This window comes from Macaca mulatta, chromosome 8 (assembly GCF_049350105.2).
Source record: "Macaca mulatta isolate MMU2019108-1 chromosome 8, T2T-MMU8v2.0, whole genome shotgun sequence".
NCBI lineage: Eukaryota > Metazoa > Chordata > Mammalia > Primates > Cercopithecidae > Macaca > Macaca mulatta.
This window is the reverse complement of record NC_133413.1, coordinates 10,436,575-10,721,637: the sequence shown is the minus strand read 5'-3', so window position 1 is coordinate 10,721,637 and position 285,063 is coordinate 10,436,575. Positions and strand designations below refer to the sequence as shown.

The 285,063-nt window shown below is 47.8% G+C and overlaps 5 protein-coding genes and 2 long non-coding RNA genes across 10 annotated transcripts; 4 read left to right on the top strand and 3 right to left on the bottom strand.

Annotated features, from left to right (window-relative positions):
* The first annotated feature begins 1,857 nt into the window (after window positions 1-1,857).
* LOC144330699 (uncharacterized) lies at window positions 1,858-5,082 on the top strand. Its single transcript, XR_013397078.1, has 2 exons — window positions 1,858-1,972; window positions 3,583-5,082. It is a non-coding gene; the product is annotated as an uncharacterized LOC144330699 (long non-coding RNA).
* A 27,705-nt stretch (window positions 5,083-32,787) lies between these two features.
* On the bottom strand, window positions 32,788-86,070 carry RP1L1 (RP1 like 1). 2 transcript variants are annotated; one of them, XM_077942987.1, is made up of 7 exons: window positions 85,891-86,070; window positions 51,453-52,080; window positions 43,750-43,891; window positions 37,522-40,880; window positions 34,756-36,885; window positions 34,471-34,560; window positions 32,788-34,347 (listed from the first exon to the last, which is right to left on the bottom strand). In XM_077942987.1, exons 2-7 carry the CDS (start codon window positions 52,059-52,061, stop codon window positions 33,331-33,333), a joined length of 7,347 nt encoding a protein of 2,448 aa, XP_077799113.1. In that variant the 5' UTR covers window positions 52,062-52,080; window positions 85,891-86,070; the 3' UTR covers window positions 32,788-33,330. The 2 variants fall into 2 exon arrangements, with proteins under 2 accessions (XP_077799113.1, XP_077799112.1); XM_077942986.1 differs by having other exon boundaries at window positions 32,788-40,880.
* A 17,902-nt stretch (window positions 86,071-103,972) lies between these two features.
* On the top strand, window positions 103,973-134,372 carry C8H8orf74 (chromosome 8 C8orf74 homolog). The gene is made up of 4 exons (XM_015144763.3): window positions 103,973-104,058; window positions 107,950-108,142; window positions 131,435-131,841; window positions 134,013-134,372. The coding sequence occupies exons 1-4, from the start codon at window positions 104,011-104,013 to the stop codon at window positions 134,247-134,249; spliced, it is 885 nt and encodes a 294-aa protein (XP_015000249.1). The 5' UTR covers window positions 103,973-104,010; the 3' UTR covers window positions 134,250-134,372.
* Window positions 134,373-157,495: 23,123 nt separating this feature from the next.
* On the bottom strand, window positions 157,496-164,298 carry SOX7 (SRY-box transcription factor 7). Its single transcript, XM_001088867.5, has 2 exons — window positions 163,983-164,298; window positions 157,496-160,425 (listed from the first exon to the last, which is right to left on the bottom strand). Exons 1-2 carry the CDS (start codon window positions 164,218-164,220, stop codon window positions 159,497-159,499), a joined length of 1,167 nt encoding a protein of 388 aa, XP_001088867.1. The 5' UTR covers window positions 164,221-164,298; the 3' UTR covers window positions 157,496-159,496.
* Window positions 163,061-203,576, top strand: LOC144330689 (uncharacterized). Its single transcript, XR_013397055.1, has 3 exons — window positions 163,061-163,415; window positions 200,070-200,130; window positions 202,159-203,576. It is a non-coding gene; the product is annotated as an uncharacterized LOC144330689 (long non-coding RNA).
* On the bottom strand, window positions 196,621-272,683 carry PINX1 (PIN2 (TERF1) interacting telomerase inhibitor 1). 2 transcript variants are annotated; one of them, XM_001089816.5, is made up of 7 exons: window positions 272,522-272,683; window positions 267,478-267,587; window positions 265,926-266,018; window positions 264,709-264,787; window positions 259,180-259,272; window positions 253,257-253,333; window positions 196,621-197,378 (listed from the first exon to the last, which is right to left on the bottom strand). In XM_001089816.5, the coding sequence occupies exons 1-7, from the start codon at window positions 272,538-272,540 to the stop codon at window positions 196,863-196,865; spliced, it is 987 nt and encodes a 328-aa protein (XP_001089816.2). In that variant the 5' UTR covers window positions 272,541-272,683; the 3' UTR covers window positions 196,621-196,862. The 2 variants fall into 2 exon arrangements, with proteins under 2 accessions (XP_001089816.2, XP_015000248.1); XM_015144762.3 differs by lacking the exon at window positions 253,257-253,333.
* LOC144330688 (uncharacterized) lies at window positions 197,378-200,015 on the top strand. Of its 2 annotated transcripts, none has more exons than XM_077942983.1 (2): window positions 197,378-199,405; window positions 199,445-200,015. In XM_077942983.1, the coding sequence occupies exons 1-2, from the start codon at window positions 199,066-199,068 to the stop codon at window positions 199,879-199,881; spliced, it is 777 nt and encodes a 258-aa protein (XP_077799109.1). In that variant the 5' UTR covers window positions 197,378-199,065; the 3' UTR covers window positions 199,882-200,015. The 2 variants fall into 2 exon arrangements, with proteins under 2 accessions (XP_077799109.1, XP_077799110.1); XM_077942984.1 differs by having other exon boundaries at window positions 199,484-200,014.
* Window positions 272,684-285,063: the final 12,380 nt, after the last annotated feature.

The window sequence follows — 285,063 nt, the reverse complement described above, 5'->3', positions numbered from 1 at the left end:
CTGGCACGGAGCCTGGAACGGAGGCTGCAGTGTCTGGGAGGCGTGCCTCTACCTGGGGTCTGTCTGCTGTTCCAGCTGTTGCAGTATTGCTGGGGCTGGTGGTACAACCTCCAACCGTGAACCCTAAATATAACCACCTCCATGCCCAGCCTCTCTGGGTTCCACCTTCAGAAGAGGTTGGTGAGTCAAGAAATCAGTATTTACAGAAACTACTGGAAGCAGAGCAGTCCTCTCACTGAAATTGTTCCCAGGCCAGGTGCAGTAACTCATGCCTGTAGGCCAAGGTGGGTGGGTCACTTGAGGCCAGGAGTTCAAGACCAGCCTGGCCAACATGATAAAACCCCGTCTCTACAAAAAATACAAAAATTAGCCGGGCGTGGTGGCACATGCCTTTAATTCCAGCTACTCAGGAGGCTGAGGCAGGACAATTGCTTGAACCTGGGAGGCGGAGGTTGCAATGAGCCGAGATCACACCACTGCACTCCAGCCTGGGTGACAGAGTGAGACTGTCTCAAAAAAAGAAGAAGTTGTTGGGAATATAAGTTCCAACTCTGGGCAGTTCAAGTATCTGATCGGTATCCTCACTGGTCCCCTGAGGGCTTTGGTAATCACTAATTAGAGTTATGCATAACGACATCCAAGATAATGCACATCGTCAGCTTCCCCTGGCCATGATCAAGAGGAGAAGACACAGACCAACAGTTCGAGCTGAAGCAGAGCTATGGTCTTTTCATAGCAGACATTTTATTTTTGTTCTAGCAGCTAACTGATGTAAGAAGAGTATAGATTATGGTACAGATAAGAACACGGGGGCTCATCGAAGTCAGAAGTCTCATAACTAATGAGTGGAAGAGACAATCTTTTGTCTTTTCAGCTAAGAAGTCAGGTCTGCAGAGCGCTGCCTAGCGCAGTGGCACCGCCCGGAAGATGCCAGGCCAGCTGAATATTGGCCACACCGGGAGAGTCTGTTGGGCTCTGAAGCACCATTGGAACTGGACGACTTCAGTATCTCTTACAACAAGTATGGGAAATTGGCTGTGCCTCTGGGAAGCCAAGTGACCCAGGGCCGCTGCTAGACTCTGCAGGATGCCAGGCCATCTCTCCTCCATACTTCAGTCTGCAGACGTGTCAGGCTCAGGGCTGCCGGGCGTAAGGCAGATGAGAAGTGTGGTAGAAAAAAAAAGCCATTAAGCTAGATACCAAAAATCTGTGTCGAATCACGGGACAGCCACAGGACAGCCACTTTCTACCCGCGTGATCTTAACTGAGCGGCCCTTGGTCTCATCCGTAAAGTGGAGGAATTCAATTACATTCTCTGTTGTGTTTCCATCCAGTTTTATTATGAGTGATTCTAAAATGGTCCCAGGGCCCTTTGCGGGCCACTTGCACCTTCCAGAAGTCCACCCAGTGGATGCCACTACAATACCATCTTCTTACCCGGAGGAAGAGAGAACTGAGAGCGGGAGGCAGGTGCCATCCCTGAGAGAAGGTTCTCCTCATCTGCTCCAGCTGCCCAAACCCCAGCCATCCTCCAGGTCAAGACCCTGCTCTGAAACAGCAGATCCCAGAGCCACAACCCAGCCTTCCGTGACCCGGCACCCCGCTGGACCCAGTGCACCTCTACCCCCAGGACAGCACCTCCCCTCCCATTCCACTGCCAAGCCACACCCCTCGCACTTTTGCAATTTCCAAGTTGAGGTCTAAGTCTTACTTTCCAGAATGCTCCAAAGGTGCAAACCAGGACAGCCCCACCCCCCCATCCCTCCCAGGCTCCCCGTGGCCTAGAATTCACCGACCTTTGGGTATGGCTGTGTTGGCTGTGGATGACTTTCTAATCCTCATATTTTGGGGAAGGGTGTGGAATGGGAGGTGGGGAGAACTGGCTGCCTGGCGTTGCCTTGTGTTGATGCAGATGTTGTGGTTTTGCACCTGGTTTCTGGACTTTGCTTGCGGTTGCTGCCAGGGCTGTGAGGTAAGTGAGCCAGCCACAAAACAACTGTCCCCAGAGCTGAAAATCTATCCCAGCAGCAAAGGAATCCCTTTGGAAGGAGGACTGGAATATGACCACCAGCAAGGCTACTGCTTTCATGCCTTCCGGGCAGGGAAAGGGGGAGGCAGGTGGAAGAAACATAGGATGGAGATTTTTATGCCCAGGACAAATCACCCATGACTCAGGCACAGGCGAGAAAGCTCAGTCCTGACTCCGGCTTGGTGGGAGTGGGGGTGAGGCTCAGATTCAGCAGGGACAGGCTGATGCCATCCCCTCCCTCCCTCTCTCTCTCCCATCCCCCTACCAAATCTGTTCCTCTTCTCCATGTCGGTTATCAGGTTATCACTATCTGCAAGCATCTTGTTTGTTACTTGCTCACCATTTCCCTTTCTGCTTCTTGCCGGGAAGAAAGTAATATCGTTTGAATGTATGTCCCTGCCCAAATCTCAGGCTGAAGTGTAGTCTCCAATGCTGAAGGCGGGGCCTGGTGGGAGGTGTTTGGATCATGAGGTAGATCCCCCATGATTGGCTTAGGCCATCCCCTTGGTGATAAGTCAGCTCTGGCTCTGAGTTCACATGAGATCTGGTCATTTAAAAGTGTATGGCACCCCTACCCCTCTTTCTCTTTCTCTTGCTCCCGTCCTTACCATGTGACATACCCGCTCCCCTTTTGCCTTCCACCATGACTGGAAGCTTCCTGAAGCTGCCCCAGAAGCAGATGCCGCTGTGCTTCCTGTACAGCCTGCAGAACCTTGAGCCAATTAAACCTCTTATAAATTATCCAGCCTCCCCAACTTCTTTAGAGCAATGCAAGAACGCCCTAATACACCAAATTAGAGTTAAAGGAAAAGGAGGCTAAGAGAGGTTATTTGCCCATGACACACAGCTAGTAAGAGAAACAAGACCTCTTCCCAGGTCTTGGGACCCCCTAGTTAATTGTTTCCTGCATCATATGTGATGTGCCTCATTGCCCCTTGAAAGCAACGACGAGCTCCTCACCTCCTATCCTCCACGCAGTGAAGCAATGGGAGTGCCCGCAGGCCATTGCAGGCTTCCATGGTGAGCCTTCCCTCCATCCTGTCAATGGCAGCAGAGTGGACCCAGGGAACAAAGTCCCCAGGTCTGGACTTTCACCCCAGCTCCACCACAGGCAAGGGCCAGTGGCTGAAGATTTTTGAACCCCAATTTTGCCAACCGTACTATAGAAATAACACCTCACATGGTTATGAGAACAGGCAGAAGGGTGGGGAAAATGCCGAGCTCCGGCGGGCTTTCTAAGCACCGCGTCTTCCTCTGAATGTGGAAATAATGAGACCTCACGTGAGAGGTAGGGACGAGGATTAGATGAGGCGATGCGCTTAGAGTCAGTAGAGGACTCCAAGCTGGTTAGCTCTTGGCAAGTGGCAGCTGATGTTATCAGTTAATACCGAGGTCTTTCCTGGGGGGACTGCCTGTACCTGCAAAGTGTTCTAGGGGGTGGAGAAGCAGATTCTGAGCTTCCCATCCCTATGTGAGGGGCAAGGGGAGCTCACACAGCTGCAGTGCCTCATGCTGGGTAGTGCACTAAAGACACGTCCTCTGTCCTTCCCAAGGAGGCAGGGCTTCGCGGAGAGATGCCTGATTTTGGAGTCCATCAGAGGGAGGAAACAGCCAAAAAATGAAGACCCAACAGATGAAGGAAGGAAGGCCTTCCCCACTAGCTGCAGAACCTCGGGGAGGTTATTGAAACCTGCCATTCCAATTTCCTCCTTTGCAAAATGGGATCACAAGGGAAGACTTCCTAAAGGAGCAAGCATGTGGGTGGGGCCTGGGAGCGTGGATGAGATCTGGAGGAGTCCAGAGGAGGTGGAGAGGCTGTGGGAGGAGGGTTGCAGGGGAGGAGGGTCAAGAGCAGCTTTGCCCACCTGGGGCATGAGATGAGGGAGCCGAGTCGGGCAGGGCCTCCTCTGAAGCCGAGAGGGGCTGCTGAAGGTGTGGAGCCCAGGAGGCGCCTGCGCTGGGCCTTTGGTCTGTGTCAGAAGTGACCCTGTGGTATCATGGGGGAGCCGTCTGGGAGGCCAGAGACCAGCACCAGCAAGGGCAGAGAGCATGAGGAGCCTGGGATCCAAGCGTGTCTTTCTCTTAACCCCACAGGTCTGGGGGGCTTAGATGTGAACTTGGCAGCCTGGGAGTTTTTCTCATGATTCCCACGATGCCGTTCATGCCAAGAAAAGCAGGGAGAGGGAGACAAAGCCACTGACAAGTCCTGCTCCTGAGAGAGTGCGAAGAATGGGTAGGAGGAGTGAGCCAGCGGCATCTCTTAGGATGGAAATATGGGATCTGGTCCTTCTGAGAGGTGGGGACCAGAGGCCAGCAGGGCAGGAGAAGACTGGGCCAGGAGTGCGACTGGAGCTTCACTGGGTCAAGAGGAGGAAGGGCCTAAGACTGTGGGACTCAGGGATGGGGTATCGGGAGACAATGCGTGCAGAAAGGAGTACCAGACCCACAGCCTAACAATCCAGAGTCCAGCCTCTGCTGCGGCTGCTGCTCCTCCACGCAGTCAGGGGCACCATCCAGCCGTCGTGAGCTCCGCATTGCATGGGGTCACTTTTGGGCAGTCAGGAGAAGCCTGGGAGATGGTGTGAACTGGCCCAGTTGCCACCCGAGGGAAGTTCTAGGTGCACGTGAGCCAGGTTTGGGAACCATAGGAAGACACAAGACCACAGCAGACATCAGAGTCAGAGGTCCACAATCAGGGAGACCTAGGAGGGACACAGGTGTGAGGGGCTGGTGCAGCCCAGCCAGGGGTCCTGTTAGGGAAGAAAAAATAGGACCCCAGGAACAAAGCTAAACAGCGCATGTTCTGACTCCTATGTGGAAGCTAAGAAAATGATCGTATCCAAGTAAAAAGTAGAAGAGGGTATTACTAGAGGCTGGGAAGGGAGAGATAAGCGGAGACTTGTTAAAGGACAAAAACTTGGCCAGGCGTGGTGGTCACGCCTGTAATCCCAGCACTTTGGGAGGCTGAGGTGGGAGGATCAGTTGAGCCCAGGAGTTCAAGATCAGCCTGGGCAACATAGTGAGACCCTGTCTCTACAAAAAAACCAGAAAAATTAGCCAAGTATGGTAGTGTGCACCTGTAGTCCCAGCTACATGGGAGGCTGAAGCAGGAGGATCACTTGAGCCTAGGAGTTCGAGGTGGCAGTGAGCCATGATCATGCCACTGCACTCCAGCCAGGGTGACAGCGAGACCCGGTTTCAAAACAAAGAAAAAAATACAACCCACAAAATCACAACTAGGTAGGAGGAATAAGTTCTAGTGTTCTAGACCACTATAGGGTGGCTATAGGTAATGATAATGTATTATATAGCTTTGAACAGCTAGAAGGAGGATATTGACTGTTTCCAACACAAAGAAATGGAAAATGTCTGAGACGATGGACATGCTAATTGCCCTGATCTGATCACTATATGTTACATGTATCAAAGCATCACTGCATACCCCACAAATAGGTACAATTAAAAAATGTTTTAATTAAAATTAAAATTTTAAAAAGTAAAGTATAAATTAAAAGAAACACAGGCCCCATGCCCCAAGTCCTGGTTTAGTTAGTCTGGGATAGACCCTGGGCATCATGATTTTTTTTCCTAGAAAACTCTCTGGAGTTTTTGTTGGGATTACAGGGAATTTATAAACTTATATTTGTATTTATTTATAAATTTATAAACTTACAAAGTTAAAGTTTATAACTTTATAAACTTATTTGAGGAGTACTGCCATCTCAAAGTTTCAAGGGCAGCACCATAAATATGTTATACCTTCCATTTATATAGATTTTCATTTATATAGATTTATATAGATTTTCATTTATATAGATTTATATAGATTTTATATAGAGATATTTATAGATTTCCATTTATATAGATTTTTTTTTTTTTTGAGATGGATTCTCGCTCAGTGGCCCAGGCTGGAGTGCAGTGGTGTGATCCCCACTCACTGTAACCCCCGCCTCCCAGGTCCTGATTCAAGCAATTCTCCTCCCTCAGCCTCCCGAGTAGCTGGGATTACAGGCATGTGCCACCACATCCAGCTAATTTTTGCATCTTTAGTAAAGATGCGGTTTCACCATGTTGACCAGGCTGGTCTTGAACTCCTGGACTCAAGTGATCTGCCCGCCTCAGCTCTCAAAGTGCTAGGATTACAGGCATGAGCCACCATGCCCGGTCTCCATTTATATAGGTTTTTTTTTATAGCTTTATTGAAGTATACTTGATGCACAATACAAACTACACTTTTTCTTTTTTCTTTTTTTTTTTTGAGACAGAATTTCATTCTGTCACCCAGGCTGGGGCACAGTGGCATGATCTTGGCTCACTGTAGCTTCGACCTCCCAGGCTCAGGTGATTCTCCCACCTCAGCCTCCTGAGTATCTGGGATTACAGGCACACGCCACCAAGGCCAGCTAATTTTTTGTATTTTTAGTAGAGATGGTATTTCACCATGTTGAACAGGCTGGTCTCAAACTCCTGACCTCAGGTGATCAGCCTCCCAAAGTGCTGGGATTATAGGCATGAGCCATGGCATCCAGCCAGAACTACACATATTTAATGTAAAAAAAAAAAAGGCCATGACTCCCAGTCCCAGGGCAGAAGCTAGTTGCTCTGTCTTCCCAGCTACAGAGCTGATTGTGGTCAAAAAGAAGCAATTCTAGGCTGGGGGCACTGGCTCACACTTGCAATCCCAGCACTTTGGGAGGCTGAGGTGGGTAGATCACCTGAGGTCAGGAGTTTGAGACCAGCCTGGCCAACATGGTGAAACCCCATCGCTACTAAGAATACAAAAAATTAGCTGGGCTTGGTGGTGTGTGTCTGTAATCCCAGCTACTTGGGAGGCTGAGGCAAGAGAATCGCTTGAACCCAGGAGGCAGAGGTTGCAATAAGCAGAGATTGTGTCACTGCACTCCAGCCTGGGTGACAGAGTGAGACTCTGTCCCACCCAACGACTGCCCCCCCCCAAAAAAAAAGCAGTCCAGAAAATACTCTGTTTCTGGAGGGAGCTGTATGGACAGGTTTCCTTTCACTCTGGCCTCTTTGCCTAGTCCACATCTTTATTATTACATGTACATAATTGAAAGCTAATTTCTTCACCATGGAGAGATGAGGTTCACAGTAAGCCAAGCTTCATTCACCTCATTTGAGAATCAGGGTGGAATTTTTTTTTTTTTTTTTTTACGTTCAAGAACTTGAGATTCTTGAAATGAACCAGCAGCAGTTGAACAATGGCATTCGCCTAAGTTTGAAAGTTATCAACTATAAACAAAGTAAATGCGCATCCCTCCTACCACTGAATTCCACAGGTGATGGTTAAGCAGGGGTTTTGCAGAGGTGAGGTTTGGGGAGATTTAGCAGAATGAGCACGGGGCTCAATGTCACAGGGCCTGCCTGAAACCCTGACTATGGAACTCACCAGGTGTGTGGTTTCAGGTAAGTTACTAGCCCTGCGGGTGCTAGTGCTTCTTGTTTGTAAATGGAATAATGGATACTGTGAACATAGGGAAACTGTCAAGGGTGTGTGAACCCGAAAATGCTTTAGACACCTTAACGGGTATGTAGGGCCCCGGAACTGCTTTATGTGCCGTAGAAATAGGAAGGGTTGTAATTTGGGGGTCTTAGGATTGATTTTCTTGGCCTGAGTTCCCTCTTGCTCAAAGTTGTAAACCAAAAAGTGCTTGGACAGATATCGATCAAGCTAAAGGCTTCTTTTGCCAAGGTTGAGGATGCGCCCAGGAAGAAGAAACACAAGTTACCGTAGGATCTGTGGCCTATGCTTTTTTGCAAAGACCGTCTTGAGGGCTTCAACATTTAAAGGGGAAAGGATGGGCAGGAGAGGAAGGGGGAAGAAAAGGGGAGGGTAGGAAATGAGTAAGTGGTTCCCTTCCCCCAAGGCTCTGGGTACCACTCACTGAATCAGTTTTTTTTTTTTTTTTTTTTTTTTTTGAGACAGGGTCTCCCTCTGTCACCCAGGTTGGAGACAGGAACAAAGCTAACAGCACATGTTCTTACTCCTTTGTGGAGGCTAAAAATAAAAAATGATCTCATACAAGCAAAAAGTAGAACAGAGTATACTAGAGGCTGGGAAGGGCAAGGGGAAGGGAGAGATAAGGGGAGATTTGTTAAGGGATACAAAATTGGCCCAGCATGGTGATTCATGCCTGTAATCCCAGCACTTTGGGAGGCTAATATGGATCAGTTGAGCCCAGGAGTTCAAGACCAGCCTGGGCAACATAGTGAGACCCCGTCTCTACAAAAAAATAGAAAAGTTAGCCAGGTGTGATCTCAGCTCACTGCAACATCTGCCTCCTGGATTCAAGTTATTCTCATGCCTCAGCCTCCCAAAGTGCTAGGACTACAGGCATGCACCACCACGCCTGGCTAATTTTTGTATTTTTTTTGTAGAGAGGGGGTTTTCACATGTTGGCCAGGCTGGTCTTGAACTCCTGACTTCAAGTGATTCACCCACCTCAGCCTCCCTAAGTGCCAGGATTACAGGCATGAGCCACTGTGCCCAGCCAATCCATATTTTACATGTGAAAGTAAATCTACATTTCACATGAGATAAAGTAAGAATGTGCCATTAGAGCTTTGTGTTTGGGAACAAAAGGAAGACTGCTTTTGCGTGACTCAGTTCCTAGCTGAACTTTTCCCTTTAGCATAGTGAGTTTGGTGTCCTGGGATGTGATTTTTTTTTTCTTTTGTGTCATCCTTGTTAGCATTCACCATTGTCTCCCTCCTCTCCTTGGACAGTAGGGAAGACACAGCAGCCAGGGGTGAAGTCCGGTGGCTGGTCACCGGCTTCTCCTGGTCCGGATGGAGCCTCGTTCTCAGGCAGGGATGGAAGAGTGCACCCAGCAAGCCTGCTCTCCTCCTCCCTGCTGAGAGGTTGCCGGGGAGGCCCTGTGCCGTGAGCTCCTAGGAGGCAGGTAGGGCCGGGGATTCAGGGAAGGATGAATGCAAGTACTCCCTGAGCAAGGCGCTGGGTCATGCCTCTCTCTGGGGTTGAGAAGCTGGGAAGCTCTCAGGACATCTGCTGCCATCTCAGGCTCTGCGGGGTGGGAGCTGTGAGGTGTGGAGGGAGGAAGGCCAGCCTCAGAAAGTCCAGGCTCCCACCTCTGACCCATCACACTCATGCTGCAATCACGGCCAAGTCACACCCTCCCTCTGAGCCTTAGCATTTAGCCTGGAGTAATCTCTGAGATGTATACTAGCTCTAAAAAGTGAATCCCTGCCCCTTGAACACTCAAAATGTATTATTAGTCCACTCCCATCTGAACTAAATTTTGGATAGGGATCCATGGGCTTCTAATACTAATCCTTTGTATCTGATTTTTTTGTATTTTGAGCATTTTATTTAACTCTTTTTTGTACTTTCTATCTCTCTGCCGAAATTCACCATCATGCATGTTGCATACCTTTTCTGGTATATCTTTTAATATAGTAATTATAGTTATTTTTAAAGTTGCTGTATGATAGCTGCAACATCTGGACCATCTCTGAGTCTGCTTCTGTTGATTGCATTATATATTGACAATTTTGTTTGTTTCATAATTTGAATGGCATCTGTCATGTGTAGAAGAAAAATAGAGACTGAGTAAAGCTGTATTTATACCTGGAAAAAAAATGTATTAGTCCACTCTTTTGTGCTTAGATTTCAGAGTTTAATGCTACAGGCAAGCACTCAGACTGATTCTCTCCTCCGTCCCCTGAATAATTCCGAGAGTTTCTCAGACCCCAGGCCAACCTCCTCTGTCTCTCCTGCCCCTACAATGTCCTACCCAGGCCCTCTGACTCCTCAGGTCCTGTCTGACACCTGTTGTCTCTTCCCAAACAAAGAGATTGAGGCCCTACATCTCCCTCACAGGCTTGTGTCCACCCCAACAGGGCTTTCCTGATACTATGCCCCAACTTGCAATGCACTCCAACCTTTGGTTTAGCCCAAAGAGTCAAATGCTGGCCACTTGCTTTCAGACAGATGTTGGTAGCTAAAGAAAAGATTCGGGGGTTGTAAGATCTACTCGGACCCTCCAGGCCAGAACACATGGGTGATCAGTGACACCGCTGAGGTAGAGGGATTGTGTCATTCTTGGTGTGAATCTGATGCCAAGGGCAGATTAGCCAGCTGGACATGTGTTGACTAAGGGCTTATCAGGGACCAGGACTCTCTCAGTGTCAGACGGCACAGTTTGGAGGACAGGAGATGGGTCTCGCTGCACTCAGCCTGTCCGAGGCATTTGAAGCAGAGCAACTCCATCTTGAGTAGGGATTGGGTAAAATGAGGCTGAGACCTACCAGGCTGCATTCCCAGGAGGTTAAAGCATTCTTAGTCACAGGATGAGACAGGCGGTTGGCACAAGATACAGGTCACAAATACCCTGCTGATAAGACAGGTTGCAGTGAAGAAGTCAGCCAAAACCCACCAAAACCAAGATGGCCACGAGCGTGACCTGTGGTCTTCCTCACTGCTACACTCCTACCAGCGCCATGACAGTTTACAAATGCCATGGCAACGTCAGGAAGTTACCCTATATGGTCTAAAAAGGGGAGGCATGAATAATCCACCTCTTGTTCAGCATATCGTCAAGAAACAACCATAAAAAGAGACAAGCAGAAGTCCCGGGGTCTGTCTATGGAGCAGACGTTCTTTTATTCCTTTACGTTCTTAATAAACTTGCTTTCACTTCACTGTATGGACTTGCCCTGAATTCTTTCTTGTATGAGATCCAAGAACCTTCTCTTGGGGTCTGGATCCAGACCCCTTTCCAGTAACAAGCTGAGCAACTGGGAAAGGGCCAAGTCCAGAGTTCAGACACTTCCTAAAATAAAGCTTCCCCGGCCGTCCTTTCTTCTCTAGTCAAAGGCGCAGCTATGTGTGCAGCCCTCAGAGGAGAGAAAGAAGAAGAGTTGGACACATCGTTAGGGTGCTCCTTCTGCAGACGGGGAAGCTAAGAACTGCATTCAAGGCCTGGCTTGGCCAAGCTCACCCCACAACTGATGGGACCTAGAGTCTTGTCTCCAATCTCAGTGCTGGCAAAGATGGGACACCTGTCCCGACCCAGTGCCCTACACAGGCCTTCAGAAGGTCACCCAGAGAGCCAGACACAGGGCTCCCAGGGCGCAGGCCTATAAACAGCATCTGGATCTGGGCATGCACACTCCCGCCCGGCGTACAGGGCGGCGTGCACAATCCCGGGCACAATGAATGGTCCTGTTGGCCAGGAGATGGCTTGTATTCATCTGAATTGCTTGGGTCTGAGCCAGCCCCTTGTCCCCAAGCAATGCCATTTTGGCTATTGTGCCGATGATGGCTGATGATTATCTTGGTTGTTTATCCAGTTGCTGTATAGATTGACTTGCTGAATGTCAGGGTTTGACTGTTTCCATAACAGGAAGCTGCTCACTGTCTCACTGTATTAAGGAACTCTAGTCTACACAATAGAATCCCAACAAAACCCTAAACACTCCATTTGCTGGGGGAGCCTCATTGAATCCAGCTCTCATTGTTTCTTTTATAGGCTGAATCCTGTATTTACAGTGAGAGGGGTGTGTGTGGTTGTGTGTGTGTGTGTGTGCACGCGCATGCGCATGTGAGTTTAACAAGATATGAAGTCTGGTTTGTCACCTTCCAAGTTCTCCACTTGAACCTGAGCACAGATCAGGGGGCCACGATTCCCCAGACAGAGACCTACTAGGGTGGGAGGGGGTGGGGACCAGCAGGACCCTGCCCCTGGGGAGTCTCTCTTCAGTCCTCCCAGGGTCACCGTGCAGTCAGAGGAAGTTGGAGTTTTTGTTTTCATACCGAGACACAGTCAAACAGTAGAACAAAACTCCCAAGTCAGCGTTGAACCCAGGCGCCAAGACCCTATGGGGAAACAGAAGATGAAAGGGGAGACATTCGGCGCTGGTTTCTGTCACTGTTATTTATGACCTTCTGGGTGGTTCCATGCCCCTGGGAGTTTCCCAGAAGCTCTCCAGGCACCTGGTTAAATTGCAGGGATTCCTTTTTGATTTTTATCTGGCTCTCTCCTCCCATCCTTAGCTGCCAAGGAGCTTAGAGGAGAAACAAATGGAGCATGACTGGAGGAGTCTGATCTCCATGAAGAGCTGCCTGCTTCAGGACAGAGGCTTGGTGCACCCGGCGGGTGGGTAACTAGAGCTGGCCAGGCGCTCCTGGCGGGTGCAGGCCTCCCAGTCTAGTACCTGGCACAAGGCAGGCACCCAATTGCCTAACAACCTGAATGCCAAAAGATGCTCCTGAGTGTGCAGTCCCTTGGGGTGCAAGTCTAGATAGAAAGTAAGCCTGGGCTGGGTGCGGTGGCTCACGCCTGTAATCCCAGCACTTTGGGAGGCCGAGGCGGGTGGATCACAAGGTCAGGAGTTCAAGATCAGCCTGGCCAACATGGTGAAACCCTGTCTCTACTAAAAATACAAAAAATTAGCCGGGGATGGTGGTGAGCACCTGTAATCCCAGCTACTCGGGAGGCTGAGGCAGAGAACTGCTTGAACCAGGGAAGGCGGAGGTTGCAGTGAGCTGAGATCGCGCCACTGCACTCCAGCCTGGGTGACAGAGCGAAACTCCGTCTCAAAAAAAAAAAAAAAAGAGAAAAAAAGAAAGAAAGAAAGAAAAGAAAAGAAACCCGAATTCTTGGGGTATGACCCCCCCCCCGCTACTTTTAAGACTTGAAAATATCATAAACTCGGGTGAGTTTTGGCATTTTTGCCTGATGTAACCATTTAAGTCAGTGAAACAACTTGTCAACTCATCCGCAATGATTAAGTGGAGGTGTGAGATATGCCTGTCTTCCGCAGCGTGGAGGCCATTCCTGAACACCATTCATTCTCATACGGGGAGGGGGAGAGAGCTACTCTACTCGGATGTTAACACACAGATTGTACGGAGGGTAGTAGTGTCCCAGATTGCAGAGGCTACCTGGCATTAGACGTCCACTACTAGGACCCTTTCTCCCCTTTGCAGTGAGGTGACTGGTCTACCCAGGAGGTGGCTGGTGGAAGGCTGGGGGAGAAAGAAGTGGGACTGTAGGTTCTCAGAGGGAGCTGGAAGATACTCCAGACATCATCTAGTTCAATCCATTTTGCAGGACAGAAGAGTGAGGCTGAGCAAGTCAAGCAAAGTGCTTGAGGTCAAAGGAGGCTGCCCTGCTCTCTTGGCCTATAGACAGGGGCCAAAGAGAGAGGTAGCATTCATCTGAAAAGGCTAGCTAAGAAGTGAGTGACAGCTCTGCCACCCAGGGAACCAAGGAAGCCAGAGAACATGGACACAGGGCCTTTGTCACCAATGACTGAGCCCGGGTTATTTTAAATTACCATGTACATTGTGGCTCCAAGTGTCTTTCAAAGAAAATTCAGGTTTCCCAGGGAGACATTCAAGTTACATAAAGTACAGACGTCCATGCCTTCATCTCTCTTAAATTATGTAAAATTGGAGGTCCTGGAGAGAGAGGTGTGCTTGAATCTTGCTTCTTAGAATAAGCTCCGAATTGAGAAAGCCTCCCATTCTGTTTGCAAAGACCTGACCTGGGGAGATATAGACACCAGCCAATCCATTAGATCTAAACAGGCAGAAAAGTGTTTTGCTTTGCTTTTAAAATTATCCAACCAAATTCGGATAGTCTTGCATCCTGGTGCTGACACAGGTCTAAGAGCCATGTAGTCAAACCTCAACCCGATGTTTCACCCTAAATACGTTGCTGAGATGGAAATCTCTGCTTTCACGGAAGGTGCTCCGTGTCTTAAGGATCAAACTCTCATGTGCACCTTGCTCCACTTGCCTTAGAGGGTTCCCTGCAGACAGAGCTCCCATGGGAAAGCTGTGCAGCCCTCCCAGTTGTCATGCTAGCTGTTTAGCAGTAGAGGGCATTGTTTACTTAAAATCCAAGCATGAACCTAGGCCAAGAGAAAGTTAGCGTTCTGACATCTTAAGAGTGGTCATCTGACCAGCTCCCCAGTCTCTCCCAAACCAAGTCCACCCAACCCGATAGATGAGAAGCCCGTACATTCAAAGACCTCTCCTGCCTTACTCAGGAACTCGGTGTGGGTACAGCAGATCCTCCCTATCGAGAAACCCTTCAACCAACCTGCACCCATTGTGTTCCATTTCCTCCCGTTCTGTTCCACTGACTTTGAACCTCAGGTTCACATTGCAGCAGATCAGATTACTTCCCCAAAATGCCTTCCCTCTATTATTCTTGTTTACCGGGCATTCGCTACCATGTTAATGTCTCTAGGGTGGAGGACGGGGTAGGGTTGGAACAGGACAAATTGGGCCTAATTTAAACATTGGCAGATTCAATGTAACATTGTCTGAGAGTTCAGGATAAAGCTTGATCTTATAAATGGTAAATAAAGAGCATTTGATTATTTATTGGGTTTACAAGTAGGAAGCCTGGTTTCTATAAACACATGCAAAAATCAGAGTCACTCTTACCAGGCTATGCTTCTTGGAAAAATGTCCCTAAAACACTTGAAACACTGATAATTCTTTCAATATTAGCCATTTCTTTGTGGCTAATGTTAACATGATTTGTGTTGAGGTTTGGCCTTAGTGTAAGGTGTAGTGTGGGAGGTCTGTGGGTAAAGCTAGCAGAGGGGAAGACTCAAAGCACCCGAGCAACGTGTTCCCACAGCCATTTGTTCATGAAATTTGCAAAAGTAAATTTCATCACAAATTGGTGAAGACTGTTGTTTGTTGTCCCTCTGATTTCCCTTCCATCGTACTTGCCCTATCATTGGGTGGCACTGGCGTGGCCAAGGACATTTTTGAAATCTGCCTAAGGGGATGTTGAGTCGAAGACTTATTTAGGCGAGTTTAATGGGATCTCATCTGACCATCCATCCATCCATCTATCTATCCATGTATCCCTCATCTATCCATCTATCTATTGATCTAACCATCTATCTAGCTATCTAATCGATCTCAGTCATCTCTGTAGAATGGTAAACTGTCCTGGTGTAGACATGGCCTGCAGACACTCACTGGGAACCCACCAGTGCCACAAGGTGAAGGTACAAGGCTGGTCACGGGGCCTCTGCGGGACCCTGCCTTAGGGCTTCAGTGCATATCCAGTGGAAGAGAAAGAAGATTTGAAATGTGCAGACCCAGAAGGTTGTAAGGATAATTTTTCTGGTTTTGTGATATTTGTGGAGTTTTTTAGCTTTTAAAAATGCACTATTTGGGCAAAACTATAGAGACAGTATAAAGCTCAGTGGTTGCCAGGGGTTGTGGGGAGGCAGGACGAACACGCTGAGCACAGAGGATTTTTAGGGCAGTGAAATGCCTCTGTATTATAATGTAATCAGTGGGTACAGGTGATTATACATTTGCCAAAATTCACAGAATGTTCAACACCAAGGTGAACCCTAATGTAACGTATGGACTCTGGGTGATGATGAAGTGTCAGTGTAGGTTAATTGATTGTAAAAAATGCACCACTCTGGGGTGGGGGCATGGTGATGATGGTGGGGGAGGCTGTGTGTGTGGGTGGGGGCATATATGGAGATTCTCATTACCTTCTGCTCAATTTTACGGTGAACCTAAAACTGCTCTAAAATATAAAACCTATTTTAAAATCTGTTATTTGTTGTGATTAACTTCCTCATGCCTAATCAATATGAACTTCTGAGCCTAATTATGCATTCACTGTCTTGGACTCTGCTTCTCCCAGTGTGGAGGTTGTTGGCCACCACAAACCCTGGGTCTGCCCTGTGTGTGTAGCACATCCTTTCAGTTGCAAGGCTCGTGCTGACAACCGAGCCACTTTCCCATTCAGATTGTAGCTGTCTTTTTGCTTGTTTTTTTGAGATAGAGTCTTAGCTCTGTTACCCAGACTGGAGTGCAGTGGCGCCATCTCAGGTCACTGCAACCTCTGCCTCCGAGGTGCGAGAGATTCTCATGTCTCAGCCTCCCGAGTAGCTGGGATTACAGTCACGCGCCACCACGCCTGGCTGATTTTTGTATTTTTAGTAGAGACGGGGTTTCCCCATGTTGGCCAGTCTGGTCTCGAACTCCTGACCTCTGGTGATCCTCCCGCCTTGGCCTCCCAAACTGCTGGGATTACAGGCGTGAGCCACCGCTCCAGGCCCAGACTGCGGCTGTCTTGACGGTGAAGCAGTGTCTCCCATTCCGGCATTCAGCACAAGGCGGGAACGCGTTCTGCGGCTGGAGTCGCCGGCCCCTCTCCTCGAAGGCCCTGACTTCCCTGCAGGGCTGGTGCCGTCGGGCCTGCCGGGCAGGGTTGGGGAGCTTCGTCCTGAGATCGCTGGTCACTTGGAGGTTTCGGGAGAGGGCGTCCTGCCTTGCCAGGCTGGGTCGCCAGGAGCCAGAAGCTTCCCTCAGTCTGGCCATCCCTGTCTGGTGCTTCCATCCTTTTAAGGGCTGAGAGGCCTTACTTCCCAGCCTGTTGGGTACGTTTTTGTTTCTAGAAGTTTCTGAGTTTCCTCCTTCTGCAACACAACATGAATGGGCTTTATATTTTGATATCTCTGAGTTCCTGCTTGGCTAGAGGGAAGGAAATGTTTTTTTTCAGTAACCAAGATTCACGAGGGTGAATTTTTCTTCACAGAAAAGCTGCCATCCAGGTTGTCCTGGGGGTACGAAGCCCTGTCATATCCGCACTCGCCAGCAGAGGGCGACACACAGCCGCCTGCAGGGACAGAGCCGGAGAAGGCTCCAGGGATATGTCCAGGAGCAGCGGGGCCACCAGGCAGCGTTCCCTACTGCACCCAGTGCCTCCTGACAACGTGGTCCCATCTAAGAAGACAGCAAAAGTGCCTAGGCCCAAACGTCTGAGTCAGGCTGTGCCGGGGGCGTCAGACTCGGAGCATCCCCTGAGCCCCGGAGAACCAGCCTGGCCCTCAGGTCTCCCCTAAAAAGCCCAGGGAAGGATGCAGGGGAGAAACTCCAGGGAGGAACAGACCCCCCGCCCACCTGCTTCTGCCAGAACATCCCAAAGACCTCCCTGCAGCCTTCTAGACCCTACACGGGGCTCTTAGAATAGGGTTGCCCAAGAAAATAGAGAACTCCCAATTAAATTTGAATTCCAGATAAAGAACAATTTGTTAGTATGCCTCCACCAAATATTGCACGGAATATGCATATATTTTTAAAAGTGGTCTTTCTTTATCTGGAAATTCAACTTTAACGAGGTGTCTTGTATTTTTTATTTGCTAAGTCATTACCACTCTCGTCGTGAGGCTCCTAGAATATTCTAGTCCAGCACAGACCAAAAGTGGAGTTCCTTCTCCCTTACCCCAGCCCGTTCTCCCCAAAACTTCTTGGAGGAGCTTCCATATCAGGCCCGCTCCAATCTAAACCCCTCACTTCAGAAAGGGCAAGGAATAGTGGATGCTACAGGCCACTCGAACCGAGCCGCCCTCATCTCTCCCTCTTGTCTGATGGACAGTCCACAAAGACTCGTATTTCCTCGGCCTTCTTTGGTCCTTTCAATAAAGCAACAGGCCTGTGCTTAACAGAGAGGGAAACTGAGGCACAGAGATTCCAACCTGTGCAGGGCATCAACTCAACAGACACACTTGGGGGCACGGCACACACCTCCCAACATCATAGCTGGAAAGTGGGTGCCTGGGCCAGAGTCTCCTTTCCCCCACCCTGAGCACCGAGGTCAGGATCCCACACGGAGAGCCCAGCCATGTGTTCAGTACCCCACTGCCCAGCACACCAGATGGCCGGGACTCAGGGAAAGGCCTGTGAGACTGCCTGTGTGGCTGCCCCCGCCAGCAGGACACCTGGGCCGTCCGTGCAGCCTCGGCGACAGCCCCAGCGGCAGCCTCAGCGGCAGCCTGGCTTTCCTGTACAGCCGCTGCAGGGTGTAGGATGCTGATAACGGGAACAATGCCGCAGAGGAAAAGTGGCAGGAGCAGGACAATGAGCCGGCGGCAGGACTCTCCCAGGCCGGCGGGAGCGAGGAAGGACTTGCGGGTCCCAGGGGCCAGGCTGGAGACTGTGCTGTGGCGGGCGCTTGGGGGACGCCCCAGGCTCCACTCCCCAGGGCGGCAGCCACACATCCCTGTGGGTGGGGCAGGTGCAGACAGGGACTCCTGCCCCTGAGATGGGCCTTTCCTGCCCTCCATGTGCAGGACGGCAGGTTGCCTGTCGGAGTGAGGAGCGAGCGGCTCCCAGGATGGCCACAGTTCTGACCGCAGGTGATCCAGAAACCTCTCACTCTGTCACTCTCCTGTCCCTCCAACATCCAGCAGGAGGCCTTCTCACTTCCAGCCCGTGAGAGCATCTGTGTCCACACAGGACACGCAGGTGGGCCTGCCGGTCACTCAGGTAGGCGGGCCACTGGAGCAGCAGGGAGACAAAATAACTCAAGGCTTGGCCCAACATCGGCCCATATTGTGGAGATGGCCACATGCCTTGCAGGTGCTGCTGAAACGGTCCCCAAGAGCAGCCGTCTCTGCCTTGAGCCGGCTGGTGGCTGAGATGGCAGGAGGGTGGCACGCTCTTTCTATGGCTCATGGCACGCAGTAGGGGTGTGAGTAGGGGTGGACGTGAGTGGCATCTATCGTTCCACCCTCCCAGCCGGAATGGGAATCCTCACCAGGGGTGCCTAGGGAGCGAAGGCTAAGCCCTTTCCTCTGCAGCATTCCCAGGGCTGGGGCTGAGACCACGCCTGTGGGTTCACTCCCCAGCTCCACCTCATACTGAAAAGGCCTTAGAGCATCATACAAGATGCAAACAGTATAATGGGATAAAATACATTACTAAGGAGCAAAGTTGAGGGGAAAAGAAACACGGAAGGAAGGTAAAATGGAGCCAGGAGTGAGGCCAAGTTCACGAAGGTCACACTATGAAGCCAGCACGGCCAGGTCAGCTGCTAACATAGCAGGAAAGAAAACCACAGCCCGTCACGGCTGTCCAGGAGGAGGAAGTCCAGGTGTTCTTTTCTGATATTAAACCAAAGAAACTTCTCATGCAAGGTCCTCCTGCAGAGGACGTGGTGTAAACCCAGGAACACCTGCCCCGGGGTCTCACTGTGACCACAGCCTGTCCCTCCCAGGGATGACTCTGGGAGCTTCTCTCGATGATAGGCAGGGGTAGCACAGGGAGGGCCGGTCAGGAAGAGACAGAGGCCGCTGTCTATCATCCATGTGTCCAGCCCTCTGCTGTGTGGCTTCAGGTTGGGGCAGACTGCCTGCGTCTAGAGAGGTCCCCGCAGTCCTCAGCCTGCCCGTTCCTCAGTGGGCCCTGGCTGGATGTCAGGTAGTCAGAGCTGGAGCCGTTCCTCTGGCCATGCGCGCTCCCGGTCCTTGCAGACCTCCCTGCTGAGCCCTGTGCGCTGGGTGGGGCTGCCTCCCACTTGTGAAAAGCAAGGTGTCTGAGAGGCCATCCAGCCGTCTCCACCCTGGAGGGCGGGAGGCCAAGGTCTGGCCTGATGAGAGTGCACCTTGTCATGTGGTGGGTCACCTGTCTTCACCCGCCAACCCCAGTCCCCAGAACCTCCCCCGGTGGACACCTGCAGTCACCTCAAAGCATCAGTTGTGAAGGGGAACAGTAGGCTCAGCTGGCAGGAGCCAGGGAGGGCAGCTCTTGAGGCCCCCGACTTCACCCCTAGGGGGCCCATAGGCCTCTGCCCAGGTTGGTCAGGTGCATGTTCTATGCCAGGTGCTGCCCCGGGGCCAGTCATGGGTCCCCAGCACGGAGCTGCGCAGCTCAGAGGGATTCTAGCACCTTCTCCGGGTGGGGACCAGGAGACCTTTGCATTTGCTGCCCTGGTCCAATGGGCCACTGCCTCTCCCTCAGGTACCCCGGGGACCACACTGGGCCAGGTCCCAGCAGGCCCCTCCCCAACACAATCAAGGCCGTTGCTCCAGAGCTCCTATTACGGTCTGTTTTGTCAGCACTTGGCATGCAATCAACAGTGGTGACACCAATTACTTGTGTCACAGCTTCTAGGGAAGACGGAGATGTATGACACCCAGCATGGGGGCCATCCATCAGGGCCTGAGAGGGACCGAGGGCCTGTCACAGTGACAGGGAGCTGGTTGATGGTGGGGGTGTGGTGAAGGCAGAGAATCTCAGGATAGCCGGGTGGCAAAGTGCTTTACATCATCAGAATTAGTGTCTGGGCAGGGAGTGAGGCCTGGCTTCCAGGAGCCAGGCATGAGCCAAAATGCTTCCCTCTCCCCCCACACCTGGGCTCCGGCCAAGCTGGACCCTGGCCATCTTCCAAGCCTCTGCACTGTGGACACTTCTGTTCCCTGCCCTGGAGTCTCCCCCACCCCAGCTTTTCCTCTTTCTTCAAGGAGCCTTTCCCCATTTATTGCACCTCCAGCCCAGTGTGAATGTGCTTTCTCGTTCCTGGCTGAGCAGCAGCAGCTTTCAAAACCGTTGAAGCCAATGTCAGCCTGTCACAATAACTAACTGATTAGCTATTCACGATGATGTGTCTGTACCATCTGAATTCCCACAACCACAGAGGTAGGTGGGAGGCCAATGTGGAAACTGAGGCGCAGACACATTGCCAACTTGCCCTGAGTCATGCCCTTCGTGAGCAGAGAGTGGGAGAGGGGCAAACTGCAGGCGCGGAAGAAGGCGTGACAGGGTCCACCCGCTGCACCTTCAGGACCTACAGATGTGCTACTGGGGACCCCGGGCTAGATGGAGGCAGGACAATGGCTGGCTGGATGATCTGGTTCTGGAAGTTCCACCAGCCTCAGGAGGATGTGGGCTTTCAGGGGCGCCTGCCAGGGGAGAGAGAAGCCTGCACCCCCCGTCTCTGCTGACTCTCGTGCTCTGCCAGTCTCCGGATTCTCCCCACAAGAAACCCTTCCCCGGAGGAGCTCTCCAAGTCTCCCATTGATCTTTCTGCATCAGTTTTCTCATCCGTCCAATGGGTCTAGCAAGCCTGGCCTCGGCTCTTCATGGGCCACGTTGAGGGACAGAGGAAACCCAGCTGGGCTTTGTAAAATGTACAGGGCAACTCACCCGTGAGGTGTCATCTGCTGGGTTCCTCTGATCTGTCTGTGGGGCTGGGGAGGGGAGGACAATGGAGCTCTGAGTTGTGGAGAACGTCATGTCTTAGCCATGGTTGAAAAAACCTGAGGCAGGGGCTGGGTGTCAGTGGCTCATACCTGTCATGCCAGAACTTTGGGAGGCCGAGGAGGGCAGATTCCCTGAGCCCAGAGCTTCAAGACCACCCTGAGCAACATGGCGAGACTGCATCTCTACCCCAAAAAAGAAAAAAACAAAAAATTAGCCGGGAGTGGTGGTGCACACCTGTAGTCCCAGATACTCAGGAGGCTAAAGTGGGAGGATCATCTGAGCCTGGAAGGTAGAGGCTGCAGTGAGCTGTGATTGTGCCACTGAACTCCAGTCTAGGTGACAGAGTGAGACCCTGTCTCAAAAAACAAAAAGAAGCAAAAGGCTGAGGCTGGTGGAGCCCAGGCTCTAAATCAGGACTACGCGAGTCCAGCACATGGCTTTGGTTCTATGCCAGGGAGTGTCGTGGAAATTTAGGGGTGACTCAGCCCTGTGTTTCAGAGCGGAAAAGGACTTCAGCAATGTCATAGGTGAGGAAACAGGCCCAGAAGAGTGAAGGAGCTGGTTCAAGGTTCAAGGTCATCCAGCTTATTACAAAAGAGCTGACACCAGAAACCCCCTCCCCAAGTGGCCAGGAGGGTCCCCCTACAACGGTCCCCTAGGAGGTCTTCCTAGAAGCCAATAATTGGTGAGTACGGAATTCTGTCTTCAGCCTCGATTCTTCATCACAGAGACCACTTTCACCGCGGCAGCGTTAGGAACTTCTCAATACACGTCTCCTTCAAGGAATTAACCAAGAAGCGAGGCCCAGGACCTGCAAAGAACTGCACAGAATCGTCTAATAAGTCACCTGCTGTGCCGCTGAGGAGGTTTAGGCCAAAAGGGTGTGACTCGGTCAAAGTCTCACCCCCTGTGCTGGAGAGGAGACCCCGGTGCAGGCCCTGGTTCTGCTCCTGCACTGCCACACCCCCACGCCACCCTGCATCGCAGGGCAAGTCACCCACACATGGCGCTACCTGCCAGGAAGGGACTGGCCCAGCCTGGGTCACTGTTCTAGCTGCTCCCTCCTTGATTTTCCTCACTCCTTCCCCAGCTCTTCATTTGCTGCACACCACAGGTCACCTGCAAATGCTCAATAAATGCATCCAGACGCCCAGATGTGGGGAACCAGGACCCCAGTGCCTGCTGGCTGCCTTGATGCTCCTGTCTTGGGGCTCCTGACTAAGGGCAGGCAAGCCAGGGATGGAAAATGCACAATCAGCACTGCTGTTATTTACGGGGCCCTGTTGCATTAATTAATTAAACTTCTTCTGTTTCTGAGAGGCGGCAGAACTGGGCCTGCTTAGAGCTGGGGTGCAGGAGGTGGTGGAGACTCCATCCTGTTCCCTGCAAGGAAATGTGCAAGCAGAGCCTAGAGTGCCGAGAGAGCGAGTGGGCAGCTCCCCTGTCTCACCCGGCGCTGCCACCACGCCTGAGTGTAAACGGGATGTAAACCCTGAAAGGCTTTGCATCCCTGTTTGGGCTCAGCAGGCTGCGCAGAAGGCCCTTCCAGGCTCTGGAGGAACACACTAGAAAGGGGAGGGAAAAAAGGCACAGGGAGGGAACATCACACACCGGGGCCTGTCCGGGAGTTGGGGGCGAGGAGAGGAAGAGCATTAGCACAAATATCTAATGAGTGTGGGGCTTAAACCCTGGGTTTGCAGGTGCGGCACACCACCACGGCACATGTATACTTATGTAACAAACCTGCACGCTCTGCACAGGTATCCCGGAATTTAAAGCAAAATGTTTTTTAAAAAGAATAAAATCAACTGTAATTCCCTCACCCCACCCCCCACCCCCCTCCTCCCACAAAAAGGACAGCCAAGAAAATGCGCATCGGCTCAGGGAGCGGCGTAATGGGAAGATTTCAGGGTGATGTATGGTGCTGGGGACGTTATTAATGGTTTGCTGATTTTTACCTTTAAAACCTTTGGGCAGATTATTTATTATGTCCTTGGCATGCCTATGATCTATGGAGAGGCACTAATCTCCGAGCAGGGCCGCTCATGTCCCCCGCTCCTCGACAGCGTCTTAATTAGGCCGGAACGCTGCCCTCCCTGCCCCTGCCCTGTGCCCACCCCCGCGCAGGGAGGTGGCAATCTAAGGCTTATGCTCTCAGGCCCATGGACCCTGCAAACCAGAGAACCCAGTTCCTAGGCCTAACTCGGCATTGACTTGCTGTGTGACCTTAGGCAGGGGCACAACCTCTCTGGGCCTCTATGTTGTTCTCTCTCAAGAGAGCGCTGCACTACACAAGCCACAGTGACACGGAGAGACAGCACGGCAGAGCTAAGACGCAGCAGGCGTGTGGCCCTCCTGGTGCCAAAGTCCTGTTCTTCTACAGCATGGAGAATCAGGAAACAGCGACAGGGCTCCAGTGGCTGACTGTCACAGCCTTAGACACCAAGGGTTTCTGGGTACAGCGGCTGCTAATCACAGCATGGGCCTCTCGAATCCTTGGCTCCCAGAGCTGGGAAGGGGTGGCTGAGCCTCCAGAGACATAAGCATCCTGGGTCATTGTGCTGGTTGGGGACAGGGCTGGCATGAGAAGCCAGGTAAAGTAAGGAAGGCCATTCTGACTGGAGAAGTGTGTGGCCTCAGGCAGAAGCATCTGGAAGAGAGAAAGCCAGACCCCTCATGCTGGCCTGAACACCCTCCCTCAGGAACCCGGGCATCCCGATAGTCCTGGGCTCTCTCTGACACACACAGCCACGTCCCCTACAAGAAACAAGCCCAACCGACAGTGACCCTCATCTCTCTCAGACTCTCAGCCACTCCTTTCTGGGTCTGTGTTTGGAGGACCTGGTGGCTGCGTGGCCTTCAACCCAGGGACAGGCCTCGAGCTGGCAGCTGGGCTGGCTGAAGCCCCATCTTCACCAAGGCCACAGGCAGGACCTCGTAGGCCTGCCCCTCATTGACCAAAGCTCCACATTATTTTTCTGATAGACCCTGAGGAGGTCCCACGCTTCCTCCTCCCAACGTCGGCCATTCTAACAACACACTCACACCTTCCAAACGGGTGCCTCTCAGGTCTCCAGCCTGGGGGACATCGGAGTCCTCTCCTCAACTGGGCAGCATTTCTGTCACTCTCAGCTGCCTCTCTTCCCCACACCCACTACCCACAGACCCTCTGTCCCCCCAATGCATGCACATAACACATATGCACATGTGCACACATGCACACAAGTGCATGCCGGGTAACCTGTCTGTGGTTTTTCGTGATTGGGGTCACCCCATCCTAAGGTCCCCTCACCCTCCTGGCCCCAGCTCGTGACCACTGGCCATCCTAGCCCAAGCCCTGCCTCCCGGAGAAGCCTCTTACTGCTACTGCCCCCCACCCAGGATCTCACGTGGCACTTGCTGTCCAGGCCACTTCTCTGCATCTCTCCATTTCCTCAGCCACCCTCTGGGTTCGGTGCTGTCACTGTGAGCCCTGGGTGCATGGAGCAGGACCGCTGTTCTATTCTGTCACTTATCTGTCAGGAGGGCAGCGCCTGTGACCAACGGACCTCCGAGGAGTAAGAGGTGGCGCACACAGCAGGTGTGCACAGAAGCGGGGACATGAAGGGGCAGTGCTTTCAGTGCTTTTAGCTCTGCTGCCACATGGCCTGACCCAGAATAGCTGCTCAGACCAGGATGCAGTGGGCACCATTGAGCTTCATAGTAGCGGTGAAGAGTCCTTGACCCAGAAGGGAATGGACTCAGTTTATCCTACAGTTTTCTCTCCTCACCTTCATCTCTTAAATTCAGAACGTTTTGCAGGTTTAATTCCGATGTGCATTTGGGGAGCTCAGGTGTGCTTGGAAGCTGAGGTGGAAAATGAGAAAAGGCCCATTGCTACTCGATGGCAGAACAAAAGAGCTGTAAAGCACTGTCTGTGCCTCTGGGTCCCCAACACTTTGGGAAGCGGCCTGTCCTGTCAGGACGTGTCTCTCACAAGCCAGGTACAATCTCATGGTGCTGGGACAGATAGAACGTGGGGCCCAGCTTCTTCCAGGGAGATGAGTCATTTTCCAGCTCTCGCCCTTCCCACCTTTCCACTGCTTAACCCCGTGGGTGCCTGTCCCTGGCTTTGCCCTTTCTTGGAATTGCTGTGTTTGGTGGAGCTTTGGGAAGTCACCCAGTCCGTGGCTTTGCCTGGAGACAGGGTGCTGCCGAGCCAGGCTGGAGGGTGGGCGTCTTGCTCCTTCCGGGACACAGTGGGAAGAGTGAGGAATCAGGAGGGGGATGCTCATCCCCTCCTGGCCGTGGGCTCTGGGGCAGGCACCGTGGCCCTGAACGTTAGTCTTTTCAGCTGTAGAGTGGAGCCGTCACTGGGGCATCGGGGACAAGGCTATTTGTCCTTGTGCAGGACATGCCCATGTACTGCACGATGTTTGCTACTCCGGCCCCTGCAGGTAAAACAGCTCCGGCGCCCCGAGTCCCTGGGACGAGCAAAAACACTTGACACTGGCTGCCCATGATTGGAAAACCACAGAATCCCTGTTCCTTAGAAAAGACAGGCTGGTGGAGGGTGTCAGGTCGGGTCCTGGGGTGGGGTTGAGACACAACCCGGGAGAACGTGGGAGGTTCTGTCCTGCAGACCAAGGGCAGGGCTTCAATGTGGCCCAGAGTGTGGCCCAGCAAGGCTCAGCCACAGCAGCGGGGGGCGATGGGGCTTTGAGGAGAGATGATGGGGGTGAAGCCCAGCCCAGGGGGTGCAGGCCACAGGATTCTTGGCCCAAGGGGTTAGGGCAGGCTGCGTGGAAAAGGGAGCCCCTGTTTGGAGGGAGTGGGGTTTTGGTTCAAATCCTGCCTTCGGCATCTACCTGCTGAATGTCCTTGGAGGAGTTTCTTCTGAACCTGTATCTTCATCCAACACAACCTTGCAGGGATGTGGTCGGGATTAAAAGTGACTCTGTACACAAGAGCCTTTGGGGTATACATATTAGGAGTGCAATGAGGGAAAGAAAGTTATACTGGGCAGAGGGAGGAGATTGCATCTTCAAGAACAAGGCAAAGCCCCCATGAAGGAATTCCCAGGCACAGCTGAGTTCCCCAGGCGAGGACCGAAGCCCAGGGGAAAAGGCAGCGGTCCAGCTCCCGGAGTGCAGACCTCAGTCAGGCCCCAGATGATCCCAGGGCTGCTTCTATACCTCTGCCCCAAGGACAGGGCTGTCCTGGGCTCCGGAGGTCCCGAGGGCCTCAGCAGTGGGGCCCCGCACACATCCACACACTCTCTGTTCACACACCTTGACCTGTGCCCCTGACTATTCCCTGTTCACCATCCGAGTCCATGCTTGGCCTCTCTGTTTCCACGCTCCTGTGGCCACCTCCATCTGGAACGTCTCCCACCTTTATCTTCCACATCAAAGCTCGTCCCACAAGCTTGGGCCAAGTGTCACTGTCCCACTGCTTTCTGGACCACCCACTGGGAGGGCTCTGCTGCCTGCAGCGTCCACAGCATCCACCCACATCCTGCTGCCCTCTCACTGGAGCATATCAGCGTTGGTCTTAGGGGAAGCTCCCCTGCCCCCAAATAAAAATGCCCCAAGTTGCTTTTCTTGGACTGACATACCCAACTCTGCTAGATAAAAAGGACAGAGTGGCCAGGCACGGTGGCTCACCCCATAATCCCAGCACTTTGGGAGGCCGAGGCGGGCAGATCACCTAACGTCAGGAGTCTGAGACCAGCCTAGCCAACACGGTGAAACCCTGTCTCTACTAAAAATACAAAAATTAGCCTGGTGTTGTGGTGCATACCTGTAATCTCAGCTACTCTGGAGGCTGAGGTAGGAGAATTGCTTGAACCCAGGAGGCGGAGGCTGCAGTGAGCTGAGATCTTGCCACTGTACTCCAGCCTGGGTGACAGAGCGAGACATCGTCTCAAAAAGAAAGAAAAGAAAAGGAACAGAGTGATGACATTTGCCAACAAGGAGCTTCTGTGGTGACCGGGGTGGCTGATGGCTTAGAAGCCTTGTCTCAGGGCCATCTCAACAGCTCAGTGGGGCGGGGACTATTAATTTCCTCCTTTCCAGATGTAGGCAGTTAAGTGAATGGCAGCTCCTGGTGCAGCAAGGCTGGAACCCGTCGGTGCACCCCAGAGCCTGCCCTCTGCCTCCCCGATGCTGCCTCCAGGACAGGGCCTGGGCAGGATGCGCCTGAGCCACCCTCCTGGGAAAGGGAGTCAGGAGGAAACCTCCTCCTCATCCCTGAGCTTCAGCAAAATATCGTAGTAAAAACACATTTTTTTCCAAGTCATTAACAATAAGGCTTTTGGTAGGTGTCTGTGATGTGCAGGTCAGCAGGCCGGCAGCAGCAGGGGCCGTGGGCAGCCCTGACCTCCAAGGCAGTGGTGTGGGCCTATGGGCACACTCTGAGCCCAGGAAGGTGCTGGGTGCTCCACAGGGCAAAGGCCCTTTAGTCCAGGCCGGTGTGAACCCAGGGGTGCTGTGCCCAGGGCGGGCATGGAGTACTCCATAGAGCAAAGGCCCTGCAGGCCCAGGCATCTCATGTTGGAGCGGGGGCTTCCTGCACACGGGGAGCTGCTAGGCTGGGGTAAGAGGAAGATGGGTGAAGAGGGAAGGGACAGAGGGCTAGGATCGGGGACGGGCGGTAGGAGAGAGAAGGAGGAGGGGAGGAAGGGAGGTAGGGAAATGGAGTAAGCAGAACCCAGGCTGAGCACCTGGCCCTGGCTGGGGTGGTGAGAGGCCCTTGGGCAGTTGCAGGCAGAGGCAGCATGGTGAGGTTTCTCTTTTCCAGAGGCAAGCGGTGGCAAGTGGTGAGGACAGAGTGGGGGCAAGTCTAGATGTGGGGACACCCTGAGGAGGCAGGTGGAGGGGTTGGGAAGGCAGGAACTGCTGGGCCTGGGGCAGCTTTGGTAGATTCAGGGCTGGGAGCTGGGGGTGGAAGTGGATAAGCCTGGGATGGCTGGGGGCCAGGTCTGGCCATGGGGACAAGAGCAGGATGAGGACGAGGACGGAAGGTGCCTTCTGCTCTGCGTGTGTGACTCCCAGGCAATGTGGTGAAAGGCACTCAGAGAGATCCTGGGCCTGAGCCATGGGCTTGGCAGTCCTCTGCCCAAAACCAGGAGCAGGAACAGCAGAGCACGGATGGGCTCACCCGGGGGACTGAAGGCAGAGGTAGGCTGTGGATGGAGACTGGGGAGATGCCGACGTTCCCCCTTTGAGGTGTCAGAGCTGGGCTAGAGAGAACCTGGAGATGGTCACTGAGCTGGGGTCAGTGTCTTAGGAGTGCTGGCCACCACCATCTAGGGAGATGATGACTGAGAACATCCCAGCCTTTGGAAAGTACGATCATAGCCAGCAGTGATTCAGGGCCCAGTGGGTGATGGGGGCGGTGAGTGGAGAGGGGAGGAGAGAAAAAGGTGACGGAGGAGGCCGGCAGGGCCAGGGGGAGTACGCTCCTCAGCCACAGAGCTGCAGGGCCTCGCCCACAATCTGAGTGCCTGAGGCCATGATCACCCCAACTAGGTCTCAAAATGTGGGACCCAGGAGGGCACAGGTGGGCTCTGTCAGCCTCTCAGGGTGAGGGTTGAACCAGTGGGAGGGTGGAGATCCCTGATCCCTGGAGGAGCACCATGAGGCTGCCGCCCACCCCCTGGATCTGGAGGCTCAGTTCAGACCCCAGGCCAATGACCCCAGGAGGCCAGGCCCCGCTGGCTCCAGTGGAAGTCACGGAACAAGCCAGGGCCACTCTGCCCGGGGTACTTGGTTAGTGAGAAGGAGCGAGCCTTGGTGCCTTTGCAGCCCAGGTGTGTGTCTGTGCAGGCTGAGTCCCATCTCCATAGACAGAGGCCTGGGCTGCCAGCTGTGCCTGTGGACATGGGGGCAGGAGGGTCAGAGGAGGGAGATGGCTCCGTATCCACCCTAATTGCCTCTCCGGAGAGGGAGACAGAGCGGGAGGTTGACTCTGGCTGACCCCCACTGTCCCTTGGGGAGACTACATAATGAGAGCAAGGAAGCAGCCACTGTGTGTGTGTGCGTGTGTGTGCGCGTGTGTGTCCGTGTGTGTGTTTGTTGGGCCGGGACTGGTGAGAGGTGCTCAGCCTCTCCAAGGACCACATATGCTGGTGGGAGGGTGGCCCGGCTGCAGAATGCAGGCAGGCGGGGTTTTGTGCCGGCTTTCCTCTGGGTGCTTGGTGAAATGCAGGTTCCTAGGCCTCAGACACACTGGATCAGAATTTCCTAAGTGGAACCGTTCATCTTAAAGCTCCATAGGTGGTTTTCATGTTCATTTCAGTGAAGGAAAAAACCCACGGGCCTGTGAGATCTTTGGAAACCTCAGGAACCTCCCCGCTCCGGGCATGCACTTATGGTGAAGGCTTCCTAAGATTAAGGATGCGTCCCCTTCTCCCCTGGCCAGGCTAGACAGGCCCTTCTGGAGACAGCCTGCCCTCGCGCAGAGACCCCTACGACGCAGGCAGTTTGAATGGAGAGGAACGGGGGGGCATGTGGGTGAGGGGACAACTGGTCTGAATGACAAGGGAGTGGCTTTGCTGCCTGCCTGTGTTTCTCTGCAGGGCCTTTCCTAGTTCTGGGATGGGGGATATTGAGTGAGAGATGGGAAAAGGCCTGGAATCTAGTCTGGGCTCAGCCACTCATACAGCTGTGAGATTTTGGACTGAATCAGCCATCAGCCACCTCCACTGAACATCAAACCCCTCCAAGAGCACTGTGCTGGAGCCCTGCCCCAGACTGATAAAGTTAGCATCTCCAGGTGTGGGGCTGGACACGGGTCTTTGGTTCTCAACCCCTAAATGGTGATCCTTTTCTCTGATCCCCACCAACTGGACAATAGACAGGAGAGAAGGGCTTGGTTCCTTCCCCTTCCCCTTCAAGGAGAAACTCCCCTGGCCAAAAGCTTTTGCATTATGCTGATACTATGGTTGCTTTGTCAGCATTTGAGTGACACATGACATGCGTTTTGATTCGGGGCAGGCTGAGGCTATAGGAATGCCAGCATTTTAAGAGATGCTAGAAGATTGCCGTAGAGAAGGCACAAAAATCCTCTCAGCCATTGGCCCTGAAATTCTTTATCTCCAAATCAGAAGGAAACACAGCGTTGTCCATTAACAGTAAATTTTTTAAATATAAAGCGCAGACATACTGGGCAGGGGTGGTTTAAAGCGGGTCTGTTTGTAAACTTAAAGGAGAATCCCATGGGCAGATAACTTTTCATTTTAATGCAGACAACTTTTCAGTTTAATGATCGGCTTTATAAACCCAGGTTCTCTCTGGCTGCGGATATCTGTACAGAAGTAGAACATTGCTAGAGGCAGAATGTAATCAGCTGAACCAAAAATCCCATTTAATTTACCCCCCTAAATTGTCACTACGTTGCAGTAAAGTCATTCAACAAAGTGTTGGCTACCTTTAGCTAAGGTGTTTATTTACAGAATCTAAATCAAAACAAAGAAAAAATATGATATAATGGAAGATGTGGACTTTGGAGTCTGAAATATCTGAGTTTAAATCCTGGCTTTGTTCCTAACTAGCTGTGTGAGTTTGGGCAAGTCTGTGTCTCTTCTAAGCGTCGGTTTCTCCATCTGTGAAATGGAACACCTACTTGCCTATTTCACAAACGTGTTGAGAAGTTTAAATCTCACAAATGATCATTTATATCAAGAGTCTAGTACGGTACCTGACGCATTGTAGGTATTGAATACTTAGCAGTTATAATTAAAATATGGATCTATCCCCAACATGTGTGTAATAAAGTTTCATATTATGTATTTTGCAACACTACAATGAGGAAAACATCATTTAGCCCATTTTGCAGATGTTGAAACTGAGTTGGGATCGCTGGGACTTGAGCTCAGGTCCTTCAGCTCCAGGTCCCATGCTCTTTTCATTGCATGCTCTTAACTAGAGATGGACAATGCCATTTTAATGAGGTGTCAGGTCAGTAGGTGGCAGGGCTGGCTGTCACTGGCATTCGGAGGTGGGGGGCAGCAGGGAGGGAAACAAAGGGGTTGAAACATCGCTCAGAGAATGAATGGGGACTTCAAATCACAGAAGAGGTGCCCGGTGGATGCTTCATGCCAGCCAGTAGTGACAAGTGCTGCACGCCCCTGCATGTCACCATTTCCAGAACAAGCTCACAGTGCAATCTGTTCCGCTGGGGGCTTCTAGCTAAGATGCCAGTTCTGATTGACATGTGACTTGTGAGTGTAATTCTTCACCAGCCCTTCATCCAATATGAAGAAACACTACCCCCCAAATATATCACAGTTTACATATATATAAAATTATGCTTTTATTGTCAACACCTTAAGGAATCACCTTTGCAGAATATTTTTGAAATATGCTTTTTTTTTTTTTTTTTTTTTTTTTGAGACAGAGTCTCGCTCTGTCACCCAGGCTGGAGTACAGTGGCACAGTCTGGGCTCACTGCAACCTCCGCCTTCTGGGTTCAAGTGATTCTCCTGCCTCAGCCTCCTGAGTAGCTGGGATTACAGGCACGCACCACCACACCCTGCTAAGTTTTGTATTTTTAGTAGAGATGGGGTTTCACCATGTTGGCCAGGCTGGTCTCGAGCTTTTGACTTCAGGTGATCTGCCCGCCTTGGCCTCCCAAAGTGCTGGGATTACAGGCGTGAGCCACCACGCCTGGCACATGTCAAAATGTTTAAATAACATCTCCACTTGTAGATAGAAGACTGCAGACACGTAGAGACAGCAGATACCCAACCTTTGCTTTGTGTGGATACATTCAGATAACTAGTGGGCAGCACCTGCCACTGTAGCACAGACTCCATTTTAATACATTTGGATGCCACCAAATGCTCTGGTATATGCAGGAAAGCCAGTGAGAACCAGTCAAAGACATTCTACCCCGTCCAGGAACTCTCTTACCTGCATGCGGCTCAGTCTAAGCCCTGCTTTTGCAGGGTGTGCAGAGAGGCCATTTTTAAAATCTTACAAATGAGAAATAGAATTTAAAAAAATTATAAAGGACACAGGCAAATCAATTCATTAAAAGAAAAAACAGCTAGGATCTCAGTAGAAAAATGGGTCAAAAGCATGCACACATCATGTACATTCAAATAGTTTTTTAAAACCCTAGAAAAAAATTTTAATTTCATTAGTTATCAAATATATATCTAAGACAGTACCGCATTACAATAAGGTACTATTTTTTTGCCAATAAAATTTCCAAATGATTTTTCAATTTTGATGAGAATACCAAACACTGATCATACTGTCATCATGAGTACAGATCTTTAGAAAAAACAATTTGGCTGCAGGATATCAAAAGCCTTAAAAATGTTGATATCCTCTGGCCCAGTAATTCCATGCCTGGGAGTCTATCCTAAGGAATTAATCAAAACTTCAAGAACAAAAAAAAAAGTGTTAAGAACAAAAGAAGGGAAACCATGTAAAAGGTTAAAAATAGGAAAATGAGAAAGTATTCAATATACTCATTAACGGTACATTATTCAGGGGTTAAAATATAGGTTTATGATGATAAATAGAGATAGAGGAAATTCTTACTTCTTTAAGTTTTTAAAACGTGTGTAAATATATATATATATAAAGAATCATCTCAACTGTAAAATGGTTAGAAAAGGAGGAGAAGGAAATACATCCAATTGCTAACAGAAGTCTCTGAGTGATGGGATTATTTCTTACTACCTGCTTTTTTGCATTTTCCATTTTTTCATTACAAAAAGTATGAATTGAGGAAAAGCAACTTGGACTTTGGGGCTGAGAACAAACTTTATCCAATGACTCTGAAGTTATCTGCTTTGCCCAAGTATTTCTGCAGAGTCACCAAATACATTCAAGACTAGAAAAACAGTACCTCAAAGTCAAATGAGGTGAGTGCCAACAGAGGCCAAGGAGAAAAGTAACAGGAGATCAATAGGGAAAAGACGGAGAGAAACACTTGCTAGCAGAAAACAAACCCACAAACAAAAGCAAAACTGGAGCCTTTCCAATCAGTTCCATCTTTCGGGCTCTGAAGACAAATGAATGGGAACAGGGCTGGCCTCCGATAACCAGGCAGATCTGCAGACCCTGTTTCTTCACACTGCGTGTGGGACGGGCCACAGAGTTCTCTGAAGCTTCTGGACTTAGAATCCCGGGAGAGCATGGCATAGGCTGTGTCCTTGGCACGTCCTTGGTCTTCGTCCATGTGACGTGGACATCTCCAGTGGACTGAGCGTTGCTCAGTTTTGTAGGAAAAATATGAATAAAAACAGAGCTCCCAAGCTCATGAGCATTTTGCAGCTTGATCTTGTCTAGAAATCTAAGTCATCTTGGCCAAAGCCGTCTGCCCTGCCCACTGCCTTGGTGGGGGCAGGATTTCCGAGTGTCTGGTCCTCTTGAGGGTCACAGCCTTCACTGGCCCCCTGCTCTGGAGACCTTGTGTCTGAAGGGGCCTCTTCTTGCTCAGAAGTGGAACTTTCTGGATACATCCTGGTGGCCTTCCTCTCTGCATGAGGGGCCCCCACGGACTTGGCGTCAGGGCTCCTTGTGTCTCCACATACATGGCCGTCTTCTGAGTCTTTCCGCCAGCTGTTGCCCTGAGAGGATGCTCTGGAGGAGGAAGGGCCTGTCTGGGAGGCTGGCTTTTGGTGGGGAGTGTCTCCACCTGGGGAAGGGGGTGGAGTGGGCCTGTCCTCGGGGACTGGGCTGTTGCTTTCAGAAGCCCCCCCAGACTGGCCATCTCCTAGACTGACCTGAGGGCTCCCCTTTTTCTCACCTTGAGTTTCTCCTTCCGACTCTGGCTGGGCCTCCCCTTCAGCCTCCAGGGCCTCTACACCTTCTGACTCTGGTTGGCCCTCCTCTTCTGCCTCTGGGGTCTCTACACCTTCTGACTCTGGTTGGCCCTCCTCTTCTGCCTCTGGGGTCTCTACACCTTCTGACTCTGGTTGCGTCTCCCCTTCAGCCTCCGGAGCCTCGACACCTTCTGACTCTGGCTGGGCCTCCCCTTTGGCCTCCAGGGCCTCTACACCTTCTGACTCTGGCTGGGCCTCCTCATCAGCCTCCAGGGCCTCTACACCTTCTGACTCTGGTTGGCCCTCCTCTTCTGCCTCTGGGGTCTCTACACCTTCCGACTCTGGCTGGACCTCCCCTTCTGCCTCCTGGGCCTCCCCTTCTGCCTCTGGGGCCTCTACACCTTCTGACTCTGGCTGGGCCTCCCCTTCAGCCTCCAGGGCCTCGACACCTTCTGACTCTGGCTGGGCCTCCCCTTCAGCCTCCAGGGCCTCTACAACTTCTGACTCTGGTTGGGTCTCCCCTTCAGCCTCCAGGGCCTCTACACCTTCTGACTCTGGCTGGGCCTCCTCATCAGCCTCCAGGGCCTCTACACCTTCTGACTCTGGTTGGCCCTCCTCTTCTGCCTCTGGGGTCTCTACACCTTCCGACTTTGGCTGGACCTCCTCTTCTGCCTCCTGGGCCTCCCCTTCTGCCTCTGGGGCCTCGACACCTTCTGACTCTGGCTGGGCCTCCCCTTCTGCCTCCTGGGCCTCTACACTTTCTGCCTCTGGGGCCTCTACACCTTCTGACTCTGGCTGGGCCTCCCCTTCAGCCTCCGGGGCCTCGACACCTTCTGACTCTGGCTGGGCCTCCCCTTCTGCCTCCTGGGCCTCTACACTTTCTGACTCTGGCTGGGCCTCCCCTTCAGCCTCCAGGGCCTCTACACTTTCTGACTCTGACTGGGCCTCCCCTTCAGCCTCCTGGGCCTCCTCTCCTGCCTCCTGGGCTTTCTCTTCTGCCTCCTGGGCCTCTACACCTTCTGACTCTGGCTGGGCCTCCCCTTCTGCCTCCTGCATCTCCCCTTCAATCTCTGGGGCCCCTACAACTTCTGACTCTGGCTGGTCCTCCCCTTCAGCCTCCTGGGCCTCCCCTTCAGCCTCCTGGGCCTCCCCTTCAGCCTCCGGGGCCTTTACACCTTCTGACTCTGGCTGGGCCTCCCCTTCTGCCTCCTGCATCTCCCCTTCAACCTCTGGGACCTGTACAACTTCTGACTCTGGCTGGTCCTCCCCTTCTGCCTCCTGGGCCTCCTCTCCTGCCTCTCGGGCCTCTGCATCTTCTGACTCTGGGGGGGCCTCCCCTTCTGCCTCCTGGGCCTCCCCTTCAGTCTCTGGGGCCTCTACACTTTCTGTCTCTGGCTGGGCCTCCTTTTCTGCCTCCAGGGCCTCTACACCTTCTGACTCTGGCTGGGCCTCCCCTTCTGCCTCCTGGGCCTCCCCTTCTGCCTCTGGGGCCTCTATACCTTCTGACTCTGGCTGGGCCTCCCCTTCTGCTTCCTGCATCTCCCCTTCAACCTCCCGGGCCTCCTCTTCTGCCTCCTGGGCCTCTATACCTTTGGACTCTGGCTGGGCCTCCTCTTCAGCCTCCAGGGCCTCTATGCCTTCCGCCCCATCACTCTGTCCTGGATCTTGGTCACCTCCTGCCACAGCTTCACCCTGCAAGTTGTCCTCATGCCCAGAGCCCTGGCCCCCAGTTTCTCCCTTTTCACTTATGCCCTCTCCCTCCTGCTCGGCTTCCCCCAGCTCGCTGCCCACACTGGTTTCGCTGTTGTGGATTTTCTCTTCTCTCTCCTGAGCCATTGTATCTCCCTCTGCCTCCCCGAGTTTGAGATCTTTGTCTCTGTCGAGTCTCTGGCTTCCCTCACCATCCTCACCCTGGTCCACTCCAGGCCCGTGGCTCAGCCCCAGCCCTGGCCCTCCCTCCGCTCCCTGGACAGTCCTGGTGCTCGTGGGGTCTGTGCAGGTCTCGCCAGGGGCCACCTCTGCTGCCTCCCCATCGGTGTGTTCTTCCCTCTTCCTCTGCAGAATCTGCTGCAGGTCAAAGGCCTCTTTGATGGGACCTCTGGTTGCCCCCATTGTGGCCTTGGGGGACGCAGGGCTCACTTTCTTCCTCACGCAGGCCTCGCAGGGACAGAACTCCTCGCCCTCCCCCTCCTCGCCCAGCTGGCTCCCCAGGGCTGTGCTGAGGGCTGGCTCGTCCTCCAGGGTGAAGGAGAAGGGCCCCAGGCCCAGGGTCCGCTCAGAGAAGGCCGAGAGGTTGCGCAGGCCCCGGAGACGGTGTCTGCGCTGCTGGGTCTGCAGGAGCAGCTCCCCAGTGAGGGCCTCCCTGGGAGGCCCCAGCACCATCCGCCCCGCCCGGCCCTGGAGCTTCTGGAGCTCTCTCTCGGTGCTGTCCTGGAGGCGCCGGGCCACATCCTGCTGCAGCTCGGCCGCCATCTGGTCCAGCAGGTCACTGTCCTGGAGGCCCCAGCGCGCTCGGAGCTCAGCCACTGCGCCGGAAAGGTGGGCCAGGAAGGCCTTCTCCATCTTCTTCAGCAACACGGACACCCAGATGGGGTCGCAGTCCAGAGCCGCTCTGCAGGCCACCGAAGAGCTCCTCTCTGCAGCCCCCAGCGGGGGATGGGCCTGCGTGTGCTCCTGGCCCATCATGGCGGCTCCGGGCGGCTTTTCCAAGCCAGGCTCAAGCTGGGAGCCACTTTGACTCTCGCTGACACTTGGGTCCGTCTCGCTGAGATGACTAGCGGGTTCTGTGGGTTCCTCTGTGCCCTCTGGGGGGCACGGCTCTGCAGAGGCTCTTCCCGCTTCCTCCTCCTGGATTGGGTCATCTTCCCAGGAGCCTTCCCCATCCGGAGAGCCGGCGTCTGACAATTCCTGCCGGCCGACGCTTCCTTCTTCTGGAAGCCCTTCCTCTTTGAGACCCTCTTCAAGAGCCTCTTCTTGCAGTCCTCCTTCTGGTCCTTCTTTAACTTCCTCTAACTGCGCCCCCTCTTCTTGTGGTCCTTCTCCTTCTGTTTCTTCTTTAATTTCCTCTAACTGCGCCTCTTCTTCTTGCTGTCCTCCTTCTGTTCCTTTAGTTTCCTCTGACTGCGCCCCCTCTTCTTGATGCCCTTCCTCTTCTGTTCCTTTAGTCCCCTCTAACTGCAACCCCTCTTCTTGCAGCCCTTCTGTTTCTTTAGTTCCCTCTAACTGCGCCCCCTCTTCTTGTGGTCCTTCTCCTTCTGTTTCTTCTTTAATTTCCTCTAACTGCGCCTCTTCTTCTTGCTGTCCTCCTTCTGTTCCTTTAGTTTCCTCTGACTGCGCCCCCTCTTCTTGATGCCCTTCCTCTTCTGTTCCTTTAGTCCCCTCTAACTGCACCCCCTCTTCTTGCAGCCCTTCTGTTTCTTTAGTTCCCTCTAACTGCGCCCCCTCTTCTTGTGGTCCTTCTCCTTCTGTTTCTTCTTTAATTTCCTCTAACTGCGCCTCTTCTTCTTGCTGTCCTTCTCCTTTTGTTCCGTTAGTTTCTTCTAACTGCACACCCTCTTCTTGCAGCCCTTCTCCTGTTTCTTCTTTGATTTCCTCTAACTGCGCCTCTTCTTCTTGCTGTCCTTCTCCTTCTGTTCCCTTAGTTTCCTCTAACTGCACCCCCTCTTCTTGCAGCCCTTCTCCTGTTTCTTCTTTAATTTCCTCTAACTGCACCTCTTCTTCTTGCTGTCCTTCTCCTTCTGTTCCGTTAGTTTCCTCTAACTGCACCCCCTCTTCTTGCAGCCCTTGTTCTGTTTTAGTTTCCTCTAACTGCACCCCCTCTTCTTGCAGCCCTTCTGTTTCTTTAGTTCCCTCTAACTGCAGCCCCTCTTCTTGCAGCCCTCCTCCCTCTGTTTCTTCTTTACTTTCCTCTAATTGCACCTCTTCTTGCATTGTGTTTTCAGCTAACTGCTCCAGGTTCAAGCTCGCCCTCTGCTCCTCACCGTCTCTTTCTGCTTCATCCTCATTGGTGGCACAAGCACAGGCTTGGGAGTTCAAGAAGGCTGGGGAACAACACTGCTGTTGGTTTTCCAGATCCCCTGGGTTCTCAGAAGTTCTGGAATCAGGCCTCTGGTTGGAGGCTTTCAGGGACAGCTCTGTCCCCTCAGGGACCAGGGCGCTGTCCATGGCATAGGGTACGCTGCTCTCCCCTGAGCCTCCGGAGCCACTGCTGATATCCACACCGGAGGAGGACGTGGGTGTGAAGTTCTCCGTCACGGCTTGGGACCCAAGGTCCGGCAGAGCCTGGCTCCATGTGAGCTCCCAAAGGCCTGAGTCTAACTGGTCTTCCCCAAGGTCGCATCCTGGCCACAGGTCCTTTGAGATGTTGAGCAGCTCCTGGTACCGAGGGGAGTCTTTGAACCTCACTTTGCTGGCAGGAGACCCAAGGTCTTCATCAAAGAACTGAAGACTGGCCAGACAAGTAATGAGGGCCCCGGCTGAGCGGCTGAGTCTCCTGGCCATGGGCCTAGACACTTCGGGCATGCTGCTGGGCCGGCCCTGCTTGGAGCCCATCAGCGCCCTCATGATCTGTGTGGAGGCAGACACCCGACCAGGAAGTGCCCGCAGGCTCACCCCGCAGCTGGCTGGGTCCTCTCTGTCCGCTCCGGCCTCTGCGGGGGCCTCGGAAACTCCCTCTGGAGCTGCCCCTCGGGGAACACCCTCTCCTGATTGGGGACCGGCATCACTACTCCCCGGGAGGGCTCCCTCTGGCTCCAGGTCCTGGCCGGGGTCCCCTTCCAGGGGCTGTTGTCTGGCCAGAGCTGGCTCCCCCAGGCCTTCCAGAGAATGGTCATCCCCAGGGTCCACCTCGGGGCCTCTCAGGCCACCCCCTGCTGCACCTGTGGTGTCGTCCGCCATCTCATATGTCATGAGTACGGGCTCTTCTAGAATGTTGTCCAGCCATTCGCGGACCACAGCCTCTGGAGACGAGCGGGGCAGAGAGCTGGGTGACACACCGCTGGCCTCCTCCTGCCCCTGCGGGCCTCCCCAACTCCTCGAGGTCTCCTCCTGGGACAGCCCCCCAGATCCCACATCCTGGCTGGCACTGCTTCTCCTCGATGCCCCTGAACCGGGCCCCAGGGATGGTGTGGGGCCTGCCTGGTGTGTCCCCTCCTTCTGCTGGCTCCCACCTGGCCTCCGGGCAGCACTTCGGTGGCTGCTACCGGTGCTCCCACAGCTGGAAGAGCGCCTCTGGGGGCAGGGCCGCCCCCTGGGCGGGGTGGGACAGTACCTGCCACACAGCCAGCGGGCCTCAGGGGAGGGTCCCCGCTGGGCCTCTTCGGCCGGCTTCGTCCCAGCCTGTGAGTGGCAGCAGCTTTGGTGGGGGCCCGCCGCCCCTTGCTCAGGCCGTCCAACCTGCAGAATCAAGGGCGAGGAGGGTTGGGGGGTGTCCCTGGCCTGTTCCTCCAGGCTGGCAGCCCCAGATTTTGAGCAGGAGTCAGATGTGTGGGGTGGTGTGGGGTCCGGCGAGCATGTCCTGGACCCCGTGTCCCCTGCCCACCCGACAGAGGGAGCATTGCAGGGGGAGACCCCAGAAGCACAATCTGAGTGTCCTGCAGGAGTGACAGTGGCACTGCTGATTCCCAGAAGGTCCTGGGAAGGAAGAGATCCCAAGGAGGGAGGTCTCAGGTTCCCGGAGGCCTGTGTCCTGGTGCTCAATGAGCTTCCAGAAGATCGTGGCACTGAGCCATCCCGGCAGGCCCTTCGCCGATCAGGAGGCCTCGGCACTTGCTTGGTTACAGAGGAGTCCAGAGGGCTGTGGGTGTCCTTGCAGTAGTGACACTGCCTGGGATGGCCTCTCGGGGCCACTCGGCCAAGGCCAGGGCTGCTGGGTGAGGACGTTGCACTGGCCCGGCTTCTGTGCCTTCTCCGCTCCTGCTGGGATGAAGCGGAGGTGGAAGGGGTAGAAGAGGCTCCTTCCGAGTCCCAGGAGCCAGAAAGGCCAGGAACCAGAGGCTCCCTCTTCACAGACGCCCCCCTGGCCTGCTCGGTGCCCCGTCCTTGCATCTCTGCCTGCAGGTCCTCACTCCTTAAAGATGAAAGACTTGGAGCTGGAGAACCAGGGTTGCCTCCCTTGGTGGCCTCCTGCTGAGAGGTCTCAGCCCTTGCCTTGCCTGGGCAGCCCCGGGGCTGCCCGCCCCATTCGCTGGATCCCTCGTGAGACCCGGTGCTGGCCAACGAGTCAGAAGAAGCCCCCTCCTCACTCCGGGCCCTGGGTGTCAGGCGGCTGCCTTGCTCTGGGCTGCCCAGCCCGGCTCCATCTGTGCATAGGCTGGGGTCCTCACCCAGGCTCCCTCCAGCTTCCCGCTCAGCCCCTCTCTGGGCAGAGGGGCTGCCGCTGTCCACCCTGTCTTCCGGGGTCCTGGGGCAGCAGGAGGAGTCTGGCTCTGAGCCCTCGGGGTGGCCGGTGCTGGAGGCTGGGCTGGCACTGTCCAGGCTGCATCTCTGCCTCCCGGCAGCCCCGTGGCCCCACAGGCCACTGCAGCGGACGTGCTGGGCCAGCCCCCACCTCTTCCGAGTCGCCACTCTCTCTCCCTGGGAGGCATGCAGGGGATTCGTCCAGATTTCATACTTGGGCCCTGGCTGCCCGCCTCGGCCAAAGGCTTCCCCACATCCCACCCTGCAGGGCCGGGGTCCCCACACCCCAGGGTCCGAGAAGCCCCAAGGGTAGCCCTCCCACACACAGCAGAGGGGGTCCACCTCCCCGAGAATGGGGTCTTCCCCGCTGGCCACCGTGAGGGCGCTGGCCCTGCCCATCCTCCGGGACCACAGGAGTGTGTCCTCGCCGACCAGGTGGAAGCGGACTTTCATCTCCACGGACAGGCTGCCGTCCTCATTCATGCGGACCTTCTTCTTCATGTCATCGCCGGCCACCAGCGGGCCCGGCTGCGCTGGCGCGTCCTGAGGGTGCCTGTCAGGAGCAGGGCCCACCGGGGGGTTGCTAGGAACAGGCCTCTCTGGCGGCTGCGGCCTGCTGCCTGGCCGGGACCGTGAATGGATCACACTCGGCTTAGTCTTTGGCCCCCAGCTCCCTGGCACGCAGTGAAGAGGAAAAGAAAAGAGGAAAAGATTGTGAGCCATGGGGACAGCATCAGGGTAAAGGAATAAAATAGTCATGAGCCTCCCACGACCTGAACACCACCACTGCCTCCAAAATGCACGGTAACAACTGGGCACGGTGGCTCAGGCCTGTAATCCAAGCACTTTGGGAGGCCGAGGCGGGAGGACTACTTGAGCTTGGGGTTTCAAGACCAGCCTGGGCAACTTAGTGAGACACCATCTCTACAAAAAAAATAATAATAATAATTAAAAAATAATTAGCTGAGCACAGTAGTATGGCCTTACAGTCCCAGCTTCCTGGCTACTTGGAAGGCTGAGGCAGGAGAATCCCCTGAGTCCCAGAGTTCGAGGCTGCAGTGAGCTCTATGCCACTGCACTTCAGCCTGGATGACAGAGCAAGACCATTAAAAAAAGAAAAGAAAAAAAAAAAAGCATGATAAGGGCAGAGCTATTCTAGAATGACAGTCCACAGAGCTACCAGTCTGTGAACTGGCATCGTCTAGCAAGGAGAACTTGAGTCTGAATTCAATCTCAACTCTGCCACTTACTAGCTGCATAGTTTTTGGCAGAGCCTGTTTTCTGAACCATAAAATAAGCATAATAATATTGATTGGTTGAGTTCGTATTGATGCATGGCTATGCATATAAAACTTCCTCTATAGTTGCTAGCACACAGTAGGCTCTCAAGAGATGGCAGACTTGGCAGGCAGAGTGGCAGTGCCGAGAGCTTGCTCTTGGCCCTCCTCATACCCACACCCAGCACAGCAGGTGAAATCAATAAACTGCTGCATATGACCCTGATTGTAAGCTGTTATATGCTCTGTGATTATTAGTGGTGATTTTTCACCCTCATCAAGCTCCTGGGTTGATAAATGACTTCAGGGAAGGACCTGGGCTGGAGATATCAGGTCCTGCTAGTCAAGCCTGCACCCTAGCCATGAAAAAGAGAAGAAGAAAGGGCCACTGGGGATGCAAAGGAGTGGCTCTAAGAAAAAATGAATCAGGTGCGGTGGCTCACGCCTGTAATTCCAGCACTTTGGGAGGCCAAGGCAGGCGGATCACCTCAGGTCAGGAGTTCAAGACCAGCCTAGGCAATGTGGGGAAACCCTGTCTCTACTAAAAACACAAAAAATTAGCTGGACGTGGTGGTGGGTGACTGTAATCCCAGCTACTCGGGAGGCTGAGGCATGAAAATCACTTGAACCCCAAAGGGGGAGGTTGCAGTGAACCTAGTTCACATCACTGCACTCCAGCCTGGGTGACAGAGCAAGACTCCGTCTCAGAAAAAAAAAAAAAAAAAAAAGAAGAAGAAAGAAAAAGGAAAAAAAAAGAAAGAATGAATGAATGAAGCCCCTAAGTGCTTTCAAATTCCATCTCCTGAGCCAACATGTGGCAAGAGGGCAGGGCTAGCAGACAGAGGCTGAGCTGATGACCAGCAAAAGAACAGACCCCAGGTGCACATCTGGGCAGAAGATGACTTTACCCAGTCCTGCCCCTCCACAGGGACCAAATGCGACTGGGGACTCCTCCAGGGAGGAGCCCAGAGTAAACTGTCCTTGTGCCTCCAGTGCCTGGCCTACAGCGATCACCGAGCCTGTCCTTGTTGGTGTTTCTGAACTTTTCACAAAGGATAGTACTTTGTTTACTCACCAAATTTTTCCATTGTCAGACTGCATTTGTTAATTGTGCTTTTAAAAATAAGTGTGTGGTTTTAGAAAATAACATAGTCCAGACTGTGGCTCTTTGGCTGGATATATGGTTGGTTGGATGGATGGATGGATGGATGGATGGATGATCCGTGGTCATGGTTAGTTTTAGTCCTTTTGACCTCCGTGCCGGCCACCACTGTTGTCTGAGATCATCGTGACCCTTAAAGGATGCAGCGCCACACACAGGGCCCATTGCTGCCATGATGTCATGGCCACTGTAGTTGTTTCTTTTTTGAGACAGGGTCTCTGTTGCCCAAGCTGGAGAGCAGTGGCACGATTGTGACTCACTGAAGTCCCAAACTCCTGGGCTCCAATCATCCTGCCGCCTCAGCCTCCTGAGTAGCTGGGACCACAGGCATGTGCCACCACGCCTGGGTAATTTGTTCATTTACTTATTTATGTCTGTGGTAGAGGCAGGGTCTTGCTCTGTTGTCTAGGCTTGTCTTGAACTCCTGGGCTCAAGTGATCCTCCTGTCCTGGCCTCTCAAATTGCTGGGAATATAGGTGTGAGCCTCTGCACCTGTGGTTCTTAATAAAATTTATTTTAGATTCTAGAAACTTCAAGTTCAAGATAACTTAACCCTGTTCCATGTATTTATTTATTTATTTTGAGACATGATCTTGCTGTGTCACCCAGGCTGCAGTGAAATGGTGTGATCACAGCTCATTGCAGCCTCAACCTCCTGGGCTCGAGTGATCCTCCCACCTCAGCCTCCCAAGTAGCTGGAGCTATAGGCATGTGCCATTATGCCTGGCTTATTTTTTTGTATTTTTTTTTAGAGACAGTGTCTCATTATGTTGCCCAGGCTGGTGTCCAACTCCTGAACTCAAGCAATCCTCTCGCTTTGGCCCCCCAAACTGCTGGAATTACAGACATGAGCCACCGTGCCCAACCTCTGTTCCTTTTATATACCAAACACTGTCCTCTCCTATCTTGGTCAAATGTTCAACCCAAGTCAGGTTGACAGTACTGAGAAGGAGGAAGAGGCAAGAGACATCCCAACATTACTGGGATACCCGAGATTTGGGGCCAAAGGGAAGTTTCCTGGATTACCTGGAAGGGTATCCACTCAACCCTACTGAACCACCATCCAGTGCAAATCAGATGGGGGAAACCCAAAAACCAACTCACTGTTTTTGTTTCTTGAAGTCAGCCCAGATAAAGTTTCAGCTTCACTTCTCCTGGCATTTTCCATGGCTGGGGGTCTGAAGGCCTCATGCCCGGCACACACCAGCACAGAAGGGCTGTGCAGCAGAGCCTGCAGCGAGTCCACCTGAGGGAGGAGCGGGTGGGGTCAGGAGGCCTGGGCTGCAGAAACCCCTCTACCCTGAGGCCTGGGGGAGGAAGAATCCAGTCTCACCAGCCCTGTCCTGATTTCTGCACATCTCACTCCAGACTCCTGGTCCAAGGAGGGGTCTTATCCACTCCCCATAACACCTCCATCACTGGCTGGAGGCTGAGGTCCCACCACCATGATCTCCTGCTCTACCTATACCCCTCCTTCCACCACATGTGAGGCCTGTGATCAAAGGGCACTCTGGATGCCCCTGCTGCAAAAGACTTCTGTAGGCTGCATTTCTGCCCACACGTCCACCCTCCAGAATATGTATTCCCTGAAGCAACTGGAGCAGCACGCCCTCCAGCTCCCACAGCGGGGCCCGATTCACTCTCACCCTTTTCCGAAATGGAGGAGCCTCTGTGCTGCCCGACCTGTGTTTTCTGGTACAATCTGAGTCTGTTGCCTCTGTCCCTGCCTCTGCCCAAGTGGAGGCGACAGGGGCTAGGCACCACTCTTCCTACAGGGACCCCTTCCCTTCCAGACTCCCGCAATGGTCTCTGGGCTCCTGACCCTCCCCAGACCCATCAGAATGTCCCCTGCCCACTCCTGGGCTCAGGGCAGGCTCAGGGCAGGATTCCATTCCAGGAAACAGGTTCCTGGACCCAGAGACGCCTGCAGATCTGAGGGTTTGCACTACTGATGGGATTACATTGTAATTAGCAATGCTGGGGAATGTACTCCATCTTTAAAGCACAGAGCACATTCTTTTTCATTCTCTAAAATTATAAGGATATGCTCATTAACAAAAAAATGAAAAAAAGAGGGAATATTACATTCTCTTCCCCAAAAAATGTCATAGAAGTGTGTTGTGCACCAGATCTTTCAGCCTAGGTAATTAGAAGTTTGTTTTAAATGACGAGGTCCATTTCTTCTTTGATTTAGATTCCTAGTCCATCAAAAATTTCAAACATGACCCAAGTCTATCAATTCATGGATGTAGCCATGCTTCTAGGGAATCAAACTCTCCAAGGAAGAAGAAAAAATTGAAGACTAAATGATGCTCCCATTCCTAGGGAGAGGTAGAAGTCTAAAATCTACAGGAAAAGGAGCATTTTCAAGAATGACTATCCAGGAGGGAACCTGAAAGTTGATAATCATGTTGCAGTCCTTCCTGGGGAGAAATGAGGTCATTATATTTACAGAAACTCTCACAGCTCTGCAATAAGTCTAGGTGAAAATATCCGAAGTCTTTTTCTCCAGTTCACTCATGTTATACCAGCTCTCTCCCCATCACCGCACCCACTAAACTACAGCTAACTGAAGGTGGGGACCTCGTCTCATTTGTCTGTTTATGTGGCACATGCTAGTCCACGGTAATGCATACTAACTCAAAAGCATCCTTGCATTACATCGTAATTAGCAACGCTTGGGGATGTATTTCCATCTTTAAAGCACAGAGCTTGTTCTTTTTCATTTTCCAAGCATTAATGTTGGCTCTATCATTGGTCAGTCATGCAACTAGGGGCAAATTGCTTAACCTCTGTGCCTCACTTTTCTTATCTGTCCCAAGGGGATAATAATATCAGCTACCAGATGCAGTGGCTCACGCCTGTAATCTCAACACTTTGGGAGGCCGAGACGGGTAGATCCCTTGAGCCCAGGAGTTTGAGATTAGCCTGGGCATCATGGTGAAACCCCATCTCTACTAAAAAGACCAAAAAAAAAAAAATTAGCCGGGCATGGTGGTGGGTGCCTGTAATCCCAGCTACTCAGGAGGCGGAGGCAGAGAAGTGCTTCAACCCAGGAGGCAGAGGATGCAGTGAGCCGAGATCACACCGCTGCACTCCAGCCTGGGTGACAGAGTGAAACTCCATCTCAAAAACAAACAAAAAAAAACAACAAACAAAAAAACCCAATAAAATTAGCCAGGCTTAGTGGCATGTGCCTGTAGTCCCAGCTGCTTGGAAGGCTGAGATAGGAGGCTCACTTGAGCCCAGGAGGTTGAGGCTGCAATGAGCTGAGATTGTGCCACTGCACTCACACCTGGGCAACAGAACCAGACCCTGAATCAAATATTAGTAATAGTAATTAATAAATTAATAATAGTAATATCAGCTACCTCATGAGTTTGTGTGGTGCACGCTATGCCCCAGACCAGCTGCTTCTATCCCACTGTCTTTCTGGTGTGCGTTCCAGTACTGCACAGGTTTCTTTCTTTGTTTTGGTTTCGGTGGTGTTTTTTTTTTTGTATGCTTGTTTGTTTTTTGAGATGGAGCCTCGCTGCGTCACCCAGGCTGTAGTGCAGTGGCGCAACCTCCACCTCTCGGGTTCAACCTCTACCTCCCGGGTTCAAGCGATTTTCCTGCCTCAGTCTTCCCAGTAGCTGGGACTGCAGGCACACACCACCATGCCCGGCTAATTTTGAATTTTTAGTAGAGACGGGGTTTCCCCATGTTGGCCAGGCTGGTCTGGAACTCCTGACTTCAAGCGATCCACCTGCCTCAGCCTCCCAAAGTGCTGGGATTACAGGTGTGAGCCACCGCACCTAGCCCAGTACTGCAGAGTTTAGAAAGCTGCCAGCCCATTTCCTGAACTCGCTCGCAGCTTAGGATCTAAATGCGAAATAAGTCCCACGAACTGATGCACTTGCACAGGGCATGAACACGGCAGTGAAGCAGGGGCCATCTTCCTTTTGTTCCTGACTCTTGCCACAAGCAAAAGGAAGTCAAAGATGCAGAGAGGTGTGTGCCGCTGAGATATCAAAAGACGCCCTCGTTGTTCTAGTACCCAACATCTTCCCATTTGGGATCCCAGCAATGGTGGAGTAATTCAGAGCTCAGTCATTCCAGAGGTAACCCCCCAAACCCACTTTCCTCATTTCCTAGACATCCCGGACAGGTCGGTCTGTGACATTCTGGGAATCTTTTCCAGGAACCCAGCCTGTGTTCCTCCAGCCTTTCACTGAATCTCTAAGCATCAAACCCTCTGAGTGTAATTCCTTCTTGCTTAAGATGCCGAGAGAGGGCTGGGCACAGTGGCTCACGCCTGTAATCCCAACACTTTGGGCTGCCAAGGTGGGCAGATCACCTGAGGTCAAGAGTTCAAGACCAGCGTGGCCAACATGGTGAAACCTCATCTCTACTAAAAATACAAACAAACAAACAAACAAAAAAAAACATTAGCTGGGCATGTTGGCAGGTGCCTGTAGTCCCAGCTACTCGGGGAGGCTGAGGCAGGAGAATTGCTTGAACCTAGGGGGCAGAGGTTGCAGTAAGCCAAGATCACACCACTGCACTCCAGCCTGGGTGACAAAGGGAGACTCCATCTCAAAAAAAAAAAAAAAAAAAAAAAGATGCTGAGAGAGGATTCTGTTTCCTGTACTGAAGCATGGATGATACAGTGTATCACATCAGAGGTGGCTGCAGGCAATGAACCTTCAAGGATAGGAATCTGGGATTTGTGTTCTCATCTGGTTGATTTGAAGGTGGTGATAAACTGGTGACAATGGGACACTCATAGCGCATGGCACACAGTGACAAAAGGGTTCTTAGGTGGTCCCTCTGATAGTAGAAAGTAGTGCTTCCTGAGAACAGGACTTTGACCCTCCACTGGCTGCCGGGATAGCCTCTTACAATGAGAGTAAGAGCTGCAAGGGCTATGGAGTGGGCTGGCTGCTTCTGACTTTTGAAAAATGGCAAGCTCAAGGTCTAAGCCCTGGTTCGAGGATGACCAGAGGACTTGGGGGCTTCTGCAACTGCTGTCAAAGAGTCTCTTTTCTCTTGTCAAAACTCAAACGCAGAACTGCTTCTGCTGGTGGCTGAAAGACAACTGAACTGGGTGTTAGCTGTTCCATCAAGCCACAAAGCAGGGGTGGTGTGCAGAAGTGGTCCCTGATCACCAGGTGGAGATGACATGGACTAGATCAGGCTCAAGAAGCTTGACTGAGGCCTCAGTTAAGTTGCTCGAGAAGGTGGCTCACACCCCAGCTTATCTCCTCCTGTTGCATCCACCTATGACTTCCTGGGAAATTCCCCCTCCCAGCTAACTGAAGAAGAAAAGATTCAATTCTGGCTTTCAGACGGTTGCACAGAGTATGTTGACATGAGCAAGAGTTGACTGCTGCATGACAGACTCGGTTTGGCCATGAAGGGCAGTGGGGAAGGGAAACCCAGGAGACAGTGTGATTTGGTGACTACTCAGAAGAAGCAATGGCAAGAGGTTCTAGAGCAATTTATGGGCAATGGTTAGCAGTTAAATCTGACAATCAAGGGGCTTGAAAGGAAGGGGACTGGAGGATGGGTGACAGGAAGTCCAGAGAAGGACCTGTGAATGGATTGTTGAGAACTGGCCTAGAGGGTAAGAACATTGGTGTCCCATGTGGTTGTTTACCAAAAAGCGAAAATCCTGAGGATACATTGACCAGCTCTGTAGAGTCAATCATCCTCTTCCTTCAGCCACCCCAGGGCATGCTCAGGCAGTTCCTGAACAAAGTGGCACAGAAGCATCAACTAGCAGCAGACGCTCCACTCCATTCAAGCAAACTTGGCTGCCACCTCTGCTCGGGGCCTGATCTGCTAAAAGCAGAGACCAATGATTCGTATCAGACCTTGAGGGATACAGCCAGACCCCTGGTGGAAAGAACTCCTCTGATTTGGTGGCATTCAGCAATCTGTGCCAACTGTAATCCTGCTTCACAGGTAGATTTTGCACCTGGCCATCATCCTTCTCCACCCTCCATGGACTCACTGAACGCCTTGCTCATCCTTGCCAAAACCCATGAAGATTATTTCCACCCAAAAGACTGATTTTATAGCAAAGATGTGAGAAGATGGACTAACACCCATGAAACTCACTGTGTGGCCATGTACCCCATCATGCAAAGTAGCTCTAACTTATAGAACAATGGAATATTCTACGGAAGATTCAGTTTGGACAGCAGCTGGAAGACATCACTTTATGATGTTGGGGTGTCGTCTTACAGAATGTGATATGTGCTCTGAACTGGCAACTGATACATAGTGCTGTTTCTCTGGCGACTAGCACACCTGTGTCTTAGTCTACTACACCTGTGACCTCACTGCAAACATTTGGCTTTCCATCCCAGCAGTTTCAGTCTCTGCAAGCTATACAGTGAATTCCATGGGTGTTAGTCCACTGTCTCACTTCTTTTGCTACAAAATTAGTTCTTTGGATAGAAGTAAGCTGCATGGGTTATGGCGTGGGTTTGGAGGTCTCAGGACCCAAGGGAGAATGTTCCCCCTTAGAAGACACAACAGTGGGCTGGGCACGGTGGCTCATGCCTGTAGTCTCAGCACTTTGGGAGGCTGAGGCGGGTGGATCACCTGAGGTCAGGAGTTCGAGACCAGCCTGGCCAGCATGGTGAAACTCCATCTCTACTAAAATTACAAAAATTAGCTGGGCATAGTGGTGGATGCCTATAATCCCAAGGAGGCTGAGGCAGGAGAATTGCTTGAATCCAGGAGGCAGAGGTGGCAGTGAGCTGAGATTGCGCCACTGCACTCCAGCCTGGGCGACAAGAGTGAGACTCTGTCTCAAAAAAAAAAAAAAAAAAAAGGAAGACACAACAGTGGCCCCATGGAGCTGAAAGCTGAGATGGTCACCTGGTACGTACAAGGCTTCTCATGACAATGAACCAATAGGTAACGAGGAGGTTCTGTGTTGGATGGGGTGGCTGGTTCTGATTGTCCAAGGGGGAAATAGGGCTACTATTACACAATGGGACAGGGAGGAAGTCATCTATTCCCCACGCAGCCCATTGGCTGTCATGTCCAGGGATAAACATGAACAGAAGACCATGGAAGCCCCATGTAGTGAGGAACCCCAAAGGCTCAGACCCCTGAGGAATATGGTTGGGTCACTCTGCCAAGTACATAACCATAATCAGCTGAGGTGCTGGTGGGAGACAGAGGAACAGGGAGTGGAGAGTGGAAAGAAGCTTTAAACACCAACGATGGCCTTGAAGTAGTCTAATTTTTTTCACAACTCTGCTAGGTATACATATTAAACAATTTCCCTTTTCTTTGCTCTTTATTTCCTATACTACTTAACATAGGGTACTTTGATGGTGCTGAACTACATAAGTAGACCTTGAGACAGATGATATCAAGGTGAGGTTGTCACAGAATAGAAGGGTCCAGTGATAATGTGATTGTGGGGAGAAGGTGAATGTGTTTTTTATTGTCGGAGGGAGAGCTCTATTACTACATGAGGGCATGTTGCTGTAGCTGATGTTTATAATGAAGTTTTTGTAATGATGTTATGATTTTTTTTTGAGATGGAGTGTGGCTCTGTCACCCAGGCTGGAGTGCAATGCATGACCTTGGCTCACTGCAGCCTCTGCCTCCCAGGTTCCAGCGATTCTCCTGCCTCAGCCTCTTGAGTAGCTGGGATTACAGGTGTGCACCACCACACCTGGTTAATTTTTGTATTTTTAGTAGATATGCGGTTTCGCCATGTTGGCCAGGCTGATCTCGAAATCCTGACCGCAGGTGATCCGCCTGCTTCAGCCTCCCAAAGTGCTGGGATTACAGGCGTGAGCCACCATGCCCAGTGATGTGATGTTTAAGAAGTATTGATGGAGTGGTGCATACAGATGTTGAGTAGCAACAGGACTGAATCTTGAGGAGACTGTGAATTAGATCAGTCAACCTCCATCCTCTGCTCTGCCCACCTTTGGTGGAAATTCATGTTCTGCGGAACCTGGAAAGGCAAAAATTACATTCACAAATGTCCTTAAACTCAATAATCATAGCGGCTTCCAGCAGAGGTAGTAGCTTCCTGCACGTGCTGGGAGCCATTCCTGCAGACCCAGCTTCCAATTCACTCTCTGGCTTCCCAGAGATGAAGCCCTCCAATGCCCTGTATTAAATCACTTTCTACTTAAGGTATCTTGAGTAGTTTGTTTCCTGCACTGAACTCCTGCAATAATAGGTTACTGGATAAGACAACAATAAGAGTACACAAGGCTGCTGGGCGCGGTGGCTCACAACTGTAATCCCCAGGACTTTGGGAGGCCGAAGCGGGTGGATCACCTGGGAGGCCGAAGCGGGTGGATCACCTGAGGTTGGGAGTTGAAGACCAGCCTGACCAACATGGAGAAACCCTGTCTCTACTAAAACTACAAAATTAGCTGGGCATAGTGGGACATGCCTGTAATCCCAGCTACTTGGAGGCTGAGGCACTGGAGAATCACTGGAACCCGGAAGGCAGAGGTTGCAGTGAGCCGAGATTGCGACATGGTCCTCCCGCCTGGGCGACAAGAGTTAAACTCCGTCTCAAAAAAAAAGAGTATGCAAGGCACAATGCCTGCCACTTACCACATGCCCACATGCTCTCTAAATGTACCTAAAAACGTGAATTACAGCTGCTTGTTGATTAATTGACTTGACTGAGTGTCTCCATGCTATTCACCTTTAATTAGTAGCAGGGCAATCAAATGCCTCTTTTTAAGGAATAATCTCCCTCTTCCACGTGAGTATTTTGACCTGAGGTCTAAAGAACTTTTTCAAGGAACTGTCAGACCCCGACAGCCTACCTTTTTCCCGCTGGTCGTGTACAGCTGCTTCACAGGAAAGCGCAGGAGATCTGAGGCTTTGCTGAGAAAGGCGGCCAGGTTCCTAGTATTCCTGTGACTGAGAACCACTGTCTGCTGGAGGCGTGGGTCCATGTTCTTAACCAGCAGCATCCTCCGGGGGGTTTTAAGACTCTTCCGGGAGGAGGAGCTTCCTGGGGCTTCACGCCGGCCTTGGATATCCCGCAGCTGCTGAGCAGTGGGACTTCTCCCCTGTGGCCGGCCTGGCCCACTGGGGGTCTTGGGGGGTTTCTTATCAGAGCAGAAGTAGCAGCCACCATCTTCCAGCTGCTCCAGGGCGCTGAGGCTGTGCAGGCCCCGGGGTGTGGTGACGGAGCGCACCCCAAAGGAGAGAGGCACGCGCTGGGAGAGCTCGTCCATGAGGGCGCTGAAGGTCTTAAAGGCGCGCTGGTGAACGGCCAGGCGGACCCCAGCAAACTGCGGATCCCCTCGCTTGAGGAAGGTGATCTTCTTGGCTGGTGTGACCTTGGTGACTGAGGGCGTGCGAGCCACAGAGGGCAGGAGGCACTCACGGTGGCGCGGGGCCTGGGCATCCCTCGGGGTGCTGTTCATGGTGTGGGGGCTCCGGCAGCTGTAACAGGTCAGAGGAAGGGGGGTCAGAGAGCAGCGTGGGGGACTGACATTTCCTGTCTCTCCCCATCTTTATAGAGGTGCTTCCTGCCCACCCCGAATGTGCTCCACACCACTATGGAGAGGCAGGCGAATCTATTTGGATGGAACAGAAGGAAAGACAAAAGCGGGGCATGGGACAGATCTGAGTTCAAATTCCAGCCCCGTGGATCCCTTGAGCTCAGGAGTTTGAGACCAGTTGGGCAACATGGCAAAACCCCATCTCTACAAAAGTACAAAAATTAGCCAGATGGTGTGCTCCTGCGGTCCCAGCTACTTGGGAGGCTGAGGTGGGAGGATGGTTGGAGCCTGGCAGGCTAAGGCTGCAATGAGCCATGATCATGCCACTGCACTCTAGCCTGGGCAATATAGCAAGACCCTGTCTCAAAAAAAAAACAAAAAACAAAAAACAAAAAACTCCATCTCCACCACCTACTCCTGTGTGGCCCAGGTGAAGGATGCAATCTGGATTTTGGTGGGCCCCATCTGTAAAACGCAGCCATAGCTACACTGCATAGTGGTTATGATCATCAGATGAGTCTAGACATGAAAACACCTGGCACTGAGCAAGTATTAATTGTTTTTGAGACAGAGTCTCACTCTGTTGCCCAGGCTGGAGTGCAGTGGTGCACTCTCAGCTCACTGCAACCTCTATCTCCTGGGCTTAAACGATTTTCGTGCCTCAGCCTCCCGAGTAGCTGGGATCACAGGTGTACGCCACCACACCCAGCTATTTTTATATTTTTGTAGAGACGGAGTTTTGCCATAATGACCAGGCTGGTCTCAAACTCCTGACCTCAGGTAATCCACCCACCTTGGCCTCCCAAAGTGCTGGGATTACAGGCGTGAGCCACCACACCCGGCAATACATCTTTATTTCTTTCCTTCCTCTTGTTTCTCTTGCTCACTTCCACCAACCATGAACCTTTTTGAATAGTATTTCAGCGGTTTGCCTCTAAGGAGGTGGGCAAATAAAGAGAGGACCATGAAACACACAGGTACAAAGGCTAGACGGAGACTCGGGAGGCTCAGGCAGCATACCCCTGCTCATGAGGTCTCCCTGTGTGGCCACTGGGGGTTCTCGCCTCCTTGGACTCCCCCTCTCCAGGGGTGAGATGTTGGGTGAGAGGGCTGGAGTGGAAGGCATGGGTTTCAAGCCAGGCAGGGACAGGGGTGCATACAGGGGGACTTGGAGCTCTGTGTCCTTAACCCAAAGGGGGTGCCACTGTTTGAAGCTGTGTGCCTTCTTCATTATATGTTGAGGTTTGCTTTCATATGCTGCCTCTCACATTCTCCTGAAGTCTGTGCAAGGTGCATGATAAACCCTACAGGTGAATATCCCAGCCACTGCTGCCATCATCAGAGAGCGGGGCTCAGAGCTGCTGTCCGAGGCTAAGGCCAGTCTCCCACAGTCCATTCCTGCTCCCACTGTCCCCCGGAGAGGAGCCTCACATAGGGCTGCACAGGCTTTCTATGCTTTTCTGTGCTCTTGCCAGCGCAGGAGGCCACGCCTGCTCTGGGCACCTCACCTCCTGCTTCTTGCTCACATGGGAATTCACCATTCCCCCCAGGCTGCCTGGCTCCAACGGTTTCCTGCAAGGTGGCCCCAGCCCTGCAGCCCCGGCGTGGCTTTCCTCTTTCGAAGAGTTTTACTCAGCCCCCAAAGCCTGGGGAGCCCCCATCTTCAGTGCAGCTTCTCCGACCGTTCCCACCCCTGGGCCTGCGTCCTTTCTGGCCAACTCCACCAGGGCCCAGGAGGCAGAACCTGTCTGTGCTCCCCGGGGCTCCAGCCCCATGTTCTGCACAGAGTCGGGCTGAGAAATGCACACAGATGAGTCAAGCGGATGCTTCCTAGAGCCAGGCCTGTTGGAAGTTGGCCCCGAGCACTTACCAGAGGCAAGGAGTCGTCCCAGCTTACAGGTGGCTCAGCCCAGGACCCCCGTTGGTGTACAGGCCATGGGCAGCCGTGGTCCTCCCTGGCTGTGGCCACTGTGCCCATTTCTGGGGTAGCTGGGGCCCCCATCTTCCCTTCTCACCCTCCTCTCCACGTAGCCCCATCTGTCCCAAGAGATAGAACTCTTCTCTCTTTTTCAAAATCGTGGTGCAGAGAAAGACCTGTTAATCTGACCTCATCTCTGACACAAGCTTTATAATTAGCTGGGCTGCCTCCTCCCACCCAGCATTTAATCCCTCGAAGCTGTTCTTCCCAGCCCTCGGCTCACCTTCCTGCAGAGCTGGAGCACTTCCCCCAGACACTGCTGTGGGACAGCCCTACTTCCAACATCTTTTCATTTGCACCTGCCACTGTGACCATCCATCTGGCTCACGCTGAGGGAGCTAAAGAAATGAAGCCCACCTTGTCCCCAGTGTCACTGTGTCTCTCAGCACCATGTCCCAGCATTATTGTATCATCCAGCTTCATTTCCCCTAGAATCACTATATCCCCAGCAGCACCATGTTGCCAGCACCCTCATGTCCCTAGTGCCATCATGTCCCTCAGCATCATGATGTCTTCAGCATCACTGTGTTCCCAGCATTAAATGTCCCAAGCATCGCCATGTGCCATGTGTCCAGCACCACAATTACGTGCCAGCACCGCCATGTTCTCACCATCACAACGTCATCAGCACTTCCATGGCCCAGCATTACCATGTGCCCAGTATTACCATGTCTTCAGTGTCACCGTGTCCCCCAGCACCTCCATGTCCCCAAAATGACCATGTCCTCTAGCATTACCATGTCCCCAGCACCTCCATGTCCCCAATACCTTCATGAACCCAGCATTACCATGTCCCCAGCACCTCCATGTCCCCAGTACCTCAATGTCCTCAGCGCTTCCATGTCCCCAGAATCATCGTGTCCCCAGCATTGCCGTGTCCCCAGCAAAGCCATGTCCATAGCACCTTCATGTTCCCAGGACCTCCATGTCCCCAGCATTACCATGTCCCTAGAATCACATGTCCTTAGAGTCACCATGTCCCCAGCATCACTGTGTCCCCAGCACAGCATCACATGTCCCCAGCATTGCTATGACTCATTGTCACCCTGTCCCCCAGCATCACCATGCCACCAAAATGACCATGTATATCCCCAGCACCACTATGTCCCCAGCACCTCCATGTCCCCGGCATCACCATGTCCCTAGCACCTCCGTATCCCTGCATCACTGTGTCTTCAGCACTGTCTTGTCCCCCGTATGACCTTATTTTGCAGCCATGGGGAAGGAAGTTGCAAACATGGAAGGTTTTCTTCTTGGGAGAGGCGTCACCTTCCAGGCCTCACTCTCAGAATACCCATCACATTCTCCACACATTGTGTCACTCATGACTCACTCTCTCATGTATCCAACAAAGATTTCTGAGCATCTATTGTATCAGGCTCTGCATGGTATCCTGGGATGCAAACATGAGTAGGACATGGCACTGATCTTCAGAAACTTCACATTCCAGTGTGACAAACAGACATGCTCCTACACACAGTAATAAATGTTCTGATGTGTATATGTGTACATACACACACACTCACACACACACCACAATATACACTGGGTGTGACTGAATGCAGAGTAAAAGGAATGGCCGTGCAGGTCCAGGAAGGCCTCCTAGAGGAGGTGATGCAGAGACTCCTGAGCTGAAGCCTAAAAACAACTTAGGGATTAGCCTCTCTGGCCCTAGGAAGAAGTTAGGACCACAGCAAATAGATATGGCCCTGTCGCCTTCTCTGGCCAGCTGGGTGGTGTTGGAAGGCTGGCGGGGAGAAGGTCAGAGGCTTTTTGCAAGCTGGGATGGAAGGCTGGGAGGAGAAGATCGGAGGCTTCTCAAAAGCTGGGATCGGCTGCCGTAGAGTCAGGGTGGAGCAGGGCCATTCTGGGTGCTGGACACCTGCCATCCCTGCATCGGGGTGTTCAAAACCTGGCCTGGAAAACTGGGCTTTTCAGTTCCATGAGCTGACAGTTCTCTCCTTGGCTGAGTGGGTTTAAGTTGGGGTTTCTGTCTTGTAGATCAGGAAGAGCCCAACTGAGATGTGGGCCCCAGAGAGTGACAAAAGCAAGCACCTCGCCTTCAGTGACTCTGAAGCTGGATTTCTGAGTTAAGAAGAATCCTGGGTGGGGGTGGAAGCCGAGGCTCCTGTCAGATCCCCCAAGTTGTCCAGTGGATGACAGGGGACAATCACTGCATTCCTACGTTTCAGACCGGCCTTCAGAAGCTGGACCAAGGGTGAACCATCAGCTGATAGGCAAAGTCGCATATCACTTTTCCCTTGCTGGTTTCCTCCTTTCAAAATCATGAGGTTTCTCCTCCAAGCAGGAGCAGGGGAAGAACTGACCTCTTAACAAAACTTGCTGGGTGGGTACCAGGCCAGGCCCGGGGAGAGGTCGCCCCTGCACCAAGCAACTCTCCACCATCTCAGGAATCAGGCCTCCTGCAGGGTCACAGAGGCTCCCAAGAGGGAGAAGATTCCTCCTCCAGTGCCGCTCACCTGTTGTGAGAGTCCAGGAACCTGGGCCTTCAGCGTGCGAGGAAATACTGGGAGGAAGGACAAAGGGAAGATCGGGCCAGGCTGGAGGACGGGTGTGGGGTGTGGTCCCCGCTCTCCACTCCATGCCCAACTGGGGGTCAAGTGGGGAACCCCGGGGAGCGGGGTAGGGGGGTGGGGGGGTGGGGGGAGCATCTAGATGAGGTATGAGATGCTCCATAGGCGGAGGGCTTCTGCCCAGCCAAGCCTCATGACTGAGCGATAAAGGCGCCCCCCAACCCACCTCCCACACAGGGCAGGGCCTCATCAGGTGTGGGCAGGTAGAATGCTTTAGAGGAGGCTCTGACATTTCACTTCTGAACCATCCAGGCACCCCAGGCTGCCGACAGGACCACGCAGGAGCAGAGGATCTGGCAGGAAGCAGGGAGCTGTGGTGGGTGATCTCGGCGAGCACAGAGACCGAGGGATCCACCCCTGGGGCTGATTAGGTCCCCAGCAAACCCCAGGGCCCACTTGCACCTATCAGAGCCAGGGGAGGCTGAGTCAGTGCAGGTGGGGGGTGGGCAGGGGGGGCAGCACTGTGGGATGGAAAAGGAGGGGGCGGTGCCGGGGATTTCAGGAGGAAGCAGGGAAGGAAAGCAGAGGCCTTCCAGCTGTGTGTGGGAGGGGGCAGAGGGAGCAAGGAAAAACAGATTACGGGGCAAAAGGAGAAAAAATAGAAGTCACAGGAAATGCTCCAAGAGTTGACAGCCCCTGTGGAGGAATGGGCAGGGCAAACCTGCGGGGAGGAAACCGTTTTCTTGGCAGCCCTGGGAGCAGGAGTGGGCTAGGCTGGGTAAGGGGCTGGCAGCGGGCACAGGCAGCAGGAGCGGTGGATTCAGGAACAGAGTGAATAGTGGGAGGATGGGGGAGGCTGGGCTTTGCAGAAAAGAATGCCAGTGGCAGGAACCCAAGCTAGGCCCCAGAGGGCTGAGCAGGAAGGGGGACAGGGCTGCCACGAGAGCTTGAAGGGCTGATCAATATCACACACAGGTCACTGAAAGAAGCCAAGCGTGATAGGAATATGTCCCCAGAGAAAAACGCTTGGGGCACGCAGCCCCCAGGGAGAACAAGAGCTGCAGGCACGCAGCAGGGAGCTGGGTCCTTTGCAGGCTCTCCACCACCGCACGGGTCCACACGGGCCGCATGGGGTCAGGCAGCCGTTTTCAGCACCACCTTCCAGTGGCTCGCACTTGCCACCCGTCATAAGAGCACTGGTATTTTACAAACCAATAAGAAAAGAAGAATGAAAAAAAGAAACTATGACAAATGAAGACAAAGACAAGACATTCATTGCAAAGATGCATCTTGGCTTCAGATATATTAACACATGGAAAAAAACCCAAATCTGTGCGTATGCGTACTAAAGTTCGGGAAATACAGAATGACAAAAAGCCAAGCACAAGTTGCTCACATATCCACGAGAAAGCCACAGATTTCGATTGATTCTGGGTGCTGAGAGCGTCAGGAGCAGGTCAGGCCTAGCAGGTAGGTGAACATGACTCGTGAAAAAAAGGAGGGACTACAGTGAAACGCTGCTTCACACCATTAGAACGGCTACTGTAAAAAACAGAAAACAGGTGTTGGCATGGATGGGGAGAAGATGGAACATGGCTGGTGGGAAAGTCAAATGATGTGGTTGCTGTAGAAAACAGTATGGCGGGTCCTCAAAAACGGAACCATCGAATTGCAACATGATCCAGAAATCCCATTTGTGGGTATCTCCCCAAAAGAACTGAAAGCAGGGCTCAAAGGGATATGTGTAAACCCACGTTCATTGCAGCTTTATTCACAGTAGTCAAAGGGTAGAAACAACCCAAACAATCATCCGTAGATGAATGGATTAGCAAAATGCGATACCAACAAACAAAGGAGAACTACTCAGGCTTAAAAAGGTCGGAAAATCTGGCCCATGCTGCAACATGGATGAACCTTGAAGACATTACGTGAAGAGAAATGAGCCAGTTGCAAAAGACAAATGCTGTATAATTCCACTTGTATGAGGTCCCTAAAGCAGTCAAATTCATAGAAACAGAAAGTAGAATGGGGGACGCCAGGGCTGGGAGGAGGTGGGAGTGGGGAGTCAGTGTTTCAGAGGCGCAGAGTTTTGCCCTGGGGAGTTCTGGGGATGGGTGGTGGTAGTCTGGGGATGGGTGGTGGTAGTGGTTGCACACCAATGGCACAGGACTGTATGCTTACAAATGGTTAAGATGGCCAATTCTATGTGATGTGTATTTTATCACAATACAAAATATAAAATAACGTAATAAAAAAAAAGTAAAAGGAGGGAGTGGGAGGAATTACCCTTTAGGAAGGTAATTTGGTGGAGGACGTCTTCCCTAAGCCAATTCCTAAACTAGTGAGAGTTTAGGGAAACATCACACCGTTCCACACAACAGAACTCTCTGGCACCCCAGGCTCCGGGCAGTACATTCAGATGGAGAGTAACAGAGCAAGTAGGGAAAAAGGGCTTCACAAGGGTAGTTAGTACTTCTGATGAACAGACACAAAGCAATCCAGCAGCAAATGATGACCACCTACTGTGTGCCAGACTTTAGACACAGAGACTGAGGCACAGCTTGGGGAGGCAGGCTCATGCCTCCTGGAATTTATAATCCAGGAAAGAATACAGACAGCACCAAGGTCCTCACTCTTTAGTGGTTGAGCAACCCAGCTGCTTCTGGAGGGCTCCAGGTTCATGGGCCCAACTTGGCTCTGCCAGTGACAAGCTGATGGCTTTGAGTGACCTACTTGAGTTGTCTGTGCTTCCATTGTCTGAGCCATAAACAGGCTAAACCACAGGATCACTGAGGTTACACTAGGAGTTTGTAGGGAAAGTTAGCACATGAGGCTGTACTGTCTCCCAATCTGAGAGACCTCTTGAGAAATTACCAAAGGCGTTCATTCTTAAAATTGTCTAGGTAGTAGCCTCCCTCCCTTTCAAAATGATGGCGAAAACCATGAACAACAGCAATGCCCCCCCGAAAAACAAGCACATTCCCATAAACACAAAATACTGCACACAATTGCAAGAGCATGGGCTCCTGCAGTTCATCATGGATGCACCCACCACTCCCAGCCCCAGAGATCCAGGAAGCCCAGGCTAAGAACCTGTGATCTAATCCTTGGTGATGAGAAAAAAACAAGGAGAGGAGAAACAACAGCGAGAGTGACAGTGAAGCTTTGGGCTGGCCATGGAGCCCTGATGGTGTGACTTCAAAAGAAGAAAAGAAATCACGTTCCTGAATATAGACACTCTTGTCCAACCTGTAGTCACTGGGAAAATTTTCCCAATGATAGTTCCCGTTCTGTCTGGTAATAAAAGAGGGACACATCCATGACAACTCAGGATAAAAGACTTCGGACTGGAAGAAACCTGATATTGACACCGGAAGTAGAATCCTTGGAAACTGTCAAGAAACAAAACAAAAACAAGTACTAGAGTATCTTCCTGTCCACCCCCCACAAACACACACTTGCTAATAGTCTCTAGGCCACTTATCAGCAAGGGAAGTAGGTTAATGAGATGGCCTGGATTTGCAGGACTTACAACACCAAGCGGGATGTGCAGCCTCATCAGAGCTCCCTTGAAGGCAGGAAGTGGGTCTGGTGCACCTCTGGCCCTGTGCTTGGCACATCACAAGTGCTGGACAAATGCTTGAAGAATAAATAATGCTTGGCGAGCTGAGCAGGGAAGAGAATGGAGTGAGAAGTACAGTAAGCACAGAACAGGATGATAATTAAACACAGGACAGGTAGAAAGCTCTCTTGCCCGATCATGGAGCAAGTGCATGGAGGAAACATATAAACAGCCAAGGAACAAGCAAATCCAGGGCTGGAGGTAGCCGCCAAGGGTCTGGAAAGTGCATGGACAGGGCACGCGCCCTGCCTGGGGCTACCCGTGGCCCTGAGCAAGTGAGAAGGTGACTAAGAGGGCCTGGGAGCCAACGAACAGTCACAGATAGAGCAAAGAACATCAAGATGAAAAGTAAACGGGAAGGAATAGGGAGAAGCTGGAGAGGAGGAAGGGACTAGATTTCTTTGGGGTGGTCCTGGTGGAACTGGGAGTTAGGATTGGCCAGGCTTTCCTCAGACTCTGAGGCAGATCTCAGCTCAACTTAGCAAACAACTTTAAACCACAGACGTGGTCCCAAGGCAGCTTGGGCTACTGTGCAACCAAATGCAATCAGGAATTGCATTTTATTGTCAGCAACAGAGACCCTCCCCACGAATGACTTAAACCAGGTAGAGGTTTATTTTCTTCTCATATAGAACTAGTCTAGAGATGGCCACTCACACGCTGGCATGCGGGCTGTATGGTGCCACCCATGTCCCCGGCTCCTCCTGTCTTTCCACCCTGCTGTCCTTACCACTTATTCCCTCCTCAAGATGCCTCACAGTCACAGGAAGGCTGCTGTGGGCCCCGCAGTTTGACTGAGATCCCATTCTGCCTGGCATTAGTGGTCTGTCCCCAAGTCTCCGTGCTCACCAAAACCTCTTCTCCCCTGTTCCTGCGTGGCCCTGTCGCCACCACATAGGCATCAGGGTGGCTCAGGGAGTCAAAGGTCAGAGTCTTCTGCACTCTGTTTTGCCTTTAACATGCCTTGCTGAGGCCCCATCCTGAGTGGGAGTCAGGTTGGTGGGGGATCTCCTTTAGAGCTTAGTCATGGGGCTTAGCTGGGCAAAGGCCCTCTGTCCTCGGAGCATCTATCTCCATGCCTGAATGGTCCTCCCTTGACCCACAGCTGGGAGTGCAGTGGAGTGGGGACCTGACTGAATCTTGCCGTCTTCCGTCCCTGACGTTTATTCTCTCTGCCACCCCATCCACACACCAGGTAGGAGGACGGGCAGAGGTAAAGGTACGGACTGAGTTAGCCTCGTATGAGGTTGACCTGACCTCTCCATCTAACAAGTCCTGCCTCCGCCCCTCTGCAGAGCTGAGTTCCAGGATTGTCCCTACATGCGCAGAGAGCCGGGAGGAAGGGACAGCAGGAATGTCACTCTCGGCCAGCCTGAGCCTTTCAAGTGAGAAAAGAGAAAGGGGCGTAAAGTTTGAGAGCTGTCAAGCACCGGTTGAAAGAAAATGTCAAGACAAACTCTGGAGCGTGGAGGGTTTTGCTTTCACTTTCTGTTGCCCAGCCTGCAGGGGAGCTGGGGTCCGAGAAGGGAGCTTTGCGCCTCTGCATAGGCAGCCTCCTGCCTGGACTCTGCGTCCCTAGATAACCATAGGCAAATTGCCCTCTCTTGCTGGGACTCAGGTTCAAAGTGACCTCTAAATTCACTTCTGGCACAAAGAAGTGAATTTTTTCATTTTTAAAAAGCTCTCCAGGTGATTCTCAGCTAGTGTTGAAATTCACTGAGCTAAAACTCTGGACATGATGGAATGACAACTGCATGCCAACTCATGTGATGTTAAGTCTACAACAGAGATTCATAGGAGACCGGTCATCGTAGTGGGAGAATTTGGATGAGACTTCCCAGCTGGGCTTGTGGGGGCTGGGAGGTGTGCACCGGCAGAGTGGGGCTAAGCGCGGCCCCTTTGCAGGTGGGGTCTTGCCTGAGTGGAGTGAACGCCTGGCTCTCTGGGGGAATGGCTTTGCCGGGTTTGTGGAGAGGAGGTTTGTTTCCAGCCGCCACAGTTGGGAGCCATGGTCAGCTTCGGAGCAGGGCATGATGTTGTGAAAGCAGTGATCACCCAAGATCAACCAGCAGGATATTTTGGAGGGCCCCGGCGAGAATGTTGTCATGGCAACAGCACCTGCAAACACACACACACGCACATACATATGCACACACACGCGCACACACGCACACACGTGCACACACACATGCACACACACTCTGGGTAGGGAGCACTTCTTCAAATACGTAATGACATGTGTGAAGCTCTTTTCCGTTTATAGCGGGATTATATGTACACATAAACATTATCTCAACTGTTCCTACAGTTACCTAGAGAGATGGCCGGGAAATCCCACTGAACAAAGGACACATCCAAGGCTTGGCAGAGTTCCACGGTTTGTCCCTGTCCCCCCTCCTCCACTTCCGAGACAACCGCAGCAAGGCTGGAGCCAGCTCTCAGACCGCAAGCGCTGGGTTCTCTCTGCCAGCGCCGCCCAAGCCTGTGGACAAGGGCCGGTTGGAGGCCGAAGGGAAGCGGCCCACCCTGGGCACACGAAGACCAAGGGCGATGGGTCCTGGGGGGCTCTCCACGGCGGGGAAGACACTGCCAGGCAAGGTCTGGATTCAAAAACAGGAAGGGGGAAGCCAGCACGGGGCGGATTTGGAGTCAGGCCACGGACGTGAGCAAATCACTCCCAGACCTGCTTTCTCTGACACTCGCGGTGGCCCCAGGAACAGAGCAGCTCATTTCCTTGAGAATATTTTTGCCATTTTGTCATCGTGCTTCACACGGTGGGCAGTGGGGGAGGGAGGCTTCAAGGGCCACCGGAGGACAGGTCCTGTCAAGGAAGCAGACAGCACAAAGATGGGGCGACCCTGGCCTGGAGGAGGCTTCGGGTGAAGGCAGGAGTGTGGTTTTGCAGTCCTGCCCTGGTTCCAACAAACAGAGGGAAGCAACCAGGGGCACCAACGTCCGATTGTGGGAAATCCCCATTGTCCCTGCTTAGATTTAGCTATAACTGGGCAATACGCTGTGATCCTAGAGTTGGGTTGGTGCTATCTAGAACGTTCTAGAACATTCCTCCTCAGCCTTTTCTCCTCTGGAAATGGAGGCAGCATGTCTGAGATGGTGCTTATAAAGCACCTTTCACGTATTTTCATTTAACTGGTTGGTAACAATCAGTTCCTGGCTATGCAATCCAATTTATTGACGTACACAGATATCTCCACCTAAAATCCTGGGGAGGGACCCCCATCTCATCCTGACTTTTTCCTTTCCCCCTACACGCCTGCAGCCCCTTGTCTCCGCTCCTCTCATTCTCCTGCCAACTCACGGCCTGTAGAATCCCCGTGTGTGTACACCCCTTATTTCTCCCGCTAGGCCAAGGGTGAGGATGAGGCCGCTGACTTTGGCTCACCAGTGCGCAGCACAGTGCACGGCACCTTGTAGGTGCTCTGGAACTGTTTGTTGAGTGACTGAACGAGTAAACGGATCAACATTCATCCGACACAGGGGTCCCCGATTCCCAGTCTGAGGTTGACCTGATATAGGATGGACGAGGTCAAGATGAGGAGTTGGAAGCCTTTGAGGACCCCTTGATGGCTCTGACACAACTCAGAGCCAAGAATGAGCTACCCCTTTAAGGATGCTCAGCCCATCCTTCAGCGCCATCCACATCCACTCTCCTCTCCTTGGGCGGAGGCTGCAACATGAGATGCGTGCTTCCTCACTCACTGCTGGGGCCACAGGAGCACCAATGCCTTGGGGGTCACTCTGAAAGTGAGGGTCTGCATCATGGGGTTTATGGAAGAGACATGGGTAGAGTGTCCAGCGCTCTGCATCCAACAGGGCACAGCAACGTTCCCAGGAGATGGCAGCAGCGATGACTGTATCTGTGGCGGGACGGATGAGAGGAGGCTGCTGGCCAGTGGGAGCTAGAGCTGCACAGCAGCTGCCCCAGGGCCGTGAGCAGGGAATGCTGGCCTCGCAAAGCCGCAGCCAGGTCAGGGATGGGGAAGCAGAGATACTGACCTCTCTCCCCCTCTGCCCTCTGATCTCCCGCTGGTGCCCCCATTGACCAAATCCAACCCGAAATCAGAGGGCAAGAACCCTGACAAGGCCACCCAGAGAGGTCAGACCCTTAGGTCAAAGGACAAAAGGTAGATCTGGGGGCTGGGGCAGACAGGGATGTAATAATCCCAAATCCCAAATCACGTCAGCTTCCAGCCAAACAAAACCCTGGGCGAGCACACAGGTCCCATCCCTGCAACCTGGAGTGCCCTTCAGCCCCACAAACACTCTCCATGGCTCTACTGTGTGCCAGGCACAGGGGAGGCCCAGGAAATCGCAAGCCCACTCAGAGGAGTGCAGTGTCCCGCACAGGAGGCAGAACAATTGTGGTCATCGTTTGAGTCCGCCATTCACCCAGAGCCACCAGGAGGACTCCAAACCTCTGGGGCATGACCCAAGTTGCCCTGGAACATTCTCCACACCTTTGTGCAGACTACACGAGCTTCAGCAACCACTGCTTCATGGCAAGGCATATTCCAATTATTGTAGAGAATCTCCACATAGTTCCATGAGGGACACATGAATTATATCCCTTTTCAGCCTCCCTGAATTTTTTCAGCTGAGAAAACCAATTGACCAATGTGAGGGGAACCCAGGCTTCAGGACTCTCAACACCCTGTCCTCCCTCTCTCTCTGCCTGTGGAGAAGGGTGCCCAACGGCCTGACCAGGTGGCCCAACTCATCCTGATCCCCAGCTGCAGGCCTGAGGCAGCCTCAGCTCCTACAGCATGGCAGATAGAGCTCAGAGCGTCAGGCTGGACCACACTACAGCTGTCTGAGTAAGAAGAGAAGTGATGGGAGCATAACATGGTACGGTACTCATGTCACACAGCACCTGCCAGAGGAAAAAAGAGTCCCCGGGCTCATCTCTGACACCACCCCACTTATCCACTTCCTAAATGAACTCAATCACGTGCCTGTCACCCTCTTCTGCAAACAGTTCTGAATATGCACTCTCCCAGGACCCGAGAAGGAGCAGCACTGATGCTTGTGGGCAGAGCTGCAAGAGGCTGCAACACAGGGCCCCTAGGATGAGCCCCACCCTCCAGATAACCGCATCGTCATCGGCATCTGCGAGGCTTCTCCCAGCATATGGACCAGTTTTCCGTGATGTGATGAGTGGGGAAGAGCAACACAAAGAATGCAAAACAGCCAACATGCAGAAAGCGAGGATCAGGTCTGGTGCTGCTGTGTGGAGAGAACTGGGTTTCCACTTCCATCTGGGGACCTCCCCCAGCGTTCCCGGCATTGTTGAGGCACTGCTTGCTGGAACTGCAGAAGGCTCTAGGTTTGGCGGAAGAGTGCCAATCACCAGGCTCCTGCTGGATTAGGAACCATCCCCAGGAATGAGTCCACAGGCTTGGGGACGGCTGCTGCAGTGGCTGCTATTCCTACCCACACAGAACCCACCAGCCTAAGGGACCCCTGTCCACCTTCAGGTAGAGCAAGCCCATCTGCAGGCATTAGGGTTCTTCCACCCAGTGTGAGTCTACCCAACCCCAACCGGGACTCCCTCTCCTCAAGGGACACCAAGAGTCATTGCCCCTCCAGTCTCCCCAAGACCCTCTTCACCAGGAATGAGAGGCCCATCTGCCCCAGAAATGCACCCACCACAACCCTGGGAGAGTGCTGGGGCTTCTTAGTCACTCTTTCCCTGCAGTGCAACCTGGGACTGTATGAAAGTGTGTGTGAGCTTTGCCGCATTAACATGGGCTAATCCTCATAAACGCACCCAGCAATGGAACCAGGGAGGAAACAGGCAGAGGCTGGGGACTCGGGTGACGCAGTCTTCATCTGCTTTTGCCACTGGCCAGGGCATGTCCTTGAGGAAGTCACTTTACCTCCCTGGGACCTGACTTTCCCCTCTGAAAAGTGGGGGAGGAAATGGAGGCTCAGGTGCCCTTCAACTGTCCCCTTAGCCTGAGCAGCCTATAATTCTGTCACCTTCTCTAAGAGGGGACCCTTCTGGGCATCCAGAAATGCCCTCCCCTCAGGCTAATCCCTGGTCTTCTTCACCCTACCATGCCGGGTTACTCCCAGCGCACCCCAGAGATCCAACGCCTCATGCACTTTCTGCTCTCAGGTGTCCTGACAGAATGTAGCCAATGCAATCCAGGTTGCATGAGATCAATCCATTCCTCCACTCTACAAATCCCTATTGAATACCTACTGAGCCTGGGCATGGTCACGAAAGAAGACCAGGTAACTTCTTTACTCTGTTACTCTCCAGGGGACTGTGGAATTGAGAAAGGGAGGAGTCTTTGATCTACACAGTGCCCAGAGCCTCCATCTTCTCTGCTCTTTTCTTTCCTTCCCTCCTGGCACAGCGCTATTGATAGCTAGGAAAGTAAGTGGTAAGAGCAGCGAGTGTTTTTGGAGAGGGTGGCGGATGTGGGAGCTTTTTGTACCATTCTTGCAACTTTGCAGTAGATTTGGAACTAATCCAAGATAAATATTAGTTACTTACAGAGTGTAGAGAGTGGGGACTCAGGATCAGCAGAAGGCCACCAGATGGGATGCTTGGAGCCAGCAGACACTGGAAGATCCCCCAGGTCAGGCTGTAGCATCAACCCGCGGACAAAACCATCCCCATTGAAGAGGCTGGCACAGGCCTGAGAGCACAGGGAGCTGGGGTGGGGACGCGAGTCTGGCTCCCTGCCACGGATTCCATCATTCAACAGCTCTGCTGACCACCTGCCTTCTGCAAGATACTAAAATGCTATTTTGGTGTAGATGAGTTGCTTCACCTCTCTGGACTTCAGTTTCCTCATCTGTCAAATGACATTTGCAGTGCAATTGGACTCAACAATGCTTATGGGCCTTGCCGTTGCTCAGACTTTCTGAGTCTATAACAAGAGTTCTAGGACACCAAATATCTTGGCCTTAAAGAAGGGTGCTGGGGGCATCTGGGGCTGATGACTCTTGCTTTGTCCAGCACGAAGGTGTCAACATGAGGCAAAGGGAAGAGGAGCCCGTCTGCAGGCAGCCAGACCCCTCAGCATCCCAGGGCTAGCCTTTGGCAGCTGTGAAGCCTTGGAGGAATGAATCAACCTCTGAGCCTGGTCACCATCGTCTGTAAAATGGAGACATCGCGTCTGCCCTGTGGGGCAGTAGTGGGATTGGCTGAGCCTCGCCTGCGCAGTTGAGGTCCCGCCTTCTTCCCTTCCCCCTAGAATGACATCCCAGGCCCCGGCCTGACCACCAAGAGGACTCTCCTTCACAACGGCCTCCTTGGATGAAAGGCGTGGGGGCAACAGGAAGAGCTGTTGTTTTAACTGCTCTCAGCTTCCTCCCTTTGTCTAGGGCATGATAAACAAGCCTATTCCCCCAAGCCACAGCTGCTAATCCAGCTGCAGGAGGGCAGCGGTCAAGCAATCAGACATGCTCTTCGCTGGGATTAGGTAACTCCCAGCCGGGCCTGACCCCTCCCCCGCCCCGCAGCAGGTCAGAACCAACTCCCTCCTGCCTATCCCTGGGGTTGCTAGGCTTAGATGCCCCGGGAAGCTGGGCACCTGGATGGAGCTGGAGCAACCAGGACTGTGGCCAGTCTGTCCACACAGCTCCCTGGCTCCCTGACACAACTCCCAGGCATGGCAACCTTCCTTGCCCTGAGGCCATGACAGCAGGGCCCTATGTGGGGCCACTCGGAAGTGTACAAAGCATCCTCACTCACGCTCCCAGGTGGGCCTGCAGTAGACTCGTGAGGGAGAGAGACAGGCCGAGATTTAGAGACAAAGATTTCGAGGGTCGCTCAAGGCCATAGAGCAAGCAAGGAGAGAGCTGAGCCTTCCTGATTAGGTTCTCGGACTCAAACTCAACGCTCACAGCAAGGCTGCCTCTCCCCATGTCATCAGGGGCATCCCCTTCACAGTCCCCAACCTGCCAGGCTTGGCCACGGAATGCACAGAGTGGCCAGGTCCTCTCGCCCCAGAGCAGAGCACGGGATTTCCTCCAGTAGTTACCAAATGCACCACAATTAAGCCAATTAGGCAAAAAGACTTAATGAGGACCTCCTGTGTGTGATGTCAATGTAGGGGCCAGAAAACTCCTCTAAGCCTTTTTTGGCATTAAATGAAGGAATAAACATAGCAATAAAAAATCAAAGCTGGCCACAGTGGCGTGTGCCTGAAGTCCCAGCTACTCTGGAGGCTGAAGTGGGAGGATGGCTTGAGCCCAGCAGTTCAAATGTAGCCTGGGCAACACAGTGAGACCCCATCTCTAAAAAAAATAAAATAAAATATATAAAAAATTTTAAGAAACCTCCCCATTTATAGTCACTTGATCTACTTGATATGTACTGGACACTCTAGCTAATTATAGCTCAGCTGAGTTTTCCTGCAAAGAAAGAGTTAATGTAGCTGTTATTTGTGGTAACTTATCTCCTGCATAGGAGTTTATTTCCCTAGGTTGGTTGAGACAGGAGGGGAAAGAGGGGGGAAGTAGGAAGAGAGAGAGGAAAAATGGATTAGCTTCAAGATCAAAAGATGCTCAGAGATCTGAAAGGAAACAAACTCCAGGGGTGGGGGGGATTTTCAGGACTCTGTATCCTCCTGATAAGGAGCTAGTTCTTGGGACAGCCCCACCCTCCTGCCTGCAGCCTCAGGGCTGGGTCCCTTTTGCAACAAGAACAGGCGATGGTGCCCACCCCAGAAGCTGGTGGCCTGCGAGGCCAGAGCAGCTTACGAGGCACAGCCGCTGATCCTGGGAAGCGCGCCCTCAGTTCATGGCGGGAACAACTGGGAAATACCTGCTTTGTTTATACTTTGTCAGGCTTAACGCAGTATTTTGTTAGTTTCAGGTAGGGCTTACATCGATTACACACGTGAACACAAAAATATCAGGTAAGCTTGCCCATGCAAATGAAACAAACATTCAAACACATTTCCACGTATCCACAGGCACGTGTGATTCCCACCGAGGTCTGGTGGAGGAAAAGAGTTTGGGTAGCCTTGATGCTAGAAGTACAAACGGAAGCAAGAAATAGAAACTTCCCCTGAATGCTGGGGACTCAAGGAGGAATCTGAGACAGTTTCATGTGGGAAAAAAAAAATCAAAGGAAGAATTGCAATAATTCCCTTGATTATTTTTTTTCCCCACAAAATTAGATACAAATTTATACTTGAACTGTTTGAGGGTTGGAATAGTTGGAACTAGGGCTGAGGACAAACAAGGGGGCTCTCCAGACGGAGGGACACAGATAAAACCCCTTTGCTGCCCAGTGGATCATTGAGAAGCTGCAGCTGGGCAGTGGGACCCATGTTCCTGCCTCCACTCCCTGAAAGAGCAAGCAAGCAAGCATGGGCCAGGCACGGTGGCTCACACCTGTAATCCCAGCACTTTGGGAGGCTGAAGCCAGCAGATTGCTTGAGGCCAGGAGTTCGAGACCAGCCTGGCCAACACAGTGAAACCCCGGCTCTACTAAAAAATAAAAAATTAGCTGGGCGTGGTGGTGCATGCCTGTAATCTCAGCTACTTGGGAGGCTGAGGCAGGGGAATCACTTGAACCTGGGAGGCAGGGGTTGCAGTAAACCAAGATCGTACCCTGCACTCCAGCCTAGATGACAGGGCGAGACTCTGTCTCAAAAAAAAAAAAAAAAAAAGGGGGGGGGGAAGGAAAAAAGCAAGCATTGCCTCTGTGGAGACCTTTGCTTGCCCTCAATTCTGCTCCTCAAAACCCCGTCAACAGTGGGAAAGGCTCATGCATCAGAGAGAGAAAGAGACAGGACAAACGAGCAGTGTACAACCAAGGAATCTGCCCACGTGGCTCTATCCTCCATGTGTTAACCTGTCCTGCCTCTTTTCCTTTGCTTCTTGCTGATTGTTTGAATTTATTTATTTATTTAGAGACAGGGTCTTGCTCAGGCTGGAGTGCAGTGACACAATAATAGCTTGTTGTAGTCTCAAACTCCTGGGCTCAAGCGATCCTTCTGTCTCAGCCTCCTGAGTAGCTGGGACTCCAGGCATGCACCCCCATACCCGGCTAATTTTTGTACTTTTTGTAGAGATGGAGGTCTCATTATGTTGCCTAGGTTGGTCTTGAACGCCTGACGCTAAGCAGCCCTCTTGCCTCAGCCTCCCAGAGCACTGGGATTACAGGTGTGAGCCCCTGTGCCTGGCCAGTTTAAATTTGTTGAATAAACCATGTTACTGAAGAATCTTATTGCGAGCCTTTCTGTTTCATGACCTCAGGGAAAGCTTGACTGAACTGTACATAGACTACCTTTATTTCAAGGAATCCCCACACAACAAATTTGAAAGATGAATGACGTTTAACTTGAAAAAGATGAAATGAAAAGTATTTCCAGACGAAAGGACAAAGTTCCTCCATTATTTTCCTCTTTTCAGGGGATGGTGTTGGTAGAATGTCACATGGGGTGTATTTATTTATTTATTAGATACATTTTAATACAACATATGCGATTTATTTATTGTATTTACAGGGTTCTAAATGGTCAGGTGTTTTGTTTGTTTGTCTTTTAGTTCTAGTTTGTTTTAAAAACAAAACTAAAAAACAAAGCTATCTCAGGATGACACCCATCATGGGAAAGAAAACATGAAAACAGGCTGGAGGATTTAAGGGTGAGATTGATAATGGCCTTACACTGGCCCAAGGGGTAAAGCTGCATGATCCAAATGACTTCGTTTGTTTCTTTGTCTTAGCAATGATGCTATTCTGACAGTGAGTTCTCGTCTAACTCACATAGTTGGTGAATGAACCATTTTACATAAGTGAATTTCCCAGGCAGGTAACAGAAATTTTCAAAGAAAAGATCAAGATTATTTTATATGCTGAAAATCATTCTAATTTTGTTTCTTAATACTTTGTGGCCAGGTGTGATGGCTCATGCTTATAATCCCAGCACTTTGGGAGGCTGAGGCAGGCGGATCACTTGAGGCCAAGAGTTTAAGACCAGCCTGGCCAACATGGTGGTCTCTACTAAAAATACAAAAATTAGCTAGGCATGGTGGTAGGTGCCTGTAATCTCAGTTACTCGGGAGGCTGAAGCAGGAGAATCACTTGAACCTAGGAGGCGGAGATTGCTGTGAGCCAAGATCATGCCACTGCACTCCAGCAGTGACATGAGCGAGGCTCCATCTCAAAGTAATAATAATAATAATAATAATTATCTATAAGATGTAGGAAAGAGATTGTGTCGTAATAGTTTGTGCTATAATATTCCAAGATTGTGCTATATATTTTTTGGAGACAGGGTCTTTGAGACAGGGTCTATCACCCAGGCTGGAGTACAATGGTGTAAACACAGCTCACTGCAGCCTTGACCTCCCAGGCTCAAGCGATCCTCTCACCTCAGCCTGCTGAGTAACTGGGACTACAGGTGCACACCACCATGCCTGGCTAATTTTCATATTTTTTGTAGAGAGGAGGTTTTTCCGTGTTGCCTAGGCGGAAAAACTCCTAGATTCAAACAATCCTCTCGCCTCAGCCTCCCAAGTACCTGTGACTACAGGCATACGTCACCATGCCTGACTAAATAATACTAACCCATAAAATAAAATACATTTTTCATACATTGCATGGCAGATGCAGTGCCACGGCTCATCCCACCCTGGGCCATGTTCTTCCATGTTCTTTGCATGTTTTCTTGTCCCTCGCAGTTAGATGGAGTCATAAGAGAAGTTCTTGCCAATGAAATATGAACAGACATGACATGTGTCACTACCATGTTGCTGCAGTCAGAATAGCAGAGCCCAAATCCTAGAGCAGCTTGGATCCTGGAGTCACCATCTACAAGACAGCGACCCCTGGGGGTTGTCTGGACTGACAATGACCTTGTATCAATGAGAAATAAATGTGTTGGAATAAGCCACTGAGATTTGGGGGTCATTTGTCACAGCAGCATAACTTTGCCTATCCACACAAATGCACATACAAACATGAGAACAAAAACGAAATACACATTTTAAAAAGATGTGAGGAGAAAACATTCCAGAATTTTTACAGTGCTATTTTTAGATGATGGCACCTATAGGTTAAAGAAATAGCTTTTAACCTTTTTGCATATTTTCAACGTTATCATAATGAAAAATGGACCATATGATCAAGCACTTGCACTCTTGGACATTTATCTTAGATAAATGAAAACTTAAGTTCACACAAAAACTTGTACAAAAGTATTCATAGCAGCTTTTCTGCCAAACACTGGAAATACTCCAATATACTTCAAAGAATGAAGACTTAATCAAACTGGTACATTCATATCATGGAATGCTACCATTCAGCATTGAAAAGGAATGAACTATTGATACACACAAAAAATTGGACCCAAATGTTTACCTACACTGTGATTGAATTTACATAACATTCTCAAAATGACAACATTGTAGAAATGGAGAATACATTAACAGTTACCAGGGTTAAGGAGGAATGGAGCTGGGAGGGAAGTGGGTATGGCTATAACAGGCAGCAGGAGGCATCCCTGTGGTGACTGATGGACGTGCCCTGTCTCTTGACCAGATCAATGTCAATGTCTTGGTGGTGATATTGTACTATAGTTTTACAAGATGTTACCAGTGGGGGAAACTGGGTGAAGACTACAGGTGATCCCTCTGTATTATTTCCTACACCTGCATATAAATCTATAATTAATTATTTCAAAATGAAAGGTTTAATTTTTTTCAGAGAAGTTTTTAAAAAGTCCAAAGAGTGACAGAGAAGTATGGTAAAGACTGTTAATATCTACTCTCCTTTTTTTCTTACTCACTGAATTCCTATTTTGGGGGACTGCAATAGGTACAGTTAATAAAACTACTGTCCCAAATTCTTTTCCAGGTGAGGATGGTCAATAATTTTCAACTGGAAGTCATTTGGAAGACCTTCTAGGAAACCTCTTGAAAGGTTGCTAAAACCCTTCCCCCCTTTCTCCTTGCTTCTTCCGGATGCCTGGAACACATATGCAATGGCTGGGGCTACAGATGCCATTTTGTGACCACAGTGAAACCTAGCACTAAAGACAAAAGACAAAAGGCACTCGGATGCCAGTGATCAGAGAGACATCACAGCAGCGCTGGACTGCCTCTGAATTTCTCGTTTAAGTCACTCAAGTTTTATTTTCCATTAAATACAATCAAATCTAATCCTAATTGGTGCACCATATAATTCATCACATTGCTCTCTGCCTCATTTCCCCCTGACCATTCCCACTCCCCACAGAGCAAAGGAAATTTGTTGTCCTGGGTTTTGGTTGTGGTTAAGGGTAATAAGTAAGTTTGCAGAATCAAAAGAGTAGAGAGTGTGTGGATTTTTTCACATTAGAAAGCTCTGGAGAAACTTAAAAAATAACAACGATTAGGAAGTTGAAAGTGAAGGAAGAGAGGAGAGAACAATGAGTAGTACCAGCTAAGATCATAAGAAGATTTTAAGTGTTTTGAAAAATTTTGGAGGGAGAAGATAGATGAAGAATAGCTGTGGATGTTTTGCTATGGAATTATCTCCTTGGGGCCTCTTAGGAAGGTTTCAGTAAAGATTTGGGTTAAAAATTTTTTTCAGGCATGGTGGCTCACGCCTATAATCCCGGCACATTGGGAGGCCAAGGCAGGAGGACTACTTGATTCCAGGAGTTTGAGACCAGCCTGGGCAAACATGGCAAGACCCTGCCTCTACAAAAAACACAATAGTTAGGTGGGTGTGGTGGCATGCAGCTGGAGTCCCAGCTACTCGGGAGGCTGTGGTGGGAGGATGGTTTCAGCCAGGAAGGTCAAGGCTGTGGTGAGTCATGATCACACTACCACACTCCAGCGTGGGTGAGAGAGTGGGACCTTGCCTAGAAAAAAAAAAAAAGTCTGATTCTGACTGCAGGCTGAGATGTGCCTGGTACACCGTCGGTCTCAATGTTAGTTCTTCCCCTCCTGGGACCTCTCCTAATCCAACATCTGCCATGGGATGGCCAATCTGCTGTAAACTACCTCAAGATTCAGGGATCAGGGATGAGAGATACACTCTCAGCTTCTCAGAAACAAGAGAAAAGCATTTAAGGTAATGTACTGGAAAAGAAAAAAAAAGCTGTCTTTCCATCTGACTCTTTTGCCAAGTAGCAAAGAGTCTGGGAAAAGCTGGAATGTGGTCTTTCCTGCCTGGGAGATGAAAGCCAATCCCTGCACCAGGAAAGAGAAGATCCTGGTGCTGCCAACAACCTAATGTGGGTGCTGGAAAAACACTGCAGCCTTGCCTGGGGCCTCGCTGGCTGCCTCTCACCTGGGCAGGTGGTGGTGCAGGGCAGAGCATCCAGTTCCAGGAACATGTTGATAGCACCATGGAAATTCAGAGAATGGAAGCAACCAGGGTGTTACCAGAAACTGATCTGCAAGACCAGGGCAACAAAACTGGCTACAGTCTCTATCAAGCAGGCAGACACGGCCAGGTTGGTGGAAGGAGGTTGGGAGGCAGTCAGAGGAGAAGTAGAACCTTCCCGCGCCTGTCAACAAGGATTATATTGCCAGGGAGTGGTTTGGGAGGTGAAGAAGGCTATGTTGGGTTCCAAGAGCACTCGGCTCAATTCTACCTCTTTCATAAGCTTGCGCTCTGCCCCCTGCCATCTTAACCAACCAGGCCCCAAGCTCCGTTCGGGGACAGGGCAACCCTGGTATCACAGGGTTACTCCCTCAGGACTGGGACTGAGTGACCAACATGCTGGTCTCATTGAGCAGTAAGGACTCAGGGATGTCACATCACACCTCCAGACTTTCTTCTCCAAAAAAAAAAAAAAAAAAAAAAAATGAGGAGGCTAGACAAGGCAGTCCCTAGAGAATCTGCCCATCCTGAAATTCTATGACCCTACAGGAAGCCTTCCAGGACACAGCAGCCCCAGCTGAGCTTCTGGGCTGGGCTGATCTATTCATGCCTGGCCCTGACCATTGGAGGGTCACACGAGGCCACATGGGTATAAATCCCCCAGCCCTTGGCTGTGCAGAGAATTGTGATGGCTGAGAATTGATGGGTCAAGGTGATGCTGGACAGAGACCCAGGCACCAGTCCTTCCCCTCTCTAGTTTTGGCTAATTATTTCACCTCCCTGGACCTCAGCTTTTTAATCCTTTTCCATCAACAAAACCAGAACAAAAACCCTACCCCTCTCACAGGCTGGTGATGCTGTGAAGCTGGCACCAGGAGGGGCCCTGAAGCCACACCCACAGCTCCCGCACCAGCCACCCCAGGAATGCAGCCAGGGTTCACCCTGCAGAGAGGCCTATTCAACTCCTTTCTAATATCTTTCTGATGCTTCCTATGGGGTTCTAATGTACAGCCAGGGATGAGAATCGTATTTTACAACTCTGCACAAGTACAAGGGCTGTTATTACCAATAATGGTGAAAAATTCAGCCACATAATTTACTTTATACAACACTAACAACCAGTTTGACCGATTTTTAGCACTAATGATCACTTATTTTAACATTGTTTGACACTTCAGTGACCCCACTCACTGACCTCTTAAGTTTCTGTAATGTAGGACTGGGCCTGGTGGCTCATGCCTGTTATTTCAGCACTTTGGGAGGCTAAGGCAGGAGGGTCACTTGAGGCCAGGAGTCCAAGACCAGTTCAAGCAACATAGCCAGATCCCATCTCTACAAAAGATAAACACATTAGCTGGGCGTGCTGGTGCACACCTGTAGTCCCAGCTACTGGAGAGGCTGAAGTAGGAGGATCACCTGAACCCAGGAGGTTGAGGCTTCAGTGAACTATGATGGCCCCACTGCACCACAGCATGGCTACAGAGTGAGACCCTGTATCAAAAACAAACAAACAAACAAACAAAAATGTCTATAATGCCTCAAATTTTGGAAAGAATGAGGGACACAAAAGGAAAAGGTAAAAATGTAAATTAATTTTTATGACTCCCTTCTAAATTAGTGGTTTCCAAATGTCAGCCTTCAACACCAAATAGATCCTAATCACCACGGGCTGTTTTCCACATCACAGATGTCCAATATCACTTTGTAGAGCAGAGCCCAGCCCTTGGAGGGAGGATGGGAAGTCTGTCAGCAAGCACCCCGGTGACTCGGAAGCACAGTCAGGCTGCGGAATCGCTGCCATGGGCGTGTCCTGCCAGGAGCAAAGGCCTCTGGGAAGAGAAGGAGTCACGAGGCTGCAAGCATTGGGCTTCCCTGGGCCTCCAGGTCCTCAACCAAACACACGGACACCTGCAAGTGACAGCACCAGTGCAAGCGAGTCCAGCCCTCCAGAGTCAATTAGGCCAGTCAGAAGGACACGCTCACCTGTCGGCCACCAGGAACCTCTGATCCCTGCACCAGGCCCCACGGGGCATGACAAGCATGGCACCTGACCTTTCTCTTCCTCCCTTTTGTCTGGGCCACCCTTCCCCTACAGAACGCCTCATCTCTTCAACCCCCTGCGAGCAGCCCTGCCCTCTCCATTCCTTCCCTCCGCAGGGGCAGACTGAGCGTCCCGCTGGTCACCAAGAGAAAAGGATAGACGCCGCCCCAGCACTTCCAAGCTTAAAGTGTAAGCTGGGAACACACAAGAACCAGGCTGCAATGGGAAGGGCAACAGGGTCCTGCGGGCATCGCCCACGAGGCTGCCAAGAGAGCCCGCTGTGCCGAGGACCTTGCATTCCCATGCCAACTTTGTCACCACACACTCCTGAGGGACACGCTATTCTATCTCCATTTTATGGTGGAGGACATGGAGGCTCAGAGGTTTAAACTACCTAGACTGATGCAGTGCTAGGGAGGGAGCTGGGGTTTCACCCCAGAAGCAGACACCAGGGCTGGTTTTCTGAATTGCTGGAAGCCTTGTATGCTCTCCTAAGACCTCGACTTTCATTTAGGAGCCATTTAGGCATCTTAAATGCTAATGGGCATTTGGGATTTTGCCCATTATCAAAGCCCATGAGAGGATGGAGCCAGAGAAGAGGTGACGCAGGCCCTAGAAACACCCAGGGAATTCCAGGTCCCCAGTGTGGGCTCCAGATGGGGCAGAGGATAACACGTCCACTTGGCCCTCTGGACTCCCTGTCCCCTAGGAAGTGGTGTGAACGGAGGGGACCCAGCCAGCCCCTCTGAGGTCCAGGGCCTAGGCAGGGCCTCTCTTGCCCACACCCACGGGTGGCACACAAGCACTGAGGACAGCTGTAAACCAGTTCAGCCACCTACTAGCTACGTGACTTTAGGCCACTGACTTATCTACTCCACGCCCTCCTTACAAAACAAGGATAATACTGCTTTCCGCGGAGAGGCCATGAAGATCACAGTGAAGATTAAACAAAGATGGGTATTAAAGGCCTATTGTGTGTCCCCAGCTCTTAGGTACTTGCAGTCCCTTTTCTCAAATGCCAACCTCCCCCCTTCAGTTGTCAGCTTCCTTAGGGGGTCGCTCCAGCGGAAGAAAGCCTCGCCCAAGGCCGAACCCCTGGCAAGGCAGTGCATGACCAACAGAGATCCATGAGGGGCTGTAAAGGCCATGCATCCTCATCCGGCCCCCAGGCTGGGGCAGCAGGAAAGAGCTGTCCCGCCTTCAGAACCCCTGTAAAAGTGGCCGCATTTCCACTGAGGCGCCACGGCAGCCCAGCTTCTCCCCCATCCAGCCTGCTCCGGGGCCTTCCTACAACGGAAAGTGGTTACAAGGCAACCAAGTACAAATCCTAATGAATGTCTGCCCTCTAACCTTCTTCCCAGGGAACATATCTGTGACAGCTGAGCCTGCTACGGTTGTCGTTGCTACTGTTCGGGTTTTTATTTTTTATTTGTGGTAAAGTACACTTAACAACATTGACCCTCTCAGCCATTTTTAAGTGTACAGGCCAGTGGCATTAAGCACATTTATTGTTATGCAACCATCACCCCCATCCATCTCCAAAACTCCTTCCATCACCCCGGGCTGAAGCCCTGGATCCTTTGCACACTCGATCCTCATTTCTCCTCTCCCCAGCCCCTGGCAACCACCATTTTGCCTTCTGCCTCTGTAAATCTGACGCCTCTAGGAACTTTACAAAAGCAGAATCGTGCGGTATTTATCCTTTTGTGACTGGCTTATTTCACTTAGCATCATGTCTCCAACGTTTTAACGTGTTGCAGCGTGAGTCAGCATTTCCTTCCTTTTTAGGGCGAATAATATTCGACCTCATGTATATGCCAGTGGTTTTGTTTATCCGTTCACTTATTGGTGGGTCCATGCATTATCTCTACTTTTTGGCTACTGTGAATAATGCTGCCATGAACAAGATGTACAAACAGCTTTTCAAGACCCTGTTTTCAATTCTTCTGGGCATATACCTAGAAGAGCAATTGCTGGATCCTATGACAATTGTACGTTTAATTTTTTGGAGTAATCTCCATTCTGCTATTCACAGCAGCCGCATCATTTTATATTCCCACCATGGTGCACAAGGAATCCAGATTCTCCACATCCTCGCCAGCATTTGTTATTTTCTGGTTTTTTTCTTTCTTTCTTTTTTTTTTTTTTTAGACAGAGTCTCCCTCCATTGTCCCGGCTGGAGTGCAGTGGTGCCATCTCGGCTCACTGCAACCTCCACCTCCTGGGTTCAAGCAATTCTCCTGCCTCAGCCTCCCAAGTAGCTGGGACTATAGGCATGTGCCACCATGCCCTGCTAATTTTTATATTTTTAGTAGAGATGGGATTTCACTATGTTGGCCAGGCAGGTCTCGAACTCCTGAACTCAGGTGATCCACCCGCCTTGGCCTCCCAAAGTGCTGGGATTACAGGTGTGAGCCACCATGCCTGGCCAATTTTCTGTTTTTGTTTTTGTTTTTTTTAATAGTACCTATTCTAATGGCTGCTATTGTTTTTCAGTTTACATTCCCAGTGCCCCCTTAGAGCTGCTCTGCTTATAAAGTGTCCTAGGCAAGTCTGACACACAAGTGGGCTTGAGACCCACAGCTCTGAAACCCAGCAGTTGCAGCGTGCGTTCCAGCACAGATCCGCTATGCGTTTCCAAGCTTTTAAAATAAACATCACGAGGAACAGTGGGGCAGGTCTGGGAATATGCCATCCAAGGCCCTGGGTTCTCTGTCTTCTTCGAAGTGGCCCCGTTCCCAGCATTTATCCTCCTCTATCCTGCGCATACCATCACTAGAGAAGCCCCTGATGGTCTCATCCTCACGGTTTCCCATGATGCTTCACAGGAGCTGCAAGGAAGCTTCAGGGCCAAAGACATCCACTGCTCAGGCAGGAGGGGCCAGCGCAGTGAGGGTGTAGGCCCTCCCCACCCAGCCCCACTTTCGTACAGAGCTTCAGGGCCACGCCTGAGCCCAGACAGGAGCCTTCTCTGTTTAATAAAAAACCTTGTAGGGGTTTTCCCTTCCTTAGAAAATTCCTGGATTCACCGCTCCAGTGGATTCGCAAAGCTCTCACAGAGGAGGAAGCGTGAGATTCAAACAACCCACAGACATGACTTTCTTCCAGCAAAACCGATTCTACTCTCAAGTCCTTCTTCATTCTCCTCTTCCTCTTGCTGACCAAAGGCTTGTACTCACGGCCATTAGAGTTTCTTTCTGAAGCATTCGGGCAAGTGTCGGGAGCCTACTCTAGGGACTAGGACTATGTTCAGTTTAGAAGGAAACACAGCACATGATAGCAAGGCTTCAACCTTCATCTGTGAATCCTCAGGATCAAGGACTTTGCCTGAGAAATACTGTGGCCAGCTGAGTCCCGCTGGCTGTGGTCTCACTGTGACCTGCTAGACCACAGCCTGCCCCAGCCAGGACAGGAGGCTGCTCGATGGTGGGTTGCTGTCCCTGGCTCCCAGAGAGCTCAGTGTTCTCTTGGGAAGGCTCACAAATACCTATTTAAGAAGCTTCTGGCCAGGTGCGTGACTCATGCCTATAATTCCAGCACTTTGGGAGGCCAAGGCAGGTGGATCACTTGAAAGCAGGAGTTCGAGACCAGCCTGGCCAACATGGTGAACCCCATCTCTACTAAAAATATTAAAAAATTAGCTGGAAATTCCACTGGGGCCCCTTTCTGGCTGTGCTTCGGGCTCCAGGACAACACATGGGATTACAGATGTGCAAGCAATTTCCTGATGCCCGTGATTCTCCCTGGAAGAAACAGATAGTAGATGCGGCTGATACTGTTGGCTGCCTCCCCTTCAGCCACTCCTGCACCACCTCTTTCTTGCTGTCACAAGTCTGTTTGGGTGGCCTGCAGTTGGTGGGCCCCTCTCAGCCACAGGGGTTGAACATGAGCTGGCCTAAGTCAATCAAGCAGTTCCATTCCCCTCATTGTAGGGCACGTGATCCAACCCTGGCCAATGAGAGGATTCTGAGAAAGTGCTTTCATCCATCAAAAGAGACATGAATTTGAAACTCATCTCTTCCTGCTTCTGGGGATTGTCATGTGTGTGTGGAATGCTGGGTGCTGCTGCAGCCCCCACGTGATCATGAGGAGCAGGCCAAGAGAACCCCAGAGTCTCTACTCATGAAGCCAGAGAGTTAATCAACCCCAAATTTCCCTGCCTCTGGACTTCTCGTTAGGACAACAAACCCCACATTCTTCAAGCCACTTTTAGCTGGGAATTTTGTTTCCCACAGGCAGAAGCATCCTAGCTGGTAATAGTCTCCCAAAATACAGCTTTGACCAAAGGGGCCAACGAGACACAAAGCGGTGTCAGCCAGGGTGTTAAATGCAAACTTGCGTTATCCACATCTATGATAATGAGCTGTCACGTGACCAAGGCTGGCACACCAGTGGACCCAGTGGCCCTTCTGTCACATTGGGGATGCAGAAACTGAGGCTTAGGGCAGTCATAAGAGCAAGCCTCTGTGGTTCTTTTTTTTTTTTTTTTTAATTGAGAGGGTGTCTCGCTCTGTCATCCAGACTGGAGTGTAGTGGCATGATCTCAGCTCACTGCCAACCTCTGCTGCGCAGGGTTCAAGTGATTCTTCTCCTGCCTCAGCCTCTCAAGTAGCTGGGACTACAGGTGCATGCCACCAGAACTGGCTAATTTTTTTTTGTATTTTTAGTGGAGACAGGGTTTTGCTATGTTGGCCAGGCTGTTCTCGAACTCCTGACCTCAGGTGATCCACCTGCCTCGGCCTCCCAAAGTGCTGGGATTACAGACATGAGCCACCACGCCCGGCTGACTCCATAGTTCTTTACACTTTACAAAGTGCTTTTATGTAGATCATCTTACTTAATGTTTATAAAAATTGCCATTACTATCCCCATTTTATAGGTGAGCAAGTGAAAGCTAATGGGGAACATTAAGCCACTAATAGCTATAGTGTTTTATGGTTTGCAAAGTGCTCTGGGATAATTTGTCTAATTATCATCTTGAGGTCTAGTCTGTAAGGTAAAGGTTAATAAATCAGGAAGCAGGCTCAGAAGGGGCAACTGACTCTGCCAAGCTCCGCTAAACTCCAGGGCTGTTCTATGAATACTAGAGGTTCTCACAGTGTAGGTCTTGGGCCGTTAGCCTCAGCCTGGACTGGGAACTTCTTAGAAATGCAAATTACCTGGGGGTGGAGCCCAGCACTCTGTGTTTTACCAAAACCTCCAGGTGATTCTGCTCACACTCACATTTGAGGAACGCTACAGTGCTTTCTGTGATTTTTCTAAAATGACCTTGCCAGGTGAATCTGGGGCCTTGGTCAAGGACCAAGTGCTCTTTCTAGCACAGCAAATTTATGCTAAACTAAAAAATAGTGTGGAACCCAACCACAGAAATAAAAGCTATGCTCAGACTGGGCGTGGTGTCTAACGTCCGTAATCCCAGCACTTTGGGAGGCTGAGGTGGGCAGATCACAAGATCAAGAGATTGGGACCACCCTGGCCAACACGGTGAAACCCCATCTCTACTAAAAATACAAAAATTAGCTGGGCATGGTGACACATGCCTGTAGTCCCAGCTACAGGAGGCTGAGGCAGGAGAATCCCTTAAACCCGGGAAGCAGAGGTTACGGTGAGCCAAGATCGCACCTCTGGACTCCAGTCCGGCAACAAAGCGAGACTCCGTCTCAAAAAAGAAAAAAAAAAGGTTATGCTCAGAGCTATTGTTCCACTACTGTAAAATCTCGAGGCATACAGTACACAGTCACGCACCACACAATGGCATTTCTGTCAATGACAGACCTCATCAATGACAGTGCCGCATGAGATAATCATGGTGCTGCCTATACAGCTGTGCCATATTTTCAGTCTTTTATACTGTATCTGTACTGTCTCTTTTCCATGTTTAGAAACACAAATATTTCACATCGTGCTGCAATTGCCTGTCGTACTCAGTATAGTACCATGCGGTACAGGTTTGCAGTCTTGGAGCAATAGGCTACAGCGTAGGGCCTGAGTGTGTAATAGACAACACCATCTAGTTCTGTGCAAGTACACTCTATGATGTTCGCACAAGCACACAGCTGTCTAACAACACAGTTCTCACAATGCGTTCCCATCATGAAGCTACACATGACTCCACTATAAATAAAAGACTGTCCTTCAGGGTTGAAGGAAATTATTTTAGGATCAAGAAGCAGGGACTGGCCTGGCGTGGTGGCTCAGGCCTGTAATCCCAGCACTTTGGGAGGCTGAGGTGGGCGGATCACGAGGTCAGAAGATGGAGACCATCCTGGCTAACATGGTGAAACCCCGTCTCTACTAAAAATACAAAAAAATTAGCGGGGCGTGGTGGCGGGCGCCTGTAGTCCCAGCTACTAGGGAGGCTGAGGCAGGAGAATGGTGTGAACCCGGGAGGCGGAAGTTGCAGTGAGCCGAGATCACGCCACTGCACTCCAGCTTGGGCGACAGAGTAAGACTCTGTCTCAAAAAAAAAAAAAAAAAAAAAAAAAGCAGGGCCTGTAATATGATACACATCACAGAGTGGACTCATAGAACTTAGAGCCCCAGCTAACAGTCCGGCTGACAATATAGATATCCATCCACAAGGGTTGGGGGCCTGTTCAGAAACTGATCCATCATGAGTGGTGGAGAGAAAGCGGATTATACATGTAGATCTCCTGCTAGGCACCACACACTTGACGAATGAGATGTCATCTAACTCATATATTCCTTCCTGCTGGGTATAACCAGCCCCACAGTATCTTAAAGAATCTGGGACTTGGAAAGCGTCAATGAGTCGCCCAAGGTTCACGTAGCCAGTGAGTGGTGAAATCACTCTTTGAACGAAAGTCTGATTTTCTCCAAATTCTAAATGTTTCTGGCTACCTCATTTTAGAATTGATCCTTCTGTATTGAAGAAAAAAAAGAAAAAAAAAAGCCTTCAAAGCAGCCCACATCTGAACACCAAGGTTGCATCTGCAGCCTGAGGGTGGCCGGCTCTCCACGTTGAGCCCACGTCCCCCGCTGGTTCCCTATCTCCTCCCATCCTCCACGCATACTGCCCTTCCTGAAGGTCATCATGCTCACTTCTGTAACTAGCACAGTGCCTAGCAGAGCGCTGAATAGAGCAGGTGTCCAGCTAATGTTACCTAAAGTATTTTCACACATTAATGTTGGAGGAAGGCTTCGGTCTTTGGGGATCGACGACATCCCAGGGAGTGCCCAGTGCCTCAGGCCACTGTTGGACAAATGAACTCCTGGTCTGAGGCAGCGTGAAAACTCTTTTTGTTCCTGTGTGGTTGGATTGTATCAGCCCAGCACCTTCAGCAAGCCACAGAGTGGTTGCTCAAGAGCTATTGTTGACAGATTGATTTACTGACTAATTTATATGACATACTTATTCAGTGACACAGGTCTCTTGGAGGGAGTTCAGAGGAAAGTAACCAAGATGATTAAAGGATTGGAAAATGTGTTTTACAGAGGAAGGTTACAGGGACGGGTTATTTAACTTGGAGCTGAGAAAGCTGTTGAACGCTGCAAGCACAGGCCATCGAGCTGGAAAGAACCGGAGGCTTGTTTAGTCCAACCCCCTTGATTTCCACCTAAGAGACCAAAACCCAGAAGCAAAGGAGCAGAGAAGTCTATCGCCAGCCACAGGGGGTCTGTGCTTTGTGACTGCAGGTCCAGGCATCCCTCCAAAACACCAGGTGTCTCCCTCCAACACACACACACACGTACACACACACACCAACACATGCATCACATGCACACACACACACACATCACATGGGCACACACACACCTGTGCACACATGCACACTAATGTGCACACACACACACTCATGTGCACACACACACACACAAACACCCCCACACATGCATCACATGCACACACACACATCACGTGGGCACACACACCTGTGCACACATGCACACTCATGTGCACACACACACACAAACACCCCCACACATGTATCACATGCACGCACACCCATATACACATGCACATTCATGTACACACACCCATACCCACATCACATGTGGATACACATACCTGTACACACATGCACACTTACGTGCACACCCAACCCCACACACACACATTAAGCACAGAGGTGCAAAAAACGGCAACCAGCTCTTCTTGTCCCCTCCTGTTAGAAGAGAGCAACAGGCCTGGCTGAGGTCACTAGAATTTGTAAGAGGATTTCTGGAAGATGTTTATATAACCGAGAGGGTACATAAGGAATGGTGTGGAGTGCCCAACTCGAAGGTGTGTTCTCACCATCTGAGATGCGTTTCTGGGCTGTGCACCTCCCCCAGGGAAGGAGTCCTGGTGCCTTCCCGCGACCTCCTGCAAGCTTTCACTGTGTAGCAGCTGGGGAGGGAGCCTGGGGCAGGGGGATGAGTTGGCTGTGGGGCATGCCCCATGGGGAAGTACAGAGCTGAGGCACAGGGACAGTTAGCCGCAGCCGCGCTGGACCTGGTCTGAGGAACCCAGTCTGGGCCATGGATCTCTGTTCACTTGCCCTTGGAACCACCAATCTCCCCTAAGCCTCAGTTTCTCCACCAGAAAACTGGGACAGGAGACTGGCAATTGCCCGGCCGCTGGGGGTATGTTATTACCACAAAAAGAGCAGACCCTGGTTTGATTTTGTGGCCCTTCCATGACTTCATCTGTCCGGGTCCAGTCTCTTCTGCAGAAATGGGCCCAGGATGCCAGCCTTGACGCTGGGTAGAGAAAATTCAGTGACCTCATTTATAGGGACCTTCCACGCCCCTTCCTTGTCACTCTCTCTTTTTTGCCCTGGATCTTCAGAGATTCTTGAAGTCTGGGTCCTCTAAGAAGCAAACTGGACCTCTCCCCAGAACCTGCTCCCACCCCAGCCGACCCCACCCTGCAGGAGTCAAGGGGCAGCGGCCCACCTCTCCCTCCTCTCCAAGAGCCCCAAGAACTCCTCGGGAGGGATTTCTCCCTCTCTGGCTCCGGCGACTGCATTGCTCACCCTCCAGGTCCAGGTGGGAGAACCAGACAGGCTGTGATACTAACATCCTGTAAATCAACGAGCAGAAACCTACAACTCCACTGCGCCGTGTTTAAACATGATCTGCTCCCAAACAGCCCAGCAGGCCTTGCAGAACAGACCCGATCTTGCGTCACCACAAGCATCCTGTTCAAGACATCCCTCCCAGGCTCTCAGGCTGAAACGCCTCCCCACTTGCTGCGACTTCCCAGAGCCAAGGCGCTCTGCCCCTCGGGTGGCTGGCTGACCCTGTGGGACATAGGCAGCTGCTGACTCACCGTCCTCCAGGGAGAACAAGGGCATGGCTCAGCTCCCCCGAGCCCCTAAGCCTCAGGGGGACGTCCTTCGGAGGAAAGTCAGGCCAATGTGGACACCGCCTCCTTCCCTGCCACTGGCTCAGCCCCCCTGGGCCGCAGGGCTGGCCACCCTCCTCCGGACAGTCCTCGGGGCCACTCTCCTTGGCCTGAGAGCCTGAGGCCCCAGTCCCCTGGGCAGGAGCCCAGCCTCCTGAGCTCCAACAGATGGTCCATTTGCACAGAGACCTGCCACCCTGGCCACTCTCCCCAGAGGGAGCTGGATTATGGCAAACCCAAGAGGATTAGTGCGGGAGGCCATCTGCAGAGAGGATAATTAGCTTAGTGGGGTTACACGGATTGTTCCTGGCCGTCTGCCCAAGGGTACACTTGTCAAGACTGTTAAACACAGCCTGGGGGCTTGCAGAGGAGCCCTCTGAACACCAGCAACTCCCACCGTGTTCCAGCCATCTGGGTGGGCCATGGCAGGCCTGCAGGATTGGGAGAGCGCCCTGCCCACTGTGGTACTGGGCAGGAACTCCAGGTCCTGAGTGGGGGACACCAGGGAAAAGGTGGGGAACTGTTTTCCATCTCCCAGAAGAAAGCAGAGAAGGAAACACGACGATATTGCATCGGACAGGAGGCAGCACATGAAGGCCCAAAAGAAGCAGCAGAGAAGTCAACCCGTCCTCAGCTGTTTTCTCCGCCAAAGTCGAACAGCAGCTTCCCTTCGGAGGGCCCTCCTTCTTCATTTCAGACAACAGGGATCATTTTGGTTTTAGGTTGGCAGCGCCTATGGGGAACCACGGGAGCCTGGAATTTTCAAATCAACTCTCTTGAAGGGCTGGAAATTTGTTTTTTGTTTTTTGTTTGTTTAGAATACACGTTTAGGTGCAGGGCCGCCTGGAGGCAGGGGACAAACTGTGACTTCCAGTCTGGCAGTTTCCTCTTTCCTCCCTAGAAATTAACTAGGTGGAAGGGCAGCCTGTGGAAGTTGTGGGGACTCAGGATGTGTTGCCATCAAGAGGCAAAGATTTAGTGTATGTGTTGTCCGCATTGAACTGATCGGTTCCACAAATGAAATCACTTAAGGCTGGCTTCTGGCCAACAGACACGGCAAGTCAGTCCCAGTGATCAGATGTGCGTGGATGTGGGCTCTGGGGTGCAGACCACACTGTAGGTGAAAGATAGGCTTGCCCAGGTAATTGTAATAAGTTAGCACAAGCATCGTCAAACACAGTAGTGATCAGCTGAAGTCCAGATGCTTCATGCAGAGCACAGAATACAAGCAGCGCAAAGGCATTTCAGATGATGTATGTTTGGTTCACATGTATTGAGCACCTACCTGCAAAGTGTACAGCAGTCATTGCTATTCAGTGAATGCCAGTTCATCCAAATCCATGAACAAGCATAGAGTGGCAATAAAACATTTCACCTAGCTTCTTTTCCCCAAGGGAATGTGGGAAAACATTGTAAGTAAAGGGAAAATATAATCTGTTCACTGTCCACACTTATAAAGTAAGGAGAGTATACTTAGTGGCCTCAAAGTGGGGTTACCGCATATTTTATCAGCTAAACCAAGGCACTTTGGGGGAGTGAAACAGGACATTATCAATTTCATCTGGAAGACAGGAGTAAACTGCAACAGTCCCCAGGCAATTAGGACCCAGAGTTACCTTACCTCCAAGAATGACCAAGTGTAATATCTCTGATTTTGTGGGTTGCATGGTCAAATAGCCTTTGTACTACAGAGAACCTACTTCAATGATTCAAAGCTGCAAGACAGTAGCTAGAACTTTTGAACCTGAGCCTCAGAGGTCTTTGTACCAACCAATAAGAGATTCATGGCTCTATGTTTCCCAAACACCTACTATGTTCCACCTGCCCTCTTAGCCACTACTGAATAGGCAAAGAAACCTCAGAGAAGCCAACATCAAATTGGAGCCGCAAGAGATAAGCCAGCAAGTCAAATACCAGTCCTAGACTTTGACAACCCTTCTGAGTGGCTGAAAGCAGAACATGTAAAGTGACTATTATTGACAGTAAGTGCTATAAATATTCCAAAGCTGGAAAGCCTGTCATGATTGGAAGGAGGACACCATTCTTGAAGGATGAAAAGGAGAGGGCATTCTGATCCAGATGAAGCAGTGTATCTGTGCATGAATTTATACCCTCTGCTCCAATTTCATAGCCATGAGGGACCAAATGAAACAAAGGAACAACAAAAAGATATAACTAGGGTTTCCCCCTATACTCCCCAAAAGGCAAACATCTCTATTGCCCAAAATTAGAAGAAAAGCACAAAGCAGTGAGTAGGGCTGAGACCGCAGGCTGGTTGGGCTCCTGCATAGCTTTCAGACACAGAAGCTGTAAAAGGGAATGCTGACCCCTGTGTGGGGGCATGGCTTTATGATACTAGATGTCTGCTGGTGGATCAGGGGTTGCCCACGGATCACGTGGCAATGGTTGAAGACATTTTTGGTTGTTTCAGCTGGAAGGGGGAGTGATACGAACATCCAGTGGATAGAGGCCAGGGACACCGCTAAACACTCTGCAATACACAGGACAACCCTCTGTATAACAAAGGATTACCCAGCCCCAAATGTCAGCAGTGATGAGATTGAGAAACCCCAGTTTATAGGAAGCCATTGGTATAATACACATAAACTATCTGAAATATATTTGTGCTACTCATATTCTGGACTCTGCATGAAAAATCAGGACTTCAGCTGATAACTACTGGGTTTAATAACCTTTATTCTAACTTATAAAAATTACCTGGTTTCTAAGAAGCCATTGGTATTATAAGTAAGAGGAATCAAAAAGATTCAGCTGCATGGCTGGTGACTGGGTCTAGAATATCCCCCAATATATTTGTAGAAGAAGAACTCCCAAAATGTCACTAGGAGACTCAGTTCCGACTAGGGAACTGCATGAGGGCTGCCACAAAACTACTACCCAGGGAGGGTAGCAGACAGAGGGGGAGAGAAAACAGAACAAAAGCAAACCCCCTACTGTAGGTGAGCCTGAAACCAACATTTAAAATCACATGACAAACATGATGTAAAGAAAGACAGTCAACAAAATCAGCAATGAGAACATGAATTCACTCCAAATGAAACTAATTTCATGGGATGGTCTGACAAAGACTTAAAATGTGCCTTATCTGGAGATAGAGAGGGGTAGACAGGAGAGCTCTGGAGGAGAAAGGCTTCATAATTATCATACAGCAGCCACTGTCTAGAGTTTCAAAAACTGTAGGCGGTAGGTATTATCATACCACTTTCTATGTGAGGAAACCGAGTCATGGAAATGAGAACTAATTTCCCAGGGTCATTTGGCCGGTATGTGGCAGAGCCAGAATTTGGGTCTAGGCAGTTTGGCAATGGCCTCCACGCATCTCATCAATACACTGTGCTTTGGGTAGAGAGAACAGCATAGCCCCAAGAAGGGATTTTATTAAAGATATAAGAAAGAGAATGAAGCATCAAAAAGGGAATGGAGAGAGAAGAGTCAAGAAGTAGGAGGGTACAGCAGTGTGAAAACAGGCTAAGCGTGTTTGCAGGGTGTGGGAATGGTAACCCAGCCGTGGTTGCTGAGACACCCAGGAGAAGAAAAGGGAAATGGCACCAGTTCTTGGCAGTGCAGGGAGCCCTGGTGGCCTTCAAGAGAGCTGTTCAGTTGAGAGGAGAGGGCAGAAGAGAGACTATAGGTGAGAAGGTGGTGGGGAAATAGAGGCAGGAATTACAAATCTTTTGTTTGGGAAGTAGCCAATGCAAGGCAGGAAAGAAACAAGATGGTAGCCAGAGCAGGCAGCCTGTGCCTGCCTAGGGACAGAAGGAAGCGGCCAGTGATGGGGAGAGACTGAGGATGCAGGAGGGAGGGGACAATGCAGGTCCTAAAAAGGTGAGAGGAGGAGCCACAGCTTGTCACTGGGGCCTAGTTCCCGGGACCGGTATGTAAACCCAGCCACGGGGCATTTACGCACTGAGTAAGAACTACAGTGGGCTCCATATCACCTGGCACAGCCCAGGACAATGCAGCCTCTGGACCGTCACTTCCTCGGCTGTTCTCAAGGGAATTCTGCCACCACAGCCCCTCCTAGGGATGGGCTGGTTTTCCACAAACTGCCGCTGCCAGGCCATCATTCTCACACGTGGGCACAGCCCCTCCTTCCTTCAAAGGGCACACCCCCCTGTCAGGTTCCACCACCATTGGCAGCTCCTTGCTGCTGTTGTCCTCGGACCTCATGGACTCACTCCCTCATTCATGAGGAGTTTGGCACCTGGCCGTGCAGAATCTCCCTTTCCACTTTAGAAATGCCACTGTTCCTTGATGCCCCTATGTCTGTGTGGCACCCAGCCCACAACCTGGCCTCAGATCCCCTCAACCCAACACCCTCCATCCACACTCCAGCTCACCAACTCACTCCCCATCCGTTCCCCAGGCTTTATCACGCAGATGTGACCAGCTCTAGAAGCCTGAACTCAAAGAGCTCAGTCTCAGGCCACTATCTCCTACGCGTACAGCTCTCTCCTCTCCCGCTCTCAGCACAGGACTGCCCGGTAGCCTTTCAGCCATGCTGCTCCCGTGCTTTCTCCTGCTTCCCGGCTCTACCAAGGCTCTCTGCCTAGCCCCACTCTCATGGGACACACTTCACACACTCTCTTGCAGATCAATGCAACGACCTACCTTCCTCTCCTCCACTGCACTAGTTGGAAGCTTCTGGAAGAATTTGCTCACTTCTGTGGATTTAAGTTACTTCAAATTCACGGTCTCAGCATTAACTGAGACTTTGATTCATTTCCTCCATGTTTTTCTCATTCCCTGGTTCAGTCTTCGATGCTCTTTTCAAGGTTTCTCTCATTCTCTGGTCAGGTCCAGCCCTCACAGTTGCTACTCCAAATCTTCACCAGCTTCCCCGAGTCACCGTCTCCATGGACCTTTGGGCAGGATAATAGGAGGTGAGCTATTATTAACATTGTTCCTCTGCTAGTTGCAGAGGAATAGCAAATCTCCCTGAAAGAAGCTGCTCTGTGTCCTGTTATAGTTCTGTCTCTATGATTACCTTTACCCAGACACCACAGTAAGCAACATTCTGCAGTCACGTGAGCTCACATTGACTTCAACAGGAAATCCACCAAGTCTTTACTGCAGAGCTGAGGTGGCTGCTGTGGTTGAATTAGGAGTTTTGTCTTCTTGTTGCCATCTGGATTCTTCGCTTTCCTCCCCCTCCGCACCCCTCTTTACTCCTGGATGGGAAAGATGCTCATTTTTCTCCTCCTTACTTTTGAGAAAGCTCCCAGCTGCAGGCAGCCAGGCCATTCATGAGTGGCCTCTACAGGGCGCCATCAATGGGGGTGTGGCTCACAGTACCCCTCGGAGCTCCCCGCTGTGTCCCCACAGGACACAGCTCCCCAAGTGTCTGATCTCTAAGGCCAAACCAATCCTGGAATGAGTGGCAGGGCTTTAGAACAATGCTTCTAGAAGGAATTGCAGCTAACAGTGAGTTGTGGGCAGTTTGTTACCTACACAAAATGGGATAAGGACAGACATCGTGGGTATGCATTGAGAAACTTAGAACAATTTGACTTTGTGGTGATATCCAAGTGCAAGGACGCTTGGCTCACATTTTGTGTGTCTAATACATTTTTAATAATTCCTTTCATTGTATTCTTTTAAGTACTGACCGACAATAGATTCACCATTTTTAAACCCAACAAATAGGTTCTTCTTTCCCAGGCGTCATTGGAGAAGCACATATCTGCCCTGGGAGCCATCATATCTTTCCCCTTTCTTTGGAGGGAGCCACCAACCTGGCTCACACCTTTACAAGGCTGGCACCCACACTGCAGTCGGCTTCGGCTCCCATAACACAGGACCACAGACCGGGGGCTTAGATAGCAGAAACGTATTTCCTCACAGTTCTGGAGTCTGGAAGTCCGACTTTAGGGTGTTGGCAGGGCTGGTTTCTCCGGGAACCTCGCTCCTGTCCTGTAGACGGCCGTCTTCTCCCTGTGTCCTCACATGGCTGTCCTTCTGTGAGTGTCTGTTTCCTAATCTCCTCTCTTTGTAAGGACATCAGTCCTATGGGATTAGGGCCCTTCCCATATGACCTCATTTTACCTTATTTACTTCGTTAAAGACTCTGTCTCCAAATACAGTCACATTCTGAGGAATGGGGGTTAGGACTCCAACATGTAAGTTTGGGAGGACATGATTCCCCCCTCACACCATGAGTTCACACACTCAGGGCCCTCGTCCTCCCAGCTTTTCATCCTCTCTGTGTGACTCCCACAGTCCCCAGCAGCTCAGCTCTCCCCTTTCAACAGAACCACAGATAAGAGCGGACTCGAGAACCTGGGCTCATTTCCGAAGTGCCCGACCAGTTGTAACCTGGTAAACCCCCAAGGCTGCTGCTCGCCAAATTACTATCATCAGGGGATTCTTTCTTTCATTAATTCAACAAATATGGATCTGGTTTTTGCTTATGTGTCTGATACTGTTCTAGGCACAAGAGATACCAAATAAACATGCAGTGCTCTCACGGGCTAAGGTTCTGGGTCTCCAGTTCTTCCTTTCACCTCTCAGGCTCCCAGGATCGCTCCCTCCTTTCCAAAGACTGCTTCAGGCCAACCCTCCCCAGCCACTGACCTCCCAGCCACGGCCTCCCCTCCAGGAGAGGCCTTGACCGGAACTCCTCCAGCCAGTGTGCCAGCTCTCCCAGGCATACAGAGGACAGGTTTTGATGAAATTAAGTTTCCATGTGGGTCTGAGTACTGCAGGGCCACTCTTGGAATCACTGGTGTCCTGTTCTCTACAGATGAACTTCCAAACCTCTGTAGACCCACCCCCGCCTCCACAGTGACTTCATCTCTGCTCTGTTTTGTAAAGTGGAAATCAGACTGAGGTCTCTCTCTTTTCAGAGATTCAGGTAAACAGGCTCCAGCCCCATCTTACTGGATAGGGAACTTGGCATCTCTCCACAGATCCCTGGGGGCATTTGGGGGTTAACGCTTTCACCTAGTTAGAACCAAGTCTGGTTTACTATGGCCAAATTTCTCGTCTATCATCTGTTGGGATTAGGAAAGGCAGCTGAGGTTAGCTCACAGCCCTGCAACGGAGGACCTTTGGGGGTGACCAGTATGCAGCCCTGCACACCAAGCCCTCAGGCTCAACCCTCCGTACATTGAGGAGTGTCCTGGTAGCATCTTCCCTGAAACTCCCTACTGCCTCCACTTCACTCTTGCCTCCAACCTCTTCACTAAGAGCCCTAACTCCCCACCTCTCCTACCCTCCTAGTGTCCTGCCACATCTCTTTTCCAACCAACATTTCCTTATCTCCAGGCAGAAGGTTGATGCCACTGTGGCAGAGGGTGTTGGCTGTCCATGTGACTTCTCTACCTCCTTCCTGACTGGAGAAGCTACTTCTGTCCAGATATTGGAGGCTCACCCCTTCTTACATAGAGCCCTGAGCCAGCACTGGCTCCAGGAATCACCCACAGCCATCCTTCCCCAACCAAAGAAGCTATTAAAAACAAACTAAAAACCAAAGCTATTAAAACAAGCCATTAAAAAGAAACTATTAAAAACAAAAGACTCTCGCCGGGGTGCATGCCCTAGTGCTAAAGCTCACTTCCACACTGCACTTTCCCACACTAAAGTGAGGGTGGTGCTAGGGATGGCTCCTCTCAACCTCCCCCCACCGCCCACCTCTTTGCCCACCTCACCATTGGTCCCATCACCCTCCCACTTGCCCTGACTCCAGACACAGTGATTCCCCAGCCAGCCCCAGGTAGCTCATCTCCTCTCTCTCTGCCAGACCCTCAGTCCCCAGTTAGTCCTGCTCTATGTCAGGTGCAGAGTCACCTTTTGCAGCCAGCTGTCACATCTGGGGCAGGGCCCACCTCTCCTCCATCCCAGTCCCCTGAGGGTTCTGTCTTCACATTCCAGGTGCAGGCTGGTGACATGGTGTACTCCTCCCTTGTCCTGGGAGCTCTGGACACTCGCCTGGGTGCTTTCATTCGACAAATACATTGGAAGGGTCAACTCCATGCCAGGCACTGCTCTGGGCACAGGTCCCCGCAGGGAGCAAAGCCAGGACCCTGCTTTCCTAAGTAACACCCTAGTGGGGAAGACAGACACAAAGTAAACCAGTCCAGGGCAAGGGGTACCCTGCTGGGGAGGAGGATGAAGCTGGATGGGGAGGTGAGAGGAAGGGGAGCTTTTGCAGAGGCGTGCTGGGAGGATGCAATCTGAGGATGTGACATTGGATGAAGGCTTGGCCAAAGTGAGCTGGCCAAGCAAGCACCAGTGTTCTGGACAGGAGAAAAAGGCACAAATGCATGAGCAGGAGCACGCCCACAGCATGGAAAGTCCAGCAGTGGGGATTCAGCAGAGGAGATCACACCAGATGGTGCCGGAAGTCAGGGCAGCGTCATATAAGCCCTCACAGGCCATCTCTGTAGCTCATGCTCTTAGCAGTGTGGCTACTGTTAAGGGCTCAATAAACATTTGTTGAGTGAGTGAATGAATGAACGCCTGCTTTGAAGCATGCTTAGGTTGACTGTGTCCTGAAAATGGCCTTTCTGGACTGTTTATCTTCCCCTTGCCACCTCCAGGGGCCTGGGCTTATGGTAACCTGGGAGCAAGGCCTATGTTCTGGCTGCTCCTTCCCCAGAGAAATGAAGGTTGCCGACCTGTCTAACAAGCTGCGAGCTCACAAGTCCAAATTGATGTTCTGAGAAAGTGTCCACCATGGGGTAGACTCGAGTTTCAGCACGATGATTTGTCCCTGATGGGAGTTCCTTTTACGTTAATGAGAAGGCTTCCCAGCCCCCACCCCCATGCTCCCACCCTCCCCCAGTCCTGGAAAAGTCTCCCAAGATGACGGCCTGACTGTCCCTTTCTCAGGGATCTGAGAGGAAGTAGGAGGTGCAGCTCACATGGGTGACAAAAGGAGACATCCTGAGGCCTCAACACCCCCACTTCCTGGCTCTGGCAAATCACTTTACTTCTGTGAACGAGAGCCCCTTGCTGCCTGGGTCACCTCACAACCTCATTTGACCCAACCTGAGCCAAAGCAATTCAGGCCTATAGCACCTAGTGCAGTCATGTGGAAACCTAAGCCCAAGCAACAGCAGCTCAACCCAAATGTGGGTGCTTCCTTCTCATACATCATGGAAAGTCCAAGAGTTAAGAATCAGTGACCAGTGCAGCAAGCCTTGGCTGTCACCAGGGACCCCGGGATGGGATGCCCATTCGTGTGCTTGCAACATGACTGCCAGAGCTCCAGCAATCATCCCAGCATTCCCTGCTGTAGGAAAGAAAGGGATAAAGGGTAAATGGGCTTCCCAAAGCCCAGAAAAGCTGTCAAGGATCATGTCACATGACTAGTCCAATCTGCAAGGGAGGCACCGAAATGTCCTTTTTTTTTTTAACAGTGTACATTGCTGTTGGCACCGCCCCACACGCACACAAAATGGGAATTCTCTTGTAAAAGGACTAGGAGAGAACAATACTGGATGGATCACAAGCAGTGTCTGCCACAATCCACCCTCTGGAGTGACCCTTCAGCCATAAACATCTTTTTCATATTCACCTACAATTGGCCCTTCCACTAAGGAATAGACAGGGTCTCTGGGAAGGCTCTCCTCTCTATCAAGTCTAGATGTGGTCCTTGTAGTTCTAAAAAGTCAAAATCGAAGAGTCTGTGCCTAGCATGTCCCACACACAATGGCAGAAAAGGAAGGGAACTGTAGTAAAAACTTCCTTCAAGAAAAGAGAACTGGCCAGGCATGGTGGCTCACACCTGTAATCCCCACACTTTTGGAGGCCAAGGCAGGCAGATCAACTGAGGTCAGGAGTTTGAAACCAGCCTGGTAAAAACCCCATCTCTACTAAAACTACAAAAATTAGCTGGTCATGGTGGCAGGTGCCTGTAATCCCAGCTACTTGGGAGGCTGAGGCAGGAGAATCGCTTAAACCTGAGACGCAGAAATTACAGTGAGTGGAGATTACACCACTGCACTCCAGCCTGAATGACAGAGTCAGACTCCATTTCAAAAACCAAAACAACAACAACTATTAAAAAAAAGAGAGAGAGAGAGAGAATAATGGGAAACACTCAGCAGTCACAGCAGTCACTGGGCCATGACAATTATCAAATACTCTTGAACAGAAACAATGAGGGATCTCTGTCTTGGCAATGGATTACATTCTTTGGTTAAAACCAACCTGGCCAATTTGGCTCCAGCTTCTGGGTGAATCTCCCTTAAGCATTAGTCCTCCATTGCTTTTTCTCTGGAAGGTTCCTCTTGGTCTATTATAAAGCTAGCCCGGTCTTCCTAGTTTTGTCTCAGAAGAGTGTTTGGGAGGATAACCTTCTTTATAAATGCACAGCTTTTAAAGCTTACCTCTTATTCATTTGGGTTTCAAGGTTCTCAAATAGTTTCAGAGATTTAAGAGTTAAAGGATGTTGAGGGTCAGGTTGGGCTTTCTATAGTGAAATGGTTCTCTCAAAACTTAGTTCACTTTAGTTGTAATTGCTTCCAGTTGATTTCATGCAAGTAACACGTGGAACCAAAGATCTTATCCAGGCATAATTTTTAGGGCTGAAGCTGCTTGTCTTTTACTTATTGGACATAGCCACTGTGCAATCCCCCATTCCCTAGCACTTAAAATATAGCTACCACCTTGAGGTAATTTCTAAACCAATAAGCTCAAGCTAGAAGGTTAAAGCCTATCTTTGCCAGAAGACCATTGCTTTGTCTGATGAGATAGCTCCTTTATCCCACTGTGGCTGCCATTTTGAAATCACTACTTACACATTGTTCAATTTGGGCTATAGAAGCAGCTGGGCTGCGTTGATCCTGCAGGACTCCAAATTGTAGTGTTCTCCTCTGTACACTTATGTTTATAGCAGCTTATGCACAATAGCTAAAAGGTAGAAGCAACCCAAGTGTCCGTTGATGGAGAGGTGGATAAACATAATGTGGTAAATACGTACAATGAAATATCATCCAACCTTTAAAAAGTAGACAATTCTGACACATGCCACAGCATGGATGAACCTTGAAGACATGATACTAAGTGAAATAAGCCAGTCACAAAAGGACAAATGCTGCATGATGTGTGAGTACTGCAAGCACTCACTTATATGAGGTCCCTTTTATAAGTAGTCACATTTATACAGACAGAAAGTAAAATGGGAATTGCCAGAGAATTGGGAGTTAGTGTTCAATGGGTACAGAGTTCTAGTTTGGGAAAATGAAAAGAGCTCTGAAGATGGGTGATGGTGATGGTTGCACAACAATGTGAACGTACTTAATGCTATAACACAGCACATGTAAAATGGTTTAAATGGTACATTTTATGCTATATTTATTTTGTCACAATTTTTAAAAGTCATCTTAAACAACATATGAACAACAAAAATTGTAGTGATTTCAGTCAATATAGATTACAGATCACAGGTAGAGGATGTGTCTTCTAGAAAAGCAGTATTTGGCCAGGCATGGTAGCTCGTACCTGTAATTTCAACACTTTGGGAGGCTGAGGTGGGAGGATCACATTAACCCAGGAGCTCCAGACCAGCCTAGGCAACAAAGTGAGACCTCATCTCCACAAAAAACAGAAAATTTAAAAACATCAGCCAGGTTTGGTGTCATGCTTGTGTGGTCCCAGCTACATGGAAGGCTGAGGCAGGAGGATTGTTTGAGTCCAGGAGGTTCAGGCTGCAGTGAGCCATAATTGCACTACTGCACTCTAGCCTGGACAACAGAGCAAGATCTTGTCAAAAAAAAAGAAAGAAAGAAAGGAAGGAAGGAAGGAAGGAAGGAAGGAAGGAAGGAAGGATTTCTATCTATTTCTGCTTGCAGACTGTCCCACCCTAGTCCAAATTTATTTATCTGTCTCTGAACTTAACTGCTAGCAATCTGGATTCTTCCTACCATATTCTGCAATGCTACAGCCTTGGTTAGTGTGTGGTACATGATCCAAGGTACAGCAGGTGACACAGTTTTTAAAAATGTTTTCAAATTCATCACAAGGTCACTAGCTTTTAGTCTGTAATGTTTGATATATTAATATTTCTCTACCTACCTTCTTCATTCAGTCCCTGTCAAATATTAGCTTCTTTCACTTATGGCACCCCACTTCTGGTACCATAGTCATAAGTTAGGAGATGTTAGAGCTGTGAGTACCATGACTTAAGTATGGTGGCTTAAACATGAAAGGGTTAGTTTTTGTCATCTGATGAGAAGTCCAGGTATAGTCACTGCTGGTATTGGCTCAGTGTCCCATGGTGTCAAGGTCAAGTCCTCTCTGATTAGATTGGTCTTTTCCCTTATGATCCTAAATATGTGCTGAGGCCTCAGCCATAGTGCCCATGTCCCAAGTAGGAAGAGAAGCAGAAAAAAAGGCAAAAATGTGTGTCCCAGCTGGGAATACTCTTCCTAAAAATCTCTCCTGATATTCCACCTAAGAAGTCCTGCTTATATTGGGAGTAATTTTATCATAGGACCACTCCTAGCCAAAATAGAGGCTGAGGAAGGTAGCTTTTGGCTGAGCCTATTGCTCTACCTGCCTCTCCTCCACAAACTATCAGGGTCCATTAGGAAGACAAAAGTAGAGAGTAAATATTGGAGGACATAAGCATTCTTTGTATCTTCACTAAAGAAACTCAGGTTCGGCCGGGCGCGGTGGCTCAAGCCTGTAATCCCAGCACTTTGGGAGGCTGAGATGGGGGGATCACGAGGTCAGGAGATCGAGACCATCCAGCTAACACGGTGAAACTCCGTCTCTACTAAAAAGTACAAAAAACTAGCCGGGCGAGGTGGTGGGCATCCGTAGTCCCAGCTACTCAGGAGGCTGAGGCAGGAGAATGGTGTGAACCCGGGAGGCGGAGCTTGCAGTGAGCTGAGATCCTGTCACTGCACTCCAGCCTGGGTGACAGAGCGAGACTCTGTTTAAAAAAAAAAAAAAAAAGAAAAGAAACTCAGGTTCTTTTGACACCATAAGCCAACATTTCCCAGCTGATCTGTCCACTGTCCTATTAGACTGCTTTCACCTTTTCCTTGGTCATTCTTAGTAGATAGAAATATTTTATGTATTTCCTTTAAATTTAAATATGTTGTATTTGTAAACAAAAAGTTACTTGTAAATAAAAAGTTACTTGTGCCATATAAGTCCCTTAGGGCAGTATATCAACTAGGGTCCTCCAGAGAAGAAAGCCCAGTGGGATGGATAGATTGATAGATTGTAGAAAGATAGATGATTGACAGATAGTAGTTAATTGATGGATAGATAATTGATAGATAATAGTTAATTGAATGTTAGATGCCAGATAGATAGATGATATAGATAGATGATAGAAAGACAGATGATAGATGATTGATAGAAAATAGATAATTGATGGATAGATGATTGATACGTAGGTAGATAGACTGTAGATAGATAGGTAATAGATGATGGACAGATAATAGATACATAGATGGATGATAGATGATGGATAGGTAGATAGATGATAAATGATGGATAGGCAGGTAGATAGATAGATAATAGATAATTAGGAGATTTATTTTAAGGAACTGAATTGGCTTGTATGATCACCTTAGCTGGCAAGTCCAAAATCTGTAGGGCAAGCTTGCAGGCTGGAAGCTCAGGATGAAGTTGATGCAACAATCTTGAGGCAGAAATGTTTCTTTTTCATGAAATCTCAAATTTTTAAGGCCTCCTTTGAGGCAGAATTTTTTTTTCCAGGAAACCTCAATTTTTGTAAGGCCTCCAATCAATTGAAGGGCTGGAAAAAATTGAGGTTTCCTGAAAAAGAAATATTTCTGCCTCAAGACTTCAGCCTTACTCACAATATTGTGAGCAATCTCCTTAACTTAAACTCAACTCATTATAGATGTTTACCACATCTGTAAAATACCTTCACAGCAACATCTTGATTCATGTTTAATTAAATTCCTGGGTATGACAGCCCAGTCACATTGACACATGCAACTGACCATCACAGGCAGGTAACATGATACAGATGAAGCAGCACTAATACCAGATCAGAGGCTTCAGTTAGAATCCTGACTTGATACCTGACTACTGATGCCCCCTTTGTTTCTCTGAACCTCATTCTGTTATCTGGAAAAGTTGAGGGCTTGGGCGAAAGGATCTATGTGCTCGCTTCCAGATGGAATACTTTCAGATAATGTGACCATCCCAATATACCTTCTTATACTTCCAGCATCCAAGCTCACGTCTTAGCAGGGGCTCAATGATGATGACAATGAAGATGATAAAAACCGTATTGACGACGATAATAATGATAGAGAATAAAAAGGGAAAAATTAAGGTCAAATCTTGCATGCAACCAAGGATAGTCAAAAATCCTTATTGTATAGATGATTCTTGTAGCTTGAAGCAAGTGGTGAAGTAAACTCTGCTTTAGCACTAACTAGAAGCCTAAATGTCAAGCCCTACCTGGAAAACTCCTGAATCCTGCATCAGGGTTGATAGTATGGCCAATTGCTAAGATTAAGTGATTTTTGCACAAGATATTTAACCCCTCTATGCTCAATTTCATCACATATCAAATGGGAATGTTAATAATTATATTCATCTTATAGAACTGTTGCAAGGATTAAAAGAGATAATGTATCTGAAGCTCTTGAAATAGAAATATCTACTAACAAAAAACACTCTTCACTGTTGTTTTGTAACTCTGTGAGGTTTTTATTTCATTTTTATTACCAAACAGTCCGTTAGGGTAGGTAAACTGAGATCCAAATATTCATCCCACACACAGTAAATGGGAAAAGACACCACAGATGCCACTAAGCTCAAGCCTGCCAGGCCATGTGACTTTTGCATGGCTCTCAGGAGAGATTTGAGAATGCCCATGTTTCTTTAGCAAGAGAACATTGGATGTGGCCAAAATGAGTCAAGAACATAGGTGGGCTCTGTCCATAACCAGTTGTTGCCATCGACATCACTTTGTGATTCTTTTGATTATTCACCAGTAAACTTGTACTGAGTCCCAGTCACCATCCAGGCCTGCAGTGGGCACCAGGGCTCCAGACGTGACTAAGACATTGTCCATGCCCTTGCAGGACCAGCAGGCTATAGGGGGAAGCCACCATTCAATCAATACACAAAGCGCAATGTCGTGAGAGCCATGACAGAAATGAGCACAGCCATGCAACACACAATTGTGCCTACTATGTGCCAGGTATGTACAGCGATAAATAACACAGTGATAGATAAAACAACATGCCCTCTTTGTCTTACAATCCAGGAGAAAGCAGCATTAAAACAATCATCTACATGAAATGAAAAAATTACAACGTGCAAAGTGCTACCGGGGGTGCATTTAGTGCTACAAGAGCACATGACAGGGACTCAGGAAAGATTTCCTTGAAAAAGGGATGATTAAGCTGAGACATGAAAAACCAGAAAGAGTTATCTAGATAGCAAGGGAAGAAAGAGCATTCCAGGGAGAGAGGACAGCAGGCAAAGTCCTGGAGGGAGTGTGGGTGAAGCCAAGGCCAGTGGGCGAGAGGCCAGTGTGGGCTGGAGAAGAAAGAAGGTCACACAAGGCTGGACAGCCACATGAAGGCCTTGGGGCTTATGAATGAGCAGCCATGGAAGGTTTGGATGAAAGAAATTAACATAGTCTAGTTTCATATACGCATGTATCTGTGTGTGTAGAGAAAGGGGAGAAGGTGTAATTTACATAAAATAAAATTCAGAGATCTGAAGTGAGACGTATATATACCAGGGTAACCACCTCCTGAAACACGATGCCACACAGCAGCACCCTATCGAGTGCTCTTGTCAATACCAGTCCATAATTAGATTTTTTTTTTAGTTACCTCTGGCAACAGTGTGGAGAATGGATGGTGTAGGTGTGGGGGTGGGGCTGGCAAGAAATGGCAATGAACTCTACTTGGGGTGGCAATGGGTTACAGAGAAGAGAATGGGCTCAATAAATGTTTAGGAGGCAGAGTTCCCAGAGCTTCAAGGCAGCTAGAAAGGAGTGAGGGCGAGGAGTCAAGAATGACGTCTAGTCCGTCGGGCATGGTGGCTCACACCTGTAATCCAAAAGCTTCTGGAGGCAAGGCAGGGGGATGGCTTGAGGCCAGGAGTTTGGGACCAGTCTCGGCAACATAGTGAGACCCCGACTCTACAAAAAAATTAAGAATAATTATCCAGGCATGGCAGTGGGCACCTGTAGTCCCAGACACTTGGGAGGCTGAGGCAGGAGGATCACTTGAGGCCAGGAGTTGGAGGCTGCAGTGAGCCGTATTCATGTCACTGCATGGCTTAAGCAGTGACGGGCACCTGATGAGGAGCCAGGGTTGAAGAGGGATCTGGAGGGTTTTCCAGAAGAACTAAGTTTCATAGAGGCTGTTTTGTGGTGTCAGTTAAGAGTCAGCCAGGTGAGGGGGTTTAGAAGTGCATTTAGGGAGGACCCTGAGAATGGATGAAGACCAGGCAAGCAGAACCAGGGGTCAGGAAGGCGTTCCTCACAGCCCTGTGCCGAACCTGGCCCCCGCCTGCCTTAAGCAGACCTGAGACTTCTCAGTCATGTGAGACAGCACATTTGCATTTGGCCTAAGGTCAGGCTGAGTCTCTGATAATTGCAGGAAAAAAGCACTGTACTAATACTGACTCTGAGAAAACGGAGCAGGATGGGACAGGGGATGAGAAGGGGTTCTAGGCTTGGGGTATGGAGCCCTATCCCAGCTGCATCCTGCGGAGGTCCTGGGGCCACAGACTTGGGAAGGACTCGAGTGAGGGGTTCCACCTGAGGGCCGAGGCATGGTGTCAGCCTGGGGGACACACCCAGCACTGCATTCAGGACAGCCCCTGCCAGAGGAGCCTGGACATGGAGACCCCTGTCTGACCCTGGATCGGGACTCCTGCCAGTGACACACCCCAAATGCTCAGAAGCCCCTGAGGACCCCTGGACACCGCACAGGCGGCGCAGGCCCGCAGGCATTCGTACTCTGGGGAGAGGTGTGGTGTGTCACACACCCCAAGGCGAGAAGGGGTGAATACCTCCACTGTGTAAATGTGTGAGTCATTTGCTGTGGATGGACATTGAAATCATGTGGTTGTATAAAGTCATTCAAGACTAGGTGGTCAGGAAGGGCAGTGAGGGCGCTGAAATATCACCATCATGACGGGAGGAAGGTGGGCTGGGCCTTGACAGAGTCACATGGCTGAAGGAGGAGGACGGTTCAGGGTGGCTGGAGCCTCTTCCAAGACAACCCACTGGGGAAATCGGGTGACCTGGGGAGCCAGGGGTCCTGGGCAGCTGCCCGCCAACCCTAATCAGTAGGCCCAGCTTTTCCTCACTGGGACTCTGGGCAGTGAGGCAGAGGAAGGACTTGCCTCTCAGGCGACTGGTGGGTGCCAGGGACTTCCAGGACAGAGAAAAGCAAGGCTGGCCCAGAAAAGGAGCGGACCCCTCCCAAACATCGCCTTCAGGGGCTTGGGCACTACACTTGGGGACACCCCTGAAGAGCTGTTTGCTGCACCCCAAAGCAAAGTTATGACGCCAGAAACAGGGCCATGGATGCTACAGGCCAGTGGAGGAGGTCGGGGAGGCCAGACCCTAATAGGAGGAGTCAGGGAGGACGTGGAGGCAGCAAGCAGGGGCAGTCTCTTCCGTGGAGACAAACACAGGCCTGTGGGTGGGCAGGAGGCATGAGGCTACAGTCAGAAGAACATGAGGATGATGGGCAGCATGTGTGCAGGTGTGTATGTGTGTGTGCATGCATGTGTGTGTGTGTGCGTGTGTGTACACGTGTGTACCTGTGTGTGTACCTGTGTCTATGTGTGTGCAAGTGTGTGTGTGTGTGTTTACAGGAAGCCTCAGGACGCTCACTTCCTGAAGGAGAACAGGTTACGAGGGAGAGGCAAGGGTTCCAGTCCCTGAGCAGGTGCAGGTGACGAGGCCCAGAGCATCGCAGGAGGGGCCAGGAGGAAAGAAGCCTGGGAGAAGCCATTCATGACTTAACAAAGCTGGCACTGGCCACCCCCAGGGTTCCAGAAACTCTGAGTCAGTCTGGCTCGGTCTCCTGGCAACCAGATGCAGGGGCCATGGCACTCTTAACACCCCAGGGAGTGAAAGAAGTCTTCCAATCTCAGGTGAAGGAAGAGAAAATGTGGCTTTTAAATAGAAACTGGCTCACCCTGGGCACATAAGGAGGTGGGCACTGGAAATGCCTCTTCAGGAGACCCTGGGGCAGCCACCCCGGCTGGGCACAGCACCTCTGAGGTGCTGTGATGAGATGTGCGGGCCCAAACTCCAGGCCAGGGCTGACCAGCCCCTGGACCTTGTGGGCTGTTTTTCAAGCCCACATGCAAGCCCAGAGGGGGCAGATCCTGCCTGAAGGGAACTGAGGGACTGTGCCTGCCTCCCTTGGGACCCTCAGGGCCCTGTGAGCCCCTGTGTGCAGGGAGTGTGCTGGGGGAGGCTCTGTTGCTTTCTAGGGGGTGCTGTCTGGATTAGGCAGAAGAGTGGTGGCTGTGGAAGAGGAGTCTCTGGGGGCCAAGGACATGACTCTGGGCCTCCCTCTGTCACTAAGGCCACCATGGGTCCTCCAGGTCCCTGGGATCCTCCCAGCCAGAGGACTGCTTTCCCCAGGAAAGCAACATGCCTGCGTGTGGTGGGTGGGTCTCTGCATCACCCCAAACATTTTTTTGCCACTTTCTTTAAGTGCCACTTGCTTCTCCTACATCTGCTGGTGGCCTATAAGAACTTTCTAGAAGGGCCAGATGAACTCTCCAGTAAAATAGGTTTTTACTTCTAGGCAGGGAAAAAGTTTGCCTTTTCCTCTTGGCCTGTCAGTGTATCTGAATTTTCACCAAGCAAGTCTCATTCCTTCTGCTCATTACATCACCAAGATCCCTCTAGGTCAGTCACTAACACTGTAGTATGAATTTCATTGTCAGTCACTAACACTGCAGTATGAATTTCATTGTCAGTCACTAACACTGCAGTATGAATTTCATTGTCAGTCACTAACACTGTAGTATGAATTTCATTGTCAGTCACTAACACTGTAGTATGAATTTCATTGTCAGTCACTAACACTGCATTATGAATTTCATTGTCAGTCACTAACACTGCAGTATGAATTTCATTGTCAGATCAATGCCTCTAGTGCAGCTAGTTGACAGTAGGCTGAGGAAAGTCAAATTTTATTTTAGGGAAATGGGGGAGGGATCATATTTCAGAACCTGAGGCCTGCTGGAGGTACACAAACCCTGGACTACAGTGGCCAGCATGATAACTCTTAGAGGAAGGAAAGTCCTAGAAGAAGAACAAGTCCCAGGAGCAAGAGGGAGTGCTGCCCAGAAATCAAAGCACAGCTCTTCCCAGGGGTGCGCGGGTATCTAGTTACTCTTCAGGGCTATGGAGCACCATTGTGGGGACCCCAATAGTGTCTTACCCAGAAGACATGGCTTCTTGACTCCTCAACTCCATGTCATACCCTGCAACTCCCATATCATACCCTGAAACCCCATATCATACCCTGCAACCTCGATATCATACCCTGCAGCCCCATATCATACCCTCCAACCTCCATATCATAACCCACAACTCCCATATCATACCCCACAACCCCCATATCATACCCCACAATCCCCATATCATACCCTCCAACCTCCATATCATAACCCACAACTCCCATATCATATCTCACAACCTCCATATCATACCCCACAATCCCCATATCATACCCCATAACTCCCATATCATACCCCTCAACCCCCATATCATACCCCACAACCCCTGTATCATATCCTCCAACCCCCACATCATACCCCACAACTCCCATATCATACCCTGAAACCCCGTATCATACCCTGCAACCTCGATATCATACCCTGCAGCCCCATATCATACCCTCCAACCTCCATATCATAACCCACAACTCCCATATCATACCCCACAACCCCCATATCATACCCCACAATCCCCATATCATACCCTCCAACCTCCATATCATAACCCACAACTCCCATATCATACCCCACGACCCCCATATCATACCCCACAATCCCCATATCATACCCTCCAACCTCCATATCATAACCCACAACTCCCATATCATATGCCACAACCTCCATATCATACCCCACAATCCCCATATCATACCCCATAACTCCCATATCATACCCCTCAACCCCCATATCATACCCCACAACCCCTGTATCATATCCTCCAACCCCCACATCATACCCCACAACTCCCATATCATACCCCACAACCCCTATATCATACCCCACAATCCCCATATCATACCCCGCAACCCCCATATCATACCCTACTACCCCCGTATTATACCCTCCAACCCCCACATCATACCTCACAACTCCCATATCATACCCCACAACCCCCATATCATACCCTGCAACCCCTGTGTCATACTGCACAACTCCCATGTCGTACCCCACAACCCCCATATCTTACCCCACAGCCCCCGTATCATACCCCACAACTTCCGTATCATACCCCACAACCCCCATGTCGTACCCCACAGCCCCCATATCATACCCTGCAGCCCCATATCAAACCCTCCAACCCCCATATCAAACCTTCCAACCCCCATATCATACCCCAAAACCCCCATATCACACCCTCCAACCTTCATATCATACCCTGCAACCCCCATATCATACCCCGAAACCCCATATCATATCCTGCAGTCCCCATATCACACCCTGCAACCCCCATATCACACCCTGCAACCCCCATATCATGCCCTGCAGCCCCCATATCACGCCCTGCAGCCCCCATATCACACCCTGCAGCCCCCATATCACGCCCTGCAGCCCCCATATCACACCCTGCAGCCCCCATATCACACCCTGCAGCCCCCATATCATGTCCTGCAGCCGCCATATCACGCCCTGCAGCCCCCATATCATGCCCTGCAGCCCCCATATCACACCCTGCAGCCCCCATATCACACCCTGCAGCCCCCATATCATGCCCTGCAAACCCCATATCTTGCCCTGCAGCCGCCATATCATGCCCTGCAGCCCCCATATCACGCCCTGCAAACCCCATATCATACCCTGCAGCCCCCATGTCACACCCTGCAGCCCCCATATCACGCCCTGCAAACCCCATATCACACCCTGCAGCCCCCATATCACGCCCTGCAAACCCCATATCACACCCTGCTGCACCCATATCATGCCCTGCAAACCCCATATCACACCCTGCTGCCCCCATATCATACCCTGCTGCCCCCATGTCACACCCTGCAGCCCCCATATCACGCCCTGCAAACCCCATATCACACCCTGCTACCCCCATATCATGCCCTGCAGCCCCCATATCACACCCTGCAGCCCCCATATCACGCCCTGCAGCCCCCATATCACACCCTGCAGCCCCCATATCATGCCCTGCAGCCCCCATATCACACCCTGCAGCCCCCATATCACACCCTGCAGCCCCCATATCACACCCTGCAGCCCCCATATCATGCCCTGCAAACCCCATATCTTGCCCTGCAGCCCCCATATCATGCCCTGCAGCCCTCATATCACACCCTGCAAACCCCATATCATACCCTGCAGCCCCCATGTCACACCCTGCAGCCCCCATATCACGCCCTGCAAACCCCATATCACACCCTGCAGCCCCCATATCACGCCCTGCAAACCCCATATCACACCCTGCTGCACCCATATCACACCCTGCTGCCCCCATATCATGCCCTGCAAACCCCATATCATGCCCTGCAAACCCCATATCACGCCCTGCAGCCCCCATATCACGCCCTGCAAACCCCATATCATGCCCTGCAAACCCCATATCACGCCCTGCAGCCCCCATATCACGCCCTGCAAACCCCATATCATGCCCTGCAAACCCCATATCATGCCCTGCAAACCCCATATCACGCCCTGCTGCCCCCATATCACGCCCTGCAAACCCCATATCACACCCTGCTGCCCCCATATCATGCCCTGCAAACCCCATATCATACCCTGCGATTCCCATGTCATGCTCTGCAGAGACCACAAGGTCGGGAGCGCCTGCGGAGGCTTCTGAACTGGGAGGAGTTTGACGAACAGAGAGACTCCCGGAGGAGCATCCTGCTGGACACCCTCTACGAGAGCATCATCTTTGCAGTGGGCAAAGGCTTCCCATGGGTGGAGGTGGCCCAGGTGGTCAAGTTCACGGAAGAGCTGCTAAAGGAAACCAAAGGTAAGGGGCGTCCAGGGCAGGAGTCAGCAGAGGCTGGTGGGATGGGTGGGTGCACGTAGGACTCCCCTGCCATTCACAGCCCTGGCAGCCTTGGAGGAGCCAGGGCCCCTTCCTGCCTTTCCCTGGCATTGGGCCTCCTCACACGCTTGAAAATATGGTCTGTACCCAGGCTCCCCAAACAACCTCTCTGAGTCTTCATTGGTCTGCCTGACTGTAAATCTGAACCACTCCAAGCTGTGGGCACAACAGTCAGGGTGTTTGCTTTTGGTTTGGTTTGGTTTGGTTTTGCTTAATGTAAATCAAATGTGTCACCTTCCCCGACTTAAAACCCTTCATGGACCCTGAAGGGCTGCATGTTGTTCCTGGTAGGAGATCTGGCTTTGCTGCAAGTCCCAGGGGAGTCCCGGAGCTTGCTCATGCACAGATGGGGGATGCAGTCAGGCGGGTGCACGGAAGCAGCATTGCTCCCACCCTGGCCCTGTGCTGGGTTTGCATGAGAAAAGGACCTGGTGGCATGAGGAGCTCTGGTCACTCCACCCACCTCTTGGGCAATGAAGTGCAGATTCATTCATTATGTAAATACAAGCGGCAGGCTCTCTGTGGCTGCCCTCACAGTGGTGCTTCATTCCACTGAGAACCATCCGTGGGTGCTGAAAGTAGTGGGCGGATGCTTGATGAGAAATGGGATACTTCCATGCTTTCTAAGAACCTCTCCCACAGCATCGTTCCTAGTGACAAAGAGAAAGGAATACTCTTACAGGGAAGAAGCTGACAGCTGCCTCCTTAGTCAAATGATCCAAGTGGACATTGTCAGCAAGAGGCCACACAGAGAATCCCATGTGCCTGGTCGGATGCAGCGAGAAACCAGCATCCTCCCATTATGGTTCCAACAAAGACTCACGGCCCAAATCTAATCAAGAGAAAACAGCAAATTAGGAGCATTGCTCAAAGTAGCTCTCCTGCCAGATCCAAACACTCAAAGGCCATAAGAGCCAAGGAAAGACTGATAAACCTTTCCAAACTGAAAGAGGCGAAAGGATGTGCTCAAACGTGACCTGTGGCCGTCTTTTTGCTATAAATGAGGTTATTGGGAGAACTGTGGAAACCAGAGTGAGGTCTGGGGACCCGGCGGTAGTGACACGTTCAGGGTGAGGGTCTGGATCGGATGGTCGTGATGATGAACGTTCTTGCTTTAGAAGATATACGTGAAATGATGCTTCGGTGAGGTGTGTCGGGTGGGGTACTCCTTTTAAGTGGACTGGGAAGAGTTTCTTTCTACTATTGTTGCAACTTTTCATGTAATTTATTTTGCTTTGAAATTATTTTTCAAAAAAAGTATAATAAGATTTTTTTAAAGTGAGGCACATTAGAGGTCTTCCCTGGCTTTCTGGTCATAATCTCAGTAGCTGCCAATCACACAGGCTGCACGATGCTATGTCTCTCATGCACAAGGCGCCATCCTCAAGGCAGCCATAACTCATCACTCAGTACTGCTGGCAGCATGTCAATGTCCTTCTCTAATCTCACCACTTCTGACCATCCCCAGGGCCAGTACCATTTCCACCCCTCTCTCTTGATTGGTCCACTACTTTCAAATCTTGCATTCTGCAACTGATTTACCAAACTGCGAGTGCTTTTTCAGACACACAGAATGTCCCACGGCACCTCTGTTTGAAGGCATCCAGTGCTCCCAGCCTTAGGCACACCTGGGTCAGCCTTTCTTTAATCTCTTCGGCTGCCAGGTTCTCTTCCAATTCTCTCCTGCCAGGCTGCGTTCCTACCCAGTGGTCCCAGCCTAAAGGCTAGAGCAAGACATGGCATCACTCACAGGCTGGACTCAGAGATCCTCGGGACATCTCATCCCCCTCCTGCCATCCCTAGCCCCACGGACAGGAGCCTTCAGGGTATCTCTCAGGGTCCTGCCTCCCCACTGCTCACAGCCACATGTGGGTACCAGAGTTCAATCCTGGTGTCTGAGCTCTGGAGGGGTTCGTGGCCAGAACAGACACTGACAACCAGGAAGAGGGATGTCAGCCGCAAGCAAGCAGGTGGGAAGCAAACTCTTTCAAGTCCCCATCAGAACCTTCATAGGCCAAGCCCTTGGAAAATAGTCGATGATGATGCAAACCCAACTTCAGCCCAAGATGAGGGCGCCCTGGAGCTTTCGGCACTTCTGGTTGGAGCATGCCTTACCAACACAGCACAGCTATGTCTCATGGACTCTCCAACTGAGTGCACAGAAAACTCCTCTCCCTGACTACAGGGAGCCCCTGGATGCCAACTAAGCTCTTCCAGCTTCTGCTGGCACCCCCTAAGGGACAGGGAATCCCTCCTCCTCCTGCACTTCATTCCCTACATGACCACACTCATCATTAGGAAGTTCTTCCTTGTATCTAGCCTATAGCTGTCTTCTGCCCCTCTCCAAATCTGTCTTCCAGATTCTCAGCAGCCTGTGGGCCCTGAGCATATTTATTGGGCTTCATATAATGCAACTAGTACATCTTTCCATTTGGACTAGGCATCCTAGTACCTTTTATTATTCTTTTTAAAAATTCAAATATTTACTGAAATGCTAGCTAAATTTCTGCTACATACATTTATTTAGAGCCTCCATAAATCATATATATGCCATTTTATTTATTTAACATATATTCATTATTTACCATAGTTTAGTCTTCAGATGCTGTATATAATGAGTCAAATATGCCTGTGTTTACTACCACCCATACCACATCACCTCTTTTTCTATTTTAATATGACATCCTTCCCATAGACCCTGCCCCCCACCACCTCCTAACTAACCTCTGCCACCTCTCTCGCTGCCCTCATCCAAGTAGCCTTGTGTTTTTCAGTATTAGTCTTAACATATGGTATCTGGATTCAAACACAGCAATCAGTGAGGTGGTCAGGGATGTGCCATCTCCCCTGTGCTGGTCATGATGCCCCTGTTTATATAGCCGATGAGGGCATTGGCTTTATCAGCATCAGGTACACAGACTGGCATCAGGCTGGCAGTCCACTAAAGCCCCTAACCATTTCCCCATCCTGCCCTTGTGCGATGGCGATTTCGAATGCACTTGCAGACCCTCACAGTCACCCCCACGGATGCACCTCGTTCAGACTGGCCTTCCTTTCTTTCCTCCTGAAATATTCTCCGCCTTAATCCCGGCCCATCCAGCTTAGGAGTTTCTCCTCTCACCTGCGCATCATCTGAAGAAGTGTGAGGCATGGTTGATACAAACACAGACTCGAAACAAGCTCTTAGGTGGGCTTCCCGTGCCTGAAGTTAAACTGGCTGAAAATAGACATCAGGAGGTTGGGGGTTCAGAGGGAAAATTCAGGTCCTACCTGGCCCCTTACTGGGTGCATGATCTAGGGCAAGTCTCATCCCTCTGAGCCTCTGTGAACACCTCTAGAAAAATGGGGATGCAGGATCACTCTCCTCCTGGGATTATTAGAAGGATCAAATGAGACCGTGCCTGAAAGCCCACAGCATGGCGCTCGGTGCCTGGGAAGGGCCCAGTGAGTGGCACCTTTATTTTTAGGAGACACAGGGACCTGGGAACTCGAAGGAGCAGGATGTGGTCCAGAAACCTGGCATAGTCAGGGGTCACCTGTTTCAGATCAGCCCTAGCAAGAACAAGGCCCAGTAGACACGTGCCAGGGCCCCTTCTCCTCAGCCCCTGCACTGCCCAGTGACCCTGCACTGCAGGAGATGGGGCAGGGTCAGAGGCAGGGCCAGGAAGTAATTAAAAAAAAAAAAAAAGCAAACTGCAGATTTGTTTCAGAAGTCAGGAGGGAGACAGGAGGCAAATGAGACTGTCCCAGTTCCGCCCAGGGGGTGACTGACCCACCAGGAGAGCTGGCTCCTGAGAGCCATGTCAGGCTGGCTGCAGTGCGGAGAGAGTAGGCAGCCGAGTGCAGCTGGAGCACCCCAGGATGCAGAGCCCCACGAGAGCCAGGCCTCCTGCACCTCGGCTCACCACGGTGCTGGTCAGGATGGTGCCTGCTGTCCCTGAGCCAGGAGGCTGGCCCAGGTGGTGTCCTTGTCAGCACCTGTGTTCTTACTGCCTTGCACAGGGACACTCATGAGAACGTGAACAACCCCACAGTCCCCCAGATGCAGAGGGTAGAATTCCAGCAGCACCTCCTTCCCCAGGTCCTCCTCACTGACAAACGCTGCCGTCACCTCCAGGCCCAGGCTGAGCCCTACATGTTTCTGGGGCCCCAGTTTTGCTATTTCCTAACTGTGGAACCTTGACCATTCTCTCTGTGCTTCAGGTCACTCATCTGTAAATTTGGGATAAGAACAACATACGCTTCACAGGCTTGTTGAGTTCATTTATGGCCCTGGAAAGGTGACCAGCATAGAGGAAGCCCTGAAAGTGTGCACTGGAGTCTGCCTGTATGTTACACCCACTTGCAAGGGTCTCAGGCACCCTCCTGGGCTCCACTGTCCACCGGGAACTTTAGGTCCTCTGCCTGCCCCACCTGGACGGCAGTGGCCTAGGCAGTCCTGGGGCACTGCTCATGGAAACCGCAGGCTTGCGTCCCCCGGCTTTGCTCAGTTGTTTCTGCTCCAGTTCTGCCCAACCCCAGCCCTAACCTTGATCTTCTCTGGTGACATCCAAGTGGCACTGCGCAGGTTTGGACCATAGGCTCTGAGTCACCAGCCCTTATCTATCCTCCATTCCCTCCTCTGCCCTCCAGCCCTGGGTAAACTCCCCTCCTGACTAAGCCTCTCCCTGTCCTTGGATCGCACCACCCAGAGTTGATCTTGGCCCCTCCAGCGCTGGGCCTTATGGGCTAAGCTTCTCTCTCCAGGCCATGGCCACGGCCTGGACACCTCACACTTGCATTTCTGCAGCTATGTTCCCTCTGGGCCCTGCAGGTGTGCCCAGTCCGGCTCCTTTCCTGTGATGACTGTCTCGTCTGTCCTTCTCACGCCCTGCTTCACCAGGCCATCCCCCTTCCCTCTCCACTCAGACCACAGGCCTCCCTGGAGTCCTTAGCTGGAGAGTGAGAAAGGCCTGGCCTGGAGAGGCTGGAGCTGTGGGAGAGGGGTCTGCACCCTGTACATCTTTGTCCCCTCTGACCCCCGAGTGCTGAGTGACGCATATGGCACAGAATAGGAGTTGAAGGAAGAAACAAATGAACGAACCAATAAATGAGTCGATTCCTGATGCCCATGGAGACAGAGAGTTCAAGATGCGCAGAGGAGGCAAGGGCTGGCCTCCAGTGACGCTCCTTGCCCCAGTGACTTGCTCCAATGCCTTGCCCAGTGACGCTCCTTCCACACTGCCCACACCACTGATGTGACAGGCAGCAGAGCAAACTCTGCAGTCAAGAGGTCTCAGTTGAAATCCCACCACTGTCAGTTCATTGCACAGCCTTGAGAACATTAGTTTCCCTCTCTGTGCCTCTGTTTCCTCTTCTGTAAAATGGGGGCAGTAACAGTTCCTACTTACAGGAAGGAGCAAATGAATCGGACATGCAGCACTCGCAGCAGGGTGAACAGCACATAGTAAGTGCTTAATCAATGTTCACTACCATATGCCTGGAGGCAACACGGGATGGTCCCATGTCCATGTCCACCCATGTCCAAGACTCGCCAAGCAGAGAGAAGGTGCCGCTCTCTGCAGTCATGGTTCAGGGCAAGAAGGAGCTGCATGCGGGCCATCGGGGCGCTCACTGTCTATGCCCTTTCTTGCGTTCCCTTCATCCTGCAGATGGGTTCAAGGCATGGGCCAGCAGAAGGGAGGGCCGGACCACCTGTGGCCTGGACTCTAACCAGCTGCCCACACTCATGCTTGGCCCTGGGCACACCAGGGAGCCATCCTTGCTGCCTACCAGACCAAGAGAGCAGGAAACTGCTGTCCTCAGGAGGGGGCTCTGGTGGCCAGGGGCAGAAAGAGCTGGCGTTGGTGGCAGGTCAGGTCCCTGGCACATTCCAGCTCTTTCCCACCTTGCATCCCACCCTGTCCTCCTCTTGGCATTATCCTTATCTCAGAATGTGGGTGCAGGGAGCCAGGGCAGGGGCGGGGGTTCTGTGTCTGTTTCGGTTAAAATCCATACTGGGCTTTCAGTCATCTTGGAAGGTGGCTTCTCCAGGGATGTTTTCGTTGTTAGTCTGGAGCTAAGGATGGTTGTGTTGTGTTTGCATTCTAGATAAGAAAGTTGGTAGTCGCAGTGGAGGAGGGTCATGTTTGCACAGCAGTGATTCAGAGCTCTGCCAGGACAGCTACCAGTGCAGCATATCTCCCGGCCCAATCAGGCCTTGGCACGGGGAGGGAGGGGGCCCTTTCTTCAAAAGCTTTGGCTTGCCCTGGCCTGGCAAATGTCTCTCCAGGACATTCTGCTCCCCACACCAGGCCAGAAGAAGCAGTCCTTTCCTTGTGCCTTCTTGGCCAGCCTCCAGGAATCTCTGGGCAGGTCATATCCAGCCATCTCCCCTGGGCCAAGGGTGAAGCCACCAGCTGTGACACAGAGCGGGAGTCTTCCAGCTTGGGACGTCCTGGTGGGAGAAAACCACAGGACGGGGGCACAGTTTGCCCACCTTGTCTAACCCCGGGGAGGTTCAGGAGAGGAGAGGGATGTGGGGGCCTTGAGGAGCTGCAGAGATTTAGGGTACCCAGGAAGACTGCACAGGAGGCAGGGAAGGTGGGGACAACCTCCCCTGCTTCAGGCTTCCCTTGACAGAAAGCTGAGCCTGGAGGCGTCCCACTTGTGGCCACCTGGCACCTGTAGGACCTCCCCAGCCCACCACCGCTCTGACTCTGTGCCGCTCCGCCCTTCATCATCATCACGCGTGGCAGGCACAGCCTCTCTCAGACGCTCCATCAAGACAGCTGAAGCAGGAAGAACCTTTTCATATGGCCAGGCCCCCAAATCCCAGGCCTGGCAGGAGGTGGGCCTTGAGACTGGTCAATGGAGGCACAGGGCATCTGGGTGAGTGCCTGGTGAAAGGCATCATGGTCCCGGCATCTGCAGTTCCACCCATGGTCACTCCTGATTCTAAAGGAAATGTTGCCCAGGTAGCCTAGGACGGGAAAGCAGCCACCTGCCCACAGCAGCCTGGGCTGGCAGGAGGCAGTGACTCTTCCAAGCTCCTGGCACAACAGTTCTTGCTGGGATGATCATGGCCATGCCTAGGGTCTGCCCAGCAGCCCTGAAGTACTCCGCCCTCAACTCCGCCCTCAACTTGAAGTACTCAGCCTCTCAAGACCCGTGAAGCAGAGAGAAGGTGCCACCCCCGCGAAGCAGAGAGAAGGTGCCACCCTCTGCAGCCTGGGAAAGGCCTCCAGGGACCCTCCTTTCCAACCAGAACCTGACACCCCTCAGGCGAGACCTGGAGGGGCCTTTAAATGAGACTTCATGATTGACGGATGGTGGAAGTCTCCACGGCAGCTCTAGATTGAGATCTTAGAGGGGCATTTCTTGGGACGAACGGGCAACTCTCCTTGTGTAGATGCCTTCCTGTGGTATTAGTTCACCAGGGCTGCCGCACAGAACCACGTACTGTGTGGGTTCAACAACAAACATTCATTTCCTCATAGTTCTGGAGGCTGGAAGTCCAAGGTCAAGGTCCTGGCAGGGCTGGTTTCTCTTGAAGCCTCTCTCCTTGGCTTGCGGACGGCCACCTTCTCCTCCCATCCTCTCGTGGTCTCTGTCTGTGCACCTGTGCCCCGGCGTCTCTGTGTGTGTCCATGTTTTCTCTGCTTATGATGACAGCAGTCCTGTTGACTGAAGGCCGGCCCTAATGATCTCATTTGACCCTAATCAACTCTATAAAGACCTTCTTTCCAAGTACGTCCTGACATACTGGAGGTTAGGACCTCACCACGTAAACTAGGGTGTGAGCAGTCCATCTTGTAACACTGAGGGAGGTCACCACTCCTTGGGTGAGCCAGTGTCAGTAAGTAGGCCAGAAATCAAGACGGGGCCATAGAAACCTTCCCCTGCCTTCCGCAAGAGACCATCCATCCCACAGAGGGAGGCCTTGTGTGTCATGTGCCTGGCCTTTTACACAGCTTCTGTAATTGTCACTGCAGTCTGGCATCACAGGTGCCATTTGAAAGATGAAGACACTGAGGTCTGGAGAGATTAGGTAACTTGCCCAAGGCCACACCTCGAGTGACCGGTGTCGGGATTTGAACCAGGTCAGCACCCACCCAGCCGCGCAACTTTTCATTTTGACCACGGGGACCTGTCCACCCGTCCAGGGGTGCAGGAAGGCCTGAGAAGCAGGCAGCCCAGGAGAGCCCCCACAGCAAGTGGGCCGGGGCTGACAGAGCAACACCTGGATGAGCCAGGTCTGACACCTACTGACTTCCTAACTGGGTCACCCAGAGCTGTTCACAGGAGAGGCTGGGATCCTGGCCCCAGCAGGAAGCCTCCAGGATGGTGAGTGGCCCAGGCCCAGCTGGCAGGGTGAGTTGTGCCCTTTGGCTAAGGTGTCCTGGCCTGGATGTGCCACCTGTGTGTGGGCAGATGGTACACGTTCTCTTAGGACCCCTTCCCACGTCTGAATTCTCAGGTTCTTCCCCCATCAGCTGGACATACTGGTCAGCCTTGGAGTCCCCAGCATTAGAGGGGACAAGGTATGAGAATGGAGTAGCCGCATCTCGGGCTGGGAATGGCACTGTGTCCCCGAGACGGTGGGACTGCCCAGTTGCTTTCATCTCCGGGGGATGATGACCATGAGGATGCCAAGGATCCCAAGTCAGGGCTTCCCTCACCAAGCTCGAGTCAGCTGAAGGGCTTGGCCAAGATGCACTGGCAGTGCCCCCGTTGTGGCTACAGGGACTGTCAGCTCCATGGAAATCCCCACAGCTTCTGAGAGTTGAGAGGGGCCCCAGAAGTCTCCGGATCCAACCCCCACCTGACACACACATCCAGGAATCCCGTCTCTCTGGTGTCTGAGCATCCGAGGCCCTCAGCTGTCAGACTGATGGGGAGCACCTCCTCACTTCTGGAGAGGAGACCTACTCTGCCAGTGAGCAGCTGGTGCTTCTGGAAAGTTCTTCCTGCTGTTGTACTGAAAGCTGCCTCTTTGAGCCTTCCGCTGACTGGCCCCTGTTCTGCCCCATTCTCCAGCAAGCCCAGAGTGAACCCAAATCCCTGCGCGCTAAGGAGCCAGCCTTCCTGTGAGGCTAGGCAGGAGGTGACCGCAGCAGGACAGGAGCCCCATGCTTCCAGGAGGACCAGGGAAGGGATTGATGATCATAATCTCAGCCGTAGACATGGCACACTGAGCCCTCTGCACATATCATCTCATTTGATCTCCATGGCAGTCTTGGGTGCATGGGTACTGTTGTCCCCATTTCACTAACACAACTGAAGTTCAGAGAGGTTAGGTAACTTGTCAACATCGCACAGTAAAGCGCAGAACCAATATTAACCTTGGGTCTTCCTGGCCACAGAGCCTGTCCCTTCTGCCAAAGCTCTTTCACATGAATCATTCTAGCTTCCTGATTCCTGAGAAATGGGGGCAAGGATTGGTGAGGTGCCGAGTCTGCTAAGGGGACCAGGTAGGGAGACCATTGTGGACAAAGAGAAGGGCGTGGACAAGAGCCCATGACAGTCTTTAAAGCATATGGTCCTGGCTGGGTGCGGTGGCTCATGCCTGTAATCCCAGCACTTTGGAAGGCTGAGGTGGGTGGATCACGAGGTCAGGAGATCAAGACCATCCTGGCTAACATGGTGAAATCCCGTCTCTACTAAAAATACAAAAAAAATTAGCTGGGCGTGGTGGCGGGTGCCTGTAGTCCCCGCTACTCTGGAGGCGGAGGCAGGAGAATGGTGTGAACCCAGGAGACGGAGCTTGCAGTGAGCCGAGATTTCGCCATTGCACTCCAGCCTGGGCGACAGAGCGAGACTCCGTCTCAAAAACGAAACAAGGGCCGGGCGCGGTGGCTCAAGCCTGTAATCCCAGCACTTTGGGAGGCCGAGACGGGCGGATCACGAAGTCAGGAGATCGAGACCATCCTGGCTGACACGGTGAAACCCCGTCTCTACTTTAAAAATACAAAAAACTAGCCGGGCGCGGTGGCGGGCGCCTATAGTCCCAGCTACTCGGGAGGCTGAGGCAGGAGAATGGCGTGAACCCGGGAGGCGGAGCTTGCAGTGAGCTGAGATCCGGCCACTGCACTCCAGCCTGGGCGGCAGAGCAAGACTCCGTCTCAAAAAAACAAAACAAAACAAAAAAAATATGGTCCTGTGCTTGCCCTCTGAACCCTAGGCAAGTAACAAAAAGAATGTCTTTAAAAGGACAACAAAATATTTCTAATCCTAGTGTTTGAGTAGATTTTCCCTTAATATGGCTATTGGTTTATAGTAGTCCCCTCTAATCCACCATCAGGAATATATTTCAACACCCCCCAGGTGGTGCCTGAAACCGGGGATAGTACCACACCCTATATCCACTACTCACAAATTTATTTGTCTCCCTTCACAGTTTCACAGATAGAAGATTTGTTCTTATGTAGTTCTTAGAAACCTCAGCATATGATTTTCTTTCTTTGCTTATGAAATCAAGAATTTTCACCTTTTCACTGAAAGGAAGCACTTGGTAGCTTATGTTTGGCATATCCAAACTGCCAGTATCACTACTATTGCGCTTTGGGGCCATCATTAAGCCAAATAAGGGTGACTTGAGCACGAGCGCTGTGATAACTCGACGGTCCTTCTGATACTGGAGATGGCTCCTAAGTGACCAACGGGAGGGTGGCGTTGACAGCAGAGGTCCCCTGAAGGAAGGAGTGAGCCACGCTCCATGTGGGACAGAGCAGGATGATGCAGATTCCATCATGCCACTCAAAACGGTGCAACATCTAAAACTTACGAACTATTTATTTCTGGAAATTTCTACTTAATGTTTTTGGACTACAGTTGGCCACAGGTTACTAAAACCAAGGAAACTGGAGCTGCGGTTAAGGGGGGACTACTGTATCTTAACAAATTGAAAAGACATAGTGGATGAAACCAATATGGCGGTTCCTCAAAAAGGCAACCATGGCATTGGCATATGATTCAACAATTGTTCCTGTGGGTACACACCCAAAAGAATTGAAAGTGGAGACTCGGGCAGGTGTTTGTACACCTAGGCTCGTAGAAGAATTGCTTACAATAGCCAAAAGTGAAAGTCACCCAGGTGAGCATGGATGGATGAATGGATAAGCAGAATGTGGTCTATCCATACAATGGAATATCATTCAGCCTTACAAAGGAAGGCAATTCTGCCCCATGCTACAACATGGAGGAACCTTGAAGACATTATGTTACATGAAATAATCTAGATGCAAAAGAATAAATATCGTATGAGTCTGTCTGTGAGGAACCCAGAATAGTCAAATTCATAGAGACAGGAAGTAGAATGGGGATTGCCAAGGGCCGGGAGGAGGGGGAGTGTGGAGTTAATGTTTAATGGATATGGAGTTCTAGTTTGGGATGATGAGAAAGTTCTGGAGATGGATGGTAGTCATGGCTGCAAAATAATGTGAATGTTCTTAACGTCATAGAACTATACATTTAAAAATAGTTAAAATGGGCTGGGTGCGGTGGCTCACGCCTGTAATCCCAGCATTTTGGGAGGCCGAGGCAGGCAGATCATGAGGTCAGGAGATTGAGACCATCCTGTCTAACACAGTGAAATCCCGTCTCTACTAAAAATACAAAAAAAATTAGCCAGGCATGGTGACACATGCCTATAGTCCCAGCTACTCAGGAGGCTGGGGCAGGATAATTGCTTGAACCCAGGAGATGGAGGTTGCAGTAAGCCGAGTTTGTACCACTGCACCCTAGCCTGGGTGACAGAGTGAGACTCCGTCTCAAAAAAAAAAAAAAAAAAAAGAAAGAAAGAAAAAGAAAACAGTTAAAATGGTCAATTTTAGGTTATATATATTCACAATAATTGAAAAATTAAATTTAAATCCAAGAATGCTAGTGGACATATTGTAGTGCTGTGTATTTCATATATCTTCCATTCACTCCTAAAAAATGGCTGTGGTGTACTCTCCTTGGAGTTGGAGTACTCTCCTTGGAGTTGGAGGATCTGGACTGAGAACTGATTTCACTACTGAATAGCAGTAGACAAGCCACACGCATGCTCTAAACCTCAGTTTCTTCATCTGTTAAATGGTGTCAAACACCTATTTCATAGGTTGGTTGTGGTAATTAAATGAGTTGATGGATAATGTAAATGCTTTATAACTGTAAAACAACACACTAATGTAGTGGTAGTATTATTTCCTGAGAGCTTAGCACTGGGCAGGTCCAGAGCTTTCTGGGAAGATTTCTCATTATCTGCCCTGTCGTTCTCATAAGCACCCACATGCTTTTCAGTGCAAGAATCTAGACTTGGGTCTATGGCCATACCACCTTGAACGTGCCTATCTTGTCTGGTCTTGGAAGCTAAGCAGAGTCGGACATGGTTAGTACTCGGATGGGAGACCACCCTGGAACACCTGGTGATATTTAAAAATTAATTAATTCAATAAAGTAATAGTAAGAAAAAGAGAATCTTGATTTGGATCTGGTAAGTCTGGCCCATCTAGCAGTTTCTTGCCATGGAGGCATCCACAATAGTGGGGAGAAAGAGGATACAGCACAAGGGCCTGTTGAGTTATGTAGTAAGTAGGGGCCTCTTCCCCTACCCTCTGCACCCCATAACTGGGGACCTAGCCCACTCCCAGTTGTCCTGTCCCCTCCACTGTTTGAGTGCCCAGGAAAGAAAGAGCCTCCACTACTGTTCAGGTGAGGCCCTGTGCCCGCTCATGGCACCACCATAGGTGAATAGAATCACCGGGCAACTGCCAAGAAGGGCTTGGATTGAAGAAATCCAGTCTCCAGGGTTATTGTCCTAGAGCCATGCTTCAGTCTCTGCCAAAGCAGGTTGAGTCCAGGAACCCACACAGCCCACCAGGGAGTAGGAATGCCAGCAGAGGCCTGATGATGGCAATGATGGTGACAATGGCATTACTTATTGAGTGTTTACTGTGTACCAGGCACTGTGGAAAGCACCATATATGCATGCTGTCCTGTAATCTTTGAGGTAGATATTTTTATTGTCTCTATTTTACAAGTAAGAACACTGCTGCCCATGTCCCTTAGACTGTGCAATCAATATATGCAATGGTTTTTATTAAAAGTCTTGCATAATAGAAATAGATTGCATTATGGCCAGGCACAGTGGCTCACGCCTGTAATCACAGCACTTTGGGAGGCCAAGGCAGGTATATCTCAGGGTGAACTACCTGAGATCAGGAGTTCAAGACCAGCTTGACCAACATGGTAAAACCTCCATCTCTACTAAAAACACAGCTACTTGGGAGGCTGAGACAGGAGAATCGCTTGAATCTGGGAGGCAGAGGTTGCAATGAGCTGAGCGAGATCACATCACTGCAATCCAGCCTAGGTGACACAGCGAGACTCCATCTCAGAAAAGAAAAAAAAAAAAAAAAGAAAGAAAGAAAAGAAATAGATTGCATTAGAAAAACTGCTTCCAGTGTGAAAAGATTCTGCTTTTAAATACTATTTTTTTAAATCTGTTTACTTTTCTGTGATTTTATCATCATTGCACAAATTAGGAATAACTTATTTTTTAGGGTCACCATCTTCTTAAAGTAAATCTTTCATTTAATTATAGCATACACAGAAAAGTGCGTACATTATAAATGTTCATCTTGATATTTCTCCGAAAGTGTGCCCATTTAACAGCATCCAGAACTAGAAAGTAGAATTAAAACATTATCAGCAACCAGGCCAGGCGCAGTGGCTCACACCTGTAATCCCAGCACTTTGGGAGGCTGAGGTGGGTGGATCACTTGAGGTCAGGAATTCAAGAACAGCCTGGCCAATATGGCGAGGGCTGTCTCTACTAAAAATACAAAAATTAGCCGGGCATGGTAGTGGGCACCTGTAATCCCACCTACTTGGGAGGCTGAGGCAGGAGAATCACCTGAACCTGGGAGGCGGAGGCTGCAGTGAGCCAACATCACTCTACTGCACTCCAGCCTGGGCGACAGAGCAAGACTGCATCTCAAAAAAAAAAAAAAAAAAAAAAGAACATTATCAGCAACCAAAAGCCTCTTTCTGACCCTTTCCAGAAACTACTACCAACTTCTAACACATAGTTGTGCCAGTTTTTGAACTTTAATAAATGGAATAAAAAAGACAAAGGAAAAGAACGCTGATGCCCAGAGAGGCAAGATAACGTGTGCAAGTGATGAAGTCGTGCAGCCCGAGGTGAGCCCGCATCTGCCTGAATCTCCAGTCTGTACTCATACCAGACACACCCCACTGCCCCTGACAGAGGAGCTAGCTTCAAGGAATGGCCCCAGCGTCAGTGCCATCTTCAGTCCAGTTGTTCCCTAAGCTTAATGGTGGCTGCCGTGTGGCCGTGAATGGTGGCTGAGAACAGAACGTGCAGTTATTGAATCCTTGGTGCCGAAGTAACAGGGCAGGAGGACGATGCATCTCCAGCCAGCGTGGTCCTCCTCTGGCCAGTCCGGGCCCATCCTGATGAGGTCACGAGGGATGCGGCAGCCCCTCCTTCCCACAGGAGTGTCAGGCCCAACCAGCCTGCCCTCTCTCCTCTCCCTGCAGTTTACCAGGTGGCTTTGGAAAGGGGTCATCCTGAAGGGACCACTTGTGCTGCAGTAGGAGGTGGGGAGGCCAGCAGTCCAGGGACCCCAGGACAGGCAGCAGCCACAGAAGAGGTCTCAAGCAAAGGTGGCAAGCTCTCAGGGCTGTTCCTGACAATCCTGTCTGTCCCCAGGCCGTGGTCAGCAGGGCAGCCACAAAGATCACTCCAGGGAACAGCGCCTGGCCCAGTCTCCTGCCCCAGCTCCTCCATTCCCTTCCCTGGGCAGACAGTGCCCCAGCCCACATTTCACAGACACTTCTGACCTACCAAAAAGCACCAGGGCTGGGGCAGTGAAAGGAAACAGACACCAACCCCTTCCCTACACACGGAGTGGTGACGGGAAGGGCAGCTCTACCGCCAGGCTCCTGACCCCTCCCCGCTGGGCAGAGCTCAGGTCCTGACTTTGCCACAGGTTAGCTTTAGGCAAGTCTCATCCTTTTTCTGGGCCTCAGTTTCCCCATTTGTAGAGAAAAATGATTGGACAAGCTCAACATTTCTCCTTGGTCCAGAGACATGTGCTCCTTGGTCCAGAATGACTATTTGCCCTGAATAGATTTGAGAAACATTGCAAACGCTCCATGCCTTTTGGTGATCTGCTAAGCTCATTTGCATATTTTGAGTTCATTAGCATATTAAGACTATTTAATCTCCTTGGATCCAACATATCTTAAAGGTCTCTCTGGTTGTGAAACATTCATTTTTGATATACAGGTGACTCTTGAACAACACGAGATTTAGGGCCACCAACCTCCCGTGCAGTTGAAAACCCGTATGTAACTTTGGACTCTTCCAGAATTTACTTACTAATAGCTTACCGTTGACCAGAAGCCTTACTGATAATATAAACAGTTGATTCACATATATTTTGTATGTAATATGTATTATGTACTGTGTTCTTACAATAAAGTAGGCTGAAGAAAGTATTAAGAAAATCTTAAGGAAGAGGAAATACATTTACCCTTCATTAAGCGGAAGTGGATTATCATCAAGGCCACTATTCTCGTCATCTTCATGTTGAACAGGCAGAGGGGGAGGAAGAGCAGGGGTTGGTCTTACCGTTTTGGGGGTGGCACAGGAAGAAAATCTATGTGTAAGTGGACCCGCAGGAGCATTTGGAGGCCAAAAGTTAGAATTCAGCCCAGGGACTCCTTCCTCTTGCAGTTCCAACCCATGTTGTCCCAGGGTCAACTGTAACAGCTATTGCAAAACATTCTTTGGAAAATGTGACCAATGGGGTTGGAGGTCCCTTGCAGTGTCCACCTCCAAGAATCTACAAAAAGACCTCAAAGCTGCTTGGAGCTGGATGGCCTGGAGTTTGAATTCCAACTGAGGCACTTACCACCTGAGTGGCCTTATGCAAACCCTTCAGCCTCCTTGAGCCTCGGTTTCTCTCCCGGGTGAAGAGGGGTTGGTGCCTGTGCCAGCCTCACTGTGCTGGGAGCTGGGAGACTGAGTGACCTAGAGCATGCATGGCACAAGGCAGTGGGCGCTCCCTAACTGAAGGGAGCTCACCTGGGCAGTACAGTCCCTGGCACCCAGGGGTGAAGGAGTTTACTAGTAGAGTCTCCCCAGGAGCACAAAGGGGGCAGAGGGCAATGCGGGGGGGGATGAAGGATGCGGTTGGGTGGAGATGGTGGGCCCTTGCTTTCGTCTGCTTCCCACCATACCGGGTCAGCCCTGGTAGGCGCTCAGGTGTTGGGAAAGGTGAGCAGTGCCAGGCTGTAGCTTGACTTGGTTCCTGCCCCTGGGAGGCAAGATGGGGGAACCAAACTGGTTTATCGGGGTACCTGGGTCCTCCCGCTCAGGCACACCCAGAAGGAGCAGCCTTCCCCATTTCCAGCCCCACAGGGACATGGCGCATCTCCCCTTGCTCGCCCAGCCCAGACTCCAGGTTTGAGGGGCCAAGGAAGCCACTGGAGCCTCCTGGTCCGAGCGGTTTCTGCCCTGATCATGGAGCTTCTGCTGACATCTGCCCAGCAAGCCTCCCCCGCCCTTCCCCTCCTCATTCCTCCCCTCCCCCACTCCCACTGCATCTCCTCACAGGTGCTGGCCTCCAGGGGCTTGGGGACCATCTTCAGGAAGTTTCCAGCAGCCAATGCAAATGAAGGCCACTCCCTGTTATTGAAGAGCAACTTGCAGGCACAGATCTGTCCGCCCTGCAGCCAGCGGCTTCTCCCTGAGACTTAATCCCTCTGCTTTCTGAGTCACCAGGAACTTCTCAACCCGAGGCCCAGGGAGTGTGGTCCAAGGCCAAGAAAGTATGTCTCATGAGCCGGCTTCCAACAAGCTTTGCTGAAACCCAGAATCAGCCAAGAGTGTCTGGGGGCCGAAAGTTAGAATTCAGCCCAGGGGCTCCTTTCCTGTTGACCCAGGACAAGGTCTGCACTTGGTTTGTACGACCTGTTAGGTGCAGGCCACAGCCTGTGGCCATAGTAGGGCATCGGCCAGGATGACAAGCCGCCAGGAAACCCTGGCTCAGCACAGCTGCTGAGCGCATTCGCACTACTGAGCCTCGCGGACTTCTCCTTTCAGATCTGGGCTCTGTGTACAGCTGCTAGGGTTGAACAGAGGGGCTCAGGGGCTGGCTTTCGCCAATGAGGCAGACACAGCCACCCACAGCTGCAGGATGCAGGTGGCCCCACCCCATGCTCCGTCAGGCCAGGCCAGGCTAGAGGAGGAGGGCACCTTCTGGCCAGTTCAGAGAAGGTGTGATGAGTCACCTGGTGAAGCTCACACACCGTCGCCCCCACACAGGCCCCGAGTCCAGCTTGCTGATCAAAAATGATGGCCTGGTGTCTGCTCACCCTCTGGGATCCCTCGATGGGCAGTCTCTGCTGTCCTCCACGTGGTCACCATCTTCCCTCTGGGATGGTGCCAGCCTCTCATGTCTGGCCTCAGTACCTCTCCACCAGGTTCCTAACCCTGAGGAGTTTGATAATTGTATGTACGCTATCCTCAGAGGTCCTCGTGTTCCGTGATGAAGTCAACTCTTTCACATCGCACACAGGGCTGTCATGAACGACCCTGTCCACACCGACCACAAGCCCTGGGTCCCCCAGCTCAGTCCCCAGAATCCTGCTTTGCCTCCTGGACAGCTGGGTGTGGCCCTGTGCACACAGCCACGCCGTGCCCCGCTCGCCCCAGGCCTTCACCGCTGCTGGCCCCTCTGCTTGGGGTGGCCTTTCCCATCGGCCTCTGGACCCCTGCCTGGTGCCTCCGACATGGGGCATGTGCAGATCCCGTGGCCTCTCAGAGCTCCTCCTTCTCTCACTGTGTCCCTGCGGGGAAGCTCCTGCCAGCTGACGGCAGGCCTGCGTGCTCTGACGCCCAGCTCTGCGTGAAAGGACGGGAAGGGACACAGGGCATGTGGGGCCAGGCGGGTCTTTGCAGTCCGGAGGGCAGCAGCAGCCAAGAGCTTCTGGTCAGTGAAGCTGGACCTGGACCCTGCCCTAGGCTGATCCCCTCCGAGGCCTTGGCCCTTCCTTCCGACACAGCTTGTTCCTCCTGCTGCCAGAATTGGCTCCCTGGAACCTGGCTCCACTCACCCCCTACCGGCTGGAAACCCTTCTGCCACGTCTGGGTGGGCCTGGCCTGTGGCGCCTGTTCTGCCAGCCCAGCAGCCTCCATGGTGAAAGCCTTGGCCACAGGCAACATCCCCCAATGCCTGGCACATGGGAATGTTCCCTAAATAAATCCTTTTGTGTGTGTGAGAGACAAGATCTCACCCTGTCGTCCAGACTGGAGTGCAGTGGCACGATCTGCAGCCTTGACCTCCTGGGCTCAAGTGATCCTCCTATCTCAGCCTCCTGAGTAACTGGGACTAAAGGCATGCACCACCATGCTGGCTATTTTTTTTTTTAATAGTGTTGGGGTCTTTCTATGTTGCCCAGGCTGGTCTTGAACTCCCAAGCTCGAGTGATCCCCCTGCCTTGGCCTCTGAAAGTGCTATGCCCATTCCCTTGTGTCCATTCAACAAGGCTCTCCTTCTCTGCAGCGCACCTCCTAGGAGCTGGGCACTGCTCTGGCACTTGGTACCCAGCAGTGAACAGAAAAGATGGCCTCTCGCTCTCTCACAGCTTGAGTGCTAGTGGAGGGAAAATGACCAAGAACAAATCACATCAGTAAAATGCACAAGATCAAAGACCTTGATGAGTACTCTGGAGAAAGACTCCCTCGGGGGTACTGCCAGACGGTGACCCTGGGGGTGGGACCCCTGCAGGGCAGGGCATGCTAGGGGCTTTCAGGGCCTGGCCTACCCAACCTCATCTCCAGCCAGGCAGCTCCTCCCCTGCAGATCTCCAGCCTGCTGACTGCCTTCCTCCCCCACCTTTCAGTCCCTCAGAGGGCCATGCCTGCTTCAACCACAGGGCCTTTGCACAAGCTGCTGTCCCTCCTGCCTCGCTCTTCACCACCTCTTTGCCCAGCAAACCCCTTTGATCCAGTCCATCCCATCCCCTTTACTGCCTCCTCAGGGAAGCCCTTCCTGACCTTCTTCCTGTCCTGTGTGCTGCCAGTCCCAGAGAGCCCTGTGCAGAGCTAGATATCTGTGCATTTCCTCCCCAGCCCTCCACCACCTCCCTGGAACCTGCAAGAGTTCTTGCCACAGGGAAACCCCGAATAAGTATTTGTTGACAGAATGAATGAACACCTCCACCTTGACATATTAGAGCTGGTTCATTTACTCTGTAGACTTTGACTGGGCCCCTCCTGTGCACAAATCCCAGTGCTGGGGGCCGAGAATACAAAGGTGGCCATCATTTATTCAACTGTCTCCTCTTCAAGACTGGAAGCTCTCTGAGGGCAGGGGTCATGTCAGAGGTCAGCATCTCACCATATGGTATTCTCTCTGTTGGTAGGCCCACTGTCCCTCAAACATCCCCCGTAAGAACCCGGGGGTTGTGCCGGTTTCTGTCTTGCACACCCTACGTCTGAGGATGGCCAGGTCCTGCCACTCAGATCTGCTCCTTCTGTGCACTGCCCAGAAGACAGAGCCGTGGTTCTGAGTATGGCATCCATCCAAGGCCCTTGTGTCTGTCTTCCACCCACCTCTCCATGCAGCTCTTGCCATCATCTGCCTCCACCTTTAGGTGCCAACGACAACAAACCTCACCTTGCTCCCACCCAGGCCAGGCTGCTTCTTGCTCCTCTGCTGTCACTCAGCTGGGCTGTGAAGTGGCCCCACCTCTGGGCCTGGCTCAGCCTCACTCTGGGATGCAGCTCACACATCGCCTTCTCTAGAAGGACCTGGTCCTGAAGTCCATGCTCTTCTTCACCCAACTCTGTTCCTCTTTACTATGCACTGCTTGTGTCTGCTTGTGTGTTATTATCTGCTTGTGTCTCTCCTGCAAGCATCTGAGAGCAGGAGATATGACTTATTTGTTGTCAAGTATTGCCAAAATCTTGCATAGTGCCAAGTAATTAATAAGCAGTAACAATTTATAGGTTCAGTCACTATTTGACAAACTAATCTTGGGTGAATGGAAGGATAAATGTGTAAACCGAAAAGTATCTGAGACAGGTCTCAATCCATTTAGAAGGTTATTTTGCCAAGGTTAATGACGTACCTAGAAGAAAGATCTGTTCCTTTCTCCAAGGATAATTTTGAGGGTTTCGATATTTAAAGGGGAAAGTGGGCTGGAGGGAAAAAAGGAGGGTATGGTGATCCACATGTTGCAAGAGAAAAGGAGCAGGTGGGGAATAATCAATTATGTGTTCCTCCTTTGCTCAGTAAATTGGCACCTTATATAAGATAAGGTGAACATAGAGTAGCTACCTGTGGAGATATTTAACCTTTTATTTGTAGCTACCTGCTTAGGAATCAAAGGAAAGGCAGTTTCTTGTGTTACTCAACTTTCAGGTTAATTTTTTTCTTTTGGCATAGTGAATTGGGTTCCCAAGTTTTTATTTTCCTTTCACAAATGGATAGAAGGATGGGTGAATGGATGGGTGGATAGATTGAAGAATTAATGGATGGATGAATAGGTGAATGGGTAAACAAATGGGTGGAAAAATAGATGGGTGGATGGAAGAATAGATGAATGGATGGATGGATGGATGGATGGATGGATGGATGGATGGATGGATAAGTGGAAGGATGATGGATGAATGGATGGATGGGTGGGTGAAAGAATGGATGAATGGAAAGATGGACAGAGATGAATGAAGGAAGGAATAGAGGGAAGGCTTGATGGGGGAGGGGAAAGGGGAAGAGAGAAACATTTTTTTGCAAAGGTAGAAATAAATTCTTTCTACAGCATTTATTGATTGCTGGCTTGCATTAGGCTCTGTATGAAGCTGGACATCTTACCCCATTTGACCCTTCCAACAAGCCTATGAAGTCAGTATCACTATTCTGAATTTTACATTTGAGGGAAAAAGGCCCAGTCTCATATCTAAGAGGGACAGAGTATCTCAGACCTCCAAACCCGGTACCCTCACAAGAGGAGTGTAACCCTTGGGCTCCAAGCCTGCTGGTTTGCCATCACAGAAAGGAGAAGTACAGCCTCCAGTCTGTAATTCTGCATGGTGGAGCAGTCCCTCCTTCCCTCCCCCAGGAGGCTGAGATGCCAGAATCCAGGCGTCACTCCCAGCACATCCTAACATGGCTCCAAGTGGAGTGGTGCCCCTTTTGCTAATATTTTCCCAAGACCACGATGTCTCCACCCTCTGGGTACTTTGAGGAGATTCAAGGTGAATATTTCCATACAGAGCAAGACAGCCTCAGGGACCAGCCAAGAGGGAACAAAGGGACTGGGGGTGGGGGGACTTCAAAACAACCTTGTGGGCAAGGCTGAGACAGTCCCTGCTGAAGGGGCATGCAGCACTCTAGCCGGGGGTGAGGAAACCGCATAGCGCCCCATGGAGGGCTCACACAAAGGAAGAGCAAAGGAAAGGGTCTGTGGACAAGCCAGGTCCCCCACTTCGGGGAAAAGCCTGGCTCCTTGCCTACAACATGCTACTTTCATTGTCAGCAGAGGGAACTGTGGAATTCTCCAAAGTGCATGATCTGGTGGGCGCCTGGCCCAAGCCCTCATTCTTCAGAGGGGGACACTGAGTCAGGGAGCAGGATAGGCTTGGCCAAGTCCACAGTGCAATTCCAGGACAGTGTCTATGAGAACCCAGGTCTCCAAGCCAGGGCCGTGCTCTCCTGCTGCCCTTGACTTGCCTGTCTCTCTGCCTGATGTCTGCTCATCTACTCACCAGGGTAGGCATGTAATTCAGCCACGACCCTTCATGAACCACCTCCTCTGTTGAGAACCAAGCAGATGATGGGAGAGCCCTGCCTCCAACCACCGTGCTGAGCACCTGAAAGAGTTGTGAGCAGGAGGAGTGAATGGGAGAGGAGGAGAGAAGAAGTGGGGAGATGGGTCACCCCCCGAGGAGCACTGCCCAAGTGCTACCTTCAGAGCCAATCCTTTGCACGGTGTAAATAATATTTTCCCAACTCTGCAACACAAGCCACCAGCACAACAGTTGCCTGGGCATCAATCACCTGCTTCCACTCTTTTTTTTTTTTTTTTTTTCTGGCGGGGGGATGGAGTCTTGCTCTGTTTCCCAGGCCAAAGTGCAGTGGCATGATCTCGGCTCACTGTAACCTCCACCTCCTGGGTTCAAGCAATTCTTCTGCCTCAGCCTCCCGAGTAGCTAGGATTACAGGCATCTGCCACCACACCCGGCTAATATTTGTATTTCTAGTAGATATGGGGTTTTGCCATGTTGGCCAAGCTGGTCTCGAACTCCTGACCTCAAGTGATCCGCCCGCCTCAGCCTTCCAAAGTGGTGGGATTACAGGTGTGAGTCACCGTGCCCAGCCACCTCCTACTCTACTCTTATGGGGATTCCTTTTCTGCATTCTCATCTCCTTCCTGAAGAGAAGTAGAAACAAGATAAAGCAAACTAAAGTAAGCCTTTAAAACAGGCATCAAAAGACAAAATACTGGCCAGGTGTGGTGGTTCACTCCTGTAATCCCAACACATTGGGAGGCCACGGCAGGAGGATCGCTTGAGCCCAGGAGTTCGGAAAAACAAACAAACAAAAAAGACAAAATACTGGTAATGATAATGTGATTATACTGAGATCATAAAATCATATTTATATGATTATACTGGGGTAATTATGTAAGAAAAAATGGGATAAGTGTAAGTTACTGCAAGTAAAAAAAGAAACGTGGTACACTCCATATTTTTCAAGAGCTAATGCATGGTAATAAGAATTGCAGTTAGAGCAGGCACAGTGGCTCACGCCTGTAATTCCAGCACTTTAGGAGGCCAAGGCAGGAGGATCGCTTGAGTTCAGGAGTTCAGCCTGGGCAAAATAGTGATAACCTCATCTCTACAAAAAATAAACAAAATTAGTCAGGTATGGTAGCATGTACCTGTAGTCCCAGCTACTCAGGAGGCTGAGGCAGGGGGATTTCTCGAGCCTGGAATTTGGCGGCTGCAGCGAGCTACGATCGCACCACTGCACTCCAGCCTGGGTGACAGAGCTAGACCCCGTCTCAAAAAAATAAATAGAAATAAATATTTTTTAAAATGCGGTGGGGACATGGGCTCTGTGACCAGGCTGTCTAGGTGCAGAGCCCACATCCACTGCCTGGCAGGGCAGCTCTGTCCCACTCCCACTCTGTACCTGGCCCCTGTGCCCACAGGCTGCTCCATTACTGAGGCTGTGACGATCCTGGGGAACAAGCTCAGAGATTACCAGGACCATTTCAACACCACCCACCTGCTGGCCCTCTGTGACTACTTCCACCATACCTTCATCCGCCACTACAAACTCTACCAGTATGTCCTGGGCCAGGACCAGCAGGTCAGCCTGACCGTTGCCCACCTGGAGGTGTGCATGCCACCCCAGGCCCTCCCGCTGGCCGAGGGCATGGACAGGGACTTGTGGACCCACCGGCAGCAGGTGGCGGCGCTGACGGAGGCCGAGGCACAGAAGCGCGCCGACGTGCTGCTCCTGAAAGAGACGCTGCTCCTGGAGCTGGATAGCTCACTGCAGAAGGTGTTCACTGCTGCTGCGCCTGCGCAGCCTGGCCGGGTCCTGGAGAGACAGGTGAGGATCTGACCACCTGCCATGGGTGGGCACCTGGGCCAGCAGAGACATCAGCCAGGTCTGGCATCACTGCAGATGGGAGCTCCTCGTTGGCACCCATGGGAAGGGGGAGAGATGCAGGGAGGAATCAAGAGTCTACCACGGGTTTCTCGGTAGACTAAAGGTAGAAATTCATGTCCCTGTTTTAGTGATGAGACGACTGAGGCTCAGAGAACTTTTCAACTCGCCAAGGCCACCAAGCTAGCATGAGGTAGAGTTCACATTTGGACTGAGGCTGACTGACCCTGAAGTCTAAGTTCCTTCCTCTGTGTCATTGATCAGTGACAGATTCCACCAAGAGAGGCATGAGAAAGACTCCAGCTTTGGAACTGCTGCAGATTCTCCAGAGCCAGCACGCCCCCAGGCTAGGGGAGAAGATGGAGGAGGCAGGGACATGGGGACAGCTCGGGGAGGGTCATGTGACCAGGGAGACAAAGGGCGGAGCTGGGACCGGGGGAGGACTTGGGAGGATCTGGTGCCTGGATCTCAGACTTTGGGCTGCCCTCTTGGACAGTCTGCCAGACCACTGGGGCTCTAGCTGCCAGCATTTCCCATGACCAGCTCTTCAATGACGGTGACGACCCCAGCCCCAGGGTAGCTGACTTCTTGAGGGCCTGGCCAAGCCTACATTGGTTTCTTAGCTATACATAGGCACTGAAGTCATCATTGTTGCATCATCTTTGAACATACTTTGAGAGACAAGTATGTGCATGTGTTTCAGGCATTGGGGTCGGGGAGTTGCAGGGCCTGTGAGTTCCAAGGGATTTTGGTTTCTGAATCATCAGCTGAAGAGCAAATGGCCTTGGGAAGTATTCCTTTAGGGTTACACACACACACACACACACACACACACACACACACACAGGAAAATCTCTACAGAGCAATGAGCACAGCAGCCTGGATGGTGCTCATCTAAGGTTAAGTCTGCAGACAAATAGCACATCAGGGGGCCATGAAATCTTAGCTCATGAAGACATTCAATAAAGACCCAACAAAACCCCTGCAACAGTCTACGGACCTTGCTCTAGCACACGGGGTGGGGCGGGGCATGGCCACAGTGGCCCAAACGGCCCTGCACGTCCCACAGCTGTTCCTGCCTGCTCCTCCCAGCTCCCCGCCCAGCCTCCAGCATGGCACTGCTGGCCCCAGCCTGGTGGAGCTGGTGAGCCAGAGCTCCCTACACCGTGTACCCCAGCTATTCACCTGAGATGGGGCACTCAAGAGCATAGAACAAACACTGCGCATTCTCCTATAGCACAACAACCTTCCCCAATAATTTTTTCTACAAAAACAACCAAGAGGATATGCTGGGGCAAATGTGCAATTTTGCATACCTTTTAAGTGAATACAAGATCTCAAAGAAATGCACTATGGACAACCAGTTGCTTCCAGTGTGTCCCCTGACAATAGCTCCTCTGCTGTGTGGTTGCTCGGGCAGGGAACCTGGAGAAACACACTTACGTCGTCTGTGTCTCCAGGCTCTGTTGGCCATGACTCTGATGGAGCTGACAAATGGGGTTTCCTGTTTAACTCGGTGGATGGACGGTGGCTGAGTTTCCATTCTTCCTATGGCTGGCTGGGTGGATGACACGCCCAATCTCTGAAGCCATTTCCCCTGTCCCCTCCCATGAAGCTGCCACTAGAACTTTGAGAGGTGAGAATGAGGATGGTTGGGGGTGGGGTATCCAGATGGAGCCTGCATTGACCAGGAAGTAGGGTCTATAGGAAATACGGCACTGGCCAATGGGCCCAGAACAAATGACACACTCAAACAGCCTGGCCATCACTCTAGGCCAAAAGAGAAAAGGGAGGGAGTGACTATTGGAATCTAAAAAGAGAGCTTTAGTTCTAGGCAAGGGTTGAGGGACAGGAAGTGTGACTACCCATGGTCCGTGGCCATGGCCAGCCCACAGCCGGTCAGGAGAAGATGAAGATCTCCCCACCTTCAGACCTCCCACCCCTAGTTGACTGAAGTCAACCAGAAGCCAGAGGTCAAGGCAGCCACGGCCCATGGGCAGGGTGAGATGGGTGGACAGTGGACACATCCTCATACCCGCAGTAGGGGCCGAGTTGAGAACCAGATCTGGTGAGACCTCCCAACCCCGCTCACCGGCCCTCCCCGTTCCTTCCAGGAGTTGGAGAGCCTTGTCCGCCAGGTTATCCACATCCAGATGGAGCTCCTGCAGGAGCTGCTGCAGTGCAAGATCCAGAACACGTTCGCCATCTTGGACCTGAAGCTTCAGAAGAAAACTCTGAACCTCAACGCCCCCACCCCTAACCCGCCCCCCATCACCAGTCATGCAGGCCAGGAGGAAGCCCTGAAGCCCCACAGAGTGAACAAAGAAAAGAAAGTGAAGGCAAGGAAGTAGAAGGTCCTGACTGCCACATGAGACTGACTGGGGACCGGTCACCCACAGCCATGAGCCATGCGGCACGGTGAGTTCAGCACCCACCCACAGAGAGACTTCTCACGATTAAAAGAAACAAACCCATGCCATCAACTGGTCTCTGTCTTGGAAACCACCTGCTACCACCTGAAATCCAATCCAAATGATTTCCCCCGAAGGCTGTGCGCCTCTGCTAAGCATGGAGCTTTGCTCTGGGGGTACTTATCACATGCTGACAAGTCTGACCTCTGCTGAAGATGGAGCCACCCATGGGTGCAAGCTGGTAAGAATGAGGGTGCTCCACACACCAGCGAAGCCCTCCAGGGAATCCCATGCCATGTAACAAGAATCTATCCTAGGATTCTTCCTCCTAACATTTAAACCACAGGCTTCATTGCATGCAGCCCAGCCCATAGGTCTCCCGCAAGAGGACCCAGAGCCATGTGCCCTCTAGAAAACTGTTCCTCCCAGGAACATCCGCACTGGCGGGACTCAGGCCAGGGGCAGGTACTGTCCCAGAGGTTGGAGACCTGGCCTGAAGCCCGCTTTGCTGTGGATCTGCTGTGTGATGCTGCCTGTGTCCCTTTCATCCCCGGGCCCCAGCTCTCTCTCCTGTCAAGCAGAGGTGCTGTGGGATGGTGTCTCAGGTCCCTCTCTCACTGAGACGTCCTAGGAGAAAGACAAGGTGAGGTTTGCTATTCCCATGTGTCAAGGGTTTCAAGGTTCATGGAGGAAAAGGACCTACTCGAAGTCACACAGCAGAGAGCAGAAGCCCTCCTGCTTCCGTGCTGTTTCCCAGGGGCATCGTTCCTCTTACACAAACAGTGGCACACGTCCTGGAGCTGTTGGTTTGACAGGTGACCGTGGCCCTCGAAATCAGAACGGTGAGGGGGTCACCACATACTGCCTCTTCCCAAGCCTGAGACTGCCTCTGTCCTGCTCTGCCATTTGCCTGCTGCACCCCTTGTGTCCAATAAGGCAGGCCAGTGTCATTAGCTCATCCTGCCCATCTCTCCTTTGCCACCTACTTTCTAGTTTGTGCCACCTGAGGTGCACCTGGTGTCTGTGTTTCCAGGCAGAGTCAGCTGCCTTAGGGGGTTGGGGGGACTTAGCGAGGGGTGCCCTGCTGAAGGAGAAGAGCAGCCCTCTGCAGCCCTGGCAGAGAAGTCCAGGACACAGGAGCCCCCAGCAGGGGAGGCAGCCCTGCTGGGAGCCACACCTGAGACTCTCCTCCCATCTCACCCTGATGCCACGGCCAGGTGTGTTGATCCCCAAGAAGCTTGATGAACTGTCTGATACCTCTTGGGATGGAGGAAGGAGGTTCTGGGAGTTTCTTAAATTTTTTATTCCTTCCTTCCTCTTTCATTCCATAAACATTTTTGAACAACTATGTCTACTGTATGGATGAAGCAATTATGGTCTTGAGGGAAGTGTGAGAGCTGCCATCGGATTCTGTCTAGGGCCTCACCAGGGTCCCAGACACCCTCATGGCCAGCGTGGATGGGTGTACTCACATGTGTGTGTGGGAGATGGTGGAGGGGCAAGTGGGTACAGCTTCTACCCAGGCCATGTGCCAGAGACCCACACCTGGCTGAATTCACATGACTTCCATGACCATTTGGTGGCATTTATTCAAGGGCAAGCAGAGGAGGCCTGGGGGCCTGGCATCATCTGAGGGGCAAGGTTGGAGGAGAGGGAAGGCCCAGGTGGATCTCAAGGCCTTCCAAACCCATAAGTGAAAGAAGTGGCCTTTGGAAGAGTTGCATTTCAGGTGATGGGGTCCTGAGCCAACGTGAGAAGCTGCCATCCTCCCTCAGTCCCTGCTGGCATCTGCAGGAGTCCCAGATGTGGTGCAGTGTAGACATATATTTTGTGTGTAGCTGAGCTGTATTTATGAAGAAGTCAGGAGGAGTTGGGAGAGTCACAGGGGCCAGAAATGTGGAGAGAAGTCACAGCAGCGAGTGGAAGAAAGGCCTTGGGCCCCAACCTCCATGGAAGTCAAAACTGGGCTTTCTGTCTCAAGGTAAGAATAGCAAATGGGTGGTCCCATGGGAAAACTCCTCCCTCCCACCTGCCTGAGGCAGCAGCAGGGAGCACCCTCTTACAGCAGACACTGGATAGACACTGAGACAACTGTGGGACAGTGAACTTCCCACCCATGCCCCCTACTCATTCAAGGCCTAAACTCTCACACCACACAGCAGTGGAGACCCCAAACTGGGAAACTGTCCTCAAGTCCATCTGAAACCAGAATACCAGCTAGAGCCTGTGGATAAACGTACCATATGTTCTGGGTTCTCTGGGGCTATCCTGGGTGACTCCTGTTATCCCAGTGTTGGGCCTGCTTTGGCATGCACGCAGCTTTGCATTGCTCAGTGGAGTTCGCTGAAGACTTGCTCTAAAAGAAGCTGGGGGAGGTAGGTAGCTCCCCACCTGTGCTTCAGCTCCTGCCATGACTGCATCTCATGGTGTGGGACTCTCCTGGTGTGTAGGCACATGGGGTGTGCCGTGAGCAAGTTCTCACCTACGCTTGAGGCTGCAACTGGAAGAGGCAGAGCGCTGACCTGCCTCTCCCTCCTAACACTCTCTTGACTCAGTGGAACCTTTCAAAAACAGCACCCGGGCCATTCCTGAGATACTGAAATGCAGGCAGACACAGGTAACTGAGGAGAGCCAGCTCTTCCCATGGTGGTGGTGCTGAGAGAAGGACACAGCACCTCTGCTCCCACCAACTGCTCAGCGCCTCAGCCACTTGCACAACCGCAAGATACATGAAGCCACTAGGCTCTGGGGTCAGTGGGAAAACTGAGAGAGACAAGCCAGGCACGTAGGCAGTATGTCCAGGAGCTGGGAGGAAGAAGTGTTCACAGAGGGGAGTCCCCACGGCCTTGCTGCATTGACTTTGCTACTTACCACTTGCTACAAAGCTACAGTGGTTTAGTTATTGTTTGCCACTGCATTTTCATTTTTCAATAAACCCTTTTGGTAGCAATGAACTCAAAAAAAAAAAAAAAGGAAAGTGCCTGAGTAATGAAAATGTAAATATATTGACTTTCTCTTGCCTAAGAAAGTTAATTATGAAACTGTAACATGCACAAAGTTGTTCTCTGCATCTACCATCTGCCAAGAACCACAGCAATACCACTGACTACCGAAAAGTCTGCTCAAAAAGTGTCAGCAGCTACCTCAAAGGTTCACAGGAACTTTAAGAAGCCTTTCCAGGACAGGCGTGGTGGCTCACATCTGTAATCCTAGCACTTTGGGAGGCTGAGGCGGGTGGATCACCTGAGGTCAGGAATTCAAGACCAACTTGACCAACGTAGTAAAACCCTGTCTCTACTAAAAATGCAAAAATTAGCCAGCCATGGTGGAGCATGCCCGTAGTCCCAGCTTCTCAGGAGGCTGAGGCAGGAGAATCGCTTGAACCCAGGAGGTGAAGGTTGCAGTGAGCCAAGATTGCACCACTGCACTCCAGTGCTTGGGTGACAGAGCAAGATAGCATCTCAAAAAAAAACAAAAAAGAAGAATAAGGCTGTCCAGAACCCAGAATCCACAATTTAACATGCACAGGGGCAACCGAGCAGGTGGCAGTTTAAAATTGAGCTTGCTCTGTGTTTTAAGTTTTCTTATATGTAAGCTGAAAATAAAGCAGTGGTCATTCATTGGATAGCATCTCAGCAGAATTTCACATATGGTGAAACAATGCCAGTTTTAGCGTCACCAGATGCATCAATTGAAACATCAATCAATTTCAATAATGGTTCACTTTATTCATCCAATTCTGGCAAAGTAAAGTTTTTGAGAATTCATTCTGGTGCGGGTGAAACACCTCTCACTACTGCAAGTACTACTGGAACTTCACTTAAAAAGTTCAACATTCAAGATAAAAGCACTCAATTGTAAGATGATCAAACAAATATGTTTGTAGATCTTAGCAACTTTGTCAAAGCAATGGTCTCACTAGTGTTTATAAAAAACAGAACCTAAGGCACAGAAATGTATTTAGAATTGGCTGTTGGGCATACATTAAGTCATAACTGCACCCAGAGGAACAGAAACTGGAACTGAGGATGGAGAGGGATGGAGAAGGCTCTAGGCAACCTGAAAGGGCAGAATCAGGCTCCTTCTGTCAAGACACTGAGTCTCACAGACAGTTGACGTTCATTTCACAAATATTAATTGACCAATTATCTGTACCAGAGGCTGTCAGGCACAGAGGACTTGGCAGTAAACAAGCCAGACAAGGTCCTCGCTTTTGAGGAGCTCACGTTTTAATGCGGGACGCTAACAAGTAATTGAACAGAAGCAGTACTTGGGAACAGGGATGGGTGCTGTGAAGTCCAGAAGCAGGTATCTAACTCAAGTAACTCTGGAGTGTCAGAAGCCTCCCTGGCAACACTATTCCACAGACATGTAGAAAGTGCCTACTGCATGCCAGATACTGGGATGGGTCTCATATGTAAGGATACAGAAAAGACGCATCAGTACCCTAAAGGAGTGGGGGCAGTCTGGTGTTTCTGATGGGGGTTCCCAGCCACAGCACCTCCCCCTGGCCAAAGGGTGAGCCTTCTCTCAAGTGGACCAATCATCGTGCTCCATTGCACTGGGCCACAGTGATTGGAGCAGACATGGGCACATGGCCCAAACTGGACCAATCAAAGTACCCCATCTTCAACCCACCCACCACACCCCCAGCCAGGATGAGTGATTCTGGGGGTTTTCTTTCTGCTGCTGCCAGGGTTCTCTTCCTTTTCGTTGTGAGGCTTTAAGGATTGCAGGAGGCCAGAGCAGCCTGTAGCTGCGATTCCAGCATTGAGAGAAAGAAGCCAACAGGCAAAGGGAAACAAAACAGAGGAGAGATTGATTGAGAGATTGCTTCCTTAATCCAGTCGCCCTGGAGGCAGCTCCACCTGTCATCCAGCGTTTGGTTGTGGGAGCTGATGCGCACACACCCAGTATTTGACTGAGGTCAGTGAGACAGGCAGGGCAGAGAATGCTTCAACCATGACAGACAAGGAAACTGAGGCTCAGACAGGTAGAAGGATTGCTCAAGGTCACTTGACTAATAGTGGGAGAACCCCAGGCAGAAGCACATCTTTTACCCCCTAGATGAGGGCTCTTGCCCCATCCACTGCCTCCAAGGACACAGCCCCTGGGCAAGTCCGTCACCCTGTCCACCTATGTAATGGCCCCTGGGTATGAGGTACCCCTTTGTTCTGGACTCCGAGGAAGACCACAGTGTCCACTCTTGGATGGAAAACTATTCTGGACCCAGAAGCAGAACTTCTCCTCTGAGAACTTGCACATGAAAAGCCAAATGAGGAATTTGAGCAAAACAAAACAGAAGTTAACCATCGTCATAATACCCTCTTCAGAATGCCTGCCCCAATAACAATGTCCTCTGACTTGGCTCAGGAGGGCATTGGCCTTGCTAAAATGCACTGAGTCCGAATCTCACCCATGAACCTTTCATCATCCACACACCTCATGGTGTTGCTTAAGAAGTGTCCCCCAGAGAACTCAGAGGGCTTTCTGGTGCTTCCTGTTAAGTAGTTTTCTACCTACTCAAAAGGCTGAGAACACAGGTTTTTCCCAGGGCCCAGATTTTTGAAATGAGAACCAAGGTAACCTTGTGTCCTTCCTGCTCAATATTCTAGGAACATGGCTTCCAGCACCTGGGACCTGAAACATAGGTTTTCTAAACCTAATCTGAACCTCCAATACCATGAGGCTATGTTATTCAGGCCCCATAATTTCAGAAGTGTTTCTCAGGAGGCTGGCCTTGCTGTGGGTTTCAGGTTTCCAACAGAATCTGGAAATTCACCTCCCTTGACCCACAAAGTGGAGGAAGTGGCACTGCCCAGGGCTTCTCATGTCAACCGGCCTGAGTGTATTTTTCCTGAGGACTCCAAATGCCTCCGATGTTTATGTGAATGGGTTTAGACCAGACAGGTAGACGAAGGCTTTGGAACTTTTCTGGCAAAAGAACAGAGCTTTAGGTAAAAGTTGGCTGGCCCTGCCCAGGACTCTGCAGGAAGCACTAACAGGCCAGTTTCAACTGGCCAGCCAGGCATCCTGGGTGTCCTGGGGACACTCACGTTCAGACTCTGAACATGGTGGTGGGAACTCACTGCCCAAAAGGAAAACCTGCCTTCAGACTCAGCCAGTTATAGACAGGTGGCTTCATGTGCAGAGCAGAAACCTGAGACTGCAAGCTCTTCAAAGGTCCCTGTCACCCCCAACCCCTCTGTGGGCCACCTCCTACCTCCATGGCCTTACCTTTGATTCTAGCCAAGGTCACAGAAAACTGTTCCAGGTAGGTTCTTCCCACTGCATGTGGCCAGCACTCATCTCAAGTCTATGCCAAATGTCTGCTGCTTCCTCTCCTGTGACTTCTTTGATGTCATAGCATGGGACACCTTCAGGAGCCAACATGACATCTTCTCCTGCACATCCTGGGGGTGCAGGGAGCTTAGCAGTCCATAGAACGACCCAGCCAATGGGAGATGGGAGCCTGTGACCAGCTTCTCTTCCCTTTCTTCCCTCAGGGAGACATTTTTTTTTTTTTTTTTTTTTTTGATACAAGGTGTTGCTCTATTGCCCAGGCTGGAGTGCACTGGCATGATCACAGCTCACTGCAGCCTCGACCTCCCAGGACTCAAGCTATCCTTCCAGCTCAGCCTCCCTAGTAGCTGGGACTACCGCCTTGATTTTCCTCCATATGGGCCTCTCCATGTGGCTGCTTAGGCTTCCTTACAACATGGCAGTTGGGTTCTAAGAAGGAGGAAACAAAAGCTGACAGTTCTCTGAAAAGGGGAACTGTGTCTGAAGGCAGGGGCTCCTTCTGTGCAGTGAGTTCCCATCTCCCAGCTAATTTTTTGAATTTTTTTTGTAAATACAGGGTCTCACTTTATTGCCCAGTCTGGTCTCAAGTTCCTGGGCTCAAGTGATCCTACTGTCTCAGCCTTCCAGAGTGCTGGGATTACAAGTGTGAGCCACCACACCCCGCTAGGGAGACAATTCTGAGCTATAGCTCTATGTTCCTCAAAAGGTCCCAGAGGGACCAAGTCCCAGTCAATCATAGTGGTGGACAACTCAGGGATACACCTTATATTAGCTTTTCCTTCTTCTCCGTCTTTCTGTCTTTGGTCCTCATTCCTGCTACTCCTGGATCACTTCCCGAAGAAACTCTACACTATGAGTAAACCTGGGTCTTGGGTTCTGTTTTTGAGGAGGAACCTGGGCTAAGACATGGGACTTTATCTTCATGTTCCCATATGCCAGCATGAGCTCTGTCTGTGCTAGTTACTTATTGCTGCATACCAAACTATCCTAGAACTCGGTGGTTTAAAACAACAATCACGGCCGGGAACAGTGGCTCATTCCTGCAATCCCAGCACTTTGGGAGGCCAAGACAGGTGAACCATCTGAGGTCAGGAGTTCGAGACCAGCCTGGTCAACATGATGAATCCCTGTCTCTACTAAAAATACAAAAATTTGCTGGACGTGGTGGCGTGTGCCTGTAATCCCAGCTACTCAGGAGCCTGAGGCAGGAGAATCACTTGAACCCAGGAGGCAGAGGTTGCAGTGAGCAAAATAGTGCTACTGCACTCCAACCTTGGCACCAAGAGTGAAACTCCATCTCAAAAAATATTAATAATAAATAAAACAATAATCACAATTTTGCAATTTGGGCAGGGTTCATGTGAACAGCTCATTTCTGCTCTACATGCCATCAGCTAGGGCAGCCCAAAGGGGGCTGAAAGATCCACTTACAAGATAGCTGGCCTCTATGGTGGCAAGTTGATGCTGGTTGTTGACAGAGACTGTTGACAGGGAGCCTTGATTCCCTTCCACATGGGCCTCTCCATGTGGCTGCTTGGGGCTTCCTCACAACATGGCAGTTGGGTTCTAAGAAGGAGGAAACAGAATCTGACAGTTCTGAAAAGGGTCAGAACAGGCAGAGCATCACTTCCAATGCACGCTATTCATCAAAGCAGTGTAAGGCCTGGCCCAGAGGAAAGAAGGTAGGAAAATAAGACACACCTCTTAGCTCAGGGAGTGACAAGCCATTTTCAACTATTCTTAACCTGCCACAATGGCGCAGAACACTACATTAACGAAGACTTGAATAAACAACTAAGTAAAGAAATCAATTAATTAATGCAACCAGTCATTACTCAATGGTAACCTTCCCTCAACCCACATAGTCACTACTACTCTTCTGAAATTTTAGAATAAAATATTAATTTGATAACTTATTTGAGACTAGAAGGTTTTGTGACCTCGGGGTCCTAAAATATTAGAGCTTTGGAATCTTAGGGGTAACCCACCTCAGCCACCTCAGGCTGAGGAAAAGGAAAACGGGAAGGAGAGAATTTGTCCAAAGTCACTGTCTTGGTTATTGGCAGTGCAGGTCGCAACGCAGGGCCTGGATTCCCACCCAGGTCCCCCATGTCACACCTCAATGCCAGCTTAAGGGATGTGAGGACTGCGGCCTTTCCCACAGGAAACTCCACTTCCTGGGTTCCTCGTGAATCTTCATCCCCAAAAATGCCACTCTCCAAACTGTTGTAAGCAGTTTTTGAAAACTTTTCAGAAACTGGGCACAGGAGGGACCCTATGAACAGGTTGAGGCTGTCAGTGTGGAAAAGAAGCTCAGACTCAGGTCCAAAAATGCTGCTGGGTGGCACTGCCCACTTCATGCAGGCCAAAGGCTGGCCTGCTTTGGTGCCAGTCATGGGCCAGTCAACCACACTGACCTGGTCAATCACACTGATCCAGTCAATCACAGTGACGCAGTCATTCACACTGATCCAGGCGATCACACTGACCCAGTCAATCACAATGATTCAGTCAAACACACTGATCCAGTCAATCACACTGATCCAGTTGATCACACTGACCTGGTCAATCACACTGACCTGGTCGATCACACTAATCTAGTCGATCACATTGATCCAGTAAATCACACTGACCTGGTCATTCATACTGATCCAGATGATCACACTGACCCAGTCAATCACAATGGTTCAGTCAAACACACTGACCCAGCCGATCACACTGATGCAGTTGATCACATTGATCTGGTCAATTGCACTGATCCAGTCATTCACACTGACCCAGTCAATCACACTGAACCCAGTCAATCACACTGATCCAGTCAATTACACTGACTCAGTTGATCACATTGGCCCTGTCATTCACACTGATCCAGTTGATCACACAGACCTGGTCAATCACATAGATCCAGTTGATCACATGGATCCAGTCAATCGTGCAGACCCATTCAATCACACTGATCCAGTCAACCACACTGACTTTGTCATTCACACTAATCCAGTCGATCATGCAGACCTGGTCAATCACACAGATCCATTTGATCACACTGACTCGGTTGATCACACTGATCTAGTCGATCACACTGACTTGGTCATTCACACTGATCCAGTCATTTTCAATGGTCCAGCCATTCACAGTGACCCAGTTGGTCACATTAACTGCCACATTGATAGTGGGCAGCTTCCACATTTCATGAGCATTTGTGGAAGCCCTGGAATGTGCAAGGCACAGAGGAGGATACAAAAATAATATAATGAATGTAGTCTCTCTCTTGATATTGAGTAGCTACCACAGGTCAGGCATTTCATTTCATTATCTTCATTTTATGGATAAGAACTGGGTAATTTCTGTTGTTCCCTAGCTACTAAGCAACTGGCTGGGGTTTACCCCAGGCCCAGCCGACCTAACCGTCCTCTCCTTTCCCTAAATCACCCTGCACACTGGTCAATGTTCTCCTCTTCTAGGAAGTTTGATCAAGTCTGGAGGCCAAAATATCCCACACTCAATCCATAAGGAGATCATACCCCCCAACACAGAGGCAGAACCCATCACAGAAGAGTCAGCACTCGGGCACAGGAGGCCTGGGAGGGAGGCTGGGCAGGGCCGACCCTAAACTAGGCAGAGGCTGACTGTGGGAGGAGACTGGAAGGTAGTTAAAGGCAGTGGTCAGAGACAGGTTGCCTGGGGGAGCCAGGGGGAGCCATGGGTTCCAGAATTTCTGTGTAAGGGGGCAACTGGGGAGCTCCTGTGCACCAAGTTCAAAATCGGAACTGAGAGACCTGTCTCAAAGCTGCCTTCGCACAGTGTACCCTACTGTCTTTTCACCGCATGCATACCAAGGTGCCACGTGCCCTCTACCAAGCCTGTCTGGGTGCCAACAATCATTAGTGGGGGAATGTGGCCAAGGGCCCTGAATATAAGACTGAGACTCTGAGCTCTGGTCCTGTTGTTTGAAAGCCCCTGGGATTTCAAGATGGGCAATGACAGGACAAAGCAGGAGGAAAAGTGCCCATTTATGGAGCAAGCACTTGCTTTGAGTCATTTGACCACAGTGTGAAAGTCAATGCACCTCTCCACTGGGTGAGGGGGTCTCAGGATCCCAATTCCTCCAAATGAGGAAGCCGGGGCTCAGGGGAATGCAGTGACTCACGCGGGTCTCAGCTAGCAGGTGGAGGAGCTGCGCACTGGGCCTAGGTCGCTGCCCTTTGAACTGCACTTCCCTTCCCCTCAGCAGTGAGCTAGACCGGGCTCCACCGTGGGGCATAGGAGCCAGGAAGACCACATCCTGCAGGGCCACAATCCAGCTGGACAAGAGAGACACACTTAGGAAAATGCCCACCAAAGCCCCCTGTGCAGTTTCTAGCAAAGGGAGGCATCTCCAGGCCAGGGGCACCCCGGGGCCTTTGCCCCTCCTCCTCAGGAAGAGAGGTTTCCGCCCTGAGCAAGACAGCACACGTCAGAGGCTGAGGCCGACCAGGGGCCAGTTCCCAGCACTCGGGGTAGCTGGGGCCAAGCTGCTGACTCACCCTGTAGCCCTCAGACAAGTCACTTCCCTCCTGGGTACCCAGCATGGAATTGAAAGTGGGCATCCCTATGTCCCAGGCTGCCAGAGAGGCCTTTCCAACCAGGGCTGACTGGCTGGGTGGAGAGGGGATTGGATGATTGTCAGCAGAGTGCGAAACATGTTCTTTGGAAACGGATATTCAATGGAATAACAGAACTTAACATTTAGAAAGTGAGAACACAGTGGCTCAAACCTGTAATCCCAGTACTTTGGGAGGCCGCTTGAGCCCAGGAGTTCAAGACTAGCCTGGGCCTGAGCAACATAGCAAGATTCCGTCTCTACAAAAAATTAAAAAATTAGCCAGGCATGGTGACACACACCTGTAGTCCCAGCTACTCAAGAGGCTGAGGTAGGAGGATCGCTTGAGCCTAGGAGGTCGAGGCTGCAGGGAGCCGAGACGGCGCCCCTGCACTCCAGCCTGGGTGACAGAGCGAGACGCTCTGTATTGGTCAGGCTCTCTCTCTCTCTCTCTAATATATATTGTAATATATATAATAATAATATTATATTTATATTAGAGAGAGAGAGAGATATCTTGCTCATATGTATGTATGAGATACATATATTATATATATATACTTAATAAACTCACATATATATATGAGTTTATTAAGTATTAACTCACAAAACCACAAGGTCCCACAACAGGCTGTCTGCAGGCTAAGGAGTAAGGAGAGCCAGTCCGAGTCCCAAAACTGAAGAACATGGAGTCTGATGTTTGATGGCAGGAAGCATCCAGCACAGGAGAAAGATGTAGGCTGGGAGGCCAGGCCCATCTCTCCTTTTCATGTTTTTCTGCCTGCTTTATATTTGCTGGCAGCTGATTAGATTGTGCCCACCAGATTAAGGGTGGATCTGCCTTCCCCAGCCCCCTGACTCAAATGTTCATCTCCTTTGGCAACACCCTCACAGACAGACACACCCAGGAACAATACTTTATGTCCTTCAATCCAATCAAGTTGACACTCAGTATTAACCATCTTACCTCAAAAAAAAAAAAAAAAGCAAGTTTCCAAAACAATGCAAACCCAACATTCTAAAAGAAAGCTAAAATATTCACATAAGCACACACATCTGGAAAAAAAAAAGTCTAGAAGCAATACAACAGGATGTTAACAAAAGATGTCTTTGCATGGTGAGAGATACGGGAATCTCCCGCTGCACACTCTCTTCGCTGTGTCTCTGTACTTCCAGGTCTCCTACGTGTACCTACACAACATGTTTAACAATAAAAGGTTTGTAATTGGGCTTGGAAGAATAACTGACCAAAGTGCCACTTTACTTCCAGAGAGAACTTAGCACCCTTATTACTACAGAGTGAGCAGCTCACTCCTTACTGAGATAAATCTTAACATGAATCATCAGTGTCAGCCCCGCCAGGATCTGTCCCAATGGGGTCAACAGGAGAGCCAGATTTTGTAAGTGTGTGTGTGTCCATATGTGTCACATATTTTCTTCCTAATCACACACTTTGGTGAGGACAGTGTTACAAATAGCATTCCTGACTGATGGAAAGGGTGGGGTATGGACACAGCCCAGGAAGTGGCAGGGATCCAGTGAAGAATTAAACTTTTCCAGGGATCATTGAGGGGAAATTGTATTAGGAATTAACATCTCACCCTCGGCCCTCTCCTAAGCCATTCCCGTTGCTTCTATCACCATAATCCAAAACCTCCTGGCTGAAAGTAGGACCAATTTACAGATAGAAAAATTGAGCCACAGAGAAATGAAACAAATGATCTAAGATCACATGCTGAGCAGAGGGCGGACCAGTCAGTGTTTGCACCCTGGGTAGCTATTCAACCCTCCAACAAGCATTGATTGGACGCCTACTATGTGCCTGGCATGAAGCAGGCCCCATGGCATGAAAGATACATAAAATGCCTTTCCCAGATAAATACATTTCCAGACTAGTGGCAGGAGACAGACTTAAAAACAGAGCTTGCATCATGACGCTGTGAGAGCTATGTGAGAGGCTTGTGAGAATGTACAGAAAACGGGCCTGCAAACTGCATGGCTGGAGACTGGCCGTGGGTAGGCTTGAGCGGGTGGAGGGCTGTTGCAAAAGCTCTTTGAGAGGAGGAACACTGTGCTAGGTCCTGAGACAGGCGCAGGAACCTGCCAAGAAAAGGTGTAGGGAAAGGTATTCCAGAGGGAACAGCTTATGCAAAGGCACTGGGGTATGAGGAAACATACCCTATTTGGAAATTGGCAATGCCCAGAACCCACAGTGTGCTGTGGGAACTGTGTCAGGTGATGAGGGCCAGGTAAGTTGGGACTGGATTGTAAAAGGCCTTGAATGTCCCCCTGTGAAGTTTAAGCTTTACCTTATTGGCAGGACTGGGCAGATAAAACTTTTTAAGTAAAAAGGAAATGTTGTTAGATCTTCCGGAAGCATTATCTCTCTAGCTGGATGGGACAGGGGAGTCTCAGGGTCATAGTCAGTGAGTGACGGGGTGACTGTCTGGGGCGGACAGTCATGTTAGGATTCAAAGCATGGAATCTGGGAGTCCATGGGGCACGGAGCCCCTGCCTCTCCCAGGAGACCAGCAGCAGCCTCACACCAGGCCCTGCCTGGCAGGGAGCGTGCTCCTGAGTGCCAGGGTTACATGACGATCCACAAGGTTGGGCTCAGATGACAGCGGCCTCTTGCCCCATCCCGTCCAGCCCAACACCCAAGGTGGAGGGGAGGAGGGATCGGGTGATGTGGGCAAGGCAGGGCAGAGTTCCCAGGAGGTGGGGCCAGGGCCGGTTATGCATGGGAACAGGGCCAGGCCAGGTGTCTGGGGGCCTCTTGCCATGGCCTGGTGACAGAAGGTGGGGCAGCAGCCAAGGGCAGCTGAGGCAGGATGGAGATGGTGTCGTGGGAGGTGTTCCCTGCCTGGATGCAGTAACTGTGGCTCCAGCCCAGCCGTGCACAGCACCTGAGGCTCACCCTGCCACGGCTGTGCACAGTGGGATCCCCACCCAGGTCACCCCCCAGCTGCCACCTCCCTAGAGACCGCCAGATGCCAAGGCCAGGGTCAGAGAGGAGGGGACCCTCCCCTTTTCCTTGCTCCCTTTTCACAGACTCAGAGAACCAGGAATATTCCAGCTCTTGGAAACTGTCGAGTCCTGCCACTGAATTTACTGAGACCCAGAGAGGGGAAGCAACTTGCCCAAGGTCACACACTGGGCAGCCCCACAGAGCATTAGATGAAAAGGCCTAAGTAGACCCCCACCTTCCTTCACCCGCCCCTCCGTGCTCGGGAGACACAGGCAGTGGGGGCAGTCCAGTGCCCGACGCCTGGGTGCAGATGGTCTCACTGCACGGGGAACTCCCTGCCTGCCTCTGGGCCACCCATTGGCTGTTTCAGGACCCCAGACTCAGCTGCGGTTGCGGGAGGCTCACACAGGAGCAGCCCAAGAGATGGCTGCCCCTCCTGGGCAGGAACTGGGGCAGGAGACAGGGAGAGACTAAGGGAGCCGGGGGCCAGGCTCCCACCCTCTAGCCATGTGTGTGCTGCTCCATGGATGGAGACCCGGCCCACCCAGCTGTGTGGCCTCCCTCAGCCCTTCACCTGGCCTCAGCTCCAGCTTTGCCACCTGTGAAAGGACAGAAGCATGCCTGCGTGAGGATTGCCGTGACGGTCGCATGAAATCCTGAGGTGAGGCCGCACCTCGCAGATTCGAAGGGCAGAGCTGCCGCCTGCTCTCCAATGTGCCCGTGCAGTCAGCTCTCAGGGACACACGTGCCAGTGTTGTCCCCAAGGCAAGCACAGGTTCATCTTTTCTGGCCGGTAAACGCTCCCTTCATGTACCTTTTGTTACCAACAGCCGACTCCCTGAGGAAGGCGGGAGTGCCTGTGTCAGTGGGGCTCGGAAGGCAGGTCTGTAGGGAAGGTGGGGCCCACCTACAGGTTGGGGGGAGTCCCTTGGGCCCAGGGCCCACTGGAGGCTGTGCTGCAGCAGGAGGCTTGTGTGAGAGCTGGCGCAGCTCTGGGGAAGCTCACATCTGCGACTGTGCCTCTGAGCGGGCTCCTAGTCTCCCAGGACCTCAGTCCTTATTTCACAGCTAGGGCACTGGGCAGATGCTGCAGGCATCCCTCCCGGCCACAGGCCCCCTGACCGGCCCCTCTCTTGTCCCTCCATCTTGTGCACCTCCCTACCCCCAAGCTGGAGCCACACATCCCAATCCCCCAGGGCAGGAGATGAGACTGGCCCTAGAGGGCAGAACAGAGAGTGGAAAAACCAGAGGGTCGGTCCAAGATGACACTGAGAAGGGGGAGCTCTCCCTCTAGCTGCCGCCCTCTTCCTCAGCAGGGACTGGGACTCTGGGCTGCCCTTGGGAGTGGCCAGCACCCCTCATCATTCCTGATGCTTCTGGAAGGGAGGGAGACCCTGAGCTCGCATGTGGCTCAGCCCTTCCAGTAACAGACAGGCAGCGAGGCTCAGGGAGGGGTGGGAACTCATCCAGGCCACACAGCTCAGGGCGGAGCCGGGGTGGCGTTGGGGTCCCAGGATGCCAGCCCCTGCCTTTTCTCTGTGCCAGCTTGCCTCCAAAGCCCACAGCCCTCAGCTCAGAGGATGTCCTTCCAAGATGGACACAGAGACAACAACTGACCGGGTGGAAGGAGGCTGGTCCATGGACTGTTCGTGAAAAAAGAGACCAATTTTCTAAGCCCAAATGCTAGGCAGGGGGTCTGATAAAGACAAATGATGTGCGGTCACTACTATCCTTGAAAATGGTTGATTTTGGAGCAAGAAGGCATCCATTCTGGGGGACCGGGGTGGTGGGGCCCTCAGAGAGGCCGAGTGCTCCGAGGCAGAGACCTCTGGACTGCTGGGCCCCCGTCGGCTTCCTGCGGCTGCTGGGACAGGGTGGGGAAGGAAGGCCAGCCGGAGCGAGCTAATCTGGAGAAGTGATTTTCCTCCTGGGCCAGCCCTTCCCTGGGCAGGGCCCTCAGCAGGCTCGAAGGTAGGGCGGCCAGGGCTCTGCAGGGAGGGCCCGGCTTATCAGGCAGGAAACACTGGGCTCCGGCCACATCCTCCTGCTCCTGGTCACAGCAGCTCCCATGGGCAGGAAAACACTCAGCAGCCACTGCTCCTCGGCCTTCCCCGGCCCCTCCTGTGAGCCTTCCTCCTCCTTGGAGACAGGAGTACTGTGTGCTGGTTCTGCCGCCCCCAGCTCTGCCTGCCCCGCCAGGTGCCCTGGACCACCCACCGCCTACTAGCGCCCTGAATCCTGGTCACAGTACGGCAGAAACCCGACTGAGGGGCCTACGGTGCTGGGGATGTCGGGGTGGGCTCCTTGGACCCATCTATGCCAGCCCGGGCTGTCAGAAGCCACCACCTGATCCCTCCCACGGTGGCCCACAGGTGCACACTGGGACGCCCCCTCCTCTGGAGCCAGTTCTCAGCCCTGCTGTCCTGGGCCAGCACCCACGGAGACAAGCTGGGCTTCAAGCAGCATGACAGCCAAGGCCTTGGGAAGTCTCCTAAATACATGGAAGCCCTAAGCTTCAATATCCCCTCCCGCCTGCACTCTCCAGCCCCTTCCTCGCTTCACCCCACACCTCTGGAGCTGTGCTGCCAGCCCCTGCCCCTGCTGAGACCCTGATGCAGCTGAGCCCTTCCGAAAGCTCCGCTTTGGCGGCTTCTCTCCGCAGCCCTGTGCCTCTCACCCTGGCCTGGGGGATCCCACCTCCCCAGATCTCTCCCTACCACCCACGCTCCCCCCACAATCCTTCACTGACTTCTCCTCTCTGCTTTGTGCCCTGGGGAGGACACCATTCCCTCTCTGGGCCTCCATTTCCTCTTTCATCTGATCTGGATTTGACAGTGACTCCCGCCAGCCTAAACAGTCAGTGATTTTATTTTTCAAGGTTACAGAGTTTGATTAGGGATTACAATCTCCTAATTTCAAGCCTTGGTTCTTTCTGGCACCAGTGCAACTCTGCTGTTTACCTCTGGATGCCTCCGAATGGCCTGACGGGAGGGCAGGATGGATCCCTTAGAGTCTCCTGTCTCCTGCAGATCTTATGATGTTTCATGCTTTCTGTGACTTTCGTGGTGCCCTGACCTGTGGGAGCCGGTGCTGCTGTTTTTCAGGGAAAGGAATAAAGAAAAAGAAAGTTCCGTGGCTCCCAGGGATGGGGATGGAGGAGCTACGATGCCCTCTTGGGTTCTCTGATAGGATGGGAACACCAGCTACTGTGCTGAGACAGCAGGAACCCAGGGATGCCTCTGGCCACCCACCCACTTTGCACGACCTCTCAGGCCTGGAAGTCACAGCCTTACCTTGCAGGTGTCAACAATGGAACATCTAAAACCCAATGACGAGTCTCCCTGAGGCCCCTGGAGGCTGCAGACCTTTCATTCATCAGAAACCGTGACTTTTCTGGGTGGAATATTGTCCATTTTTTATTGTCCTCCATCCATCTTTGTCCCAGACCCGCGCCACCCCACGGCCCCTCAGATAGATGGAGATGAGTGACCATAAGAAAGGACAGTGGCCAGGGATGGGGAACCAATCACCATTTGAGCCAGGAGTGAGCATGAGCGTCTGAGAAATGACTACACCCCACACCTACATGCAGAACATTCCAGAAGCACCTGCAGAGCACCCCCTCTCACCCCCTGCTGAAACCCCACTTTCCTCTCCCAGTCTTTTGTAATGAGCCTTATCTTCTCCCTCCCACCCCCACATCCATGTGACACTCGGCCTCTAAGGGGAACGCAGACCAGAGAGGGGGTCTGGAGGAAACCACAGGCTCTACCCGAGCCTCAAACACAGTCCCCAGGGGAAAGAAGGGTGACTGCCAGCCGTCAGGGACCAGGATTGCTCCGACCTCCGCCGATGACGTCAGCAGACGTGGACCTGAACTGCAGCAGAAGGGACTTAGGTGAGACGGAAGGAAGGACTTTGAGATGATGGAGCTTGTTAGACTAGCTTATAGAAAGCAATCCCTCTTTCTTTTCAGGATTCTCCAACCAAATAGAAGCCCATCTGCCAAGAATGGCAGAGGCCAATCCTCACTAGAGGAAGGAGAATGGGCTAAAAAAGGACCCAAATGGTCTCTTTCAATCCCAGTTCCGTGGCCAAAGAAGGAAACAGACAGAGTTCCTCTATAATCCACATTAGGTTTACTCAGGGGGTCCTCTCCCCTCATTTCTCCCTCACAGTCCATACCAATGTGACAATTGCTGAACACATGGGCTCTGAATTTTTCAAGCTAGTACCCACCTCCAGGCCTAAAAACATCTAAATGATCTCAAGAACTCCAAAATAGGCAATAGCTCTGCTACGCATTCACATAAAGCTCTGCCATTTCTAAAATGCATACGAATCCACTCACTACCTCCTTAGATGACAGAACCGGTTCAGGGATTTACCCAAGTCCCAATTAAAATCCAGGGATGGGTAGGGCCAGACCGTGCCCCCAGGTCCCGGCTGCTTTCGGGCATCCTCCCCCTGTATCAGGAGCTCCGAGCAACCTGAAGATGCAGCCAGCAGCATGGGCGCGTGTACCTGGGAAACCTGGGAGGACCAATCCAGTTGCCTCGGTAACTCACAGAGCAATCCTTTGCCCCATATAAGAGGTTGATGCTTAAACTCAGGATAAAAACCACTTTCACACATCTTGGGCTGAGAGCAGTAGAAATGGGTCAGAAGCCAAGGAAGAGTGTGTCATTCACGGTGGTGTCTGGGAAAAGGGACGCTTTTTGCTATTGGAAGCCGTCAGGAAGCGCAGGAGAAGGCAGAGGTGCCAGGACAAGTGACGCAACGGAGCCCAGTCAGATTTCAGGCAGTCTTATAAATAGTCTTCAGACTTTAATTCTTCCCGTTAAGAAAAAGTGAGTTCATTCTGGGAATGGAATGGAGTCATTTTTCCTTCGACAATCAATTGAGACTCTGGGAAACCAATGAACCATTTGAAGCAAAGCCTGCAAATATGCTCATGTGCTTAGACCCAGTGATCTCCTGCTGGGAATCCAGCTGTGAGTGCAAACCAATAGACTCACTGCGGTGCTGTTGATAAAGAGCAACAATTTAGTGATCTGATAGCAAAGGGATGGTCGAAAGCTCTGTGTATTCACTGCGGTATTCTGCAGTCATCAAAAATGATAAAAATTAAGATGGATATGAATGTGGTAAAATTTCTACAACAGAATATTGAATGGAGAAAGCTGAATGCAAATGGCATCTATAGCTACACAATGTTCACAGCATGTGTGCATGGATGTGGGACTAGGGAATTCAGTGTACAAACATGAGTGTATTGAAAAAAGGTCACGGAGTGGGTGGTTTTTCTCCCCCCCCCCCGTTTTTTTATATTAATCTTTCAACTAGGAAGAGAACATCTCTTGCAGAAAAATGAAATTTAATGGCATGGAAAAAAGTTTATTTAATATTATGAATAAAATATCTATTACAGAAGATATGTATATATGCATTATATCTACATCAAAAAAGAAAAAAGGGCTTCATAGATATATACCCAAAGTATTACCATTAATGTCTCTAAGTTGTGGACAATCGATGACTTATTTATTTTTTTATGATGTTATTTTTTTCTATATTTCCGACAAACACTATATGTCCCTTTTGAGAATTGAAATATCAGTGAATAAACGGATGGATGGATGGATGGATAGATAATAGATGGGCAGGTGAGAAGGCGGGTAAGGTATGGGATGGATGAATGGAGGTGTGGGTGGGTAGGAGGATGTATGACTGGCCAGCTGGATGTATAGGTATACGTGTGGGTAAGCTGATGGATGAATAGAGAAAAAAGAAAGAGAGAAAGAGAGAAAGGAAGAAAGGAAGAAAGAAAGAAAGAGAAAGAAAGAAAGGAAACAGAGAAAGAAAAAAGAAAGAAAGAAGGGAGGGAGAGAAAGAGGGAGGAAGAAAGGAGAAAAAGAGAAAGGAAAAAAGAAAAAGAAAGGAAAATTAAAAAGAAAGGAAGAGAAAAAGAAAGTAAAAGAAAAAAGAGAAAGGAAAAGAAAAAAGAAAGGAGAGAAAGGAAGAACTAAAGAAAGAAAAAGGTAGGCTGAATGACTGGCTGGATTGATGGATGGGTGTGTATGGATTAAGGAGTGGATGGAAGGATAAATAAGGAAAGACAGAGAGAGATGGGGTGAATGGACAGATGGATAGATGATAGATATATAGACAGATAGCTAAGTAGATTCATATAGATGTCTCTCTCTTCTTTTCCTTCCTTCCTTCCTCCTTCCTCCCTCCCACCCGTCCCTTCCAAATTCCTTTCACTGGGATGAAACCAGGAGCATAGCCTCCTCAAAAGGAAAGGGAGGCGAGAGCGATGACAGCAATCTTCTGCCCTCGGCCCTCTTCTGCTGCTCCACGCTGGGGTGGGAGAGGAGTGCTCTCCCTGTGTCTCCGTGCCCATCTCCCACCCCAGTTCTGCCAGGCTACGCTCCAGCAGGTGCAGAAGAATAGTCGTGGCCACATCAGACCCAGCTTCAGAGCCCCAAGAAGGACACACACAAAGGCCCCAGGGTCTTGGTTTCCAGGGAAATGGAAGGTAAAGTTAGGGACGCAGAAGGGTTCATTCAGGTCTTTACCACCAAGATTAACTGGCATACCTACAAGGCATCCCAGGTGATCTTTTAATTTATATGTTCATTCATTTGTTTCTCCAGCAGCCTCTGTGGGTCACCTGTGGGAGAGAGTGCACAGGGCGGATGGTTCCAGGCCTGGCGGTGAGCGCAGTAACCAAGGTCCGCCTGAGTCCTGTGGCCTCCTGGGGAGGACAGTGACTGGCCCCTCTGCTGAGCGAGGTTGGGCGTGTCTGAGCTGGACTAGGACAGTGAGTGTGATGTCACCAGATGGTGACGGAAGTGAGGGTCGCCCAGGTCAGGGAATCAAGGATTAGCATTGGTGAAAACACAGGAGCAGAGAGAAGGCAAGAATCTCCCGGGCCCCACAGGCTTCCCTGCGGTAGGGTACACTGCAGCAGGCAAGGGCTGCGTGAGAGGCTGCTGGAAAGAACAGGGGCAATCACAGGGGTGCTCACATGGGGACTGAGCCTGGTGTTCTGAGGCTTATGGCTTGCACAATTGGGGCAGGGGGTGGGGAACTCTTAAAGAATACAAAAGCATTTTCCTTTTTGCAAAGGTTTTACAAACCAGTGGCCATGTGAACACATGACTAGGCCCCTCCCAGGACCCTGCACAACGAGGGGCCCAGAGTGGGAGCCACAGTGAACCCACCCTGGTGCTACCTGTGTGCCCTGGGCAACGAGCCGGCGCTGAGGGACCTTAGGGAAAAGGGTGGAACGGCAGCACACAGGATTCAGAAAAGGAACTTCTAACTGTGCATTGCCATCGATTCCCATTGGCTAAAGCAAGACATGTTCTTTGCACCAGAGGCAGCGATGTGCCCAGAATGGGCAACTAAAACTCAGAGATGCCCCTGGCTCCTGGGCACGACTGTCTCACCCGCAGCTGAGCACAGTGGAAGAGCAGCCCAGTTGTCAGCCTGCTTCCTGCCTTCCCAGAGACAGAAACCATGCCCCCACAGTGTGTCCTGGAATGAAACATGCCCACGAGGCAGTGACGGGATGAGGTGACTATCAGGCTGTCTGAAGAATGAAAGTAAGTTTTGTCTACTTGTTTGCTTACTTAAGACTGTCACAGCTAATTTGTTTGTTTGTTTGTTTGTTTGTTTTTGTATGTTTAGTGGAGATGGGGTTTTGCCATGTTGGCCAGCCTGGTCTCGAAATCCTGACCTCAAGTAATCCACCTGCCTCGGCCTCCCAAAGTGCTGGAATTATAGGCATGAATTATAGCATACCTTGCTATCCAGGCAGGCACTGCTAGACAGGAGCTCCAGGCAGCTGGTGACTCTGCAGACTGGCACGGGCCACGGCCGCAGCCACCGGCCTGGATAGCAAAGTCTTCAACATCATCTCACTCTGGCCTATGATTTCCTCTCCTCTTTCTTTCTTTCCCTGGGCTGTGATGGGTATGAACTAGACCTCATATGACTCCATGCCATAGTAAAGTGGGAAAAATCAGGCAGCACCAACCCCAGCAGTGAGACCGACTAATGCTGCCAACACACATCTGACGATGCTAAAACCCAGGTAACAGGACCACACGAGCCAGCCACCCTTCGCCCACGCCCACCCTGGGCTTCCATGTCCCCTGCTGCACAATGTGGTGGGTGGATGACGGGCCCCACCTGGGGCTGTGGATGAGAAATAGCCCATAAAACTTTCCGTAAAGCTCTGTACACCTATAAAGTGCTATTAAAGTAATGACTATAGATTAGGATCAAAACTGAAGGGAACACGCATGCCCATTTGGGCTCTCCCAAGACCCACTCCTTGGCCCAGAGGGCCTGGGAAAACACACGGCTGCCCTTAACTTCAGCAAGTTACAACTGCTTCCCCATAGACAAAAGCCAGACAGAGGTGACCTGCACAGGGACTGAGTCATCCTCAGTTTCTTCCAGTGCTTTTTGGCTGGGATGTTGCTCCTAATCCTCACTAGATTTGCATCCTTTTATTATTACTCTGTGTGCTCTCCTGCCTTCTCCACAATGTCCCAGTGAGTTCTGAGAGCCTGTGATATATTTCCACAGCACATCCATAAACACAGGTGTGTTTCCAGATTATTTCAAAAAGAAGAAAAAAAGTGACAGTCTTTTTTTTTTTTTTTACAGAGTCTCACTCCATCGCCCAGACTGGAGTGCAGTGGTGCGATCGTAGCTCACTGCAACCTCCGCCTCCTGGGTTCAAGCAATTCTCCTGCCTCAGCCTCCCAAGTAGCTGAGATTACAGGCACCCGCCACCACACTCACGCCTATAATTCCAGCACTTTGGGAGGCCGAGGCAGGTGGATTACTTGAGGTCAGGATTTCCAGACCAGGCTGGCCAACATGGCAAAACCCCATCTCCACTAAACATACAAAAAACAAACAAAGAAACAAACAAATTAGCTGTGACAGTCTTAAGTAAGCAAACAAGTAGACAAAACTTACTTTCATTCTTCAGACAGCCTGATAGTCACCTCATTCCACTTTACGAGTGTAAAGTCATCACGAGGAGAAAATTGTTCTACATGTAGGTCATGAGTTGACATTTTCTTTCATCATCAATAAAAACAGCAGGTTCCAATGTGTAAAATTTGGATTTATCTCTTTAGCATAAATCAAATGAAATAAACCATCCCTACCAGATAATAACTTTTTAAAATAAAAAAGTTGATGTAGAAAACATTTTAATCAATACTGCAAGTAGCACTCGATGTAATATTTATGTCTTACTTGGAAACCGTTTCTTTTTGCAAAACTATATTTCAAAAGACAGAATAGTCATGGTACAAAAACGTTTATTTAAATTAAATATTTTCAACAAATTAATATTGACAACTGTTTCAAAGTATGTGTCGTTCTTTCAAAAAAATGAAACAGTTTAGCTTAATGGCTGTGATACTGTTTTATGAGATTATTCATACATGCTCTGGACTGCACACCCGTCAATCATATCATCAACAATTTACTATTTATTACCAAATGGCATATAAAGTAATAGCATAAAGAGTAATCATATCTTATAAGTGATTTTACAATAGGACATCTTGGGAGGGCAAAAAGGATTTATCAACAATACAAAACATAAGATAAAAATAATAGGAGATTATATAAAACATATTTCATACAGGAAATAATATGCTAAAATAAAAAAAAAAACAACAACTGTCTTTCAGCACACTGTTACACATGCTCCTTCACAGGAGGTCTGGGAGAAAGATGAAAATGTTTTGGGGTCAGGTGTCCAGGGCTCAGAAACATTTTTGGAATCACAGTGAGTTTCTGATTTGTGGGAAGTTGCTCTAAAGCACTGGCTGAGGACTTTGCCTGAGGACCTGGCTGGTGAGGAACACACACTCTCACTGCTGCTGGAGGAAGCATGCTCGGGCTAAGTCAGGGGCTGTTTGAGTTAGCGACTAGTTCAGCAGTGGAGGAAGAGTAGAAAGAAGAGAAGAAGAAATCCCAGAAAAGAGAGTAAAGAAACTGGAGACGGCTGGGAAGGAAGCACCTTTCGAATCTACAGAGGGGGAAGTGTATATCCAGATTTGAGGACAGTGACTTTGCTTGGTTGTAAAGTCCTTTTAGGAACCCGGGCTCTTTGGGTCATCAGAAACAGGGAGTTGGCAAGAAGCTGTCATTGTTAATAAAAATATCTGATTTAGACTTTAAGAGTTGCATGAAGTGGGCATGTGTCTCTCACACTCCTTTTATATATTCAGACTGTGCAGCTTCTTTTTTTTTTTTTTCCTTGAAATGGAGTTTCACTCTTGTTGCCCAGGCTGGAGTGCAATGATGCAATCTTGGCTCACTGCAACTTCTACCTCCCAGGTTCAAGACATTCTCCTGCCTCAGCCTCCCAAGTAGCTGGGATTACAGGTGTGCACCACCACTCCTAGCTAATTTTGTATTTTTCGTAGAGACAGGGTTTCATCATGTTGTCCAGGCTGGTCTTGAACTCCTGACCTCAGGTGATCCACACGCCTCGGCCTCCCAAAGTGCTGGGATTACAGGCGTGAGCCACCATGCCCGGCCTAGACTGTGCATATTCTCTTGAAGTGTGTGTATAATAAAGAGAGACAGAGACAGAGAGAGAGAGAGAGAGAGAGAGAGAGAGAGAGAGAGAGAACTGCTTTAAAATGTATATTTAAAATAAAATAGTTTTAACTCAATCCCATTTTCTGTAATATAGGTAGCCATACTGGTTAATGTCTCAAATCAGGTTGACTGTTTTTTGTCAAATTGTGAGTCCCTTTGGAATTTTGTGGTCATTTTGGAAAGGAGTGCAGAAAGTGCAGAAAGCCTCGTGGTCCTTGGGCTGTGCACACAAAATTATCACCAGATCATAGGTTAGTGAGCTCATTAATGAGTCAGATTTCCCCATCTTCCTTTATTAACCTTGAGAGAACCCTAAATCAGAAAACTGTGGACCAGAAGGGACCTCGGCTATCAAGTCTGTCCCACCATTAGTTTCGATGATGGCTACAAAGAAAAGAGGTCGGTGAATATTCTACTGGGAGACAGCAACTCTCAGGGGCTGGAGGAAAACTCACTTGAAGGCATATACTTAAAATGCAGGCTGCAGGAGCTTGAATGTGGGGAAGGGGATGGAGGCGGCACTCGGATAAGCAGAGTCCAGCTTAGGCCAAAGGCTCTGGGGCCACAGTTCAGACCTCCCTGCCCTGAGTGGTGGGAGGAAAGCTAGTGTGGCTGCCGGGCTCCCCCGCCACTCAGGGCACAGGAAGGAGAGGGTGTGAGGGCTGGCTGGGCGCAGCGCCTCCAGCTCTATGACACACTGTAGCTGTTGTAGTAGGTGGCCGTGGCATCAGCCAGGACAGAGATGAGGCTGGTCTCTGTGGGACCCGTTGGTGTCACCTGGGAGACGGGGACATGCCCACTGAGGGCCATGGTCCCTGTGGCAGAGTCTGGGTGGCCAGGAGTGTTCAAATACTGGTCGAATTCATTGCGATCCATGTCCCCCAGGAGTTCCACCTGACTCAGTTGATCCAGGGCATCCAAGCCAGGGTGCTCAGGAGGCGGGGAGAGCTGGCCCAGGTGGGCTTGGAGGTTGGAGTGGAGAGGGTGGTAGGTGGCCGGGGAGTAATAGGCAGGAGATGGGGGACAGCCGGGTACAGGGGACATCATGGAGACGCCGGGGGACTGGCCAAGGGCCAAGGAGCCCAGGGAGTGGCTACAGTGGAGAGGGCTGGGGGCGTACTCCGGTGAGTACCGGGGCCCTGGCAGATGGGGGATGCGGCGGGGGTGGCCGTGCTCCTCCTGGCAGGGGGAGGAGAAGAAGGTCTGCTCCGGCTCCAGCACGTCCAGGGGAGACATTTCAGGAGGTGTGGGCAGCCCGTACGGGTACGTGTCCACACTGCTCGGGGTGCCGCCGCCGCCACCACCAGCCGGCCCCTCGTGGTAGCAGCCCCGGAGGCTGGGCAGGGCAGTGCCGGGGGAGTACTCACCCCTGTCCTCCTTCTCCCCCAGCGCCCCCCGGCTGCCGCTTCTCTTCTCCGGCAGGGCGTTCTGGTCCCGGGAGAGGGAGCTCAGGAGGAAGCCGGGGTCCACGCGCTTGCACAGCCGCTTGGCCTGCTTTTTTCTGCGCGGCCGGTACTTGTAGTTGGGGTAGTCCTGCATGTGCTGCAGGCGCAGCCGCTCCGCCTCGTCCACATACGGCCTCTTCTGAGACAGCGTCAGTGCCTTCCACGACTTTCCTGCTCACACAAGGCAGAGGAGGCCATGCTCAGTGTTGTGCCCCTCAGGCATTGCACATGCACACGCGTACACACACATGGGCACATGTACACACACCTCCCTTCACCCTCTCAGTCACAGAGGACACGGGCACCTCTTGCACCCTCTTCCCAACCCAGATCCTGCAGACACAGTGAGGCGAAATCAACACCTCGGCTTGCATCCATAAAGCCAGATCGTGCACTGTGCACACAGAGAGCATGGCCTCTCATGTAAGAGCCACCAGAGCATGCCCAGGCTACAATGCAGGGTCCCCAGTGAAAAAAGCCCACCTGACCATATTCAGCTACAGGAAGAAAATACCTCATGATCACAATATTGATTGGGGCTCTTTTTACCCTTCGAGGGTCCATTCTAAACATTTGTGCATTCTCATGAAAATCTCTGCCTTCATTGATTAGTGCAGGCTAAAGAGATACTGTCATAGTTACCTATGGCATAAATCTCACAGCCCTTTCTGGGAGGGAACTCAGGCTCAGTCAATAGTTTCACAGATGTCAGTAAATCAGAGATTTTCACTTAGGTTAACAAATGCCTATTCCTTACCTCTGAAGGTCAAATAGGACCCTGCTGGATGACCGAGGCCAGAATGCTAACATCTGCCTGCAATGCATGTATGCATGCCCAGACACATGCGTGCACACACATATACATGCAAACCATCACTTCCAGCCAGCCATCTTTTGGGGACCCTTGACGGTGCCAGGGCACCTGCTTAGCCACAGATCTCCATGCAGAAGCCATTCCCTGCACTTCTCTGAGTCTCTATTTTCTTCAGTATAAAATAAAGATATTGTGACACTCTCCAGCTCCAAACTCTCTCTTTAAAAATTATTCCATGCTTGCAACCCACTGGTGCTAATATGCTGGCTGTGCTTGATCTTCTATTCACCATTGCTTGCTTGTCTGTTGTTTTTCAAGTCCCCGGAGCATCTTCCCTCATCTCTCAGTGTGCACTGCACACCCCTCCTGCAGTGTTTTCTAGGGGTGGAAGGCTTCTTGGGTTGCTTTGCTACCTCCTAAGGTGGGCTCAGGATTCTACAACTTTAACATGTTCTCCCACGATGCTAATATGTCCTGAAGTTTGAGATGCATTAACCTAGAGGTTAAGGCCTAAGGAAAGGGCTATGTGTTCCATTCAGCACATTCTGCACAGGGCCAGGTGCAGAGCCGTGCACACAGCGGCCCTCAGTACCTCTGTCGACTGGTTCCTTGGGCCAGGGCTCACAGCCAGGGTAGGGCAATGATTAAGGGCATTGTACCACTTGGATGAAAGTTTATAGAAATTCTGTGGAGCTTTTAACTAACATCATTAGCTGTCACTTAAAAGCGTGACTTGAAAGTGTTAGGAGCTGCAGATTCAGGGCTGATCATCAGTTCCCAGCCTGTGGCTGAGGCTACAAAGCTGTTGCAAGCGACCCAAGATTCAGGTGCACCCCATACCCTGTCCGTGGTCTCAGTATAAAATGTGGCCCTAGCTTCTAAATGTATCCGGATGTTATATGATCAATAAAATATGTGTTCATTTTAAAATGCTACCAAATATCTCCTTCTCTTTATGCACTTTCTCAATCATAATATATTAAAAATACCAGTGTGACTAGGTCACATTTTTAATGTTAAGGTTTGGAAGGTTTATAGTGGAAAAAGTTGAGACTCTCATATGCAGGCTTTTCCTCTCAGGTCAGAAAGGAAAGAGCCAAGAAGGAAATGTCACACAGGTGGAGGGGATCATCCCGCTGCCCCCTGCTAACAGGTGCACAAAGTCCATATTGTGAAAAGCACCAGTGTTGCGGTTTCCCTCACCCAGTGCCAGGAGCTACATGGCTCAGCAGGAAGGAATCCGTGTTTTTTCTGCAGAATGAACTGTAACCTCCTGAAGCTGAAGCGTAGGCCCGACTGGGACCAATTCACAGGAAGCATCTGTCTCCTGTGTCCGTGTCTGCCCCTTTCCTGGGAGCAGGCTTCCCCAATTCCGAAGGGCCGTGCTTCTCACCCTTCCCTCCTCCCCAATCCCTGGCCCAGGCCTGCACAGAATTCCTTCTCTATCACCCTCACAGCAGTGGCTTGCTTCCCCCTCAGCGGGCATGGTCAACAGGCACAGTGCTCAGGGTCCGTGGAAAAAAATGTTTGGGGATCCACAACAAACATATTTTCATTTCTTTTAAAATCTAAAGAAAAATATAAACTAATCGGTTAAAGAAAATGTTTTATTATTGTACATATTAATATATTTGTCTTTATGCCAACACTGTGTAAAATAAAAATGTTACTGTTTTTTGACGAGGGAAAAGGCCCCAGAAGGCTGCAGACCACTAACGCGAGTTGGTGAAGCCAGCCACGAGGCTGGGCCCTTTGCAACCAGCACTCCATCAACGGCTTTACACAGCAGCTAAACTGCAGGAGGGCTCGGCCTGGGACCCGCTCTGCGGGCCTGCGGCTTTGACCCGCAGAAAGAGGGGCGTCAGTCCTATCTCCAAAGTTCCGCCCCGGGAAAGAGCCCTGAGCGCTGAACTCCGACGAAAAAAAGAAGGGCTCTGTTCTGGGCAGGGTGGGGTTTGGGAAGGGTAAAGACGGCCTCGGGTGCCCACACGTCCCTTCTTATAGGACCTGTCTCCCGCTGCGTGCACCAAGTGCTTGTGCTTTGAAAGGTTTTCGCCGATTAAAACGAATAAAAACCGCGTCGAAAGGCAAAGAAGTTAGGGGTTAGGTAGGGTCGAAAAGTACTCAGCTCGACACCAGAGGAAAAAGAAACCCCCACAGGAACTCCGGTTGTTCGGGTGTGTCCTAACAGCCTCACTCCGGACCTCTTGAACCTGGTGGGTCCGTGTCCCCAGCCCCTGCGGGGACAGCCCAGGAAAAGGCCGGGTTCCAGGACAGCCCAAGCATCCAAATCAAGTTATCTACACCCCCGAGGCTGATAATAGATGAACGAATCGAGTCTATTGGGGTAAGTTTTTTGTTTTGTTTTTCTCTTAATTATTTAGTTAAAGCAAGGATTCGTTCCGCAGGGTCTCTCTTCAGGAATATTCGTTAATTATAATTTCATCTGTGACAGCCTTCCTCTGAGATGGCCCAATTGTAATATCCAGGGAATGCTGGGTCTTCCCACTTCGGTATTTCTAGCAAACGCCGGTTCCACCCAGCCTCGACGTTTCCGTCCCTGCCCTGTCCATGCGTGCCGGTCCCTGCGGCCAGGCTTCCCAGCCTGGCCGCTGCCCCGTCTCTCCGCCCCCTGGGGCGCCGACCTCCGCTCCTGTCCCAGCAAAGGAGCCTCCCCTGCCTGCCGCGCTGTTTCACTTTGGACCGCGCCAAGTGCCCCCGCTCTGAATCCTGGGCACCGCGAACACCCACGCTCGCGCAGACGGCCAGCCACGCGGGCACGAAGAGGGCCCTCGCCCCGCGTGCCGGGTTGTCCCCAGGCTCCGCGCTCGCACCCGCCCTGCCAGGCAGCCAGCCGCTCGCCGTCCGCCCCCCGCCCCCAGCCCCCAGCCCGCCCGACCGCGCGCTCACTCACCCAGCATCTTGCTGAGCTCGGCGTTGTGCAGGTCAGGGTTCTGCACCGCCAGCCGTTTCCTCTCGTCCTTGGCCCAAACCATGAAGGCGTTCATGGGCCGCCGGATACGGCTCTCGGAGCCCTTGTCCCCCGGGGGCCGAGGGGCGGCGGGCGGCGACTGTCCATCCGACAGCTCGGCGTCCAGGGCCGGGCACTCGAGCCCCTCGGGCCAAGGGTAGGCTCCCAGCAGCGAGGCCATGGCCGCACGCGGGTCGCCTCGCTTAGCTTGGCGGGGCCGGCGCGGACCTGGCCCTCGCACCGGTCGGGGCGTCCAACTTGGCCCGCAGCCGCGACCCGGCCCCTGATTTATCAGCTTCGGGCGGCCGCGTCCTCCAATGACTCTCCAAGGCGGCGCGGCCCCTCCCTCGGTGTCCGCACGGGTCCCCTCCCTGCGTCCCGGGCCGCCGCCGGGTCCCCGCTCCAACCTGCCGGGAGGAGGAGGGAAGAAGGGAGGGAGGCAGGGCCTCCTCCCCGCACCCGCCCCCGGCCCGCCCCTCCACCGCCAGGGGCCCGCCCGGGGATCTGCGCCGGGCTGGCCCGGGCCGCCTCCCGCCCCCTGCCCTGGACCTGCAGGTGCCGCAGAGCCGCAAGGCAGGCGCTGGAGGCCCGCTCCAGCCCGGGCCTGCCCGGGTCAGACTCCACTGCCCCTCCTGCGCGTGGAGCCTCGGAAAACCCAATCCAACCAGGTTTCGCCGAGCTCGCCTGGGCGTGAGAGACACTGACCATGAACCCCTCAGATCAGCCGTTCTTAATACTCCGACTGCCATTCCTTTCTAAAATGACCGGGTTTCGGCCACCGCAGCCCCAGCCAACTGGGGTCGCCACAGAGGCCGGCCGGAGCCGGAGCTAGGGACTGCACCCCGCCTCGGGTTCTGTGCAGTGTTCGCCGAAGGCCCCGCGACGCCCCCGCCGCCCCTGGCTCTCAGCAGGGCGAGGCCGGCGTTCTGGTTCTCAGCCACCTGGTTGATTTCTCCTCTCACTCCACCCGCACCCAGTCTCCGGGGCCAGGCCTCCAGCTCCCTCACTTCTGGCTCTTCTCACCCTGAATTTTCTCCTTATATTTTCTCTTTCCTCCTCGGATTGGCAGTCCGGCTTCTCCGAAAGGAGTCGCTCCCGCCCTCTCGCGTCCCCCCTGGCTGAGCTGCGACCTGCTAACTCCCCCAGTTTCCCTCATCTGCACACCCTGGTGTACACCGACCGTGCGTGCCGGGCCCGTGTGCAGCCTGGGGACTGCGGGCTGGGAGCTCACGGCCGTCGCTTGCCCGCGCTCACCGCAGCTCCCATGTCACCCGGCCCCCTGTGTGGAGCGCTGTTCCCGCACTCTCATATAAGCGCCGGCACACAGTAGGCGCTCAAGGCCTGCAGAATGAGTGAGCAAATATGGCTCAGACACCTACTGAATGAAAGTTGGCAGGTTTGACTAGATCCTGGAATTCAATATTTACTGAGCGCCCTCCATGTGCCGGGCTCCACAGAGGTGATCCTGGAAGGAGGCAGCGTTGTGGGGGTGGGGGTGGGGGTGCCGTGGGATCCGGTGTCAGAACCTGTCTTAGTGTTTAGGTGACTGAACGTGCGACTCTGGACAAGTCACATCTCTCTGGATCGCCTTTCCTAATCCTAACACAGGACGATGATAAGACTGACCTTTCAGGGCTGTTGTGAAGATTCGGTGAGACAAATGTAGAGAAAGCTCCAACCCTTCCTGTGATGCTTGACGTTAATACAACTCTAGGCATGAAGCCCGTGAGCCTGAGTCCGAATTTCAATGTTCCCGCGCGCAGCAACCGATGCCTTGCATGCAACATGCAGCGGGCCCCACGGCTAAGACCCGGCAAGTGTAAGGTGAACTGCAGCGTCTCTGTTTTCACGTCCTAACTTTCACCTCTAGAGCCCGGGACAATTTTCATCCGAGAATTAGCTTTTCGAACAAAAGAGATGGCTGGGCTTGCCAGGATTCAGTAGCAGCACCCTGGGCCGGTGCGCCCCAACCGCTGCACTGGCGGGCCGGGAATCTAAGGGTATGGGGCGAGGTGCGCGCTGCGCAGCACGGGCAGAGAACAGGGTGCCCACCGCTGGGGCAGCATCCAGGAACCAGAGGCGGAGCGGTGGGGGACCCAGTGGGGGCCGTTTGCAGAGAGTTTGTCCTCCATCTAGGCGGACTTCCCAACCCTGTAAAGCCCAGGCCATCTCCAGTGGCCGACCCCTTTCCCGCATGTGCCTCCAGCAAAACCCCTAGGCCAGGGTGCGCCTCGTGGAATCCAGGGCCGCGCCTGGCCAGGAGAAGGGAGCTCTTTGAGAAAGGGGAGAAAGAGGGTCCCACTTTGGGGTTTGAGCTGCGGCGGAAGATCCAGGGAAGAGCTCGTCCCCGACCCTTTCTGACCCTACTGAGCTCCAGGGCGGGGGCGGTGCTCAGCAGGGTCGGAGGCCACGAGGGGACAGCGCCCCCTTCCCGACGACTGGTGTCCCCACTCCCCGCCCCAGCCCGTAGCGCCCTCCCTGCATGGCCCCAGAGCAGAGCGCGCAAGCCGTGGGGCCGCGCCCGGGCACCAGGTTAGGAAGATGCGCCCTCCCCAGGGAACACGGAACGGTCAAGTTAGATCCCAGACACCGACGGCAACAACAGAGAAAACAACGGGGACGGGGCCAGAGAATACGTGTTGTGATTGTTGTCTGCACTTGTTTAGTTTCTTGCTTTTCCTCTGCAGAGAGCTTGCAAGCCTGGGCTGTCCAGGAGGTGATCATCAACCTTTCCAGTGCTGATGCGGGCGCCGCCCGGAGCTCGGGAATTGCCAGCACCGCAGTAGCCGGGCTCGCTTGCTCCATTCCTTCATTCCCTTGCGTCCACGCATTTATGCACCTTGGCAACCGTATGCGAGCGCGCCCTGGTGCAGGCGACGCCAAGGGACGCGGGGTCGCCATAACCTCGCCGCTTCTCTGGTCACTGCGAGCTTGTCCTTCCAGAGCTCCGCGCTGACCCTACGCGACCCCAAAGCCTGGAGCTCGGAGGGCTGAGCTAGAGGCGGAGGGAGCCAGCCCTGGCATGCCGACACTTGTGTCGCCAGCGCTGGGTTCGGGGCTGCGGCCAGCTGTGGGTCCAGCGGCTCTTAGGTCGAGGCTAGGCGCGGCGAATCGTCACGGCGCGGACCCTGAAAGACCTGGCGGAGAAAGGTCAAGGCCCAGGGCTACCGGGTTGGATCTTGCGGGGCTCTGACCTTCGGCGAGACCGGTCAGGGGCAGCCAAGCAGAGGCGGAGAGGCAGGGCCGGTGTGATGACGCGGGGCACACTGGACAACGCGCGTGCTCCACGCAGCCGGCCTGGCCGCACCACCGGAGCTCACGCCTCCCGCGCGAGTTACCTGAACTGCACTCTCTTAAAAGATGTTTTCTTTCTTCCTTCTTTCTTTTCTTTTCCTTCCCTCCCTTCTCCCTCCCTCCCTCCTTTCTCCCCGACCCCCTTCTCTGTCCGTTTAGCTCGGTAGTTCTGTGAACATTGGTTTCCAAGGACACAGGACCTGAAGCCAGAAATCCCCAATTCCGATTTTCTGCAATTCAATTGCGTTGTGATAACTCACTTAACTAATCTCGGCCTCAGTTTCTTCACCGGTAAAATGGGGATAATACAAGGTGGCTGACACAGTGTTTGTAAAAGCTCCTCGTAGAGTTTTCTGAGTTGTGAAATATGAAATCGTGAGTGGGTGAAAACCTAAAAAAAAAAAAAAAAAAAAAAAAAAAAAAAAAAAAAAAAAAAAAAAAAAAAAAGGGCCTCCACAACTTTCCTCTCCAGGAGCTTTTCTCATTCTATTCCGAACAGAGGAATTTCAGCTGCTCTGGGGTGCAAGGGGAGAGAAAGGGGCAGAAAGAGGGGGAGGAGGAGGGGGAGGAGGAGGCAGAGGAGGAGGGAGAGGGGAATCCAGCTGCAGTACCCCTGGTACCTGCTCCGAACCCGCTGCGAACCCGGAGCTCTGAGCCGGACCAGGCGCGTCCTGGGCCAAGGGCCTGCCTTGGGCGGGGCCACCGCGGATACTCCGGAGGCTCGCGGCAGCGCCCGCAGGCGTTGGGTGCAAGTGTTCTGTGTTTGCTTTTAGTTCCTCACACCAGGCTAGAGGTTGAAGTTATTATCATCACCATCTTCGCTCACGCTGATTTGTCTGTACTTGATTGGCAATCTTTGCAAAGCAGGTTCCCATTCACTGGCTCATCCCCGCCTCCACACAACCCTCGAAGCAGAAGGCTCAGAGTTTTAGGATTGAGCCACTTCCCAGACAAGGCGGGTGAGGCTGCGGCTACAAATGCCAGAGCACAGACCCCAGCGCGCGGCTCCTGACCTCACGCCTGGACTACTAGGTTCCTGTGCGCCCAAGTAGTGCCCCAGCTCGAGGGAACGGCTTCTAACCAGCTGCTGCGACGCCTCCTGGCTTTGCGCTCCCTCTAGCCTGGTCTCTGGAAGTTCCACTGCACCTTCCCTCATCCAAAGGGTGCCTTCAGTTTAAGGCGTGTCCTGAACAAGGTAACTGAAAAGCAAGGGGACAAACCCTGCTGGCCATGGCCGAGGTGCGGGCTGGAGAGAGGGGAGAACCGGCCAGGCCTGCCAGCCCCACCTCCCGCCCGTGCGGGGTCCAGGAGTCTGCAACTCGGGTTTTCTACAAGACGCTGTAGTGGAGTTCCTTTTTCAACCCACGGAAATCTCTCCATAGTCATCTAAGAGAAGCCCATCAAGTTCCTAATTTAGAATAACTGTCTGTGATTAAAACAGCAGGGATTGGCCGGGCACAGTGGCTCACGCCTGTAATCCCAGCATTTTGGAAGGCAGAGGAGGGCGGATCACCCGAGGTCAGGAGTCCGGGACCAGCCTGGCCAACACCATGAAACCCCATCTCTAGTAAAAATACAAAAATTAGCCAGGCATGGAGGCATACGCATGTAATCCCAGCTACTTGGGAGGCTGGGGTAGAACTGCTTGAACCCGGGAGGCGGAGGTTTCAGTGAGCTGAGATCCCGTCAATGCACTCCAGCCTGGGCAACAAGAGCAAAACTCTCTCTCGCGCTCTCTCTCTCTCTCTCTCTCTCTCTCTCTCTCTCTCTCTCTCTCTCTCTCTCTCACACACACACACACACACACACACACACACACACACACCGAGCAGGGATTTCAGATGTACACCTGCAGCTTCACTACACTGACTGAAGCAGGCAGAACAAAAGGACATTAGGTCAGTTTCACAGAATCTGAGGTCCAGTAGCTTTTCCACATGAACCTAGGGAAAAAGGAATGTTGTTTTCAGACTAGATTGCTCCTGAATGTGGGTAGTACAGACCCCTTATAACATCAAAAGCTTTTTGTAGTTGCTTAAAATACTAAGATACAGTTTCCCTGGGTCAGGCATTCCTGGTTACTGCAGAGGCCCCCCCGTACACACATACTTGTGAGCACCCCTAACCCACCACTTGTCTCTGATGAATCATGTCTCCAGTGGATAATACCTAAAACCTCCATGGTGGGAAGAACACTGACTTGGAGCCAGAAGCCACAAGGCCAGTCCAACCTGCCACTACTGTCTGTGCCCATTTTAGCAAGTCACTTCACTGGTTAACTCACAGGCTCTGGAGCCTCAGTGAGGCCCCGAGAGATGAAGGACTTGCCACGTTTTGTCCACTTGGATAGCACTGAGATAAGCTGATGTTCAGTCTGTGATTTGTGTTTGCTTCCCCCTAGCACTGAGGGACATCAGTCCCAAGCCAGTAACACCCTTTTTCTACACTAACTTTCTTCCACTCTACTCTGAACAATTATCAGGTTTCCTTTAAGGGGTCAAGTGTGTCAGATTACTGCACAGAAATGATCTTTATTTAATTGGTCATAAGCTAGACTTTCAGACAAATTTCAATAGAAAAATTAACAAACTACAGGATAAATTAGCAGTTGGTTTGAGGGGATATTTATTTATTTTTATCCTATTGTCTCTTCTTTCCAAATGTCTAAGATGAAGAAGTGAAATTGATTAGAAACAACCCATAATAATACAACATGGAAAATAAGCTTTTTCTTAGGACATTTGTACACACATCTGACTTCTGGGTAAATAGGATATCAGGCTAATGATGAGACAGCCTAGATAGAGATCTCATCACAGAGAATTCTGTCATCAGCCAACAATTCCAGTGTGAGAAGTTGAGGATACTTCATGTTTGTTTAGATTATGAGATTGCTTTATTGTGTAGATTTCAAACTACTATGTTCTGTTTATAAGATAAAATGTATATTGAAGTATAGCATCTCTACAGAGAAGTGCATGGAGTTTTCACCAAGTGAACACACCACATAAGCAGCACTCAAATCAAGTAACAGGTGTTGCGAGCCCTGATATTTTTAAGGCTCCCTACCACTGAGTTGTGAGCTCCCTTAGAGCAGGGACTGAGTACCATTCTGGTTTAAAATATAGTACATTAATAGAAAATTTGAGTATGGCTTGTGTCTGCTTCACTGTGTCTGAGTCTGGAAAGACGTGAACAACTAGAAGTCACCTGAATGGCCAGAAGCTAGAATTATCTGGAGGCTTCTTCACCCACAAGTCTTGCACCAGAGGAGGGGTGACTCAAAGATTGGGCTAAGTTGTGACTGTTGACTGGCATGTCTACACATGGCTTCTCCATATGTTTTTGGCTTCCTTTTTAGCATGGTGGCCTCAGAGTAAATCTTACATGTCAACTTGGCACTCCAAGAATGAATGTTCCCATAAATCAAGCCAAAGGCTATATGGCCTTCTAAGACTTAGGCTCAGAAGTCACATTACATCACCTCTAACCGATATTTGTTGGTCAAAGCAGTCACAAGTATGTCTAGATTTAACCAGAGGAAATACAGACCTCCACCTCTCAAAGTGGGGAGTGTCACAGAATTGTGGCTGTGTTTTAAAACCATGAGGTATGTGTATGTGTAGAGATGGTGGAAATGAGAATACCAGAGGTTTATCACAGACAAAGTAGCTAACTTTGTAACTCATAACACTCTTTCCCACCCCAAGGCCAATGTCAGGGCAAAGAAGTGCACCTTCTTTTTCCACACACTTAAACGAAGCCTTACACAATGCCATTCCTTCAAAAGGTTTTTCAAAGTTCCTCAAAAGAAACTAATAGAAATCGGACTATAGTAATTTTATTTTTGAGACAGAGAATGCTGAAGCACAAGATGTGCTCAGAAACATAAAGCAATTTAAAGGATAGGGCTGGAGCTGGGCATTGAAGTTGTATTTGAAAAAAAGCTTAATGAGTTACGGTTCTATATTTGGAACTCGAATTTTTAGGGTTTGATCAGAGGGAGTTGTCAAGGACATTTCGAAAAGAATTTCAGTGCAGGTAGAGAAAATGAGTTCTAAGCCCTTCCTCAACTAGCTTCTTAATAGCCGCCATCCCCTACGTTTCTGACACTGGATCTAGTTCATGTATTATGTGGAGCAGTATTAATCACAGTCATGCTTACCTGTGTAAATAGAATTTTTAAGGTGCTCTTACACATACCATCTCACTTCATTTTCAAACACCTTATAAGGTAAGCTGGGAAGGTGTTCGATTATCGCTCTAATTTTGTAGAGGAGAAACTGAGGCTCATAGAAATAAAATGACAGGTGGCAAGTGACAGACCTGGCAAAATGACTCCCCATTCAAGGCTCTCTCCAAAATATCATTCATTGCTTAATTCTCCATGGGATTTAGGGCTTGACTGAAATGAAGTTGGATCCAAACAAACAATATCACATATAAGAAAGTAAGTTTTAAATTATAAAAACTTCCACTTCTGCTTATGCTGGAGTAACAGGGATCAGATTAACCCCCCACCTTAAACAAATACAAAACTAAACAATATCTGAGTTTTCAGCTATTGCACAACAGACAGTGCACATAGTAATTCTGGAAAAGAGAAACAAATGAGGTGAACCCAATACGTGCCCCTGATCATTGTCTGGAGAAGGTCTCTAGGCCATGATGCAGGGAAGGGGAAAACAGAAACCAGGGAGATGCTGAGTAGAAGAGTCAGAGTTCTGAGCTGAGAGAGGATGAAGCAGAGAAGAGTTTGCACAGACAGGGCTTCAGAGATTGGAAGAGAGGTCTGCTGGAATTTCTGCCTGACAATGATCTGCACGTGTGTGTGAAAAAAAATCCTAAGGCCATGGAAAGAACCACTGGAAAAAAATTAGGTGGAATAATCTCCTGAGCTCATACCAGGACAGAAAGTTTCTGTTCCCACAAGTAGGGTAGAAAGACCTCCTACTACGCGGGACATCAGGTAGGATCCTCAGAAGACTACTGTCTGATGGAAAAAAAAACAGGAAAATAGAATCCACAACCAGAATGAAAATCAGTCAATAGAAATGGCACCAGAAATGACAAAGATGATGGAATTGGCAGATATGGATGTTAAAAAAGTTATTTTAAATATACTCCTTGTGTTCAAGAAGGTAGAGGAAAACAAGATCACAGTTCTTGAAAACAAGATGTAAAAGATCTAAAAAACAAAAAAAGAGCCAAATCAAAATTTGAAAGGTAGAATATTTGAGTTACAAAATACCCTATAGAGGATTATCAGTAGATTAGACATTGCAAAAGAAAATATTAGTAAACAAGAAACATGCCAATATAAATGATTCCAAATGAAAAACAGAAAAAAGACTGAAAATTAACACAGAAGTAACAACTTGTGAGACCATATTAAGTGGCCTAACATAAAAGTAATTAGGCTCAGAAGAAAAGGGAGAGATTAGAAAAACGTATCTGGGAAAATAATGTTTTTTAAATTTAATGGAAACTATAAATTCACAGATTCAAAAAGCCCAACAATCCCCCCCCCAAAAAAAAAACTAAAGGAAACCATACTAAGGCACATCATAATGAAATTGCTGAAAATCTTGAAAGCAACTAGAGGGAAAAGGACATATTACACACAGAAGGAAAAAACAAAAACTAAAGCAGACTTTGTGCTTGAAACTATGCAATCCAGAAGACGATGGAATAACATTTTTTAAAGTACTGAAACAAAAAAATTTTAAAACCACTCAACCTAGAATTCTATATCTAGCAAAATTATTTTCTAAAATAAAAGCCAAATAGGACTTTCCAAACACACAAAAGCTGAGTGAATTCATCAGGAGACCAACATCATGAAAAATGTTGAAGGAAGTCCTTGAGGCAAAGGATAGTGACATAGATGGAAATTTGGATGCACACAAGGGAACTGGTGAACATAAAATACTTTTCTTCTATTTTTAAAATCTATTAAAAATATAATTGTTAAAGTAAAAATAATATATTATTGAATTGATAGCATATGTAGAAGTAAAATTTTATGACAATAATAGCAAAAAGATCAGGAGGAGGGAAATGAAAATATAGTTTTGTTAGGTTCTTGTAAATATATATGAAGTGGTATAACATTATTTGATGATAGACTGACCATTTAAGATGTAACGTTAAGATGTAAGACCATTTACTGTAAACGTTAGAGCAACCACTTTTTAAAAAGAGCTAATATGCCATCAAGGTATATACAAGGGAATAATAAACTTCTCAATTAATCAAATCTATCCAAGACAGAAAAAGATGAAAAGGAAGCAAAGAATAGATGAGACAAATAAAAAACAAATAGTAAGATGTTGGATTAAAACACAACCATAATTATGATCACACTAAATATTTATTTAATTTATTAAATATTACATTTAAAAGCGGGGATTGTCAGATTAGATTTTAAGAAAAAGCAACATAGAACTATATGGTTATAGGATGGTCTAAAGAAATCCACTTTAAACACAAGACATAGATTAGCTAAAGGTCAAAGAATGAGATTATTTTATACCCAGTCCAGCATGTAAGGAGATTGGAAATCATTAATCCCATCCTAACAACAAGAGAAAAAGCCGAACAAACTGAAAATTGAAAACTCTTCTTGGCTCCATCAAATAATTCAGGTCATAAAGCAAGCCACTGTCCTATGTTTGAAGAGACAAAAAGGTGGATACACAGATCACAACTTACCAGAGCAGAAACCCATGAGCAGAAACCTCCACAGGAGTCAGTACCAGGTTCCGCTGATGCAGTACATCATGTTTGGGTTTTGACAAAAAATGACAAGGCATATTAAATGGCTCACAGCACAGTTTAGAGAAACAGAGAATGAGAATCAAACTCAGATATGGCAGGGATGTTGGAATTATTAGACTGGAAATTTAAATAACTATGATTAACATGCTAAGAGTTCTAATGGAAAGGTAGACAACATGCAATAACATATTGGTAATGCAAGTAGAGAGATGGGAATTCTAAGAAAGGATCCAAAAGATATGCTAGAAATAAAAAGCACTGTAACAGAAATGAAGAATGCCATTGATGGGCTTATTAGTAGTCTAGACATGGCTGAAAAAGAATCAATGATCTTGAAAATACGCCAGTAGAAACTTTCCAACCTGAAAAACAAAGAAGACTGAGGGAAAAAAATGGAACATAATATCCACCAACCGTGAGTCAATTACATAGAACATACACACAATGGGAATACCAGAAGGAGACCAAAGAGCAAAAGGAACAGAAGAAATATTTGAAGCAACAATGACGGAGAACTTCCCAAACCACATATTCAGGAAAGTCAGAAAACACCAAGTAGCATAAATGCCAAAAATGACACATAGGCATATTGTATCCAAGTCATGGAAAATAAAGACAAAGAAAAAAATCTGGAAAGGAGCCAGAGGAAAAAATCATCTTCCTAATAGAATGACAAGGATAATAATTACATTGGATCTCTTCAAAAGCCATACAAGCAAGAAGAGAGTGGAGCAAAATCATTTAAGTGTCCAAAGAAAACCCCATCAACCTAGAATTCTGTATCTAGCAAAATTATCCTTTAAAAGTAGAGGATAAAATTTTTCTCAGATCAATAAAAAATTAACGGAATTTTTCATTAGTAGATATGCCATGCAAGAAATGTTAAAAGAAGTTCTTCAAAGTGAAGGAAAATTATATAGGCTAGAAACTCAGATCTGCATGAATAAAGGCAATTAAAGAAAGAATAAGTGAAGGCAAAATTAAAACATATTTTTTCTTCTTCTTTTTTTTTCTTTTCCTTGAGACAGGGTCTCACTCTGTCACCCAGTCTGGAGTGCAGTGGTGCATTCATGACTTACTGCAGCCTCAATCTCTTGGGCTCAAGTGATCTTCCTACCTGAGCTGCCCAAGTAGCTGGGGCCACAGATATGCAGTATCACACCTGGTTAATTTTTTTATTTTTTGCAAAGACAGGATCTCATTATGTTGCCCAGGCTGGTCTTAAATTGCTAGGCTCAAGTGATCCTCCCATCTCAGCCTCCCAGTGTGCTGGGATAATAGGCAAGAGCCACCACAACTGGCCAACAGGTAATCAGTTCGTTCAAAGTAATTAAAATAACAATGTATGCAGTGATTATTATAGCTTATGGACAAGTGAAATCAATGACAGCAATGATATAAGAGACAGGAGAGAGAAGGCAGAAATACTTTATTATAAAGTACTTAAACTGTGAAGCAGTATAGTGTTACTTGAAGGTAGACTTGAATTAATTGTAAAATGTATATTGCAAACTCTACGGCAACCACTAAGAAAGTAAAAAAAAAAAAAAAAAAAAAAAGAAAGAAAAAAGATAATTAAAGGAGGGAGGAAAAATGAAATCTAAAAAACCCTCAATTAAAACCCCAAAAGGCATTAAAAAAAAGTGAAAGACAAAAATAGAAACAAAGAATAGGGGCAATAAATGGAAAACAGTAACAAATATAGTACATATTAATTCACCTATATCAATAATCATGTTAAGTGTCAGTGTTCTGAATACACTGTATTAGGCCATTTTCACATTGCTGTAAAGAAATACCTGAGACTGGGTAATTAATAAGAAAAGAAGTTCAATTGGTTTATGGTTCTGCAAGTTGTACAGAAAGCATAGCAGTATCAGCTTCTGGGGACGCCTGAAAAAGCTTCCAATCACGGTGGAAGGCAAAGCGGGTGTAGGTACATTGCATGGCAAAAGCAGGAGCAAGAGAGAAAGAGAAGGAGGGGAGGTGCCACGTACTTTTAAACAACCAGGTCTCAGGAGACTTCACTCACTATTATGAGGACAGCACCAAGTGGATGGTGCTAAATCATTCATGAGAAATCTACCTTCATGATCCAATTACCTTCCAGCAGGCACCACCTCCAACATTAGGGATTACATGTCAAAGTGAGATTTGGGTGGGTATAAATATCCAAACCATATAATACACCAACTAGAAGACAGAGACTGTAAGAGACTTATCACGAAACAAAACAAGACCTAACTATAACTTGTCTACAAAAAAAACCCACTTTAAATTTATAGACACAGATAAGAGTAAAAAGAGAAAGATATACTATGCTAACACTAAGCAAAAGAAATCTAGAGTAGTTATATTAATTTCAGATGGACTTCAGAGCAAGGAAAATTACCAGCAATAAAGACAAGCATTACATAATAATAAACGGGTCATTTCTCCAAATAGACATAACAATCCTTAATGTATATATACCTAACAACAAAGTATCAAAATACATGCAGTAAACTAATAGATGTCCAGGAGAAATAGATGAATCCAGGATTATTGTTGAAGACTTCATGATTCTCTTTCAGTAGTTGACAGACTCAGCAGGCAGAAAATCAGTAAGGACATAGCTGAACTCAATAGCACCTTCAATCAACTAGCTATAGTTGGCATCTATATATTACTTCACCTAAAAACAGAAGAATACGCATTTTTCTCAAGTTCACATGGAACATTCACCAAGATAGACTACATTCTGGGCCATAAAATACACTTAAACAAATTTAGAAGAAGAGAAGCCATGCAATGTATGCTCTCAGACTACGATGGAGTTAAACTAGAAACCAATAACAGAAAGATAGCTGGAAAATCCCCAAACACTTGGATATTAAACACCATGCTTCTAAATAACACATGCGTCAACTAAATAAATCTCAAGAAAAATTTAAAAATACTTTGTACTAAACAAAAATGAAAATGTAACTTATCAAGGTTCATGGAAAGTAGAGAAAACAGTACATAGAGGGAAATTTATAACATTAAATGCATACTTTAGAAAAGAAGATATAACTAAAGTCAATAGTGTAAGCCTACACCATAGGAAATGAGAAAAGGAGGAGTGAATTAAACTTAAAGTAAGCAAAATAAAATAAAATGATAAAAACTAGAGCATAAATCAATAAAATTAAATGCAAAATATCAATAGAAAAAAATCATCAAAACCAAAAGCTGGTTCTTTGAAAAGATCAATAAAATTGCTAAATTTCCATCCAGGCTAACTAAGAAAGAGGAAGAGAAGAAACAAATTGCTAATATCAGAAATAAAAGAAGGAATAGCTATTGACTCCACAGACATTAAAACATAATAAAAAAATTATAAACAACTCTATGCCCCCAAATTGGATAATCCAGATAAACTGAACCAATAGATACAGAGAAAGCGTTTGACAAAATCCAGTACCCATTCATGATAACAAATCTCAGGAAACAAGAAACAGAGAAGAACACTCACAATTTGACAAAGAACATCTACAAAAACGACACAGCTAACATTACACTTAATGGCAAAAACCTAGATGCCTTCCTGTTAATATCAGAAATAAGGCAAGGATAATCCTTTTCACTACTATTTTCAACATTGTGTTAGAAGATGGCTAATGCAACAAAATGAGAAAATAAAATAAAAGGTATACAGATTGAGAAGTAAAAGATAAAATTGTCTTTGTTCATCCATGACATGACTGCCTATGTAGAAAATCCCAAAGAATTGACAAAAAAGCCTCCTGGAACTCACAAGCAATTATAGCAAGATTGCAAGATACAAGGTTAATATACAAAATTCCATTGTATTCCCGTATGCAGCAATAAACAGTTTGCATTTGATATTAAAAACACAACACTATTTACATCAGCACAAAAAACCCGCCGTAATACTTAATTATAAATCTAACAAAATGAACTATATAAGATCCATATGAGGAAACGTACAACATTGTAATGAAAGAAATTGAAGAAGAACTAAACAATTGGAGAGCTATTCTCATTTCATGGATAGGAAGATAATATTATTAAGATGTCAGTTTCTTCCAACTTGTTTTTTAGATTCACTGCAATCTCAGTCAAAATCTTAGTAAGTTATTTTGTGGATATTCACAAACTAATTCTAAAGTTTATTTGAAGAGGCAAGAGATCTAGAATAGCCAACAAAATACTAAAGAAGAACAAAGTAAAGACCTGATGCTACCCAACTTCAAGACTTACTAACCTTATAGCTATATAGTAACCAGGACAGTGTGGTATTGGTGAAAGAATAGACACATGTATCAATGGAATAGAATAGGGAACCCAGAAATAGACCCATGGAAATAAAGTCAACTGATCTTTGACAAAGAAGCAAAGACAATTTAATGGAGAAAGAAGAGATTTTTCAGTAATTCTAAAACAGGTGAACCTCCTCATGCAAAACAAACAACAAAGAAAAAATGAATCCAGACACAGACACTTACACCCTTCAGATAAACTTCTGGGGGACACATTTAAACCATAGCACCAGTTTTCCCAACATTTGTTGAAAAGACTGTCCTTTCTCCACAGAACCATCTTGGCACCCTTGTTGAAAATCATTTGACCATAAATGTAAGGATTTCTTTATGACTCTTCCTATTCCATCGGGCTCTATGTCTCTCTTCAAGCCATTTCCACATTGTTTTGATCACCATAACTTGTAGTAAATTCTGAAAAGAATGTGTAAGACCTCTAATTTTGTTCTTCTTTTTCAAGATTGTTTTAGCTATTCCAGGACTGTTGACATCCCATAAAATTTTCAGGATGGATTTTTCTGTCTCCATAAAAAAACTGACATTGGGATTTTGATAGGGACTGCATTGAATCTGTAGATTGCTTTGGGTAGTAGTGACAACTTAACAATATTATCTTCCAGGCCATGAAGGGATGGACGTCTTTCCATGTATTTGTGTGTTCAATTTTTTCTAGTAACATTTTGTAGTTTCCATTGTGTAAGTCTTTCATCTACATGGTTAAGTTTATTCCTAAGTATTTTACCTCTTTGATACTACTGTAAAGGGAAATTTTTTAAATTTCTTCTCCAGGTTGTTGCTTGTTAGTGAATAGAAATGCAACTGATTTTTGCACGTCAATTTTGTGTCCTAAAACTTTGCTGAATTCTTAGTTGCAGAAGATTTCTTATTGTGTCTGTGTGTTTAATCTTTAGAGGTTTCTACACTGTAAGATCATGTCACCTGTGAATAGAGATAGCTTTATGCCTTACTTTCCTATTTGAATGCCTTTTATTCCCCCAATTCTTGCCTGATTGCTTTGGGTACAACTCATAGTACTATGTGGAATAGAAGAAGTGAGAGTGGCCATTCTTGTTTTGCTCCTGACTTTAGAGAAAAAGTTTTTAGTCTCCTACCACTGAGTATGATGTTGGCTCTGGGGCTTATACAAATATTTGGCTTTTAGTATATTAAGGTTTTATTCCTTTTATTCCTAGTTTGAGGTAGTTGCCTTTTATTCCTAGTTAATTGTTTTTAAATCAAGAATGTTGATTTTTATCAGGTGCTTTTTCTGCATCAACTGAGATGATTATATTTTTCTCCTTAATTCTTTTAATGTGTGAATTACCTTGATTTTTACACGTTGAACATTCTTTGTATTTCAGGAATAAATCATACTTGATCATGGTGTAGAATCCTTTTAATAGCCTGTTGAATTCAGTCTGCTAGTATTTTATTTTACTTTTTTAGAGATGAGGTCTCACTGTGTTGCCCAAGCTGGTGTACAGTGGCTATTCACAGGTGCGATCATAGCACACTATAGTCTCAAATTCCTAGACTCGAGGGATCCTCCCATCTCAGCCTCTCAAGTAGTTCGGGACTACATACATGTGCCATCACACCCAGCTAGTATTTTAAATTCTGGTGAATTTTGTTTGCTAGTTGAGCATTTTAAAATCTATATTCAAAAGGGATGCTATTGTGTAGTTTTTTGTGTTCTAATCTGGCGTGGATATCAGGGAACACCAAACTCATAGAATGAATTTGGAAGCATTTCCCCCTTTTCAATCTTCAGAGGAGTTTGAGAAGAATTGGTGTTAATTCTTCTTTAAATACCTTGCAGAATTCATCTGTGAAGCCATCTGATCCCAGGCTTTGTTGGGAGGTGTTTGGTTTTGAAATCAATCTCCTTACTAGTTGCAGCTCTATTCAAATTTCCTATTTCTTCATATTCAGTATAGGTAGGCTGTGTATTTCTAGGAATTGGACCTTTTCATTTTGGTTATTCATTTTGTTGCCATACATTTGTTAATAATATTCTCTTATAAACATTTTTCATTTTGGTAAAATTGGTGGAATGTCCCTGCTTTCATTTCTGATTTGCGTTTTCTCTCTTTTTCCTTAGTCAATCTGCCTAAAGGTTTGTCAATTTTATCGATCTTTTCTAAGAACCAACACCTGGTTTTGTTGATTTTACCTATTGTTTTTCTATTCTCTATTTTATTTGTATCTGTTCCAATCTTTTTTATTTTCTTCTTTCTTCTCATTTTGGGTTTTGTTTGCTCTCCTTTTTCTAGATCTGTAAGGTGTAGAATTAGTTTGCTGACCTGAGACCTTTCTTCTTTTTTAGTGTAAGCATTTACACCATAAATTTCCCTCTTAATACTGTTTTTACTGTGTAAGTTTTTGTTGTTGTATTTTCATCTTTATTTGTCTTAAGGTCTTTCATAGTTTCCCTTGTGATTCCTTCTTTGACCCATTAGTCATTTAAGAATGTGTTAATTTCCCCAAATTTGTGAATTTTTCAGTTTTCCTTCTGCAGTTGTTGCCTAGTTTCACTCCATTGTGTTCAGAAAAAATACTTTGTATAATTTCAATCTTTGAAAATTCAGTAAGACTTGTTATGTGGCTTAAAATACAGTCTTTCCTGGAGAATGTTCCACATATACTTGAGGAAAATCTGCTGCTGTTGTTGGATGGAGTGATCTGTATATGTCTTTCATGTCTAATTGGTTTATACTGTTGTTCAAGTCATCTGTTTCCTTATTGATCTTCTGTCTGGTTATTCCATATATTATTGAAAGTGGGTACTGAATTCTCCTACTATTATTATAGGGCTATTTCTCCATTCAATTTGGTCAATGTTTGCTTCATATATATTTGTACACAAACGTTAGAACTTCCTGTGTTCTAACTGACCATAATCTAAGGACATAATTTTAAAACATAATTTAACTTTTATGTTCTTGCTATCTTCTTAGTGAACTGACCCTTTTATTATTTAATGTCCTTATTTGTCTCATGTAACAGTGTCTTAAGGTCTATTGTATTTAAAATTATAGCCAACTTTTCCCCTCTTTTGGCTATTTGCATGGAATATCATTTTCCATCCTTCTACTTTCAGTCTCTGTCATGAGATCTAAAGTGTGCCTCTTGAGGACAGCACACAGTTGGACTCTATTTTTTTAAAATCCATTCTGCCATTCTATATCTTTTGATTAGATAATTTATTCCATTTATATTTAAAGCAATTTCTGATAGGAAAGCACTACTTTCGCCATTTTGTTGTTTTCTGTATGTCTTACAGCTTTCTTGCCCCTCACTTTTTTCATTACTGCTTTACTTTGTGTTTAGTTGACTTTTTATAGTGGCACATTTTTATTCTCATTTTCTTTTTTATATATACAGAGTCTCACTCTGCCCAGACTACAGTGCAGTGGTGCAGTCATGTCTTACTGCAGCCTTGACCTCCTGGGCTCAAGCAGTCCTCCCACTTCAGCCTCCAAGTTGTTGGGACTACAGGCATGCACCACTATGCATGGCTAATTTTTTTCTACAGACTGATCTTGAACTCTGGGGTCAAGCAATCCTACTGCCTCAGCCTCCCTAAGTGTTGGAATTATGGAATGAACAACTGCACCTAGCTTATTTTATTTGTGGTTATTGTGGACATTAAATATAATACTTAGAGTTATGGCACCTTAAATTGATACCAACTTGACTTCAGTGACATTAAAAAACTCTACTCCTTTATAGATCCTCCCTCCACTCCCCGCTTTGTGTTGCTGGTGTCACAAGTTACATCCATATGTACTTTATATCTTTTTTTTTTTTTTTTGAGACGGAGTCTCACTCTGTCACCCAGGCTGGAGTGCAGTGGCATGATCTTGGCCTACTGCAACTTGCACCTCCTGGGTTCAAGCAATTCTCCTCTCTCAGCTTCCTGAGTAGCTGGGACTACAGGTGCACAACACCATGCTCGGCTAATTTCTGTATTTTTAGTAGAGACTGGGTTTCACCATATTGGTCAGGCTGGTCTCAAACTCCTAACCTCAGGTGATCCACCTGCCTTGGCCTCCCAAAGTGCTAGGATTACAGGTGTGAGCCACTGCAGCTGGTCTATATCAATTACTATAGATTTGTATTTATTTTAATAAATTTGCCTTACAAATCCTGCAGAAAATAAAAAGAATTACAAACCCAAATTAAAATAAACTTCTTAATATTTTTCCACGTATTACCTTTATACTTTGTTTCATATGCCTTCAAGTTGCTGTCTAGCATCCTTATATTTCAACTTGTAGGACTCCCTTTAGTGTTTATTGTAGGGTAGGTCTAGTGGTAATAAACTCCCTCAGTTTTTATTTATCAAGAAATGTCTTAATTTCACCCTCATTTTTGAAGGACAGTTTTACCAGAGATTAAATTCTTAGTTGATAAGTTCCCTCCACCACTTCATGACTTAAAATATATAATCCCACTGCCTTTTGGCTTGTAAGGTTTTTTTGGCTAAGAAATCCATGGGTAGTCTTATTGAGGATCCCTTGTACATTGTAAGTTATTACTGTCTTGCTGCTTTCAAAAATTGTTGACTTTTAACAGTTTGATTATAATGTATCTTGGTGTGGGTCTCTTTGGGTTTATCCTACTTGAAAATCTTTGAGTTTCTTGGATTTGTATCTCCATGTATTACTTTAAAATTGGGAAGTTTTCAGCCATTATTTCTTCAAATAACCTATCCCCTTCTCTGTTCTCCATCTCTGTAATGTGTATATTGGTCTACTTGTTCAGGTCCCGTAAGTCCCTGAGGCTCATTTTTTTATTTTTTATCATCTTTTTTTTTTCCTTTTTGTTCTCAGACTTGGTAATTTCAAATGACTGGTGTTCAAATTCAATGTTTGCTTTTTTTTTTCCCCTCTATTCTAGGCTACAGTTAAGCCTCTGGTGAATTTTTAAATTCCCTTAAGTATTTTTCAGCTCCTGAATTTGTTTAGTTCTTTTTTAAATATATAATTTCTACCTCTCTGTTTATATTCTAATTTTGTTTATATATAATATAGTATATATTTATATAATATTTATTATATATAATTATATAAATTATATTTATATTTATATAATTACATAATTAAATTATATAATTATATAAAATTATATAAATTATATAAATTATAAAAAATTATATAAATGTATATAGTTATAAAAATTATAAAAATATATATTTATGTAATAATTATATAAAATTATAAAATTATATAAAAATATAAAATATAAAATTATATAATTATATTTTATATAATTAATTATATAATTTTATATATAAACTATATATTATATAATATATAAATATATAATTATATATAAAAATATAAACATATAAATTATATATAAATATAAATATATATTAGATATTTATATATTATATAAATTATATATATTATAAATATATATATTCTCTCTCTCTATGTGTGTGTGTGTGTGTGTGTGTGTGTATACTACCTGGCCTGGCAAGTATTGTGCTTTCAATTTTTATTTTCACCTCTCTCTCTATATATATATATGTATACACACACACATATATATATATATATTTCTTGATTTCCTTTAGTTTTTTGCCCATGCTTTAACTCTTTCAGTACATTTAAGATGGTTATTTAAAGTCTTTTTCTAGTAAGTACTCTGTGTGTTTCCTCAGTGACTATTTCTGGAGGTTTATTTTGTTCCTCTGAATAGATCATGTTTCCCTGTTTCTCTGTATGCCTTGTAATCTTTCACTGAAAAAATGGACGTTTGAAGAACACCTCTTCCAATGTTTGAAGACTAGAGTTATTTATTATCAAGCCCCTGAACCTAAAGATCGGCCCAGGGTAAAGGCTTAAGGGCTGCTCAGGTCTTCTGGGCATGCATCCTATCTGGGCCTATGTGTGTGTATTTCTTCTAGCTGCTTTCAAATGTCTTAATTTACCAAAGCGTCCCACCTCAACTTTTTCTCAGAGCCTTAGATGGCCTATTGTATTCCTCTGCCCATGATCTCTTGCTCACAGTTGTCCTCAGATCTACAGTCCTCCTACAGTTTTCACACATCATGGTGCACCCCGCTTCCTTCTGAGGCTTCCAGCCTAAGCTCCAAACTATGCTACCCTTCCATCTGAGCCAGGCGAGACAGATACTGGTTTGTTGGACATCCCACAAATAGGCGAGAATTATACAAAAATTTCGACTCTGCTCTTTCTGGCCCAAAGGAGAGAGTCAAAAATTGGTCCTGTTCCTCTGGCCTTCACTGCATGGGTGAGGCATGGGCAAGTAAAAACGGCACTAAATTTCCTACCATTCTGAGTGTGGCTTTTTTCTGATTGGTATTCGCTTGGTTGCTACAGATCTTTGGTTGGTTTCTAGGGCTCTTTAAAGTGATTTCAGTCAGTCTGTAGTTGTTTATTTGATGTTTTATGGGAGAATAAGGGCCTGGAGCTTCCTGGTCTGCCATTTTGTTGATGTCCTCAGTATTTTAATCTTTTAAAAATTGATTGGACATGGTATTGTGCCTTTTTTTTTTTTTTTTTTGAGACAGGGTCTCGTTCTGTTGTCCACGTTGGAGTGCAGTGGTGCAATCAGCTTACTGTAGGCCCGAATTTCTGGACACAAGCGATGCTCCTGCCTCAGCTTCCTGAGCAGCTAGTACTACAGGTGCATGCCACCTTGCCTGGCTATTTTTAAAACTTTTTTGTAGAGATGGCATGTTACTATGTTGCTCAGGCTAGTCTCAAACTCATGGCCTCAAAGTGACCCTTCTGCTTTGGCTTCCCAAAGTGCTGGGATTTCAGGAGTGAGCTACCTTGCCAGGCAAATATTGTGCTTTTAATTTTTATTTTCAACAGTTCATTAAAGCATAAAAAATTGTGTGTTGTTCTTGTATCTTGTAAGCATGCTAAATCCATTATTAGTTCAAGGAGGTGGTTTAGGTAGATTTCTAGAGGTTTCTATGTAGAACAATCACCTTAAAACTCAATAAAAAAATGCAATGAAAATGTGGTCAAAAGATTTGGACACTTTACAAAAGAAGATATAAGAATAGCCAATAAGCATATTAAAAGGTGTTCAGCATTATTAGCTATCCAGAAGAAAATACAAACCAAAAGCAAAATGAGATACCACTATGCTTTAGGATGACGAAAACTTGAAAGATTGAGAATATCAAGTGCTGGGGAGGTTGCAGAGCACACAGAACTTTCATGAACTTCTTGCAGGGATGGAAAGTGGTACCTTTTAGAAAACTGTTTGACAGTTTCTAAATTAAACAAGCATTTATCATATGACCCAACCTGTTCACTCCTAGGCATTTTCCAGGGGAAATGAAAGTGTATGCCCAAAGAAGGACTTGTATTTCAATGTTCATAGAAGTTTTATGCACAAGAGTCCAAAACTGCAAAAAAATCCAAAAGTTCAATAAACTGTTATCTATCCATACAATGGAAACTAGCTAGCAATAAAAACTATGGACATTGTTGAATCTCAAAAGTATTATGCTAAGTGGGAGTGATTCTATGTATATGAGATTCTAGAAACAATAAAATTATAATAGTAAAGAACAGATCAGTGGTTGCAAGGCGCAAGGGCATGGGGGAGAGAGGACCGACTGTAAAGGGGCTTGAGGAAACATACTGGCGTATAGAAATGTTCTATATCGCAGTAGTTGTGGTCATTACACAACTGCATATGCTTCTCAAAAGTGACCAAATTGCACACTTCATAGTGGTGGATTTTATTGTTTGTAAATTAAACTTTAATAAGTCTGATTTTATAAAGGTAATCTTGAGTAGTAGACAGATTTCTTTGGCCTGCAGGTGCCCACTTACCACCCTGAAAGGCCCCACTTGCCTAAAAATAGAGAAATAAGAGGAAATAATTTCATTTATTCACGTATTCATTTCATCATTTATTAACTTTATTATTTATTTACTAAAAGTATTTCTTAAACATGAATTAGGGGACAGACAGTACCAGGTGTTGGGACAGAGTGGGGAGAGCTGCTCCTGTGATAAGCATGCACCCAGCACTCCATGAGTGCACAAGAGGGACATCCAGCCCACACCAGGGTGTCCGGGCAGCAGGTGGCTGCTGAACTAAGTCCTAAATGATGAATATGTTGTGCTTTTCCCCTCAACATGTTCATATAATGATCCTAGGGAATAGCTGGGAGGCTCTTGTAGCACAGAAGAAAGAGTGGACACTTCAGAGTCATGCAGGTGTGGGCTCCAGTCCTGACCTGGCTGTTTGCCAGCTGTGGAACCTTGAGAAAATGTCAATCAACCAGAGTCCCATTTTTTTCACACCCAGAGTCACAGCAATCATAATTATCTATACATTGCTCTGAAAAGAAATTAGAAAATATTTCTCTTTTTTCTGAGATGGAGTGTTGCTCTGTCACCAGGCTGGAGTACAGTGGCGCAGCCTCGGCTCACTGCAACCTCTGCCTCCTGGGTTCACACCATTCTCCTGCCTCAGCCTCCTGAGTAGGCTGGATTACAGGCACACACCACCATGCCCAGCTAATTTTTGTGTTTTTAGTAGAGATGGAGTTTCACCACGTTGGCCAGGATGGTCTTGATCTCTTGACCTTGTGATCCGCCCACCTCGGCCTCCCAAAGTGCTGGAATTACAGGCGTAAGCCACCACACCCGGCCTAGAAAATACTTCTAAAACATCTAGCTCAGTAAAGGATTAGTCATGATAATGAGACATACATATCAGGTAGCCTCTTTGGTCACCATAACCTCTTCCCACCATCCTGGTCAAACACTAGGAATGAAAAATGCAGGATTTGGGGTTCCTGAAACTCAAGACTCACACAATATCACAGTCAGTAGAGTTGCAGCCAAGCAGTCTTTGCTGCTGGCACCCGTCAGGAACCAGCCAGAAGAAGACCACAGCCCAGGGAGAGGCCACGAGATGCCACCCACCCCTTTTCTGCTGTCTAAGGTTGTTCTGCATCAAATCATTGCCTTGTTTTGCACCTCTCTGGTGAAATTTCTAAGCTTCCTTCCAGTTCTAAAATCCAAGGTCCATGAAGCAAAACTCAAAACACGAAAGTCAAACCCCAGCAAAGGGGGTTCAAAGTCATCATTCATGAACTTCACTGTGAAGAGAAAAATGTACTCAGGCACAAGCTCCTTCTAACGCTGAGCTTTCATGCCCGTGCATCCACGCACAGGTGTTTCGCTGCCCTTAGACACCGAATGAGCATTCCTTGGCTTGAAAACTCTCTTAAGGCTGACAGCCTCCTTTTGAATTTGGATACATAAAATTGTTAATATCCAAAGGAGGCACATGGCTTTGTTTTTCCAACTTTAGTGACACAGTTAGCTAAATGGCGAGCTCTTGAAAGCTGGGACCATGTCTTTTCACACCTGTATTCCCAGCCTCCAGCACAGGGTCTTCACCACTGAAGCTTGTGGAACAAATGACTGAATGAACACATCTGATGGTGCTTTCCCGCAGCATTTTCTACATCTCTCCTCTAACTCATGTTGGCACAAAGGTACACTACGTGCCAAAATGGACTAAATCACATGCAGAAGAAATTCAATTATTAAAAACAAAAATCAAACATAGTCCCCATCACATCTTTAAGATGAAAAAGGGGTTAGTCCTGGGGGAGAGAGCCCGGGGTGATGGACGTCACACCCTTCTGCCACCCTTTATGAACTGGCGAGCCTGGCCAAGGTGCTTATCGACTCTGAGTCTGTTTCTCTACCTACAAAATGAGGAGCATAAGAATGCAGCTCTTACGGGGCTGTGGTGAGCAGGACTGCTTGTTTCAGGGATGAATGCTGGGAATGGTCCCCTGATTTGGAAGACCTACTGGCTCATGTGTCCTGAAAACACTCTGATTGTCCCTGTTCCAGCTCAGTTAACATCAGTTGTTCATTGCAGATTGCAAGGGCCTTGCCCATCACAGCAGGATTTTGTAATCCCTCCAGGCTAAATTGCAATAACTTGCTCTATTGGGGCTGCCTAGGAGTCCCGGGCAAGGGCAGGACCTGAAGCCTGTCACCTGAGCGAGTCTGAGTCACTGTGCCCACACCTCAGTCCTGCCCCAGGGCCTGCACAGGTTACCACCTCCAGTGGCAAGCCCTGAACCTCCCTGGGACTCTGCTGTCTCCAGGATGACCTGGACACACCTTCCTGTGGCACATCCTGGAGCTTGTTGGTCCTGGGTAACAGTCACAGGAGCAGGTAAAAAGTGGCTCAGGAGACTTAGGGATGGCTCTGCAGAGGACGGGGCCTGCTGGTGCCAGTCCCTCATCGGACAGAGGATGGCAGTTGCCCTCCTGACCAGGACTAGGCTCCCTAGTATCATGTGAGGAGCACTTGGCATTTTTGAGAGACTTTCTTTTTTCTGAGGCAGGATCTTGCTCTGTCACCCAGGCTGGAGTGCAATGGTGCAAACATAGCTCACTGCAGTCTTGACCTCCCAGGCTCAAGTGATCCTCCCACCTCAGCCTCCCAAGGAGCTGAGACCACAGACACGTGCCACCACGCCCAGCTAATTTTTATTTTTTGTAAGAGATGGGGGTCTCACCACGTTGCCCAGGTTGGAGGTCAAACTTTATTGCCCGGGCCACTCTTGAACTCCTGGCCTCAAGCTATCATCCTGCCTTGGTCTCCCAAAGTGCTGGTGATATGGTTTGGTTCTGTGTCCCCACCCAAATCTCATCTTGTAATTCTCACAATTCCTGCCTGTTGTGGGAGGGGCCCGGTGGGAGGTGATTGACTCATGGGGGCGGGGCTTTCCCGTGCTGTTCTTGTGATGGTGAATGGGTCTCACAAGATCTGATGGTTTTAAAGAGGGGAGTTCCCCTGCACAAGCTCTCTTTTTGCCTGCTGCCATCCATGTAAGACAGGACTTACTCCTCCTTGCCTTCCACCATGATTGTGAGGCTTCCCCAACCACGTGGAACTGTAAGTCCAATTAAATTTCTCTTGTAAATTTCCCAGTCTCGGATATGTCTTTATCAGCAGCATGAAAATGAATACAGCTGGGATTACAACTCTGAGCCAATGTGTCCAGCATTGACTTTATTTTCTTAGAGCCATTTTAGGTTCACAGCAAAATTAAAAGGTACAGAGAATTCCCATATAGCACCTCTCCTATACCCAGGCACAGCCTGCTCCACTATCAACACCCCCCACCAGAGTGGTACATTGGCAACCATGGATCAAGCTACCTTGCCACATTATCATCCCAGCCACAGTTATGTTAGGGTTCACATGCACATTCTATGGGTTTGGATGGATATACGACGACAGGTGTCCAGCATTCTAGGATCATAATTTCCTTGCCCTAAAAATCCTCCACAGCACTTCCTTTTCATTTTCTACTCTTGTATGTGTGGAGGGAGAGAAGAAAAATGCATGGCACGCCTGCTGTCAGGTATTGTGCTGAGCCGCATTTCATTTCATCCTACAGCCACCCTTTGAGCAAGGAAGACTTGAAAACAAGGCCCTGGGAATGAGTTCACTGAGATCCCAGTGGCCAGGGGACAGTTACAAGGAAGACCTAGGGAGACGTGCAGACGAATTCAGAATCAAGCTTTCAAGCAAGGTGAGTGAAGAGGTCTCATCTACTGAATGCAGTTCTGGGAGTCAAGGGAACCTCAAGTGCGGGGGCCAGGGTATAGCCACAGGAGAGCATCACTGGTCAGACACCTTCATCCTGGGATATACCTGAGGCCTCCAGAACATGGGTTCTTGCCTGGGTATGGTCTGTTCATTTGTATTCATTTAAGAATCCTGTTAGCTGAGCATGGTGATGTGGGCCTGCAGTCCCAGTTACTCAGGCATCTGAGGCAGGAGGATCACTTCAGCCCTAGAGGTCAAGGCTACAGTGAGCTTTCATTATGTCACTGTACTCCATCCTGGGTGACAGAGCAAGACCCTGTCTTTACTTTAAAAACAGGAAAGAGAGAAAGGGGGGGGATAGAGGGAGAGAGATAAGAGCGAGCGAGCTATACCTTCCTTGTGCCTGGCACCGTCCTGGTGCTACAGGAATGCAAAGATGAAGGTTGCCTTCAGAGGTCCTAGGGTTGAATGGCGAAAGTGACATACCCCAAAACACAAGTAGACTTTGATGAGCACAGAGAGCACTATGAACATTTAGAAAATGGAGACTGCTTCTGGGGACCGGATCAGGACTGGCTGGAGAAGTGGATGGCACCTGTGGCAGGCCTTGAAGCCAGTAGGTGGAGAAGGGAAGCCTGGTCAGAGCCACAGATATGCACCAGGGGAGGGACTGTGGGCAGGAGGCAGAGCCGGGGGTGCAGGTCCGGGGGAGCGGCATTACGGAGGGAATGATGGGAGGCGCAGGGCAGCACTGTCCTGGCAGGGGTCAGACAGAGGGGTGTCGAGCTGGGAGCTCCTTGAGGGCGAGGACCTACCTAGTGTACAGTGGTGGCAGACACTTGATTAGGTTGGACTGCTGATAATGCCTCTTGATGTTGGGGTGAGACTGAATGACAGCATGGGGTGCCTGTAATAATAATGGCGGGGGGGGGCGGACAGGAGGCAGCCTGGAGAGGATGAGTTCCTCTTAAGACCCACTGCATCTGACAGGCCCTCTGGACGGTCGGTTGGAGATGCAGGATGAAAGCTTGAGACTAGTGGGGACAGAAATGCTGACCTGGGAATCACACAGAAAGCAGCAGAAACCCCAGCCGTGCAGATGTACATAGAAAATGGATAGTCAGAGGACAGAACCCACAGCTCAGAACCACTCAAGGGCGTCCCATCTTCCCACACTTAGCTGACCACAGGAGGAGGAAGAGCCAAAGAGTATTCAGAAAAGGCGGAGACTTAAGAGTTGCATGGAGTCGAGATAGTTGGAGAAGGAGACTAAATGGTCTGAGATGCAGTTACTCACCGGGGCAGCCACATACCTCACAAAGGTGAAGATGAGGGTGCTTCCTTCCGTCAAGGTGCTGGGGTCACTCTGGATTGCTCAAGACCTTGATTCTCTAAGGTTTGAAGACCGGAGTCGGAGTTTGCCTTCAGCAGTTTTCCATGTAACAAATGTGTGTTGATACCTGTCTTTGTCCCATCCAGGTTCGAGGGGCATCCCCAGTTAGTGGGTGGAGGGAGGCTACCTGGAGGCCACCTCTCCTCTCCCATCCCTGTGCACCCCATCTGCACACTCAGTGGATCCTCTGGAGACAGGAGGGGCAGGAGGAAGTTGGGCTTTATCTTCAGACTGACCTGTTAAGAGCCATCCCACGTAAGTGAAACACATTTCTAATGCATTCTATGTGCAGAAGGCACATAATAGAATTTTGTGAATTTATCGCAGAGTTAGAAATGTTGTTAAATGTAGACAGTTCCTCCTCAGGTTCAAGTAAAATGAGCTGGCAAAGAGCTTCTCACAGCTCATGCATGAATGCCAAAGGGGAGAGGACATTCGCTAGCCATGGTGGAGGAGGCTGCATCCTGGGCATCAATGTGTTGAGATTAATCCAGGACACGGCAGTCCTTTCTCAATGACACACATTCATAGAACTTGAATGTGCGTAGGCTCTGTAATGAGTCAGTCACTCTGTTGTCAATTGGCCTGGAGCCGGGAGTCGGTGTTCAATAAATGTTTTCAGAACAAATAACTGCTTTCAGCACCCACGCACCTTTTACTAAGGAAACTCAACATAGAATATACAAACAGAAAATTTCAGCTATAACTGATTACAAAATTCTCCCCCCCAGCTAAAGACTTCACTGCTGCTTTCCTTAAAAGTTCACTGCTAATGCCTGCGCAACAGGTCAGCTGAGGTGGGAGGACTCGCACAGCCTGCACCAGCCCCCTACCCACCCGTCCTTAGGAGGCGAGGCCCGGCCCCACCCACCCTTCTTTACCTGCCATCTTTCTCTGGCTTATTCCTGCCTCTTACTGGTTCCATGAAGGCTTTGTGTATGCCACTGCAGTATTTTCAGTACTTCCTAAATAGATCGGACACTTTTATGCAAGAAGTTTAGTCATCGACTTTACTAGGACACAGTACTAATTTGCTCATTAATAATCAAGCACTCTAAAATCACACACCAAGCACCCGACCTGACCTCCTGCCCTGCCTGCCGGCACAACAGGCTCCGAAATGCAGCGGCTGCAGAACCAGCGAGATAAACAGGGCGGTGACAAGGAGGTTCTTACTCCAATCTAAGTACAGCCGCTGCCTGCTGATCCCAGGGCTGAGATCACTCGGACAGACTGTGCCGAAAGCCTTCTCTGATGCTGTTTCTTCTCAATAAACAGGTCTCGGCATGTGCCTGCCAGTCAGTGAACAGGTGGAGGAGGAGGGAGGCAGAGGGATGGCCTCTGCTAGGAAAGAGATGCTCACTGGGATTTCAACTCTCAGAAGCATCAATATTTTCTACAAATTGAAAATACTCTTTTTCAGAATTGCAAACAGGGTTTAAGAAGCCGACTCACCCAATTTCCCACCCTCCTCTTGACCAAGTTGGAAAAGAAAATCCATTGAGAATGTCTCACGTGCAGCATATCTCAAAGTATTTTCTATAGCTCATCCGAATCATACTAACTCAAATCAATTGTGAAACTCTTTGCCGTTTGCCTGCTGCTTTCAAATCCATTCCCAGTGAAAAGTAACAATGACACGTGAAGAGCATCTGCAATAGGGAGCCTCGCAGGTGGAACTGGCTGTAGCAAGGATGGAGGAAAAGGGGCGCAGGTTTGTGACCACGGTAGATAGTGGGCTGGGGAATTGCGGGGCCTCTGGGAACAGCATCAGTCTAGTTATAAAAAGGCTGGGAGCCGGGAGCAGTGGCTCACACCTGTAATCCCAGCACTTTGGGAGGCCGAGGCGGGCAGGTCATCTGAGGTCAGGAGTTTGAGACCAGCTTGGCCAACATGGCAAAACCCTATTAAAAATACAAAAATTAGCTGGGCGTGATGGTGCACACCTGTAGTCCCAGATACTTGGGAGGCTGAGGCAGGAGAATCACTTGAACCTGGGAGGTGGAGGCTGCAGTGAGCCAAGATCACGCCACTTCACTCCAACCTGTGTGACAGGGCGAGACTCCATCTTAAATAAATAAATAAATAAAATAAAATAAAAGGCTGAGAGGCCCTTCTGTAAAAGGGGATGATGATAATGGTTACCTCCTGGGTTGTTTGAGGACTACATGAGTTGACTTATTTGAAGTGTTTGGAATAAGGCCAGGCATCCAAGACCTCATACAATAATAATAATAATAATAATCCATTAAAATTAACAGAAAAGGAGAGAAGGTTACTGCAGGACAACACAGAAGAGCCTCTTCAGTCGACAAATATTTCCTTGGGAGCCGCTTTTCCTCTTTAAACTGAAAGAACCAAGGAAAGCACTGAAGACTAAAATTAATGTATTTTTACCTGGCAAAATAATTCAAGGCAAAAACAGGGTTAATATGCTATCCATTTTTAAAGTATCAAGCATAAAATGCAATTCAGAGTATTTGTTTTGTTGTTCTAATTTCCACTTAGATCCAGAAAACCAAGTGAACTGAAAAACAGATACAGAAAAATGAAAGCTGAGGGTATCTAGAGAAAAGAGAGTCTCCACCTCCTTTGGAACAAATCTGCTCTTTGCCGAGTATGTGACTCATTCTCAGGCTGCCCACTCAGTTATTAAAATAATTCAGGAGAGGTCAGAAGCAGTGGCTCACACCTGTAATCCCAGCACTTTGGGAGCCCAAGGTGGGCGGATCACTTTGAGCTCAGAAGTTTGAGACCAGCCTGGGCAACATGGCAAAACCCCGTCTCTACTAAGAATACAAAAATTAGCAGGGCATGGTGGCCAGTGCCTGTAATCCCAGCTACTCAGGAGGCTGAGGCAGGAGAATCACTTGAATCCGGGAGGTGGAGGTTGCAGTGAGCTGAGATTGCACCACTGTAGTCCCTCCTGGGTGACAGAACGAGACTCCCCATCAAAAAAAAATATATATATATATTCAGGAGGCTTTTCTCCAGTCTATGAAAACAATCATCACCACATTCTACATCCTCTCAGTAAAAGTTGCATGTGGGCCAGGTGTAGTGGCTCACACCTGTAATCCCAGCACTTTAGGAAGCCAAGGCGGGAGGATCACTTGAGGCCAGGAGTTCAAGACCAGCCTGGGCAACATAGCAAGACTGTATCTCTAGAAAAAATAAAATCATTATCCAGGTGTGGTGGCATATGCCTGCAGTCCCAGCTACCGGGGAGGCTGAGGCAGGAGGACTGCTTGAGCCCAGGAGTTCGAAGCTGCAGCGAGCTTTGATCAGGCCTCTGCACTCCAGCCTGGGCGACAGAAAGAGATCCTATCTCTGGGGGGGAAAAAAACCCAACAGTTGCACGTGAACAATCTTACAGTCGGGCTGCCTTGGAATTCCTAACTCCAGGAACTACCAGCTCCCTTCTGTACCTTCCTCCTCTGGTCTTCCCATCCAGCCCCTTCACCCACGCCTGACCTAAATGCATTCCACCTGCCTCCTAAATACGCCTGCACACAATTTGGTATATTCTCCCGGCTCTAATTTTTACTGGTAAAGGAAGTTAAAACAAAAGGCAAAAAAACAAAAAACAAAAAACAAAAAAACCAAAAAAAAAACCCCAATCAGCATCTACTTATTTTTTTGAAAGTTAGCTTCCCTTAGGTTCCAGGCATTCCACTTATTTCTGGATCTCTGGTTTCACAGGCAAGATGGGACAGGCAGACAGAACTTGGGCATGTGCCCTCTGTGGAGAAAGTGACTTCAGAAACCTCTGAGGCTTTATTAGCCTGCGATTCTAAACTCGGGGGGACATGAAAAACTCAGAGACGAGTCATCAGGCTCTATCTTCATAAGAGTCTTTTTTTTCCTGTGTGTGTGTGTGTGTGTGTGTGTGTGTGTGTGTGTGTGTCTTTTCAAACAAATAGCACTGCGCAGTATCCTTAGAAAACTACAGCCAAATGTCCTTCACGTATTTTCTCTACATTTCAAGAATCTCAGGACCATGCTTCTTATCTAATGTGTGACCTTGAGAGTTAAAAATCAAGGGGAAAAGGTCACAGAATTGGGGGCAAGTTTGAGTTCCCGTCACCAGTCACAATCTCTAGATCAAATGGAGGACAACACACTGCCTGGGCCCTGGCCAGGTTTGCCTGAAGCAGGGCCAGGCAGCCTCAAGGCCTCCATGGCAGGCTGGGGATATGGGGACGTGGAAAAAGGGGGTTCAGGGAAACTGGGAACTGGTGGGGGAGTGTGAGAAAGGGAATAAACGCGTACGTGGATGAAGAGGAAAAGCAGGAGGAGATGAAGGCAGTGCAGAGGGCAGAATGGTGGACACGGGGCCAGGAAGGTGGCAGGGCTGCACTCCAGAACCTCAGCTGAGCGTTTTCTCCTCCTGTGTCCCAGGGATGGTGTGAAGTGTCTGCAGGCGTCCAAGTGAACCCACAGGGAGAGTTCGGCTGGCACACAGGGAGATGGGCCAGGGCGCGGCAGGCGAGGGCAGCACAAGCATGGTGCTGCGACACCACTGCTGGGAGCAGGGTTGAAAGGCGTCTTTTGCTCTAAGGACTTTCATAAGGCAGTCCCAATCCAAAGACCAACCTTAGTTTCACGGCCTTAGCCTCTCAGTTTCTTAAGCCTTCTGAGGGCCTCCTGATCATGACAAATAAGTCACTATTTACAGCCATGAGACAGATAAATCAGTATAGGTGTTTGTCCTGAAGGACCCCCAAAGGGAAATACATCAGAGTACCCACACTCGGCACAGGAACAGCAAGAGTCCTCCTGTGAGAGCTGAGAGAGGACACTGGCCCTGAGTCTGTCCACTGCTGAAGCTTGGCAGAGGCGGGGGGAGGACCTCAGAGCAGTCGGCTGCCACTGCTTAGTGGAGGGGAGGGCGGTAAAACGTTTCCCCATCAAACCAAAACACAACAAAAAACCTCTCTGATATGGGAATGTAATCATATAATTTCCACTTGGCAAAAATGTTGGTTGGCTATAGAACAAAAAGAACAATCTGAATCCAAGCTATTGCCTCTTAATCCTTTAATTAGGCCGAGTCTTTCAGAAGAAAGCACCATTCATTGTTACTGAAGGGAACCAAGAGCAAACAGATAGTGACACACACACACACAGAGACACGCGCATGCACACACGTGTGCACACTTACATGAATGCATGTATTTGTAATGATTATAATTAAACACTCTTGCTGAAGGGCTCAAAGTTTACAAGAAAATTTATTTGTGTCTGAGAGCCACTATTTAGAACGTCAAAAAGGCCCTCCTGGGAACGTAACTTGGGGGAGATGTGGTGAGAGGGCGGGACCCAGCAGCCCACAGGCATGTCACAAGATGCGCCCAGACGCTCTGGGGTGAACTCTGCTCTGACTTCAGGCCAGAGGTATCTGCCCCAGCAGTGCCCTAACAGCTGAGCGGTCGGAAGGCTCCGGCTGGGGAGGATTCATTTGGAATCTTTCTTCTTCTTCTTCTTTTTCACCGGCGTTTCTTCTGGCGTAGTGTCCTCTGCTATCTCTACTGGCTTTTGCGGCTTTTTCTTTCCTCTCCTCTTTTTGGGCTTCAGGGTGAAGTCCCCGCCCTCAGGTGGCTGCACATGGTCCCCTGCATCCGGAGCAGAGGCCTCGGAACTCTGGTCCCAGCAGGGGCCTCTGAGCTGCTCTTCCGCTGGCCCGCTCTTCTTGGCCACTCGCTCCTGGGCCTTGGCCCTCTCGGGCTTTCCCTCCATGTCCCTCTTGGCCTTAGGCTGGGGGTAGCTCTCCACATCTTCACCTGTGGCCTCTTTGTTTCTTTTCTTCCCCCTTTTGTGTTCCACCTGCGTCTTGGAAGTGTCAGACCCTGGAACAGGGACCTGGGGCTTGTTCTTCAGTGCTGCCATCCGCTTGGCAAAGTACTCCTGGATGGTGAAGGCACTGGTTGTCGTGGTTTCGTTCTCATCTGGAGTGGAGGGACTGGCATCGCCCTATGGTGCACAGAAGAGTTAAAAGGCAGGTAAGCATCAACTTTCACCCCTCACTGCACCCAGGAGGCACTCATACCCGGCACTCACACCTGGCACTCACACCTGGCACTCACACCTGGCACCTGGCACCTAGGAGACAAGGCTGAGTGCCAGGCTTCTTTCGGCCTCTCTCCCTTCTGGTCGGCCTGAACTGCAGGCCTGGAGCAAGGCGGCCACACACTCTGGCTGAGTACTAGGTGGGGTGGTAGATGACAGGCAGAAGTTAATGTCAGAAGGGAGCTGGCAAGCCGCCTCGATGGAATTCTGAGTAAACATCTCCCTAGAAACAAGTGTTGTGGTGACTAAGCTCCCAGAATCTCCCATCAGAAACAGGGACACTGGCGTTCCAGAGCTTCGTGATTTTTCACCTTCATTATGAATTACACCAGCCTCTGTGTTGATCTAGAAACTTAAGACACCACCTAGATAGGTTAACCTTCCATGAGGACAGGAGCCGCACTCCACCCTGAAACCTGGCCTGCCGGGGGTACCCTTTCTCACCCAAAGGCGGAGTGTGGCCACTCTGGCAGCTGCTCCTGAGTGGAGTGCAGAGTGGAGACTCCGCGCGTCTCAGCCTCCTCCCCGAAACAGCGGGCCAGCCTGGGGGCTTCTTTCCCTCAGCTGGGGGTGGGGAGGAGGGAAATGCCCCCTCCTTCCCTAACAAACACTAGATACTCAGGACTGTGTTCGGGCTGTTCTTACATTTGAGGAGTTACACATAACAGCTGAGATGAGGATTTTAATTTTAAATGAGTACATTGCATTGTCAGATAATATCCGCTATGAGAAAAAATGTGAAAAAAGTATGTATCTAAAAGTACATTTTGCTGTAAAGCTTGAGAAGTGGGAGAAAATTCCTAAGGGGAGAGGCTGGGATAAAGAATGAAATGCTGGAATCGCCATTTGGGTTGAGGCTGGCAGTAAGGTGAGGAGACGTGCCTGTGAGGCAGGAAGTGCCTTCGGGTTGGACTACAAGGAATATGCTCGGAGTCAAATCAATGTCTGCAGCAACTCTGCCCACAGAGACTCTGGAAATAAGTCATTAAGCTATCATGCTACACTTAGGTTTTCATAGTTGCCTGGCTTCTTCCTTCATACTCATTTATCTCACAAGAAGAGGCTGGGTATTCCATGCTTTCATGGTGGGAGGGTGGGAAAGGGCTCCTGAATAAAGCAGTCTCCAAATCAGGATTCTACTATGATTCTAAACTCGGCTGGCAAGGTTCTGCTTGTGCAGGTAACTGAATTACAAACCACCTATAAACAGACCCTGTATTGTCTTGGCAGAGTGGTCCTCAAAAACCAGCTCGGGGGAATCCAAGATAATGTCCCATTTGCAGTTCCAGCAGAATCGATATTATTATATATCAACGGACAACTAGGGCTTGAGTGGCAAGTGCCTCAGAGAGCTTTCACAAAAGGGTACATAAAAAAATCATGTGGTCAATTTTCGAATTTCAAAACAGGCAGAACATGAGGAATAAATCAACTGAGTTTTGGGAAGAAGTTTTAATTTTATCCATCACTATTCAATTTGTGCTGGAATTCCATGGGGTGATTTTGAGAAAAATAAAAAATATCTGCCCCCAGGAGATTTGTCTTTTCGTTCTTCAAATGTTGAAAAAGAGCTGAAATGCTGCACAGCTGAATGAAGGATCTTCTCAAGGCTCTCCTGGCGCGAGCCAATCCCAGGCTCATGAACGAGAGAGATCCTGCCACCCACAGACGGGCACCTCACAGCCACACGGGGACAGGCTCGGTGACCAGCCACCCTCACAGCCACACGGGGACAGGCTCGGTGACCAGCCACCCTCAGAGCCACACGGGGACAGGCTCGGTGACCAGCCACCCTCACAGCCACACGGGGACAGGTTCGGTGACCAGGCACCCTCAGAGTCACACGGGGACAGGCTCGGTGACCAGCCACCCTCACAGCCACACGGGGACAGGCTCGGTGACCAGCCACCCTCACAGCCACACGGGGACAGGCTCAGTGGCCAGCGACCCTCAGAGCCACACGGGGACAGGCTCGGTGACCAGACACCCTCAGAGTCACACGGGGACAGGCTCGGTGACCAGGCACCCTCACAGCCACACGGGGACAGGCTCGGTGACCAGCCACCCTCACAGCCACACGGGGACAGGCTCGGTGACCAGCCACCCTCAGAGTCACACGGGGACAGGCTCGGTGACCAGCCACCCTCAGAGCCACACGGGGACAGGCTCGGTGACCAGACACCCTCAGAGTCACACGGGGACAGGCTCGGTGACCAGGCACCCTCACAGCCACACGGGGACAGGCTCGGTGACCAGCCACCCTCACAGCCACACGGGGACAGGCTTGGTGACCAGGCACCCTCAGAGTCACACGGGGACAGGCTCGGTGACCAGCCACCCTCAGAGCCACATGGGGACAGGCTCGGTGATGACGGCGGGCTCGTTTATGCAACAGAAATCTCACTGACAGTTTTGCAGCACTACAGGCGCCTGCAGTCTGCGGGCCCTCTTTTGGAATGTATTTGTGAGGTTGGAATTCACATCTGAGTCGAATCCTATGACTCCTTACCTTGCTTATCTATTTATTACCTTGTGAATTCCTGATTTTAACCACAGGAGCTAAGTGCTGGTATTAATCACATTTTTTATCATCAGGAAATACAAGACCATTTTTGAGTCACTTGTTGAATTCAGTGGGTCTTCCTAATCCCAAAAAGTAAGTAGGCTCATAATCAATTCCTGGGATGTAAGTTTAATAGGCACGGGCCACTGCACAGGCTTGGCAGGGCTTGGAGACAGGCTAGAGAGGGGCCAGCACCCAAGTCCTACTTCTTCCCAGCAAAGTGCTGGCCACATATGACTGGCTAGAGAGAGCTGCTTAATGCGGGGGTAGCCACCCTCCCACACCACAGAAACGTGCCTATTGTACAACACCATGGACTCAAAGGAAAAATACACTGAAAATCTGACTCCTGCAGGAGCAATGGCCAGGACTCATCTTTTTATACACCAAAGTCAGAAACTCAGTTTCACTGCAGAGATTCGAATCCTGCTTCTGCATTCCTGACCATGGCATCACATAAAAATATATACATATTTTCAAGAAAACTAATGCTTTTGTATCTGGTCTCTATCAAAGTAAACTAGTATTGAGAAAAACAAGTTACTTTAAAGTATTTTGAAGTGACAATAACTTGCATTTTCCCACATTTCCATTAAACACACAATACAACCTCAAAAAACAAAATCTGTAATATTTAAGTGTGACGTTCACCGCTTCATAAACGTTGAGAATGTCTGTTTGCTAACTGTGTTCCAAAAACTAATGAAACAAATTTAAGAGTAACTTGAAAACTTCTGGTTCTATATAAAATACTACCAAGAAATATGGTTAATCATCTTGCCAAATGTGATTTAAGCTCAGGGATTCAGGAAACGTCTCTCTCTCTTTTTTGAATTCCAATGCCTGCTGTTCAACTAAAGGAGGTTTTTGTCACTAATGGCAAAAACCGTGAGTACTGTTGCACCAACCTAATAAAACAAGCAGGACTAGCCTTGTCCGTTCGCAGCAAGCCTCACGGTCCTCTCCCTTCCTTCAGCGCTAATGAGTGCATCGCATGTGTCAAAAACATTTGTGACTTTCCCAGATGGTAAGTGGGCCTTAATTTCTACCCAATCAATAAGCACTTGTGGGTTTGAACTGAGATGACTCCGGAGCACCTGCTCCCCAGTTCACAGAGCCCTGAGAGTTGAAAGCCAGGCCCATGGGAGCACCCTGCTCACTCACGTGAGGAAGCTTCACCCAAAGTGATCAGGCCCAGGGGTCCTGAGGAAGGCAGCTATCACCACTGTGCCAGGCACTTGACATCAAGTGGCATCTCAGCCGACTCTTGCGGCAACCTGAGAGGCGCCCTGTCATGACACAGGCAGTGAGACTCCTAGCACTTAATCCGCAGAAGGTCTCACAGCTGGAACACGGCAGGGGAGAAACAGCCCTAAGGCTGCCGGAAGCAAAGCACTTGCTCCCTCTACCACAGGACCCTGACTCCTAGCTCCCATCTCATGGACTGCCTTGTCACCCTTCCTCTCTCTTCAGAAGCCACCACCAAAACTAAAGTATGTATCAAGTGACCACATAATCCAGAGACTGAGGTCCACACTCACCTAAGTTGACTGATGCAGAAAAAATATCCACAGAAATAGTACTTTCAAAAGAGAAAAAAAACATCATCTTGGTTTGCAATTCATATAAATAAAAAACAGCCTGAAGCCAGGCTTAAGGGTTTTATAATTTATCAAACTAGCATGTACGGTCACTTGAAAAAGTGTGACTGTTTCAAAGCAGAGAGTAAAGCCCAAGTCCAAACCTCCACCCAGGCAAGAAGCCCTCTCGAGCAGATGCTGGACAGCTTCCACCTGGACACTGCCAATATGGAAAGGTGGCTGCTCTGGTTCTCTGACTCAGTTTTCGCATCAGCAACAGGTCGATTCAGGTGGTTCATGGGCATCCACCATGTGTCATGATGAGAGCTGGAGAATCTTAACACCATCTCTGGCAAGTCCAAATTACCACTGAGGAAAAAATAAAGAGTGGGTACAAAGGCAGGCTGACCCTGCAGAGAGTCCCTGCAGGTATCAATTACAATACGCCGCAGTCCTCTCTGGTCCCTGAAAGATGCCTGAAGCTACACATATCAACTCTTCTCAGAGGTCTGCAGAATTAGAGTCTGTCTGCTTCTTTTAGGATCCTCTATCTGGAGACTGTGCAGCTCCATGAGTATCTGCGCAAGCTCCTCTGGGCTCACGGAGGACTTTGCTCTTGTGTCATTCAAATGTGTATACTGAGGTGGATTATTAATAAAATGCCCAAATAGAGAGGATTCTCCATTATTCTCAAAAGAACCTTTTGGGGCAAGGAAATGAAGCAGTCTGCACACAGGTCTTAGTGAAGTGCCTGGAGCAGATGCACCTCACTATAGAATCCCCTACTTATGACCAACACGCCAGTCCAGGGAATGGACTTCAAAGGCAAGTCTTTCAGCTTGCCAGCCTTGCTCACACATCACCACTGATCTTAAGTGAGAGGATGATGGAAGCTTTCTGATTTGCATGTTAAGACATGGAGGTCATGCTGCAACAGTAACTCTTCACTGAACTTTGTTAACAAAGTAGACACCCCGAGCTCAAGGGTAATGGATTTAGCAACTGGGGTTGTGAGTCCTGATGGCTATTGCCTGTGATGAACAAACGCTCACTGCCACCACAGCCTGTCTGTCATCAGCCTGTGCTGGGTTAGTCTGTGAAAAGTTAAGAAAGCTTGGCAAGTGAGTGGTTTGACAGAACATTCTGTACCTTTTCCAAACTTTTCAGTAGGGCAGTTCTGACAAACACAAATTATGTATCCCCTCAGATATGAAGTGACTCTGTGTGACTCCTCGAGACAAAGGGATTGTGGAGACCCCCTGTCAGCTGTGTGTGTCCTTTACACTCCGCCAACAGAAGGGGCAGGATGAACTGACCCAGTCACTCCCTATGCTAGCCTACAATGTTCTTCCACATCCCCTGTACACAGTCTCATGCATCACTTTCTTGAAGATCAAGTGTAAAACTGCTTCCTTCCACAAGTCTGATCCCATGTGAACATCCTTTCTTGTTTATTGCCCATAATAGCAATTTGTTGCTTCTATTTTCTGTATTTGTTTAATTTGCTTTGCAAGCATCTTCCCAAGGAAACAAGTTTCTTGAGGACAGGGGTCATTTCTATTTCATTTGTATTCATACAATCCACAACCTCCCTAATGAGGAACAAGGTACAGTAAGTGCTCAGCAAAGGCACAAAGACACCAAACCCAGCTGGACCAAGGCTGTGAAGAGCTCCCACCACCACCCACTGGCCCCAAATGTTTTGTGTTTGTCAGCACGAACTTGTCTGCATATCAGGCAGGTCTAATGTACAGAAGGGGCACGGGAGGGTAAGAAGAGAATCAGCATTTTGAGTGCAGATTCTTCCCATCCACATGAAACCACCCCCTTCTCATCAGACAGCACCTTCCCTTGCCTCAGGATGCAAACTGCTTCTCTAACTACTGCAAGGTATATCTGAGTGTCCTCTGCTGTCAGCCAGTTCCTTCCTGGCCCTTAGCAATAAACAGAAACTCAGTACAGTGATCCATCCATTTCTCCTGCTCCATCATTCCACATGTTACCATAGTTGCCTTGGGGGGGATAAGTCCATTGGAAAAAAGCAAAGTACTGTGTGGTACGGGAACTGTCACGTTTTTTCTGTGGGATTAGTTGAACACAAGCAATGCCAGTAGGGACTGAACTGTTCTCGCTAAAGAAGACAACTGTTCTTGGTAAAGAGAAGAGAGTTCTCAGGCATATCAGATACAAAGGTAAGCAGCTCATTTGGAGAACAGCAGTGGGATGGAAGTTCCACCAGCAGCCTCTGGTAGCAAGCTGTGAAGGCACAGCCTACATTATATCTTAGCTGAAAACACAACCTGGGCAAGCTGATTCTAGGGAATCACTGAAATGGGTTTGCCACTGAAGGCTGAGCTAGGCAGTGATTCACAGCCATTCGTCGGAAAGCCTGCCCTGAACCACCATGGCGGGCGGCCCTGCTCTTCTCTCTATGAAACCTCTGTGGTTTCATGCTTTTCCTTTGTGGTTTCTACATAACTGAAAACATCCAGTGTTCTACTGACGAACAGCTATTTTTACACTCACAAAAAGCTTTTCAAGTGTGAAATCTCGTACATTTTTCAAGACACTCATCGCTCACATCTGGAATTAGGCTAAACACACACAGTCTCGGCAATGAGCAGCCTCAGGGAATTTGCCTGGGAGATGCAATCAGTTTTAGCATTAGCAAGTATCACAAGAGTCAAAAACAAATATAAAACCCCATCGACTGGAGCTGTGATTTGAAGTGGTGTTAAAAAGCAAAGATAAAATAACAGAATGAGAATTATGGAGCAACTCAATTGGAAAACACAGAAATTGTGTGTGTGTGCACACGTGAAACAGGTGTAAGAACCTGTGGCATGTATTAGAAGCCCACTATGCAGGGGTTCCAGAGGGTTCTCTCTAGACAGAGACTGGTGAACTATGGCCGTGGGCCTAGTTTTTAATGATTTTTTAAAAACCATTTCTAAATGGTTAGGAGGAAACAAAAAACTTATGACATGTAAAAATTACATGAATTTCAAATACCAGTGTCCTTAAAGTTTTGAATTTCCTCAGTAAAAATCTTGTGAAAATTTGTTTTCTTTCTCGTTATACAAGTATATGCAATAGGTGCTAAGTAAATATTTACTGAATAAATGTATTATAAAATCGGCTCTGCGATTGTGAATATAGTACTGCTGACTTTTGGAAGTGGCAGGTGCTTTTCAAGTGCACACACACAATATACCTTTATATACACGCATGTACCTATACACACGCATGGAACTGGAGGACACTGGGCTTTGACAAAGTCCTCAAGCTCTGTCTCCTGCCAGTGACAGAATGCCTACCTTTCTGAACTGTGTCAGCAAGCAGCAGAGAGGCTGCTAACTGCTGCCTGCTTTTGAGTAGCAAAAGACAGCAAAGAAAAAATTTGTTTAAAAAGTGATCTGACGTCAAAGAGAACTCTCAGCAATGCAATAAGTATGCAGAGATACCTTTCTAATAATCAGGCATCAGAACTGTGCTTGGAATTTACAAACTCAGACACACCGGACATCGGAGAAGATAATACGAACTAGAAGGGACAGAATAGCTTGCTCTTCCCTGGACTTTAGTAGAGAAATACACAGAATGCCAAATTCCTCATATGAAGGCCAATGCTAACAGAGCTGTTAATTTTATGTCTTTTTCTTTTTCTCTTTTCCCATATGCCTAAACAGCTATTCCGATTGCCACTTATTAGGAAAAGCCGACACAAACATGTTTGAAAAGGATGGTTCTCTATGGCAACAGCTTCTCAAGTAACCAACATCAGGATCACTGACAAAGAGTCATCCAGCTTCTGTGGGAAAAGAGGGAAAGAAACAGGAACAGGCTTCCTGCCTCCCTGAAAGGTCCTCAGGCTCGGAAAGTTGCAGTGACAACCATTCCCGACACACTAGCCATGAAGATAAACGAGGCTCCTCCAGAGCTGGAGATGATCAATGTGACACAGGCCCCAACTTCTGTGAATGATGTCTAAAAATAATCCAAATTGACTGCATTTTAAAATTCCAGGTCAACTGGTTCTCTCCCCTGCTCTCCAGAGGCAGGACAAACAGCTTTGATAAACAGCTGAGACCCAGCATTGGCCTCTCACAGAACAGAGCAGAAGCTTCCAGAGGGTTCTGTCTCTTCCATCTTTATCCCACATGAAGAGGTGAAAATTGCTAAAGAACCATGACAACTCGAATGCAGGCTCCTTACTATAGAAAGCAAATCACAGCAGTTCTTAAAGATTCTAGAAAATCTAAAGTCTTCTAATTTCTAAAAAGAATAAGGTCTTTGTTTTTTTTAGACGAAGTTTCACTTTTGTTGCCCAGGCTGGAGTGCAATGGTACAATCTCGGCTCACCGCAACCTCCGCCTCCTGGGTTCAAGTGATTCTCCTGCCTCAGCCTCCCAAGTAGCTGGGATTACAGACGTGTGCCACCATGCCCGGCTAATTTTGAATTTTTAGTAGAGACAGGGTTTCTCCATGTTGGTCAGGCGGTCTCGAACTCCCAACCCCAGGTGATCCGCCCGCCTCAGTCACCGAAAGTGCTGGGATTACAGGGGTGAGCCACAGCGCCCAGTCGAATAAGGTCTTTTTTAGAGAATAAAATCTTTATTTTGAAACTAGGAATAGGGTATGCATAGTTATATGGAATAATTAAGTAGTCATGATTGTTTATAAAAGAAAGGTAAATTAGGTGAATATAGTTGACTAATACAAAAAGTTTCCTCTTTCAATTTTTGTAAACTACATAAGGCTAATATTTTCACATACTCTTTCTTTCACCAAAATCAATGTAGCGAATAAAAATATTTAAGAAATATTTTTAGGAGTAAATTTGGCAAGGCAAAGTCATTCTATGTTTAAAAGGTATCGAAATTAGTAAGAATAAATAAAATTCTGAACTTAGTCATGTTAAAAAAGTAAATGATATAAAATAATACACCAGATAGTGTTCTTATCACAATAAAAAAAGACAATATACCGGCACAACTTATTTTTAGCATAGACAAAAACTAAACAACAACAAACCAACCACAAAACCAATTCTACTCAAGAAAAACCCTAACCAGTTACACTGAGACGGTAATTCCAAGGAGCTGATAAAAAATAAAAATTGTTACTGCTATTAAGTATATAATCCTATAATAACATCTTCTCTTAGGTTTACAGAAGCTATAATTTTTTATTCTATAAACACGAAATATACTGAAAGCTTAAGTGAAAAAGTACAAGAAACACTGTCTCCCTGCATGCTCAGAATCCAAAAAGGTTCTTGCAGCAAGACCTGCCTCATTTGGAACAAAGCATTGCCTGCAGTCCTGAAGCCACCCAACCACCAGAAATTCAGTGCCCTCCAGTATCTGCTTCTCAAACTATCAGGGGTAAAGGATTAGCTCTGTCTGTTTTGTGTTTGTTTTTTTTTTTTGTTTCTTTTTGCCTTTAAAAATTTCCAATCCATTACGGGATTACAGGGCAAGATTTTTATACAGTTAAAAAAGTTACCAGAAAAATGAAGTTTTAAAAAGATATCTAAAACCCAAGTCCTAAACTATTGTCAAATTTCTAGAAAAGCTTCTAAATGCTTACTCTTAATTTCTGTCTTTATCTTGTCTATGGACCATACTTTGAGTGGCACTGCTATCAAACATCAGCTAGCAAAGGACAGAAAACAGGTGCTCAATTTAAGACAGTAGAAGTGGCACTGAACTGGCTGTCAGAAGATCGGACGCACAACGGACAGAACGTGTGATCTAGGACAAGTCCCGGGACTTTCCAGCCCTCAAATGCAATCATTTGCAAGACAGAAATAGGGCTCCTCAGTAACTTTTTTCAACATAGTTTCTTCACATGCCTTTCTTCAAACACAATCTTAAACAGAAAGCCAATCTGTACATCTCGGGGAGCTTTGGCTGCAGCGGGGCGGAGGCAACCCAAAGCTCATGTCCCAACTCTCCCCTCCAATCCCCTTGTAAAGGCCCCTGGGGACCCTAGAACTCTATGGAATCCAGTTTGAAAATCGACAGCTATATTTTTAAGGTCCATTACAATTCTAGCATTCATTATAGCCTAGATAAGTCCATAGCACTCAGCAAAAGGAGAAGGCGAAAGCTTTTGAGAATAAAATTGGTCTTGGGCTGGGCGCGCTGGCTCACGCCTATAATCCCAGCACTTTGGGAGGCCAAGGCGGGTGGATTATCTAAGGTCAGGAGTTCGAGTGCAGCATAGGACCATGGCGAAACCCCACATCTACTAAAAATACAAAAATTAACCAGGCATGGTGGTGCGGCCTGTAATCCCAGCTACTTGAGAGGCTGAGACAGGAGAATCTCTTGAACCTGAGAAGCGGAGGTTGCAGTGAGCAGAGGTCGCACCACTGCACTCCAGCCTGGGTAACAGAGTGAGACTGGTCTCAAAAAAAAAATAAATAAAAATAAAATAAATTGGTCTTTAACATTATGTAATATACATAATTCTTAACACTGTCATTAACCTTTGGAATGTCAACAACTGGCAGTCAGAACTGTACAGTCAACCAATTTCTTCCAAAAATGGTAACAAAGAATCAAGACTGAACTCCCCAATATTGTAAAGTCTCAAGTTGCAAAGTGGGTCCTCCTGAGGCTCACAACGGCTGACGATGACCTCAGGCTGCCCGCTCTTCCGGCTCTGCCTCGTGAGGTCAGGAAGGGACCACAAGGAAAGGGAAGCAAGGGACGGGATGGTGCTGCCCAGACCTGTCACCACAGTTGCCACCCTGCTCCCTTCAGACTACGGCTGGAGACGCAGAGCTTTGCCTTCTCCGCCAACCCTTCCCCCACACTGCAACCCAAAGAAAGGTCCCCCTTCTTCCTGTTTTCATGACGTCACAGAAGGAAAATCTGGGGAGGAATGTTATTTCTGCTTTCCTGGCAAGAGAGAAGTACAGAAGGAAAAATGAGCCGGTGTTTCCCTCCTCTTCTCCTGCAGTAGACCATGTGTATGTCAATTTCTTACTATCACAAAAGCTCTTAAAACCACTTGCTTCATCTGTCAACACATGAAAAGCCAAATCTAATCCTTTCAGGCCAAACCTATGTCCTGGTGAAGCTCTAACCAAACAAAACAGCCCAGCGACTTCCAACCCTTGGGTGTGTTGGCAGGCCCTGCCCTCACCCCCACTGCTTTCTCATTTCTTCTTTACGAGTATCTTATTATGAAGTTATGTTGCTGATCTACAAGACGACATAAATTTTTACTGGTACTAAAACAACTTTCAAAAAAGTCATGACCCACTTTCTCCTTTCTGGCTCCTCTAGAAAGTAGAGGCAGACCCAAGCCCCGTTTGAAGTCCTTGCTGCCGGGAGATGGCCAGTTTATGTCTCTTGTCCTAGGACAGGAAAAGGATGCACTCTCGGCACCATGTGCTAGGGTGAGATAAGACCAGAGATTCTGTCCTCAGCACCTTATCAGCTTTTCCTGCCACTTTCCAGAGCAGACAGCACCATGGCTGGCAATGAACGAAGCTAGCTGAAGGGGGATGGGTGTGTGAATGGCTTGGGGACTGTAGGGAGTGAGGTAGGCAGGGTGTAGAATGAGAAAAGGAAAGAGAAGAGGTTCTTCATGTATCTTAAAATGGTTTGGTCCCCCCAAAATTGCTTTTTTTTTTTTTTTAAACACATGGATTTTGCATCTCTGTTGAAACTGCAGCAACCAGGATAGATGTTTTTATAAGGACTTCCGTTCTTGTTAGAATGAACCACCACTTTCATTGCTTCGCGCCCTGCCCCTCACTGCCTTGTGCGACTGGCTCCTGGGCACGTAGCACAGGACGGATCTGCTATCAGATGCTCCATGGAATGCCTGTGAGGCCCAGGCTGCAGAGCGAGTGCCTTCCACAGGCACACGAGCCTCTATCTGCACACCCAGTGATCTCCTGGGGCCAGGACACACTTGCTCACATGGGACAATCTGCCTCACAGTGCAAAGGAACAAGGGAGGCTACGGGACACTCCTTCAAATACAGACGAATGGCATCGATGAGCTGCTTTGTTCTGCAACAAATAACATCTGTGAATCCAAGGATTATACTCTTTAGAAACCCTGGTCTTTTGGGGTTGGGTTAGGGAGGGGGTGAATAAAACTCTTAGAAAAAAATCTAGACTAAGCAGGAAAATTTTAATTTGGTTATGGACTCAGTTATTGATAATGAACTCATGAAAGTTCAGGTAGAGTATCCCTTATTTGAAATGCTTGGGTTCAGAAGAGTTTCAGATTTTTGATTTAGGGATATTCAACCTGGAATAGCAATATAAATATACTAAATTGATATTCCAGGTTGAACATCCCTCTCTTGTTTTTGCAATTTGTTGTTGATGAAACCAAACCACGTGTCCTGTAAAGTTCTCTCATAATCGGATTTTTGCTGAATGTATCCCTGTGGTATAGGTTAACACATTTCTCTGTCTCACGCATCTCCTGTTCGGGTCGAGTGAGAGGCAGGCTTACTTCCTAACGGAGCACTTTTCCAACGCCAGCATGTTGTTTTATGAAAAACTGGCTGGATTCATGGTCTAAGGAAGTTTGGGAAACGAGCCTGTGCTATTCCTCCCTTTGATTCATAACGCACATCACCATCTGAGACACGTGGTGGCTGTTCAACTTCAGAGTGGCCCACATTTATTTGATCCTGGAACATTTTTGGTAAACACCCACCAGCATCCCATGAAATCAGTGCTCTGCCGAACTGACTTTGAAAGGGCTATTCAAACAGATAGTTCCATTATCTGGATGAAATGAGTAGTTCTCTTGTTAAATCTTATAGTTAAATCTTTGTTTTGTCCCAGACTGTCCAAGAGGGTGGGCTTTTACCAATGTACGTTTTTGCAAAAATGACAAAAGCATAGCAGGGAAGTGAAAAGAGGGCCTGGTAAGCATCCCGCTATGGACACTAGCTTGCAGAGCGCCTCCGGGAGGAGAGGTTAGCTCTTTCGTAGTTATCACGTGATTGAAATGGGAATGTCTGTTCCTAGGTCTAGAAAATTTATGCTTCCATTTTGGAATGGAGGGTAGCGGAGAAATAACATATCCTAAATGATGCCAAGTATGGATATATTTTCTTTGTTTACTTTTAAGACTGCCTACAATCTAGCCGTATTTTTAAAAGGATTATGCAGTAAGCAGCAAGCCCTGCAGAGTCTGACAGTGAGATGACCACTGTGAAGAAGAAAGATCTTGGGCATCAGGTTCCACTTAAAGTCTGTGCAAAGTTCAAACCACAGAACCAAGAATAAATGTATAAAATAATCAAGTGAATAGCATATGGAACATAGAAGTCAACAGACACATAACAAAATCTAATTTAAAAGAGCAATTTCTAAAAGTGAAATGAAACAAACTTGATTCTGCAACTAGCTGGTGAAGAGCCATACAAAAAGAAATTCCAAATGACCTGAAACATAATAATGTAACTGTATAGACTGAATAGGAAATACATAAACACAAAAAGAACTGCCGCACACCCAAAACAAACCCTCTGAATCTCTCTCTCTCTTTTCTAAAATGACCAAGTTACTAGCCTTATTCTGTGACTACTGTGTGTATAATGGGAAATAAGCAAATGAGTACTGTGATATTTTAATGCTTTTATTTCTGGAACCTGTTGATTCCAGAATCTTACTGTGGGTAAGTAAAGATAAAAGATGAGCGGGGTTAAGTCCTTGTGGTCCTGAATCTAAACTAGCAATATGACTATAAACTCAGGATATATTTTATTATAAAGAAATTATAGTTATATACATGTAACAAGGCCTCAAACGAAGACCAATCTAGGAATAAATGAGCAACCCCCAAGCCTAGATTGTGTTGCTAAATATCATTTACCACAAAAAAAGGAATCAGGGAGAAAGGGATGACTCCAAGTGTGGGGCAGCAAATGTACACAGTGGGCCTGGAAACTCTTACACTAGATTGGAAGGAAGCTATCAAATACCACTTAGGGTCATGTCAACAGTACTCAGGTCATTGTCTGTGTACAGAAATACCACAGATTTTTGTATGTTGATCGTGTATCCTGCAACTTTACTGCATTCATTTAGTTCTAACAGTTTTCTGGTAGTCTTTGGGGTTTTCTACATATAGGATCAGGTCATCTGCAAACAAGAGATAATTTTAATTTTTCCTTTCCAATTTAGAGACCTTTTATTTCTTTTTCTTACCTGACTGCTCTTGATAGTACTTCTAGTCCTATGTTGAACAGAAATGGCAAGAATGGACATACCTGTCTTGTACCAGATCTTAGAGGGAAAGCTTTCACCTTTGCCCCCTATCAGTTATGACACTAGCTATGGGTTTTTCATAAATGGCCTTTATTTTGTTGAGAAATTTTCTTTCTCTACCTAAACTGTTGAGAGTTTTTACCAATAAAGGATGCCGAGTGCTTTTTCTGTGTTGACTGAGATGATCATGTGGTTTTGTCTTTCCATCTGTTAATATGATGCGTTACACTGACTGATTTACATAGTTAAACCAGCCTTGCACACCAAGGATAAATCCCAAACAAATGAAAACCTAGCTGAAAAATCAAGAAAACAATCCCATTTATGGTAGCATCAAAAAAAAAAAAAAAAAAAAAAATCAAAATACTTACAGATAAATTTAACATAGGAGGTAAAAGACCTGTACACTGAAAACTATAAAACACTGATGAATGAAAAGGGACACAGATAAATGGAAAGATATTCCACGTTCATGAATTAATAGAATATTATTAAAATGTCTATATTACCCAAAGCAATATACAGATTCAATGTAATCCGCCAGAATCCCAATGGCATTCTCAATAGAAATAGAAAAAACAATCCTAAAATCCATATGGAACCACAAAAGACCTTGAATAACCGTAGTAATTCTGAGAAAGAAAAACAAAGCTGGAGACACCACACTTTCTGATCTAAAATTATACTACAAGCTATAGTAATTAAAACAATATGGCACTGGCATAAAAAACAGACACATAGACCAGTGGAACAGGATAGAGAACTGAAATAAATCTAAACATTCACAGTCAACTAATTTTTGACAAGAGCATGGAGAAGACACAATGGGGAAAGGATAGTCTCTTCAATAAATGGTGCTGGAAAAACTGGGTTTCCCACGTAAAAGAATGAAATTGAACCTTATAACATACACAAAAATCAACTCAAAATGGATTAAAGACCTAAACAATAAGACCTAAACCATAAAACTCCCAGAAGAAAACACAGGAGAAAAGTCCTTGACATTGCTTTTGGCAATGATGTTGCGGATATATACCAAAAGCTCAGGCTACAAAAGCAAAAATACGTAAATGGGACTACATCAAACTAAAAAGCTTCTGCACAGCAGAGGAAACAATCAACAAAATGAAAAGGCAACCTACGAATTAGGAAAAAATACTTGCAGACCATGTATCTGATATAAAGTTAATATCTAAAACTTAAAAAGAACTCATGCAACTCAATAGCAAGAAAACACATAACCTGATTTAAACATGGGCAAAGGAGCTGGACAGGCATTTCTCAAAAGATGACATACACATGACCAAAAGATGCTCAACATCATTAACCATCAAGGAAATGTAAATCAGAACCACCATGAGATATCACCCCACACCCATTAGGAGAGTTATTATCAAAAAAATAAGAAATACTAAGTGTTGGCAAGAGTGTGGAGAAACAGGAACCCTGTACATTGCTAGTGGGAATGCAGATTGGCATACCCTTACAGAAAACAGGGTGGAGGTTCCCAAAGGAATTAAAAATAGAACTACCGTATGGCCCAGCAATTGCTCTCCTGGGAATATACCCAAAGCAAATCAAATCACCTTGTGAAGATAGCTGCACTCCCATGTTCACTGCAGCAGTCTGCATAATAGCCAAGACATGGAAACGTCCTAAGTGTCTGTCCACGGGTGAATGGATAAAGAAACTGTGGTGTGTATATATGTATACGGTGAAATATTATTCAGCCTTTAAAAAGGAGGAGATCCTGCCATTTGCCATGACATGGATGAACCTAGAGGACACTATGCTAAGTGAAATAAACCAGACAGGAAAGAAAAATATTGCATGATCTCACTGATATGATGGAATCCTTTAAAAAAAAGCAAATATACAGAAATAGAGAGTAAGATAAAACAGTGGTTACTAGAGCAGGGTGGGGGACAGAAATGGGGAGATGTACGTCAAAGGGTGCAGAGTAGCAGGTGTGTCAGTCCCCACGCCGTACTTCAGATCTCTGAACTTCAGATCGAAGGTATGGCGTGGGGACTGTGGTTAATGAGTATACTCTGTCAGGAGCTTCACTAAATGAGATTATAGCTGCTCTTGCTATGAAGGGAAAATGGGTAACTATGTCACTATATATATGTAACTCATAACATGTACACGTTAAATATACTCAATAAAAAAAAATTTTTTTTTTTAAATACTCAAAAGGCCAGGCACAGTGGCTCATGCCTGTACTCGTAGCACTTTGGGAGGCCGAGGGAGGCAGATCATCTGAGGTTAGGAGTTCGAGACCAACCTGGCCAACATGATGAAACCATGTCTCTACTAAAAATATAAAAATTAGCCGGGCACAGTGGCTCACACCTGTAATCCCAGCCACTCAGGAGGCTGAGGCAGGAGAATCACTAGAACCCGGGAGGCGGAGGTTGCAGTGAGCCGAGATGGTGCCACTGCACTTCAGCTTGGGCAACAGAGCAAGATCTGTCCAAAAAAAGTACTCAGGAACCAGGCTCCCATTGGGTAGAAATGGGAAATTTGATCGCCAATAAAGATAATAACTGCAATGCACTGAAACATCAAACATTTCAATTCGCTAGCAAAAAAAAAAAAAGGAAAACTCTCCAGTTTTCTTTGGAGAATGCTAGAGCACCTGGTTTGGAAATTGCTAAATAAAGGACATAAATATTTATCCTGTCTTTTCCATATAATCTGTTCCTCAGAGTAATCTACTAATAAGGGGAAATACACGTTCCAAATTTCATTCTAAAAATGAAAGAGGAGCGGAAAGAAATATGGAGGGAGACTCCACAGATTGAAAGAAACTTAAAAGATACATCAACCAATTGTTATGTGTGCCCCTTATTTAACTCTTAATTCAATGAAAATGTAAAGAAAACTCAAATTTATGACATTTATGAACACTGAACTTTGAACACTTATTAATAGTATGCAATTACTATAAATTTTTATAGAGTATAATGGCATCAGAGATATACATTTTAAAAAAGAACCTCTTAACCTTTGGAGATAAATACTCACATACTAAAATACCTGTGGATGAAATACTGATTTCTGGGATGGATTTGTTTCAAAGTAACACAGACAGGAGAAGTGTCTGGAGCACTTACAGACTAGCCATCAGTAGGGCTGTTGTTCCCCAAAAGGATCTGTGCTTTCAAGAACCCGTGTCTTTGCAGATATGGTCTTTTTTTCTCTCTGGAAAGCCTCTGAACCTGCCAGTTGCTGCTCCTTCGAGACACATGCAAAGGTTATCTTCCTTGGTCTCTGCAAGCTGAATCCAGTGCTGCATCACATAGGCCCCCAGTCCTCTGGCACAGCACTCAAGGCCTTTGCTCCGGTTGACTGTGAATGTCCCAGACTTCCTGATGAGGTTGTGAATAGGGATTATACCTTACCCATTTAATCATCTGTCATGAAATAATGCTACTGGGTAGCAAGAAAAACATCTGAGTTAAGTAGGAAAAGGAATTGGAGGGGACAGGGAACCAGAAAGGAAAATGGTTAAAGCACTATTACATAGAAGAACTATGAAATAATGAGATATTATCCTGAAGGGAGTCATTCTAAGACTATAGCCTCGTGTAAAGACACTGAGTCAATTCAAGTCTGATCCTATACTTTTAAAACATAGATGACTAGAAAGTAGGCTCTGTTTATGGATCACTTGGTAACCTCAACTCAAAGACAGCTGATTTGATTCACTAATTTTAAGAGGGTGCCACCACAGTATGAGTCTAACAGTGGTTAAAGCCTTCTAAGAATCCCTATAAAGAGTCAACAATAAACTGTGACCAATGATGATAATGTGTCATGCATCATGATTAATCCAATTCAGAGTACCTGAGGTCTATTAAAAAATAAAATAATATGAAAGTCATGCTTCTGCCTGTATAATAACACATAGATCTCCATAGCAGGGAGGACACAGGGGCTGAGAGTGAGGAGGCTGATCTAAAATGAAATGACTGATTTAACTAAATGAATAATGTCACTGTTTAACTTTATAAAGCACATCATACATTTTAGAAGATTTTAGTGGCCTTCCTTAGGATCACAAAGTAAGCAGGTACACAAATCCAATCTGAAACTTTAACAATTTGGGAATCAGAATTGGATAAATTATTTTAAAGCTGATACTCTATTTACAAGTTTCAGTGCTACCTAGAAATAAAAGAAAACTAACTGCACTGATTCCCAGAGTCTACTCAACAATTTCCTACAAAAGCCATGTTCCTTTTAGAAATGGTGCTGACATGAAAGGTTCAGATTTACTTAAAGTAGCTTTCCCAGGTCAGCTTTTCTGCTTGCAGAAAAATAAACCTCACAAAACCTAGTTTACTGAAAGGCATAAAATAAGTTTAAGCACTTGTTAAAAAGCTATTTGGAGTTCAGGCCCACAAAATACTTCAAAACCAGTCAGGTAAAACTTAAAACCTCCATGTGATTTTAAGAGTCAGAATGAGAATTACAGGAGCCTGGACTAAAGTTAGGGGACAGAGGTAACTGGAGGGGGGATGTCATTACTGCTACTACTTTGCTTAAAACAAGCCTTTTTGATGCAGGAAAGATAAACTTGTCAAAGAACAACAGATGACAAATCAAAGACTAAAGCATTTCAGCCTTGTGCTCTTTGGCAGAGACTGCCCGCTGTTCGAAGAAATACAAACTCTGAGTGAACTTCCTAGAGGCTCAGGCGGCTTCAGATAAGAATTAACAGAACCTTGAGAAACAGAAAAACCTACCAGCACTCTGATCCCTAATAAACATAAAGAGCGTATCATTTCAATCTTACTAAGGAAAAAAACTTCTTTTTAGATAATTCCCATAAAGTTTTAAGCTAGTTCAAGATTGTGTTTTAAACAGAAATTTCTGGTTGTTACAAAGTAGTTCCAATGGAATTATATAAGATTACAATTTCATGACAGATAAGCATCAACAGATATTCTAAACTACACTTAGAGCTATTTAGGATTGGTTTAAGCTGCTTCTTGCATTATTCTATGGAAAGATTAGCCTAGCAAGTTAACCCATCAGAACCTTATTTTAATACTTTACTTTAGAACCAGTCTACGAAAGCCAAGATTCTTAGACTCCATCCAACTATGCTTCGATGATAAATTATCCAAATGACTTAATTACAAACAGTTTGAATTACAAAGAACTCCTAAGGCACAGGAAAATGTTTATTTAAATTACTATAAAAAAACACTTTCAGGTAGCTTCAAGCAATAGGATAACACTCACTTATACAAACATTTGCTGTACTAATTACAATTAGTTCTTATTATAGCAATCCCACTGGGACAGTTTGAACAATAAGCTGGGGTTGAAGCTGTTTTTTCCTCTAGAACAAAAGTTCTTAAACCCCAAACTCAAATAAGAAAGATCTTAAATACAAATGCTTTTTGCAACACTGAGCTAATTCGTGTTGAAAGACCGATTTTTAAGTACCCAGTGTGTGGAGGTCTGTTGCTTGTGTATGTATACCTACATATACATGTGTACAGCACCCCCCTCCATGTAAGGAACAAACACTACATACTCTAATAGAACACAAATAATGTACTGAGAATAGTTCTTTTCTCTTTAGCTAGACAAGTGTTTAGGTTTGTTACCATGAAAATCAAATTAAAGATGGAAGGATTCGTTACCTGAAAGAGATTCTGGACTGGATATATCACCACCAGATTAAGGGAGCGTATATGACGAACGCAGAGCTAGGCCACAGTGAGTAAAAAGGAGGCAGTCACTTTCCTCACTGAGGACATCCAGGTTGTATGTGGATCCACTAGTGTCTTTGGTTTATAATCCTTCTTTATTTTTCACATTTTCATCGACTCAAAATGCCTTGTTATCTTACAAAATTATTCTTAATCATTTGTTCACTTCCTTGCCAATATATTTAAAGAGATGTTACATTTTAGGTGAATTTCTTGGGACTGATAAACCTGATAATTGAACATCAGGGTTAGGTCTATAAATGGCATCAATACCTTCCTGAAGCCAATACAAAAGTGAAGAGGCCTTGTGATTCTCTTGCATAGCGGGGAGTTGCATGGTTCACACGTGACATTTCCTAAGCAAGGGGAGCCAAGACAGTGTGAGCAGAACTATAACCCTGAGAAAGAAAGAAAAAGTTCCAAGTCTCAGTGTGGCTGCAGCATAGGCAGGACCCCTCCAGTCTACTTTAGGAAAATTAAGCATGAGTTATGCCCCCGCAGGGCTCACCCCGCAGGGTTGGACCCTGTGACTGGTCAATGCAGGGGCACAAAGACTCTTCCCCCTCCAAAGATCTGGGGCAGTTGGGAAGAGCTCCCTGTGGAGTCAGCTGAAAACTTCAGTGTACACTGCAGGCCAAATCCTCTCCCTGTGTAATCTTGCTTCCTCCCTCTTGCTCCCGCAGCGGGCAGTCCTGAAAGCACTCCTATGAACTTTCTGCAGGCCAACTCCCAGGACCCAACCTGCAACTGCACTTGCACCCAGCGCCTCTCCCCAGACAGCCCTCAGCTGCTGGCAGATTGCACCCCACTGTGGACCGCTAGTGGGGAGCCTGTCCATTCGACTGTCTTTGAACATTTTTAAGACTCCCAAGTAGCCCCCCTGGTCTGAGTGAATTATCTCATGAGGAAACAATTACTGTGCATGTGGAGGGGTAGGCAACATGTATTCTGGGTGCAAAATGACACACATTTTAACAGTTTGACTCTTACCCAATTTTTCCCATGAGCTCTGTTATTTTTATATTATTTTTATAAAATATAATATTTTTCATGAATGCATAAATTGTGTTATAGCAGAAATGTCTATATTTGATATTATATATAAATGTATTTATATATATATACACACATATATACATATTTTACACACACACACACACACACACATTTTTTTTGTTGTTTTTTTAAGAGACAGAGTCTTGCTCTATCACCAGGCTGGAGAGCAGTGGCACAAACACAGCTCACTGTAGCCTCGAACTCCTGGGCTCAAGCAATCCTCCCACCACAGCCCCACCGAGAAGCTGGGACTATAAGTGCATGCACCACCACACCCAGCTAATTTTTAAACTTTTTGTAGAAATGGGATATTGTTAGGTTGCCTGGGCTGGTCTCCAACTCCTGGGCTCAAGCAATCCCGCCTCAGCCTCCTAAAGTGCTGGGATTACAGGCGTGAGCTACCATGCTTGGCTGACATGTCTTCTATTTGACATTATTATTTTGAAAAAGTTTACAACATTATTACCTTTCAGATTACACTGTAAGCTACATGACAGCAAGAACCATTTACCTTTTGGTAACAAGAGCCACACCAGGGAAATTAAGGATAAATGTGGATTCAGCAGGGACGGTATCTATGTGGTAAAGCCAGTCAGTGTAGGGTCTCTTTACAAAGTGAAGATACTAAAGCCCACTGGGAAGGTGAAATCAATAAAATTCAGGATAAGGGAAATTCTGTAAGATAAGGAACCCAAAGTGACTTCAACGATAAAGTGCAAAGAAAAAAGAGAGAAGGAATGAGAGCCTATCGGTCAGGAGAGTCTAAAAGACATTACCGAATAATCTATAATATACAGACCTTGTTAGATTCAAATACATATGCAAAGTAAAAACTTACTAGACAGCTGAGGAAACTTGAACACTGACTGGATTTGTTGATACTGAGAAACTGTGGTTAATTTTTTTAGGTGTGATAACAGTACTGTGATTGTGTGTTATGGAGACCTTATCTTTTAGATATGTAATACATACAGATAGAAAGATATGATGTCCAGGAATTGCTTCAGTAATGGGAAAGACGGGTGGGAGTACAGCTGGAATGAGGCTGGCCACAAATTGATCATTGTTAAGCTGGGTACCAGGCATGGAGAGACTCCTTTATTATTCTCTCTACTTTTAAACACATGTAGAGTACTCCATAAGCAACAGTTTTAAAAAGTGAATGTAGGCTAGATACAGTGGCTCACATCTGTAATCCCAGCACTTTGGGAGGCCACGGCGGGCAGATCATATGAGGCCAGGAGTTGGAGAACAGCAGTTGGAGACATGGTGAAACCCTGTCTCTATTAAAAATACAAAAAAATCAGTTGGGCGTGGTGGTGTGTGCCTGCAATCCCAGCTGCTCGGGAGGCTGAGGCAAGAGAATCGTTTGCAACTGGGAGGCGGAGGTTGCAGTGAGTCAAGATCGTGCCATGCACTCTACCTTGGAAGACAGAGCAAGACCCTGTCTCAAAAAAAAAAAAAAAAAAGTGAATGTATATCTGTTGGTATAATATCGTTACAGTTTTTCCTGGAGTGTAGTAGGTAACCCAAGGAATCTGTGTCTAAGTGAAAGTGGTCACAGAAAGTGGCCTACCTGAAGCCTGGCAGTTCCATTATCCTAGGAGAAATAATCGTGGACTCTCGCAGAAAAACAAGGCTGAGGGGAAGCCAACCAAGGCAGAAAGGTGACCCCATCTGTGCGCTGACTCAGACAGCAAAGCGGTGGGTTTCCCTTATGAGATCATGGATTGGCCGCCAGTGACCGCTACTAATGTTAGAACAGGGTTTTTCCCTGAAAGAGTCACAATTCCTCTCCCTGGCAAAACAGGAACTGGTCCTAACCGGAATATTATGTAATACCAGAACTGAGGAGCTCAGGAAAAGCAGGATGAGGGTGGGGGTGGGGATGGAAGAGCAGAGCCCTTTGTGGGAGCGTGAAAGGGACAAGCCCAGTACCAGCTTCCTGCCAGCCTCCCCTTCCCGCCTGCAGCACCTTCTGTCCCGGGATGAGCAGGGATCTCACAGGCAGACAGAACATGGAGCAGGAATAAAAGAATCCCACCTCCTCCAAGGCTGACGGTAACTGAGACTGTAACTACAGTGTAACTGAGGGGACCCTGCATATAGAGATGGGCCAGCGAGATGAGGAGCTATGCTGGACGAACGTCCTTTCTTTTTTCCAGATGTAATAAGGTATAAGTGACAGGAAAACTCTATGTTTAAGGTGTGTCATGTGATGTTTTGATCTACATATTCATAGTGAAATGATAATAGTCAAGCTAATTAACACATGCATCACTTCTCACAGTTACCTTTGCGAGTGGTGAGGACACCCAAGATCCACTTTCTTAGCAAATCTTGAGTACACAGTGTGTTCTTATTAACTGTGGTCACCATACTGTACGTTAGGTTTCCACAACTTATTCATCTTAGCCTCTGTCCAGAGGGGAGCTCCCTTGCAATGTAGAGGGCAGTGGTCAAAGGAGTAGCATTTTAGGAATGTCCTCAAATAGCACAGGGACCATAAACAACACATGTCACAGGCCCAGTGGCAGAGCCAAAAACGCAAGCTGCTAAAGAGACAAAACGTGTTCAATTGTTTTTTCAAGTTCAATATTGTCCGTATCCGATGACTCTGCTTTTGAGACAGACAGGAAGGGTACACACCACTGAGACCACACGCACACACCTCCATGTGCCCAGCTTTTCACTGCAGTTATCTCTGGCTGTTTGGATCATAGATTTTTCCCCCTTCTTCCTAACGTATTATATATAGGTCATGATTTTTCTAGAGTGGACAGGTACTGCTTTTATAATTTAAAAATAGTTGAAATTAAAACTCACACAGAAAAAAACCCTACAAGCCTAGTGCAGAGTGCTCTCTCTGTGAGGACAACTGCATTCAGGAGGCCAGGAGGCCGTCACAGCCAAGCGGCAGGTGCTGGCCCTCATCTCTGGACAGGACACAGGTGGAGGTGCCATCTGCACTCACTCTCAGGACTCAGGTTCCCTCCTCATCCCTTTCACTTCCAGAAGGTCCCCATGCTTCTCTCAAGGCTCCTCCCCCACTACACCCCACCGGCTGTGTCTGTAAGGGATCTAACAAGGCTGAATAAAAGTCTTCTAGCACAGCAAATGACAGGAAAAAGTGTTCAAATGAGAACAAAGGAGGCTTTTCAGGAAGTCACAACCCGATGGCAGAGAGGCTCTGATATGCATTGATGAGTACATGAAAGAAGTGAAGGAGCTCACAGCATCAGATCAGATGTGAAGGAAAAGTTAACAGCACGAGTGACGAGATGACAGGCAAGCAAGGGGGAGAAAGCAAGGGTGTACCAGCAGAGGCTTCACATCCCGAGCTGCTCCCCTCCGCACGTCTGCCTGGCCGTGCGCTCCTCTCCCGGGAGCCGTGCCACCATCCATCCAAGCTGTCAGAGCCTCAACTTGTCCATACTGTCGGCCCCCAGTCCCAGGGCCTCGACCTCCCAACATGCCCCCACCAAGCTGCCCCTTTCTCTTCAGGTCTTGCCACCACTGAGCAGCTCAGGCTGAGGCTCAGGCTCGGGCTCTGGCGTCCTCTGGAACAGCAGCCTCCACCTGCCTGCCTCAGTCTGGCCCCTCTCTGCCCTCTTCATTCTTAGTGCCTTATCTCTGCTGCTAGAGGGATCTTTCTAAAATGCAAAAGCAACCAGCCCTGTCCCATACTTCAAAGCCCCCAGCAGCTCTCAAGTACATGCAAAACATACAGTCTATCCTCCCTGCAGATGTCTTTTGGGGGCTCTCAGGGAAAAAAATTCCCCCTCCCCCGACTCTTTTTTTTTTTTTTTTTTTTTCAGACGGAATCTCCTACTGTTGCCTGGGCTGGAGTACAAAGGCGTGATCTCAGCTCACTGCAACCTCCACCTCCCAGGTTCAAGCGATTCTCCTGCCTCAGCCTCCTGAGTAACTGGGATTATAGGTGCGCACCACCACACCTGGCTACTTTTTGTATTTTTAGTAGAGACGGGGTTTCACTATGTTTGCCAGTCTGGTCTCGAATTCCTGACCTCATGATCTGCCTGCCTCGGCCTCCTAAAGTGCTGGGATGACAGGCGTGGGCCACCACGCCCAGCCAAAATCCCCTCCTTTTTAGATCCTAGCTCATTTTTCAACACCCACCCAAAAAGTCAAAATTAATTCATAACAAGACTCTTTTTTCCAACATCCAGCTGCACCTAAAGCATCTGAAGCCTCTAGTGGCTCCCATCCTTTCTTGGTGGAAGCACATATTGCAAATGCTCTGTACACAGCATCCTCAGGTCACTGCAGGGGCAGTACGAAGTGACCAGCTTAGGGACGGCAGCTGCTCCAGGATCCTGGCCGTGAAGAGGGCTGAGAGGATGGATCCCTCAGATCACCTACCATCCACTCGTGGCATGCCAGCTGGTAAACTCTGCCTAAGAATAAAGGTGACTGGTGAAACCAGCTTGCTGAGCCACAATTCGAATTTAGGCTTCAGTGCAAAGTTGGAAACATAGCTATATTCTTTTAAAAGGACCAGTGGGTTGTTTTGGTCTGGGGAGCTCCGGCCCCCATCTTTGTGGCTGCTGCTGATGTGCTTGGGGGATCTGCTGGCCCCCTGGCTTTCTACATGGAGTCTGACTACAAACCGTAAACCCTGGACGAGATACCAGGGTGGTGGCGGCGACCTCTCTCCAGTACTATGCGCAGCAAAGGACTCGAATCTGGCCTGTGGTGCTGCCACGGTTCCTGCCTGGGAACGGGTGGACATCCTGCCCTCTTCCAGGCTGACCAGAAGCGTGTAGCTTTTGGAGGCCCTGAGACCCCCAGGACAACATGCCCCATCTCAGTCTCTCCACAGAGATGCCTGTTACAACCAGGAGTGATGAGACTCTTAACTCCCCGTGCTGGCCAGGACAGCCCATCTCTCCCGCTCAGGACCAGCAAGGGTAGTGGTGGAGCTTGCCTGTGTTACAATCAACCACTGGAGTCTGAGTCTCTGGATAAAGGTCCAGCTATTTAGAGACCTAGAGAATTATCCCCTCACCGGACGGCAGTAAGCCCTGCGGATGCACTGGCCTCGCCCTTCCCACACTCTCCGCGCTGGATGGGCCTGCAGCTGCAGGTTCCTCTCCACCCTCTTTCCACCTCACATCCACACCCGATGCAACTTCTGCTTGAAAATCCTCCTGCATCTTCTCTTACTGACCCTTTTGTCCTTATGGATTAGCAAGGACAACACCTCCTCCAGGAGGGCAGGAAGCCACCTGAGAGGGAGGTGCCCAGGGGCCACGTGCACGCCTTGCCTCCAGCTCAACAGTTACCAAACTGCATCAAAATCATTGACTGTCCCTCTCCTGTGACACTGTGTGCTCCCTGAAGGGACAGACTGTGCTTCTTCTTCACAGTCCATAGTTATGAGTGCCTGGCACCTGGCACCACTCAAGAGTGGTTCTGGGAGAAATGCATGAAGTAAAGCAGATTTACAGCAAACAGAAATACTCTCAGGGATGGAATTCATGAAAGATATGCAGATGGCACACCACACACACGCCGCAGGGACTCTGGCAAAGGTATTTTTAGCATCTTGAGATTAAATGGTTTTATCTATAGATGAGTGTAATAGGAAAAAAAGAACTACTTCAGGGACAGGATTGTTTAATTGCTGTGATGTGATAAACAGCAGTCTACATTGTATTCCTCATGGGATAGCTGTCATCTGTGTGAATTACTTAGATCACAATGTTTACTATGTTAGTTAGTGTGAGTATATACAATACACCATCTCGTTATCTGAGACGCCCCCTTACCTCTCCCAGTCAAGCAGCTTTCATTCCCAGGTAGAAGCTGACCACACACAGTGCCTCATCCCTTTTCCAGACTGTCTTGTTCCCACTTCCATGGATTTGCGAGATCCCGCTGCCAATGAACGTGTTTCACGGCACGCTATTCTGACCCTCACTAACATCTGCTGAGTGCCTACAATGCGTGAACGCTCGGCTAGGGGCAGATACCCATGATGATGAAAGCATGATCTTCCCCTTGAGGTGCTTCAAGAAGTGTAAGCTTGAAGAGCTCCTGCCCTCAAGTCTGTAACTCCTAGCGTCTGCATTCTCTAAACTATTTTAACAAGAATATTATCTACATGATGCTCAATTAGCTGGTCTACAAACCAAATTATTATTGACAAGTTCTTCTGAGCCAAGTTATGCTCCTGAGCTTAGTTTGCCCAAATGTTTTCACCTAGACCAGGGGTGTCCAATCTTCTGGCTTCCCTGGGCCATGTCAGAAGAAGAATTGTCTTGGGCTATCCATAAAATACACTAACACTAATGACAGCTGGTGGGCTATTAAAAAAAAATGTTGCTAAAACATCTCACAACATTTTAAAAGAATTTACGAATTTGTGTTGGGCCACATTCAAAGCCGCCCTGGGCAGCACGCAGCCAGCCCACTGGCCATGGGCTGGACAAGCGTGACCTAGACCATTACCTTTCTACCAAAAAGCTTCTAAGGAATTAATGCTGAAGAAAGGACATAGATGAGCACTGGAACGGGGGCATTTGTTTTAATTTTAATTATGAAAGGTCGTTAATTTCAATAGCCAGAAAAAAAAAAAAAAGACCTTACTTGAAAACTAAAAGTATAGTGAATTCACAAATCATTTTGCCTCAGGGATCTCTGTCAAAGCAGCAACATGAATACACTTAATGCTGTTGTAACAAATCATGACACCATGAGTCACTCAGGAGCCTTTCAGTATATTCTTTATTACCTATACAGATTTAACTTAAGATAAACTTCAAACAAATACTGCAATGAGTATGTAGTAACAGATTCAAAGAGGCAAAATAATTCCATTGGGGTGTGTAAAAGCTATGCTGCTTAACACAGCTTTTGTGTAAGAAGAAAACTACATTCAAAGATCTGGAATGTTTTTAAATTTGAATAAATGTAAACTTTTAAAAAATAGACTTTCTAGTTGCTAAGGAGTTGTCACCACCAGAATAACTCTTTTCATTAATTTTTCTCTTCAAAAGTGAGAATATTATGAAGTGGCAACGAAGGGGTATTTTTAGAAATGGGCTCAGATGAACCAAAATATTATTGCTCAATCACTGGTAATCTATCACAATTAAAAATTTAAATTACAATTTTTAAAATAAAATTGTAAATTACATTTTAAAACATACAGATCTTAAAATCGCAAATATTTCCTTTAACCTACACAGAAAAGTAATTTTTGTTTATTCGCAAAAAGCAGCTTCATCATATACTGACTTAAAATATCTGAACAGTATTACAAAGTAAAAAGGAGCAAACCCTTCCCCTTTGCCTGTTACTACCACTTTTTTTTTGAAATGGAACTTCGCTCTTCTTGCCCAGGCTGGAGTGTAGTAGCGCAATCTCAGCTCACTGCAACACCTCCGGCTTCTGGTTTCAAGTGATTTTCCTGCCGAGTAGCTGGGATTACAGGTACCTGCCACCACGTCTGGCTAATTTTTGTATTTTTAGTAGAGACAGGGTTTCACCATCTTGGCCAGGCTGATCTCGAACTCCTGACCTCATGATCTGCCCACCTCGGCCTCCCAAAGGGCTGGGGTTACAGGCATTAGCCACTGCGCTCAGCTGCTGTTACTACTTTTAAATAAGTGGGAAGATGTGTTCAAATTAGACTTTTAGGGGTTTAAAACTAAAATCTGAGTGCATGTATGTTTTTCAGATTGCATTTTGTTTTTAGTGACATCAATATAACAAGTGCTCTGAATTCCTCCCAAGAATAGAAAGACCATTTATCTACTGTATCTATTCAGGGCAAGCTTCCTGTCTGTGTCAGACTGAGAAATTTAACATTGCTGAAGAACGCAGGCGGTGATAAAGGGGGTGATGCTAGAAATGAACACCTCACATGTTTCCAAATACTTTTAAAAAGGACGAATACTATACTCATCTAGAAAGTGGGTATGCATTCAGAGAATCAGAAGATAAAATCCAAAAATTTATTGACTTTATAGATGCAAAATTCTAAGATTAATTCACTCAAAAAAAAAAATCACTTGGGTTGGGTGAAAATCCTAATATCAAAGTAAGAAAATTCACCAAATCTACATGGCGAAGGATTATCAAACCTCTGCCTCCGCCAGGGTAAGTTCATAGAAATGTCTTTGACCTGGCTACAAACAGAGGGCTTGGCTGGCTCCCAGGCTGTCTTTCTTAGCTGCTATAATCAATGAAGCAGAAAGGGTCCTTTCTAAAGATGCTGGCACAATTTTTAACAATCAACATCACCTTAAGTAAAAATTAAAAGTTTCTCTCCCCACCACCAAGATGGCGTATCGCTCTGTCGCCCAGGCTGGAGTGCGGTGGCGCAATCTCGGCTCAGTGCAACCTCCGCCTCCCGGGTTCAAGAGATTCTCCTGCCTCAGCCTCCCAAGTAGCTGGGACTACAGGCACACACTACCATGCCCGGCTAATTTTTGTATTCTTAGTAAAGACAGGGTTTCACCATGTTGGCCAGGCTGGTCTCGAACTCTTGACCTCGTGATCTGCCCACCTCGGCCCAATAAAAGTCTTTAACTTGTGGCTTTATGACTTACTTTTATAGTCACTGCTTGTAAGAAAAATTCCCAAGACTCTCAAAGCATACTGTATTACCTAAATAGGTAAAGTTAAAAGTAAAGTGATCTCACTTTTTAAACCAAAATCTCTTTTAGGGAATGCCAAATATTATGATAGTTAGGAAAAAACAACAAAAAGGCCCTTATTCACAAATCCCATTTTATTTTATTTTATTTTATTTTTTTCATGATGCCTAAGCTTCTGTACCATTCAACTGAACAAAGATTTGTATGGACGAATAAAATAGAGTAGTTGCTTTAGTTGCCTAAAGGTGGTTTAAGAAAAACTATTATCACCACAGAAGAAAGATACAGGTGTTTCAAAAAGCGAACTGGTTGATGACTTTGGAGGCCAAGTGGTAAAAGAACTTAGAGATTTGGAGAACCAGTCAGTTCAAATGATAACGGGATGCAAGATTCTGAAAAGAGCAGATAATGACTTAGAAGAGCACACAGAATTGTATACTGCTGAGTGCATGGAAGGAGCTTGTTTGCTCAGATAAGAGAGGCTTCCAAGAGACTGTGAGCAAAACCCAAGAAACAGGGCAGCTTGGGGGAAAAGAACTACCATTGGAAGTCAAAGACTCCAGGCATACGAAAGGCACAGGATCTCCCAGGGGGAAATGGAGAGTAAAAGAAGTACGATTTGTTTCATTTCAACCAGAACAGAGACAGCCGCAAGAATCCGATGAGTTCCATTTCTACCTCTCGTATCCGGCCTTTACCATTAAGACTCACTCAGCCATCAGCCCCCCTTCCAGAGAGCAAATTGGGAAAGGGAATGAAGAACTCTCTATTAGATGATGACTCAGCTAGTCAGGCTGCCTTTCGGGTTGCTGTTCTATTTGTTTAGTTCTATTGTGATAATAGATTTTCTTTAAAAGATATAATGTTTAAAATATGGGAAGTACTAGGAAACAAACTTGTTCACTCCAGACAGGTGATAAAAATCCATTACTCTGCCTACATTTTTTTATCTGATTTTTTTCCCTTAGTAACCTAGTGTAGCTTTCCTCAACTTATTCTAAGGGCTGTTAAAAAAAAAAAAAAAAAAAAAGAAGAGTTCCAGTCAAAAAAGTAACATTAAGATTTAGAGATGAACCATGTTCATTACCATATAAAAGGCTCTAAGAAGGATACAATGAAAAAGTTGTTAAATATCTACATGTTTAATCCGTGTTTCCCAAATGTATCTGAGCACGCGACAATGACAACCATCAGCACTCCCCTCCTCCCGTGCCAAACATCTCCCAGCAACACCGATGGTTCCAAGGAACACATTTTGGGAAACTCTGCCCTACAGCAATGCTGACAGTAAGAACCAAGCAGAAGAAACAGCCCGACAGCTTGAATTGAGCTGATCCAGTCTCTGTCTCCCCTACCCTGCCACACACGTGAACCTGCAGCACAGTAAAGCGGGTGACAGAGAGTGTTGCTGCTGTGGAGGGAGAGGGGCCTGGTTTTTCATTAGGGGTCTTCACGCTCACTAGTCTGCGTCTTCAGCCAGGTTACTTTAACTTGTCACCTTCCTCATGAGTAGTTCCTACCTCTCACGGCTGGTGTCTCAGGGACCTAAAAGGAAACAGTATTTTGACCGCACTCTAAAAACCAAAAGCTCCCTCAAATACAAGGCACTGCTGTTGTTAGTAAGCCACTGACTGTGTGACAGAAAGGGTGTGCTGGAAGACACTTCTACTGCACTTAGCTCAAGCCTGCTAGCAGAGCCTGAAATAGTCGACAGTGGCCTCTCCTAGCTCAAAGTTTTGAACACATGGTTATAGGAGACAATATTGTTGCTTAAAACAGAAAACCAAAAACTTTCTAAAGATAAATAGAGCCTAAGTCATGTAGATTACTACAGCTTCAGGAATATTTGTAAGCCACTATTTTATTGAAAATGAAAAGAGGATCCCTGAATCAGAGATTCAGAAGAAACCTAAACATTGAGGACCACCAGGGTTGCTCGAAATTCACTTTATTTCTAGTGCTTCATCATCACAGCAAAAGGTGCCTCAAACCACCTTTTCATATTTTCAAATAATTTGAAGAGAGAGAAAACAGCATATTTTCAGTCACAGAAATGTATTAACTCATAATTCATAATAATTTATTCAAAAATTTGAATTAGGAAATGGTATAGCAGGAACTAGTGAGCTCTCCGCTGTCTGATGGAGAGAAGAAATCTGCACTAACGCAACCATGACAACCACGTCAGGAGAATCTCAGCCATCTACTAATGCATGCACTCGGGACATTCTCAGTGATGAGCTAAACAGTGCCTGCTACTTCACTCTATCAGAAATAAAGCAAGTGTTCTTAAAGTAAAGAAAATAATGAAGTACTGAACCGACTTTCCAGGAGTAAGAGCTACACTAGAAGTGAGGAATAGACGGGGAGACAGATTCCATCCTGGAACTGCCCCATCAACACACGTGTTTCTGGGATGTTTGCAAGACATGAGTAGGCTGCCTTTGAATAAACTGGTCAGCCAACATTTTTGAAAACTTAACTGAATTTCTTTTAGAGTCCATGTGGCCTGGGCAATGCTTATTAAATGTCCACTGAAGTGTGCATGTATGCATGCTCACATGTGTGTTGTTGAAATAATGAGAGCAGCACAGGCCCCAGCCTTGAGAAATTATTACTTCAAGTTGACTTCCACCCCCTCCCAAATCCATTTCCCTCAAACATAATTGGAAACAACTCAGAATGAGACTGTGGCAACATGTCATTTTTACCGGTTTTTAACTAGCATATGATTTAAAAACTCAGGATGAAGTTACACTTCCACTTGATATATATAAAAGAAAATATAACAGTGGAAATTACTAAAGAGGAGAAAAATCATTTCTTTTTATCAGTCAAACATGTAGCCAGGACTCCTGGGTGAAAAAAAGCCAACCAGGCAATTCAAAAGCTGCACTGATGGCCATTTAGGAACAGTCTCTTTGCAGTAAGCCAGGTAAAACTAAAATCTTTTCATCTCCTCCTCAATTACTTTGGCAACTCTCTCAAAAGGTAGAGCCACCTTTTCTAAATTCAGAAAAAGTGAATTATTTTCAGTCTAATGGTCTGGTCAGTGTTTCTGAAATTACATACCATATTACCTGGGAGCCTGTTAAAAATGCTGATTTCCAGTGTCCAGCCAGAGCCTACAATATGCATTTCTAATAAGTCCACCAGGTGATTCTGCCAGCTTAGAACTGGAGGTGGTGAATCAACTACTGCTCAGTAGCTCCTCCTGGTGTTAGCTTTTCAGAAAATAATCAGTTTTCCCAAATTGTGCACAAGAAGCAATGATTTGATATTAGAAGAATCATTATCCAAATCATTAGTGTGATCAGAGAAAAGGCCATCTGCTTGCCCTCTGAGAGAAAAATCCTCCTCCCTTTTCTTAATTATGTAGACTATTTATGACTCTTAAATTACATATTTTGTCTGCACATCGTTTTCTGCCCTTTCTCTGTGAGAAAGGTTGTCCCTTGCATCACATGATTTGTAAGAAAATGAGTTTGTACCCACACACACTTTCACAGCAAAGAAATCAGAGGTAAGGACCCTTCCTACTTTCTTGGGAAACTGATAAGCTGTATCATAATATTTAAATTTTATTTCAATAAATTACACAATATTTAAAGAAACGTTTTCTAGTTTGTCAATTTTTTTTTTATTTCAGTGCATTTGGACTCTATATCTGGACAGAATAACTGCAAAAAGTAATAACTCAGTTAAATAATTGTATTATAAACCTGAACTTATGTTTTATGCTGTTAACTATATTTGAATACAATCATCAATTTAAGATGGTCTCAACAGAACTGATGAGACTTTAAAGGGTGTGTTCATGTTCATGCATCATGTGTTTGCTGTTGCTTTTTTTTTTTTTTTTTTTTTTGAGAAGGAGTCTTGCTCTGTCGCTCAGGCCGGAGTGCAGTGGTGCGATCTCAGCTCATTGCAAGCTCCGCCTCCTAGGTTCATGCCATTCTCCTGCCTCAGCCTCCCGAGTAGCTGAGACTACAGGCGGCCGCCACCACACCCAGCTAATTTTTGTATTTTTAGTAGAGACGGGGTTTCATCGTGTTAGCCAGGATGGTCTCAATCTCCTGACCTCGTGATCTGCCCACCTCAGCCTCCCAAAGTGCTGGGATTACAGGCATGAGCCACTGCACCCGGCCTGCTGTTGCTTTTACAAGCAAACAGTTGTCCTTGAGGCCCCCAGAGGCCTGACAGTTGCAGGGGAAATGATGGGACAGACGTGCCTGCTCCTGTTTCCATCCTTCTTCTGCCTGGCTCTGCCATTTCTCTTACTGTGCATTCTAGATCTGCCATCAAAGATTCCAGTTAATTCCCCAACACACCTGCTTGGCTTATGGAGGTCCATCTTGCCTGACTGCAAGAAAGCATTCAGGGAAGAGCAGAGCCACTCGGACCACATTGGTGACCAACCCACAGCTGTCTAATCTCACTTATTTTCCCTCTCTAAACTGGGGTGCAGTGGACAAAACCACAATCCCTGCATGTCTGAGCGAAGGCACATGACACAGGGCCATTAGATAAGAGGAGCCCACTGGCATGGGATCAAGGGAGGACAATGTCCAAGGACTATGGGCTGGAACATGGATCCTGGGAATTTTACTGGGCAAAGTAGGTTTTTTCCAAGTTAGGGCCACTTCCCACAAAGTTGAACAGGGAACATGTTCTCAACCAGGGTCTGAGTTAGTCCTTACTGGGCTATTTGTCATTCCACTAGCTGACTACTAAGGCTCAGAAAGGTTAAATTCCTGCCTAAGGTCATATGACTCATAAGGGCAGAGCCGAGACTGCGATCCAGGTCTGCATGATGACACAGCCTGGACTCTTTCTACTACACCACACCATTCTCGCGTCTGTTACTACTAGTCTTTAGGATTGTTTTCCTTCTCCGTTTTGATGGAAATAACATTTTTTATCTCCACTGTGACTTCCACAAAGTGAGACCGTGGGTGCAGGAATATTACCTAACAGGAGTCTGATGTACAGCATTTGGTATTATTCTTAAGGATTCATGAACAAGAACACTGCGTATGTATAAATGAACTTGTCCAACTTAAGAGTCACCCTGTTGCTAAACCACACTGATGCAACTGGATGTTGCCGCAGGGCTTTAAACAATGTCAACGATAATTATTTTGTGGTTCTTTTACTGAAAGTGCTGTTATAAGTAACTTGGGTTTTTCTTGGTCATGGTCACTCTAAAACAATAGAATAGAGTTTACCTACATGATCTAACTGAGAATAAAGTAAAAATTCTTTTTTTTTCCTTTATTTGAGAGCAAGTCTCACTCTGCTGCCCAGGCTGGAGTGCAGTGGTATGATCTCGGCTCACTGCAGCCTCTACCTTCTGGGTTCAAGCAATTCTTCTACCTCAGCCTCCTGAGTAGCTGGGATTACAGGTGCGCACCACCACACCCAGCTAATTTTTGTATTTTTAGTAGAGAGAGGGTTTCACCATGTTGGCCAGGCTGGTCTTGAACTCCTGACCTCAACTGATCTGCTTGCCTCGGCCTCCCAAAGTGTTGGGATTACTGGCATGAGCCATTACACCCAGCTGAGAATAAAGTAAAAACTCTTTTTTTTTTTTGAGACAGAGTCTCGCTCTGTCACCAGGCTGGAGTGCAGTGGCACAATCTCCGCTCCCTGCAACCTCCGCTTCCCAGGTTCAAGCAATTCTCCTGCCTCAGCCTCCCGAGTAGCTGGGATTACAGGCGCCCGCCACCACACCTGGCTAATTTTTGTATTTTTAGTAGAGGCAGGGTTTCACCATGTTGGTCAGGCTGGTCTCGATCTCGTGACCTTGTGATCCGCTCGCCTCGGCCTCCCAAAGTGCTGGGATTACAGGCATGAGCCGCCGTGCCCGGCCAAAGTAAAAATTCTTAATGTTACACTAGCCTCAAATGAAAAACGACGGCACTCTCTTCTCTTTGCTTTCCCACCACAGACCATACCACCTGATCCAGGCGCTTAGCTTACAGGACCAAAATATTGAAGCATGCAGATGACAAATCTGTCCCAATTCTCTTTTCTGCAAGACGGACACTGAGTCATTGTGAGATGGTGGACCCTGGGGGAGTCCTTGGCATCAGTCTCTTCAGCTCTATTTTCTTAATAGATGGATGATGGAGTAGAAGCTCTATATTTTATTATGATCTCAGCAAGATACAGAGAAATATATTTTAGGAAGACACTGCTGGTAGAAAACTGAATTCCAGAACACAAAAACCTCAGTGAACTCTTCCCAGTACCACAGATTAATCATGCCCATCCTGCAGAAAGGGAAGGAAGGGGGAAGTGAATAGAGGAAAGGGATGGATTTCCACTGATGGCTTACGAAAGCGTGCTTCCAACTCCCCTCCCATACGCTAAAGGAGGAGAGGATGATGGTGCCCCAGCTATCTGCTTAGACTTACTTCCTCCAACACAATGATGACTGCACATTTGCTTTATGCCTTAAAAGAGTCTCCAAGTACTTTCAACCCATACAATTTCATCAATTGGTAAGGTGAGCACAGGCTGTCATCCACATTTCCCAAGTGAGGAGGCAGAAGCTCACAGCAGGCGTGGTATACTCCGCTCACCTAGAAGCAAAAAGCCAGAATTCTCTGCCCAGCTCTACAGTGGGCAAGCTTGACCTCTACAAACTTCAGTTTCCTTTTCTGGAAGTCAAGGGAAGACCTAGATGGTCTTCTCCAGCTACAAAATTCTACCACTTGCCCAAAGTCATGCTGAGGGTTCAGTGACAGAGCTGGGACTTGAGCCTAAGTTTCTGACTTTTAAAATAATTGGTCCGTAGAGAACTACACCAAACCACCTCCAATGAAAAAGAATTTCTGGTATCATTCTAACCTGGCTCCTGGGTGCTTTAAACCTGTGAGCAGTATCTCAGGAATCCAGACTGCTAGGAGAACAGATTTGCCTAAAAGATAAAGGCCCCTCCATCACTGCCCACGGGTATCGTCCTGGCCCCATGAGAGACCTTGTCACAGGAAGTGGCAAGGAAAACATCAAATGCACAAGCACCACTGGAATGCAGCGATCTCACAGTACTGCCCCGTCCCTGCACTGGAGAAGCAGAAGACGTGCTGCGAGCCGTACAAGTGCCAGCTGTATCCTACTGACAAACTGGAAGACGTACAAAGAAGAAAAAGCAAAGGGCCCAAACGCTTCAAAGAAATGAACAAGTTAAAAAGATAGTATGGGGGATGGAAGGCAGAAGAAAAAAAAACTTTAGCATAATCAAGAACTTCTTCGGAACAAGTTGAAAAGCCTGCAGCATTCAATGCCAGGGAACTCCCTCCCCTGTAACAGAGAATTGCTTTAGGGGGAAGCTCAAGAAGCTGACCGCACCTGGGGAACCGTCACCAAGGAGACAAACTTCTGGGACTTACACACAGCAGGTCACTCATACACTAATGACATTCCCTCAGAGCACTTCACCCCACAGACAAGAACAAGGCTGACATGTATGAAGACAACCTTCACTCTGGAGACATCAATCAAATTTGGATATTCCAGGCCTGGAATAGCTTTGCATTCCACTCCATCATTTATGATGAAAAAGTTGCTTTTTGGGCTTGTTCCCATTTTGGAACTCCTACCTCTTTGCCAGAATCCAGTATCAACAAAAATCTACTGGTTACTCGGCATTCCCAAATCTTCCTAACTGCTTGCTATACCCAACCTTGATTTCCCCGGTAGCCAGGAGTGCACAGAGGGCAGAGGCCTGGAGGAACCAGGCACTCTACTGCTTCTACACCTCACTTCTGTCCCATGGGATCTGGGCGAAGATCTCTGTGAAGGGAATGTGCCAGTCCTCCGAGGTGGGAGATAGGGTGCTCTGCTCAGAAGACTAGGGAATTATATTCCAGGAAAGAACCGAGATATGGATTCTCTTGGGACAACTATCTTTCTTCTCTTTGTTTGCTTCCAGCCCTGACTTCTATTAATATTAGTACACACAGCAAGAAGACTTATTGAAGGGATTTAAGGAAGAAATAAACTAGGACGTATGAGGGCAAAAATAAATTGAACACTAACAACTTCACACTTGCAGGATGACCATGACATTGTGAACTTAAATGTCACACAAAATTAAACCATTTCTGTGGTGGGACTAAATAAATGTTAACATATTATTAGTAGATTAAAAAAACTTTTTTATTGTGTGAAAAATTTCAAATGTACAAAAATATTAGTGAACCCTAATATTCCTATCAACAATTAACAAAGTTTATCACACTGTTACATCATTGCTTTGTTCTTTGCTAAAGTATTTTAAGGTGAATCCCAGATATCAAGTCATTTCATCCTGAATGCTGCAGTAAAAACCATTAAAAAGTATGGAAATTTCCTTACACAATCACAGTGCCATTAGCACATCTAACCAAACAGATAATAATTTCTTGGCATCTAATACGATCTACATTCAGATTTCCTCGCCAGCTCCGGGTGTCTTTTTATGGTTCAAATCAGCTCATAAATAAGGTCTATAATAGCGTGTGATACTTGTATCTTCTAGGGTTTTTCTAGTTACCACGCCCTATTCTTTCCCACAATCCCATATTTTTTTTTCATTCCACTGACTTGTTGTAGGAATTGGGTCAATTGTCTTGAGTTCTGTCCCATATTTTGGATTTTTGTTTGTTTCCTTCTAAGATTGCATCTCTACAACTTGTATTTTCCGTGAATGAAAAATACTTTTAGAGATTTGATTAGATTTAGGTTCAGCTTTTTGGCAAGAAGAGTTCAGATTTATACTGCATTATGTCAGGAGCAAACAAGGTCTGATTGTTCTACCTCTGTGGTACCAAGGCTGAACCATAAACAGTAGGTTCTTTATTAAGCTGAAAAATACTCTTTTTCTGTTGAAAACAGATTTACTATGAAAGTGTATAACTCTTAGTATACACTTTTTTTTAGTATACACTTAGTATATACTTTTTTTTAGTATAACTCTTAGTATAGTGGATAATGTGTCTGGATTTTAGTAGGAAGCAGAAACTTAAAAATTCTTTCATAGGGCTATCAATTAAGAAGCAAGGAAATCAACTTGCAATATAAAACTACCCTTGATTCCCATGAGTATTAAAGAAGTTCAAACCAGCTATCATTTTAACTACACCAATGAACTCATAGTTACCTAGTGAGCAACTACTAATGACCCTGAGCCAGGACCTATGAAGGGACAAAGGCATGGCTTCTGTCATATGGGTAGAAGAGGAAGACACACTGTTGAAAGGACAGCACGCAAGGCAACAGACGGTAATCAGCAAATTCAGACCAAGGCAGAGCACAGTGAGAGGCAGGATGGAGAAGAGGAAACCTTCCATGAAGATGTCACTGCGGTGTTAGCCGCTGGGGGCAGTGACTCGCATCACCAGAGCCTAGAACAGCGCCTAGCACAGAAGTATTTAATAAAAACCTGCCAAATAAAATAATGAGCCAGAACATGGTCAGGGTCCTAAAAGAGGCAGCAGCAGACTGGGTGACAGAGCTGGGTGAGAAGAGTCCCGGGAGGTCTGTACCAGGAGCCAGCAAGCATCAGCATCAGGGAAGCAGGTTAGCGTGAGCTGGGCAAGGGTCTGGTGTGTGCATTAAGGGAGCTGCATCTGTCATACGCTGGACACTGCTGACATGGGACAGGAACACTGGAGAAGAGCCGATTTTGAGAATAAGCTCTCAAAAATGCTCTGAAAGGATGCCCTGCAAGCAGGAAACAATGGGGCTGCGAAGGCCACTTAGGATTATAATTTTGGGTCATGATGATTAGGAATGGTTTCAATGGAAGGAATGAAAAAGTAGGATGGATGCTGGAGGTGTTAAAAACACAAAATCAGCAGGCCCTGGTGATGTCAAAAGAAAAAAATAAATCGCAGATCACACTTAAGATCCAACAACTCTAGGTAAGTAAGATATCCAATGATAAAAAATGTGCTTAGTGCTTGTACTTTTTCCCCCACAACTCTAGGTATGGGTTTAATCCACTCACCATCATCCTCACAGGAAGTGACCCTGTCTATGCTTTAATCGAAAACTCAAGAAGGACCCAAGAAGACTTGGCTTAACACTACAAAGGGAGCTTCCAACAGACCTCGGACTGAAGTGAAGACTGGTGGCACTCAGCTCATTCCTCTTTTCTCTCCCACATCACAACTATAGTTTCCACTAATCTTTCCCAATAGGGCAGTTATTATTACTAAGAAAGGCAAACCTGCAATAGGTGAGGCCTGTCTCTCCTGGCAGAACACCTCACATTCTTTCTGTGGGAAAGGAAAATGGAGCCAGGGGCAACGTATCTGACCTGGTACAACCTCCTGCAGGGTGTGCTTGGAGGAACCATCCACCAGAGACAGCCTGCTGGCTACAGGAGGCACATGCAAAAGACATCCATGTCAGCGTAATAACGACCAGCATGTATTTATGGAGGCTCAGAGCACATTCTGCAACCCACCCCATGTTTCAGTAAGATAAGTTAGGAATGGCGTATTTCCATGATATACTTTAGACAACCAGAGTACTTGGAAGATTCATGCTTAACTTGCCGGAAGGGGCCACACTAGTGCTGAGGGGAGGCAGAGCACAGGAAGAGGCCACACTAATGCTGAGGGGAGGAGGCAGAGCACAGGAAGAGGCCACACTAGTGCTGAGGGGAGGAGGACAGAGCACAGGAAGAGGCCACACTAGTGCTGAGGGGAGGACAGAGCACAGGAAGAGGCCACACTAGTGCTGAGGGGAGGAGGACAGAGCACAGGAAGAGGCCACACTAGTGGTGAGGGGAGGACACAGCACAGGAAGAGGCCACACTAGTGCTGAGGGGAGGAGGACAGAGCACAGGAAGAGGCCACACTAGTGCTGAGGGGAGGACAGAGCACTATCTCCTTCACTGCACAGCGGGGGCTTTCTCAGCTTTCTTCAGGCTTGGATCTGACAGGCTGCAGCCAGAGCTCGTGGACGCACGTGTAGGGGAGAGGTCTGCATGAGACCACGGCCCTACTTAAATACAACTCATAAGGATGTCAATCTGAGTAGCAAACATAGTAAGTTTTTGTGTTTTCTGTTTATGTTTTAAAATGGGAATGATGCCAGGGCTAGGATTTGAAAAGAGCAACCACTCCCACCCCTCCCACATCTATTGAGATAAAATAGTTTATAACATTTTGGAATTGATGGATGAGAAAAAGGGTTGTTACACTTTAAAATAAATACTTCTTTTGAATTGAAAGGGTTTTCTCTTACTCTTTCTCCACTCTTTTCCTTCAATAATGATTTGCTGAGCCTAATGACCCAACCACTTTCCTGAGTGGCGAACAGCAGTGTTTCCTCTACAAGAGAAACATGTGAGGCAACAGAAGGTATAATCCCTGGAAAAACTGACCCCCAGAGGTTCCGCCAGCAGGACCTGGGATGCAGCGGAGGGCAGAGGAGGCGCTCCTGACAGGGGGGAGGCGCTCCTGACAGCGGGGAGGCCAGGGCATGTAGGAGGACCTCCCTCTTGTCCACCAGAGCCCAGGTCCATGGGCCCAGCGAGATGGCTTCTCTAGAGAAGCCAAGACCCACTGACAGAAAGACCCGCCGACTCTGACATCCGGGGGTTCCCTAAGGAAATGGCCAATTCCCCATCTGAGAAGGCTGCCTCTGCAAACAGCTTCCAACTGGCTCTTCATTAATTGACTGTTAAATGAGAGTGGACAGCAAAGGATCATCGGACTATGTCGGGGAAATCCTTCGTCATGAAGGCAGCAAACCAAAACCAAAAGAAAAGAGGAACTCAGAGGACAAAGACAGAAAAACAATCTATGAATCTGTGAAAAACACAATGCCTCCAGAGGCCGGGTAACATATGGTTGTATCCATGACACAAGAACAGGACATTATTAAAAAACAACAAACAATGAGATAGTAAGACACAGCTCTTCAAAATTAAAAATATGACAGCAAAACTTACCTTATAATAAAAAGGTTGGAAAATAAAAACCAAGAAAATGCTCCCCACCCCCACCAAAGTAGAACAAAGATACAGAAAAATTGGAGACAAAAGGAAAATCTGAGGAGGAATTCAAGATGTCAGTGCAACTACTGGCTTCCTGACAAAACAGAGGGGAAAACAACCCCATCAAAAAGTGGGCAAAGGATATGAATAGACATTTCTCAAAAGAGGACATTCATACAGCCAACAGACACATGAAAAAATGCTCATCATCACTGGCCATCAGAGAAATGCAAATCAAAACCACAATGAGATACCATCTCACACCAGTTAGAATGGCAATCATTAAAAAGTCAGGAAACAACAGGTGCTGGAGAGGATGTGGAGAAATAGGAACACTTTTACACTGTTGGTGGGATTGTAAACTAGTTCAACCATTATGGAAAACAGTATGGCGATTCCTCAAGGATCTAGAACTAGAAGTACCATATGACCCAGCCATCCCATTACTGAGTATATACCCAAAGGATTATAAATCATGCTGCTATAAAGACACATGCACACGTATGTTTATTGCCACACTATTCACAATAGAAAGACTTGGAATCAACCCAAATGTCCATCAGTGACAGACTGGATTAAGAAAATGTGGCACATATACACCATGGAATACTATGCAGCCATAAAAAAGGATGAGTTTGTGTCCTTTGTAGGGACATGGATGCAGCTGGAAACCATCATTCTCAGCAAACTATCGCAAGAACAGAAAACCAAACACCGCATGTTCTCACTCATAGGTGGGAACTGAACAATGAGATCACTTGGACTCGGGAAGGGGAACATCACACACCGGGGCCTATCTAGGGGAGCGGGGAGGGAGGAGGGATTGCATTGGGAGTTATACCTGATGTAAATGAAGAGTTGATGGGTGCTGATGAGTTGATGGGTGCAGCACACCAACATGGCACAAGTATACATATGTAACAAACCTGCACGTTATGCACATGTACTCTAGAACTTAAAGTATAATTAAAAGAAAAAAAAAAAACAGAGGGGAAAAAATTATGAAAGAGCTAATTTTCCAGAACTCAAGAAAGGACATGAATCTTCATATTGAAAGTTCTACCAAGTGCCTGGTAAGTAAAAACCCCCAACCAACTCATATTCCCATGAGGTTTTAGAATCTGAACATGTTAAGATTCTAAAACCTCTTGAAAATGAGATAAACAGGTCTGTGCAAAGGACTAAAGTAAGAACTGCAACAATGGCTATCAAAAGACACTAGCTAATACCTTCAAAATGCTGAAGGAAAATGATTTTCAACTCAGAATTCTATACCCAGACCATCTGCCATGGTATTAATAGAGATTTTCAGATCTGGGCCCTTCTCAGAAAGCTGCAGAAGATAAGTGAGGAGACAGAGGAGCTAAAAAGAGCAAGGCTGGGGAAAAGTCCAGGAGGCCAGGGAAGTGGCGGAGCCAGCAACCAGTCCTGAGGGAGCCAGGAGGCGGAAATCTTAGGAGAGGTCTCTTGGGAGACAGATCCAGCCGACAGATGATCTGATGCAGCTGATACTCTGCAAGTTTTATATTAAGAGGCTACCAGAGGGTCTAGAGGGAAAAAAGAAAATCACACAGATATATAGAATGCTTTTGTTTCCCATCAGAAAACCAAAAATTGTTACAGGAAATGTTATTATTGCACACTGTTTGGCTTAGCAGGGTACGATATTTACATAGCAATAAAAATATAAACCCCAAATAACAAATTCACTAATTATTATACAATACCATCAGTAGTTTGAGTGGTGTAAAGGCCCAGATCTTAATCTACCAAAATAGAAGTCCACATTTTAAAAATTACAACGTTGAAAAATGTCAATGCAAGTTATTATTCTAAAATATGAAGGTAAATACCAAATAACTGAAGAAGAATTGAAAGTGCTGTAGGGAGGAGGCTTGTGAGGTGAAGTGGCACGGATGACTACAGAATGCTCTTTCTTTAAAAGCTGTTTGGTGGAGCTTAATTTTTTTTACAACTAGGTGCATATATTACTTTGATTAAAAAATAACAAGCATTTAACACATACTCTCTTTGTATGAGTCATTGTTCAAATGCTTTACAGGTGATCTCATTTAATTCTGCCTTATAGATGATATTACTATTATCCCTGTTTTAAGATATGAAAATTAAAGTACAGGCCAGGCGCGGTGGCTCAAGCCTGTAATCCCAGCACTTTGGGAGGCCGAGACCGGGGGATCACGAGGTCAGGAGATCGAGACCATCCTGGCTAACCCGGTGAAACCCCGTCTCTACTAAAAAAATACAAAAAAAAACTAGCCGGGCGAGATGGCAGGCGCCTGTAGTCCCGGCTACTCGGGAGGCTGAGGCAGGAGAATGGCATAAACCCGGGAGGCGGAGTTTGCAGTGAGCTGAGATCCAGCCACAGCACTCCAGCCTGGGCGACAGAGCGAGACTCCGTCTCAACAACAAAAAAAAAAAAAAAAAGAAAAAGAAAATTAAAGTACAGAGAGGTTACGTGGCGTGTCCAGTAGTACAGTGCTAGCAACTGATGGACCCAGGATTTTAACTGACGCAGTATGGACCAGAATCTGGAGATCTTAACTCACAAGGAAGCCAGGAAAAGATAATTTCATCTTGGGAAAAACGATCTGATTTTCACCTATTGGTAAACCTAGATAGTCAAAACCAATCAGCCTAACTGACATGAATAAGTAGGAAGCATTTATTTTCTCATATCTAAAAATCCTATATTTTTCTATCAACAACACAAAAACACAGCCTAAACAGCAAGAGCAGCAGAAAAGGAAAAGTTGGAAAAAAAAATTGCAGTCACACAAACTGTAGTTAAAAAATGACTAAGTTTCCTTGATATATGAATTTCTCGGAAAACCATTTATCAACAGCCTGTTTCTCTCTAGCAGAGTCCCTCAAGCCGAGAGCCATGTCATTCCCCTTTGACTGATTAATTAGCCAATCAGGGGACATTTTTCATTGTGAGATATGATGGTTTATTTCAGCTAATGCTTGGTCTCTAATGGCGACACATTAAAGCCAACTCGGCTATTTCAGCCTTGTGGAGTGACCAAAAGGAAAGAACAGAAGATAAATCAAAAGAGCTCCCTTCAGTTCCCCTTCGGTCCTTAACAAAACCCCTAAGGAGCAAGTGGCTGGAGGGAAGATCCTCTACCAATAAAAAGAAAAAACAAGTAAAAGAAAGGCACACATGTCTTCGAGCCAAAGAGTAGCCTTCCTGCTTCTGAAGAGCAATAATTTATCTGTTGATTTACAGACCACTGATAGAACAGGCCCCCAAAAGTCAATATCTAGCTCCTCTTCCTTTTATCAAAAGCTGTGCTCAATAGAAAATCTAGCTCTGTAATGCTTCTTACTCACAGGGCTGATTTTCCCTGCACTCTGAATTGGAAGAGGCTGTGAGTAACCCACCTCAAGCACTATTCACACCAAAGTCACTCCCCCAGCCAATATCCCACTGCACTGCAGGTTCTCTAAGCTTCTTACCTGTCCCTATGCTGTGAGGGCACTGAAAACACAAAGAAGTAGAAGTTCAAGAGGAGGACAGATGGGAATATTCACATATCCAGGACAAGAAGCACATCTTCAACACGTCCACTGACAATAGTCACCAAGGCGGGTCTAAGGAGCTGGTCTTTGCTATGCAGTCACACACTTTATCATCACCATCCTCATTCATCATTCTAATTTTATGAATCTTGGAAGCTGTGTTAGTCTGTTTTTGTACTGCTATAAAGAAATACCTGAGGCTGGGTAATTTATAAAGTAAAGAGGTTTGATTTTGGCTCACAGTTCCGCAGGTTGCAAGAGGTGTGCCACTGGCATCTGCTCCTGGTGAGGCCTTGGGAAGCTTCCAATCATGGTGGAAGGAGAAGAGGGAGCCAGCCCATCACATGGCGAGATGGCAGGAGGAGGTGCCAGGCTCTTAAACAACCAGATCTCATGTGAACTAAGAGAACTCATTCATTACCATGAGGATATCAAGTCATGTGTGAGGGATCCGTCCCTACAACCCAAACACCTCCCACCGGGCCACACCTCCGACACTGGGGATGACAATCCAGCATGGGGTTTGGAGGGGACACACCTCCAAACCATATCAGAAGCCTTCAGACAAGACACCACTGTTTCCTTCCTTCCCAACTGATTTAACGATGACTTCCACATGGCTAGTTATACTCCTGGACACCACTGGCATTTGTGTTTGAGGCCAGGACGAGTCATGGCTCATGCTGCTTCTGCCTTTTGATGCCTTGTCCAGCGAGAGAACTGCCACCCTTCAGGCCTAGCTCAATTTCCAATTCTTCTGTGTGTCTATGTCTCCTGACAGACTCAGTGAGCATTAGCAGCTCCCTGCCTTTGCCCCCACATGTTTAAGGCATATTTCAACAAATGAATTCAATTCAGCAAGAACCTTACTGAGAACCCACTCCATGCCAGGCATAGTTCTAGATACGAGGAAATATAAAAATTCCTGCCCTTACGGAGATCCCAGCCTCCTGAGGGAAGGTAGGCAGTCAACTAGGGAACCACCGAGCCTGTCAGCGGGCGCTCACTACTGTGAAGGAAAACAAGTGACCAAGGTCTGTACTTCCACCCAAAACTGCAGAGAACATGGCATTAGAAGGTTATTGCCTTAGTCATTACTTATCTTCAACATCAATTAAACAAAATTGATGCGTTAGGAAGTCCTGTGCCATTGCCGTAATGGCAAAACGGAGGGCAGGAGTCACTTCACTAGAGGACTTTGAGAAGGACGTGCTTCTCAGCAATGACCCCGTTTACTCAGTAGGTTTATACCAAATATTGTGACTATGCACACATAGATATAATTTTCTCAGTTCTAAAGGATGTTTCACAGAAATTATTACTGGCTATTTTAAACTGTGAGAGTGTTGATGCTGACTGTGATGACAGTGGTCTCAGCAGCAGCAGCTAACTAAGAGTTTTACGTGGCTTATCATTTAATCTTCCCTGGATCTTTTATTATCCCCATTTACAAATGAAGCAGCTGGGGCTCAGAGAGGTTAAATAACTTGCCCCAAATCACGCAGTCTTCAAACTACTCTTGGGCTCAAAGGCAGGCATATGAAACTCTCAAGTGCCTATTCACAACACTATATGGCCCTGAGTGAGTTGCCCTTTAGAAGAAACCAGAGTAGAACATTCATTAGATGACCTGATTTCCTCCTTCTACTGGCTCAGATGGTTCTACCAGGTATATATGTTTGATACCAGGTATCAATGTCTAATCACAGAACCACAGGAAGACAAATCCTGAGACAGCCATTTCAGTTATCTACACAACAAACCATCCTGACACTCAGTGGCTTCAAACATAACAGCCATTTCCCTGTTCACCCTATTTCTGTGGGTTAGCAATTAAGAAGGGCTGGGCTGGGCAACCCTGGCTCAGGGTCTCTCACGCGGATATTGTCAAAAGGTGGGAAGAGCCGGCAGACCCAGGAGCTGGCCAGGCACACTCAGGGAGCCTGCATAACTTACTGCTCATGGTCTCTCCATGGGGGCTTGCCTGGGCACTGGGCCTCCTCACAGCTTGGGGCTCGGGGCAGCTGGACTATTTACATGAAAGCTTCAAGAGCAAGTTTTCCAGCCAACGAGGCCTCAGAAGTCACCTGGCACCCTACTGCTAGACTGTCTTGGCTACAAGCAAGTTCCAGGCCTGCCCAGGTAGAGGGGAGGGGACCGGACTCCACCGCCTAGTGCGGAGGCAGTACGGGCCCACCTAGAAGAGCATGTGGAATGGGAGGTATCGCTGACGCCATCTTTGGAAAACAGAATCTGCTACACAAACATATAACTCAAGACTCATTTATAGATATCTGAGTTTACAGATAAAATAGGAACACCCTACCCAAGGTGAAAGTAACTTCGCCTTGATACTCCACAGTTCCAGTTGCTCTTTCAAGTCTTGAATCTGCTAAGACAGATGACTTGCTATTTTACCTGAAGTCTATTTGATCTCTTGTTTGCACACATCAAGACCCTTTCACATTCGTCTACTGGATAAACGGCGTAAGTAGATAAAGCCAAAATTGCTCAAGTATGTAAGAATCAAGAATCCAAGTAATGTTCTCTTCTTTGTTGTCGAGGAAAACGTAAAACTTCAAGTCTTAAACCTGCCAGCACCGTTTCAAATGGGATCATTTCACATCTTCTCTTTACTCCAGAATGAGAGAAGGACAGAACTGCAAGGGCTTGAATGCATTTAGCTGGGACTCTTGCCTGGTACCAGAACCTGCACAGGGCACTCCCAGGAGGCGTGCACTGTGCCCAGCGGCTCTGCCAGCCCATGCAGGCTGCTTCCTTTTCCTGAGTTGTTACCTTTCTATGAATTTCATCAGTCAGTGCTAGTTCTTCCTTTGTCCAAACTGTCACCCTGGTAACTATACCCAATTCTTCCATCTGTTTCTGTACATAACATGCTTTCCAGGCGCCATTGTCCCTGAAGGCCATTCTCTGAATGTACTCTTTGAAAACATGACCCCCAGGTCCCCAAAGAGCTGTTAAAGCACAGTCACTTGTGAGGAACACAAGTTACAAGTCTGTTGCTTTCAGCAAGTGGGCACAGCCTCCCTGGCACAGCCCAGCCTGCACTCAGGACAGGTGCCACAGGATATAATTTGGCTTAGGTTAAACTTGTGGTCAGGATACATGTCCTACCTTCTAACTAATTTTCATCTAGCTGCTACCAAGTTAGATCTTTCTAGAACTAAATGAGACTGTACGTATCTTCATAAACTTTCACCTTAAAGCAGTGAAAATGTTTTGGCCAACTGTCCCAGCTAAAAGAGATCATTGTGAATCAGGATTCTGTTATCAATGGTCAAAACGATGACAAGAATTACTAAGGTCATCACTGTTGGGAAAAAGTGAATTTTGGAACTCAAGTGTATTATTTGTCTTGTTTGTGGGCTTATATTTCTCCCTAACTAAAAGGTTTTTAATTAAAAGATTACTTTGGTGTCCAGATGTGGAGCAGGGGGAGGGTGGGCAGAGCGATGGGTACAGGAAGGGGGATTCCATGCAAAGCCCTCATGAAACTCACCTAACCATAAACATTGGGTATCAGTGTAAAAATTCAAAACAAAAGGAGAAATGCCCTTCAATTAAAAGGCACTTGAAAAATTAAGGCAATAAAGACTCTTCTCAATGATCTTCTCCATGAGGAACTTAAGGCATTGAATCCAACCAGAAAAATGAATGGTCCAAGATACCTCATGAATTCCACCAAGCAAAACAGAAGCGTCTGCTTGGAATTCGTTTTCAGACTGGATAATCAGCAAGCAATGGGGAAAAAAGGGGGACTGACAAAGAGAAGTGAGAAAGGAATACAAACTGCAAAGAAGTCATGCTTTGCTTCAAAAAGCAAAAGTCAGCAGAAGAATTTCAAAGAAAATGATTATTGATTTGGTATCCTGGGAGAGTGTAACTCTCATGAGGGTTCTAATTCAATCAGGCTAGAGAGGTGAAGAAATGGACAATTATTTCGCCAGGAGCCCATGCCAGAAGCATGCTAAACAGAGAAACGAAGTGAGAATGCTGGTGACACATTCTCCATCCTCACTCCGGTTTCGGAGTATTTTCTCTAGTGATAAGGCTCAATCCGGAAACGAGCTGGAGAGAGGAAGGAAACTGGGAAGGTGGGGGAGGGAAAAAAATGAGAGAGGAAAAAAAAAGAGTAGCAGGAAGTTCAACCAGATAGGAACTGATGGAATTTGTTTTTCAGTGTCTCCAACTTCAAATTGCAAACCAAGTGAGAAAAGACACACACTTATGTACACAGGCCCTGGCAGGCACTGGCCAGCACAAGTACTGCCGCAGGTCCCAAGGGGCCCTGGGAATCTCAATTCATTATCTTTGATCATTTCTTTGTCTCCATAGAAAGTGCATACATCTCCAATTTAGGTGCACTCCAAACCAGAGTTATTATCTTCCAATCAATATACAACAAAGATGGTGGGAAAAGGAAGAACTTGGAAATTAGAAATGTGCAACCAGCCGTCCCCACACAGAACAGTTTATGAGAAGTTTTCTGAGCAATTGGCAGTTCATGATGATCTTTCACCATTGAAGCCAGTACTTCTGAATAGAAGGATTCAGCGGGGAAACAGCACCTCCTGACAACTTCTGTGTCTGGAGGAAGTACTAAGCACCAATAAAGTTAGAGGAGAGTCCTTCAAGCAATAGGAATGCTTTATCTTCTGAGCAAAGAAAAACAGCCAGAGCTGTGAAAAACTATTCCAGAGTGAAATGCAAGGTCTGAAAGCCAGTTTCTGGCAACTGGGTTGATTTTTAAAAACATAAAATGGTGTGAGCGAACATTTATTCAATAATCCTTTCTCCAGAACCCACAAGTAGATTGTGCATGGCGTGCAATGTAGATTATGAATATTTCCTACTCTCAGAGAAGAAATACTTATCGATTAGAACATTTCAAAAGGAAAAGACATTTCAAATATCAATGATGACGCTATACAAACCGTGATTTTTATGGTGACAAAGTCCATTTTTAAAAAGAGATGAATGATGAGGCTTCAACTGACTGAATCCCTACCATGTGCCAGCGACTAGAGCCAGTCGCATGCTGGGGGCCTAGAAATAAGAACACAAATCCTCTCTAAGGTGTTCGCTGGCCAGTGTACGCCACAAATGAAAAAGCCCACATGTAAAACACAGTGAAGCAATTTCTTCTTTTTCTTTGTTTTTTTGAGACAGGGTCTCGCTCTGTCACCCAGGCTGGAGTGCAGTGGCATGATCATAGCTCACTGCAGCCTCAATCTCCTAGACTCAAGCAACCTCCCATCTCCAGCCTCCTGAGTAGCTGAGACTACAGGTGGATGCAACTGAGCCTGGCTAATTTTTAAAAATTTTTTGTAGAGACGGTGTCTCACTACATTGCCCAAGCTGATTTCAAACTCCTGAGCTCAGGCAATCCTCCTGTCTCGGCCTCCCAAAATGTTGGGATTATAGGCGTGAGCCACTGCGCCCAGCTAGCAGTTTCTTCATTAGACACAAAAAGGTCAGAGAGAGGACAGAAAGCATGATTTAAGTTTCATAAACATGTCCTAGAAATCTTGCATTTAGCTTGGATTGTTGCTGTTTCGTTTTGATGTAATTTTCTTTTTATTTCTATACATTATATTCAAAATAATTAAGAGAACACATTCTTCACTTGGCATAGTTTGTTCCACTACACAAACAAAGTTCATTCCTACTATGCTCACAAAGGAATTTTACATTTTAAGTGATTTTTTTTTTTGAATGAAGACTTTTAAATGCATAGTCTTAGATTTTAATGCTTCTTTTTGGACCAAGGACACCTTCGAAAATTCCACATTTTGCATGCAATTTAAAGGAGGTCACAAACTTACTACAGTGAGTTTACCCTGAGACACTGCCAACACCATGAGCTCTCCAATACCAGCACGCTACAGATGACAAAACTGTCACAATACCACTTTGTACTTATATATCACTTCACAGTTTAACATACCTCTAAAGTTACTAAGTAATGATTTAATCAATTGGAGTGAACTTTAAAGATGTCAACTGATTTGATCTCTATAAGGAGTTCTCTAAAGACTCATAAAATAGAAAATAACACTGAGCTTGGCTAAGTGCAGGAAGTAGATCACGGAAACGACAACCGGCCTTTAGCACTGGGTAGTGACCCCTGCAGATCTCAGCAGCCTCAGCGTCAAACTGAGAGACCATGTGGTCTGTACACACGATATTCCACTCCTAGTCAGACAATTCTGTCGGCAGCAGTGGTTGCCAGGATCACGGGCAGTGCTGGAAGGGTATGCAACTATGATTGGGGTTAGCATGAAATAGTTCAGGATCTTCACTGAACTATTAGTTCAGGTGGTAATGAAATAGTTCAGGATCTTCACTGAGATAATAATGGTTACACAATCCACAAATGTGATAAAGGGGCACAGAGCTATATGAGCAGATGGTACCAATGCCCATTTCCTGGTTTCATCATCCTGTACTACAGTTAGGTAAGATGTAACCACTGGGGAAAACCAGATGCAGGGTACACGGAACCCCTCTACTATCTTTGCAACATCCTGTTAATCTATAAAAAGTTAAGGAAAAAACCCTCATGACTATTAATCAAGGGCTGCAGATGTTTCTTGGATATAAATATATTCAGATCATCCAGTTCAATAGAGAGATGAAAAAATACACAAGCAACACAACATCAATGCTCCACATGCTCAAGTTCTTTCTTAATTCAGCCTCCAGCCCCAACAAGGAAGTCAAGTCATTCCCCAGGCTGGTCCAGACACCTAGTTACATGCTTCTCAACCCTAACAGCTCACCTCTGACTACAGGTAACAAAGAACTTTTGAAATTTAAACCATTATTTTCTACAAAATAGGAACAGCCAATCATTTTCCCACAAAGTTACAATACAGCATCAACCACTGGTGTCTCTGATGAAGCTCAACAGAAGCTGCTAAGGCCTAACTAATCCCCTTCAATGTAGATTTTTTGTTAAATGTGAAAGAGTTCATTAACTTCGGCAGAACTGCGGTATAGGAGAAAGAAGGCTGATTTTGAAATCGGAGGGACACAGATTTAAAGCCCACGTGTGCCATTTTGGAGTGTTCTAACAATTCTCTCTGTGTTTCCGTTTCCTCACTGCTACAGAGGGGATGCTGACGCCTACGTGACAGGATTGCTGCAAGGATGAAATGAGAAAAATCCAGCAGAGGATTTGGCACACAGGTGCTTAATAAAATTGGAATTCTACGATGGCAGTCAGAAGCTATAGAAATTAAAATCAGTAGGCTTCGCTTAATGCAAGGGTGATGCTGTTACCCAAGCCAAGAATGTGGTTAACGCCAAGGTTCTGGAACTCGGGATGCTGAAGACAGATCAGCATCAGAACCTAACTAGAGCACCCACAGAGCTACTGCTACCTTAACGGCCCGCACTACCACGGTTTCCAGGACTCTGGAGGTAGGTGGCCTCCAGCAACACCTTGGCCTCTGCAATGCCAAATACAAATCCAGGCCGACGCAGCTATGAGAGTCAAGTGAAGCCACAACATGCAGTATTCCCGCCCACTGAAGATGGGAGCCGAAAGAGGTTGTATTTTCAAACAGATCTGATCAAAGGCCTCCTGCCTTTGACTATAAGGGCTGTTGTAACTAACAAGGTAAGGTTTCTTAGCAATAGTCTACTCAAGGAAGGTACCAGTATACTCAATAAAAGCAAACTTAACATATGAAAATCCACATGGATGTCAAAGATAAATTTAGAGGTCATTTTGCTTTATAGAAAGAATATTCTGTTTGTCTTAAATGTGATAGCATTTAAATAGATTCTGTTTTCTGCACACATGCAGGCAAACGTCTAATGGAAAATACTGTCTAGGCCCAACCTCCTCAGTGTGGCACACGGGCCAGCAACAGTGTCACCTGGGAGCTCCTCGGATGAGTACGTGCAGGCTCTCAGCCCCTGCCCAGGCTTCCTGAGTCGGGATCTGCAGTTTGACAAGGAAGCCCTGTGTACATGGCAGGACTTGAGGAGCTCTGTCCTCAGGGTCACTCACGACCCCAAAGCCAGAAGCTCTCAGTACAGCTGCATGGCAGGCTCTCCCTGGGTTCTCAACCCTCACTCCTTATCGAACGTCAGAATAACTGCTGGAACAGTTGGGGAGGTATTGAAAAAAAATTTTTGTTTAATTTTTCTATTTTTGTAATACAGATACCTGGGCCCTGACCCAAGATTTAATTTAATCGGTCTTGGGCAGGACCCTGGCATTAGCGTTTGTTTAAAGCTCATTAGGCAATGCCAGGGCAACCTTGCTGAGAACTATGGCTACAGACAGAGAGCAGGGCCTGGTAGAAGACTGCCTCATGAATAGGTAGGACCTAAATTCATCACTGGAAGAAAACACTGAACTGGAAGAGAGAGAAAGATGTGACTAACGGAAATCTTGCACAAAACACCATGTTGCATCAAGGTTGATCATCTCCACACCAACTGGACCAAAAGAGATTTTCCCGGGGGCTAGCGTTAGGGAACTGCTTCTGAAGCTCCTCAAACACAGGTGGGTGTCTCACTTTAACATGACTTAGCCACCAGAGTCAAGTAACACCACATAGTGCTGAAAATCTCAAGGCACCCAACACAAATAAATTCTCAAACAGAAATCTGCCAGAGGATCAGAAACCTCTGATCTCTGACAACTAACAGCTTTCTGCACCAACCACATAAATTCTCTTAAAGTTCTACAAAAGCCGACAAGTAATATTCCCCCCCGCCCCGATCTGTTCAACTGTACCTTTTCAAAGAGGGTGTCCGGGAGGGCAAAGGCTGGGGGTGGTGAGTGGGCGGCAGGGAGAAGAGAGAGGGTCAGCGTGCGGGGATGTGGAAGCACCAGTGCAGAAGGCACCGTGCGCCCCACGGGGCTGGGGAGATGGGGGTTATCTCAAGGTGTGGGAGGGATGTGGAGTTGATGCAAAGGCTCAGGCTGTGATCGTGGGGTGGGGGCAGCTGTTGGGCACACCAAAGGAGATGGAGTGCAAGAGGCACGGGACTGGAATTCCATTGCTTCCTGAGGACACGGAGACAACTGAGTCAAGGAGGAGGGGTTGGAGGGGAGGCTAGGATAAGCCAGAGGCCATGTCCTCAGTGAACAAGGAAGAGTGGCCTAGTCCAGGTCTCACGGTGGGCACTGAGGGCAGAGTTGCAACCAGAAGCCAGCCTGTCTGACCATGGCTCTTTCCAGCAGCCCCTTGTGAAGGAGCAGCCAGCCTGGCGTGATGTCAGAGAGCTTCTCCCTAGTGACCACTGCCTATCCCGTGACTCAGCACAGTCCACACAGGCACCAAAGCCAGGTATCCTTTCCCAGCCTGCTGTTTCCATCTGCTGAGGGTACAGGGGCAGACAAGGGCTAAGATACCAGGGAATTTAGTCCCAATCTGCACAGGGAATCACCAAACAAGACTTCTAACCACTGGTAATTCTGAACTCTCTAAAAATTATTACTATTAAGAAACAAATATCTACCACCCTAGAAATAAAGATTTCTGTCAGTCTGGAAAAATGCCAGGAATTAATAAACCAAGTCTTCTTTTTTGCTCTCTGGTCACCAAAGGCCCTGGCTAGGAACCAATAAAAGAACATCAGTACAACATACCAGGTTAGCTGAGTAACAGTGGTCACAACCATATGTTCCAGATTTTCTTAGACAATACCAGTTCTAAGTATTTTTAGCCTGTTATCTTCAGAAAACCATATTTCAAAATCCTAATATATCTCAAACTATATCCAGGGCTGTCTCTTACACTTAAAAACAGCACAAAAAATTCTTTGCAATATTATACAGCCCAATTTAATAATTAGAATGATAAATTATGGAGTTATTCCATTAAGGGTACAATTTAGTCACCCCATCCTTTTCTTCCAGTTGTAAAGCAAAAATATTGAATAATAGCGGAAACACCCCATCGAACCCCCTTACAGATGGTGCTGATCTAGCGCTGTCTCAAATGCTGTTAGAATGGAATAGGCTGGTTCTAGAGAATGAAGGTGACATGCTTCCTCCCACCTCCATTCCAAACGGAGTAACGCAGTTGGAGCAGAACGGACAAAATCCCTCCCTCTTCGGCCATGGAAGAGATATTTTCCCTCCGATTATAACGGCAATGGGTATTCTTCCCCAAGTTTAATCTAGTTCTCACACCAAAACCAAAAGAACAAAAGCCAAAAACCAGATAACACTTACTCTTTTTCTTAAGATTCCTTATAAAACATTATCTACCCACTAATATTATTAAAGGGATCATATCTAGGGTGTGTATGAAGCCTCCAAAGTGTTTTGGAAACTTTGTCGGAAAAGTACTAGTCCTAGATAGAAACAGTCCCATACACAGGTGAAAATCAGACAGTATTAAAGCGGAACACAGACACTGTACTGGGCTTTATACCTCGGGAGTCTTCTTACTCTGTCTTTTCCCAAAAATGCAGTCAAGATCTGTTTTGCTCCGAGATGACAGATCCTTCCCTAGAAAAACAATGTGATGCTTTCAGTGAGACCGCTCTTCCTAAAAGAAGGAGCACAGATATGAGTTATGCAGCACCTCAAAGGAAAATGGCTTTTGGGAAAGAAAGAAACAACTTTGTAACTACTGACTTTCCACCCACTGTTTCATTACAACTCTTCCATTAGTAAACAAAATTAATTAAATTTTAAAAACAAGTAAATGTTTTAGAACCAGAACTCTTGACATTCACTTAATTATAGAAACAACCCAGAGCATACTGACTGCAAGGAAAGCTAAATTCTACAGCTCACTCTACTCCCGCTATGCCCTCAAGGTGCAATTCCTGGGTCTCTGGGTTCCTCATTTAAAAATAGATCTCATTTGCTTCAGAGACATGAGCTACTTAAAGATTATGAAATGCAGATTAAAAAATACTACTAGATACATAGCTTCAACTCCACATATACACATGAATGAGAACGTATCATATTTGACATATGGGAACTTAATAATTAACTCAACAAACAAACATTTTGAAAGAATATATGTAAATAAAAAATACTGTATAAGGGGGACAGGGTTTCAGATTTTTTTTCTTAAAATGTTCTTTACTGCTCTAGCTGTATTGTCTCTAAATAAAAGGCTACATAGGGAGAGCAGGAAATTAAATGGTTCTATGGTTCTTATTTAAAACACTAAACTCTTTAATTTCAAACCCACGAACCAACTAATTTAAAATTCACTTCTTTGAATTTCCACTTCTACCCAATAATCCTCTGTGAGCAGTCGGCCAAATCTATCCCCATTTGTCAACGGCGTGGTGAACGCATTGTAAAATGTGACTACTCCACGGAAAGGCTTGAGGCTCTGGGCGAGGGAGGTTCTGGGTCAGACACAGGAATGTGAGTTTCACACTGGAAGCCGAGTTCCACCGTCACAGACTCACTCGTCTTCTTGGTTTCCTGTAGCACACTGACTTGGCAAAGTAATGTCGTGACCCAGAAGGTTCTAGTTCACTGACTATCACTGGGGCACTTAAATATGACATTGCTCAGTGACTCCGTGAAATTAAAAAAACAAAACACCCTTCAATTTAATGCAAAACCAGGTGCCAAAACCAGTTTCCAAGGCAGCAGTACCAGATGAAGTGGCCCAGGCGGTATGACCTGTTCCTCCCAGGAGGGCAGGCTCCCTGGGCTCTGCCTGCTGCTCTCCTTCCTACCTGAGCTTGACACTAAGCCCTCCTGCTTCTCATTTATGATTAAATAGGACCTACACAAAAAGACCCAAGGGAAAACCTACTTAAGAATAGACAAGCACATCACAGATAGCGCAAAAAATGAACCGGGAAAGTGGGGAAGAAAACTGGTTGTAGCGGAAAGAGGTGGACACACTCATCGGAGGTGTAGAGATGTCCTCACAGCTTTGCTGCCAGCACAACCCATTTTCCAAAGCAAAGCACAATTTGTACTTCAGAAGAGGCAGCTGTACTTACTTCAAAATGTGTACTGGCCATCTATCCCTAACCTATCCTCTGGAATACAGACACTCTAGAAAATGCAAATTAAGATCTCTTTTATAGGAATTCGACTAAAAGGAATGCTGGAGGGATTAAGGAAGAGAGGGTATATGCAAGATCACAATTCTAAAATACGATGTCAAAAGACAAACACACAGAGATTCAAAACAGATCTGAAAGTCAAAGGGGAAACTGTCAAGCTGGCAGAGACAGTAAGCTATACCAATGAAGGTGCAATTGTGTCTAAAGTTTTGATGATGGATTCTTGTATCAGAAATTTTTATCCTTTAGCAAAGTTCACTTAAATAAGTGTAGAAACCAGGATTGTTACAGGCTTTGCTCTGGATTTGATCTGGAAAACAAGAACACAGAGGAGAAAGAAGAGTCAGAGACCAGTGGAAAGGAATATAAAAGGTGGATAAAAAGGTGAAGATGGAAGTGACCTTGAGACTGTTACTAATTAATGGTCCTGATGGAAAGCTTATAAACACTAGGAAATTATGGCCACTTGTGAATAAATACCACAAATTTAAAACGTATTTAAAAAGCTTATTTGTTTCAATTCTGAATTATGGTCAAATCATACAAAATACTGTTGACAAACTTAGAGAAAACGACAATTAAGAAAACGGGATAGGAAACAGATCTATCTGGATTTGGTTCATCCATTAGTCTTCAATGCATGACATTTGCAGAACCAGTAAGAAAGGCCTCCGAGGGTCAGACTGCAAGTTCCTGCAAGGATGAGCAGGTGCTTTCAGGGAAGAACGCTCTATTCAGGGTCGTTTTAGCTGTTGTCTAATAATCATGATTATCAGTCTCCCGGTCTATCAGAGTAGCTACTGGGAAGGGAGGAAAATCACCGCTATAGTCAGACACATTTACAATACCAAGAAGTCCACATGGGAGGCAACTAAAACTTTTATGGACACGAGAACTTAGGAATCAAGATGATTTGGAACCAGTTTAGCAATAACCCAACAAGCTGTACTAGAACTGAGGCTCGAAAAACCAACTCCGCGGAAAAGCAGAGTTGAGCTGCCGAGAGTAAAGCGGCGAAGGGCGAGGAAAATGTTTGCTAAAATAAAAAACACTTAGGGTTTATATAGGTAGCTTTGATTGTTTAGAAAATTCATTTTCATTATTCAATCAAGAAGGACAAATAAAATGAAATACTTTTATTTTTATTTTTTTTTAATTGCAAACACACAGGACTGGCAGTCAGCTGAGGGCAGAAGATAAGGGTAACTCCACTAAAAGCCACTGTAAACCAGGAAAGTGAGAAGAGTCAGTGTGGGTGACACAGGTCAGACCCTAATAACCAATAATAAGAGTCAGAATTTTCAAAAAGCCTACAAGGTGCTACTTGATATTTATTTAAATGTCAAAAGAATCAGAAGAGGAAACTGAATGCTCCTCACCACCAGTGTGCGACTGAGGGGCGGGGCTGACTGCGCTGTGAATACCAATTCTGTATTTCCTGACCAGGAAGCTGAGCACCTGAACACCTGAACACGCGTTAGGCATGTCGTTTCCTTGTTTAAGAAGCACATAAAAGAGCCCAAACTCTCACAGGAATAAGAAGTCTGCAAGATTCCCAGGATAAAGCTGCACAATTACAGTTTATGCAACTTTCATCCAACGACTGCATAACTGAGGGGAGGAAGCACTGCTCTCCTGCCAACATCTCACCATTTTCACCAGAAAACCTCAAAAATGGCTTTGTATCGATTGACATTTTCCCCTCTGCAGATATAGCCTCTATCTGCAGACATCTTTTAAATTTAAAAAAAAAACTCACAAACCAAGCTGGAGTTGGGCTTTTAAATAAGCATGGATAAAACCGACTTTTAAAATTATACAATAAATTAGCTCAAGTTAGAATGATAAACTCAGGACCAGGGAAAGGAATAATTATATATCAGAACTAAAAAGATATAACCAGCCAGGTGCAGTGGCTCCCACCTGTAGTCCCAGCACTTTGGGAGGCTAAGGCAGGAGGATCACTTGAGCCCAGAAGGTCAAGTCTGCAGTGAGCTGAGATTGTGCCTCTGTGCTCCAGCCTGGGCAACAGAGTGAGATCCTGTCTCAAAATAAAAATAAAAATAATGATAAAGCCAATATTTAGGCAGTAGCTCTTACCAAGCTATGTAAAATTTCCATCTTCCTGTTTGATTTCCTGGACCATACATGAGTGATAATATGAATCGTCCTCATCAACTAAGTGAATGAGTTACTGTCATTATGAGCATGCCCATTGGTGAAAATCTTTATGGTCTATAATGCTGAAAAAGCAAAAGTTCCATAAATGGGTCACTTCTTATAAATCATAAAACAGAACCTACCTTAGAACTTAACAAAATGTATCCACATTTTACAAAAGAGGAAACTGAGTCTGAAGGGAAATGGGTAGGTGACTTGTCTAAGCGAGTAATGGCCAGAGTCAGATTTTCTGTGATCTAAGATAGTGCACCCTAGAGGAAACTTTAAAATAAGCTTGCACCGAGGACTGAAAAGCCAGATGGTAAACCATTCTTTTCTTCACTCCCTGGACTTGTGCTTCCTTCTCTCTTTCCTACATAGGCCCAGTCTGCATGTCCTTCCCGTCTCCACTCCAGCTACTCTCTGCAATCTGACAATAGATCCGGGACTCTGTCTGTTCTGCATACTGACTCCCCCTTCTTCCCAGGCAAGGCTAATAGATACAGAACTGTCGCTGGAAGACAGAAAACGAAGGCACAAGTCACCCAGCAGTCTGACAGGGTCACCCAGCAAAGGAGTGGCTTAACTAGAAATAGAAAGCAGATGCTCCCGGCATCCATTAGATTAAAGCAGATTACAGAGGCTTATCCCAGCCTCAGCAAATGCTTCAGATGAAATCATGCATGCAGTCTGGCACCAAAGGAAAATCAGAAGATTCTACCTGTAAAAGTGAAAGCGTAAAATGCTGCCACACCATCCGAAAGTTACAGCTCACTGAGTTTTATTAATTTGCTCTGCAACAGCACCTTCTGTGATCTTGCTTTTTTCTACAGTCTAATGAAAACAGAAGTGCTATTTCAGGGATTGAGTATGAAGTGAGCATTTACCCTCTCCTCAAAAGGACTGAGTGAGGGCCAACGAAGCCTATATTCTGATCCGTAGCAGGCTGGGGTGGAGAAGAACCCCAGTCAGAAGGGATACAGGTGACAGCCAAGAAAGTTCCACGTGAGAGAAAGAAGGGATGAAGCGGAAGAGCCACGGCTGCTGATGAGAGAAGGGAGGCCCAGCCTCTCCCTGCACACAAGCCCTGATTCACTCAGCTCTGCCACGGCCTCTCACCTCAACCAAACCCAGTCCTTACTTTTGGGCTCCTGGCCCCAAATGAAAAACATCATCAATACTTCAAAGTAGTGGGAATTCCAGCTCCCACTGCTATCCAGGCTGGTTCTACAAGTTAACAGCTTCCCAGCAATGCCCTGATATGCATGACATTCATAGAAGACCAAAGCAAAGAGATGTGCTTTTCCTGGCATATCGAGGTAAAACACATCCAACCTCCCAGGAAAGAACCATCGGCAGAGACTAGATATGACAGCATCAGCATCATCATCATGCTTCTTATGTATACTATGTAATAAGTAGGTTTCTAATTCATGATACTGTTCTACAGGCACACAACTGGGGAGTTGATGCGATTAAGTTAAATTGTTTCTTTCCAATGCAAGACCGCCACCTAGTGGCTGAAGAGGACAACCGCATGCACAAATGATTTCACACTGGGAAGGGGCTGGGGAGGTGGTGATGAAGGAATAGGGATTCTCACCCAGTTCTCAAACTGCTTTCTACCCAACTCGGCAATGACCATGGAATGCCTACGCTGTGAAACAGATAAATTACGTGGAATAAAGGGTCAACCAGGGAGTGTGCTTTATCACACTGGAGGTCTCAACATAGAGCATAATTCTCTAACTTGGCATATTAAGAGCTATTTAACACCAACACTCAGCTGTGAAAAAACACAATGCAGCTAAAAATGTTGGGCAGGAAATAAAAATTATTTTCTGACCTAGCTACATAAAGTCCCTTTTTCCTCTAAATATAAGCTGATTCCATTTTTCAGCTCAGCCGCAGGATTTGTTCCCCTCTAAAGCCTAACCTGGATCCCATCTCAAATCTCCCAGATCTGAATTCTAACAAGATCCTCAGGCACACTACGGTCAACGTGAAGACTCCAGCACCGTTTCAGAGCAATTCAGTCGGGCTGTCCATAAAGCATGAAGTCACTGTTGGCCAAGAGCTAAAATGCTTCAAGCAACTCAGGACAAACACACAGATTTCAACAAGTAAAGAAATGCTTAATCTTACCTTTTGTGAATTTCATATAGTGAACACGGTTTTTGGAGATTTTGGACTTTTCCTCAAGGCTAAAAGATTTCTTTTCCTTCTTGTCTGAGGAATCTTAAAAAAAAAAGATGAAAAAAAAATACATTAAAGTCTTTGTAATCCAATCTCATTTATTCTCCTAACAGTGGATAGTCTTTAAAGAAAATTTTAGGAACCATATCATTTATGATTGAACTCTTTCATTTCTTTCCTCTGCAATAGCACCCTTCTGCTGGATCTGTTTTCTTTCTACCGGTCAAATGATTAGAAATATTTCCTTAATTTGCATACTATGGATCAGGCCAAGCTGCCCTCCAGAAATTTAGAGAACCCTTGAGGAAGAAATGAAAACTTGTGTTCACACAAAAACCTAGACACAAATGTTCATATTAGCCTTATTCATCAGCAAAATACCGAAATCACGCCCAAGTCCTTCAACATGTGAATATGCATGAACAGCCGAGCAAGCCCTGGGCCATCCTTGCAGTGGAATACCACTCCACAGTGAAGAGGGGCGGCCGCTGCCACTGCAACGGCCAGGACGAACTCCAGGGTGCTGTGCTTAGTCAAAGAGTTCCATCTAGAAAAACACATCATACGACTCCACCTACAGAACATTCTCGACATGACAAAACTATATAGAGAGAGGACAGATGAATGGTTTCTCGGGGACAAGGATAAAGATACAGTGAGTACAAATACAAAGGTGAAGCATGAGGTTGCTGTGCCGTGGTGGCCAATCCTGAATCTTCACCGTCGTGGGTGCTGCATGAATCTACACTTGTGATAAAATTGCACAGAAGCATATACCCATGTACAAATGAATGGAGGCCAAAAAAAATGATGAAAACTGGATAAGGTTTGTGGTGCAGTTAACAGTAACACCAACTGTCAACTTCCTGGTTTCGAAAAGCCACAGCAATATAATGTCTCTCCACCCTGAGAGAACAGGGGAAAGACATTCAGGACTCTTTGTATCATTTTGCGAATTCCTACAAGCCTGTAATTATTTCAAACTAAAAAGTTATTTAAAAAAGTGAATAGAGGTAAGACAGGTTAAATGATCATCTAAATACAGATCAGAAATGACGATTAGGTGACATGTGACGGAGCAGCACTGGCTCCGAGTCACCTCCTCTGGGTTTCGGGGAGGACCACTGGCAAGGCAAAAGGAGCAGGAACACACCACTGAGGAAGACATCCGAGTGGGAACTCCTTTGACAGAAGGGAAAATGTGAGCCAGAAAGTAGTCCCTTGCCTGAAATATCAGAGGAGGCTGATCTGGGGTTAGAGTCAATTATAAACTGGCTAGCCACCTGCATTCTCTCACCTGTATCTGCTTGTCAAGTTCAGATAGAAGAGTGCCACAGAAACAGATCACAGGTAGAAGAGAGACTAAATTTTCCTATAGTTTTAAGAACATTCAGCTATGAGGTTAGAGAAACTGGAAAAAAAGCAGCCGGGCGCGGTGGCTCACGCCTGTAACCCCAGCACTTTGGAAGGCTGAGGCGGGCGGATCATGAGGTCAGGAGATCGAGACCATCCTGGCTAACACAGTGAAACCCTGTCTCTACTAAAAATACAAAAAATTAGCTGGACGTGGTGGCGGGTGCCCGTAGTCCCAGCTACTCAGGAGGCTGAGGCAGGAGAATGGCGTGAACCCGGGAGGCAGAGGTTGCAGTGAGCCGAGATCGCGCCACTGCACTACAGCCTGGGCGACAGAGCGAGACTCCATCTCAAAAAATAAAAAAAGAAAAGAAAAAAAATCCAACAACCCAACCGTCTTCAGAGGACACAAGAGAAGCTGGAAAAAAAGAAACTCTCACCCTAATACTGGAGCGAAACAAGCACGTGTCCATTCAACAGCATGTGACTGCACTGAAGTCCCTCCCAGGAGTGACTTATTTCAAAGCTGAAATGGGAACTATACAGCAGGCTCGGAAGAACGTGAAGGCAGACGTTCCACACTTGAGGCAAAGCCCAGCACGGGTTCATTATTTCCACAAGCTGAAACATTATCTTCTGCAGCCACTTCCCAGGGACACTTTGGATTTTTTTGCAAAGACATCCTACTAGTAAATTCTTCTCTTTTGCACTTCATATGGCACATAACGTTTTCAATGCTGATGTTCCAATCACAGATCACAGAGGAAGTTATCAGCTTAAAGTGGCTCCTACCAACTGCAAATGTATGAGGGACTAGGTGCTGGACTGGAGGCTTTCCATGAATTCTTGGATTTCCTTCCCACAGCCACTCCATAAGAGAGCTGCTGTGATGCCTGAACTCACCACAGAGGACGACACTGATAACGCACACCCAGGAAACCACCGTAATGGGACCAATGCCCAGAAAGACATGACTGCGAGGCCACATCCTGAACCACCACACTGTGCCCTCACAGAGCAGCTCTCAGCCTTGAGAGGACAGAAGAATGACCTGGGGAGCGTCTCTACCTTCTCGGTATGCAGGTATCAAGAAGGATGCATGAGTACCGCCAGGCCTTGAGGAATCACTTTCTATCCATTTGTTCATGTGCACTCGTGCTTGAAACTGCTCGGAGTCTGAGTTATGCGTCAATCTCGCTGTCCTTTCCCAGGTGCCCCCTCCCACTTTACAAAGGAAAGGCACAACTTTCCTCTTACTGGGATCAGTGAGGGACAAGCGAAAATACTGGTGTCAAAGCAGCTGGCCTAGTCCCCACACCCCTACGCCAACCCAGCTCGTCAGGAGGTACACTGCTAAAGAGATGTGTTTAATAAGCATTCATTAAAACTTATAACAGATCCGCTAATTTTACTAACTATAATCTACTAATCATGAGGGCAGGTACAGTGGCTCACACCTGTAATCCCAGCACCTTGAGAGGCCAAGGTGGGTGGATCATGAGGTCAGGAGTTTGAGACCAGCCTGACCAATATGGTGAAACCCCTGTCTCTACTAAAAATACAAAAATTAGCCAGGAGTGGTGGCATGTGCCTGTAATCCCAGCTACTCAGGAGGCTGAGGCAGGAAAATCGCCTGAACTTGGGAGGCGGAGGTTGCAGTGAGCCAAGATTGCGCCACTGCACTCCAGCCTGGGCCACAAAGCAAGACTCCATCTCAAAAAAAAAAAAAAACAAAAAAAAAAAAAAAAAAAGGGAGAGAGAAAATAAAACCCTAGATTCCTTATCGAAATCCTTCAGAGTAAAGTAAATTTTCTAGCCTTAATCGTAGTTTATGGCTCTAGACTTGCCAGCTACGCTATCAAGAAGCTTACAGTGCTGAGTATCTCTGCTTGCTTTTCTCAGATGTTATAACGCATTTAGTCCTCACAACAACCTTCCAAGGATGACACTACTGCTTCCATTTGACCAAAGAGGAAATCGAAATACAGCCATGTTCAGCAATTTACCCAAGGTCATGCAAATGAAGAGTCAGACCAGGATTAAAATCCAGGCAGTCTAACTCTGGTGTCTGTCTCTAAACCACTACATCCTATTTAATCTCCAAGTCTTATACAGTCATGCTTACATTCTTACATTCTTTTTTTTTTGTAGATGGAGTTTCACTCTTGTTGCCCAGGCTGGAGTGCAATGGTGCGATCTCGCCTCACTGCAACCTCTGCCTCCCAGGTTCAAGCAATTCTCCTGCCTCAGCCTCCAAGCAGTTGGGACTACAGGCATGCACCACCACGCCCGGCTAATTTTGTATTTTTAGTAGAGACAGGGTTTCTGCATGTTGGTCAGGCTGGTCTCGAACTCCCGATCTCAGGTGATCTGCCTGCCTCAGCCTCCCAAAGTGCTGGGATTACACCGTGCCCAGCCAAGCTTACATTCTTATCTGTATTTCTACTGAGTTCAAGTGTGATCATAAATATCAAGATGTTTTCTGTGTATAATTAGTAAGGAATAGTGTCCTTGAACTTTACTACTTCATAGATCCTGTATTTCCTAATATGAGTCACTCGGTATTTTCAGAAAACATTTTCCTTATCTTTTTCTTCTGCTAATAAATTATTGGCCTTCATATTAGGACCACATACAGAACTGTTAGGATATTTCAAAATCATGATCCTATGGATAAGGAAAACTGTCCAAGTTATACATTCCAACAAAAAGTCCAATCTGGTTAGAAAAAGTACCAACAAAGCACCTTTCCCTTCATGCTTTTGGGCTCACTTCCACACACAGCACTGCAATAAACCTTCCTATGGTTAGATGTGTGCTGTGATTTTACCAGGTAATTACCAGCATATTCTGCTAGGTACATCCAAGCAGGACTGTGCCTGACACCCCTGCACATCCTCACACCTAAACTGGTACCCAGCACACAGCTCAATAAATATTTGCTGAACTCAAGTCTAATTCATTATTTCACTCCACAAAATTCTCTTTCAATCTACCACATATCTTTTGATTATTCACACATGATACACAAGGAATAGACTGTTTATAAACTAGAATGTTTACAAAAGTGCTTGCAGATTACAACAACAAAATCCAATTAAAAATGGGCAAAGTATTTAAATAGACATTTCTTCAAAGAAGATATAAAAATGGCCAATAAGCAGATGAAAAGATGCTTAATATTGGTCATTAGGGAAATGGAAATCCAAATCACAGCGAGACATCATCTCACACCCATTAGGATGGCTACTATCGAAAATATGAAAGATAAGTATTGGCAAGGATATGGAGAAATTGGAAATCTTATGCACTATTGATGTAGTCACTATAGAAAACAGTATGGCAGCTCCTCAAAAAGTTAAAAATAGAACTACTATGTGATCCAACAATCCACTCCCGGCATTACCCAAAGGAAAGGAAATCAGCATGTTGCAGAGGTGCCGGCAAACCCACGTTCAGTGTAGCACTATTCACAACAGCCAAGATACGGAATAAAAATAAGTGTCCACCAACACATGAACGGGAAAACAACATGTGGTGCATACACACCGTGGAATACTATTTACCCTTACGAAAGAATGAGCGTTTTCCATTTGAGGCAACATGGGTGAGCCTGGAGGACATCAAGTGAAATAAGCCAGGCACAGATAAATATCGCACATTCTCATTCATATGGAAAAGCTAAAAGAGTTGAGCTCATAAAAGTAGATAGCAGAATAGTGGTTATTAGAGCTAGGTAAGGAGAATAGCTAGGTGGGAATAGCTAAAGATTGGCTACTGGATATAAAAGTCCCACTAGATAAGAGGAAAAAGCTCTAGTGTTCTATAGCACTGTAGGGTGACTATAGTAAATAATATTTTATTGTATATTTTCAAATAGCTAGAAGAATAGATTTCAAATGTTCCCAACACAAAGAAATAATAAATGTCTGAGGTGATGTGTATGCTAATTGTGCTGATGAACACAACACATGTGTACATTACAAATTGTGCACAGGTATTGACATATCACACTGTACTCAATACATATGTAGAATTATGTGTCAATTAAAAATAACAAAAGCAAAAAACAAAAAGTAGATAAACATATTTTCACTGACAGCTTATGTCATCCAATTTCCCTACCTGCGGTTTCCTGCCCATGGCAAGTGTTCAGTTCAGCCAGAAGCTGGTTAAAATCATCCTGATGGGCAATCCAGTTGTCCTGAAAATATCAAAGAAATGAATGAGAGGTAAGCCTGTAGTTTACCTACACTGACTGAGATGATATATTTTGGAATCAAGGAAATCCAGTGGTTAAGAAATTTTAAATGTTTTACCAAAATATTATTTGATAAATTTAAGTGGATTCAAGAAATAATATAAAGTTAAAATGCTCTTTATCCAGGTCAATATTAAAAAGGGGCTTCCTGGAAGCTTAAGGCCTGATCTCAAAAGTGAATGACTGTCAATCAAGTCAATCTATAGTAAAGAATCAACAGGCAACGTGTGTGCTAAATGTTAAAGTAAAACACAATAAAATTACTGTTTTTTTCTCACTAGGGGAAATTCCATAGTTCAAAGGACAAGAACCATGAAAGACACAGAAATGTTCTTCTTTGCTCAGTAGAAATTAAAATATTCTAATTACTTGCATCAACTCCTATTTTACAAAACTCTGAGGAAGGGGAGGAGGAAGGACCTCAAGTCCCCTGAATCAATGAGCATCCATTTGTGAGGTGGTTACCTAATAAGTTCATTATTTTATGAGAGAATGAAGATCTCCCAAACCAGTGGGAAGCAGGGTTTCAATGTGGGCATCTGCCTTACTCACATTCTTATGCATTTTTAAGAATACTTAAGGTAAAGCAATATGGAATAGGTTTATTGGGCAATGCTTCTTCTAAGAAAATAAGTATATCTGTGTTATCTATCTCTCAACAACTACATTTGAAATCAACCTTATATAAACTCTTTCTTTAGTGGCTAAAAATTTTAGCTCCGCCAATCCACTACTCAGAGATACTGAACTAACCGAAGTAATTCAATTTACCTAAAGTAATTCTCCAGATTTCCTACCAGATTCTGTTGGCTGCAAAAACTGAGGAAGAAAACTTCCAGTTTAGATACTTTGCAAAACGGAACAATGATACTAAAAATGAAAAGCACAGTAGGCCACGGACTTCGAATTACAGTGCCATGCATTCAAAGTGTCAGTGTTCAAGAGGAAATGTGAATAAAATGAAATGCTGCACCAACAGTCAGAAACGGATGAATCAATCAACTGACTGGACTAAAATTTTTACATTTACAAGACTAAAGTCAATTATGCAAAGACACCCAGGAGGCACACTGCTGCTCACTTCATTATTGATGGTAGCTCCGAGTCCCAGGTGGTTATTTTTCACTTGAACTTTAATATGATCTGTAGCTCCTTGCTCCTGAGCCCCTAAACCCTGTGGAGATTAAACACAAAAAGAGTTAGAACATGCCTCTCACTGATACTCAGAAGCAGAGCACTGCTACAAAACTCACAGATGCCCATGGCAGGTGTTCTGAGTGGATGATTCTCTCCATTAAATACTTTCACAAAACAACACGGGGCAGGACTCTAAGTCCTCTGTATCAATCAGCACTCATCTGTAAGATTTTCCAGGTAAGGGAAGATCAAGTGCAAAGACCCTGGGTGGGAAAAACTCAGTGTACTGGGAAACCTCACAGGCACCCGGGTGGCTTCCGCAAATGAAGGAATGAAGGAAATAGGATGACGGAGGGGCTAGATCTCACATAACCTATGGAAGGAATTTGGATTTTATTTTAAATACAATGGAAAACCACTGGTCTTTTAAGAATGACATGATCTAATTTCCATATTTTAAAAGATCATTCTGGCTGCTGTATAGCAAAATGGGCCAGAAGAGAAAAAGGAGGGAGGAAGGGAGGCAGTTGAGAGTCTAATGAGTCAATGAGTGCAACTGATGACAGTGGCTGAAGCAGAGCACTGCCCTGCATGGAGAAGAATGATGACTGGGGGTGCAGGAGGTGAGAGGGTGGAGGAACCAAGCATGACTCTCAGGTTTCTGGCTTGTGTAAGTGGCAGATGGTAACACGTATGAAAAATGGGGAAAACTTGGGAAAAATACATTTGGGGGAATCAAGAGTTTTATAATAGAAATGATACCCTTGAGATGCTTACTCAAGTGGAAATATCAAGTAGGCTACTGAATTTACAAATCTAGAGCTCAGAGGACAGAACTGGACTAGATACAGAAAAATGACAGTTCCCAGACTTTAGCTAATCCAAAGTGTTGCAAGGGAATGAATGAGATCACCGGAGCAGAGTGCAAAAAAGGGCCTGAGGTTGAGCCTCAAGGAGCTCTAATAATCAAAAGTCTACAGAAAGAACAGACAGCAATGAATTCAGGAGTGGCAAGTGAGGTTAAAAGGAAGAACAGAAGAGACAATAGTACTGTGGAGGCCAAGACAGAAGTATTTCAAGGAGAGTAGTCAATTACATCCAGCACCACTGAGGAGTGAAATAATATGAGAACAAAACAAGGCCCCACTGGATTGGCACTTAAAGATCACTAACAACCTCAACGAGAACCATTTAAGTGTAGAGATATCAGCAGAAGCTCTACTGGAGTCACGAACAAATGGAAAGGGAAAAAAGCGTGTAGCCCTAGTTTCACAATCTACAAAAGATGCTAAGCATGGCAGCTTAAATGATAGACAGTTGACACTTATGTTCAATCCTAACTTATCATTATAAGGTCACAACAATTTTTGATTTTGGATCAAAATCACTTACTGATCCAAAGCATAAGTTTCTTCCAGTCTCCTAAGAAGGAAGTTTTCCCCTAATTTCTAATCTCTTTTCATAGCTCAGATTTTTTCTGCTTTTCTCCAAAATACCTTTCCTTTAGACCACCCCATCTTCTCTAGCATCCTCTGGCCAAACTTGGAATCGTCATTACTCCAGGCAGTGTTCTGAGGATCCACAGCCCACTTCTGCTTCCGCCGACCTAGAAATGAAAAAGCATCTCATCAGCAATGCACTACCTTTCAGACCTGGAAAATACCACACAAACATATACATGCATAACTTTGTGTATTTTATGTATGTTTGTAAAATATGACATACATTACAATACAGAAATTAATTCAACCCTCAATAGAATGTTAACAGACTGGATCATTTATCCTGGTTTCCCTAATAAATGTACATTCTAGACATATAAGTTGACCTCTTAAGATTAAAATTGAAATATTCCCTCATAATGTGGCAAAGCAAATACTCAATACACTGGAGCTGCGCCTTCCATACTCCACCATCAGTACAACTGAAAGCCCCTGTGGACACCAGCGTCCTCATCACCATCAGGAGTGGTAGTGGCAGCAGTTACAGCTTCCACTGCCATGTGTTACTACATACAAAATAATATGCAATACCAAGGATGCACTTAAAATAATAAATGCCAATTGTTCAACCTGAGACTTGCTCCAAACGCTGTACATAATAAAGATTCACAGTAACCCAACAAGGGTGGATAGTACCATCATCACTGGCAGATATGAAAATCTGAGGCTTAGAGAAACAAATTTGTCCAACATCCCCAAGCAAAACCCAGACCCTTTAAACCAACCTTGGTCCTACTGACTTAAAAGCTTATGTTCTTAATCCACAACATAGAATAGTCATTACACTCTTGGGGAGAGTCAACTGTACCCTCCACACATATGACCTACAGAAAATAACAACTCCATCCCTCTCACAGAGATGCCCTGAAGCCCTCTGACTCCCCTATGAACTTCTAGAATAACTTACCTGTTTCTTAACATCTACTGTATTAGAGCTATTTACATCCACCTTTCGGGTTTCCCATTAGACCATCACGTCCTTAGGGCTCATATTCATGTCTTTTTTCTGAGGCTTCATTGCAAGAAATAAAAAAATCACTGTGCCCACAGCAGGCACTCAATAAATATGTGAATGGAATAAATGAATAAAAATGAAGAATGGAAAGAGGGAAGAAAGGAGGAAAGAAGAGGGAGAGGAAAAAAGGAAGGAAGGAGTATAACTGAATTAAGCGAACTGCTTTGAATCTCATCAAAGCAACTTTTTTTAATGCATATAAACTACTGATCATTATGAACTCAAGTTTATCACTGTAGTTTTAAGGAAAATTATGGCAAAAATAAAGAACTCCAAAGGTTCAAAGAACAAGAATATGAAACCCAAAAGTAGACTGTGGCCAAATGAGAAATTTGGAGGTATCATTACCATTTATCTGCCACATCAATGTAAGCACATTGTCTAACCATCAACACAACCCCTCCTACCTTGCCCATCTCATCACATAATTAAAAAATAACACGACCCCCTGGCAAAGGGGCTCACTGTGCCACATATAGAATCAATAGAGGCCCATAACTATGCACCCTCCAGCAAAAATAGGAAACCCTTTACAAATACACAGGCAGAAAAAAGGCCACCTAACAAAGCAAAACAAGCTGGGCTCGAATTTGTAGTGTTTTGCAGAAAAAAAAAAGGTGACCCAAAAATGTTCCATCTAAGTTACCACTTCACTTATCTTGGCAAATACTCAGCATAACACTGCCTCTGCTAAGGAACAACACACCAGAGAGAAGCCTGTTAGCCAGTATTCTATATGCAAGCTGGCATCAGGGTGTCAGAGTTCATGTGTCTATGCAGTGCTTGCCAGGGTTCTTTGACTAGGGTTTGTATGAAGGAGACAGTTTTGAGAATAAGCTCACACTCTGCAATAAGAACTGCACACACTTCATGTTACATACTTATATAAAACAAACGATAATGCCTACACGAGAGATTAGCTATTCGAGGTCAGTTCCTCTCCCCCGGGGAAATGGCAGTTAGCTTCAATCAATGGGATCACACCAGTGTTTCCAAACAAGGATGCTAAAAGGGAAGGGGGGCAGTTTCCCATTGAAAATGAGTAACACTGGGTTAAACAAAATACTGAAGAATCTCCTGGAAACTTTACTATGCAAATGTGCAGATCCTCTTAGGGGAGGCCAGAGCAGGCCTGCCTGCTTCCCAGACTTACTTGACCAGAACCCTGCTTCCCTGGAACACTTCCCGGCTCTAATGCCACGCAAGTTTCCAGGTGTGGAAAATCATGGTAAGGAAAAGACTGCCTCCGAGCTCTTCCAATTGGCTCACCTTTTACATGTCCTTTGTAATTCTCATGCCACAGTCTGTTCTGTGCTCAGATCTCAGCTTTGTTCACTAACAGAGCAGGCCTGACTGCTATCCTTTGAAAGGCCTGTTTATAACAGGGAACCCAAGGGTTCCTACCATTCGCAGAACTGATAAGAGTGGCTCATTGTTCCTGTTTACACAAATGATATGGTTTATGCTGAATGCCTGCTTTCCTTCTAGGAGCCTGGAATTTTGGGGCCTGCCAGGTAGAGGGTGTCTATGTGCCCAGCCCCCAGGAAATCCCTGGCACTGAGTCTCTCACTAGCTTCCCTGGTGGGCAACATTCCACATTTGCTGTCAGAACTCACTACTGGAGGAACTAAGCGTGTCATGTGTGACTCCCTGGGGGAGGGCTCTGGAAGCTTGATGCCTGCCTTACTCTGGACTTTGTCCCATGCATCTTTTCCTTCTGCCGGCTTTGTTCTGCATCCTTTTGCTATAATAATCTTAGCAGTGAGTGCGACTACATGCTGAGTCCTGTGCCTGAATCCCCCAGCACATCGCTGAATCTCGGGATGATCTTGAGGACCCTTGACACGATCTGGAATAGCAGTGTTTACAGCATGGCGCTGGACTTCAGGTAGAATGCCCTAAATCTGCAGAATCACTATTTGGGATGTATTTAACCATCCTCTAGCAGCTACTCCTATGTGGAGATCTAACTGTAAATGGATCTGTCGGGATACTTTTGGGCAAATCCAATAAAAACCATCCACACAACAGCTCAATGCCACATGACTTATGCTAGGATCCCATTTACTCTAAAGGGCGTGTTGAGTCCCAAGAGCCAGGAGCAAAAGTTTTAAACAATCTCTCAAAATTCAGAGGTTGATCAGAAGGAGCGAATTATTATACTAAATTTGGCCTGAGGAGGCCTCCGTACTTGAGTCCTTACGTAAGGAACTACAACCTACGTTAGAACTTAAGCGAAGCGAAAGCCTATCGTAGGAGTACACTCTTGTAACATATAACTGAGTCTCAATCCTTTACAGCAGCTGAGCATCAATCACAGGCAGCCAGCTGATTCAAATAAGGCAAATCAGAGCGGTAGCCCTAACCAAGTTGTCTCTGTACCTCACTTACGTTTACTGTCCATAAATACTGCCTGACAGCATAGGCTTGGAGTTCTTATAACCTGTTCTAGTTCTGAAGGTTGCCTAGTTCTTGAATCATTCTTTGCTCAATCAAACTGTTTAATTTGTCTAAGGTTTTTCTTCTTAACAACACCAATCCTAAATATCTAATTACAGAAGATGCTATACCCATTTGGCAAATTATGGAGAAAAAAAAAACACAAAATGTTACATATTATAATGACAAGGATTTGACAATTTGGAATAACGTTGGGAAAGGAGAACTGAAAACACTCTCTTGAAATCATGCAATCTGAATTACGGATGTCTACAAATAGTATTTTACACCTCTACAGATTTTTCCAACTATGTTCATGTTCACCATCTCATTGATTTAAGGCCACCTGGAGATAAAGATAGTAAGAGAAGATTTTAGTGGCCTCACAAACACCGATCAAAGGAACAGACATAAATGAATAGCAGAATTAGGGCCAAAGTCGCCAAGTGCATGCTGAATTGAGCAAACATCAAATACGAAAACCAGAAGAGATCTTAGCTATCTAGGCTCTAACCCTGACTCCTGATTTTTTACTGGTGAAAAAATAGAACCCACGGGTTCAGTCTAAAACATACTCATTTCTATGGGTCTCCGCTGGTCTTACTGGCAAGAATATAAAGATACAGAGATAACTGGATCGATTTTGCCATTTTCTAGCTCAATGACTAGGGGCAAATTATTTTCCTTTGAACGTCAATTTCTGCCCCTGTAAAACCGGGATGATGACTGACCCATTTTGTTTTGTGCTCCTAGTCCTCCATCCTCTTAGAAAAGAGTGCTAACAGCATTTATTTCACAAAATCGCTGTGCTGGTCTGGTTGATCTGTTAAATAAGCTGTTTCTGTTCATTGCTCACTATACAACTCACAAGAAGGACCCGCTTTTCAGGATCAAAGCACGACTGCCATCTGGTGGCAAGCGACCTTAGCTGCAGGCACAATTCAGAAGTTCAGCAGCCTCTCCAGAGACAGGGGTTTCACCCGCTCCACAAAGTGAAGGTAAATGTCAAAGGTAAACAGGCAGGACCGGGCGCTGTGGCCAACAAGATCAAAAACGCCGATCTCATTTAGAATTACGCATTAGCCCTGCACTCCCCCGCTAAGTGGCTGACGTCCCATATTTGAGACTTCTAACTCCTTTGCTTTTCTTTTTCTGGGTCCAAGACATCTTGGACAATGTGATTACAGTTCGAAGTGATCCTTTTGCTCAACCTTCTCTTTTTAACCTGAGGAAGCTGAGGTCTGGGGGCAGTGAAGCAACCAGTCCGGGTCCCCACAAAGGGCGGCGGCGGGGCCAGTCGCGGGACCCGGTGTTCTGACCCACTTCGCGCGCGCCCCAGGGTGACTGTGAGGAAGGCGTCTCCGGGAGACACTCGCGGTCTTTCTCACTAGCAGACCCGCGGCCAACTTTCGGGGAGCTCTGCGGCGAGCAGGACAAGCAGAGCCAGGCTCGGCTCCCCGGTCCCCCGACCCCATGCGCCAGGCGCGCCTGGAACCCGCGCTCCCAGTCACTTGGGACTGCCGTGCGGGTCACCCAGCATCTTCACCGACGCGCCCGGGTCGGGCCTCTGCTTCTGACACTCACGCTCAGCCAGCATAGACATGTCGGAGAGCCTGTGATACCGCGGCCTCTGGACCTGGGTGACTGCGGCCACTGGGCGGGCAGGAGACTCCACGAGAATCAGGACCAGCGTAACTCCCTCGCAGGCTGACTGCTGCAGACGGGGCGCGTGCTGGTGACGTCAGTGGCGCGCGACTCGCTCCTCGAGCACGCGGCGGTGAGAGGGCGGAGCAGGGCGGGGCAACCTGGGGCGGTGACGGGACGACCAGAGGCTGAGGGGGCGGTGGCCGCCCGGCGGGAGGTGGAGAAAGGAGTACGTATTCGCTCATTGGCTGGAGGGAGTGTGCGTACTAAGTGATTGGATGTGAGTAAAGCCCGCCTGGGCGTGTCTGCCGCGGAGTACGCGCTCACGTGGGTTACCTGTAGGGTCTCCATTAGGAAGCCGTAGGTGCCGGCAAGGAGGGTAGTGGAAAGATGTGACCTGCCCTCAAGCAGCTCAGCCTCACGGGGAAAAGAAATGTGTAAAGAGCTGAAGTTAGGGTCATCAATGTTGTATGGACAAGGAGTTTGAAAAACTTGGCTGGAGGGGAGGACTTTGTACTGTATTGTCCCATCTCTTCTTCATACCCTACCTCTGCTTTCTGAGATAAACAGATGGATGATAGATGGATAGATGGGTGGATGGATGGATGGATGGATGGATAGATAGATAGATAGATAGATAGATAGATAGATAATTAGATACTAGATAGATAGATAGATAGATAGATATTAGATACCAGAAGATAGCTCTGCTATCTATCGGTTTTTGTGTGGGACCCGATGGATGGATGGAGGGATGGATGGAGGGATGGAGGGAGGAAGGGAGGGAGGGATATGAGAGATAGATATTAGATACCAGAAGATAGATCTGCTATCTATTTATCGGTTTTTGTGTGGGACCCAAACTTAAACAGGTAACTAGTTCTGGGGGAAATGTTATCTCTTTAATTAATGGGATGCCTTCAACAAGGCAAAGATTTTATTTATTTTCTCCACCACAGTGCACACACTGGAACGTTGCCTTTATCATATCCATTTCTGTATTCGTACCAACACCTCGCAAAATAATGTGAGTACGGTAAGGCTCCATAGATGTTTGCAACATTTAATTAAAGTGTCCCTGTCTCCAGGGGAGTTCTAATAAGATCCTAGCGATAACACTTTTAAGTATGGTAAACACATGTTTTTGGATGAGTGACTCTCCGGTAAACTTCAGGTGACAGTGCACACAGAAGCCTTTCCTACATAAAAGGAAGGTAAAAAGAGACAACTCAGACGCCAAGAAAAGCAATTGAAGGACTAGATTCTTGTTTACAATGAAATTCTCCCTTTAGGAATCTGTACGAAAAAGGTAAACTCTAGTTTCATAAAAGTTAGAAGAAACACAAAAGGATGCTTATAGCTATCAGTGAATACTCGGGGGGTGAGGGGAGGCAAGTGAATGGAATCTTCCCAGCCAAGGCAGGGAAGCTGTGACATTGTGACATAGGGAACAAGATAAAAAGTAGGGCGTTGGACTCAGGTAGGCAGGATCACAAAAATCTCAGGATAATTAGCAGATCTATTTGATTATGCCAGAGAGAGTGGAAGGTAGATACATAGAATGAAGGACACTGAATTGGTCGGGAAATCAGTGTATTTCAAGCACCTCCTGTGTTGGTATATTATTTCAGAAAGGTGATTTTGTCTCTAAGATGGTCAGGAAGATTGAGGCAGACATTTATGGCCTGTTGCCATGGTTCAGGTGGTAAATGGTTGAGTTATCATTGGATCTTGTGTTACAATGAGGTGTCTCCTGGAAATGCTCAGAGGCCACAGAGGAATATAGTAGGAGGGACTCTGCCTTTTGGTGAATGCAGGATGGTTTCCAAATTTTGTTTCATCCCCAGCATTCTGTATGGCTATGAAATATTAATGGAGATCATCTACTGAAAAAGAATATTATTAAGTTTGGGATTTTTAAAAAATTACAGAATCTTGTTTGTATTTTAAATCTTCTGGCTACACCAGCAGAACTAAGTACTTGGGAGAGACTAGGTTTGGCCACCCCCCAAAACCTAATATATTTACTGTCTGATCCTTTAAGAAAACTTTTGTGGGCCCCTGAATTAATTTCAAAAACATGATGCTCAGTGAAAGAAGTACATGGTATATGATTCCATTTATATGAAATTCTAGAATAGACAACACTAATCAGCATGTAGGACAGATTTGAGTGATCCAGGACAGAAGCCATTCTGTACAACAGAAAAAGCCAGAAGATGTACGAAGAGAAGAAGACTGAGATAATGAGGGGTAGGTCTCCCAAAGGCAGGGCATCAGAGGGAACACTTACTCACTAACAGCTTCTGCTGAGGAGCAGGAGAGGCTCTGGGGCCCCAGCGCACTTGCCTTCAGAGCCTGGCTGCACTCTTGGTCCTTCATTCCCTGTGAGGTCCAATTATTTGGCTTTCTTCCTCCCTTGGTTCATTTAGCTGAGAATCATATTTCCTTTTCATACTTCTAATATACTTCCCATTACATAAGGTAAGCCAAGTGAGTGTTGGTTCTTACAAGCAGAAAAGCGAAATACACATAAGAAAGTGCTTAAGATACATAAAGAGGAAAAAAATCTCTAGGACACCAAGTTGTACCAATGGTTTGATCATTCATAGTTCATTTAATATCAGTAATTTAAAAATACATATTAAAGTCTAAAAGGTAATACTCTAATTCTTAACTGAAAAGCATTTCTAGTTGGTAAGGTTATGGGTTATTGTTTGATCTTCCTAATGCTTTTTTTTTTTTTTGATACATTTTTCTTCCGGAAGTGAGTCACATTTTCCTGTATCTTTCACACTGGTAACCTTTTTATTTTACATCTGACATTGTGAGTGTTACTTTATTGGGGGCTGAAGGCTTTTGTATTCCTTTAAATATTTTGTTCTGGGATACATTCCCCTTGGGGAAAATGTGGCCTTTGCAAGCCTTTTGTGTAAGCTTTGCTAAATGGGCCCACAATAGTCTTTAAGTTTAGTTATAATCTGGTCCCACTATTAAAGCAGCACCCTATCGAAGATTCTGCTTGATGCTCCATGTGTTTAGAAATTATTTCCACTGGGGACACACAAATTGCTTTTGGCTCTGTGCGAGCTCTGGGGATTGTTCTGCCTGCTTGTCTCTGGTGGTTCTTTCCCACTAGTTTCCTCCAGTGCAAGTGCTGCTAAATCTTCATTTGAAGACTTGAGGAGACCCTTCTGCAAATATCTGGAGTTTCCCTTAGTATAGTTCTCTTCTCTCTGACACTCGGCCCCAAGAATCCTAGATTTCTTGATGTTTGTCCCCTAGCTCAGTGAAGCCTCCAGGTTCTGTCTGAGTTCCTTCTCCCGGTGCTGCAGCCTGTAAACTCTTCAGGCCAGAAATGAGGGCTATCAAAGGGCTCACCTCATTTATTACCAAATTGTTAGAATTGCAGTTCTTCACTGCCTTTTGCTCAATGTCTCAAAACCATTGTTTTGTCTATTTTTCCCAGCTTTGTAGTGAAGATGAAAGGGTAAATCCAGTTTCTTTACTCCATCATGGCCGGAAGCAGAAATTCCTAATACTATTTGACTATTTCAAATGATCTACAATTTGTATACTAGCTATGAGTACTTACAAAAGTCAAGTATTCAAAAAGTGGAATCATTCTATCTGTAACTGGCAAATTAGAACTGTAAAGATTTTAAGTCAACAAACCAAATTTTGCCTTTGAATTGAAACCACCTTTGCAAAAATTGTAACAGTGAGAAGATTATGACAATGAAAGAGACCTGACCTAACCAACTCCATCTTGCCTTTAATCTCCAGGCTGCCCTTGTTCGTTCCTGGGGGTAGGCTGAACTAACTTTGGGAGGAATTTAGTTTATAGTTTAATTTTAAAACATGGATGCTAACAGCCCCTCCCTGAAACAGCCCCACCATGGCTCAAGTGTAATGCAGCCAGAGGCCACAAGACTAGTAACGTCCCTATTTGCTCCTATAGATAACATTACTATTATAAAACCTAAGGTTGGTATTTTGTAATAGACCAAAACATTCTGCATTCTGATGGATCCACCAGAGCCACCCAGGCCAGTAAACTGGCTCATCTGGTCTTGTGGCTCCCTACCCAAGAACTGGCTCATGCAAGAGGAGAGCTTCGACTACCTATGATTTCATCCCCAACCCAACCTATCAGCACTCCCCATTCCCCAGCCCCCTGCCTGCCAAACTATTTTATAAAAATTTCAGTATCTGAATTTTTGGGACAGCTTATTTGAGTAATAATAAAACTCCAGTCTCCCATTTAGCTGGCTCTGTATGTATTAAACCTTCTATTGCAATTCCCCTGTCTTGATAAACCAGGTCTACCTGGGTAGCCTGCAAGAGAAACCCATCAGGCAGTTACAGAATCAATGTTTGTTTTTTTTTTTTTCAGTGATGACAAATAAACCTGAAATGACATAATGCAGAAAAATAAAATATCATGTGCTCTGAACGACTGCTGCTGAAAAAAAAAAAACAAAACTAAACATTTGACAGAACATCTTGAATTTTAGTAGATTGGTGTATATTGTAGATGTTGGGGGTGGCAGGGTAAAGGAAGAGGAGAGCATTTTTTTCATGTATTCAAAGCTAATTTTGCCACTGGTATTTGCTGTAGGTCTCTCCTGCACCCTTCCCCTGCCACCATTTTGGGTTATTTCTCTAATTTGCCTAAAGAGAACTGATGCAGCCTATGGCATCTTTTTGTGTGTGAGCATCCCAAAAAACTGTCGCCATGACCTTGGCTCTTGACCAGTTCACTTTTTCTTTGACTGGACCATTTCCATGTCTTGGTAGCCATTGCTTTGATTGTGCTTTGTCTTCAGGATTGTACTGGTAAAGCTGTGGTTTATCTCCTGTTTCAATTCTTCAAAGAAGTGCTTCAGGATCTTGATTCCACTTATTTATAATTTCCACTGAAAGCTCTGCTCTTGTCTGCGGCTGATCTGGGTATAATAGTTCTGGCACCCATTGAATGGAAAGATTGCTCAACTCTAATTTTTCGGTCAGAGTTGTATACACTGAACCAATTGTGATGTCTATGGGTTAGCTATTGTTTCTCCTGTAAATAATTAGCCCTCTTCAATTAGTGCATGAACGAGCTTACTTTTTTCCTTGCAAATTAATGTGGATGGTCTACCATTGCAGGTGTAATTTTTAACATCGTCTTGTTCCTTCTTAAAGTAAGTTATCCACTTGTAAACTGCTTATTTCTTTGGGACATTGTCCCCTTAAACTTTTTATAAAGTATCAGTGATTTCACCATTCCACCCAAGCTTCACCACAAATTTGGTGTTTGTTCTTGCTTCAATTTTAGCAGAATTCAGGTTGCTGTGAAAGGGGCTCTTTCAAACTGATGTCTTAGTGCTAGATCATGTTCAAACATGTTATAACAAGTAATTACAAGTATATTTTGGTGCAAAAAATTTGAAATCCATGCCTAATATGACTTTTCCACAAACTTTTGGAAGACCTCTCCTATGCTTATGCATACACTCCCCAAATGTATCAATCCAGTTGCTATTGCCCAAAGAACAGAAGGCTCATCACTCCATGGAGGGTTTTTCCTGCAGCCCCTGAGACTTCTCACTTTCTCTGACAGTCCTATTGTCATGTCGTAAAAGGCCTGCCCACTTAGTCCAACACACTAGAAATGGATGATTGATAACAAGTTTATTTACCCATCTCCTGGGGGCAAAGTCTCAGATTTTGTGAGATTGTTTGCCCCTGCAGTCTGCTTTAAACTCAACTTTCTGTTGCTTGTGTCTCTGGGTCAGAAGAATTTGTCAGTGATAGTGTTTTTGATAAAGTCTTATGCCCAGTTAATGCCAACTCAGGGCTCTCATCCCCTAGGGCTCCTGTAATCATTTTTCTTGTCTTCTCTTGCAGTTTCTATATATTATAGAAGTTCAAAGAAGACAGACTCTAGCCAAGAGCAGTGTGAAGAAAAGAAGGCTCTATATTGATCGCAGTCCAGGGATGCCTTCTGGCTTCCTGGCAGCAATTCCAGCCTGAGATTCCTTCTCTGTCATACTTCCTGTCAATGTTGTATGATATCAAGCTGTAGCCATCACAAAAGGACTGCGAACACCTGTAAATCCCAACCATCAAAAATCACACCGAGGAATCCAAATTAGCATTATTACGTCAAAAGAAAAATCTGATTTCCCCACTGTCTTATAACTGCTTTCTTTATTGCCCTAAACTAGCCTTCCCTAACCTTTGAGTGAGATAGTGACACTTCAGTTTCTTATATTCTAAAATGTTTTCAAGGACAGCTGATGGCAGAGGAGAGGGCAGTGAGGATAGGCAGGGAGACAGATAGCTGCACAAGGAAGGTATAGGGTCGAGGTGGGAGTCAAGATGATGAAAGGAGAGAGGGATGGTGACTGATTTAGTCACCCATTTGAGAGGATCTCCAGACTTGGACTGCTGGCTAAGGACCCCTATCCTAAGTGAGAAAGCATCATATCAGGCAGGAGCTCTACCCTGGTGGTTAGAGGTGGACATTCTGGAGTCATCTAAGGAGGCTTCCCAAGCCTCACTGTTGGCTCTCCCTGACCCCTTCTAAAACTTTCTTTCTAGCTTCTGCTGCCCTCCAGGTAAGCGCTCCACAGCCTGTAGAGCTCTGTGAGTATAGTCTGTCCTTCCCATAGTGATTTGCCTTGGTGCAGTAATTAACAGAATGAGCTCCAAAGTTAAGGGTTCAAATCTGGCTCTGACACTTGCAATTATGTCCCCTCTCTGATTCCTCATCTGCTAATCCATGGGGTTGCTGTGAGCACATGGAATACCTCATGATACTGCAAGGGGCCACTGCCAGGTGCCCTGAGAATTACAAGCAACTCTTGGTGCCTAATCTGCTCCATCTCTTATTCTTCATATTCTTTGTATGTCTTCCTCTGCCACTTACCAGCTGTTGACCTTGGGCAGATTACTAAATTTCCTATGCTTTTCCCCATTTATGTAAGAATAGCAATGGTACCTACCTCAAAGGTACTATAGATGCTATAGATGGAACATTGGTTTCCTCCTTAAAATTTACATGTTGAAATCTTAACCCCTAATGTGAGAGTATTTGCAGGTGGGACCTTGAGAGGTGATTAGTTCACGAGGGTGGAGCCCATGTGAATGGGATTAATGCCTTATAAAAGAGATCCTAGGGAGTCTTGTCCCTTCCACCCTCACCAGACACCAGTTCTGGTGAAGTGGTCCCGTCACCAGACACCAATGCTGCCAGCACTTTGATCTTGGACTTCCCAGCCTCTAGAACTGTGAGAAATAAATTTCTGTTGTTTATAAGACTGTGTTACCCACTTTGTGGTATTTTGTTATAGCATCCTGAATTGACTAAGACAATACATGCATTGCTATTCAATGAAGTGATATATACCATTCAGGACAGCAGCTGGCACAGAGAAGGAACTCAGTACATGATGTGCCTGTTTTGAGTGCACACAGTTTTGCTTTGTTTTTAACTATACACCAAGGCCACTGTCTTGATCTGTCCACAACTGATGCCCATGTAGGTAATAGATGAGAGACTCCTGGGTGGTTGGGGGTAGTTTCTTTGGACATAGAACCCTTCAGAATCATGACCTGTTACATCATTAGCTGGGGGTTATTGCTGATTGAGGCAGATGATAAAGAGGAGGCCATGACCACAGAGTACAAATACTTGCATCAGGCACTACTTTAAGGAAATCTGTATAAGTCTTAGAACACTTTTATTTATACAGTGTTAATTTACACACAGTCACTTTAAAAAACTTTGTTGCAAGAGATATTAAGTCAAAACCATTTGCAAAACTGTAGCACCCCATTTTTTAAAATCCCACTTTTAAATAGAAAAAAGTATATATAATAGTCTATATATGCATACATATATGGTTTAGTATATGCATGGAAAAACTGGGGGAAACCCTATTCCAAATTGTTAATACTGATGTTTTCAGCAGAGGAGGGGAAGACATTACAGAAGATGTTTATTTTCTACAGTATGCATTTCTATATTGTTGCAACTTTTAAATAGTAAAAATCCCATGTTACTTCTTTATTATATCAGAATAGTTTAAATTCTCCTATTCATTAAGTTGAGAAAAGGGGCATGCAACTGTGGAAAGTGTGGTCTGCACATGAAATGGACATAAGTGTCTTGCCTGGAAATTTAACTCCATCTCATCTACTCACTCCAAGGCATGCTGGAAACCCATTACAAGCACCCATGACAGAAATCTGTCAACATTTTGGAAACCACTTGACCCCTATAGGATGCCTATGTGAATGTGGAGCTGTTGAAAGTGTCACTCAGTTGGCCACAGTTGGGTCCTCTGTAGACGCCCTGGCTTCTGGTGCACATAATGTGTCTGCAGCAGCTCTGCTCTGCCATTAATCCACATTTTATATTTGTTAGTAGCTCGGGAGAATTTGGGGTGGAGTTAAGAAGACATATTCTGTGGGCTACCCTCCGGCTTACTCCTCCATTAGACAATTAACGATGTTCTGAATTGACGGGGTCAGATTCCAAGACACCAACTGGACCACATTTTCTAGTGGTCAGAGTCACTGTGGGTGGCAAAAGTCACAAGCCACATACCTAGATGTGACTTTCTCTCTGATGGCAAAAGGAATGGGCTGAGCCAGAGTTGTCTCTCTGGGAAGGCTTGCCCATCTTGCTTTCCACCTCTCTCCCTCTCTGTGAGTACGAGTGTGGCAGGTGTATAGATCAGCCAGCTGGGGAAGCAGTTAGACTCAAGGCAGAGAAGCAGCCTCACTTAGGCGCTGAGCCTGGTCATGGACTCCAGTTTGGTTTACCAGAAACCATACATGAGGGTAAACACCACATGTCCAGGTCATAGCGATGTACAGTGAAGGGAAGAGCTTCATTCACTGATGTCAGCTCTTGCTTGGAGCCACTTCCTTTTTCACAGAACAAATTATTCTTTGAAGTCCAACTCTTCATGGTACACCCAAAGCCAGTGATGACTGGGATGCCTCCTGACTCCAAAATTTGACTTCCAATGGAGGATGAGATTTACAAAACACTGTTTTTTGCAACCGTGAGTGGGAAAGTCCTCACTTTTCCCCAGTCTTCACAGAGTGAAGATGTCATGATATAGGCACCTTCCAAAGTGCACTGGTCCCTTCCAATCCCAAAGATCTCTCCCAGCATCACGGCACTCATTCTCTGTCACTGCCTGACCTTCCTGAATGCTTTCGTTGCCATATTCTGCTTGTCCTACACTTTCTTTTATTTAAGAAATGTTTTAAGAGAGCATCTCACTTGGTTGTTCAGGCTGGACTGCAGTGGTGTGATCATAGCTTACTGCAGCCTTGAACTCCTGGGCTCAAGTGATCCTCTCACCTCAACCTCCTGACTAGCAGGGACTACAGGTGAGCACCACCATGCCTGGCTAATTTTTAAAAAATTGTTTTTTGTAAAGATGGTCTCACTATATTGCCCCGGCTGATCTTGAATTCCTGGGTTCAAGCAATCCTCCTGCCTCTGCCTCCTAAACTGCTGGGATTACAGGGATGAGCCACTGTGCCCAGCCATTCCATGCATTTTTTCTTTTCTTTTTTCTTGTGTTTTTTGTTTTGTTTTGTTTTGTTTTGTTTTGTTTTGAGACAGTCTCGCCCTGTTACCCAGTCTGGAGTGCCGTGGTGCGATCTTGGCTCACTGTAACCTCCACCTCTTGGGTTGAAATGATTCTCCTGTCGCAGCCTCCAGAGTAGCTGGGTTTACAGGCACCCACCACTACTCCTGGCTAATTTTTGTATTTTTAGTAGACACGGGGTTTCACCATGTTGGCCAGGCTGGTCTCGAACTCCTGACTTCAGGTGATCTGACCGCCTCAGCCTCCCAGAGTTCTGGGATTACAGGCATGAGACACTGTGCCCAGTAATTCCCCGCATTTTCTTTTCCCTCCCTTTGCTATTATTTCTCCTCCAGACGTGTAGCCTTAGCTATCACCTGAACTTGTTTGGTCTTCTCTTCTTCTTATAGTCTCATTCCCTTCGAGGGCTCATGCTTTTCCATGATTTCAGCCACCCTGCCTTTCTGATGTCTCCCCGTAGGTCTTCTGGGCAGGGACCTTCCTTCGAGCTTTTGTGCTCGCTGCACTGCCTGCCTTGCCCTTAGCACTCACTTCAGTGCCCTCTCTGTCTCTGTCTCAGGAGCTCTTCCTCCTGCTTTGCTGTTCCTAGGACTGGCACATCCATCCACTGTTAACTAGATCCCACAGGGCTCCATATAGTTCTCCATCCATGTAGGGCTGACTGCAATCAATGAGTGCCTGTTTTGCTTCCCAGGAGGGGGCGTGTTGAGTTTGGGAGTGGGAGGCAGCAGGCTGGCCAGGGGCTGTGGTGAGAAGCCCATGAGTCTGGGGCCCACAGCAGGCCAGGCGCAACTCTGCCACTCCCCAGGGAAGGAGGTCACCTGGCCTCTGTGAGGCTTCGTTTCTGTATCTGTAATATGGAGAGAAAGAGAATATGGAGCGGAAGCAGTGAGGGGAGGTGGAGGGGGACAATGTACTTGGAAGTGGATTGTGAGTGATAAGGAAGGAGCAGGCAGTTGTGATGATGAGTCTGTGTTTAACCGAATCAGCCCCCAGAGCACTGCGGCCACATCCCAGATAGTTTCCATCCTAAGCTTTCCTTCTCCCTGGGCCTAGGACCCCTGTCCATATAACAAAGTCCAGATGAATGCTGAGCTTTGAAACAGGAAGCCACGTGGGAGCTTTCCGTTTGGACAAGAACTGCCTTTGGCGTAATTCTGAGCACTCCCCTCCCCCCCACCCGATGTTTTAAGAATAAAGGCTGAGGTGGGAGTCAGTGGACAGGGAGGGGCACCAGGCAGATTAGGAAACCCAGGTGGGCTGGCCCCGGGGCGGGGCTGGGTATTGCTAAGTCATCAGTTATTTAACCTTATGGAGTTTTATTTAACCATCTTTGTTTGACATGTTTTATATATATCATTTTATTTATTCTTCACCAAGTCCCTGTGAATGGGGTGGTACTATTGTCCCCATTTTAAAGATGAGAACACTGAGGCATGGAGATATTAACAAGTTTACAGATAGTAAGAGCCAATAATAATAATAATAAACCCAGGCATTCTGATCCCAGAGCTGGAACTGTTTGAGTAACTGATTATTTTGGTACCACAAGTATATGGCTGTCCCTGTGGAGTTGTGGTCTCCTCTAAAAGGTGAGGCTATTTTTGGCATCAGTCACCAGGGGGAGAAGAATCAGGGTTCTCAGAGGCAACAGAAAGGGGCAGGGAAACAGCCTGGTGGGATTCATCCCTCTTGGCCTAGTTGGAAAAGCCGGCAAGCTATTGAGGGAAGGGGCTGAGAAATGGAGAATTTGGGGACGGTGTCTGGAGGCTGTGCCAACCCACTGGGCCCAGGGCGGAAATAGCTCAGAACACACGGGAGAAGGCGGGCGGGGGGAAGGCCCCTGGCAGCTCGGCTGTTTCTATTTCCTTGTTTAGTGGTTACTTGTCACCTGTGACTCTTGCCTGATGCTCAGTGAGGGTCCTTGGGAAGATCCAGCTCACCTCAACTGTGCTTGTAAGGTTAAAAGAGAGCAGCGCGAGGAAGGGAAGGGGTGCACGGGAGAAGGGAAGGGGAGGGCGGGGAAGGGTGAGGGAACGAGGAAAAGAGAAGGGGAACGCGGGGAAGGGATGGGGAGCGCCGGGAAGGGAAGGGGAGCTCGGGGAAGGGAAAGGAAGCGCGGGGAAGGGAAAGGGAGTGCAGGGAAGGGAAGGAGATCACAGGGAAGGGAAGGGGAGCAAGACGGAAGGGAAGGAGAGGGCAGGGAAGGGAAGGGTCCGCGCAGGGAGAGGAAGGGGAGCGCCGTGAAAGGAAGAGGAGTGTGGGAAGGGAAGGGGATCACGGGGAGGGGACGGACAGCGCGCGGAAGGGAAGACCACATTGGTGGTCTCGGAGGTTCCAGGGAAGGTGACCCTTGAAGAGGCAATGCTCGCCCCACATGGAGATTCACTCTCCAGCCTAAACCCAGCCGACAATGAGGATTTTTTTCTGCTGGGAGGAGTCATAATTAGACCTAAACATTAACAGCAAATCCAGAACCATCCCTCACCAAGTAGGAGAATAAGGGAGAGAATAAAACCTCCTGGGAGTCTAGGATGTAATTGGACCTGATTTCCCAAAGGAACATATATTTTTTCTTAACCTTATCCAACATTATTTTGTGAGTCTAGGCCCTTGGTTGGGGCCTATACAGGACGCGCTACTCCCAGAAAACGAATAGAAAAGAGAACATTTTCCGAGTGTTCTTTTTCCTCCTTTCGGCTTCTGTCTCTGTGTTATTTCCAGGCAGAGGGCAGGATCCCTCCGATTTTCCATATTCATAGGTCAGTTTTGAAAGCTCCTCCCCAGATGCGGAGACCACAGTCCCCGTTCAGAAGGAGGTGGATGGGGAGAGTCTGCATAAGGAGATGGGAGTATAATTCA

Bases quoted from the DNA above. Each gene is read 5' to 3' on its own strand.
- SOX7 (XM_001088867.5), bottom strand. From the start codon at position 164,220: ATGGCCTCGCTGCTGGGAGCCTACCCTTGGCCCGAGGGGCTCGAGTGC. The intron at 160,426-163,982 runs GTGAGTGAGCGC...TTGTGTGAGCAG, and splicing joins CGAGCTCAGCAAGATGCTGG to GAAAGTCGTGGAAGGCACTG.
- C8H8orf74 (XM_015144763.3), top strand. From the start codon at position 104,011: ATGGCACTCTTAACACCCCAGGGAGTGAAAGAAGTCTTCCAATCTCAG. The intron at 108,143-131,434 runs GTAAGGGGCGTC...CTGTGCCCACAG, and splicing joins GCTGCTAAAGGAAACCAAAG to GCTGCTCCATTACTGAGGCT. The intron at 131,842-134,012 runs GTGAGGATCTGA...CGTTCCTTCCAG, and splicing joins GCCGGGTCCTGGAGAGACAG to GAGTTGGAGAGCCTTGTCCG.
- RP1L1 (XM_077942986.1), bottom strand. From the start codon at position 52,061: ATGAACAGCACCCCGAGGGATGCCCAGGCCCCGCGCCACCGTGAGTGC. The intron at 43,892-51,452 runs GTAGGCTGTCGG...CTCCTCCCTCAG, and splicing joins ACACGACCAGCGGGAAAAAG to GTGGACTCGCTGCAGGCTCT. The intron at 40,881-43,749 runs GTGAGTTGGTTT...ACTGCGTGCCAG, and splicing joins GACTTCAAGAAACAAAAACA to GGAGCTGGGGGCCAAAGACT.
- PINX1 (XM_001089816.5), bottom strand. The intron at 259,273-264,708 runs GTAGGGAAATTG...TTTTTTTTTAAG, and splicing joins CCATGGGCAGGAAACCGCAG to ATTCCTCAGACAAGAAGGAA. The intron at 253,334-259,179 runs GTAAGATTAAGC...TTGTTTTTCTAG, and splicing joins CTATATGAAATTCACAAAAG to GGAAGGATCTGTCATCTCGG.
- LOC144330688 (XM_077942983.1), top strand. From the start codon at position 199,066: ATGAAGGATCTTCTCAAGGCTCTCCTGGCGCGAGCCAATCCCAGGCTC. The intron at 199,406-199,444 runs GCTCAGTGGCCA...ACACGGGGACAG, and splicing joins TCACAGCCACACGGGGACAG to GCTCGGTGACCAGACACCCT.